General features: G+C 53.3%; 5 protein-coding genes, 4 long non-coding RNA genes and 1 pseudogene across 26 annotated transcripts; 6 read left to right on the forward strand and 4 right to left on the reverse strand.

The window, feature by feature from the left end:
- Nucleotides 1–1,362: 1,362 nt before the first annotated feature.
- PDCD2 (programmed cell death 2) lies at nucleotides 1,363–7,340 on the forward strand. The gene is made up of 6 exons (XM_077902668.1): nucleotides 1,363–1,660; nucleotides 2,143–2,385; nucleotides 2,726–2,854; nucleotides 4,083–4,186; nucleotides 5,860–5,973; nucleotides 6,751–7,340. Exons 1-6 carry the CDS (start codon nucleotides 1,378–1,380, stop codon nucleotides 6,907–6,909), a joined length of 1,032 nt encoding a protein of 343 aa, XP_077758794.1. The 5' UTR covers nucleotides 1,363–1,377; the 3' UTR covers nucleotides 6,910–7,340.
- A 3,363-nt stretch (nucleotides 7,341–10,703) lies between these two features.
- TBP (TATA-box binding protein) lies at nucleotides 10,704–30,982 on the reverse strand. 5 transcript variants are annotated; one of them, XM_077902671.1, is made up of 8 exons: nucleotides 30,751–30,944; nucleotides 28,200–28,402; nucleotides 24,328–24,725; nucleotides 21,580–21,667; nucleotides 15,570–15,661; nucleotides 13,571–13,738; nucleotides 12,564–12,658; nucleotides 10,704–11,465 (listed from the first exon to the last, which is right to left on the reverse strand). In XM_077902671.1, the coding sequence occupies exons 2-8, from the start codon at nucleotides 28,251–28,253 to the stop codon at nucleotides 11,386–11,388; spliced, it is 975 nt and encodes a 324-aa protein (XP_077758797.1). In that variant the 5' UTR covers nucleotides 28,254–28,402; nucleotides 30,751–30,944; the 3' UTR covers nucleotides 10,704–11,385. The 5 variants fall into 5 exon arrangements, with proteins under 5 accessions (XP_077758797.1, XP_077758795.1, XP_077758799.1 ...); XM_077902669.1 differs by having other exon boundaries at nucleotides 28,200–28,405; XM_077902673.1 differs by lacking the exon at nucleotides 30,751–30,944 and adding an exon at nucleotides 30,125–30,247.
- A 2,480-nt stretch (nucleotides 30,983–33,462) lies between these two features.
- PSMB1 (proteasome 20S subunit beta 1) lies at nucleotides 33,463–49,529 on the forward strand. Its single transcript, XM_077902667.1, has 6 exons — nucleotides 33,463–33,630; nucleotides 35,904–36,011; nucleotides 39,499–39,580; nucleotides 41,946–42,075; nucleotides 48,135–48,241; nucleotides 49,248–49,529. Exons 1-6 carry the CDS (start codon nucleotides 33,518–33,520, stop codon nucleotides 49,431–49,433), a joined length of 726 nt encoding a protein of 241 aa, XP_077758793.1. The 5' UTR covers nucleotides 33,463–33,517; the 3' UTR covers nucleotides 49,434–49,529.
- Nucleotides 49,530–68,314: 18,785 nt separating this feature from the next.
- LOC144316740 (uncharacterized) lies at nucleotides 68,315–79,150 on the forward strand. The gene is made up of 3 exons (XR_013382592.1): nucleotides 68,315–68,486; nucleotides 74,442–74,648; nucleotides 78,354–79,150. It is a non-coding gene; the product is annotated as an uncharacterized LOC144316740 (long non-coding RNA).
- Nucleotides 79,151–102,248: 23,098 nt separating this feature from the next.
- On the reverse strand, nucleotides 102,249–107,752 carry LOC144316921 (uncharacterized). 3 transcript variants are annotated; one of them, XR_013382737.1, is made up of 5 exons: nucleotides 106,923–107,752; nucleotides 106,488–106,610; nucleotides 104,681–105,447; nucleotides 103,670–103,809; nucleotides 102,249–103,176 (listed from the first exon to the last, which is right to left on the reverse strand). It is a non-coding gene; the product is annotated as an uncharacterized LOC144316921 (long non-coding RNA). The 3 variants fall into 3 exon arrangements; XR_013382736.1 differs by having other exon boundaries at nucleotides 102,249–103,809; nucleotides 106,923–107,750; XR_013382738.1 differs by lacking the exons at nucleotides 102,249–103,176; nucleotides 103,670–103,809 and adding an exon at nucleotides 103,975–104,431 and having other exon boundaries at nucleotides 106,923–107,750.
- A 3,989-nt stretch (nucleotides 107,753–111,741) lies between these two features.
- Nucleotides 111,742–202,001, reverse strand: FAM120B (family with sequence similarity 120 member B). Of its 11 annotated transcripts, XR_013382739.1 has the most exons (15): nucleotides 201,899–201,990; nucleotides 195,935–196,098; nucleotides 195,547–195,812; nucleotides 181,408–183,222; nucleotides 176,181–176,361; nucleotides 166,530–166,631; nucleotides 162,165–162,337; nucleotides 158,487–158,579; nucleotides 140,240–140,446; nucleotides 139,036–139,144; nucleotides 137,017–137,109; nucleotides 132,290–132,341; nucleotides 113,868–113,969; nucleotides 112,830–112,864; nucleotides 112,558–112,659 (listed from the first exon to the last, which is right to left on the reverse strand). XR_013382739.1 is itself a non-coding variant. In XM_077902682.1 (14 exons), exons 3-13 carry the CDS (start codon nucleotides 195,697–195,699, stop codon nucleotides 112,852–112,854), a joined length of 2,991 nt encoding a protein of 996 aa, XP_077758808.1. In that variant the 5' UTR covers nucleotides 195,700–195,812; nucleotides 195,935–196,098; nucleotides 201,899–201,990; the 3' UTR covers nucleotides 112,523–112,659; nucleotides 112,830–112,851. The 11 variants fall into 11 exon arrangements, 10 of the variants coding, with proteins under 10 accessions (XP_077758801.1, XP_077758803.1, XP_077758802.1 ...); XM_077902682.1 differs by lacking the exon at nucleotides 113,868–113,969 and having other exon boundaries at nucleotides 112,523–112,659; XM_077902675.1 differs by lacking the exons at nucleotides 113,868–113,969; nucleotides 132,290–132,341 and having other exon boundaries at nucleotides 111,742–112,659.
- On the reverse strand, nucleotides 116,297–121,284 carry LOC144316924 (phosphatidylethanolamine-binding protein 1 pseudogene; annotated as a pseudogene).
- LOC144316925 (uncharacterized) lies at nucleotides 197,479–199,187 on the forward strand. The gene is made up of 2 exons (XR_013382741.1): nucleotides 197,479–197,705; nucleotides 198,439–199,187. It is a non-coding gene; the product is annotated as an uncharacterized LOC144316925 (long non-coding RNA).
- A 134-nt stretch (nucleotides 202,002–202,135) lies between the features above and the next one.
- Nucleotides 202,136–208,951, forward strand: LOC144316926 (uncharacterized). 2 transcript variants are annotated; one of them, XR_013382743.1, is made up of 3 exons: nucleotides 202,136–202,255; nucleotides 202,846–203,099; nucleotides 208,566–208,951. It is a non-coding gene; the product is annotated as an uncharacterized LOC144316926 (long non-coding RNA). The 2 variants fall into 2 exon arrangements; XR_013382742.1 differs by lacking the exon at nucleotides 202,136–202,255 and adding an exon at nucleotides 202,378–202,749.
- Nucleotides 208,952–215,466: 6,515 nt separating this feature from the next.
- DLL1 (delta like canonical Notch ligand 1) lies at nucleotides 215,467–223,383 on the forward strand. Its single transcript, XM_077902685.1, has 11 exons — nucleotides 215,467–215,886; nucleotides 216,031–216,327; nucleotides 217,015–217,075; nucleotides 217,319–217,576; nucleotides 219,386–219,446; nucleotides 219,974–220,104; nucleotides 220,224–220,393; nucleotides 220,502–220,718; nucleotides 221,595–222,408; nucleotides 222,502–222,619; nucleotides 222,705–223,383. Exons 1-11 carry the CDS (start codon nucleotides 215,836–215,838, stop codon nucleotides 222,708–222,710), a joined length of 2,184 nt encoding a protein of 727 aa, XP_077758811.1. The 5' UTR covers nucleotides 215,467–215,835; the 3' UTR covers nucleotides 222,711–223,383.
- The last annotated feature ends 58,421 nt before the right edge of the window (nucleotides 223,384–281,804 follow it).

A 281,804-nucleotide genomic window follows, 5' to 3' on the forward strand; every position in this document is an offset into this window, starting at 1 on the left:
TTTGAAGGGGCGCTCTGGGACGCCTGGGGGGCTCAGCAGTTGAGCCTCTGCCTTGGGCCCAGGGCGTGACCCCGGGGTCCGGGGATCGAGTTTCGCATCCGGCTCTCTGCATGGAGCCTGCTTCTCCTTCCTATGCCTCTGCCTCTCTGTGTCTCTCATGAATAAATAAATAAAAATCTTAAAAAAAAAAAAAGAGGCACTCCGGCTTTACCTCCTCTTTACATGTTTGGATTATGTGTGTCATAGAGAAAACAGGATTGCACAGGCTTCAGGTGTGAAAAGTCACTGGATTCTCTAAGAAGTCTGGGATTCCACTGCTGGGAAGGAAAATCTGAGCAAACCAGTGGACAGAGAACGCAATTCACATCCACAATCACCCCATCTGAGAAGGGACGACGTATGTTTACCCAAGTTCCCGAACTTAGTTTTCAAAAATAAATATTCTCATATTGTTTTCCCTTCAGTAAAATAGAACTTACTTTGGTTGCTTAAGAATCTACGAACGGGGGCGCCTGGGTGGCTCCGGTCCTGGCCCCAGGGCCCAGCCCCAGCACCGGGTCCTGCTCATCGGAGAGTCTGCTCCTCCCGCCCCCCCTCCCCCCTGCTGGTTCTCTCTCCGAGAAATAAATAACATGGTAAAATAAATTTTTTTTTTAGAATGATTAACATGTGCTTATGGAAACACCACCAGAAAACAAACACTAAGATGAAAGAGAATGTTACTGTGTTTTAATGCTACGATTTAAGTGAAATTAAAGAAACTTGTTTTCAAAACGAAGGACCTGGTGGATGGGATCCGGGGTAAAACAGATGCGGGAACAGCAGCACGAGGTCCACGTGGGGCCGAGCCCGAAGCAGAGCGGCCGCTCCCGGGTCCTGGGTCCTGGGTCCTGACCGCGCGGGGCCTCGGGGCCTCGGGGCCTCGGGCCGGGGCTCGCCCCGCGGCAGGTGCGCGTGCGCGGTGGCCCCGCGGGCCGGGCGGGGGCTGCGGGACCGGCCGCGGGAAGGACGGCGACATCGCCGACGCGCGTCAAGTTTCACTTAGAAAAATAAAGCTCTCAATGTCGGACGTAACGAAGGCTGCCACGTCCACAAGGCGGGACAGGGGAGGGCCCCAAACGAAGGACCCAACTGAAACCCTGGGAAGGGCTGGCGAGTCGCCCCGCCCCGCGCCCGCTCCCTAAGCGCCGCCGCGCCCCCGTGACCCGGAGTTAGGGACGCGCGGCGCCCGCGGGGGGCCGGCCAGTTCCCTAGTCCCGCCCCCTCTCCCTGTAGCCCAATCGCTGCCGAGCCGCCGTCGCGTGCTTCCGGTGGCCGACTTCCGCCTTCCGGCCGCCGAGCCCCGCCGCCGAGCCCCGCCGCCGGCTCACGCGCTCCATGGCGGCCGCCCGCGCGGGGCCGGTCGAGCTGGGCTTCGCGGAGGCGGCGCCGGCGTGGCGGCTGCGCAGCGAGCAGTTCCCCAGCAAGGTGGGCGGGCGGCCGGCGTGGCTGGGCGCGGCGGGGCTGCCGGGGCCCGAGGAGCTGGCCTGCGCGCTGTGCGGCCGCCCGCTGGCCTTCCTGCTGCAGCTGTACGCGCCGCTGCCCGAGCGCGCCGACGCCTTCCACCGCGGCCTCTTCCTCTTCTGCTGCCGGGCGCCGCCGTGCTGTGCGGGTCTGCGCGGTGAGCGGCCGCGGCCCCGGGCCTGGGGCGGGCGGGGGCGGGGCCTCGGGGAGGGCGGGGCCTCGGGTGGGCGGGGCTTGCGGGGCGGGGGGCGGGGCTCGGGGAGGGCGGGGCCTCGGGGGCGGGCGTCGCGCACCTGCTCCGGCCCCGCCCCCCGCAGCCCCCGCGTCGCCCTGTGGCCCCGACAGTCCGACAGTCCGAGGGAGCTGGGCCCGACAGCGTCTCCATATCCCTGCGGTCAGTGCGACTTGGCCGGCAGAGCCTTTGCGTTATTCCCGGCGAGCTCGAAGACCGCATTCAGTGGTCGTGGATACCCAACTAGTTTGTTGTTTTCCACGTGGTGTTTTCTCCTCTTTCAGAAAATAAGATCCCTGCCATCAAAAAGTTCCCTCTTTTCAATTCTGTGTGAACCGGAGGCCCCAGTATTTCGGTTGCTATATTGTTTTACTAACGATGCTTCATTTCTCCTCATTTCCTCGTAGTTTTTAGAAATCAGCTGCCCAGAAAAAATGACTTCTACTCCTATGAGCCACCGTCTGAGGATCCTCCTCCCGAGACAGGAGAGTCTGTGTGCCTCCAGCTCAAGTCCGGTGCTCACCTCTGCAGGGTTTGTGGCTGCTTAGGCCCCAAAACGTGCTCCCGCTGCCACAGGGCCCGTTACTGCAGTAAGGAGCACCAGGCTCTGGACTGGAGGTGTGGGCACAAGCAGGCCTGCTCGCACCCAGGTGAGGCACCTCTTCTGCAGTCCGGGCTCGGTTTCATAGTCTCTCTCCACTTCTGAGGTTAAAAGTTAAGATTAGAGAAGGTATCATACTTTTCAAAATTTTGGTAACTGGTAACAACACCTAGGAAGGAGGAACCATGAGGTCTTGCCTGCTCAGTTGTGTCTCAGACTTGCCTTAATACGGACGATTAATTTATTATCTAAACTGCTGAACTCTGTGTATTATATTTACTAGGGAAAACTGTTACTACATAGAATACACTTTACAAATGGAAAATTATTGGACCCTCTTTAAAACTAAAGGATTAGTAATGATGCTTAGTTACCTTTTCTTGTTTCAGATTTAGATGGAACAATTCCAGACCACAACTTCCTTTTTCCAGAATTTGAAATTGTAATAGAAACAGAAGAGGAGATTACGCATGAAGTTGTTGAAAAAGAAAATGAATCCGAAATTGTGGGGAGCATGGGTAAGGAGTTAGCTTTAGAACGTTATGTGATTAAATGTAATGCTAGAAAGAAAAGGCTCAGTATGTCAAGAAGAGAGGAGAAGTATGACTCAGTATGATAGGAGAAGTCAACTCACTTTGGAGTCTGTAGCCTGTAATTTTCAAATACTGTACCTCCCCACATGGTGTATTTATCAGATAGTGGTTCTGATGAAGACCTGTCTGGGCAAGTATCCAGTATCCGGGTGGTCGTGGGATAAGGCTCCTCCACTGGATAAGCTCATCTGGACCCAAGATCTGTTTCTCAGTTGTAGTTGGAGCATGTGAGTGTGTGTAGTGTAGTGTTGCGGGGGTGGGGGTGACAAGGGCCCTTTAAATGTTTCATTTAGCTGGTTTCAGATTCCCGATTTTACAGGTTACCTGGAGATGATGGTATGGGACTCTAGTCCCAGGGTCAGCCAGGTACTTAAGAGAAGGATGCGTAGACAGCATTTATCCAGCAAAGGCTATTTGTGCATGATCTCCTCTCAAGCAGTACAGTGAGTTAGGAACTACCTCATTTTGCAGTGAGGAACTTGAGGTTTTCTGTGTAACTTGGTCATGTAACCAAAGTTTTAGAACTGCAGTTAGAGCTCAGTGTTGTTGACTGCAGAATTTCGGTTCCTAACTGCTACAAAATTAGGTTTGAGAGTCTAAATCAGACTTCAAAATAGGTTACCGTCAAGTGCTGTCATAAATATGCTTTGGTACATGTAACACAGACTAAATCCCATTGAGGACAGCAGTGGTTTGGAGCTGGGATTCCAGGATGGGAGTGTGCAGAGAGAACAAGCCACTGGGTCTACAGGGAGTGAGCGTACCAGCCAGGAAGGGACGTGTGAGACAGGAGATTGGTGGGACGGTCCAGGCAGCGGAAGGGCAGTAGTGAGAATAAAAGGCTGTGTTTGCTGGGTGTCCTTGCATCTACTGGGCACAAGTCCTAAACCCAGGACTTGCGTCTGTGCTTTTAATTGACAGCTTTCAAGAGAAGCACTCACTAGGAACCTGCCCAGCAAAGTGGGGTACCTGGAAAATAAGATGGTCCTGAAGTACTAACTTTAATGAATTAAAATAGGGAAAGCCTACGGGAACATCTGACTGATTTAACTCTAAGTTGGTGGTTTGAAATTTCCTGCCCTCAGCACATGGGGAATGTCAAGTCATGGGGATTAGTCCTCTTGCCTTAACAGTTACGTTGATGACTTTTCAGGTGAAGCACCTGAGGAAGAATTGGATTCTATGGCCAAACATGAATCCAAGGAAGATAAAATTTTCCAGAAGTTTAAAACTAAAATAGCGCTTGAGCCGGAACAGGTAAACTAGAACTCTTACAACTCCTTCTTGTGTTCTTTTCAGGCCGTGTTTTCCGGGTACAGTCCCTGAGAAGTAACTACAATAAAGCTAGTCTCTTGTTACAGGAATCCTTTCACACAGTGGTCCTGCTGATCCTGTCAGTAGTTTCTGAGACTGCAGGTTATACTGTTTATCACCTAGAGGGTCCGTGTTTTAAAGAAAGCATTAGAGACAGATGAGTAAGGTGTGTTGCCTATAATACAGGAAGTTTGTACCAGTTGAAGGAAGGAGGGAGGGAGGAAGGAAGGAAGGAATAGATATTTTTGCCCATTTATCCAACAGGAACCTTTTGCTTATAAAACCAACATGACATGTTACCGCAGACACTAGTTTTGTGAAAAGAAAAATGGGCTTTGGTATTGGGAAGAATCCTGGATCCTGGAATTAAACAATGAGCTTTGATGTCATTGTATCTGCAGTGTAAAAAAATCAGAGGGTAGTTGTGAGCATGAAGGGAGAATGTAGGCACATAGTAAGTGCTCAGCAAATGTTTCCTGTCTTCATCTGTTTTTTTTTTTTTTTTTTTTTTCCATCTCTGTTCTTCCATTAACATCATTCCCCTTAAAGACACTAAATCAGGGCAGCCCCGGGACTCAGCAGTTTAGCACCACCTTCAGCCCAGGGTGTGATCCTGGAGACCTGGGATCAAGTCCCGCGTCAGGCTCCCTGCGTGGAGCCTGCTTCTCCCTCTGCCTGTGTCTCTGCTTCTCTCTCTCTCTCTGTCTCATGAATAAATAAATAAAATAAAGACCCTAAATCACTGCAGAAAGCTCAGCTAAACTTCTATAAAGCAGTCACTGAATCAAATAAATATCCCGAGCAAGAACATTATAAGGATAGACGTAAGCACTAAGCACTGAGAAGGTAGTTTTTAGTAATGTGTATGCTTTTAACAAAACACAGGAAAGCCATTCTGTTGATGCGCAAGATCTTAACAATGACATTTATCTCTGTATTATTTATCTAAACTACTTGGCATTTGTATCTTTAAAATGTTTTTCAAAAAACTTGAGAGCGAGCGAGACTGTGCACAAGCAGGGGTGGGAGGGCAAAGGGACAGAGAATATTTCAATTTTTTAAAGGTTTTATTTGAGAGTATGCAAGAGAGAGCAAGCGAGCAGCACACCTGTGTGTGTGTGGGGGGGGGCGGGGCGGTGCAGAAAGAGAGGGACAAGCAGACCTTGTGCTGGAGCTTGGGCTCCATCTCACAGGCCTGATATCATGACCTGAGCTGAAACCATTCAGGTGCCTAACCAGTGGAGCCATCCAGACGCCCCGTCCCTTTCAAAATCTTTTAACTGAGGTTCCTTTTATCTGATAGCACAGACTCTGGGCTGCATTCTGGATTCAGAAACTGGTAATGGAGAAACAGGATTATGTGGGACCCTACTCAGGATTCAGATTCTAACCATATTATCATCTATGAAATATGATTTTGGTATCCAGAGTCAGATAAGCTAAAATAACTGACTTGACATTTTATTAACAGTGCCAGGTCTGAGGTGGGGAATAGTAAAACTGTGTTTCAGATGAGTGTTCCATCAGGGTTCTCCAGATGATTCTGCAATCACAGGCTACCACTGGTAATTTAGGTGACATGTTGGCGATCTGCACATGATCCTGGTTGATTTTAGGTTCTCAGATACGGCAGAGGGATTGCACCCATCTGGATCTCTGGTCAAAATATCCCTCAAGAAAAGGATATTCCACATTGCCCCTGTGGTGCCAAGAGGATATTTGAATTCCAGGTATGACTTCAAGAGTATTTTAACATATGATCACCCTAAGTTATCTTACTAAATGCTATAAAACTTTTCCAAAGTAACACATACACACGGATCCTGTTGTTGCTACAGAAAGTGCCTTGTCTCACCTAAGAGCTTATTCCTTGGAGGGGATTAGGTTTGATGGTCTTATCTGGTAGTTATTTCTCTCTCTAAATAACATGCTTTTTCTGGTAATTTGTCAGTTTACTAGTTTTTAGACATTATCCATTCACTGACATGTGCAGTAATGAGGATTTAAATGTAGTTTCTTATACCATCTGGACCATCCTCCCCCCTCCCAGTGCGGTTACAGCATCATTTTTGGTGTCTCCATTTTGTTACCTTTGTAATTTTAAATATTCCTTCTTGTTACAGCAATTAAGGTCTTTGTACTTTGTGACAGGAGTGTTTTATTAGAGGTGCTAAACTGTTTGGTGTTAGCTTGTGGATTTGTTAGGAAAACAAATGGACATAATCATTAAGACATATGGTTTTTCAAAAGGATCACAATCCATTTGGGTTGGGTAGAAGTGTTCTTCCACAGCCGATCTGCTAACCTTACAGTGGTAGTAGGTACTATTTGTGGCTTAGGGGAAAAGAGGAATTGTGAAGACTGTATCCAACAGTAATTGGTTCTTGGTGTCAAAGCTAGAGACTGAGAGACCAGCATCCCTGTAATCACCCTGGCACAGGCCTGTTGAAAGCAGACAGTGTTCCCTGCCTCGATGCAAGGCTCTGATTGAGTCGTCCTCTTTGCAGGTCATGCCTCAGCTGCTCAACTACCTGAAGGCCGACAGACTGGGCAAGAGTGTCGATTGGGGTGTCCTGGCTGTCTTCACCTGTGCTGAAAGCTGTAGACTGGGGATTGGCTACACAGAGGAATTTGTCTGGAAGCAAGATATAACAGATACACCCTAAAGACACTGTAAAGCCTCACAGATGCTCTTAATCTCTTAGACCTTGCGCGACCACTTCTACACTTTATCCTAAGAGACAAAAGTACAAAGATGTTGTTTTAGGCGAGTTTACAATGTGTAAATATTAGTGAAACAATAATGCCCAGTGACAGGTAATTAAATAAATGTTGGTAAATACCTACAGAGGGTAATGCAGTCTTAATGATGTAGACTTGTACGTACAAGATACAGGTTTAAACTGACACCAAGATCTTCATGGCATGTTCATATCTTTGTTAAAATATTTATACATGTGTATGTCCACAGAAACCTGGAAAGATACGTACTTGGTGGGAACTAGTTAACTAAGGATGGTGAGACTAAGTGAAATAATTGTTTTACCTACGTGTTTCTTTCTACAATAAAAATGGGTTAATTGCCTAATTAAGACAATCCATTACTCAGAACATTTTTCCTCCTAAAATATGCAATGTTAAAACCAAGAGAAAACTTTTTGGGTAAAACCCAAAGAGACTTGACTGGTAATCAGGTCACTGTCACCGGCTCTAGGATACACAGAAGCCCAGAACAATGGAAAAATACAGAACTCACAGGCTGGTGAGTGTTATGAATAACTGACTTTGGAGAGAAGCTCTACTTCAAAACTGACCTTGATCAGAGACTGCTGCAAGGCAAGAATGAGGTCCTCCCACCCCCATCTCCTAACCAGCGTACATGTGGGGAGTAAACCCAAGTAAGGAGGCAGGAATCAGCCACTGGGAAATGTGGCCCTGAGGTCCGCTAAACCTATTAACCGTGCTAAGGCTCCTTCTGGCCGATAGTGTTTCTCAATTACGTTGTGACGGTTCCTGGTTCTATCAACACCCAGTGACGCCTGCCAAGTGCTACAGCAAGCCTAAAGGGACACTGCTGTTGACGGAGTGCTTGAAAACCAACAGCTAATCTAGGTTGGTCCATATTCTCCCAGAAGTGTGTCTTTTTGGATGTTACACCATATGTTAACGTCACTGACTACTTGGCTATCTCCCTACACTTTTATATGAGAAACTCGTGGCCCATTAGCCCACATTCTATGTGTACCTATGTGTATGTGTACCTATGTGTATGTAATTCATAGAAGTGTGTGTATAAAATACAGTGAAGCAAAGTGCCACATGGGAATCCACTAGGGTACTTTTAAATACCTGTCAGGAAGGAGGAAGGTGTCACAGCTTTCAAGCTGAGAGAGCAAAGTCAGAATCACCTACAACTATGGTGATAATGTGTGGCTTCTGGAAAACTGGACTAGTGGCGGGGGTGGGGGGGTCTTCACATTGCAAATTATAAATGATTCCTGAAGTCGGGAGATGTTACAGTTTTCCAATGCAGATCAGCACCCTGACTGCCAAGGACTTTAAGCAAATCCATTAGGGTTTGGAAACCTCACCAAATGATTGTAGACATTCTCGCAGGTGTGCTGGGAATAACCAGCCGGGCTGTCCTTTACGTGTGCATCCCTGCCAATTTCTGGGAATCACAGTGAAGAGTTCACAGGGTCTTTGCACTTACAGACTAGTCCAAATTACCAGAAAGTGTCCATGTCAACTGGCATCCATCTTAAAAAGATGACCGTACAGAAAATAATACTAAATAAAAATAACCTAAAACCAAAAATTTAAATAAAAACATGAAGCAACTCAGTTGTCTCTAGAAATAGCAAGATGCATTTAAAAACACCATAAAATATTCACATCTCACCCAGTAACTTCCTGTGGAGGATGTCCCTCACTACTGCTAATCTAAGTACTCCACTGTCCACCAAAACACATTTGGCTCAAACGCTGCCTGACCCAACCGCTCATCCTACTACGACAGCAATACATTCGTCCTGTTATTTTAGATACTGAATGCCGTTCTCATGATCCCTTGACAATTTGGATATCACAGCAAAATAAGTATGTTTAAGTGCTTTCGATAATCACGCTGGTGGTAATATTGTAAACTAAGACTGTTTGCAGGTATAATGTAAGGTAAAGTAGACTTATCTACTAAAAACTGGGGTTTTCTAACTCATTTCATGTATTTTTAAAAATTAAGGATTCTCAGTGTAAAAAATATGTAAATGATCAAATGAAACCCCCATAGTCCCGAATTTGAATTCGATATATTGATATGAACTCATGAGGTATTTTATCTCAAAAGCTTTCGAAGGGAAAGAAGCAAGCATTTATCCTGCTATATGACGTGTATCACTTTACAAAAGTATTCTAATGAATGACTGGAAAAGAAGTAATTGGAATTCATCATTTGCACCCCATAAACGCAATCATAGATCAATGAGAAGAGAGACAACTAGGCATTTGGTTCCTAACAACGAACATACCACTTCCTTAGTCTTTACAAAGGGACCAAGACTCTGGATGTAGGTGCTCGTTTGCATACAGGAAACAACACAGGAACATGCTGAGCAATACCATGTGTTTGAAAACAGCAAAACAAACTAGGAAACTACCAGCTGTAAATGTGGCTTGTAATGTTTTAAGGAAAAGAGAGGGAGGAGAATATAAGGCATAAGGAGACATAAAAACATTTTTTTTTTTTTAATGGAATTCTAATCTGTATTAGTAATTTAGGTAATGACTATACAAGACCATGGCTGTTGTGGGGGAGGGGGAGCGGGTGTTGTACAGGCTGGACTGGAACAGAAAGAGGAGCCCCCGGGACACGGACAAAGTTGTGAGTGCTGGTTACAGGGATGTCTACTGACTACCTCATGAGTTCATAGTGACTCATCCAATTCAAATTCAGAATTCAAAATTCAAAAACTACGGTTTTCTGTGTGTGCTGTATTCCACAGGGAAAAGCTTTTGAATTCAATAGTCATTGGGACTAAAAGACTTATGTCACCGAGAACTGAAATGTAATGAAATATTACATGAACAAAAGGGACCATAGAATACTTAGGAATTAACTTTTATGAAACGCAGAAGCCCTATACGAAAACATTATAAACTACTAAAGAATCTAAGAGAAGATCTACACGTGGAAAAACACTTCTTGGATAGAGGAGAGAATATTAGACTGACGGACGGCAGGGCCTCCTCCACTAGGCACGTCCCCTACACAAATACTGCCCTGAACCACAAGCAGGTGAGCAAGGGCCTCCTATGGCACGGTTTACGACGCTACCAATGATCACGGAATGTGGGAGAGGAAGCCGTACGTCTGTGATGCTATCACATTCCAGGACATACTGACTGAAAAAAAGCAAAGCTATAAAAATAATATATGCTTTAGTATTTTCTAAATATGGGCTCAAACGCTGCCCCAAAGGGCAGAATATGCACAGAAGGGGCCTGGGAGCCCCGGGGGAAGTCGGCAGAAGAGAGAGAGTTAGGATCCTGATAATGATTCTATGTGCCTCTGAACTGCCTGAAGATACACTTTGACACAGTAGCCCAAACAATAAACCCAAGAACTTACATATTTCCAGGTAACAGTCATAAGAAAAACCCCTCCCCCAGCTGTACACGAAGCCCAGCGAGGACACTGGAGGACACGAGCGCGCTGGCTCTGCGCCCTGGGGCAAATCCCACAGCTCAGGCCTGAGTCTCCGCACCAAACAGGGAACAAACCTGATCACGGGTTTTGTGAGAATTGCAGGCAGCGTATCTGGGAACAGGCGGTACTCCAGATACAGAACGTAGCAAGTTTGTGTTTCAGGAGCAACCTTCCGTTTGCAGGTGGTTCATCTGCTGTCACCATGACATACAATGAAACATTGATTGAAACAAACAGCAAGCAAGCACACACTGAAACGGTTTCAGGCAATTATATCTAAAATACAACTTTAACAGTTATGATCACATGAATCTTACAAGGTGTCATTTATAACATCAAGCTAACACTTTTATAAACAGCATTTATTGTACAGAGTACTCTGAGGAAGAAAAATATGTACAGCATTCGTTCCCATTAATACGGCCACTCTGTCCTGCAATACTGAAAAGGCGGAATGTGTCTGGCACAAAAATAACCCCTAAGAGTCACGAATTAGAAAAACAACACTTTTAAAAAAGATTTTTACTTTTCTGGTAGAAATATAAAAACTGTGGTTTATGGGGAAGAAATTAAACAAAAGAAAAAGTCCAATCAACTGTAGAGGTGGCTTTAACACTTGAAGTTTTGTACCTCAAACCAACTTGTTGACAGCAGTGTGTCTTTAAAACCTAAATATAAATAACTGGGCAGCGCTGCCCAAAGAGCAGCACAGTACGGGCGACTTACATAACACTGCGGTGTTCTCTACGCAGAAGGAAGACCACTTCCCGGCATCCCCATGGGGAACACGTGCTGGAGAGCTTCACCAGGTGCTACAACCCACAGAACATCCATTTTCTCACCAAATTGGGGCCATCCACACCACCACCATTTAAATGTACCAAAACTGATTTGTTTTAAAAACAAGTGGGTGCAGAGGCAGGAGGATGCACAGCCATTACGTTGTCTTCCTGAAGCCCTTTAGAATAGGGTAGATGTTTTCAAATGCTTCATAAATTTCTGCTCTGACTTTAGCACCTATGAAGACAAGTCGGAGGAGAGAGTCAGAAATAGCTTTTCTTAATGTGTTAAAGAGGTAAAATTACTTTAAAACAAAACCATAGGGCAGCCCGGTGGCTCAACGGTTTAGTGCCGCCTTCAGCCCAGGGCGTGATCCTGGAGACCCGGGATCGAGTCCCGTGTCAGGCTCCCTGCACAAAGCCTGCTTCTCCCTCTGCCTGTGTCTCTGCCCACCACCCCCCCCATGTCTCTTATGAATAAATAATTTAAAAATCTAAAAAAAAAAAAAAAAACCCATAAGCACAGTTCTCTCCATTACCAGTTAGACTAATAGCTACAGGCATTCAAACATAATGAGGGAATCCCTTATCACAAACCTGTTTTTGTTTTTATAGTATGTTCTCTTTTTTAAAAATTAAATTATTCATTCATTCATTTATTCATGAGAGGCAGAGACATAGGCAGAGGGAGAAGCAGGCTCCCTGCAGGGAGCCCAATGCAGGACTTGATCCCAGGACCCCGGGATCACAACCTGAGCTGAAAGCAGATGCTCAATCACTGAGCTACCCAGGTGCCCCCAGGAAAAAGTTCTTAAAATAGCTTTTTTTAACCACAAAAACAGTGCTCTGGGTGACTCCAGCTCCCTCTGCAGTTTGCCACAAGTGACCCATCTTGGTCCCTGCATCAGCTTCTGACCTGAGCAGTTTGTGACCTACGCAGCGCAGAAGGAACACCACATCATATTCCCCCACTTGCCTTCAAGCAAGCTCTTCTGAACCTTCCCCACTTGTTTCCAAGTGGCACTGCTGACAAATCCCAAAGCTTTACAGGAGCATTTCCAACTCAAAATGCCACCTCTCAGCCAATGTCAAGGCCACCTTCCCTGCTCTCCCCACTGGGGGGTCTTGCTGTGGTCTCATTTCCCTGCTCTCAACCCCCACCCCCGGATGGTATGTTTCTCACTAGTGCTACACAGTGGAGGAGAGAGGGTCAATGGCATCTACACCGCATACTATCCAACTGTCCCCACTCTGGGAAATTACTTCTCAGCACTGAGAAGAATCTGTTCGTGAAACTCTTTCAAACCTTTGGACACTACTTCCTGTTATAACTTACCTGTTAGTACAACTTTTCCAGAAACGAAAATAAGAAGAACAATTCTGGGTTTGATCATCCTGTAGATTAAACCAGGAAATAACTCTGGCTCGTAACTAGAAGGGAATGGCACAAACAGTTTAGAAATCAAAAGCTACCCGTGCTTTAGGTAAAATACTACTAACCGAACCGCAGACTCACTGGGAGGTCAACCCAAAGGAGAGAAAACTAAAGGCCAGTGAGGGTGATCTATCGTCAGTACCTGAAGACCAACAAACTGTGTTTCTAATGAGACTGGATTTTCTCACATGAGAACAAGACCTTTAGATTTATGCTCTGCAGTGTCTGACCCTTATCAAGGGTCATGAGTGGCATGTCCGATTGGAATCCCAGCAGCCTCATTTTCCCAGTTCAGATAGACGGAAACCAGTTACGACATGTGTAATTACCCTAGTGGGAAATGCATGACAGGCTTCTCTGACAAAGGGACACTTGGGTGGATATCGGAAATGTGAGTGGAAGTTTCCTAGGTGAGAAGTGAACAAGAGGGATGTACAAAACCTGGTCCAAGAGGGGCAGGAGCAGAGAGGCTGGAGCGGTGGACAGTGGCCTTGTAAGTGGCAGGGAAAATAAGAAGAAAGAAGATTCATTTCACTCAAGTTTATACTTTGCTGGCAGAGCTCATATAATGTTCACTAGAAAAAAACAATTCAAACAACTAGGAACAAAAATTGATATAAGAGGTTGTGGATTTAATTCATGCATTTAAAATGCATTTATTGAGCAATAAAATAATAGGGAATCAATTTCATCCCAGTCAAGGGGAGTTATAGATGTCAATAAATGAAATGGGAAGTAGGAGAATGGTGAGAATAATACATTTTCCAAGACATTAGGAAGAAACTTCAACATTAAATACATCTATTGCTATATCATTTGTGCTTACATACTGTTTTGCATATGTTATGAACTAGGTTTACACAGATTGTAAATGAACTGTTGCCTCAGGTAATACATTTCAGACTCACCTGCTAAACTGTTGGTGGGTCAGCACAAGGCCTTCTAACCTTATAGGGAACTTCACATCACAGCTCCCCACCATGTTCTGAATCTTGAAGTCCAAGAACTTAGCTGGAAAACCTAACTTCTGTACAACTCTGGCATATTTCCTCGCTGCCAGTCTAGACTGTTCTTCACTAGGAAAAGGAAAAAGTGAGATAGTTACAGTCAAAGCCACCTAAAATAATTATTTAAATGAGTAACTTATAAGAAGTCCAAACTAGAAAAGTTATTTTTTCAAAAAAGGCAAAATGTCACCCCCACTTCCAGTAAGAGAACAACAGACATTAACAATTTTATCATAAAGTACTCCTGTGTCCTTGAGAGAAAACTGCAGGCCTACACCAAATTACTAATACACCCAGGTTTTACAGATGTGGAGTATCTCATCAGCACTATCATTACTATTACTGTATTTTATAACCTATATATTCCTAAAATGAAAATTAACAACTTCATTTTGATAGGAAAATATTGATAGGATTTATTTATTTTTTTTTTTAAATTTTTTTTAACTTTTATTTATTTATGATAGTCACAGAGAGAGAGAGAGGCAGAGACACAGGCAGAGGGAGAAGCAGGCTCCATGCACCGGGAGCCCGACGTGGGATTCGATCCCGGGTCTCCAGGATCGTGCCCCGGGCCAAAGGCAGGCGCCAAACCGCTGCGCCACCCAGGGATCCCTATTGATAGGATTTAGACTTGACTAATGCATGCACTAATTCTACTCATTATCCATTCTTATAACACATCTGCTGGATAAACCTATGGCTTACTAATGTAGAACTTAGTCAGGAAAAGCAAAATAAAAGCAATAATACCATCCTGAGCAAAAGACTCAAGTGTAGGGGTCAGGAATGACAAAAATTAAGCATACATACATGAGATGCTTTCTTTTCCTTGAGGAAAATAAATTTATTTCTAGTTCCCTATCTTAATAAAATAATGATGCAACTAGATACAGACTACTCAATGTGTAGCAAATGGATAAAGAAAGCTAAACAGTACACATGAAAAACATGTCTAGGAAAGATAAAACCAACCAGCATTTATCGATAAACCCCAAGTTTTTGATACTTATCCAGGGAAAACAAGCAAGTCCCCTACATGAAGACTTCTGTGAAAGCTGGGGATAAACCCATGTCTTGCCTTCTGAAAAAACTCAGAGACCATGAATCCCAATGTCCACACCAATAGCCTTCCCTTCATTAAATAAGCAAAAGCATCCACAGCCCCTTCTGTGAGTGAACAACTCCAAGTCTTATATTAAGTATCTTTTATTTTAAAGTTTAATTTACTTAATTTGTTCAAACTTTATGAAGCTGATGTAACTAATCCCCCCCCCGCCACTTTTTTTTTATTCATGAGAGACAGAGAGTCAGACACAGAGGGAGAAGCAGGCTCCCTTCAGGCGATGTGGGACTCGATCCCAGGACCCTGGGTTCACACCCTGAGCCAAAGGGAGGCCCTCAACCACTGAGTCACCCAGGTGCCCCTGATGTAACTAATCTTTCCCAGACCTTTGCCTTCTACCAATTACGCAGAGTCTATTAGACAAAGTTTACAGTCAAGGCCCCAAAGTGTTAACCTTCATAAATAGGATCGCTCCAAACAGACACAGAATATAGACAAGAGCATTTTATGAAAAGGGTACACTCCTTAAGACCTGCATAACCCCAACCCTCATGAGGCAGACTATTTACAAGAGGCAGCAGTGATCTGTGACAACACACATGGTGCTGCCCCGCTGCAGATCTATATATACACTCTCACACCATTAGCTCTAAAATTTTGTGATTCCTGACCAATTCTTTGTTCACTCGGGGAGGAATCTGTGTTATATATAAAACTTTTTACATAAAGGGATCCTTAATAATAGTTTGGATGTTACATTTTGTCAAATACACATAAAATGCAACTGAATATCATGGTACTGTATGACCTAGAGAATAAACTCTTTAAACCTACCTCTTGGCTCCCGTACACACCATCTTCCCAGAACTGAAAATCAGTGCAGTGGTTCGGGGCTCTCTTATTCTCATGATTACAGCAGCAAATCGCTAAAATGGTCAGAGACAATCATTAATGAGGTCATGCCAGACTGATTTCCTTTAGGAGAACAAGAAAATGACAAAGAACATCACAACTGATAAGAAGGACCAGCTACATACAGAGGTCTCATATCTGACAGACGCTCCTAGACAGGATTCACTTACATCACCATGCAGCACGTGTGCTTCTGCACAGGGAGCAGAATCAACAGTGACTACTGAGTAAGCTGAACCTAGATCTATGTATTCTTTCACAGACATTGCAACAAAAAATAATATTTACGGGGTGCCTGGGTGACTCAGTTAAGTGTCCAACTCTTGGTTTCAGCTCAGGTCACGATCTCGGGGTTGTGGGATAGAGCCCCGCATCAAGCTTCGTGATGGGTGTGGAGCCTGCCTGGGGTTCTCTCTCTCCCTCTCCCTCTGCCTCTCCCTCTGCCCCTCCCTCTTAAAAAAATAATAATAATATTTGCAAACATTTTACTTCAATTACATCCTTAATAAATACCAGTGTCTGTTTCTACTTATATTTGCTAGCCTCTAAAACTGTAACTGTTCTTTTAATGATTTTTTTAGCAAATAGATTGATAAACCTTTTCTACCCCCAGCGGTAGTAAATCATATTACAACCATACCAACATGTAGTGAAACGGCCTTAGAAACAGTGTTAAAGTACACAAAATTGCAAATTAGGAAAAAAAAATCAAAGTTTTTATCTTTAATTTCTACTTTTTAAGTTTTGTGGGTTTTTTGTTTTTTTTTTTTTTTAAGATTTTATATTTATTTGAGAGAGAGAGAGAGAGAGCAAGCGAGAGCAAGAGCCCAGGGCAGGAGGCAGGGGGAGAGGGAAAAGCAGACTCCCAACTGAGCAGGGAGCCAAACACAGGGCTCAATCCCAGGACCTGAGATCATGACCAGAGCTGAAGGCGGACATTTAACCAACTGAACCACCCAGGTGCCCCTCTACTTTTTAAGTTTTAGGAATGTTTTTATTGCTAACATTGTAACTGAAGGGGAACATATTTTAGCCATGGATTGAATTAATGGCCTCCGTTACTAGCTTACATGATAAGAGCAAAAATTTGCTTTCAAATAACTCTAAAAATTTTAGTATCTGTAATGACATAAGAAAAAAATTCATGTATTTCTAATCAAGATGACTCTTTAACAAATTAGACTGCTTTAACAATTTTAGTTTTAAAACTGCTCTATGGGGCAGCCCAGGTGGCTCAGCGGTTTAGCTCCACCTTCAGCCTGGGGCATGACCCTGGGGACCTGGGATCGAGTCCCAGTCGGGCTTCCCTGCAAGGAGCCTGCTTCTCCCTCTGCCTGTGTCTCTGCTTCTCTCTCTTTCTCTGTCTCTCATGAATAAATAAACAAAATCTTAAAAGAAAATAAAATAAAACTGCTCTATGTCTTCCCTCAGATTTCACCATCGTGCAAAAATGCTAGCCCTATATTCCAGTTTACACAAGTACCAAGAAAAGCATTCCCTAAATTCCCTCTACTGGTTTTATTGATCAAATGGTATCATTTCACTGAGGATTATAAAATTGTAAAAGCATGTATTCAAAGCAAATAAAATGATAGATGAAAGATTAATTATTTCTAATGCTACACATTATACAGGCTTGCCAACGGATAAATGGTCACTTCCAGACCTTAGTTACCTTGGGATCTTAGACAAATACTTAAAAAAATTTTAATATAGGGATCCCTGGGTGGCGCAGCGGTTTGGCGCCTGCCTTTGGCCCAGGGCGCGATCCTGGAGACCTGGGATCGAATCCCACGTCGGGCTCCCAGTGCATGGAGCCTGCTTCTCCCTCTGCCTGTGTCTCTGCCTCTATCTCTGTGTGTGTGTGTGTGTGACTATCATAAAAAAAAAATTAAAAAAAAAATTAAAAAATTAAAAAAATTTTTTTAATATATAGATAATTTCTTAAGAAAAAATAAAAACACTGGTCAAGAACAGTTTTTATTTGGCATTTACTTTCTTTTTAATATGCTGTGTAATAACTTTAATTTCTTGATGGAAGAATGTCGACATATATGTTTATTTTACCACTTTAGACAATTATAGAAGGGATATGTGTATCTGCACTGATGGAGAGACATATTTCTCAGTTATCTGCCTTCTAGTTTTCCTTGTGTCTGTACACAACCACATTGGATTGCTTTGGCTAAAGACAGTAACAAATATAAATGGTTGAGACTATACCAGGCACAACAGGTAATATATACAGTATCTTCTTATTAACGAAATTGTTATTTTATTATTACCACAAATTCAACATTATATATGTATCATTTTATTCAATATGCTGATATTATATTTCAAAGTCAAAGATAAAATGCTTTATATGATGAAAACAGTTAAACAGTTCTGACTTCTCCTTTCTTTCTCTCTCTCTTTTTTAAAGATATTATTTATTCATGAGAGAGAGAGAGAGAGAGAGAGGCAGAGACACACAGGCAGAGGGAAAAGCAGGCTCCATGCAGGGAGCCCGACACGGGCTCGATCCCAGGTCTCCAGGATCATGCCCTGGGCCAAAGGCAGGCGGTAAACCACTGAGCCACCCAGGCTGCCCCTTTTTCTCTTTCTTAAACTCCAAAAAAATAAGAACTGTTTTTACATCGAGGTGTCTTGGTAATTTCCCAAAAGGCCACTGGGTAACCATAAAGATTTATTCTCTTACCATAAAAAAGGAGGGGTTCTAAAATAATTAGCCATATTTGATGTTCTCTATATTTTAATTAGCTCAAGCAAGCTGACCAAAAAGTCTCAGTAGCTAAATAAGCCATTTTTGTTCTTAGCCAGTTATTACAGCAATATTTTATTTTGGACAGTTCTGTATAGGCTACAGCTTCCTCGCCTGTATATAAAAGACAGGTTACGCTTTAGAGAGCTAGAAACTTGCTCCAAGACCATTACTTAACAATTTTCTCAATGCACAGCTAACATTTATTTATCCAACTTAGCTATCAGTTATAGCTGCTAAACATACCCCTTCCGTTATAGCTGCTAAACATACCCCTACACATCTATCATAGTACTTTGCTTCCTGTGTGACTGTTAAATACTGCTCCAATCTAAACCCAACTACTTTACTGCTCCCTCTTAAAAAAAACAATTTTAATAAACTATCAAAATATGTCTGAACCTGCCTCATTCTGTATTGCTGATACATCCTAGAATGAGTCCTTCAATAATGATTCATAAATTTAACATAATCAAGGTATACTTTATGTTGATATAACATCTAAATATTGTTTTAAGGTTTTATTTATATACTTAAAAGAGAGAAAGCAAGTGAGAGAGAGAGCACAAGTGGGGAGAAGGGGCAGATGGAGAGGGAGGAGCAGACTCCCTGCTGAACAGGGAACCCCAATGTGGGGCTTGATCCCAGGATCCCGGCCAGGATCACTACCCAAGCTGAAGGCAGATGATTAACTGACAGAACCACCCAGGGGCCCCACTTCTAAATATTGTTATAAAATATTATTACAACAGCTCATTATCTACTAAAATTGCGATCTTACTAGTAGAGGTTCATGAGTAAATATTAATAGTCAATAAGATTTGGGTTTATGTTACGAGGAAAATAAAAGAATTTTCTATCTTCTTTGGATATCTCCAAAACATTAAACATAGTGACTTATTAGAGAAATCATACTTCTGAAGAAAATATCAATTGTAAGATTACAGCCTACTCTAGGGAAAATGGCTTCACTAACTCACGTAAACAGCAGCTCTTACTAGGTTTAGGTGCCACTAACAATACAATGATATAGTTTTCAGGCTGAGGAGGAAGGAAGAAACTTAGTCATTGTCTTTCTCTTGGTTTTATTTAATATCTCAAAATGGCTTGGTGTCACTCAAAATCATCTTCCAAGTTTTAATACTCAGGTATGTGCATATACACGTTGAGTATAAACAAAAGGCCAGAAAAAAAAAAGAGAGAGAGAGACACACACACACACACACACAAATATGTACATAGATTCAAACTTCACAAGAATATTGGTGAGGACAGAGGAAGACACAGACATGGCCAACATGCACATGAGAAAATGCTCTGCATCACTGGCCATACAAAATACAAATCCAAACCACAATGAGATACCACCTCACCCCAGTGAGAATGGGGAACATTAACAAGGCAGGAAACCACAAATGTTGGAAAGGATATGGAGGAAGGGGAACCCTCCTGCACTGTGGGTGGGAACGTGAACTGGTGCAGCCACTCTGGAAAACTGTGTGGAGGTTCCTCAAAGAGTTAAAAATAGACCTGCCCTACGACCCAGCAATTGCACTGCTGGGGATTTACCCCAAAGACTCAGATGCAATGAAAAGCCGGGACACCTGCACCCCGATGTTTCTAGCAGCAATGTCCACAATAGCCAAACTGTGGAAGGAGCCTCGGTGTCCATCGAAAGATGATGGATAAAGAAGATGTGGTTTATGTGTACAATGGAATATTCCTCAGCCATTAGAAACGACAAATACCCACGATTTGCTTCGACGTGGATGGAACTGGAGGGTATGATGCTGAGTGAAATAAGTCAATCGGAGAAGGACAAACATTATATGTTCTCATTCATTTGGGGAATATAAATAATAGTGAAAAGGAATAGAAGGGAAGGGAGAAGAAATGGGTAGGAAATATCAGAAAGGGAGACAGAACAAAAAGACTCCTAACTATGGGAAACGAACTAAGGGTGGTGGAAGGGGAGGAGGGCGGGGGTGGGGGTGAATGGGTGACAGGCACTGAGGGGGGCACTTGACGGGATGAGCACTGGGTGTTATTCTGTATGTTGACAAATTGAACACCAATAAAAATAAATTTATTAAAAAAAAAAAAAAGAAGCTGTGGTCTATGTATACAGTGGAATATTCCTCAGCCATTAGAAACAACAAATACCCACCATTTGCTTCGACGTGGTTGGAACTGGAGGGTATGATGCTGAGTGAAATAAGTCAATCGGAGAAGAACAAACATTATATGGTCTCATTCATTTGGGGAATATAAAAATTAGTGAAAGGGAATAAAGGGGAAAGGAGAAAAAATGAGTGGGAAATATCAGAAAGGGAGACAGAACATGAGAGACTCCTAACTCTGGGAAACGAACTAGGGGTGGTGGAAGGGGAGGAGGGCGGGGGGTGGGGGTGACTGGGTGACGGGCACTGAGGGGGGCACTTGACGGGATGAGCACTCGGTGTTATTCTATATGTTGGCAAATTGAACACCAATAAAAAATAAATTTATAAAAAAACAAAAAGAAAAAAGAAAAAAAAAGAATATTGGTGAGGATATTTAACTTGAGAAGTTCAAAAGGCTACTTCATAAGCCAAGAAAAACTACAACAAGAAAAAATTCAGCAAGATGCTGAATTCTTACTTAGATGTGATCTAGTAGTAGCCAAACCAAAATCTAGATGTGCTTAATAACAGCATATACGTAGTTCTGTTGATTAAGCTTTTCTTTGTTAAAAGGGCCAATGCTAAAACAGCCCAAGTTTCCAAAAAGAGATTCATTATTTATTATTAATTTATTATTAACTTCTGGCCAATCCTGTTTCACCCAAGTACCCTTCCCCAAATCTCCAACTGGGTTATTCTGAAGTAAAATCCAGATAGTATATCATTCCATTCTATATAGATTTAAAAACATAAACGGAATCATACCACATATTCTGTTCTTTAATGTCACAGGATCCCATCACAACGGGCAAATAAATTTTAGTTTATGGCATGCAGACCGCCCTGACTCTAGGGTCTCTCACATGGTAGCTACTCAATAAAAAAAAAGATACAAATTTTGCTGGCATCAACAAACCTAAGCATGACGCAAACATTTTGTTCTAAGGACCTTTACCAGTAAATTCCTGTATTATTATAGTTTGAAATACATTATAATTGCTCTGACCTTGGGATTATATTCAGCATTTCGGGCACGAAGTGCAATGGTCTTTAGGTCAAGCTTACAGCCAAGATTCACTGTAGATACAATATTTCTGCAAAAAATTTGAAGAGAAAACATGATTATTTATTTAACTTTTACAGGTTGAGATGTTTGATATTATCTAGAAATCTGATTCTTTTACTAGAACAAATTTATTTACATTGGTTTAATTTAAACTAATTTAAAAATTTTTTAAATATATTTTTTTCTTTATTTATTTATTATAGTCACACACAGAGAGAGAAAGAGGCAGAGACACAGGCAGAGGGAGAAGCAGGCTCCATGCACCAGGAGCCCGACGTGGGATTCGATCCCGGGTCTCCAAGATCACACCCTGGGCCAAAGGCGGCGCCAAACCACTGCGCCACCCAGGGATCCCCAATTAATTTAAATTTTAAATCTTTAAAAATTGTTGACATTTATTACTTGTTTAGTACACACCCTTATGAGCATTTCACATAGGTTACCCTACTTAATATTTAACAATGCACTAGGAAGTAATAACTATTAATATTCACACTTTCAGATGAAGAAGCTGAGGCTTAAATGGGGCAGTACCTTGCTCCAGGTAATCATGGTTCCAAAGTGGTAGTGTTTGCATCCATCTATCCCCATCTATCCCCAGAGCCACGCCTTAGCCCTTTGAATGAAACTGATTGCCCATTAACCATCATGCATGAGCATGGAACATCCCTGTCCCGTGAATACTGATTCCAAATTGCGAACACATCTCCAATTGTTTCTAGCTCACTGCTGCTTTTGGTTCTTTCCCATCCTGTCAAAATGCAATACTTTGAAAACTTGATGGCTCATAATTTGGTTGGATAAGAAAGAAGATAGCTGCATACTTTAATATACAATATTAAGGCCAATTAGAATGATCAACCCAATGACTGTTTTTTTTTTAATATTTTATTTATTTATTCATGAAAGACACAGGTAGAGAGGCAGAGACACAGGCAGAGTGAGAAGCAGGCTCCTTGCAGGGAGCCCGATGTGGGACTCGATCCTGGGTCTCCAAGATCACACCCTGGGCTGAAGGTGGCGCTAAACCGCTGAGCCACCTGGGCTGCCCCCAATGACTGTTTTCATTTCTACATCCTTCCAGGGATCCGTGGGTGGCTCCGCCGTTTAGCACCTGCCTTCCACCCAGGGCGTGATCCTGGAGTCCCAGGATTGAGTCCCATGTCGGGCTCCCGGCATGGAGCCTGCTTCTCCCTCTGCCTGTGTCTCTGCCTCTCTCTCTCATGAATAAATAAAATCTAAAAAACAAAAACAAAAACAAAAACTGTTTCTTTTCAATCAATTTTATATACACACTTGCCTTTAGCATGTCTTTACTTACAAACTGAATCAAGTTGTGGTGCATCCACCACAAATTTAGTCATACAATTGCTACGCATACTCATTTTTCCTTTTTTTTTAACAAACAGTACATAGGGTTCAAATTTCTCTGTATCCCCAAAACTTGTTATATTCTGCTTTTGGCAGCTGTCCTAATGAGTATGAGGTGGTATCTCATTGTAGTTTTGATCTGCATTTACATGTTTAGTGATGTCGAGCATCCTTTCATGTGGTTATTGGCCATTCGCATATTTTCCCTGGAGAAATGTCTATTCAAGTCCTTTGTCCATTTTGGAATCAGGCTGTTTGTTTTTTGTTGTTGGGTTTTAGTAGTTCTCTAAATATCTAGATAATAACCCTTTATTGGATACATGACTTGCAACTATTTTCTTCCATCTTGTGGGTTGCATTTTTACTCTGTGAACAGTGTCTTGATAAAAATTTTCACGTAGTTCAGGTTATCTGCATTTTCTGTTGTCACCTGTGTCTTTGGTGACACATCCAAGAAAACATTGCCAAGTTCAATGTCGTGAAGCTTTTGTCCTATATTTTCTTCACTGACTTTTCCTTTGGATCTTATACTTAAGTCTTTTATCTATCTTGAGTTAGAGTTTGTTTTCATTTTGTTTGTTTTTTGTATCCAAAATCTGGTTTATTGGGATATTTTCCCACTCCCCTTGATTCATGGTGCTTTTAGTGCTGCTTCTGCCTAAAAGACCATCCTTCTGTAAGCCTTGCTTTTTCCTCCTGTGGGCTGGCTTCTCATTGACACATATGTGAGAATATTTGTATTTTTTCAAGAATTTTTCTCCTACCCCTATCCACTCTGCACCCATTTCATTTATGTAGAAAAATCCATTTAGGACAAGAACAGACATCTTCAACTTGTGGAAAGGACAGAGCTCTTCAAAGTTATATATAGCCCTCATAATAACCAATGAAGACAAACAAGGACCACCATGAACTAAGACTAAGTAACTAATCTTCCCTTCCCAAAGACTGAAAACATCACAAGGGAGGGAGACTACAAAATGCTTGGTTCAGCAAATCAGCTAGAGGGAAATGTCTATAAAAACAATTTGGTAGCTTGTGTTTATATATTTGGCCCAGGATTATAAACATGAGCTACCAGGTCTGAAGATGTTATGCGAGCCTTTTACTGAAGGGACTGACTCACTAAGGCAGCTTAGTATCCCTTTCTCATGTAAAAGTGAGAGAGAGAACATACATACTTGATATATGATGACTACTATCCTTAATGATATTAAATCCTTAAATAAATCAATCCAGTTGAAAACAAAGAACAGCAGCACCCAGTCCAAAGGACACTTCCAGGGTGAGAGAGAAGACACAACACAAAGTACTCACTGTAGCTGTGGCACGATCCCAGAGCTCTCAGAGGCTGGTGTGGCAGGGGTAATAGGGGTCATGGGGGTCATGGGGGAAGGATAGAGGGGAGTGGTGCCCGGCAAGGGTGCAGTGGTAAGAGTCTGTGAGTGGAAGAGCTGTGGTGTCTGGCCCGAGGCTCCCTGGGTCGCCTGCTGGGATGTCGACTGCTGCACTGCTGTCACAGCCTGCTGCTGGGCCTGCTGTTGCTGCTGCTGCTGCTGGGCCTGCTGCTGCTGGGCCTGCTGCTGCTGCTGCTGTTGTCTCTGCTGTTCCTCCAGAAGAGAAAGGCTGTTGGTGTTCTGGATAGGCTGTGGAGTCAGTCCTGTGCCATAAGGCATCATTGGACTGAAGATAGGGATTCCAGGAGTCATGGCACCCTGCGGAAAGTCAGGAGAACAGTAAGTCAGGCCAGCTGGTATGGGGTGGTTTCTGCACCTGTGTGATAGAAGAGGCGGTGAGATGTATAAGGACAGATGCCTTCTGAATATAAATGGGGTTATGATGCCTTAACAGAAATGCATTTGCTGTTCTTTCTTCTTCACCACTTTCTTCTTCACCATAGCATGGTAGGTAAGAGCTTAGTATTTGGGATTATACCTGGGTGTGCAATCCAACCCTGCTACTTACTACATGTGAAAACACGAGGAAGTTGCTTAGCCCTAATAATAGTGTTAGTAATAATGTTCTAATACATAACTGGAGTGACTGCCCATCGATGTTTAAACTACTACCCTAGCATACAGCCCATTCACTCTCAGTGACTATTATCTGTCCAAGGTTGGGTGATAAATCACATGCTTACCCTAGAGATGCCACTTAACTCATTCAACGCAATGACAAGCACATGGAAAACACTCCGTGTTAACAACAATAATGACAATTGTGAGAATACTATTCAAAAAGGTGGATCATTTGCTCTCCAAAAAGTTTAAGTCAAGAAAATCCAATGCATCTATCAGAACAGTCTCAATTTACTTCTCCAAATACTTAACTTTTCCAGACACTGTTACATTTACTAACTTACGAGTCTCAAAACAGCCCTTTGGAAGAAGGAAAAATAGATGCTGTTCTTCCCACATTAAGGACAAGAAAACTGACACCAGGAGAAGCTAAATGACTTCCCTAAGACCACAGATCTCACTAGTAGAGAAGCCATGATCAACGCCTAAGTTTTCTGGACACCCAGTCAGTCCACTGCCCTCACTCAACAACAAAATCCATGGAGCTCATGGAGCCTGCAGAGCTTGCAGTGGTTTTGTGAACCTCTTAAAATTATACCCAATATTTCTGCCTGAAGGAATCCACAGTGTCCAGTAGATCCTCAAATAGGTGCAAGATCCAAAAGAGAGCCACAATCCCTTCCCACTTCTACCACTTTATTTGACAGAAAGCATAAACCAAAACTGTCTAAGGAATTTCTGTTAAATTGTTTCACCAACATGATGGCAGGAAGAATGTGAGGAGGAGGATCAAATGTATACCGCAGCCCTAACTGTATAGGAGTTAGTCTACGGCATCTAACACTCTATAGACATTCAGGTCACATTACTTTGAAAAAGTAAGGTTTTGAAAGGTCTTCCTTTCTTTATGTCACATAAACAGATGAACTCAAAATGGATCACAGACATACGTGTAAAAGATAAAACTATGTTGAGAAAATCCTTAAGACTTTGGGTAAGACAAGATTTCTTAAGATACCAAAGCACTAATCATGAAGTAAACTGATAAATGGACTTCAGAAAAAAGTAAGAGCTTCTACTCTTTTAAAGACACCATTAAGGAAATTATAAAGGAAGCCACACCACAGACTGAGAGAAAACATATATAATACCTATACCTAAGAAAGCACCTGTATCCACAATATATGAGAGCAACTATAATACAATAAAAGACAAATAAGCCAACAAACAAATGGGCAAACGATGCCAAGGACATTCTACAAATGAAGACAAGCAATTGGCCAAAAAGCACTTAACAAGATGCTCAAAATCATTAGTCATCAGGAAAATGCCAATTCAAATCACAAATACTATTAAGCAACAACTAGAATAGCTAAAAGTTAAAACCTCAAGTATCAGTGAGGATGTGGAACAACCAAAACTCTCACATGCTGCTGGCAGAACTAGAACATGGTTCAACAATTTCTCAGAGTGAAACGTATACTTAACCATATGGCCTAGCAATCCCTCTCCTAGGTATTCACCCAAGAGAGACAGAAACAGTAGACACACAGCCTGTTCACAAATGTTTACAGCAACTTTATTCTTAACAGCCCTGACCTAGAAACTCCCCCTAATGTATGGATACACAAAATGTGATACAGCCACACAAAGGAGCATTACCTGACAATATAAAGGCATCTGTGGACATACAAGTGTTAAACTGGGCAAAAAACACAGATACACACAAAAAAACACATACTGATATAATTCCATTTGTCTGAAACTCTAGGCTAGGCAAAACTATCTTTAGCTAAGGATCAGATCAATTGTATACACAGGTATATACAATTATCAACACACTTAAAAGGGGTGTTTTTATTTTATGAAAATTTTATCTAAAGGTTATTTTCTTTTTTTTTTACATTTTTTAATTTAAATTCAATTAATTAACATACAGTGTATTATGTTTCAGAGGTAGAGGCCAGTGATTCATCAGTTGCATTTATCACCCAGTGCTATTACATCAAGTGCCCTCCCCAATGCCTGTCCCCCAGTTACCCCATCCCTCACCCACCTCCCCTCCAGTGACCCTCAGTTTCCTAGCGTTAAGAGTCTCTTATAGTTTATCTTCCTGATTTTGTTTCCCTCCCTTCCCCTATAACCTCCTGCTTTGTTTCTTAAATTTCATGAGTGAAATTATATAATTATCTTTCTCTGATTGACTTATAGATTAAGAATTTTTTAAATTTATTCATTAAAGAGACAGAGAGTGCACGTGCACATACAAGTGGGAGAGGTGGAGGGAGAGGGAGAGGGAGAGAGAATCCCAAGCAGACTTCTAGCTGAGGGCAAAGGCTGACACAGGGCTTGATCCCACAACCAGTGAGATCATGACCTGAGCCAAAACCAAGAGTCAGACACCCAACCGTCTAAGCCACCTAGGTGCCCTGCAAATAATATATCTACTTTTTTAAAAAAATTAACCTTTTGGGGAGCCTGGGGGAGTGAGTCAGTTGAGCATCCAATTCTTGGTTCGTAGGATCCAGCCCCATGTTGGCCTCTGCACTCAGTGCAGACTCTGTGGAAGATTCTCTTTCTCTTCCTCCTCTCACTCTCTCCTCTATCTCTCTCTCTCAAAAAAATCAATTAAATCTTAAAAAATATAAGTAGATATGTTTTCTCCTTAAACATAAAAGAGAAAGGATAAAACCAGAAAATAAGTGATGCCTGGGTGGCTCAGTGGTTGAGCACCTGCCTTCGGCCCAGGGCATGATCCTGGAGACCTGAGATCAAGTCCTGCATCGGGCTCCCTACATGGAGCCTGCTTCTCCCTCTGCCTCTCTCTGTGTGTCTCTCATGAATAAATGAATAAATAAAATATTTAAAAAATAATAATAATTTGGTGAGATTTACTCTCAGAATCAACGACCCGATAATCACCTGGAGCACTTTCATAAATGTTTATGGAAAGAGTAAGATTATAAACAAATACATATTTTAACTTCCAAATAAACTCCCTGAATTTAACACTATCATGCCTACCAAAGTCTAATAGAACTTCTCAACAAAATAGAAGCTTAAAAACATATACATCCATTTTTAACAATACGTGGTTAAATCCCCTTCCTTCCTTTTTACAACCTCTAGCAATGCAGATTCCCATATATGCCCTCCCTCCAGCTGTATTACCTGAGGGGAGGCCAGGCCCTGAGCATAAGGCGGCAAGCTGTTGTTCTGATCCATGATGTTCACTCTCTTCTTGGTAAATCAAATACCTTTGCACGGGAACTTGCCTCGGCATTCAGTCTTTTCCTAGAGCATCCCCAGTACACGCTTCTTAGCGATTTCCTCAACTGTTTGCGTTATCCTCATGCACACCAAGAAATAGTAATCTGCTTTGAAAAAAATTTGAAGTTTAATGTAAAAATACAGGCAAGCTGTAGAGTCTTATAAACCAGTTTCATGATAACACACAAACTAGAAAAAAAAAACAATGAAACTATTTTGGAATATATTTCTTTTAACCTTATAATGCTGAAATGCTATTCTTTTCGTGTGTACTGTGACTGCATGTAAAACTGTCAATAGAACAAAAACTACTTTATTACATGTTTAATTTAAAAACTCTTAAGAATGTTCGAAATTAAGGTGTCATAATCAACATTAAAAACTTTTGGGGAGGGGCACCTGGGTGGCTCAGCGGTTGAGCATCTGCCTTCGGCTCAGGGCGTGACCCCGGGGTCCGGGAATCAAGCCCCACATCAGGCTCCCTGCAGGGAGCCTGCTTCTCCCTCTGCCTGTATCTCTGCCTTGCTCTCTCTGTGTCTCTCATAAATAAATAAAATCTTAAAAAAAAAAAACTTTTGGGGAAAAACACTCAGAGAAAACAAATTCCTAAGCAAACTTATATCTGAGCAGAAATATTGATTTAGCACAGTATACACAGTGCTATTTGATATTTTGTATCCTCCACAACATCTTGGGTATAAGTTCAATAAATACTGAATTGGATCCAATACACTTTAGTGTGATCATTTACTGATCTTCTGGTTTATTTTTTTTAAGATTTTATTTGGTTTGTATCCCAGTGGGGCCTATGTAAACAAATAAATAACTAAATATATATATATATATATATATATATATATTTAGTTATGAGAGACAGAGAGAGAGAGAGGAGACACAGGCAGAGGGAGAAGCAGGCTCCTTGCAAGGAGCCTGATGTGGAAGTCGATCCTGGATCCTGGGATCATGCCCTGAGCCTAATGCAGACACTCAACGACTGAGCCACCCAGGTGTCCCTGATATTCTGCTTTAATAGAACACAGAAGCTGTACAGACCCAAAAATAAATAGCACGTTTTTATACATGTAATAACTTGATTTCTTTAGAACACATAAACACGAACTGTACTCTATCTAGCTTTCTTTATTAGCTCATCGTCTCTTTACTGGCTACATATTTTTTTATTTCTTTTAGACAAAAGAACCAAGTGACTACTTAAAGACCGTTTGTTGAGTTTAGTTCCGATGGATCCTTAACTTGCTGAGGGTTCTGTGAGAACTGGATCAAACGGGACTGGCTGATTAACACATCAAGAACAAAATCTAGTTATCACCTAGTAAACACAGGATAAATGTTAGCTCCCGTGAGATTTCAGTTTAAACATCATCTACTAAGGTATTGTCACATATTGAGCCTGCTGGTCTCAAAGTTACAAGCTGTACACAAAAGGCACGCAGGACCTTCCAGCTTGTACAAAGCAAGCACTCAGTCGTTTGTTGGACGAATGAGAGAACCGGACAGTCGCTTTGGGAGGACAAGGGAGCCAAAGACTACGCACCCTACATACTCGTCACTGAAAAAGGCCAAAAAAAGGAAGAAAGAACACTCTGCTTCAGAAAACGTCAGATATAAGAAAAGTGTATTTTTAAAAGTGTTTTCCTGTAATAATAGAAGTGCTGACACCATGAAATCCGTGAGAGCAAGGCCATTCGCATCCGACTTCGCTGTGCCGGGAGCGCGGGATCCCGCAGCGCGGCGGCCCTGCCCGGCGGCCGGCGGAGGAGGACGGCGCAGCCCCCGCCGCGGCTGGCAGGGCAGCGGGGACTCACGGGGGGCTCCGGTCCCGGAGGCGGAGAGGCGCGGAGCACGGCCCTGCGACCCGGGAGCGCCGACCGCGAGCGAGTAGGCAGGGGCCGCCCGGGCCGCGGCAACAAGGAAGGGGGCGGGGTTGGGAGCGCTCAGTACCGGAGACTCCCCGGAAGCTGGGGGCTGCGCGGCCCGCCCCTCCCCGCCCCTCCCCGCGGGCCCCCTTAAGACCGCGGAGCCCACAGCCAGGCCGCGCCCAGACGAGCCCTGCAGAGGGGGCTGCTCCACGTCGGGCGCCCGGGGACGGAGCCGTGAGGCCCGCGCGGCCCCCGGCGCCCGCGGTAAACCGAGAGCGGAGGCTCCCGCGCCGCAGTCCCGCTCGGGGAACCCCAGGAGGACGCGGTGCGGCGGGCCGGGCAGGGCAGCCGGAGGGGCCGGAGGGGCGGCCCCGCGCCCGAGCAGGGCGGCTCCCCAGCTCTGCCGACGCGGGCGGCGGGTACCGGCCCGAGCGGCGCTGCACGAGCGCAGGAGCCGCGTACCCCCCGCGGCCTGCGCGCCCCTCGGCGCCCCGCCGTCGCCCCACGGCCGCGCCGCAGGCCTCGCCTCCGCGCCGGCGCTCGGACGACGAGAAGGCGACCGCGGCTGTTACCTGCGGTCCCTGCACGGTCCCCCGCGGGCTCGCGAAACCGAAGTTCGGCCGCAGGCGGCCCAGGCGCCCGCCACGGCGACCCTTTCCGACCCTACTGAACTCCGGGCGCGAGCTGATCATGTCACTTCCGCCAGGACCGCCCTCGGCTTCAGCAGGCTACGGACGCCGGAGCGGCGGCCATGGGAAGTGTTGGCGCCCGGGCACTTCCGCTGTTCGCCCGAGCGCCGGGCGGAAGGGCGAGGAGGCGCCGGCGGAGGCCCCGGCCGGAGCTCTTCCTAATTGGTCCCTGCTGCGGGGAGGCAAGATCGGGATGTTCAAACGTTAACTTTTTAAACCGTCCAGCCGTGTGACCTTCGGCGAGCTCCCCGAGCTCCCCGCCTCCGCTGGGAGAATGGAACGCGAATGGCAGGAGCCCTCCGAGAAGCTGCGAGATTGATGAGGGCCCGGCACGTGGGACGCCCTCGGGGCCTGAGAGCCCCGGACACGAAGATAGGAGGAAAACAGCCTGGCTTAGACTGCGGTCCGCTGGGCTTGTGCCACGGCCTTCTCACCCGTGCCGCAGACTAGGACGGAACCCCAAGCTCGGCTCCCTCCCTGGGAAAGCCGATACTGCAGAGAGTGGAAAGGAACGGGAGCTTCAGCAGGAGGCCGACTCCGGTCCGAGGCCACCTCCAGGGTTTCTGCCTGGCCCCGGGCTCCCAAGGGAGTTTAGGGCAGCCAATGAGTAGGAGTGCAGCGGTCCCTAACTCCTTGATGAGGTGCGGACTCCTGGTGCCGCCTCCAGCGTCATCACAGTGCTCGGGATTGGACCGGGGTCTGGTTCCTTAGGGGCCAGACTTGTGCAAGAGAGTCTGGTTTGTTTCCTGCCGTCGGAGGTGCCCTGCTCCTCCCAGGAAAGCATGCATGGGGCACAGATACACACAGAAAGGCTACTCATGTGGGCTAAGGCTGCTTGCCGAAGCGTAAGGGATACCGGATGGGCCGGGGGAGCCAAGGTGGCTTCAAGGGTATCAGTAGTTTTTTCTTACTCTGTTCACGTCCTCATGCGTGGGACCCCAGGGTATCTCCGTCTCCCCTACGGTCCATATAAGCACATTCATATATTGTACAGTAATCCACTTCCTTCGTAGTGTTAGCCCTTGAACGATGCAGGGGTTAGAAACTCGAACCTCCCCAGAGATGAAAATCCACGTAGAACCTTTGACTCCATTCAGCCTTTTGTTGACTGGAAGCTTTGCTGATATCGTGAACAGACGATTGACACATATTGTGTATGTTATATGTATTATATGCTGTATTATCATTGAGGTGGAGAAAAAATTAAAATTATAAAATACATTTACAGTACTGTATTTATTGGGGAAAAAATCTGCATGTAAGTGGACATGTGCAGTTCAAACCTGTGTTGTTCAAGGGTCAACTCTATTATACATATCAGTAAGGTTGTGAACTCCTTAGGGATAAAGAATGTTTTATACCCATTTGTATTCAGGACAGAACAGATTCAGAATAAGTATAATTTTCTGTCCATAACCAATAATGAAAATCCTGTTTTATCCTTTGTTTACAGTAAAACATGGGGAAACTGTTAAAACAAGTACTTTTCAAAAATCTTTTCTGGTCCCCAAATCACACACATGTTATCGGGTAGTCCATCCTATAGGAGCCAATTGCTTCTTTGCTTGTTGTTTGAGATGATATTTTTAAGCTCCTAAAATTATAATATTTCTATAAGGAAGTGCATAAACACATCTGGAGATTAAAAGATGGTGAAACATGAGGAAATCTCCCACAGTCCATCCAGGGTCCATCACAGTCCTTCAGGGTCCATCCACGGTCCACTTACGGCCCAGCCATGGTCCACTCAGGGTCGGGCCGCAGTCCATCCATGGTACGGCCAAGGTCCACTCAAGATCCATCATAGTCCATCCACGGATGGTCACGGTCCGTCCACGGCCCATCAGGGTCTATCTACAGTCCATTCACGGTCCATCGCGGTCCATCACGGTCCATCCACGGTCCATCCACAGTCCACCATCGTCCATCACGGTCCGTCCACGGTCCACCATAGTCCATCCCAGTCCATCCACGGTCCATCACGGTCCATCCACGGTCCAATAGTCCATCCACGGTCCATCCCGGTCCATCCACGGTCCATCCACGGTCCATCCAGGTCCATCGTGGTCCATCACGGTCCATCACGGTCCATCGTGGTCCATCACGGTCCATCCACGGTCCATCACGGTCCATCTAGGTCCATTCTGGTCCATCCAGGGTCCATCCAGGGTTTATCCACAATCCACTCATGGACCATCACGGTCCATCTCGGTCCATCCTGGTCCATCCCGGTCCATCCAGGTCCATCTTGGTCCATCCAGGTCCATCCCGGTCCATCCAGGTCCATCCTGGTCCATCCCGGTCCATCCAGGTCCATCCAGGGTTTATCCACAATCCACTCATGGGCCATCACGGCCCATCCACGGTCCATCCTGGTCCATTCACGGTCAATTGTTTTGTGTGTGGTCAGACTTTAAATTCCTTGTCCATCAGGCGTGAATTCGAACGATTCTTCAGGAAAGAAAAACCGTCCTTAGGAAAAACAACGAGTCGGCCTCCTCGGAATAGGGGGCGCCCGGCTATCCAGAGGAGCAACGACAGGCGCGAGACAGAGCGGCCGGAAGGCGCGCCGCCGGAAGCCGGAAGCCGGAAGCGCGAGGACTTCCGGCCGGCGCCATCTCGCCGTGAGACAGCAGCCGCCGCCGCCGCGATGCTGTCGACCGCCGCGCGGGGCTGGGGACCCGGCCGAGACCTGGCGATGGAGCCCGACGGCGCCGCGGGCCCCCAGCAGCTGCGCTTCTCGCCCTACGCCTTCAACGGAGGGTGAGCCCCGGAGCGCCTGGGCCGCTCGGCGCGGGGGTCGGCGTGGGAGCCGGGGCTCTGCCGGGAGAGCGGCGGCGGGGGCGGGGCGGGCCGTCCTCCGGGGCCGGCGCCGGCGTTCGGGGGGGACCCAGCGGTCGGTGCCCCCGGCTCTCACGGTGTAGACGGGGAACCCGTAGGGACGCGTTCCCTACCTTGTAAGCAGTTCTCTCTCTCTTTTTTTTTAATTTCCAGAACGACTGCTAGATGGCATTCGCTCCGTTTTCACGGACGGGCCGGGCTCTTAGAGGTTGGGCCGCTCCGGGCACGGCAGCTGGAGGCTGAGCCGGGCGCGGGTTCTGACCCCGCGTCCCGGGCGGGCTGCTGGCCCATCGTGAGGCGGTTACAAAGCAGGAGGCTGCGGGGTGCTGGGGACTCCGTACCTGCCGCTCCAGCTCCTTGCGATCCAGCTTACGATCATGTGATCATCAAGTCACTTTTTTCCAGTCTTTTCTCCTTTTTCTCTAGCGCTTATTGCTGCCGGCTCTCGGGCAGCCTTTGTCTCTGCAAAACAAGGCTCGGTTCCCCATCTTCTACTCTGTTTCTTTTAAATGTAGCTAAACCCCATTAACATTCTCACGTCTCATTCGGGGTAGGATGATTCCCGAATGTGTTTCTCCAGGTTTACCTCTCCCCAGTCCCTCTTTTCCAGCTTCTTAAATGAAACATTTCTACCTGGATTTTCTTCTGTCCCCGTAACTCGAGGTACTAGAACAAAAATCAAGCTGATCCTCAGTCATCTTTCCTTCTTGCTCAGAATTATCCATCAGCTACCCAACCGCGTGTGAAATCCTGGACATCACAGTTGGCTCTTCGTGCTTCTGCTGCTTTTGGTAGTGACAAAGACTTGCACGATTCGTGCGTTCATGTTCCCCAGTATCCCGGTTTCTTCCAGTTCACCCCGCTACCTCACTGCTGCATTAATCTTTTTGGAACAGTGCTTTGATGCCATTTCCCATATTGTGTGTTATTGTCACGGCAGTCTTCTTAAAACTCTACTGCATGTGTATATGGAGCTGATCTCATTTCACAGTCTTTAGTGTGGGATTTTCTGAGGTCAGACCCCTGTCCACTGCATAAGCTTTATGTTCCTCCACTAGCTTACACACAAAGAAACACCCTAATAAGTTGTTTGTGTTATTTTGATCATTACCTGACTCTCTTTATCCATTGTCCATATTTGGAATGCCATCCTTTTGTAGTTCAGAGCTTTAGTGCACGTCCCACCTTAGTAAAAATAATGGATAATGTTTTCTTAGTGCTTATATTCTATTTCTTAGTACTTCTTTCTTAGTGCTGTGCTAGGTACTTTTGTGGTTTGTGTCATTCGACAGTCAGTCATCCTCTTAACACAGGAACTGGTATTACCAGCAATGAGAAGGTGGATTATTTGTGGTCACAGAGCTAGGAAGTGGCAAGGACAGGTCCAGTAAACCCCGAGCCCAGGTTCTCACATGTAAGCCACGTGATCATAGCTTACATTGCAGGATCAGTTATGTCCTTCGGCAAAGTAAAAGGGCTTTACAGTTCTTAGTGCATTTAGTTCTTGCAAAATCCTAGTAAGGGTAGTTACTGTTAGGATCTCTGATCTATATATGAAGACATTGAGGCCTGGAGAAATTAAACAGCTTACCCAGGGTCTCCTACCTGGTGAGTGAGAGATCCAGAATTAGATCCAGAATTAAACTACTCTGGGAATTCATGCTTTAGACCTTTTCAGAACACAGCATAAATTATACAGTCACAAAAGAAAAGGTTTGTTCTTTGTTCATTTCCAAGATATTTGGGTGTTTACTGAGTGGTAGATAAGGGCTTGGATATGAAGACATGAAAAACATTAAACCCTTCTTTGAGCACAGAAAACTTGATTTGTGGTGTCTATACCTGATCCCCTTGGCAGGGGTTATGGCCCTGTTTTGTGATATCAGTATCTTGCTCAAGGTTGGTATTTCATTTTTGATAATGATATGATAATTCAGTGGTTTTTCTGGTTACCTTCTGCCTAGTGACCTTTGCTCTGATTTAGGCTTGTGTTTTTTAGGAAGTACCTACATTTTTTCCCCCGGACAACTTGTAGCCAGGAATCATTTCCCTTTGATTGTTCATCTGAGCCCTACTCTTGGTCAAAGCTATTGGGTTTTGTCTCAACATATGCTATGGACTGTTCTCTAGAGAGAGATGCTATTGCCATCCACAAATATTCATTAATTTTTGTGTCTCCTTTATTTTTCCCTCAGTACTGTATTGGCAATCGCTGGAGAAGATTTTTCAATTGTTGCTTCTGACACTCGATTGAGTGAAGGGTTTTCAATTCACACCCGGGATAGCCCCAAGTGTTATAAATTGTAAGTAAATATTTCTAGGGTCACATTTCTTAGTGCCTTGTGATGATTTCATGCTGTAAGAGATTCCACTTCTAAACAATTTGTTTAATGAGTTTTTAGATTGCATATTTGGAGCTTAGTTTGCATTTTTCTTAGAAAACTGTTTTCTGAATTAGTATTTCCTAATAATTCAATATGCAGTCTTAATGATATTTGCTGTACTAGCAGGAAATATTTTTACCTTAATGTTTTATCATGAACATTTTCAAATACATAAGAAAGGTAAAAGAATTTTGTAGTGAATACCTCTATGCTATCACATGGCTCTTGCTGTTAGCGTTTACTGTAATTATTTTATCATATAGCTTTGTATTCTTTTTTCTGTTAATCCATTGCATGTTTAATGTTAGGGTTAAAGCTCATAGGTATAGTTGCTTAGGTTATGGTTAAATTAAATGTTTTGGGTAAAAAAAAAAAAAAAAGCCACAGTCATAATGGGCTAGCTATATTTTTTCTAAGACGTGAAAATGAAATCTGCACTGATGAGCAGTGGTTTGTAACTAAAGATTTTTGGAAACAGTTACAAAGGGTGGTTAATTCCTCAGTCCACAAAGAGCCTATTTAAGCCTGAATTGTAATAGGAATGAATTGACGAGGTTCAAGGACCTTGTGTTGTAAGGAGGAGGGCTCCACCTTTCCTTGTCGAGCTGGCCCACACCCTACTCTAGAGAACAGCTGATGTTGGTTTGTCGTCATCTTCCCAGTTCTCTTCGTGTACTTTTTTAAAAAAATCTAAGATCTTATTTATTTATTAGAGTATGTGTGCACACGCACAGGAAGGGGAGAGGGAGAAGACTCCCCGCTGAGCAGGACGCCAGGTATGGGACTCAGTCCAGGACCCTGGGATCATGACTTGAGCCGAAGGCAGACACTTCACTGACTGAGCCACCAGGCGCTCCTCTTCATGTGCTTTTCCATCTTTCAGTATTCCTTTCTCCTCTCTAATTCTTAGTGCGTGGATACTACCTTTTTTCTTCTTCTAAGATGTTTTATAATTTGAAAGTAGTAAATGTCACAGATAAAATTGAGGACTATAACTACAAATAACCATTCTCCTACAAGGTTCTGCTCATCTTCATAATGTTCTACTTTAATGTATGTGTTGCTGAAGGGAATACCTGTTCTTTCTTCTTTTTTTTTTTTTTTAAGATTTTTTTTTTTATTTATTCATGAGAGACACAGGGAGGGAGGCAGGCAGGCTCCATGCAGGGAGCCTGATGTGGGACTGGATCCCAGGTCTCCAGGATCAGGCCCTGGACTGAAGGCGGCGCTAAACCGCTGAGCCACCGGGCTGTCCCCCATTCTTCTTTCTTCTTATGAAATAACTGTAGGCATATAGATGGATAGAGAGAACATTAACAACTTCCTATGTCCTTCTTATCCATCTTCAGCACTAAACCACACATAGGGTTGAAGCCGCCTATGTACACCAAGCCCTTTGGGGCTGACTTAGACCCAAACCTGCCTCTTCCCCACCTGTTTGAGACTCTACATTTAGTCTTTATTCTTTGCATGCATACTCCCTTTCCATTGATATATCTGAGTATTTGGTATAAAGCATCCTAAAGCTCCAACATTTTGTCTTATTCTATTGGTATTATTCACCCATCTTGGTAGTAAAGGTGCTGCAGCCTTATGGGAGATTGGAGCTCTTTAACTCAGTGCAGTGAGATTGGTTATAGGGATAGTCGGGGAAATGCTGGTGATGCCCCCAGAGGTGTCTTAGTGGTCTCCCTACCTGGACAGGTATGGTTTGTGTAAATTTCTGAAAGGAAGGGTTTATCTTGTGACCTCTGCTACATTTCTTGATGAGATTGGTGTAGGTTTCCTTATAGATTGATATTAAAGTTTAGGAATCTTTGAGACCTGGTTAAATTTGTTTAACTCTATCAAAATTTAATCAGTTCCCCAATGGTGGGCATTTAAGTTACCTTTTTTTGCTTTGTTTTGAAGAGTCATTAGCATAACACGTATACTTTCACAAGTAAGCCTGTAGTATATATCTTTGCAAACTTACTTGAATATATTTACAGGTAGAACTTCTAGCAGTGGAATTATTGAGTAAAAGTAATGTTCACTTAAACTTTTACTGGATACTGCCAAATGACCCTTCTAAAAAGTTAAACTGCTGTATATTCTTGCCCAGTTATTTATTAAGAGTACCATTTTCCACAACCTCAGCAGCGTTATGTATTATTAACCAGTCTAATAGGTTGAAATAATCTCCTGTGTAGATTTGGATTTGTGAACAACATGAAGGCACTTTTCATATGTTTATGGTGACTTCTGTCTCTTTTTTATGTGACTCCTGTAACTATACCAATCTTTCTGTTTGAGGTTGTTTTTTGTTTTTTTTTTTTTAGTTGAGATATAATTGACATGACTGGTTTCTGGTATACAATATAATGATTATGTATATTGCAAATGATCACAGTAAGGCCAGTTAATATCTGTCACCATACAAAATTACACATTTTTGTTGTTGAGGACTTTTAAGATCTCTGGCAACTGAAATACTCGATACAGTATTATTAACTGTAGTCCCCATGCTATACATTACATCCAGTGAGACACTGTGTCGATGCATTTGATATTTATAGAAGCCCTTTCAGACTAAGGAAATTAACATTAGACTTTGATCAAATCTATGATTTTTTTCTTTATCATATTTTTCTCCATGTTTTAATTTGGGAGTTGCTTAGGGGCTCATTCAGTTGAGTGTCCCAACTCTTGGTCTTGGCTCAGGTCATGATCTCGGGGTCATGAGAGCTAGCCCTGTGGAGGGCTCCATATAGTGGAGAGTCTGCTGGAAATTCTCTTTCCCACTCTTGCCCCTCCTGCTTGGGCACACGGATGCTCACTTGTGCATGTGTGTGTGTGTCTTTCTCTCTTTCTCTCAAGTAAATAAATCTTTTTTAAAAAGTTTTAATTTGGGGATCCCTGGGTGGCGCAGCGGTTTGGCGCCTGCCTTTGGCCCAGGGCGTGATCCTGGAGACCTAGGATCGAATCCCACGTCGGGCTCCCGGTGCATGGAGCCTGCTTCTCCCTCCGCCTGTGTCTCTGCCTCTCTCTCTTGATCTCTGTGTGTGACTATCATGAATTTAAAAAAAAAAAAAAAAAAAAAAGTTTTATATTGGTACATAGGTTGATGAAGCTATTCTGTGTAGATACTGAATTGTATCATATTTAAATAGGTGGCTCTCAACCCAAGATTGTACCACCTGTGTTTTCTTTAGGCCATTCTTTCATTTGTCTCTAAGTCCTTGATCCACCCACAATTTATTTATTGTAGGGAATAAGATGATTACCCCACCCCTCCAACGGGTCTAACTGGTCGCAGTACCATTTGGTGAATAATGGAAATAGGAATTTTAAATTTAAAATTGCCCAAAGCGTGTTTTATTTTACTGTCTAACCAGCTCAGTTTCCTGAAATATGCTTTTTACAGAACAGACAAAACAGTTATTGGATGCAGCGGTTTTCATGGAGACTGTCTCACCCTGACAAAGATTATTGAAGCAAGACTAAAGGTAGACACTTTTGTGTAAAGTTAATAACAATTTCTTTGATTGATTGAAGCATACGACAGGACTGTTGTTCAGAATACTTGGAGAAGCTCTAGGTTAGCAGGTGAAATTACAGTCTATTCTAGAAATGAAAAGAAACTTAATATAGCCACGTGAAAGTAGCATAATGTGAAACTGCAGGATATTCCCTTTCTTAAAATCTCTGTACGATATAAAGATTCTCTACCTTTTCCAAGGTAGCCTGGGAAGGGTTTCTCCTGAAGATAATCTTCCTTCAAAAACAAAAATTCTGTGGTGGAGGCAAGCTTGTAGACGGGTGCTTGGTTTTGGATACCATCAGCTGACATGCTTTCCCTCCTTCCAACGTTGAATTCTTAGTTGACAGGACGCATAAGCAGAAACAGGAGTAGATGTGGCAGGAGTTTGGATGAAAGATACCATCTAAGCTGTCCTCACCTGATTCCTTGATTGGTTTTAGTTGACTGCCAGCTGAAGAAGTTGTGACACGTGATAGGTGGGGGTGAAACAGTAGGAAAGGGTGGTCCGAGGGGGAAGTGAGAGAATGAGCCATTCTAACCTGTTCTGCAGGTTTTAGAGAGGCTGACAGTGTCCCTGCCTGCATGTATTTTGTGTGTGATGGGTAGGAATGAAGAACAAAGGAATACTGACTTAATGAAAGCAAATGCATGTCTGGATTTTTATTAGGACCTGTGTATATTAAGCAGTATGTAACTTCAAATAATTTCAAGGAGAGTAGACCAGGAATAATTTAGACTGTATTAAAATGGGTTTTAGGGGCACCTGAGTAGGTCAGTTGGTTAAGTGTCTGACTCTTGGTTTCAGCTCAGGTCGTCATCTCAGGGTTGCGAGGTGGAGCCCCATGTCAGGCTGTGTGCTCAGCACGGTGTCTGCTGGAGTTTTTTCTCCCCATACCTTCCCCCCCAAGTGTGTGTCCATGCTCTTTTTCTCTAAAGTAAATCTTTAAATTAAAATGGATTTTATCCGTAATAGTAAATACTCTTCTTAGCTGGCAAACAAGATTTGGGCTGGAGTAGGATTTAATTTTGTAGGATATGTGTCCCAATTTTTATAAGTTGGTAAGGCCACCTGATGTGTGAAGAACTTAGCTATAATCACATCCTGTCTTTGCCTATTTGTGAATAACATTTGAGATTATATGCACTTATGAATGATGTCATAGGTACTGGAGTATGTAATAAGTTTAATATCTGGTTTTGAAAAAATTTGAAATAGCTCATTAGAATATAGAAATTATTTCATTCAATGTTTTATTGTTATTTGAAATTTTTACACTGAAAGCTTCATTGGCATACATTTATTGACATATGTTTCCTGGTATACATGACTAGCAGAGTAAGCATTGTGTTAATAAAATATAACAAGGAACAGTGAATTCAATTTAATCATACCATCCTTGAAATTTTTCTTTCATACATTATTACATAAATGGTGTGGTGATTAAAATGTTGATGCTTGGTTTTGAAATGAAATGAAGATTTTTTCCTAATCTGTTTTCAGTATTTTGACTTGTTATTTTGCCCTATATTCTTAGGTAAATCTTTAGAGATGCTTGCTTTGTGGGTGATAAATTGGTGAACTTAAATTTATGTTTGTAATTTTTTTAGAATTTCTCGGATAATTTAGAATTCCCTAAGAGTGCAGTAAATCTAGGTTTCAAAATCACAATGAGATTTGCTTTGGATACTTCAGTTCGCCATTATAGATGCTTTAAGGAGTAAGACCATTTCCCAGAGTAAGGGTTCTGCTCTCATACCTCCTGTTCTCACACGTATCTACTTTGCAAAGAGAAGGGCTTGTATGTGGGTCTGGTCAAGGGTCAGCAAACTGACCAGAGAGTAATTATTTTCAGCTCTATGGGCCATTTACTTTGCTGTTGTAGTGCACCAGCAAATGTAGGTAGATAATATATAATGAACAAATAGGACTCCGATCTGATTCAGCTTTCTTTGCAGAAGTAGTTGGTGGGCTGGACTTGGTCCACGGGCTCTAGTTTGCTGCGGCCCTGGTCTAGAGGCAGAGTAAAGGAGAGCTGGACTTAAATCATCCTCCCATGCACTACTGATGCCTGATGTGTGGCATTTGCTCTTGAATGAGCCGTTCCTGAGATAAGGGTGGCATGGAAAATAGAGAATTGAGGACAAATTTAACTTCCTTTCCCTTAAAAATGTGTATAGCCCCCCGAATGGTGTGGTAGTATTGTGTGTGATGATGAAAGAACAGTAGGCACCCTTTCACCAAGATAAGTGTTCACCCTTTAACTTTACTTTGCTGGTTCTGGTCTGTATTATATTTTGCCTCTCCGTGCCTGTTTTGTTAATACTTGCAGATGTATAAGCATTCTAACAACAAAACCATGACTACAGGGGCGATTGCTGCGATGCTGTCTACAATCCTCTACTCAAGGCGCTTCTTTCCCTACTACGTTTACAACATCATTGGGGGACTGGATGAAGAAGGTAGAATTCTTTTTTCTGGAAAATGAAGGGAGGGGGGTGGCATTTTTTAGATGTGTGTTTCCATCTAGATTTCAACCATAAACACCATCTTGCCTAACAGTTTTATTTTCTGTTAATTAAAGCAATACGAAACTGAAGCTAAAAGGGAAAGAGATGATCCGAAGGCACATCACAGATTATATACTAAAGCTCTAATAAGGACTATTGGGCAGGCTGTTATTTTACTATTTTCTGCAGATCTCGTATGAGTTCAGTAGTTAGATAATTAGCATTTCGGTCTTTCAGAAAGAGATCTGATTTGGAGAAGCTTGACTTAATTATGATTCTACATAACAAACATATTTGCTTAAATTTTTAAAAAGTGATGCCTTCAAAGAAGTGTATGCATACCCTGCAGTGTTTTCTGAAGCACCACTGATTTCCTGTCAGAGTCCGATGAGAAGGGCCTGAGAAAATGTCGTGTTACTTGATATGTCCTCTTGTTGTGTTTCTTTTTTTAAAGATTTTTTTTATTTATTCATGAGAGACACAGAGAGAGGCAGAGACACAGGCAGAGGGAGAAGCAGGCTCCATGCAGGGAGCCTGAGGTGGGACTCGATTCCAGGACCCCAAGTCACCCCCTGGGCCGAAGGCGGTGCTCAACTGCTGAGCCACCCAGGGATCCCCTGTCCTCCTGTTTTGATCCAGTGCAGGGACACTGATGGTTTTCACTGGGTTTCATTTGGACTGACCTTTGGTTGCTTCCAAAAAACCAGGTACTTTCTCTCAGGACAGATCTGTGCCACCATTTACAGTAGTCCATTGAGTAAAGAAGTTACAGAAATGTCTGGCTGATAATAGTATGTTGAAATACATCTATCTCCTGAGAGGGAACATTTCTGGATAATGAGTTCGGCTCCTCTCATCCCCTCACTCTACTTTGTATCCCTGTCTCTTCTAGTCCACTGGCTTTTCCTTTGTTTTCCTTCTATCTTACTAGCTTACCCATATGTGGCCTCTGGGAGCCTTCTAGTCATAGTATCGACTGTGGTTTACGTGTAGACAGGTTATGTTAACACAGTGTATTTCAAGGCTTTCAACCTACTTGAAAACTAAGAAAGTAAGTGTAAAGCATAGAAATGGTCAGTAGAAACAAATTACCCTTAATAAGGTAATTCAATCCTAGCCACAGATTAGCTTGCATACCCAGCGTGCTCATGGGCACTTTTTCACTTAAATTACGTCTGACTTGAATGTCTGATAAATAAAGTCATGTTTTAGTCACATTTGTAATAGCTACCATTGAATTTAGCAGAACAAACGGTGTCCTTTGAGTTTTGCTGAGAGATAGGGAGACTGGGGTGTGTTTTGAGTTAGCCCTGTTCTTTAATGTTTTGGTGGTATTCTCAGGCATTTCTTTCTTTCCTTTTTTTTTTTTTTTTTTTTAAGATTTTTTTATTTGTATTTATTCATGAGAGACAGAGAGAGGCAGAGACAGAGGCAGGAGGAGAAGCAGGCTCCCTGTGGGGAAGCCCGATGTGGGACTTGATTCCGGAACTCCAGGATCATGCCCTGAGCCAAAGGCAGACGCTCAACCACTGAGCCACCCAGGCGTCCCTCTCAGGCATTTCCAATTGTCTTTTTAAATCTTCTCTGGTCTGCTTTGGTTATCCTTTAAATTTGTTTTTATTTCTTAGAGCAATTTATGTGTGTCATAAAGCAGTCCTGTCTGTTCCCAAGGTACTCCAGCTTTTACCTGTGCTTTCTTTCCTCTTCTTGGTTTATTTCCTTGCTTTCATGGTGTACAAAGCCAAGAGACCTTTTATGTGACTTAGGATCTAATCCTGGTGTTCTGAGATTTTATAATGATGCTCCTTCTACAGAGTGTCTTCTAGATTTCCCCCTGTTCCCTCCTCACTGTCTCCACAGCCACCTGCATTGTGATCTTTCTTTTATAATGTTCCCCTTGCCATATTGCCCACTAGTCCTTTTCTTCCTCTCTGAAGATTTCCTCAGGTTTAGATTCCTACCTTTGGTACAATTTTTTTTTTTTTAAGATTTTATTTATTGATTCATGAGAGACAGAGAGAGGCAGAGACCCAGGCAGAGGGAGAAGCAGGCTCCATGCAGGGAGCCCGATGCGGGACCCGATCCCGGGCCTCCAGGATTATGTCGTGGGCCAAAGGCATGCTAAACCGCTGAGCTGCTTGGGCTGCCCCTTTGGCCACATTCTTATTTTTGCTGTCATTCACTTCCCAAGAACTTTTTTTATTCTCTGGCTTCCTAAATTTTTTCTTAAAGTATGTTCTTGTTATATTTTTTGTACTTTCTTTGACATTTTCTTGTGTTCTTTGCATTGCATTTTATCAGACTTTTTTTTTTTTCCCATTTGGTTTGTTTATTCCTGACTTCTATGTCAGAGGCTTCAAATTTCTGTTGATTTTTGACAGTTCATACTGAAGGTTGATATGCCAAAATCTGAGTAAAGGTGGCATGGTATGTCTGTTTTCCATTTGCTGCTTCTGTTTCATTCCCTTACACAGCCTGCATATAAGCCTGGTGCCCCCAAGTCCAGAGTCTCCACTAAGGTCTCAAGAGACCTTGTTTCCTGTTTTGCTCTCTTGAGGAGACAGAGACCTGGAGGGCAGTGCTCCTTCTTGAGATCTTCAGGGTAGTTGGGTCCCTGACTGTCCTTCAGGACACTGGGGTCAACAGGTGAACTTTGGACAGTGGGATCAGTGATTGTCTTTAGGATGCTTGGTCCACAGCTGCCCTTGAGGCTCACAGGTTCAGTAGCCATCTGCTTTAACCTCTGCCTTTGACTCTACTTAGAGTCATGCTTTAAAAATATTTCCACGAAATTAATAATGAATTTAGTTTCTCCTTAACAAAAACAATGGTACTGTAGAGGTTTCAAAGAGTACAGGAAGATACAGAGGTAAAGTAGTCATCACCCCAATCCTTATCTCAGAGATAATTAGTATTAAACTTCTGGTCAGCATGCTTCTAGGCATCTTGGTGGTCACATGTGCTGGTGTGATGAATAAGTGGAGTATATAATGTGAATGTCTGTGGTGGGATGTACTGTCAAGGAGTTGTTCTGTGCTCCTGAGTAGACTCCTCAGGATTCAGGGCTGATTTACATGGGGTGTAGCTATGCCATAGTTTGCCTGCCTGTCCTTTGAAGGTCATTACGCAGTTTTCTTAATATAAACAATATGCTGAACAGTCTTGTACAGTTTTGTATACTTCAACCATGTGTACCTCCCTGGAAAACATTCCCAGAAATTGAGTTGGCTGGGTCAGAGAATATATATTTTTGGCATTTCGATGCCACCCCTGGCTTGCCCTTCAGAAAGGGTCACCAGTGCCCCTCCTACCTGGGGCACTGGGGTAGTTTTTTGCATCCTTACCACTATCAGAATTAACACATTTTGGAGATCTTTACCTAATAAATACTTTATGGTTTTGATTTATATAAGTGTACTCAAGTTGGGCGTTTTTTGTGTTTATTTACCTTTTCATTTCTTTGAGACTGACCTATGTGCTGACCTTTGCTCATTTCCATGTCTGCACTGGTATGTCAGTTTTCCATTTTTCCATGAGTCTTTTTAAAAAATTATAAGAATGCCATCCAACTGTGTCAACTCTGTAATGTCAGCAGTGGATGCCTCCCAAGAATGTTTCTGTCTCCCATCTTGAGGAGTGTCTGGGTATCCAGAATTTTCAGAATTTCGTACAGTCCAATCTGTTGGTGTTTAACTGCTCTGAGTGTCCTCTTCTATTAGAAGGGAGGGTTTACCTTTATTTCTTTCTAGGACTTGTTTTGACTTTATTTTTACATTGAAGCCAGTTTGCTTTTTTTAAGGTTAAGAATTATTTTTGATGAGGAAAAGCACTCTGTAGTCAAGATTCATGCCCTTCTCTGATGTTTTGCCTTTGCTAAGGGGCGGGGGGGGGGGGCGGGGGGGGGCGGCGGTGGGGGGGAAGGTCATTGAATCTCTGGTCTTCAATTTATCCCACTCTTCTCTTCCTCACATCTCTTGGTTTTCCTGAGATTAGTTCTGCCTTCGGTAAAAACTTTTGGGCCTCGTTGTACTTGTGTCCTGTTGGCCTCCTGAGAGATACATTGTTCTTTTCGCTTTGTATTTCCTGTCCCTTTTTCCTGTGCTGTATATATAGTTCGTGAACTGCCCACTGGGATCTCGATCTTGTCCCACTCTTCCCACAAAAACACTTCCCTGGGCAGCCTCAGCACCTAGATGCTGCCTTCTCAGCAGAGAATTGTAAGTAATTCTGCATCAGGAAAAGCACACACAGCTGGGGGTAGTGGAGGTCCATGGATAGGGAGACAACTGTCCTTAATCTCCCATCTCCCAGGTTAATTATTGAGGTGTTTCAGTTCTGGGATGATGTGCTAGAAGGTCAGTTATATCACTTCTAAGTCCTAGCTCATAAATGACCCATGATTTCTCACACCCAAAACACAGTTGTTTTTAAAAAAATTACAGTGGCAGGTGTGCTCTGTAACAGATCCAGTATGGAAGCACACGAAGTGATTCCCTTCTTCTCTTCCCTCCAGTCCCACAATCATGACTAACTGCAGTTTGCAGTTTATCTTACATACTTTTTTGTGTGCCTTATACAAATACATGTTTTTCTTATGCTTTTAAACAAAATAGGACTGTGTTGTACATATTACAGAGCTCTTCATTTTACGTTGTCTTGTGGTTGTGGGCCTGGGGGCAGTCCCGTTTTTCTCTTCCATACCAGTTTGGGCTAACAGATTTTAGAGTGTTTGTATATTTTTGCTCTTTTAAGAGATGCAGAATAAGCCTTCTCATAGGTAGATCTGATTTATAAGTGAGATTATTACTAGGTCATAGGGTATGTACTTTTACACTTTGATAGATTCTACTGCCAGATTGTTCTTTAACAAGGCCTAGCAGTTTGTGCATGCTTCAGGTGAGCCTCAGAGCCCCATTTATCCTTCTGCTCTTAGTGCTCTGTGACTTGTTAAGAATTCAGGGGCTCCTGGAGGGCTCAGTTGGTGAAGCATCTGCCTTCAGCTCAGGTTGTGGTGAGTCTGCTGCCTCTTCTGCCCGTCCCCCTGCTTATGTGTGGGCGCATTCACATGTGCGTGCTCGCTCACTCTTTCTCTCTCAAATAAGTAAATATAATCTTAAAAAAATTTTTTTAAATTTTTATTTATTTATGATAGTCACAGAGAGAGAGAGAGAGAGAGGCAGAGACACAGGCAAGAGGGAGAAGCAGGCTCCATGCGCTGGGAGCCTGACATGGGATTCGATCCTGGGTCTCCAGGATCCCACCCTGGGCCAAAGGCAGGCGCTAAACCGCTGCGCCACCCAGGGATCCCAATAAATATAATCTTAAAAAAGAATAGGTACATTCAGATTCTGGTTTAGTGTTTCTGTTTTTTATGTTTTGTTTTTGCAAAAGTGATTCTTAAATCTGGTAGCACAAAGCAAGTGATTACATCTTAGGCACAACTAACCTTTTGCATGTGACATTTGTGTTTTTCCAAAATTTCCCCTTTATTAAAACAGTTTTTTATGGTGTTGATGCTTACTATTAAGTTTAAAAACACAGTAAATCTTCCTTGCGACTATTCACATTCAGCAGTAGGAGAATTTTAAACTCAAATCTATGCTAGAACTACACTCACTCGTTTTTGAGGAACATCGTGAAGAGCTTAGTGCAGAACTCAGCCCAGGACCTGTGACTGCTAACCAGCAGTATATGTGACTGCTTCCTGTCCACATACGTATCGGAGCCACTGGGCGGTGATGGCTGATGTCAGCTTGATGAGAGCGTGGAGCTGAGCTCCGGGTGGCAAAAACACCATGAGACAGGAGTGGGCAGGTGTGCCTCTGATCATGTTCTGAGGGTAGGTGAGCAGACTGCTGAGGATAACAGAACATGCTTCTTACTGAAATTTGGCTAAAATTTTAGCTAAGTTCATAGTTGACTTTGTGTCACATTTGGACTAGATTTAGTTTTACTGTGGCTTGGGGTTATGGTCAGGATGCACCCTTATGGCGACTGTATTATTCTTTCAGGGAAGGGAGCTGTGTACAGCTTCGACCCAGTAGGTTCCTACCAGAGAGACTCCTTCAAGGCTGGAGGCTCAGCAAGTGCCATGCTCCAGCCGCTGCTTGACAACCAGGTAATGACACCGCATCCAGGCTGGTCATGACGTTAACACAGAGTGCTTCCCTCTGAGTTCCGTTCACCAGCTGAGGAGAGTGGAGAAATCGAGGCTTGCTTGTATGTCCCTGCTGAGTTTGTGTGGCTGATTTTCCCTACCCCAGTCTACAGTCTCTGTGTTCTGCTGGCTCTCTTGTGGTCTCTCACCTTCTCCCAGGGCTTTAGTGTCTTCTGTGCTCTCGTGATTTCCAGGCCTCTTGTATCTATAATACTCGGTCTGTGTTTTCAATTCTCTTGCCACCTTTACCTGAACATCTTGAAAATTCTTTTCTCCACATATTCACCATTTTTGTGTCCCCTTATTTTGTATTCTAACTTCCAAGTACATTTTTAATTTGCCTCCTTTTCTGTTACTGTTGCCTAAATTCAGGTCTGCATTTCCCAGCATCCTTTCTGCCTCCAAACTTACTTCCTTGTGTTTCTGAAATATATCATAAACGTGTAGTCACTTGTGTGTATTGCTTACCTGCCTCCTCTCCCATCCATGTGGTGTGCTTCTGCACAGCACACCCTTGGTCTGCGTTGTCACTGCCGTCTGACTCTGCTATATCCTTCGTGCCCCCATACTCAAGTGTGTCTTCTGCCAAAGGAGATTTAGTTAATAGCTGCTGGGGCTCTCCTGGCTCTTTTCTCTTAATGGTAACATATTGTATAATGGTATGTGTGCTTCTCAGGAGCAGGAGCTTTGTCTCAGTGAATATTTGTCAGGCTTTAGGAATGTTGTGAGAGCTTGGTGCAGAACTGGGACTGCTAAGTGGTGCAGAACTTGGTGCAGGACCTGGGACTGCTAACCAGTCTGCCTGTGAGACCTTCAGTCAGCTCTGGAAGCTTCTCAGTTGAGAGACATTTTAAATTTGTGTGTGATCTATTCATTATGAGTCCCCAGACTTGTGAAGGCATTGGGGAGGCTGGAGCCACCTTTGTACTGTCACATGATGCCTCAACCATGTTTCCTGTCCCACCAGGTTGGTTTTAAGAACATGCAGAATGTGGAGCATGTCCCGCTGTCCTTGGACAGAGCCATGCGGCTTGTGAAAGACGTCTTCATTTCTGCAGCGGAGAGGGATGTGTACACTGGGGATGCACTCAGAATCTGCATTGTGACTAAGGAGGGCATCAGGGAGGAGACTGTTCCCCTGAGGAAGGATTGATTGGTGTGCTGTTATTAATCACTTTAGAACTGGTTAATTTTGTATCTTGGAACTATTGGTCTATGTTTCATTAAAAAATAAAAGCTGAAGTAATCATTTTGTTGTAATTTGTGTTCTTTAAGCAGGATGAACCTAGAAAGTAGAATTTCATTTTCCTTTCATTTTCTGCTATTTTTTTGTCTTTCAGAGCTATTTTTGCATTTTAATTTTTTTTAGCTCTACGTCCAACATGCAGCTCAAACTCAAGACCTCAAGATCAGGGGTCACATGCTCCACTGACTGATCCAGCCAGGTGCCTGTTTTTGTATTTTAGAAATGACAAAAAAAAAAAAAAACAGGTTGTGTCATTTTTTGCTTGTATTTATGAGCAAGAAATTTATCTGGAAAAGATGACCTTTGGTCAGCTCATTCCATGATGGCCAACCCATCTTATGAAGAAGGTTTTTGGAATTTATTTAGTCCACCCAGCTTGCCTTACAGGGTGGGTTACCTTTAAATCACCACTTTTAACTTTAAACCATCTCAGTCTTGTTAACAAATGTGAATGGAATATCTTATAATTTCTCATCTTTGCTAAGCAGTTGGAAATGGCTGTTTTGGAAAAATGTTCAAAATAAAATTACAAAAGCAAATAACCCTTTAAATGGGCTTTGTCCAGAAGTCAGCAGGAAGAATCTTTATAAACTCTTTGAGTATTAAATCTGAGGGGCGCCTGGGTGGCTCAGCGGTTGAGCGTCTGCCTTCATCCCAGGGCCTGATCCTGGAGTCCCGGGATTGAGTCCCATGTCAGGCTCCCTGCGTGGGGCCTGCTTCTCCCTCTGCCTGTGTCTCTGCCTCTCTCTCTCTCTCTCCCTCTCTCTCTCTCTCATGAATAAAGTCCTACAAAAAGTCTCAACTCTTGATCTCAGCTCAGGTATTGATCTCAGAGTTGTGAGGTGAGCCCTGTGTTGGGCTCCCTACTGGTCATGGATCCTACTTTAAAAAGAAACTCAAGACCTAAATTTTGATAGAGCTAAAGTAGTTTCTGTTTTAGAACTATTGAATACATTTTATCTCCCTATAATGTTGGAGAGGTTTTCTTGGTAGGGAACAAGTCAGATACAGCGTAGCCTAGGGGGTGTTACTGGTTTTGTGGCCTATTAACAACAGTGGGGTTTTCCTATTGGCCTTCTGTTAATTTAATTAAAATTATCAAAACCCTAAGAGATACATACTTTAAAATTTGCTGAGGAGTCCATTGATATGTCACCTGCGAGCCTGTGAGCCGGAGGCCCAGGAGAGGTGATGTGTGAGGCCCTATCTCCAGGGACAGGAGATTTCTGTCCCAGCTCAGCATGCTCCCAGCAAATTAGACATGCCCACACTTGGGGGGGTGGGGGAGCAAGGGGGTGGGCGCAACCTGCTTTACTCAGTGCACCAATTCAAATGCTAATCTCACCCAGAAGTCCCCTCAACGCCCCAAAATAATATTTAGCTGGGCATCCTTTGGTCAAGTTGACATAAAATTGATCATCACAATTTTATAAACTTTTTTAATTAAAGATTTTATTTATTTATTCATGAGAGAGAGGCAGAGATACAGGCAGAGGGAGAAGCAGGCTCCATGCAGGGAGCCTGACGTGGGACTCAATCCCTGGTCTCCAGGGTCAGGCCCTGGGCTGAAGGTGGCGCTAAACTGCTGAGCTACCCGGCTGACCAGTATTTTTTTTTTTTTTTTTTTAAGATTTTATTTATTTATTCATGAGAAATAGGAGAAACAGGCTCCATGCAGGGAGGCCGATGTGAGACTTGATCCCAGGACTCCAGGATCACGCCCTGGGCCCAAGGCAGGCACTAAACCGCTGAGCCACCTGGGGAATCCCTAAATTTGGTATTTTAAAATATTTGTTTCAAAGGATGTTCCATTGATTTGGGGATTCAACTTTTCCACAATTTAAAATTATCTAAATTTGTCTCGAATTTTCTATTGGGTCCCCACCTCCAAAGATATCTAGGGAAGTTTCACAATTTCATGATGTCTTCTTTTCAGCCTCAGGTATGGATTATAGTAACCTAGTATTTCTCCAGACCTTGAGTGTGGTCTCATTTGAAGGCCTGTGTTTGCAGGAGGCTGGAGTCAATTCGGCCTTGTCCAGGACACACTAGCTTGTGGGTCCTTTCAGCGCTAACTCTGACTCTAGTTGGGGCGGCTTTTATAGATTATTTAACCACAATTGCTCTCCTGAAAAAGGGAGCCTTTTAGCACTTTGGTAGATTAGAGGTTTAATTTCTAGTTAGCCTTTAAGTTTCTGGTGGAGAAGCCGCTATTACATCAAGACTTCCTTTCCTATGAATGTCAGATCTACATTTCTGCCTGCTGCACAGAGTGAAAGGGATTGAGAATCTGGTAACACTAGAGATTGTTGTAACTCTGGATGTGTTAATGTAACTTGATTTACACACCCTGAATTGGAATGTGGTGCATATGTTTGTCTTTGCCTTAATAACCAGAGCAGAAATAGGCTTCTGAAGTCTGCTCCATGGAACTCCCCTGTGGGGTTGTGCTGGCTCAGAGCTGAGCCTGTGACTGGCAGGTGCCACTCAGGCCTCCGTGTGTCATACACACACGTTTTCTGCTTGAATTGCAGAAAGAAAAAACAGGCTCTGGGACCAACTGCAAGACAACTTGAGATAAGGAGGTAGGTAAGACAGTGTCCTTATGACCAAATGTCTTGACGATCACCCTGATAGTTTTTTCCCTTCCTTTCTGTACCTAATACTAGAAGCGCCCTTCAGGACCAAGAGCATTTATTAACTTGCTTTCTGACTCAAGGTCTGCATTCCCTCTACTTGTGACTTTCGGTGTATGACAGATGGGATCGCCTGTATCAGAATTATGTAGACACTGGATCAAAAAAAAATTATGTAGACACTGACTGGTTAAAAACTAATTCCTGGGCACATCTCAGATGTATTGTCCTAGTCTCTGAGCTGGGCCCTAAAAATCTCATACCCAGGTGATGCATACACAATTTTTAAAAACTCCCTTAATTCTTCCTCAGGTTCAATCAGAGAAACAACAAGGACACAATGTGAAGACACATTATTGTAAGGTTTGGCCTGGTGTGATTAAGAGGAGCTGGATCTGGTCTAGGTGCTGGAGCCTAAGGTCCACAGTGTGGGCTGTTGGGAAGGGATAATGGGTGTGAAGTGGGGCACAGGGGGGCAGCCTGGGCCCTGTGAATGGGGGCCAGGAGAACACTTGTGCCAGCCTCACTACCTCCAGATAGCCCATGTCAGTGACTGGGACAAGGGACTGGGCCAAACCCTCACCAGGCCTGGAGGGAGGCAGGCAGGAGCTGAAGATGCTTGAGCCCAGGCACCGCCCATAACCCTCGGGTGGGCATGAAAGCAAGATGGCTGGTGCCTCCTCCCCTTACCTGCCAGCCCCCGCCCCCCAGACTTCCCAGCAGCTGGCCACCCCTAGACTTGGGAAGGAGCTTCAGCTTCCTTCCCACATTATTGCTTCTGCAGGGGAGGTACTGCTGGGGGAGCCTGAAGGCAAAGTGAGTTGGAGGTTCAGAAACCTTGTTCCTGCTTCCTGCTAGTTAGCTCGTTTTCCACCAGGAGAGGATATGAAAATGGTTTGAAGGGGGGATGCCTGGGTGGCTCAGTGGTTGGGTGCATCTGCCTTCGGCTCAGGGCGTGATCCGGGGTCCCGGGATCGAGTCCTGCATCGGGCTCCCTGCATGGAGCCTGCTTCTCCCTCTGCCTGTGTCTCTGCTTCTCTTTCTATGGGTCTCAGGAATAAATAAATAAAATCTTTTAAAAAAATGGTCTGAAGGGAAATTTTCACCCACGGGGTCACTAGGGTTTGTCTGTTAATATCCTGGGGCTGTTTTCTGGCTCCCAGCATGTGTGCATGTCGGTGATGGCAGGCGTGGGTATGTCCAGGGAGGGGAGAGGCCCCGCCTGCCCAGGCCATGGTCACCGTCTGTGAGTGGGTGCTTCACGAGCACACGTTGTCCTCTATCCTACAGCACGAGGTTAGCTGGCCATGTGGTTCTTGTGTCGGCCTCTGGGAGCTCAGAACACAACATGGTGGGGCATCCCGGTGGTGCAAGCGAGTGAGCGCCCGACTCTTGGTTTCGGCTCAGGTCGGATCTCAGAGTCCAGAGATCGAGCCCCAAGTTGGGCTCTGCACTGAGTGGGGCATCGCTTAAGACTATCCCTAACCCTTCCCACCCCTGCCCCGTGTTCTCTCTCTCTCTGTCTCTCTGTCTCTGTCTCTGTCTCTCTCTCTCCTGACTAAATAAATCTTCAAAACAGCCCGGGCTGTGGATTGCACGGCTGCCCCAGGACCATTCGGTCTCCCATCACTGGCCTGAGTTCGGGGCGGTGCCTAGAGCCCCTTCCCCTCCGCTGCCTAGTGTGGGGACGGAAGAGACTGTCCCCCCCCCCACCCCCCCCTAGGCTCTGCGCCTCTGGGCCTCTTCCCCGACAGGCAGGCTGCCTCTAGGCAGGACCAGGGGGTCGGGCACCCATAAGAGGGGCAGACAGTACCCCATCGGGGCTGGCTTAGAAGTTGGGGGATGTGGGGGGCGATCTCCTACCGCTCGGCCCTCCGCAGACCTGCAGCGGGAGCTGCCCCGGACAGCACTGCGGGAAGCCCCGGAAGAGGGGCCTGTGGCCCCGGGAAGGGCCTGACCCGGTGCCTCGCGGAGGGTGCGCCCTCGGGGCCGCCAGGTGGCGGCGTTGGCCTCCCGGTCCAGCCACCGGCGGGAAGGCCTGGTCCCGGAGGAGACGCAGGCTGGGGCCGCCGGCCCCGCCCCGGCCCTGCACCGACTGTCCTGGCCCTAACTGTAAATCCCCTTTCCCACCCGGAAGGAGGCCCGCTGTCTGGCGCTCTGAATCCCAGATCGTCCTCATATCAAAGTGGACAGGACGGGACAAACCCAGCAAAGCTGGTAGTAATCTGTACCAAAAAATTAGCCAACAGTGATCTGTGCTGGGGACTCTGGGTGTGTGTATGGGGTGGGGGTAACGAGGCGGGGGAGAAAGAGAAAGCGGGGAGGACGGTTGTGGTTTGGAGAGAGAAAAATCTCAACACAGAATTTCTTTGGAAACAGAAACTTATGAGGTTTTTCCGGACAACTGAGTGGCGGCAGAAATGAGATTAAGCCCCGCACGCATTTATTCTACTGGGTCTCCCTCTGGGTTTTCTTTTGTCTTCTGCTACCAACAAGTCCTCTTGTTTCTTGTACTTCGGTAAATTCCTCTCAAATTAACCTTGATGTTACGAAAACCTAAGGACTCAAGTCTATAAATGTCACTGAGATTCTTCGTTGAGGATTTTGTAGAGATGCTGACGAATGTATCCACGAATCATGAAGCTTAATCTCTCATCGATGAAGTTGAGGCCAGCAGGCACACTGCTTGCTTCCGGTGGCCTTCAGCTAAACCCCAAGAACATGCGGGAGAAGACTTGCTTTTTCTCTTTTTAATTTAAATTCAAGTTAGTTAGCAGACAGTGCAGCAGAGGCTTCGGGAGCAGGATCCAGGGGGTCATCACCACTGACCCACCCGGTGCTCACCCAGGTGCCTCCGCGGCGCCATCCCCCCCACCCCTGAGTCCTCTTGGGGCTTTGCCTCCCCAGAGACTTGCTTTTCTCACACACAGCTCGATGCCTTTGGCTCAGAAGGGGACGGCCCAGACTGCTTTCATTCCACTGCCGGGCGGTAAATGTACTTGTGTCTCCCGGGTCATTCTGCCTTTTTCCATTTTTGCTCAAAATAGAAATCAAATAAATCCAAGGCAAACCTACCCTACTTGGAGATGAAAGTTAAGTGTGTCATTATAGCGACCGTATTTCCTACACCAAAGTTTGACACGTGCCTAATACAGGGTGTGACCAAACATTTGAATTTAAGGCTCTCTCTGAAATATTAGCAGTTAGGAGTCCCTATTTAATTTTTCTTTCTAAATATTTATTTTTAATGATTTCAAGAGCTATAACTGGACTCCGATTTCATTTACGTTCTTGACTTTGTCAATTTGGCAGTTTTCATTCGTTGTCAGAACCGATTGTTGAGAAGCACAGGAGAGGCCGGGAAGGTGAGGACACTGCCGACCCATCTGCGTCGGTGTCACTGCCCTTCCTTTCGTTCACAATTTTAAGAAGACTCATCTACGAACCAAGGTGTTGCTTAGCTTCTCAAGAAGCCAACCTTCTGGACGGACCCAGCTCTGCTCTCCTGCTTCCTGGGAGCGCTGCTGTTCGTGCGTTCCCTGGAATCCGGCCAGGCGGCGTGCTTCTGGACTCCGGGCCTGAAAGCCTTACATGTCATGAAGTATTCCTCGGTGGTGGTTTCCCTGTGAAACTCCTCAGAAAGAACGTCTCCTGAAAGCCATCTACGACTCTAGCAAGGCCGGCGTCTGAGGGAAGATGCTAGAAAGGCACAGAGGACAAGAAGAGGGCCAGGGATGACCTGCGTAGAGCTGAGGAGTCGGCGTATTTGCAACAGTCCCTTCTGTGGGGTCTCCCAAGGAGTACAAATCGGCGTTGGGGCCAGATTGACATGTTATAAGAGCACAGACACTAAAGTATAATTTTTCCAAGAAATCCGAATTTGCCTATTTATGTTGTGTATTTAGAGGTGGTGTCGGGCTATTTGTTCAGACATGCCCTGTGCTCCATCTATCCAGTATTTTGACAGTATTTTCCCAGTTCCTCCCATGTCCCAGGCACTTTCCTGTCCTGGGGATATCGCTGTAAATAGAGACACGAAGTCCCTGCTCTCTTGAGGTAGTTAGCAAATTGCCAGCACACCTCAGGTGTCTACACAACAGAAGTGTGAGGCAATGGAGAGGGCTTACGGAGGGCTTATAATGCGGTATGGAGGTGCTGACATGCGAGTTGAGACTTGATAACAAGAACACACCAGGGATTTGGGGGTCCTAGGGGTGAGCTTACAACACACATCTGTTCCCTAAATAGGAACCATCTCTGTGCCCGGCCCTGGGGTCCAGCCCTCAACAGAACGGACCCCAATCCTCCTCTCAAGAAGCTTGTGTTACCATGGGGAGAGTGAGACAACCACAACCAACACAAGACGAAGTGTATCCTCCCGAGTCACAGTGATGAGCGAGAGGGAGAAAGACAGAGGCAAGGGGCGACTTGTGGGGTGGGGCCGGGTAGTTCAGGTGTCTGGGAAAGGACCCTCCTTTCTCCAGCTGAACAGAAGTGGGACTATGCTTCTGGTTCTTTTTGGGAAGGAAATGTGGCCTAGTGATCCTTGCATCGTCCCTCAAAAGGGGACTGAAGTCCTGACGCTGAAACCTGCCCTTCCGTCGACCTCTTGCTTCTCTTTAAGGAAGGGCCATGAGCACAGCCTGTCTGGGCTCCTCGACTAGCAGCGGTCTTGCTGGTGGGGACATGCGGCGCATCTGGGTAGGAAACCTTGTTACAACAGGGGGGATCTTTTAGTTTCAATCCTTTCTATAACCAACGATTGGGAAATGGTTAGGCCGCTTAGGAGCGACTCAGGACATGGGATACTAACCTGCCATTAAAAGTGCTTCCCACGAAGTCCTTGTGAGTAACTTGGCAAAACATTAGGGTGGAAAACTAACCGAAAAGCAGCAGAATACAGCATCATGCGCCACACGACGGGTCTGTGAGAAAATGAATATCATAACACGGAAGACAAGGCATCCCAATCAGTACAGCAAGGTGGCCGGGTGTGTGTGGTTTCCTTTTGTAGACCTCCTTAATGGACTTCTATTATCTATTTATTTTTAATTTTAGGAGAAAGCTTTGTAATTTAGAATTCTGGTTTAATAATCCCTCTTCCTCTTATTCTTTTTGTAAAGGAATCTCTGTGCTGAATGTGGGGCTCAATCTCAAGACCTCAAGATTGAGTCACATGTTCCATGGACTGAGCCAGCCAGGCGCCCCACTCCTCTTCCCTTTTTGCCAAAATTCTCAAGATATTTTATTGTAATTGTAGATGCAATACAGTAAACAACTTAATAGAAAAAAATCTAAGTGGCAACATAGAGTTAGAAAAAAGTCAGTTTGACAGAATATTTCGCTTTTAACCAGCCATGAAAACATTGTCTCCTAATTAGTAAAAAATAAAGACTATATTTCCATGAGTACTGTCTCCACAAGCCACAAATATTTTTAGGCAGCGTATGGGACGAGGTTGGGAAAGTGGCTGAGCCCAGCTCAGCTGTGTACGTGTGTGAACCCTGCTGGACAGCTCGGTGGTGGACCGGCCGGAAGAACAGTCTGATTTATCTGTCAGATGATGAAACTGAAACCCTAGGGTTTTTATTGTATTTTTTAAAGATTTTATTTATTTATTTATTTATTTATTCATTCATTCATTCATTCATTCATTCATTCATTCAGAGAGGGAGCGACAGTGCACACGTGCCCATGAAGAGGGGCAGAGGGAGAGGGAGAGAGAATGAATCCAGGTGGACTCTGTGGGTCTTGACTCCATGACCCGGGATCATGACCTGTGGGGAGCCCGATGCAGGACTCGATCTTGGGACCTCGGGATCCCGGCCTGAGCTGAAGGTGGATGCTCAACCACTGAGCCACCCGGGCCCCCCAAAACCCTGGCTTTTTAGAGAGATGTGAACAAAGTCTCAGTTGTCTGGAGAAAACCACAGAAAATTATGACTTCCCTTGGGCTTCATGAAGGTCAAAGGAATTTTAATCTTTATGCACATTACAAAATTCTAATAAGGCAAATAAATGATACTGAAGGGTATAGAATTTCCCTCAAAAAAAGATTGTGGGCAGGGAAAGTGACCAATGCTTTTTTTACTCCTTGGAAGCTCCTTGTAGTGTCACATATTCCTTCTTACATTTTTCACAGCTTGCAGGGAGACATTTATCAGTCAAAACTTATCAGGAAGTTTGGTGTAAGTTTAGAGACACTTTTACATTCTCTTATCCCTTTAATAAATTTAAATTGCCCCATGTCCCTCATAATTTCCAATAAGAAAAATACTTTTCAAATTTTACAGTAGAGGACACCTAAGTAGCTGTTCAGTGGCTCAAAATTTATAGAGTTAGGCCATCCTGACACTCAGCCCCTCTTCTTCTGAACGTGCCATGGCTGTGGGCATGGGTGCTTGTGTCTGTCCTGAGTTCAGAAATTTCCCAGAGGGCAATATCTTATATTTGTTCATCATCTGAAGTGACTGCATGCTTTGGTTTATTATGAAGTACAAGCTATTTTTTTCCCTTGAATTCCTCTGCTGCTTCATCCATTCATCCATGAATTTTATTATGGAACATTTCAAGTGCACACAAAAGAAGTTGAGAGACCAGCACCGTGAACCCTAGGTTCCCCTCACCTACTTCCAAAGCTCGGCATGGCCAGCCTATGTCATCCCTCCCACCCCCCGATTACTCTGAAGCAAATCTCAGAAACTCTATAAACTTCATGTGTAAATATTTCAGCCGTGGAAGATAATGACTATATATTAAAACATAGTCACAGTATCACAATCAAACCTTTGAAAATTCACCATGACTCTTCAATCAAATATCCACTGTATTCAAATTTCCTCAATTATCTCATAAATGTCTTTTTACAGTTCATGCAAGTCTGGAGTAAAATAAATCTCTCTTTCTCATCCCCTTGAAATTTAATCGTCAAAAAGGCCAGGTGGCTTGTCCTGTAGACTTCCCTGCTTATTGCACATTACTGATTGAATTTCTGAAGTTTCTATAAATGTCTTTTCTTGTAAATTGGTAGATTTAGAAACTTGGTCCGATTCAGTTCACTTTTCCACTAACAGAGCAATAGACACTTGTATGAGTCTTACAATCGCTTAGATGAGCAAATTGGATCTGTTTCTATTAAACTATTGCACAAGGGCACCTGGGCCTCTAGTCGCTTTTCCAGGCAATTTTGGCAGAAATGGTTCAGCAAGGTTCCCGGGCGACTCAGGAGACCTGGTCTCTTAGTAGGGTCTGGGCTCAGCAGAGGAAGGGGAACACTCAAAAGCCCAGGGTCAAAGGGGCCTTCACAGAAACAAGATGAGTGTACGTGCTCCCAGTATCGGACTGGAAGACCTGCTCTCTGCAGCTGCTGATTCTACTCGGCTTTCTGGAAGCGCCGTGGGGAACGGACACCCGGCTTTTCACTACCTTTGTTATAACAAGCCTGGTTCTTTTGTGATACGACACATACCTCAAAGTATTACTGATTTTTTAGTTTATGCCATTATAAGGTATCCTTCCGTTTTTACAAAAGCCAAAGCCGTTTTTAGATCATAGGTTCCAGGCTCAGATGGCCTCCCCCTCAGGCAGGACGAAAGCCCCTTTGCACGTGGGGGAGTGTGGAGGGAGATCCCTTTGCATGTGGGGGAGGGTGGGGGGGAAGGCCCATTTGCACATGGGGGAGGGTGGGGGGAAGGCCCCTTTGCACGTGGGGGTGGTGGGAGGAGGCCCCTTTGCACGTGGGGGAGTGTGGGGGGAGATCCCTTTGCACGTGGGGGAGGGTGGGGGGAAGGCCCCTTTGCACGTGGGGGAGGGTGGAAGGCCCCTTTGCACGTGGGGGAGGGTGGGGGGAAGGCCCCTTTGCACGTGGGGTGCTGGGGGGAGGCCCCTTTGCAGGGATGGGGACCCTCGGCCTGCCAGTCCCTCGGGCTGCACACTAAGAGCCTCACAAGGTCTCGGCTCCTTCTTCCCAGCGCTGACTTTCCTTCCACGGTGTTTGCTTTTTGTCCTTAACCGTGGATTGTCCTGTCTTGTTACACTGCGCATGTTAATAATGACATGTCACCTGCTTTCTCAGCACAGCCTCCAGCCGATGTGACCAACCTGCTCCTGTCAGTTCGGCCTTTGCTTCTGGGCGACTCTCGGCTCTTTTGTTGGCCCCTAAGGCGTAATAGTAATAAGGGCCTGCTGGTCTCATCTCTGCCATTATCTTCGTTATCCCTGTGTTGGGACTATTTTGGGAGGGTGCCTCAGGGACAGCTGTGGGACACATTTAACCTGCCAGCTGGAATGTCTTGCCAAATGCCCCGCATGTTCCAGCTTCTGTACGTGGCTCTGCCTGGGCACGAAGGGTGACAGGGTGAGTGTGACCGGCCCGTCTGCGGGGAGGCTCAGGTGGTCCCCATTCCCTTTTAGAAACTTCGGAGGCAAAGATATTCGTAGTGAGGGCTCCTCACCCTCCAGTGCCACGCCCGCTCCTGTGGCCTTAAAAGGAGAGGACTTGGGAGCTGCTGGCCTGAGTCAGACTGCGGCGCTTGTCTCCGAGAGCGGTGCCAGGGGAAGGGCTCCTGGGGGCCGCAGGTGTCCTCCCGGAGCCCGGCCTCAAAATAGCCTGGCTGGCCTGAGCTTCCCCGAATAGCTCGCCGCAAATCAATCACCCCCAATCGACGCGAAGCCGCTGAAAACCTATTTATATTTTATGTCTGTGCCGCCCTGAGGAGCAGCTGAATTCAAACTATCGTTCTGGAGGCATTTTGTTCTTCGGCCTCGGTTTCCCAAAACTAAAGCTGTGTTTAAAGGTTAGGGCCCTGGGACGACGCGGAATGTCCCGAGTCACATCAACTCATGGATGTGCCGCGGAGGGTCGGGCTGACTGTCACCGACACCTCCCGGTGCAGGGGCCCGCACCCATGAGGCAGCAGGGTCCGGGCACAAACTAAGCATCTTGCCTTTAGGACTAGATTCCATCTCAAAGAATTGTCCGGAAAAGGAAAAGCCTGTTTATCCCGATTTCCTTCATGACTACAGTCCAAAATCAGCTTCTGTAGGGAGGACATTCCGTGCAAATGTGGCCAAAGGCCTGGGCTGGGCCACGGGACCTCTCTGTCCACCACACTACGGCTGTGACAGATGCATGTGGCAGGAGGCCATATGAGGGAGGATGCAAGGAAAGGCACAGGCTGCAAGGGATCTGACGTGAACGCCCAGCCAGAGGGCCAGAGCTCGGCGCACTCCGCAGCCTGCGCGGCTTGGACGCCAAGGGGAGCTCAGGGCGCCTCTGAGCTTGTGGGCAGGAGTGGGGTGCAGGCAGTGGTTTGTGGTATCTAACAGATCCTGGACGCTCACATGAAATAGGGCCCAAGAGCTGGGGAGAGCAGTGGAGCTAGGCCCTTGGGGACCCCTCAGCTTGGCGCTGAGCTCGGCCCCTCACACGCCAGCCCCTCACACGCTAGCCAGAGTGACCCCGGGACCCGCTGGGCCGGCCAAGCCCACGCTGGCTGCTGCGTCCCCCTTTTCCAGCAGCACCGTGCTGCGCCTCATACCCCAGAGACGCCCGTGGGGTTGCCGTCGAAGGCTCTGGAGTCCAGGCCCATCGCGTCCCAGCTGTACGGGCGAAGTATTGGCCGTGGACGAACTGTTGTCCCCACCTGTGAAATGAGCGCCCCCTGAGCCTGAGTCCTTCCTCAGAGCCTGGCCGCAGCACACACCCACCCGCAGGTCTGCAGCCGCCAGAGCAGGGCTTCGCTGCCAGCCCTGCGCCCACCCCACCCCGACCTGCCCCGACTCTCCTACGGACCCTTCCAGTCAGTGGGTCCTGGCTCAGGAGCACTTGGGGAAGCCGCCCCTGGCCTCCCCCTTCCCTCCCCGCCCCCACCTCACTTCGCTCTCTCGTTCTGTGCAGATGCTCTGTAGCCAGTGACTGCGTGGTCGTGGGCCTCTGGTGGCCCAGAGGGTGGGGACCTCACCCTCTTTGCACTCCTGCCCTAGATCCATGGCTACCATTATTGCTTCATAAATATATAGTTAATGACGTCGATCTAGTGGGGTTTTCTGGATAGTCTTGTTTTTTGCTTATTATTTATTTATTTATTCACGAGAGACACAGAGAGAGAGAGAGAGAGAGACGCAGAGACACAGGCAGAGGGAGAAGCAGGCTCCCTGCCGGAGCCTGACGCAGGACTCGATCCCGGGACCCACGATCACGCTCTGAGCCAAAGCCAGACGCTCAACGCTGAGCCCCCCGGGCGTCCCTGGATAAAGCTTCGGCTGGCAACTATAAATGTCTTCGACTCTTGAAGAATTCATTGTTACTAAATCCAGTTCTGTAGGAAAACCTTACCCAACACAGGGCGGATCAGTGGGGGCGGGGAGGAAAAGATAAAAAGAATTCTTGATGGTAGAAAGTTTGAGGAACCACTGAGCTAGCATCTCCTCCCATCCCAGCGGGAGCTTGATCTCCAAATTAAGCATTTGCTTCTGAGCTTAGGGGGCAGCAGCTGCCACAGAGGTTAGGATACGGGGCCTCGCAGCTGACCAGTGCCCTTCCTGAATCAGCAGCCCCTCTGCCAGCCGAGGGCCCCTGCTGGCTTTCTCTGAGCTGGCCGGCAGCCCCTGGCCGCTCCCTAAGGTCTCTTGGGGTCAAGTTGCTGCCTACGGCCTTGAGATCTGGGAACAGCTCTTCTCACCTTCTGCCTCTGTTTAGCAGTTAAAATCCCCTACGTGCAAAATGGAGTAAATGACCCAGTAAGATGTGGTAACTATTCTCAGACCCCAAAACTTTATTTTATAGTTGGTATTTAATAACTTTGTATTTGAACTAAAATTATAAAATCCAGGCATCCCCTTTGGGGGGTTTTATATTATGAATTCAATATTAAGAGTTATAGGGCTATTCAAATGGTTGATTCCATTGAATAAGTTGTGAGAGGTTGTATTTTCCAAGAATTGGTCTATTTCATCTAAATTGTCAAATTTATGTGTGTGGAGTTGTCCATAGTGTTCCCCTATGACCCACTTGATGTCTGATCTCTTTAGTGATTATTTCATTTCATTCCTGATATTGATCGTTTGTGTCTTCTCTCTTCCTCTCTGTTTTGCTAAAGATCTGGCAATTTTATTGATCATTTCAAAGAATAACTTTCTGTTTTAACGTTTTTTTCTAGTGTTTTAAACTTCATTGATTTCTGCTCTTTATTATTTTCTTCTTTCTGCTTGCTTTGTGTTTATTTTACTCTTTTCTAGGTTCTGAAAATGGGAGCTTAGATTATTGATTTGAGACATACAGAAGGTGTTCTCCAACCATATTAGACTCAAACTAGAAATCAATAACAGAAAAAAGAAAAAAAAGCAGGGAAATCTCAAAGATGAAGCCTCAAGGAGGAAAAAACAAATACATTGATCTAAATAGAAATGATGTACAGCATATCGTATTTATGTGCATGTTTCTAATTCTTCTAAATTTGTTGAGGTTTCTTTCTTTCTTTCTTTCTTTCTTTCTTTCTTTCTTTCTTTCTTTCTTTCTTCTTTCTCTTTCTTTCTTTCCTTTTTCCTCTAAGATATCTTGGTATATCTTACATGGGCACTTGAAAAGAACATTTATTCTCTTGTTGATATAAATATTGGTGAAAACGTATTGGTTGGTTTACAGTCATTGAGTGAGGGACGTTCTGGGTGGACTAACCCTTTTATCATTATATAATGACTTATTTGGGCTCTGGTAATTTTCTTTGCTCTGAAGTCTACTTTGATAGTAATAAAACCACTTCTGCTTTCCTTTGATTAATATTTGCACAATATAATATATATGTGTTTCAACCTTTATACTTTCTGCCTACTTCATTATATTTGAAGTACTTGTAAACAGCATAATGTGGGGTCACGCTTTTTAATCCTCTCTACTAATCTTTCTTCTAACTGGAGTGTTTAGACTATTTACCAAGTAATTAAATTGTTGATGTTAGGGTTTAAGTTGCCGGTTTATTTTTTATTTTCCACTTGTTCTGTCTTTTTGTCTCATTCTTTTCTTTTTTCTTACCGTTGTGTTGATTACCTTTTTTTTAGAATTCCATTTTGATTAATCTATTTTGATTTTTAAATTAAGTGTGTCTCTTTGTATAGTTTTTCTATTTGTTACATTATTTACATAATGATCCAAGATTCCTTCTTTTCTTCATTCTTATCTGTTTAGAGAACTTCCCTTAGCCATTATTTTAGGGTAGGTCAGCTGGCAACAAATTCTCCTAACGGTGCTTCCTCTGAGCTTGTCTTTATTTTCCCTTTATATTTTCTCTGGATATGTGATTCTTCGCTGACAGTCGCGAACTTTCAGAACTTGAAAAATATGCTGCTTCCTTGAGTTACGGTGAGAAATCTACTCTCATTTGAACTGTTTTCCCCTCGAGATAAGGTGTCATTTCTATTCCTGCTTTTAATATTTTTCCCTTGCCTTTAATTTTCAGAAGTTGAATTATGATGTGTCTTGATGTGGATTTCTTTGGGGTTATCCTGTCTGGGGTTCACTTAACTTTTTGAATCTATAAATTTATATATCTCTTGCTAAATTTGGGAAATAGCCATCATCATTGTCATCATCATCTTAATCATTATTTAGTACTTTTATGTCCCACTCTCTTTCTTGTCTCTCTTTGACACTCTAATAATATGAATGTTAGATCTTTGGGTATGGTCCTACAGGTCCCTGAGGGCTTTTTTTTAAAAAAAACTTTATTTTCTTTCTGTTGTTCAGATTGGATAATTTCTATTTTTCTATCTTCTTGTTCAATGATTCTTTCCTCTATCCCCTCCATTCTGCTCTTGGGTCCATCCATTGAATTTTTTATTTCTTTTTTTTTTTTAAAGATTTTATTTGTTTATTCATGAGAGAGAGAGAGGCAGAGACACAGGCAGAGGGAGAAGCAGGCTCCATGCAGGGAGCCCGATGTGGGACTTGATCCCAGGATTCCAGGATCACGCCCCGGGGCCAAAGGCAGGCGTTAAACCGCTGAGCCACCCAGGGATCCCGAATTTTTTATTTCTTTAGTGTATTTTTTTAGTTCTAAAATTTCCATTTGATTCTTCTTATATCTTCTATTTTTTCCCTGAAATTTTGTATTTTTTCCATTTTTTCAGTGCATTTATATTGCTTCCCGAAGTATCTTTATGATGATTTAAAAATAACTTTCAGATGACTATAACATCTCTGTCAGTGCTAGAAACAAATCTATATTGTTTCATTATCTCACCAACATGTGATATTGTCACACTTAAAAAAAAAAAAGCCATTCTGCCAAGTGTGTAGTGGTAACACACTGTGGTTTTATTTTATAATTTTTTTTAAAGATTTTATTTATTTATTCATAAGAGACACACACAGAGAGAGGCAGAGATGCAGGCAGAGGGAGAAGCAGGCTCCATGCAGGGAGCCTGATGCGGGACTCCATCCCCACTCAGGATCACGCCCCAGGGCTGAAGGCAGGCGCTAAACCGCCACCCAGGGATTCTCTACACTATGGTTTTAATTTGCATTTTATTAATGACTAATAATGTTGAAAATCTTTTGTTTATTTTTTATAATAAGTTGTTTATTTTCTTCTCATTGCATTTTCATTTATTTTTTAAAATCTCCCTAGCATCTAGAACAATCCTTGGCATGGCATATGGGGTCCTGTATAACTTCATCTTCCGGTTGAATATTGCCTTGATGGCTTCACTCATGATTGAAAAAGTATTATAACATCACAGTAGATCTCCTTCATATTCCCACTCCCAAATCTATACCCCTATTTACACCTGTCACTCTATTCCATCCTAATATAACTGGAGAAGTGTCTCTCCTCCTAACAAAGGTCAATTCTTTTACGGGAGCTCTTGATCCCATTCCTCCCACATTGTCTAGGACTTCTTTCCTTCCACTAAGAACTACTGATCTTTCATTAGCACTTGACCAGTCTTACCAGGAAACTAATGTGCTTTTGTATCTCCCATCACAAGGCAACAAGCGAACTTCCCTTGCCCCCTAATTCCCTTCCAGCTACCGTTTCCTTACTCTGATCCTCTTTATACTCAAATTTCCCAAAAATATTTTCTATAAATGCTGCTCTCACGTCTTCCTTTTCTGTCCCTTCTTTCCTGCCCTCTGAGCCACTGAAGTGTTCTTGTCAAGGCATCACTGACTTACTTGGGCAAAATCTAATGAAGAATTCTCTTGCTTGACCACGGCCTTCTGTTTGGAGGCAGCCTCTTGTCTTAGCTTTGGTGATGCCATATTCCTTTGTGTTTTTCCTGTTTCACTGGCTGCTCCTATGTGCCTTCTCCTTTTCTCTCCGACTTCTAGTTGTAGATGTTTCTCGGGGCCATAAGGCTACTCGAAGAAAGTTGGAAATCCTTGGTTTTTGTGATATAATTTCTAAGATTATATTACACTGCATGAAGATATCTTTTCATTGAAAAGAAGTCCATGATTATATGATGTATTAAAATTCTATTAACCATTCACATGCAGCACGATTCTCCCCAGAACTCACTGTGTGCTGTGGGCCTATTAGTCCGCTGGCCTCTCCAGCCACCCCATGTCTCCCGGCCCCTGGCTGCCCAGCCTTGTCTCTGTGCCCAGATGAAACGTATTCGTGCTGTTAGAAAAGCTTCCCTCAGCTCTGCAGGCATCAGCTTCTATCTCTCTCAGCTACCCTGTCCAAGTATTCTTTTTCACAGCAAACTGATTATTGTGTTCCTAGTCATTAGCACCATCTGCAATTATTTCTTCATCCCACTTGAGGATAATCAGCCTCTGCCATTAGATGAAACCCTTTGGAGGCAGCAACTCTGTCCCAGTGTTTGGAACAAACAGAGCACACAAGAGCAGGGCAGTAACAGCTCTGTGAAGCCAGCATTTATGAACAAAGTCATATGTATACACACAGAGGCTTCGTGGATACATACTCATGAATACAGGCAATCCTCACTTCCCATTGATGCTGCATTTGTGCATTTGCCTGCTTGCTAAAATTTACTTGTGAGCCCATGGCGACAAGTGGACCTGGGCGGAGGTGGGGAGAGTGAGTCACCGTGTGCGTGCTCCCAGCTGACATTCTGTCTTCCTGATTTAGCTCTCACTCTTAAGAGGGACCCTTTCGGCCACCTAGATAGTGCCACATTTTCGTGCTTTTTATTTCTGATTTTCCCATTTAAAGTGGCCCTCAGCCTAGTGCTGAAGTGCCATCGAGGGGTCCTAAGTATAGAGGCTGTAATGTGCCTCATGGAGAAAATATGTGTGTAGATGGTTCGTCCAGGCCTGAGTCAGAGGTCTGCTGGCCATGAGCTCAACGTTCACAAGTCAACGATAAATATTAAATAAGCTGTCTTGAACAGCAATGCACCTAAAACAGGGTGATAGATCGATGGGTTGTTGAAAATACTGTGACCACAGGATCACAGGAAACTAGACCCGGTATTTCTTCTGGGAACAATGATTTACTCTTCACTAATTCAGTGTTTGTGGTGACTTTATAGAACATAATTACTGCAAACAACAAGTCTTGATGGTAAAAACATGTATATATTTCTCTAGTTTGCTTCCCTCGATTATCGGTTGAGAGAGAAGATGGAAAAAAAATATAGAGAGGTACCTGGGAGGCTCAATCGGTTAAGTCTGCCTTTGGTTCAGGCCATGGTCTCAGGGTCCTGGGATCAAATCCCATATCAGGCTCTCTGCTCAGTGAGGAGTCTGCTTCTCCCTCTCCCTCCGCCTGCTGTTCCACCTGCTTGTGCTCTCTCTCTCTCAAATAAATAAATAAAATCTTTAAAAAAATATATATATACACATGTGTGTATGTTTGTATTTTGTCTGTCTTCTATGAATTGACTGGTTTTTTGTTCATTTTTCTATTAATTGTCTTATTCCTACCAATATAAATAATTTATCTATTATGCATATTAATTATTTCTTACATACTTTGCACACACTTTATTTTAGTTGCCACTCTTTAAACTTATGTGGTCTTTTCACACAAAGAAGTCTCAAATGTTTAAATGTTCAAATCTGCCAGTCTCTTCCTTTGTGGCTTCTGGGTTGGTTTTTTCATAGGATGACCCTCTTCAACCTATATTAATAAAATAGACTTCTCTACCTTCTCCTGTTTTTGAAGGAAGGGAGCCTTCCTTGCCACGGCGCGGGGGCCTCAGCCCAGGTCCGCCCCGGCCCCCCTGCTGGACAGTCAGCCCTCCGGCAATGCCCACCTGGAGCTCTGTGATCGCCAGTCGGCGGCCTCGCCTGTAAGCGTCTGGATCTGGGCTCACACGATGGCTGCACCTGCCGCAGACATACCTGGAGGTGAGGCCTTGGGTGGGATAAGAGAGGTCGGACAGAGCGGTGCGTGTGGGGACGTGGGGGCAGGGGCCCTCTCGGGAGCCTCCTCGGAAGTGCCCCCGCGGCCTCTCCAGGTTGGCAACTGGGTGTGAGCAGCGCGGCAGGTGGACACGGACGAGCTCCCAGGAGGGGCCCGGGCCCCAATGGGCGACGAGAGGCAGGGCTGCAGAGGCAAGGCCAGCGGCCTGCAGGCCGAACCCCCCAAACACATGGGCCGTCCAACCCCGACGGCGCCCCGTTCTGTCTCGCGGAGCAGGAACCCGGCGCTCAGCGCCCTGAGGTTCCTCCCCGAAGTCACACGAGCCGGAGGGCAGACGAGGCTGGGTCAGACCCCAAAGCCCGAGGTTACAGACCATTTCGCTCCTGCAGCCCCACCTCTGACGTCAGGTGCCGGTGTCACTGCCGCTGTGCTGCCTCAGTTAACCCACCTGTGCCTCAGTTTCCACATCTGTAAAACAATGGGGATAAAGCTGTTGTCTGTCCCATAAGGATGAGCGAATTAGTAAACATGCTTAAAACTATACCTGACGGGCACTAAGCGCCCACTATCACCAGCCGCGATTGTTACTGTATTTCAAGGGTTGAGGGTTAACTCTACCTTTCTGGGTTTATCAGCTGTTGCTTATTGATGGTTTAGGATAACTTTTGGTTTCCAGGATTTTTTTCACCTCAGCATCTTTATTCACATTATGTATTAGGAAGTTTTATTTATTTAATTACTATTACTTTAAATATTTTATTTTTTTATTTTTATTTTTTTAATTTTTTAAAATTTATTTATGATAGTGACACAGAGAGAGAGAGAGGCAGAGACATAGGCAGAGGGAGAAGCAGGCTCCATGCACCGAGAGCCCGACGTGGGATTTGATCCTGGGTTTCCAGGGTCATGCCCTGGGCCAAAGGCAGGCGCTAAACCACTGCGCCACCCAGGGATCCCTACTTTAAATATTTTATTTATCTATCCATGAGAGACGACACAGAGAGGCAGAGACACAGGCAGAGGGAGAAGCAGGCTCCACGCCGGGAGCCCGATGTGGGACTCAATCCCAGGACCCCGGGGTCACGTCCTGAGCTGAAGGCAGACGCTCAACCGCTGAGCCACCCAGGTGTCCCTATTAGGACATTTTAGATTACAGGGTATAGAGAAACCCAGCTTAAACAACAGAGGGACATCCAGCAAGGCTTGATCCAGCCTCGGTTTCCCATCGCCTCCGTTTTGCCCTCTGTGTGCAGCCCACGGCCCCACCTGGCTTGCAGGCTGCCCCGGGACGCGTCACTGTGCCCAGAACGACGTCATAGACTGGCTGCCTTCAGCTGAGGTGGGCCCCGGCTGAGGCGGGGTCAATTTTACCCAAGTGCGTGGCCCAGGAAGGAGCAGTTGTCGACAGGAGAGCCAGGGCGCTGTGGCCAGCAGGTGGGGACAGTTGGTGCCGGGTTTGTTCTGCTCCTGGTCACCCCACCGGGCAGCCCCTCTCCACGCCTCTGTGCCAAGCTTCTCCCCTCGACCCCCACCCAGCCAAAACCTGCTCATCACTTTAGGTCCGTCCCAGACCCCGACGCGCTTGGCCCTCTGCATGGCTTCAGCGCACGTGTCCTGAAGGCTGAGATTCCTGCCTCCAAAAACTTCTGATATTGCCAGCAAAACACATTTTCTGTCTTCAGAACCTGTTCGCACTTCCCTCATGGGCCTTGCCTCCTGCCTCCCTTCTGTGCTTGTCCTGATCTCTTCATTAGGCCGGACGATGCCCCACGTGAGGCCGGGGTTTTTCTCCCTTTTCTTTCCTGGTGTGAGGGGACCAGATGCATGTTTGGTGACTTACCGAACAAATGAATGAAGGACTGAATGAAAAATGAACAGAATGAGAACAGCCCTGCAGATCCTGCATGGGTTTAAAGTGCAGGAAAAGAGGTGAGAGATGCAACACCCCGGGGCCCGGAAGAGGCGGCTGAAGGCACGGCCACGGAGCAGCCGGCCGCGAGCGCGTGGCTGCCGAGCTGAGGCTGCGGGAGCTGCAAGGCGCATCAGGGACAGTGGGTGCGGGGCCCAGGCTCCATTTTCAAGAAGCTGGGCCTCATTCCGAAGGCTTTGTGAGGCTGAGCACCCATCTTCTGTAGGAGAATGAGGAGTGCAATTCGTGAATTTGGCCAATCCCCCAGCAGCTGGCAGGGGCCGGGAGCAGGGTGGGCTCTAACAAACAGGGTGGTGGTGGGGAGGGGTGGGTGGCCTGGAGGGGCTCAGACAGCAGAACAGAAACCGTGGCCATGGGCAGGGTGTGGAGGAGGAGGGGGGTCCCATCTCTCGGAGGTCCAGGATGCCTGGACCCCAGGCACTCATGCTCAGCTCCGCTGTTTCTCTCTGTGCCCCCCGCCCACCCCCTGTACTCTGGACGGACGCACCCAAGGTGGAGCCTGAAGCCCCAGGCAGGCGGTGGGTGGGCCCCCGCAAGTCCCACGGCCAGCCGCATCTACCGAGGCTTGGGGTCTCCAGGGACGCGAGCTTTGGGAGGCCTCCTCCCCTCAGGAGCCATCTGTGGGTAGAGCAGAGACTAGGGGAGGGCAGCTGTCCTGTCACAGGCTGAGGGGCAGAGGTGCCTCCGTAGCTGGCCGCCAGACGGGAGCGCGGGGGTCAGGCCCGGCAGGTGAGCGCGGGGGTCAGGCCCGGCAGGCCTGGCGCAGTGGTGCCCTGCCTGGGGCGGCCGTCCACAGCCCGTAGGACCCAGGCCTCCCAGGGCCCCGTGGGGGGGCCAGCAGCGCCCCCTCTACAGATGAGGACACTGAGGCACGAAGCAGGTAACCTGCTCACATCCACCTGGAGCTTTCCCTGCAGGTTAGAGACCAGGGCATGGCGACCACGGCGAGCCTGCATGCACACGTGGTGCGCTCCCCCGTGACAGGGGACGGAGAATCCGAGTGGAGGCCTCACGGGTCCTGATCGGGACCAGGGGACAGATGGCCCCGGGAGGGAGCTCTGCGTGTCCTCGCCTCTGACCCGGCGTCGAGGCGTCGCCGGAAAATGACCATATCCTCGGGCTGGGGACAGAATAAGCGGGAGGCCCAGCGGGTCCCTCAGCTTGCACTCAGCGGCTGGCCGGGCTCGGAGCAGGCCCGGATGCAGGGTGCAGGGAGGACGCAGGAGCCACCCCAGGCGGCTGCATGTCATTAGAGCACAGCGGAGTGGGCCGTGGGCCGAACCAGCAGGGCGCTGACTCCCACGGAGGACGCCGCGACGGCTCGGCCGCAGGAGACACGCGTCCTGAGGTTGGAGCGACTCCGCGCGGGAGGGGCGTCCTCGTCCACGCAGGGTCACAGTAGGTCACGTGGCCCAGTCCCCGCTCCACACACTCGTTCGGGCGCCGGAGCGGACGGGGGCCCTGACTTTCGGCACAGGGTGACTGACGTCATCTGCATCTCGGTGCCCAGCAGGCAGACAGGACGTGAGGTCGTGGAAGACGCCCCCCGGCGAGCCCGGCCTGTGCGACAAGGCGGCAGGGGAGCCCATGGAGATCCGCGTTTCCCCAGTGATCACAGCTGAGGGCCGCCGTCGGCGTAGAGGGGGCTGCTTGCCAGTGTGGACACCCCGGGCCTGAGGGGCGCCTGCTTGTCCTCGGGCACACACACTGCGCGGGGCCCTTCTCTGCCCTCGTGGGCCCGGCTGCCCGGCCTCCGGGGACCGCGGGGACCTGCCCGGAAGGGGCCCCTGTCTGAGCCCCGGCGCAGGGGCCCGGGCTCCCAACGAGGTCCGAGGACCACGCCTCTGTCTGCCAAGGGAGGCCACGCACTCAGGGTCCGAGGGCTGGTGACAGCTGGTGACACTATCACTCGCACCTGCCTGGCCCTGCTCACGGCTGTCGTGAGTCCCTAACCGCGAGGGAGCGCACACCTGTGAGCAGAGTCACTGAACCTGAGCCACGCCTGTGGCTTCCCCGTCTCGCCGCCAGGAGGAGTGGGCAACTGGGCTCATCTCCAGCAGCCGCGGCACCTTGACACACACAGGTGCATCAGGCGTGTGCCGCCGGGCCGGTCAGCCCGCGCAGTGGCTCCACACGGCAAGCACGTCACTGTCACGGCTGCGTGCGTGGCTTCCCGCACGGCCCAGGCTCCGGGTGGCCCGGGAGGCGGCAGCCAAGCTGGTAGCCAAAGGCCTCCCTGCGGCAGGAGGCGGGCTGGCGTCCGGAATCCTGTGCTGAGTGGGGGCGAGACGCAGCTCCTCACGCGTGGGCTGCTCCTCCGTCCGCGTGGGGCCCTCAGGCACAGGCTCCCGGGGGAGGAAGACGGCGACCCCGAGGGGACAGGGCTGCTCGTCCGAGTCATGAACGGGTCACGCAGTCCGTCTCCTTCCGGGAGAGGGATGGCCTTGGCCCTCACAGCGGGGAGGCCAGGAGCCTCTGCACCTGTACCACTGCCGCGACGTGCGTGGACGCTCATGCCTGAGCCCCTGGCGCAAGGCCTCCCGGCAATGGCCTCGGGCCTCCTTCCCCTCCCACTGCTGTGGGGCCCACGCAGCGAGGACAAGCAGCCCGCCGGCAGCCGTGCGGCCCGTGGGGGGTCTGAGAGGCAGGGTGGGCGGCCACCTGACTGTAGGGACTTGGGCCAACTGTGACCACGCGGTGTCAGCCGTGGAATCAGGGCCCCGGCCTGGCCCGTGGGTGGCGGGACCCGGAGCAGAGTCAGCCTCCGGCCCGGGCCCCGCAGGGCCTCCGAGGTATGTCCACGCAGCGGAGCACCCCCCCAGATGGAGGTGGGGGGTCAAGTGTGACCAACTGCACCGTCAGGTCCTCGGGGTCAGTGGTCGCCACTTGCAAAAGCAAGCGTTCTGTGGACGTGACCCCTCAGCGTGCACGTGGCAGGCGGCGACATCCCGACGGCAAGGACCCACCTGAATTTCCCGCTTACATGAGGGCCCTGGCGGCAGTGCGCCCTCCCGGGGCGCCGTGTGCGGGGAAGGAGGCCAGCAGCCTGGGTGTCGCCTGCTGGGCCTCGGGACGAGCTGCAGCGAATATAATCCCCAGCTTTGTTCTGCTCGGTGGCTGTTTGCCTGACAGATGTCCAGCCTGTGTCGGCCCCGCCGGCTCCTCTTACTGGAAGAGACCTGCTCGGCTGATTGATCTCTGCACGTCCGCGTGGCCTGAGCGCCGGGCCCGGGCCCCCCGGGAGCCCCCACCCTGGGCCAGGGCTCCGGACGGGGGGCCGCGGGGAGCTCGGTGGAAACCGGCCGCGGTGGCCACTCTTTCCCCAGGATTTTAGCAAGTGTAACAGAACCGGGGAGACAGTGTGTCCCTATTTCTGATCAGAAGATACTGTCGCCCCTCTAAGCAGCGAAGGCTCTCTCTCTGGTTCTCGGATTGTTCACAATAATAAAATTTAGGCATAAAATCTGAGGCTAACGCGACCTATAAAACCTGGAAGCAGAGTCTGGCTTCTTGCGCGTGTGCTCAGACAAGCGCCCGGGAGTCAGGGGGCGGCCTCCATGCACCTGCACTCCGAGCAAACAGACTTGGAAACTGAAAGTACTACCCCAACCTGCTGAGGCCAAAGTACAGACAGTGTGTGTCTCGTTAAACTTTTGATATATATTGATGTCAATATTGATATCTGCCCAGTGATATTTTTTGAGAAAAAAAATATGACGTGGAAAATACAAGTTTATCTAGAAAGGCTAGAAAATACATGTAGGGGGATCCCAGGGGGGCTCAGCGGCATGACCCCAGGGTCCCAGGATCGAGTCCCCATCGGGGTCCCATCATGGAGCCTGCTTCTCCCTCTGCCTGGGTCTCTGCCTCTCTCTCTCTATGTGTGTTTCTCATGAATAAATAATAAAAAAATAAAATCTTTAAAAAGAAAAAGGAAAATGCATGTAGTAAGAAAAAAAGCCATGCAATATACTAACCAAAGAGAACCACTTTTAACCTTTTCTTATAGGTTCCTCTCGACATTTTCTACACACACGCACATGCACATACACACACGCACACATGTGCGTGCACACACACGGCTTCTGGCAACACGCATCGCCATTTTCCAGAGGGTACAGTGCCTTTCCAGCCGTGTACGGATGAACCTCCTGCTCCCCGAGCTGGAACTGGTTCTTGGAGGGATGAAGCCAGATGCCCGTTGGAAGACGTTGAGGTGGGTTGAAAGGGACGATATTGTGTTTATATGACTGAATATTTTTTAATATATTTAGAAAACCAAAGTGGGATCAAGCCCTACACACCATTTGAGACTTTTTTGATTCCAAGTGACCAAAATCCTAATTCAACTGGACCCAAGCAGTAATAGGATTTATTAGCTAAACATCCAGAGGTAGGGGTCCCTTCACCGAGTGGTTGGAATGAATTGGCTCCTAGTCATTTCTCCACGCTGCCGCCTGGATGGCAGGCCCCACTGCCCGCCTCCTCCCCTGAGGGTGCCGGCAAAGTGGCCACATCAGCACAGATACCATCTGGGGTACTAGACAGATCTGAATAAGGGGTCCTTCTGAGGAGATAAGAAGGCCCTTTCACAGAAGCCTTGGGACACTTTCTTATTTCCTGTGACTGGGTGTGGTGCCCACCCTTGCGGCTGGTTGGCAGGGCCGTGCCTCCTGGTTCAAGGGGCCAGTCCAGATGATGAGTCAAGCCATCCAAACACAGCTCAAATGGAAAAGGGATGGTTCTCAAAAGCAAATTTGGATGATATTCCTAGATAAAAAAAGAATAAATCACGGATAGCAAACATTTTCTTTTATACTTTCTTTTAAATTTCTAAATTTTATTGAATGCTACATCATGAACCACTCACTTTGTGTGAACAAGTGAACGTCCAGCATATTTTTAAAAAGATTGTATTTATTTCTTAGAGAGAGTGTGACTGGGGAGGAGCAGGGGGAGGGAGTCTCCAGCAGGATCCCCCCTCGCCGCACCCCCGAGCATGGAGCCGGACGGAGGCTGTAGCGCCTAAGCCCAAGATCACGACCTGAGCCCGAATCGAGTCAGCCGCTTGGCCGACTAAGCCACCGAGGCTCAGAGATTTGTGTTTTATGGGTGCGCGGCGGCTCCGCCTATTACCAAGGCCGTTCAGTGAACCGCATCAGATCATTCCCGTTGTTACACCCGTTGGTGTAAGACGCTGAAGTGAGCCTCTGGGCACTCCTGCTGGGAGCTTCCATTTACTGATTTTATAAAGTTTTGTTCTGCACCTACCACGGGTCAGTCTCTCTTCTGGGCGCTGGGGATTCACTAGTGAGTGAAAGAGGCAAGATTGTCCCTTCATACGCTTTATGTTTTAACTGGTGGTGACAAGCGATGAGGTAGGTGTGTCAGGGTGCCAAGTGCCAGGAGAGCGTGGACGAGGCAGGGGAAGCGAGTGCGAGAGCAGAGGTTCTCCTAGTCCTCCTCCTGGTGCACCCCTGGGTTGTCCCCCCCGGGCCACGCCGGGCCCACGCTGGGGGGCCTGTGAACGTGTCCGTTGTCCCGGGGCCAGAAGGGCACTGCCAAGGAGCCTTTGGTGCTGACTGAGGTCGGGACGTCAGATGCCGGTGTTAGCCACCCCCCAGGACCCACCTGCTCCTCGCGGCCAGGCAGACCTGTGCCCCAGGGTCCCTGAATCCCCAGGTACTCAAACACGGAACTGGGATGACCTGACGGTGCAGGTGTCGGGGAGCTGGAGGAGGCGCCTGCCGCTGGTGGCGGGGGGGCAGCGGCACAGGGCCTGGAGGCCCCGGGAGGCCCGGCCGCACCGACCACCTGTCACCTCGAGGAGCTCCCGTCCACGGAGCTGGGCCAGCTGCCAGGGCGTGGCGGGCAGAGCTCAGGCCACAGCATCACAGAGCGGAACGGCCCAGAATGAGTTTCGAGTCACAGGTCAGCTTTCCACAAGCTTCCACCCACTCCCTGGGCGAGGACTGCAACACCTGTACCAAGACCGCTGTCCTCAGCCTCTTCCCGGGAAGGTGGACAAAGAGTCCATTAGTCACTCACCTGTCGGGGCAACGCTGAGTCTCAATGAGTGCGAGCAAAATCCCATCCAAATAGTCTGCAACCTGAGAAAAACTTTTATTTATTTATTTATTTATTTTTTAGAAAAACTTTTAAAATAACTAGAGGGGAAGAGAAGGGGAAAAAATAATTAATACGTGCAAGCATATGTATAGACCAGAAGGAAGAAAATGCAAAGCTTTGATAGTTCTTCTTCTTCTGTGATTTATCTTTAGGACACACTTAACTTTAGTGATTTCCTTTTTTAAGAGGCATTGAATAATTGATGGAAAACATGTCTCATGAAGTATTGTGTATCCATGAAAAAGCTGACAATGAAGGATGTCCACTGGGTACTACTGAGCGAGCAAAGCAGGGTTCAGGAGAGAGATAAAATGGTTGTGCACACAACAGGCCATGCATAGAGCCGTTCTCATATTTGTGTGAGATCATATGAGCATGGAAACACGCAGAAGAATAAGGGGTTCACAAGGTTTCACACACGCACGTCCCCTGCTGATGAATTCTTTCATCATTTATAGGTCTAAAAATGTATTTATTTTGCCTTTGCTTCTGAAAAATGTTCTCATGAGGCAAAGGATTCTAGGTCGACAATGTTTTATTTGAAATTCTTAAAATTATTTTTAAGGTTTTATCTATTCGTTTGAGAGAGAGAGGTAGAGAGAGAACATGCATATGCAGGGGGAGGGGTAGAGGCTGAGGGAGAAGCAGGCTCCCCATTGAGCAGGGAGCCCGATGCAGGACTCGATCCCAGGACCCCGGGAAAGCCGACACTCAACCACGGAGCCCCCCAAGTACCCCGAGGTTGACAATGATATTGCAAAACTTTAAAGATGTTGGCCAACCGTCTTCTGGCTCACATTGTTCCTGATAGGAAGCCGCCTGCCATTCTTTCTTCCTCTGTACATGATGGGTCATTCTTGACCGTCTTTAAGATTACCTCTTTAAAAAATAAAATAAAATAAAATAAAATAAAATAAAATAAAATAAAATAAAATAAAATAAAGTATAAAAAAAGATTACCTCTTTATAATCGGTTTTAAGCAATTTATGATGGAGCCGTGGTGCGGTTCATACTTCCAGTCTGGGATTTGTCGAGTTGCATGCATTTGTGGCCTATAGTTTTCATCAGATTTGGGAAGGTTTTCTATAGCTCATCGATACACTACTCATTTAAAAAATTAACAGACTTTATTTTTTAGAACAATATTAGATTTGCAGAAAAACTGAGCAGATAGTACAGAAAGCTCCCGCATTACTTCCCCTCCCCCTGCCACCACCACCCACTCAGTTTCCCCTATTATTAACATTTGGAATTAGTGTGCATATTTGTTACAGTTAATGAAGCAATATTGATATATTATCATTAACTAAAGTCCATAATTTACATTAAGGTTAGCTCTTTGTGTTGCACATTCTGTTTTTTTTTTTTAAGATTTTATTTATTTATTTATGAGAGACACAGAGAGAAAGGCAGAGACCCAGGCAGAGGGAGAAGCAGGCTCCCTGCGGGGAGGCCGACGTGGGACTCGATCCTGGGACCCCGGGGTCACGGCCTGGGCTGAAGGCGGCGCTAAACGGCCGAGTCCCCTGGACTGGGGTTTTGACAAGTTCGTAACGGTCACGTGTCTTCCATTCCGAGATCATGCAGAGTAGCTTCGACGCCCTGAAATCCTGCGCTCCGGGCCCTGCCTGGTGTCTCCGTCCCCTGGGAGCGTGGCAACCACATCTTTTCAGGGTCTCTGGTTTCACATTTCCCAGAATATCCCATGGCTGGCATCACAGGGCACACGGGCTTCAGTTTGGCTTCTTTCACTCAGTTAATGCTTCTCCGTGTCTTTTTGTCCCGTGACAGCTCATTTCTTGTCAGCACCAAGCACTATTCCGGGCCTGGGTGTGTCCCAGCGGGTTCACCATCCACCGACTGAAGGGCATCCTGGGTGCCTCCAGTTTAAGGTAATACGGATAAGGGGCCATAAAGATTTGTGTGCAGGTGTTTGTATGGACGTAGTTTTCAACTCAATTGGGTAAATACCCAGGAGTTCATATGTGAGAGTATATGGGAAGACTCTGTTTAGCTTTGTAAGAAACTTCCAAAGTGGCTAATCCATTTTGCACTCCCACCGCCAAAAATGACAGTTCTTGTTCTATACCCTCACCAGCATTTGGTATTGTCAAAAAAATTTTTTTAGCTATTCTCATAGGTGTGTACTGTCATTTTAGGATTGCAATCCCCAAAACGTATGATGTTGAACATCTTCTCATATACTTAGTTGACATCTATATATATCTACTTTGGTAAAGTGTGTTTTCAAAACTTTTGCCTATTTTTAAATCAGGTTCTTTGAATGTTTCAGATACAAGCCCTTTATCAGATGTGTGTTTTGCAAACACTTTTTTCCAATCCATAACCTGATTTTTTATTCTTTTGATAGTGTTTTTCAAAGAGTAGGAGTTTTTATTTTTAATAAGGTCTTACTCATCCATTTTTTTCTTTCATTGGTCACAATTTCAGTGAAATATCTAAAAACCCACTGCTAACCTCAAAGCCACTTGGATTTACTCCGCATCATCTTCTAGAAGCTATATAGTTCAATGTTTTACATTTATTCTTCAACTAATTTTGAGTTAATTTTGTGAAAGTCTAATGTCTGTGTCCAGATTTATTTTTTCAGAATAATTTTCTTTTTCTATATTTTTTCATGTTCCATTTGCCCTCAACTCTTGATGGGTTTCTTTCCATGATGAGGTGACCCGAACATTCATTTCCAAGGAGTCCAGATCTCCGGTGAGTCTGTCTTCCTTGCATTACTCGGTTTTCCACTAACCTTTGGATCCAGACATCACCTCTGCGGCTCCACAGCAGCAGTCGGGTTTCCCTCTTGTAGCTGGAGTCTCACCAGACCACGACCTGCCCCTTTCTCTGCCTAGTGATTCAATGGCAGGAGGAGCACAAAAGGACCAGGTGGCAGCTTCAATTTCCAATTCATTACAATTAATATATCTTCTCTTGAGAACTAAAACATTTAAACCAGCACAGAACAAAATTACGGGGACACAAAGCAGAAGGACTCACATGAGTCATTAGGACATTGGTGACAGAGACCATGGTTCCCGTCGATCTTTTGATTCCTGGACTCTGGTTATGGCAGGGAGAGTATTGGCTGCTCGTTCAAAGGATGTGCTGTATCCTGTAGGAGACTACTCAGATTAAAACACTTAGTGGGTGGTTTTTTTTTAAGATTTTATTTATTTATCCATGAGAGACACAGAGAGAGAAAGAGGCAGAGACACAGGCAGAGGGAGAAGCAGGCTCTCTGCAGGGAGGCTGACGTGGGACTCGATCCCAGGACCCCAGGATCATGCCCTGGGCTGAGGGTGGCACTAAACCACTGAGCCACCCAGGGATCCCCATTAGTGGGTGTTTTAAACTGAATAGGGTTGTAAGTGAGTCAGGCCATCATCTAACACAGCAGGTGCTTCTGCGCGCTGGGTGCCGTGGGCGACACGAGCGTGGTACCTGGGCTCCCCGTGTGTGTCCAAGCTTCACAAGTAAAGAGACCACGTCCTGGCCAGATTCCAGCCAGCTCCAGCTGCCCTGGGCACTCCAAGGCCCCTGGCCCTGGGCCGCCTTCGGGACTGCTTGGAGGTCTTTCCCAAACAAAGAGCTCCTCAGTTTTAAGGTGATGACAGGTTTGGCAGTGGCAGGCAGCACAGGAGGAGATGCTCAAAGCTTCCCCAGGGGTCTTCTGTGGCTCCTCTAGCCAACAGCCCTGCCTGGAGGGTCTGCCGGGAGAGCAGGCACTGGCCGGCTGGCCGATGGCAGGGTTCCGTTCCCTGAGCCACTCCGGGACACTGTGCTGAAGCCATAGATTCATTTCACATCGGAGACGTTTCCTCCAGGTCTCACTCTGTCCCCCCCTTTTGCCTCAAGCCTAAAGGCCTCTTCCTGTCAGTTTGCCGTGAGATTTCTCAACTAGAAAACAATCAATTGATGCAGCTACGAAAGCTCTCAGTGGTTTTGCAGTAGGAGTATTATTTTTTTTAAAAGATCTTATTTATTTATTCATGAGAGAGACACACAGAGAGGCAGACACAGGCGGAAAGAGAAGCAGGCTCCACGCAAGGAGCCCGACGCGGGACTCGATCTCGGGACTCCAGGGTCATGCCCTGGGCTGAAGGCAGGTGCTCAACCGCTGAGCCCCCCAGGGGCCCCTGCAGTTAGATTATTAATTTGCTTGCAGGCTGTACTGTGTCTACGGCTCCTGGCCACGTGTGTGAATAGTCATATGAGGACGCACATGCACACATGCACACAACACACAAACACATGTGCACGTGCACACATGCAGCACGCACACTCAGGCACACGTGCTCACATACAAACACACGCACAAGCATGTACACATATGTGCACACACACACACACACACAGAGGTCATGTTCCTTGCTCCTGGCCACCTTGCCCTGCCGTGTCCTGCCCCTGCACCTCATAGGACGGAGAGGGAGCTGGTGGAAAAGGGACGACCAAATGTGCTTTCATTCCCAAGCCCAGTCAGGATTCAATTTCTCCAGTTTCTTCTCTAATCTTACAACTTCTCAGAAAGAGAGATTGGTTTTAACTTTATAGGGTGCCTCCTAGTTAAAGCTCTGGCCCTACGGGTGCCCATCCCCGTTGAAGGATGTAGGGAGCACCGCAGAAGAGGAGCCCAGACAACTTTCACCAATGATACGAGACCTCCCCAGGCCAGCCCAGGCAAAAGTCCTGAGCACGTGGCCTTTGATGGCGGCAAGCAGCAGGGGAGACGACGGCTGGAGACCCCGCTCAGAGGGCTGGTGGCTGCAAGCGCCACTGAGCGTAGGCCAGCAGCACCTCGTCCGGCGGTGCCGTCAGAGAACACCCTTCTCAAGACTCGAGAAAATGAGGCTGATAAACAACACACGCGATGCCCTGACCAAAAGGGTGGGGAAAGGGGAGGGGGATGGGATTCTGTTCTTTAGTTTGTGAACAAAGAAACCAATTCTGGCAATTTACACCAAGATATATGGTAAGGCTGCGAGGAGCTCCAGGAATTCATGGGAGGTTTTGAAAATAGGCAAGAAGCAAGACCGCCGTGGGGGAAGCCAGGAGCCGCAGGCACAGGCAGCAGCAGGAGGGGCAGGATCGGGGCATTTGCGCAGGGGCCCTTCCAGCATTCCTGTAAGTCGGGGACCAAGGGACAGAGAGAGCTGAAGGACGCCTGCTTAGCCACTGTCCCCCTCTGACGCTGGAGGGCTCTGATGGCCCCGTCCTCCCCCTGAGGGCGGGCAGGCTGTCCAAAGATTATTAATTTACTGTGTTAGTGAAAGACAACTACCCAATGTCACATCCTAGCAAAGGACGTACAGTTCCTAGCAGTGCATGTCCACTTGGGGACCCTCCACTTAGAAAGACGGTGACCTCGGGAAGATGTTGGAGGTGCCATGATTACATTGCCCTTGCTGTCGGGGTAAGAGGGGCTTCTCGATACCGTCTCTAATTCTGCTCCAGATGAGAAGTCGCGAGGAGGAAGTGCTCTGACGGTGGGTCCCACGAATCAGTGCTGGTGGCCCTGACGTTTCTGAGGTCTCCACGCACGAGCCTCTGAGGGCAGGAGAAAGGGCAAACCATCTAAGTCCAGCCTCCCTCACCGCCTCTCAGGGGCATCTCCTTTCTTCCGAGTTTTGCCGTCTTTCATCCAGCTGATGTGTGGCTGCTTCGGAGGACAGTCACTCCGGGGAGACCCAAGTGTCGGGGAGCGGGTCGCAGACCAACATGAGGCCGGACCCCCGAAAGCCTGGTGGAAGAGAAAATACAGCAGGATGGTGTCCCCTGCACCGCCGGGGTCATGCAGGTCACAGGCAAAGAGGCAGCCTTCAGGTGTGCGGGTCCCGGGGAAGCAGGACGACGGTCGCCCAGGAGCGGGAGGGGTCAGCCTCAGCCCGGCAGCCAGGTGACCCTCGGGGGGATGTGGTGACCCAGAAGCCTCAGCAGCAGCTCCCGTGCTGCGTCCTGTGCCCTTCCCGCTTCCGGCGACCTGTTCTCTCTGTTGTCGTTTGCTTCCCTTCCTGTTCTCGGCGGCCAGCTCCGTGTGTCGCGCGGTCCAGCCCATGCAGGGAACTGGCTGTCGCCGGCCTCTGGCCAACCCCGGCCTCTGGCTTTCAGGCTCAAGGGCCTGCAGGGGCCGGAGACAGGAGAGCATCGGGCCCTGCAGGGGCTCCTCTGCGTGGTCTTCGGGGTGTCCAGACCGTAGCACGGGGAGCGGGGGGCTAGGGAGTGACTGCCAGGGCTGGGGAGAGACACAGAGACAGAGACAGAGAGACACAGAGACAGACACAGAGAGACAGAGAAACAGACACAGACAGACACAGAGACAGACACAGAGACAGAGACAGAGAGACAGACACAGAGACAGACAGAGACAGAGACACAGAGACAGAGACAGAGAGATGGACACAGAGAGACAGAAACAGACACAGAGACAAAGACAGAGAGACAGAGACAGAGAGATGGACACAGAGACAGAGACAGAAAGAGAGACACAGAGACAGACACAGAGACAGACACAGAGACACAGAGAGACACAGAGACAGACACAGAGAGACAGACACAGAGACAGAGACAGAGACACAGAGAGACAGAGACAGACGCCCATCTCGGGAGAGGTGGAGCAGAGGGGTGCAGGGAGGAAGGCGAAGGAAGAGGAGAGGCGACAATGTTTGCTGAAGAGCAACCTTCCCCCTTTCACCGCCTCTGTGAGTCGGTCCGCACTGTCCTGCTGAAGCGGACGTAAGACTTCTCTCATTTTATGGATGAGGACGCGGATGCTCAGGGTGGTTCAGGGGCTTGTCTGGCTCCAAACCGCTAATTCCTTATTCTTGGAGAAGTTGCAGGAGAAACTTAAAAGGAGGAGAGTGAGAGGCAAAGACCTACGACACAGTTTTCCAAAGACGGACGCAGCCGTGCAGAAGGTGCAGAGAGGCTGTGTGTCCCTAAATTAACTAGAATAAGTCGACGGGCACGTGTGACTTAGGCCACGGGGGCAAGTATATTGACTTCCCTGGGAGGGAGGGGAGAAGGCGGCTTGGGTGCGGTGGAAAGAGCGCCGTGTCTGTGTGTATCGGGTCGCGCAGCGGGGTCTGGAGGGGGACGGAGGGCACAGCAGGGCTTGCTGGGGTGGAAGAGAGTCCCCCAGAGTGCGTCATGGAGGCCTGGCCAGGACCCCAGCCTGAGCAGCGCAGGCAGCGGGCAGGCCGAGCTCCGCGAGCACACAGGGAACCGAAATGGGCGACAGGGGCCCGGGGAGGAGGCATCCCCCCCTCGGGGAAGCTGGGAGGGCGGAGGGGGCAACAGGAGCAACAGGGGCTTCATCAGCAGGGCTGTGGGCAGGGCTCGGGCCCATCAGCACCGGGACTGGCTGCCCCATCGGGGCAAGAGACATGCCAGTGGACGAGTGAGGCCTCGGAGGAGCTGCTGAGCTGGGTGTGCCCGCTGGTCAGGGGTCAGAGGAGGACGGAGGCAGGAGAGCCGCACAGGGGGTCCTGCCGTCAGATGCTGCTTCCAGTTCTGACACTGTAAGGGAAGAGGGGGGCGCAGGCCCGCAGCTCCGTGGCGGAGACCGGGGGCTTCCAGTAGGAGCGCTGAGGCCTTGCCCTGTGGCGCAGGGAAGGCGCGCTGCGGGCTCTCCTGGTTTGCTCTGCAAACAGCCCTCAGAGCTGCTCACCAGCCTGCTACAGTAACGCCGCGTAACAAGTCGCCCCCGTGCTTGCTGCCTCGCAGCGATCGCGTCGTCCCACCGGGTCTGTGGTTCCCTAGGCCAGCCCTGGTTCGGGCCGTGGCTAGACTGCGTCTCATCTGGGGACGAAGCAAGCGCTTCCGATGGGGTGAGGGCAGCGGCGAGGGAGCTCAGAGCAGAGACACGCGGTGCTTTCCTGGCTGCCTCCCGCCGCTGCAAGCCCGTGGGCAGGCAACCCAACATTAGCGGACGTGGAGTGTGCCCCTCCCACCACGGGAGCCCTGGGTGTGAGCGTTCACTGAGCACCTCGTCTTACAGGTAAGAAAACACGGGGCTCAGGGTGGATTCGTTCATCAGCAGCTCTCTTGCCCCTGTGGTGAGTCACCTCCAGTAGGAGCACTGTAGGCCCAATGGCGGGCAGGGGGCAAATATAGGATTTCTTGGTCTGTTCAGTTGCAGATATGCGTCACATGACCCTGAGCCAGTTTAAGCAGAAGTTGAACACAGGGCAGGGGCACTTCCGGAAGTACTGACTCAGAGCTCAGCACCTTGTCTCCAGCCTGCGCCTCCAAGATTGCCTGGCGTTGCCCACAATCTGCACCAGCAAAACAGACGTCTGGGCTCCACTTTCCACCCCTGGAGCCACGGGGGGAAGACCAGGTGCCTTTAGTGAAGACTAACAGGTGGAAGGAAGAGACATTTGCTACATCCTTGGGTATTTAATGTCTAAATACCAACCTTTCAGAGAAAAGTTGGCTTCCTACTCTTCCATCAAATTGAAGGGGGTTCGAGCTGATGCTGACGGACACAGCATCACAATTTTTGATGATACATTATCATGTGGTTTTTGACACATAACTCTGGAGGAGCCCGAATCGTTGAGTACTGTTGCTATAGAAACACTCTGTATATGAACAGTTTCCTCAAAAATTCCATCTCTAAAAATGAGAGCTAGGAAGAGAACTGATGCTGGGAACCCCCTATTGCTTTAGAAAGAAGTATCAGGCCCCCAAGGACAAACCAACTGGAAAACCCCAGCCTCAAGCACGGTACTAAGGAAGGCATTTTAATAGAAGTTCTTTTTGATGGTATTCATCAAAATGTATGACATTTATGCTATTTGGATCAATTATGTAGTACTAGTAAATATGACGATGACTTCATCCAGAGTGAATTCACTTTTTAAGCTGAAGTATGGTTTACACACAAGGTCGTATTAGTTTCGGGTGTACAACGCGGGGACCTGACGGATCTGTGTGCGACTCCGCGCTCGCCACCTGCTACAGCGTTACTGACTATATCCCCTACATTGTGCTTTCATCTTCCACCTGGAAGTTTGTGTTTCTTTTTTTTTAAAAATATTTTATTTATTTATTTATGATAGTCACAGAGAGAGAGAGAGAGAGAGAGAGAGGCAGAGACACAGGAGGAGGGAGAAGCAGGCTCCATGCCGGGGGCCCGATGTGGGACTCGATCCCGGGACTCCAGGATCGCTCCCTGGTCCAAAGGCAGGTGCTAAAGCGTTGAGCCACCCAAGGGTCCCCGAAGTTTGTGCTTCTTGATCCCCTCCCTGCTTCACCCCTTCCCCTGTCTCTGGCAGCATTTTGCACATCTACACTGTTGTGCAACCGCCAGTTCCATTTCCAAAATGTTCTCATCACCTCCCAAAAGTCCCTGGATAACACCGACTTTTCTCAAACATCAACTTTTATTTTATACTTTTTTTTTCATCACAGAAAATAGGAGGGGGTGATCGATAAAACAAATAAACTTGTAAGCCCTGAAAGTTTATTACTTTAGGATAAAACGGTATTAGGGAGGGATTGAGAATATGAATTCAAGCATAGAGAAAAGCAATGGGACATTCTCCTGGATTTCAAATATTTTCTTTAGAATCCATTAGATCCGTTTAAAATAGTGATACAGCAGTTTTACTTCTAAATGTAAGTTTTTACCATAGACCAGAAAATTTTTAAGTGTAAACTTTTTTTTAAAAGGAATTTATTTAAGTGGGGAGTCTGATGAGGACTCGATCCCAGGACCCTGAGGTCATGACCTGAGCTGAAGTCAGATGCTTCACCGACTGAGCACCCAGGTGCCCCACAATTTAAAATTGTGAAGGGGTTCACAATTTTAAAAAATCTTTTAAAAACTTTTACACAAAAAGCTTTATTTCATGCTGTTCTGGAGGATTTAGGAAGTCTCATGGCCTGGGAGCACCTTCCCTGCCCTCGGCTGAATCCTGGCACGTGACACCCATTCATTCTCTAGCTAAACCCCCCTTCCTGAGCACCTGTGGCCCATGCTCCGGCTGTGGTTGCCCCTATAGGAAAGGGACACTGGAAATTAGATGTAAAAACTCCATTGAGACTGAAAAGGATGTTGCCACATTCAACGGCGAGAGGAGGGGAGCTGGGGCTGGGCAGCCAGCAGAGGAGCCAGTGTCTTCGCCCTCGTCTGCCTTGGAGCTGCCGCCTAGTGTGGGGGAGGGGTGCAGGGGAAGCAGCAGCTGCAGGTGACGCGTGACTCCTGGACCCAGCACTGAGGGTGCAGGCAAGGCCGCTAGCGGAGAGGAGGGGAGTGTGGCTTTAATCAAGTTCGAAAAGGCCTGCTAAGCTTTGCGGAAGCTGTGGGACGGAGGGAGCCCCCCAGCCTAGCAAGGACGAGCTCCGGGACACGGTGGGACCTGAAGTGGGGTCTCAGAAAACTGGATCCCTGGATGGAGAAGCAGGTGCAACCCTGGGGATCACCCGCTAGCATGGCAGGAAGCAGAGCAGGGGAGGTGAATGGCCCTGCAGGGGGAAGTCACTAGGTCACCCACACTTACAATGTTTGGGGGGCGTGTTACATAAGATTTTTCTATGAGTTTTACTTCTTTTTTTTTTTTTTTTTTTTTTTAAAGATTTTATTTATTTATTCATGATAGTCACAGAGAGAGAGAGAGAGGCAGAGACACAGGCAGAGGGAGAAGCAGGCTCCATGCACCGGGAGCCCGATGTGGGATTCGATCCCGGGTCTCCAGGATCGCGCCCTGGGCCAAAGGCAGGCGCCAAACCGCTGCGCCACCCAGGGATCCCCGAGTTTTACTTCTTAAAATGACTTTGTGGAAAGGAGTTCGCTGCACTGCAATTATTTCCAGAGGTTCCAGGAAAAGGAGAGAAAGAATATACTTTGGGCGATCTCACAGAAGTTACCAGAGCCTTCCTGTCCCTGCAGGTACTCTTGGGTCGGATGGGCACCCAGCAGGCCGCGGGGTTTGACGGGGGCGGGGGGTTGCCCCCTCAGCTGGCCCGGCCAAGGCGCAGCACTAGGTGGGGTGGCCTGGTCTGCGGGTATAGACGTCATGCGGGCAAGCAGCCCCGGAACCAGCCTCCCAGGACTCTCTGGGCGGGCCCCGGCGCTTGTTCAGCCACGAGGGGGATCTTAGAGGACTTACGAGCTCCTCCGCGTGTAGCGGCCAGAAGCGGAGCATCTGCCTGGCCCAACGGTGAGCAAAGTCTGGAAACGGAGACTCTCGGGGTGGCTGTGCCACGCGTGATGCTCTGTGGGGCCGTCCAGAGTCTTGGGCAGTGACTGCGTCTGTGTGGGCCGTGCTGTGCCCGAGTGAGCACACGCGTGTGTCCACATCCGGACAATGAAAGAGCAGACTTGGGGTCTGACAGACGTGGGTGTGAACTGTGGCTTGGAACCCTAGACTCACTTCTCGTTAGCTGCATCGTTTGGGGCCAAGTGGCAGCTTCTCAAACCCGTGAAAGGGTTTGCAAGCTCGCCCTGCTCAGGCCCACTGCACGCAGATCTGAGGCGCTCCGTGGATGCGGGAAGACGCTCGGGAGCCTTCCAGGGGCCCCCGTAAGCAGCACCCTCCTCCCTGCTGGGACCTTCAAGGAGATGAGACCCTGTCTGGTCCCTGGGCCACCGTGTGCAACGTCTCTGGGAACCTCCTCCTCGTGCAGGAGGACACGAGCCCCCGCGTTTCCGCGGCTTCCCCCTGCAGGCTGCCGAACCCGGGTCTTAACCGACACCCTCATTCGAGGGGCTTGTTGTGAAGAACAAACGACATAACAGTAGGAAGGTGCCAAGCGCACGTGGCTTTCCCAGCGCCCCTCGGAGGGTCGCTAACCGTGGAGGAGGGGACGACCATGTCGGGGCGCAGCCACCCCTAGTTCTTTTTTTCTGTGGGAGGCACGTGGGCCTGCTCAGCCCCCCGCGGGGTTTCCAAGAACGACGAGGGGCGCTGGGTCGGTGCTGCGGCTGGGGAAGGGGCGGCCTTCACGCGGGCACCCGCCCCCCAGACGAGGGAACCGGCTCCCCTGGGGCTGCCCTGCCCTCCTGTCGCTGCAGATTGCAGAATTCACTCAGACATGGTCATGACGGAGGAGAAAAACAAAACAGATGAGGCAAACCGTGGGGAGGTGATGGGAAACTCCAGGGCCAAGTATCTGCTGTTCTTCCTCCCAAGTTGTCAGACGAAATTCTTTTCCCGACCGTCTTTTGAAAAAACCATGAGAAGGACTTCCCTGAATTACAAGGATTTGGGGCAAAATCCCTATTTGATACGTGAAGTCCGCCGTGACTCCGAGGCCCAGCGTGGGCACCGAGGGCTCCTACGCACGTTCTCGCTCGGCTCCCTGAAACCCTCGGCCAGCAGGCTGCTCACGTGCCTGCGCCCCTTGCCACCGAGGGCACTTGCAGGGCCTCATCTGGGGCCCAGGCTTCGGAGCCCCAAGCTCGGCAGCAGGCCCCACAGCGGCCACAGGGCGGGACACAAACAGGCCCGTCAGGCGATGACCTCAAAACGGCCATAAGCTCCGGGCGTCCGGGCGCGGGCACCACGGGAGGCGACTTCCAGCCCACCCGGACCGGCTGCCGGAGGTCGGACCAGCCCCGCAGCCCAGGAACAAATCCCACCCGGTCGGGGGGACAATCCTCTCAAGGTGCCGTTGGGTCCTGGTGGCTGGTCCCCTGGTGAGAATGTTTGCGTCCGTGTTCATCAGGGCGACTGGTCTGCAACCCTCCCCTCTGGCGGGGTCCTGGCCGGGCTGGGGAGCAAGGTGACGCTGGGCTCCGAGAACTAGTCTCGAAGTTTTCCTTCCATTTCTGTTTTTTGAAACAGCTTCAGCGGAACAGGTGTTACTTCCTCTGTGTTTGCTAGAGCTCCCCTGCGAAGCCGTCCGGCCTGGACTCTTGTTTGTTGGGAGGTTTTCGGGTTTTTGTTTTGTTTTGTTTTGTTTTTTGTTTTTTGTTTTTTTTTTCTGCTTCAATCTCCTTGCTGGTTGTGGGGTCTGTTCACATTTTCTATTTCTTCCGGTTCCAATTTTGGTAGTTTATGCGTCTCCAGGAAGACGTCCAGCGCTTCCCGGAGGCATAACCTGTTGTCAGGTGGTTACTCGTAACGTGTTCTTGGAACTGCTTTTATTTCTTCTATGTTGGTTGTGATTCCTCCTCTTTCATTCATGATTTTATTTATTTGGGTCCTTCTTCTTTTCTTTTTGGTAAGTCTGGGCCAGGAGTTTATCGACGTTTTTAATTCTTTCACAGAACCAGCATCTAGTCTCATGGATCTGTTCTACTGTTGTTCTGGTTTCCGTTTCATTGATTTCTGCTCGAATCTTTATTATTTCTCTCCTCCCACTGGGTTTAAGCTTTATTTGATGTTCTTTCTCCAGCTCCTTTAGGGGTGAGTTTAGCTCGTGTATTTGAGACTTTTCTTGTTTCTTGAGAAAGGCTTGTGCTGTGGTGTACTTCCCTCTAAGGTCTGTCTTTTTGTGTCCTGAAGGTTTTGAACAGTTGTGTTTTCATTTTCATTTGTTTCCATGAACTTTTAAAATTCTTCTTTAATTTCCTGGTTGACCCACTCATTCTTTAGCAGGATGCTCTTTAGCTTCCATGTATTTGAGTTCTTTCCAAATTTCCTCATGTAACTGAGTTCCAGTTTCAAAGCCTGTGGTCTGAAAATACACAGGGGATGATCCCAATCTTTTGGTGTCAGTTGAGACCTGATTTGTGACCAAGTATGTGGTCTCTTATGGAGAATGTTCCGTGTGCACTAGAGAAGAACGTGTATTCTGTTGCTTTAGGATGGAATGTCCTGTGTATATCTGTGAAGTCCGTGTGGTCCAGGGTGGCATCCAGAGCCTTGTTTCTCCTTGTTGACCTTCGGTCTAGATGACCTGTCCTTTGCTGTGGGCCTCTACTACCATTATGTTATTACTGATGTATTTCTTTAATTTTGTTATTAATTGGCTTATATATTTGGCTGCTCCCATGTTAGGGGCATAAATATGTATAATTGTTAGGTCTTCTTGTTGGATAGACCCTTTAGTATGATATAGTGTCTCTCGTCATCTCTTTGGTTTAAAACCTAATTTTTCTGGTGTAATGATTGCCACCCCAGCTTTCTTTTGATGTCTGTTAGCATGATACATGCTTTCGCACCCTCTCACTTTCAATCTGGAGGTGTCTTTGCATCTAAAATGAGTCTCTTGCAGACAGCATATCGACAGGTCTTGCTTTTTTTTTTTTTTAATCTAATCTGATACCCTGTGTGTAAATGAGCATTTAGCCCATTTACACTCAGAGTACTGATTAAAAGATAGGAATTCAGCACCACTGCATCACCTGTAAAGTCACTGTTTCTGTGCATCGTCCCTGTCCCTGTCTGGTCTATCTTACTTTTGGGCTCTCTGTTCGCTTAAGGGATCCTTCTTAACACTTCTTGTAGGGCTGGTTTGGTGATCACAAATTCTTTTAGTTTCTGTTCATCCTGGAAACTTTTTATCTCTCCTCCTATTCTGAAAGACATCCTAGTTGGATAAAGTACACTTGGCTGTGTATTTCCTCGTGTAGCACCCGGAATATACCACGTCAGCCTTTTCTGACCTGCCAGGTTTCTGTGGATGGATCTGCTGCCAGTCTAAGGTTTCTATCCCTGTAGGTTATGGACCTCTTGTCCCGAGCTGCTTTTAGGATTTTCTCTTTGTCTCTGAGATTAGGAAGTTTCACTATTATATGTCGGGGTGTTGACCTATTTTTATTGATTTTGAGGGAGGGTCTCTGAGCCTCCTGGAGTTGGATGCCCGCTTCCTTCCCCAGATTCGGCAAGTTCTCAGCTATAATTTACTCCAACATATCTTCTGCCTCCTTCTTCTTGGATCCCAATTATTCTAATATTGTTTTGTGTTTGGTATCACTTACCTCTCAAATCCTCCCCTGGTGATCCAGTGGCTGTTTATCTCTCTTTTTCTCAGCTTTTTATTATCCATCATTCTGTCTTCCATAGCACTAATTCTCTCTTCTGTCTCATTTATCCTAGCAGTTAGAGCCTCCATTTTTTATTGCATGTCAGTAACAGCCTTTTTAATTTCAACTTGATTAGATTTTAGTTCTTTTATTCTCCAGAAAGGGATTCTCTAATGTCTTCTACACTTTTTCAAGCTCAGCTACTATCTTTATACTTATTGTTCTGAACTCTAGTTCTGATATCTTATTTATACCCATACTAAGTTCCTGGCAGTCAGTATTACCTCAAGTTCTTTTTTTTGAGGTCAATTTTTCTGTCTTGTCATTCTGTGCATAGAAGAATAGAATGCTAAAATGGCAACAGCCACCTCAGAGAAATATACAAAATAAAACAATCAGAAGAGACCCAAAACTGGGAGAAAAAAAATATAATCAGACAGGTTAACAGAATAGAGCAATACACTGGATCCTGTGTGGATTTTAGTCTATTTGTTAGAAAACAAGATCCCAACATTACAAAGAAAGAAAAACTTCTATATGTACAAAAATAAAATTAAACACAGTAAAAGCATAAAATGTAAACGTAAAAATGAAAATTGAAAGAAAGAGTACAAACAGGTGCATAGAACAGAGCAATACACTGTGTCTTGAGCGTAGTTTGGTCAGTTTGTTAGAAGAAACCACATCTGGAAACTGTAAAGGAAGAACAATTCATGTATATACAAACATGAAAGTGATACAATGGAAGGATGGAATGTAACTATAAAAATAAAACTTAAAAAAGATTCTAAAAAAAAGTCGGTAAAATAGGAACTTGGTTGAAAGAGGAAAGAGGAAAATATTAAAATTGGAAGAAGTGGGGGAACGGGCGCGGGACCGTCGGGCCTCCAAACCCTGCAGGGCGCACCGGCCCCTGGGTCACCGCTCCTGGGGGCAAGGGCGCCCCCGAAGGGCCCCGCGGAGGGAGGGGTGGCGGAGGAGGGGGAGGGCGGAGGGGGCGGGGTGTGGGGGGGCGGGGGCGCTCCCGGCTGGCGGCTTGCAGCTGCGCCCCCCGCCCCCCTGCGATGCGCGGCAGCCCCTCGGGTCCCGCCAGACCCTCGCCGAGCAGGGCCCCAGGGACGTCCGAGGTGGCTCCGACGCGCCCCCGTCCCCGCGGCCCGGTCCCTGCGCCCCCCCCCCTCCGACCCCCGAGCCCTCGCGGCTGCCACCGCCACCGCCACCGCCACCGGCTGGTGTCCCCGGCCCGGGGTTCGGCCCTACCCCGCCCCCGGCTCCCGCCCCCGCAGCACAGTGAACAGAGAAGGGTTTGCTGTGGGAACTGTCCGGGGCGCTTGGTGCGGGCGGAGCTGGGGTGACCCCGGCTGGGCCTGCGGAGGGGCTTGAGGCCGGGGCTGACTTTCCACGTGCTCCCGCCCACGGCTACTCCCGCCCACGGCTACTCCCGCCCACGGCTACTCCGGCGCCCAGCTGCTCTCGCGCCCAGCTCCTCCCACAGGCAGCTACTCCCATGCACAGCTACTCCTGCACCCAGCTACTCCTGCACATGGCTGCTCCCGCACCCAGCTTCTCCCGCACCCAGCTGCTCCTGCACCCAGCTACTCCTGCACATGGCTGCTCCCGCACCCAGCTGCTCCTGCACCCAGCTACTCCTGCACATGGCTGCTCCCACACCCAGCTGCTCCCGCACCCAGCTGCTCCTGCACCCAGCTACTCCCACGTGCAGCTACTTCCCCCACTACTCCCTCAGGTGGTGACCGGAATGAGCAGGGACACCGAGTAGGACCTCCTTTCAAGACTTTCCCATGAGTCATTGTTCCATGAAGAGGCCAAACCGCAAGAATCACGTCAAGCATCAAATCATCCACGAACCATCTCCCGGGCGCCGGTGTGCAGGCTGTCGTGCAGGCTGTCGTGCCCCGCGGCCACGGGCACCCTCCGGCGGCTCCGAGCGCTGCTGACCTTGCCACCCACATGGCCGCTGTGCCCGCCGCTCGGCCGTGGAGCCCGACAACATGCAAGGCCCTGGGGCACCTGCAGCCACGGGGGGAGGACCCGGCCGGGCTCTGGGGAAGCCATGTCCCAGCTGGAAAGGCCCCTGGACGGTCACCCGGGGCCACACTCGCCGTGGGGCCGCTCATGAGCGCTCCTGCCCCGGGGCCACGGGACCCACAGGTGCAGGGAGGCACAGGCTGCTCGGGCCGCGGGGCTGCAGGCGAGAGTCGTCAGCCCCCGGTGGTGGCTTCTCCCGGGCAAGCAGGCGGGGGCTGCAGGCACTGAGCCCACGGGGCGTCAGGGAACCGCCAGGGCCCAGCTCTCACATCTGACACGTCCACGGTCACACTGGTTTGGTGTGGAAACCTGACGCTACAGCTTTGGTTTTTAACCTCCTGTGGGCACCCCTGAAAGGCTTCAGGGATTGAGGGAAAGGGCCTCAAAAGCTCATTGACGCAGCTCCCTGCCTCCTGGCCGGCCACACCTAGAAGGTTCCAGGAGCCCTGGCCTGCGAGGCCCCCGAGCACCCAGCGGCTGCGGGCGGGAGCACAGTGACACAGGTTCACCTGCAGCCACCGGGCCGACCAGCGTGTCCTCCCCGTGTTCCCCGCCTGGCGTGGAGTGTGGGCCAGGAGCCGCCACTTGTGCTGCGCGGGTGGACAAGGCCCGGTGCTGCCCAGCATGCAGGCCGTGCGTGTGCCACCGGGCCACAGGCACCAGGTGAGCATGCACACACATGTGCCCACAGGTTGGCCCATGTGTGACCCACTCCCCTCCCACCTGTGCACCGCCTGCGGCTCCCAACGCTTGTGCCGACATGACGTGACGGTCCCTTAAACTCCCTTACGTTCCTTTGCTCACTTACATTTTTCTGCTTCAGTTAAAAAAAAGTGACGAGCGTTCTGGGCGCTGAGGGGAGTATCGGCATTTCAGGGGAGGTGACGTGGCACACGCGTGTGACGGTCCAAGCCGGCCGCGTTCATCACCGGGCAATTGACCATGACCGACAGCACTTATACAGGACGCACAGAGTCACCCCCAAAACAAAGCCAAGGGCCTATGTTATTCTAAAAGCACGCTGCCGTGACGTCTGTCCCCCGTGGTGTGTTCCTCAGCTCACGGCCTCTCAGCAGGGCGGCGGGCGAGCTCATTACCGGCTGCGTCGAGCTCTGTCGTCAGAATTCTCTGTGACATGTAAATGGCCTTACTTTGGAGTTCACCTTTTTGTTTCTTTTTTCTTGCAGGATTTCTGAGGGCTGCGCTGCGCCAGGCGCCGAGGGGGCTCCCCGGGGGTGGCAGCCCACAGAGCGGCGGGCCCGGGGAGAGGACACCCGTGAGGACACCGCCACACAGGCCACGCTGACCCGGCACCCCCCGCCCAGCGCCCCGGCCTGCTGTGGCTCCCACCCCCGGGACGGTCCTGCGTCGCCCTGGCCCTGGCCCGCGGCACCCACCTCCCCGGTCCCAGCTCCCTGCAGGCCCCATGCCAGCCTCTTGGAGCCGCGGGCAGGCCTGGGAGACCAGCTACCCCGCCAGGCCCTCGCTGCCCAGTGCCGGGCACCCCGGGACAGGGTCAGGGACAGGCCCTGGGCTCGGGAGGGGGGCGGCGTGAGCTTGAGTGGGGAGCCCGGCAGGTCGCTCTGCAGATGACCCGGGACGAACGACGGCCTTGGGCCCCCGCCCTTCCGTCGGGCCAGGGGACCGCTCCGCCGTCCTCCAAACTCCCCAAGGGGCCAAGGCTGCTTCTCTCAGGGCGCTAGGCCTCCCCTCAGCCTGGAGCCCCCCTCCACTCCCACCTCTGGGGCTCCTCCTGTGCCACCTGTGTCCCCCTGGCTCGCCCCCGGTCCCATGCTCCTTGGCCACATCTGCTTACTGGGCTCTTTGCTTTGCAGATGCACTGTTGCTGCAAAGCTCTTCTTCCTCGGAGACCCCGGGACAGTTCCTGGTTCCCCCCGGGTCACGAGCCAGGCCCGGAGACGTCCACTGCGGTCGCCCACACAGCTTGCCTCCTGCCAGCACGGGGACGACGAAGGGACACGAAGCTCAGGGAGAAGGCAGACTGGCTCCTCGTGGGCCCCCATCTCCTCGTGGGCCCCCATCTCCTCGTGGGCCCGAGGCGGGCGCTGAGCTGCAGACAGCGGCGGGGGAGGGGCACGTGCACCGCGGCCCACGGGGTGGGTGGGAGCCGGGTGCTTCAGCACCGCGAGGACCCCTCTCCCACCTCTGCGTCTTGCAGCCACCGCAGGGGAGAGGGGGACGGCCCCCGTGGCCGCTGCGGGAACGTGGCGGGAGCGGCCGCGGTGGGTACACCGGAGGGCCAGGCCCTGGGGAGGCCGTGGGCCTCGTGGCTGGGCAGCCGTGGCTGTGAATTTTGGATTTGTCTGATTATTCAATGACGAATATGCCAATGCCCCGTCCTCCTTCCAGGCCCCCCGCGGACATTTGTTGAGCACCTACTACGTGTTAGGTGTTACACGTTGTCGTTTTAGAAAACACTTGAGCATTTCTTAGGCTGCCCGACCATCCCATTCGTCACCTCCCAGGCCTCCCGGGGGCTTTGCTTTCGGTCTTAGCATTTGGCCACACGCCCCAGGGCCCCTCAGCTGCGGGGGCTCGGACACGCGCACCCCCGGGTTGTGGTTAGGGCAGCGGGCGCAGTGCCTACTGCCTGAAGAAGCCACGTGCCGTTCGTGCAGGGACACGCCAGCTTCTCCTCGTTGCCTGCCTCTTGGTATAAGGGACTCGACGGCTTCGTATAAATAGCTATGTGTGTAAGAGCTCAGCACGACGACGCGTAGCCAGCTCCGTGCTCCCTCCTTACTCTCCTCGGATTTGCAGCCTCTCGACACCCGTCTCCATCCACCCCAGGCCCTGAGTCCCTGGGAGGCTCCCAGGAGCCTGGGAGGCAGTTGGGACTCAGTGTTTCCAGGCCAACTCGTTCTTTCCCCAGACGCAGGTGGGAGAAAGGACACCAGCTTCAACACCCGACTGGCACCAGTTTGGAGCCGGGTGAAGTCAGCGTTTCCCTGGGGCTCCACAAACCACACGTAGTGAGGGCCCTGAAATAGGACGTCCTCAGGCCCGTGGGCACGCAGGTCCTCGGCCCTGAGCTCAGGAAAAGACGGGGTGACTGTTTCTCCCTTTTTTCGTGTGTGGTGTGTATGAAAACAGAACCGTCTTCCTCCATCTCCATCCAGAGGCTGACAGTTGGGAGAAAATTAGCCTCCAGCCGCTCTCCATTTCTTCCCGTGCACGAGGAATCCCGAGCAGCCCCGGAGAGCTCCACTCTCCTGGGACACGGTGTCTCCAAATATATTCTCATTAGTGGGAGGGTTTCAGGGCAAGGGTAGCGTGGAGAGAGCCACACCCCCCTCTGCGATGATGGAACAAGTAGAGGATTAGGTTCTGGCACATTCTGTGGCTCCGGGCTCAGGGCCACGGTGCCCAACACGTTATGGGAGTGAGAGGGAAGGCCCAGACTCCTGGGGAGCGGGACAGGTGAGTAGGAACACCCAGGATCCTCTGATGATGGCAATGCTCGGTGCTGTCACCAGAACAGGGACCTTGGGGGCTATTCAGACTGTGCCTGGCGCTTCCATGGCCCCTGGCGCATGACAGGTGTGCATGACAGGTGCCCCCGGGAGCGGCCTCATGGGGCAGGTGCACTCACGTACCTTTGTTTCACGCGCGTCCCCAGACTTCAGCACTGGCTTCCCTCCTCTGGGACGCCTGCTCCCAGCTCCCGCTCTGTCTGTTGAAGCCGAGGCCCAGAGGCAGAACTCAGAGAGGCGTCCCCTCTGCGAGCCGGAGGGCATCTGTCCTCACGGCTCTGCGCGCTGCCCCAGTGCCGCCACTACCGCTCCACACAAGGGGTCTGCATGGTAAAACCGCCTCAAATCCCGGTCAGGAAGCCCCTGGATGCCCCAGGGACACGTTCCGCACAGACTTCCTGCGGGCCCCCAGCCGCGGACTGTTGCCTGGCGTCTCCCCTGCGTGTCCCACCTGGATTCCTGCCTTGTTCGGGGATATGGGAGCCCTGCACGCTCCTGCAGCGGCTGCGGGCGACTGTCCTCGCGGGAGAGACGGAGCGGGCAAGCACCAGGGCCCCGAGGCAGGAGAGCGGCGGGGCTGCTGGGTGGGGCCTCCAGGTGGGCCAGGGACCCCCCTCCTCTGCTCCTTGGACGGTGCACACAGACCCTGCGGCTCTGCTGGCCGTGAACACACTCACCTGCCCGAGGCTGTTCGACTCCACCTGAGCCTGAGGGGTCCTTCCGGGCAGTGTCCGCGTCCCACGGGGCACTGCCGGCAGGGCTACCCCGCGAGAGCAGCCTCACCGTGTCCCTCTCGCGTGTCCACAGCCGTGTGGGCCTCACTGTCCCCGGAGGCCTGGAGCCCTTGGTGGAGCGGTTCCCTGACTGGGTGCTTCTGGTGCATCCCGGCCTCGCGGACCGTGCCAGCTTCCCCGGCCCCAGGGCCCACCCGGGTCTGAGCAGGACCCACAGCCCCGAGGGGCTCAGGCCCCCAGCACCTTGCCTGTTGGACGCTCATGACAGTGTCCGACCCGAGCAGGTGCCCCTGCGGCTCCCAGCGTCCAGGGGCGTCTGTGGCCCCCGGCTGCTCCCGGGGTAGGTCAGGGACCCCGCAGGCTCCTGGGCTCCCCTCTGGGTGCTGCCCTGGCCCAGGCCTTTCCACTCTGCTTCTCGGCCCCACGCGAATCTGTGGACACGTTTGCGTCCCCAGCTCCTGGGTGGCGTGACCTGCTCTGACTTCATCTTCTGTGTCTGGCTTACGGTTTCCCTCGTGCCCCGTGACTGGCTGTGACGGAGTGACTCCGCCCAGAGCTCCGGGGACGCTGCCACCGAGGCCCCCGCTCCTGCAGGACCCACCTGACCCCCCTCCTGACCCCCCACGTGACCTCCCACCTGACTCCCCGCCAGGAGCCCCCGCGGTCTCTGCTCCTGCGGCTGGTGACCCCGCTCAGCCCCAGGCAGACGCCGTAGTAGTCGGGACGCTCGCGCTCCAGCCGCGGTTCATCCCGGGTTCCCGTGTCGCTGCTACAACGCCGCCCCAGTCCGGGTGCAGCCCTCGTGTGGCTCCTGGGCGGCGGGGTGGGGCCCGGCCGGGAGGGCCCAGGCGCCAGGCGGAGGCTCACAGCTGTGGGCAGTTCCTGCTCCAGAGGCCCCAGGCCCGGGTCGTGCACACAGACACCTGGCCTCAGGAAGGAGGCAGGCCGGCCCTCGCCCCAGAACGGCCACGGGGAGAAGGGCTGGGAGGCCGTGCGCGGCCTGGCCCTGGGCAGTGAGGAGCGTCGCCTCTGACCCCCTCCCATGGGGTCCGGACACTTCACGACCCCTGCCGCCGGGAGCACAGAGCCATCTCCTCCGCTCCAGGGAGGCGCGGGAGCTCGTGGGGACTCGGGGGAGCCCGGGGACACAGGCCAGAGAACCTGGCCCAGCAGAGGGCCCCCCTGCACCTCGAGGAAGCCCGGGCGGCCACTGCCCACCCGGCCATGCCTCCAAGGCGCCGGCACCCACGCGGACCTCTGTGTGGGGCTCCAGGTGGGCCGGGCCGTGCTGGACACCCTGACTCGCACACGCTCCCTCGGAACCGGGCGTGGGGCTCCGCGTGGGCAGCCAAGGCGTCGCCCTGACCAGCGGCCTCGTGAGTGGACGGGGTCCCGGCAGCGGGGACAGAGACCAGGCGGGTGCCTCGGTCCCCCTGGGCTGAGGCCTGGCGCAGCCGACACGCAGAGGGAGCCCAGACTGGCCTCCAAGGCCCAGAGCAGCCGCCCTGGAAGGTCCCGGGGCCCCCGGGCTGGTACCCAGAGATGACACAGGGCCACCGCTGCTCCCGCGCCGACCCCACAAGCGATGGGGCTGCAGCGGCTTGTACACGGCGCCCCGCTCCGTGGTCCCCGTCCCACTCTGAAGCCCGTGGCAGTGCCCGCTGCCTCCCCGCCAAGCCCTGCCGGGCCCAGGCCGCAGCCCCAGCCCTGGGAGCTGCCTGGAGCCCAGAGCCGGGCCAGGGCGGAGGCCCCACACGACGGGGAGCCACATGTGCTTCGCCTTCCCGGGGGGTCGACTGCACCCCCGAGCTCCCGGGGAGCAACGGGCCGGGTGCAGCCTCCGGCCTGAGGGTCTCCGGGTCTAGCCCCGTGAGCCCAGCAAAAGGCCGGAGGGACTCCGGGTCCTGGGGGTCAGACCCTGGCTGGGGTTGGGGGCCTGTTCCTCCGCAGCTTCCCAGTAAGCCGAGAGGCTTCGCGGATGTTCCTCAGGGAACAGGCTGGGCCCCGGGGACACCCCCGGTTTGGTCTTGGGCCTGCTGACCTGGCCCGGCCACGGCTGCCCTTTCCCAGCCCCGAAGGCCGCCAGCCCCTCCTCGCCCTCTGGGCTATGTGGCCCCTGACTCCCGCAGCAACACAGGCCCTTTCCTTTGAAGGGGCCCCACGCAGTCTGCGGACAATTGAGGAAAGGTGTGACTCGCAGCCACTCCCACCTGTGCGGCTCCGGAGGCCAGGCCGGGCTGCTTCAAAGCCGAGGGCCCGCAGCGGGGGCGGCACCCCGACGCCTCTGCCGCACAGCCTGGCCTCCCTGAGCGGCAAGTCCCGGGGTGCAGCCGTTTGCAGGCGCCTCTGCTGCTAGGCCGCGGCCTCATGGCCCGTCTGGTTATTCGGCCTGAGAGCCCGGGGTCTCTGCTCCGTGGCCGGGGGCGTCTGCCGGCTGTACCCCGGGGGGGGGGGCTCCATAGCTCATGCCACAGCCTCATCCCAGAGGCGCCAGGGACCCGGGTCGGAGCTGGCGGCCCTGGAGGGCGGGAGGGACCGCGTGCTCTGGGGCCAGGGGCCTGCTGTGTCCGCGGCCGCGGTCGGTGCAAATTGCCCGTGGAGAGGCCCAGAGAAGAGCCAGCAGGTGGGCTGGGTTTTCTGTGCGACCCATCGCCACCGCCTGGGGGTCCTGGGCCCCCCGTGCACGTGGACGCCCACATCGCCGCTGTGACTGCCGGCCTGGCAGGGGGAGGCAGGGGGAGGCGGGGAGGAGATGCCCGGGCTGTGGAGGTGGGGACGGAGGGAACCCCGTCTGCCCAGCGGGGGCACTGCCCTGTGGTGGCTGGGGGCTGGCCTGGGGCTCCGCGGCCACGCAGGTGTGCAGGGCCTGGCGCCCGGAGGAGGCCGGCGAGCCCGAGGCAAGTTCACGACCGTGCGCCCGGCCTGTCCCACCTCGTCCACTTGCCCGTCGGCCGCTGAGAGCTGCGAGGACAGAGACCTCAAGCCTTTGCGGTTTCTCCCAGAGGCCAGTGGGACGGGCAAGGGGCCGGACTCCCCTAGAGCGGGCCTCGTGGCCCGGGGGGCGGCATGGGGGGCGGCATAGGGAACGGGGCAGGTGTGAGGGAGGGCGGGCCCCCCGAGACGTCCCGCTGTGCTAGGGGCGCGGCGCCAGCAGGACCCAACCTCCCCAGCGGGGTCCGCGGCTGCAGATGCAGGGGGGCCGGTACTGGTTTCCCCGGTGCCGCATGTTGTCCTGCCGCCTGGGGTTTGCACCGCGTCTTTCACGAGCCAGGGTGAAAGCCGCCGCCGCTGCACGTCGTCTGGGGTTCTCAGATGGGGCCCCTGGACACAGCACCTGCGGGTTCTAGAAATGCAGCTTCCCGGGCCCACCTGGTCCTGAACCCCGGGCGGGGCCCGGCGCCCACGGTCCTGTGCACGGTCTGAGATCCGCCAGCGGAGTCTCGGCATCTTACCCGCCCCTCTTGGAAGGAAAGAAAACGTGGCCGAAGGAGGGCTGAAGTCAGCAATCGCTGAAACACAGGTTCGGGTCACAGACAGTCCCCTTGCTCTGAGCCGAAGGCACCAGCCAGGTCTTGTCAGAAAGCAAGCGGCCCAGGCGGCCAGGGGCCCGGCGCTCGCGTTCTCCGTCACCCCCCCTCTGCTGAGAGCCTGACCCCCCGCCCGAGGCCCGAAGCCCCCCGGCTTGGCCTGAGGAGCCTCGGGGGCGCCTCGCTTCCCAGAGTGGGGGCTGTTTGTGGTGCCCAGAGGACCCAGAGGTGGGCAGTGAGGACGTCACCTGGGGAAGGACGTTGGAGGCCCTGGTGGGAGGCGACGAGGGACACTGGGCCCTGCCCTGCTCCGTCTTCCCTCAGGGCAAGCAGGGCTGGGGGTGGTGCCCGCAGGAGGGGCACCTGCTCCGTGCAGAGCCCCGTGTCCTCTCTGCCTCCTCCAGGCCCCCCGCCCCCGCCCCCTCCGGAAGAGGGGGGGACCCCGTGTCCCCTAAAGTAACGGGGTCTCCTGCAGCGGACGGGGGATCGCGGTGGTTCCGAGGGGCTGGGCTCAGCCTGAGCTGAGCAGAGAAGGGGAGGCAGGTGATGTGGCAGCCGCTGGGCAGCCCCGGTGCCTCCTGCACAAGCCCCGAATGCACACTTGGCGTCAGCAGCAGCTGTCCAGAGATGCCATTAGTGCACGCGTACGGCACACAGCCACGGGCGCACAGGCACAGGTTCACACGCACATTAAGCTCACTGAATTGGCACTTTAACAGCCTAAAGCATTCTCACAATTCCTGAGTTTGAGGATCTGCCGGAAGGGTGGGAGGCGAGCAGAGAACACCGAGGCCCCCGTCGAGGGGCCGCACCGCCCTCATCCCGAGATCGCGGCAACACACCGAACCTCTGGTGCAATACGGTGCTTCGGGCACGAGAGCAGTAGCCGCGCCTCTGCCGGAGTCAGCGAGGTGACCGAGGTGGACGCCGGCCCGCGGGGCCGGCTCCTGGGGCCCCCAGCTGTTTCTGCACCCCGGAGCGGCCGCGGCCTGCAGAGGGCCCTGCTCCTGTCCTCGGGGCAGCAGCTCAGCTGACAAAGCAAGGACTGCGACTCGCCTGTGGTTCCCGGTGCCACCGAGCTGTGCTCCTGCACTGGGGGCTCCACGCGGGGCTCCCTGGGGAAGGAAGAGCCTCGTGCTGCTTGAGGGACTGTTAACCTGCTGCACGGACGTCCTCGCACGGGCCTCCCGTGGCTTGGGTCCTCCTTCCGAGCCGAGGAGACAGGCCCAGGGAGGACGAGTTCCTGGCCGACGGTCACACAGCCAGTCTGCAAGCCGGCCTGTGCAGCGGTCCTGTCGCTGGCCTTCCACGTCCTGACTGTGCTCATCCCGGCAGGTCAGCGCCAGGCTGCTCCCCCACCCGGGCCCTGGCGGGAAGACTGCTCAGAAAGCCGCAGTGGCTGGGGCCCGGGGAGGGGGCAGTGCAGCCCCGGGGCCTGGGCCATCCGAGGGAACCCTGCCGCCCTGGGAGACGTCCCTGCGGTGGCCTCGACGGCCCGGCACCAAGAACGGAGGGAGGACGTGGGTGAGAGGAGTGGTGGGAGGGCGCCCGGCCAGGAAGGACCCAGCACGTGGCCAGCAGGGCTAATGGGGCCACAGCCAGGCCGGTGGGACAAGGCTGCAGAGCGTGTATGCAGGGCCACCAGGCCGTGGCTCCTGTGCCCAAGGCCAGCCCTGCCACCCGCCCTGCGCAGTCCGGCCGAGTCGCCCGCCCCCTTCAGGGGGCACCTCCCGGCGGGAGCTGGGGTCTGCGGGCCATTCCTCCTGGTTGGTCCCATTCTTCGCTCTCCTGAGTCTCTTCCAGATGCCCGGTTTGTGTTCCCTGCACCTCCGGGCCGGCCGCACCCGTCAGCATGTGGGGCTGGGCGGAGGGCACGGGGTCCTGCGGGCGAGGCAGGGGGCCCCAGCACGCGCTGTAACATCGCAGTGTGTTTGCCCCCCGCAGGGGCCGACCTGCTTCCCAGCGCGCGTGTGAACAGCTGTGCCCCCCCCGCGGCCAGCAGCCGAGTCCATCGCCCTGGACGGAGCACAGCTGGGGGGTCGTGCAAGGTGGCGAGGCCTTGTCTCCCTGGGACCGTGACGCAGCACAAGCAGGCTGCCTGCCGGCAACTGAACACAGAAATGGGTGGGGGCATGGGGCACAGGGCACGGGCGTGCAAGGTCTGGGGGCCCGGACACAGCGCCCGGCGCTAGATGGTCAGCGGGTCTGTGCTTGGAAGGCGGCAGGGCCCACCGCCGGGGCTGGGGCCATGGAGCCTGCTGGTGCAGGGACCAGGCGGCCGGGGGGCTCCCAGCAGGGCTCAGTGGGGAGGACACGCGGGGGAGGACATGCGGGGGAGGACATGAGGGGGAGGGAACCACCGCGGCATCCCTACCCCTCAGCCATGGAGTCCAGGAAGCCACAGGAGGGAAGGGCTGGAGCCTGTCCTGGGAGGCTGCCCGGCTGTGGGCACCTGTGCGGCTGCTTGATGCGTGTGCGTGCACGTGTGTGCATCTCTGTGCACACCTGTGCGTGCTGCAGGGGCACGGAGGATGCCCAGGTCACACCGTGGGGTCCCGGGCTCCCCCATGAAGGCACAGAGGCCGTCGGCCTTGGCACAGGGCAAGGCTGGGATGGGTGGCCTGGGCTGCTCCCCGCCCCGCCCCTTACTTCCCCCTCCCACCCCCTCCCGCCCTCAGATCCCCGCACCAGGGGGCCCGTCCTGCTCCAGGTCCTAGGCCCAGTCAGACCCCGATGCCACCTGCGAGAGCTCAGTGGCGCTGAACAGCTGAGCAGCAGGTGCACCAAGGCCCGAGGAGGTTTACGTCGTAAGGAGGAGGGACCCAAGGCTGGGGTTCCGAGCGGCATCTCCCCGGGAACTGACCCTCAGGGAGACAAAGTGCCCTCGGGCCCGGAGCCACCTCCAAGGCGCAGCCCCCGCCCAGTGTCCCCCACGCAGGGCGGCCGGGCAGCGGGTCCGCGGGGAGGAGCCACTGCACAGGCCCAGGAAGCCGCCCACGGTTCGGTTCAATCTCCAATGAACCAACCAGGCCCGGGCCCACAGGTCCTGCCCTGGGGGTGCGTGGGGGGCGTGGGAGGGGCTGCCCCAGGGCACAAGCAAGCAGGGGTCTGCGGTCCGGGGCCTTCGGGTGTGATTCTGTGAAGGACAAAGTGAGGCCTGCGTGGTGGGCGAGGGGCTGTCCGTGTTGCCCCCGCAGGCCCAGGAGCGTCCAGCGCCCAGGGGCAGGGGGTCCCCTCCCGGGCCCACAGGACGCCGGGGTCTGGGGGCCCCTCACCCTCCGCAGGGACCCTGGGGACCATGTGTCAGGGCCGCAGGGTGCAGAAGGAGGGGAAGCCCGGGGCTTGGGTGGTGGAGGGCAAGGGGCCCCCCAGAGGCACTGCCCACCTTTCTTGCAGTGGAGCACCCCGTTCCCTTCTGGCACACTCGTGGCTGTTGGGTCCTGATAAATGGAGTCTCTCCTTCCAGGGGATTCCTAGCGGGCCTTATTTCTGATTTTATACAGCCCCCCAAATTCTCTTACATGTTTGCACATTTCCTTCAGCTGCGTCCCTAGGGGTTTCGTGTGGTTCTGACACTGACACCAAGTCAGCTCCGGGGCCTCAACCCCCCGGGGAGGCAGTGGCACCGCGTGGCTTTCAGGTTGGGACACACCGTCGTGCCATTAAGGACGTGTTTATCAATCACTGTTTCACTGGGGGCATTTTAAAAAGAGAATGAACGTTGAATCCATCCAGTGTTTTGTCAGCATCTGTGGAGATGATCGTGTTCTTCCTTTTTGTTCTATTAAACGGTGGTTTACATCAGTAGGTCTGATATTGGGCTAGTCCTGCTACACTGGAAAAAAACGCTTGGTCACAGTATATGCTCCTTTCCGCACACTGCCAGGTTAGATTTCCACCATTACTTATATATTAGATCAATCGATGCTCTTCTATTTACTGATTTCTTTGTTGTCAAAGTTCTGCTTGCTTCACTGAAACACACTGGAAGTTGAATCAGTATGTTGCACCCTGACACGCGGGACACGGAGTGTCAGTTACACCCCAAAAATAACCGAGGGGAGCTTTCTGCTTCCGTGCTTGGAACAGACGGGGAAGCGGCGCAGCCAGAACCGTACCCACGTGAGCTGGAAATGGGTCTTTGATGTGTGTCTGTTGGAAATGAAAAGATAAATGATACTGAGGGAAAAATTTATATTTTAATAGCAGGAGTTGTGTTTTTGGTAAAATTCCAAGTTTGATTGGCTCCCGGCACGTTTGTTGGTTAATTTGGAAGTTGTTTGGAGGCCAGATTTTAATTCTATTTAAAAAGCATTATTTTATGCTCATAAGCTGCAATAATGGATGACATAGTAAAATGTAATTTAATAAACAACAAAGAGTTTGCTGTATGAAGCTCAGGTTCCTACAAGACAAGGAAGGACTCCCTGCTGGACAAGCACCAGGAGGGCACTGCACATGGACACACACGCGTGCATGTGGACAGCCAGAGGGAACGCAGGCGGACACACACGTGCACGTGTCCATGCCCAGATGGACATGCAGGTGCATATGAATGGGGCCCCAGAGAAGCTGGTGCGATTGGAGTTTGCAGGAGGGTTTGGGAGGACAGACCGCAGGTCACCCCAGGTGTGGGGAGGGGTGAGGGCCACTGCAGAGCTCAGGGTAAAGTGACCGTACGGGGGGAGTGGGGGACACTGAGACCACAGCAGTGACACTGGCCTCCGTGACTGAAGGGACTTTCTAAAATTAGCCACAAATGAGCCCTTAAGACCCTTAAAGGGGACTCCATGAAGTCCGGGGGCGGGGGGAGCAGTGGTGACTCGGGGCCTTCTTGCTTCCAGGCAGGAAGGGCCGTGGGAGGGCGTGGTGAGCTGCTCACTGTGACCCAAGGGGCAGCTCCCCCTCAGCCACGAGATCCCCAGGGACCCCAGGAATCCGCGCCTGAGGCCCAGAGGGCAGGGGGCTCCAGAGCCTGCAGGGGTGCAGCGGCGCCCCCAGACACACGCGCCGCCCTGGCCCAGAGGGAAGGCCCCGAGTCACAGCCCCACGGAAGCTGCTGCCGGGCCCAGGGGACAAGTGGGCTGCCCCTGCGCTGGGTCCAGTTCCCAGGACGCAACAAAGGTTTTGTCTCGCCCCAGACCTCTCACCCCTCGGCAGGTGACCGATGCCTCAGTGGAGGGGACACCTGCCTGCTTTGCGGACGGTCACCCAGGCAGGAAGCGGAGGACTCAGGAGGGCGCCTGCCCCGGGAGCCTCCAGGTGCAGGGAAAGCCCGACGGGCCCTGCCTGGTCAGCTCAACTCCCTGGGGCACCTGCTCACAGGACAAGAGGAGACCGGGCGGGGGGGGGGGGGGGGGGGGGGGGGGGGGGGGCGGGGGGAGAGGGGGGAGGGGCGGGGGAGGGCAAGAAGGGGCAGGAAGGGGCGAGGGAGGGGCGGGAAGCGGCAGGAGAGCGGGAGAAGGGAAGAGGGGAACCTGCCTCTCAGTCCCGCCCCCGCCCTGCCCACCCCCTCCTCTCCAGCCCCGCCCCGCCCCTTCCCAGGCCTCCCTCCCCTTCCCTCCCCTCCCCTCCCCTCCCCGGCCCCCTCCCCCACCACCATTCCGGAGCACAGATAAAAGAGAAACCTGAGCAGGGAATGTTTGTGGTGCCACCGCCAATCAAGGACTCTGTTGCCACGGTAACGGGGACACTTCATCAGCTCGGGAGCAGATGGTCAGTGAGCAACAGGCAGCATATGCTCCGTAAGCCCTGACACGGGCACAGATGGAGGGTGGGCAGGGCTCTCGGCGACGTGTCCCCTCTGCCTCTCGCTGGCTCTGTGCAGGCCGCCAGCGGTGGTGGGGCGCGGGGCCTGGCTCAGGGCTGCACCCGGGGGGCGCACATGCCGCTGCTCCTCGGGGTCCCCACGGGGGGGGGGTGCATGGGCCGCTGCTCCTCGGGGGCCCCACCCGGGGGGCGCACAGGCTGTTTGCTCCTCAGGGTCCGCCCGGAGGGGGGGCACAGGCCACAGCTCCTGGGGCCCCCAATGAGCAGCCCTGCCGCCATCGGGCTGTCTGCGGCTCCCACCTCGTTTCCGTGGCTTTTCCAGAAGAAATCCAACATGTGGAGCATTTTCCAGGCGGGGGCAGAGATGGGCCCAGGGAGGAGAGGCGAGGGCTGAAATGCGACTCACACCAGGGCCACCGGCTCGCACGGGGCCCAGTGATGCTCCTCCCGCGCCCACAAGCCCATTTTAGTCCCTGCATCTGGCTTGGCCCCGTGAAGTGAGGTCGGATCTCAGGCTCCGCCGAGGCGCACAGACCAGCCCACGCTGGTGCACAGTCGGCAGCCGCGCAACTGAAGGTCCCAGAGACACCCTGGGTTCCCGGCCGGCCACCGGGTTGAGGGCTGGGGTCGCACGGTCACTGGGCACAGGGAGGCACCGTGTGTGGCCTGGGCGGGGAGCCCCACCACCAGGCAGGCGGGCACACTCCCCCCCCACCCCCCCCACCCCCCCCCCTCCCCCGTGCACAGGCGCGGAGCCGGGCCTGTGGCTCATCTCTGCGGGTCTGCAGGTTGGGCACATGTCTCACCCGCTGCGAGTGTGCGCAGAGCAGTGCCCACCGGCCCGGCCGCCCGGCTGCTGGGTGTGCCCGATGGTCCAGGGCTCGCTAACTCACTGTTCGCTGGCGTGGCTCTCAGGGCCTGTCCCTGGAGGGGACGTCCTGGGCAGCTTCCTCCCGAGTGGCCCGGGGAGGCCCCGGCGATGCCCCCAAGCTGCTTCCAGGTCAGACACCGCCAGCGACCTGCCAGCAGGAAGTGATCAGAAAGGTCAGGGTAGTTGTCCTTTCCCAGGGCAAATTGGGAGACAACCTCAGTCTGTTTAAAAACAAAGGCCAATGGGCAGCCCGGTGGCTCAGCGGTTTAGCGCCTGCCTTCGTCCCAGGTGGGATCCTGGAGACCCGGGATCGAGTCCCATGTCGGGCTCCCTGCGTGGAGCCTGCTTCCCCTCTGCCTGGGTCTCTGCCTCTCTCTCTGTGTTTCTCATGGATAAATAAATAAAATCTTACAAAACAAAGCAAAAACAAAGGCCGGCCTCCTCCGGAGGCTGCCCCGGGCCACCTGCCAGGTGTGCACAAGGTGCTGGGGGCAGAGGCCACGTCTGTGCTCCCCTGGATTTACCAGCACGGAACAGCTCACAGGAGCCGACAGTCCCTCTGGGTGTTGTCCCTGAGGCTACTTACGTTATAACGTCCACGTCCGCATCCCTCCTGGTTAAGCCAGAACCAGAGGAACAGTCCAGGGAACAGGCCTCGACTCTCCGCGGGTCTGCAGGGGTCTTCGAGGAAGCGGGTGTGCCCCAGGAAATCGTCTGGATGAAAGCAGCGGCTGTGGCATTCGGTGGGTGGTGGCGAGCGGGCTGGGACGCCCCATGACCCTGGGGCCTCGCCGCGACACCACGAGGGCAGGACGACGGGTGGGCTTCCGGGGGTCTCCCGCCCTCTGTGGTCTGCAGGAAGCCCACCTCCTGCACCCACGGGCAGGGTGACAGTGTGGACGGCACTCGGGGGCCACCGCGGTGGGGACGGAGGGCACAGAACACCGCTTCTCTCCACGTGCACTTTGAGAATCAAAGGCAGGAACTCCCTGGCCCTACGCGTGCCAAGCGAGTCAACTGTGTCCCGGGCTGACGGGCCTTCTGAGGCCCTACAGGAAGGGCTACGGGTTCCAAGGTGTGTGTGGAGGACGTTTGTATTTCTGCTCGTCTCCACTGCTCTCGGTCTTGAGGGCCAGGCAGGGTGGGCCTGGGGCGATGGCCTCTGAGGAGCCCTTCTGTCACTTAAGAGCTGAGTGTCCCAGACACCCCTCCCCTCCAAGCTGCGCCACCACCGCCTGGGAGCCCTCCAGGGAAGCAGGACCCAGGCGTGAGGCCCAGAACTGGGCGGTCACAGAGGCTGCTGGCACAGGACACCCTGAGCGCCCCCCCCACCGTCCAAGTCGTCTGGATGACCATGCGGACGGACAGAAGGCTGCTGTGCCCGGGGTCTGTGGAGGCGCCGTGGGGCTTCCGCTCCCAGGTCTCGGGATGGCACCTGGCTGGCTAACCGCCTTCCTGCGGCTCAGAAACACCTTTATGTTGTAATCTTTGTTCTCTCTTTTGGGCTTTGGAATTTTCGGTGACTATTATAGGTCTGGGGTGAGTCAGGAGCATACAGTAGGCGCTCAGGAAACAATGACCAAATTCCGTCCTTGGTGCTGATCACATAAGACCAGAAGGTGGGGGGGCCTTTCTTTGCGCCAGAGCAACCACACATTTTTCTTTGGTTTCCTAGCAAACGCCGCAGCCCTGACTGCAGGTGCCCGAGCCGGTCACCGTGGCTGTGACGAGCCAGGGGCTGCCCCACGAGGCCCCCACGCGGCCCCCACGTGGCACGCAGTCGTTGCTCAATCAGCGCGAGTGAGCGGAGCCACGACTCAGGGGTCCCAGGAGCCCCGGGAAGACGGCCCGACTACTGGGGGCCCCGGCGTTGGAAAGGCTAAGCTCGAGGGGGGTCAGACCACACAACACGAGCACAGATTCCTGCATAAGGGCATCGGGCGGGACGTGGCCGCCGGGAAGGATGGTCTGCGCCCGCCCCGCTGGCCAGACACCGCCGGGCCCTCCTGGGGCGCAGGTTGGCGGCCGCTGGGCACGTCCCTCCCGGCTGCAGGAGTCTTCGCAGGAGGCCAAGTGCTGGCGGGCCCGGGTCTGGCGGCCACGAGGGACGGTCCCTGGGTGCCCCTGGTCGCGCCGCGCCCCGGGCCACACGCTCCTTCCCGCGATGCGCAGGGCCTCCAGGGGGGCCCACGCCCGCTCCCGGTCTGTGCCGCCCCAGACCCTGGCGCCCCAGGAGGCCGCCTCTCCCTCGGCCCCCGCGGGCCCTGCACACGATCCCCCTGGGAGTCTCCCTCTGGGCGATCGCCGGCCACCCGTGTGGGTGCTGCCCGCGGGAAGGCCGCACAGCTGGGGTGCTGCTGCTGGGGGCCGCCGTGCAAGAGCCCAGGGTGCTAGGGCTCCCCATGGCCTCCAGGCTACTGGGGGCCCCGGGCCACACAGAGCCCCCGGCCTCCCCCCGTCGCCCCCGCACAAGTCCTGACGGACAAGGGGCCCAGCGGCCAGTGAGCGTCCCAGCGCCCAGTTCCTGGGGCCCCAGGGCTGTTAGCTGAGCACCGCGGGGGGTGACCTCTCCCACCCCACTTCGGGGTGCGGGACACGCGGCCACCCCTCACTGCCCTCGGCAAGGGATCTGGGGTGTTCCCGGGAGGGGGTGTGTGTGTTCCCGGGACAGGGGGTGTTCCTGGGATCGGGGTGCAGTGCGCTGGGGCTCGTCACCTGCTCTGCGAGGGCGGGTAGAGCTTATTTCTGCGGCTGACTCTCCTAACGTCCCCTCAACAAGTGCCGGGCTTTCCCGATGTGGGTACGCGGGGGGCTGTGGCTTGAAGCACTCGGTCCAATAAATAGATCGGCGGCTTAATGTACTAGAATTATTTTGCTTTTCCCATATTTTAAAGCTACAGGCACCGAGACAAGGGAGCGTGTGTCTCAAGCCATTTTGCGGGAACTTGGGGATTGAAGGCTGACCGGACACGGGACACCGGATGCCAGGGGCCGCCTGGGCACCAGGAGCAGAGCTCAGGTCCGTGTCATGCAGAATGGGGCAAGGAGACAAGGTGCACCAACAGCTAGCGAGAAAACAGAGTCCCCATGTGTTCCTAGAAGACATTCCTGGTCCCTGTTGGGTTCTATTAAAAGCTTGTAGGGGGATCCCTGGGTGGCGCAGCGGTTTAGCGTCTGTCTTCGGCCCAGGGCGCGATCCTGGAGACCCAGGATCGAATCCCATGTCGGGCTCCCGGTGCATGGAGCCTGCTTCTCCCTCTGCCTGTGTCTCTGCCTCCCTCTCTCTCTCTCTGTGTGGCTATCATAAATAAATAAAATAAAAATAAAAAATAAAAAAATAAAAGCTTGTAGGGTTGTTGCCCCCCACACGGACCCTCCACTGGAGGGCGAAGGGCACTGAGGGCACAGAGACGTATGTGCCTGAATGTGAAGCTGAGGCCAGTGTGCCCTTGGGGGTCCCGCAGGGTCGTGGGGACCGAGACACGGTCAGGATGCATCAGGTGCCACAGGGCCTCTGACCTCTGCCTCTCCAGGCCTCCGGGAGGGGCTCCTGGGGACACCACACGCAAGTGAAGACCAATCTGTTTCCCGCGGCTGCGTCTGGTCTCCAGTGGGGTGCCCGGGGAGCCACACCCGATGCGCCGCAGGGTCAGGGACCGGGCGTGCTCTCGGGGCTGCCATGGGCCCGTGGTGATGGGCACGGGGAGGGTGTCCACCTGCCCGGCTTGTGGGGGGCCCTGTCCCCGGGCACAGGGCTGGCCAGCCCACCGGGAGCTGCTGGGGACAGTGGAAACACCACTACCTGCTTCATCATCTACTTCCATTTTATTTACAGGACATCGGGGGATGAAAGCTGCACTGAGGAGCCTGACGCATGTGCGGGCAGCTACGGAGCCGTGCAGGAGCAGCGGCGGCGACTTGGGTTCCCAGGGGACTCAGCGAGGCCCCCTATGTGGAGACCCAGGTGCCGGGCCCAGGGAGCGGGGGCTGGCCTTCGCGGGCCGCCGGAGGCCTCTCCCGGGGCAGGACGCTGACGGAGGTGCAAGCAGAGGGCAGGACAAAGGAGCGGGTCTCCACTGTCGCGGCCACAGCAGACGAGCCACTGATACGTGGCAGAGACCACAAGCGCGAGTCACAGGTCAGCATCAACACAAAAGGGGAGCAGAGCCGAGGACACTGTCGGCATGCTGGCCGCCTCCTTCGTGCACAGAAGTGAGCACGGGAGACGGGGCCGCGCGTCCCAGTCCTGCACGAGCCACCGGGCCGGCGCCGCTTGCTCCAGATCTCGCTCCGTCCCTGGCACAAACAGTACGCCACCCGTCGTGCCCGTTCCCCAGGCGGCACTTCCGAGCCACCTGAACGAGGAACAGGCCCCTGTGCTGCGCCCCGACAGCCCCGAGAACTTTCCCAAGGGCCTGCCTGGACCGCCCAGAAAATAACTTGCTAAAACTTGCGCAAGGGACACAAGGGCAGCAGCTCGAAGACACGGGGTCTGAGGGCAGGCGGGCAAGCCCAGGCCAGGCTGTGGCCCCCAGGAGCTGCCGCGGCCCGGCTGACACTGGGCCATCGTTTCTCGCTCTCTGCACAGGTGTCCACGTTGGCTGACGGTCAGAAGGTGGGATGGTCCACACAGGCGTGCGTCTGGGCAGGGCAGGCGCCGTCTTGCTTGCCCTGGGCTCCACCTGGCGGCCTGCTTTCCGGGGCCGTCCCTGCCCCGCTGCTGTGCCCACGGCCCCGCGGAGGCCTGTGCAGACCCACCACCCCCGTGCCGAGCGCCCGTTAGTGTAAGGTACGGCGCTCTCTTATTCGGAGTCTTGGTTGTAGGTAAGCAAGGTCACTGGCTCGATGCTCAGCGTCCACGCTTCGGAAGGGTCTCTCTCCGGCCTGAGCGTCCGTCCTCCTCCCGCAGGCGGGCGTCAGTTGGACCACCTGCAACACAAGTGTCGTGTGAGCGTCCCTGCCAAGTGCTTCCTGCACGTCAGCTCATAGCGGGGGGGGGGGGGGGGGGGGGGGGCAGGGGGCGGACCAGTCCCCCGTCCCCAGGAGGGCAGGAGCGGCCGGGGTGTGCGTGCCTGTGCACATGTGCGGCCCATTTGTGGGAGAGGAGACTGTGTGTCCCATGGGTGTCCCCCGCCTGATTCCACAATGAGCTGAGGGCACACCCTGAACTGAATGGAGGATGGTGGGTCGCTGCTGATCGTTAAAGCCAAAGGTCACAGGTGCAGCCACGAAGCCCTGTCCTGATGCCACCGACCGACCGTGTGCCCCCCCCACCCATGCACTCACTCACGTGGCCCCGAGTGCTGGCGCCCTCCACATTCTGGGGTCGTTCCCGCTCCCAGGACCCAGGGCACCGTGCTCCTGGCCTCTCCAGGCCCGCTGCGTGGTCTTGCTGAGATCGCCCCTTCCCACAAGTGGTGTGCAGGGCCTCAGCACGGCAGCACGTGCTCCCTGCGGGCCTGCACGGTGCAGGATGCTGCATGTGCACCCCTCCCTGACCCGGGGGGACTGACGCAACCCTCGGGGGTGCCGTCCCACAGGCCGCGGGGCAGGAGCAGAGCCATGGCCAGCACTGGCTCCGTGACGTCACACCCCAAGGTGCAGACACGGGCAGGCAGGGGCCTGGGTGGCGCCCGTCCCCCCCCCCCCCCCCCCCCCCCGCCTCGTCCCTCGGGTTGTGGCCATCCCTGCTGAGGACACTGGCCTTGGCCCGTCGCCGGCCGGGCCCCTGCCCCCTTCTCCAGGCGTACTCCTCCGAGTAAGGAGCTGGGTCACCGTGCCCCTCGGGAGCCCTCGGGGGCGGCTCCACCCCCCACGCTGTCTTATTTCATTTACCATAATACCCCTGGGTCCACCCCTGCTGCTGCCAGTGGAGACCCTTCGTGTTACAGCTGAGCATCCTCCCTGTGAACACGTACCACACCCTCCTCACCGTTCATCTGTGGCGGGCAGCACTTGGGTTCTTTCCAGAACTTGGCTACTGTCCGTACTGCGGTGACCATGGGGATGCACACGTCTTTCTCAAATAGTGTTCCTGTTTTGTGTAAGCACCCAGGAAGAGAACTACTGGATCATATGACATTCCTATTTTTATTTTTTGGGGGGACCTCCATACTGTTTCCCACAGTGGCTGCACCAAATCACATCCCCCCAACACCGCACGAGGGTTCCTTCTAATTCCCATCCGTGCCATCACTTGTTACCTCTTGCCTTTTGGATTTTACCCATTCTAACAGATACAAGGTGATACCTCATCGTGGTTCTGATTGTATTTCCAGATGATTGGTGATGCTGAGCATCTGTTCATGTATCTGTTGGCCATTTGTATGTCTTCTTTGGGAAAGTGTCTAATTCAGGTCCTCTGCTCAGTTTTAAATTAGATTATTTGGAGGTTTTTTGGTGTTGAGTTGTGTAAGTTCTTTGTACATTTTGGATATGAGTATCAGATCATTTGCAAATATCTTCTACTCAATAGGTTGCCTTTTTGTTTTGTTGATGGTTTTCTTCACTGTACAAAATCTTATTTTGGTGTAGTCTCAATTGTTTATTTTTGCTTTTATTTCCCTTGCCTGAGGACACCTATTTAGAAAAACATTTCTATGGCTGATATTGAAGAGATTACTGCCTAGGTTTTCTTCTATAAGTTTGATGGTTTCAGGTCTCACAGGTCTTTAGTCCATTTTCAGTTTATTTTTGTGCATGGTGTAAGAAAGTGGTCCAGTTTCATCCTTTTACAAGTGACCAGTTTTCCTAATGCCATTTATTGAAAAGACTTTTTCTCATTGTATTTTTCCCTTTGTCATAGATTAACTGGCCATATAACTGTGCGTTTATTTCTGGGCTATTTTGTTCCATCGATCCATCTGTCCATTTTTGTGCCACGGTCATACTATTCTGATTATTATACCTTTGTAGTATATCTGGAAATCTGGGGTTGTGATACCTCCAACATTGCACCTCTTTCTCAAGATTGCTTTGGCTATTCAGGATCTTTTGTGGTTCTGTATAAATTTTAATACTATTTTTTCTAGTTGTGTAAAAAAATGCTATTGGTATTTTAATAGGGAAAATTGAACCTGTAGACCTTAAAGCGGTATTAATTCTTCCAATCCATGAGCACAGCATATCATTCCATTTGTTTGTATCTTCTTCAATTTCTTTCATTAGTGTTTTATAGTTTTCAGAGTGTAGGTCTTTCAACCCCTTCATTAAAACCATTTATTCCTAGACATTTTATTCTTCTGGATGCAATTGTAAATAGAACTTTTTTCTTGATTTCTCTTTTTTTCTATTTCATTATTACTGTATGCAACAGAATTTTGTACGTTCATTTTGTGTTCTGCAACTTTACTGAATTTACTTACTAGGTCAGAAAGTTTTTGGTGGAATCTTTAGGTTTTTCTATGTAGAACACGTGGTCTGCAAATACTGACAGTTTTACTACTTCCTTACCAAAGTGTATGCCTTTTATTTCTTTCTGTTGTCTAATTGTTGTGGTTAGGATTTCTAGTACTTTGTTGAATAAAAGTTGCAAAACCAGACATCCTGTCTTGATGTTAGGAGAAAAGCTCTGTTTTCACCACTGAGTATGACGTTAGCAGTGGGTTTGTCACATATGGACTTTATTATGGTGATGTTCCCTAAAGACTCACTTTGTTGAGTTTTTATCATGAAGAGATGTTGAATGTTGTCAAAAGTTTTTCTCTGCATCTAGTGAGAAGATCATATGATTTTTGTTTTGTTAATGTGATACATTGTGTGTTTACTGATTTGTGGATATTGAACCATCTTTGCATCCCTGAAATAAATCCCATTTGACTGTGCTGAATGATACTTTTTTTTTTAAAGATTTTATTTATTCATGAGACACAGAGAGAGAGAGAGAGAGAGAGAGAGGCAGAGACACAGGCATCAGGCTCCCTGCAGGGAGCCCAATGCAGGACTAGATCCCAGGACCCCGGGATCACGCCCTGGGCCGAGGGCGGACGCTCAACCACTGAGCCCCCCAGCTGTCCCTAAATGATCCTTTTAACATATTGTTAAGTTCAGTTTGCTAATATCTTGTTGAGAATTTTTTCATCTAGGAAAACTGGCCTACAGTTTACAGTTCATCAGGAATACTGGCCTACAGTTTTCTTTTTTTGTAATGTCTTTGTCTGGTTTTGGTATAAGGATAATGGTATAAGGATAATGCTGGACTCATAAAAATGTATTTGAAACCTTTCTTTTATTTTATTTTTCGAATAGTTTGAGAAAAATAGTCATTAACTCTTCTTTAAATGAGTGACAGAATGCATCTCTGGATTCCGTCAATTCACCTGGTCCTGCACTTTTGTTTAAAGGGGGTTTTTTGATTACCAATTCAATTTTGTTACTAATAACTGGTCTGTTCAGATTTTCTTTCTTACTGATTCAATTTGGAAGATTTATGTTTCTAGGAATGTAACCATTTCTTGTAGGTTGTTCAATATGTTGGCATAAAAAATTTTAATACTATTCTCTTATAACTCGTATTTTTGTGGTGTCAGTTATTACTTCTACTTCATTTCTGATTTTATTTGGATCCTCTCCTTTTCTTGATAAATCTGGCCAAAGGTTATCTCTTAAGAACCAGCTCTCAGTTTCACTGATCTTTTCTGGAGTTTATTTTTAGTCTCTATTTATTTTCACTCTGATCTTTATTATTTCTTTCCTTCTCCTAAGTCCAGAATTTCTTCTTTTTCTAGTTCCTTTAGGTGTTAGGTTAGCCTGATTTTCCTTGTTTCTTGATGTGGGTCTGTATTGCTATAAGTTCCCCTCTCAGAATTGCTTGTGCAACATCCCAAAAACTTAGGACCATTATGTTTCATTTTCATTTGTCTCCATGTATTTTTTTATTTCCTTTTTGATTTTTTGTTGACCCACTGGTTGCTTAGTATCATATTGTTTAACCTCCACATGTTTGTTTTTGTCCAGTTTTTTCCCCTTGTCATCGACATCTAGTTTCATACCACTGTGGGTGGAAAAGATGCTTGACATGATTTTTAATCTTTTAAAATTTATTGAGACTTGTTCTATGGCCTAACATGCGATTTATCCTGGAGAATGTTCCATTGGCACTTGAAAATAATGTGTATTTTGCTTTTGGATGAAATGTTCTGTTTTATCTGTGAAGTCCATCTGGTCTAATGTGCCATTCAAAGAAAGGTTTCCTTATTGATTTTCTGCCTGGATGATCTATCCATGATGTGAGTGGGGTGTTAAAGCCCCCTACCATTATTGTAGTACTGTCCACTTCTCCTCTCACGTGTTAGTATGTGGTTTATGTATTTAGGTGCTCTAATGTTCACCATATAACTATTTACAATTGTTATACCCTCTTGTTGAATTGATCCCTTTATCGTTATGTAATGCCCTTCCTTTGTTTGTTACAGTCCTTGTTTTAAAGTTAATTTTTCCCAAGTACTGCTACCTCAATTTTTTTTTTCACTTTCATTCTCATGGAATATCTTTATCCGTCTCTTCACTTTCAGTCTGCATGTGTCTTTAGATGGAAGGGAGTCCTTGTAGGCAGCATATAGATGGGTCTTGTTTTTATCCATTCCATCACTTTGTGTCTTTTAATAGGAGAATTTAGACCATTTACATTAAAAACTTATTTATACATTATGTACTCATTGCCATTTTGTTGTTTTCAGGTTGTTTTTGCAGTGTTTTCCTGGTTCTTCTCTTGCTCTCTCTACTTGTGACTGATGACTTTCTTTACTGTTAGTCTTGTTTTTATCTTCACTTTTTGTATATCTATTATAAATTTTTGGTTTGTAGTTACCACAAGGTTCACATATACCATCCTCAGTATATAGGAGTTTATATTACATTGGTTACTTATATCCAAATACATTCTAAAAGAACTTTATTTTTACTCCTCCTCCAGGCTTTATGTGTATGTTGTCATATTTTATATCTCTTTGTGAGTCCCCTTTCCTTTCATAATTTTCTCACTTCTAATCAGAACTGTTTCTTTTCCACTTAAAGAAGTCCCTTTAACATTTCCTGTAAGGCCAGTTTAGTAGTGATGGACTCCTTTAACTTGTTTGTCTGGGAAACTCTCTCTCTTCTTCTATTCTGAATGACAGTCTTGTTGGATAAAGTATTTTTGGTTGCAGTTTTTTTTTTTGTTTTTGTTTTTGTTTTTTAACTTTTAACACTTTGACTATAGCATGCCACTCCCTTCTGGTTTGCAAAGTTTCTACTGAAAATCAGCCAACAGTCTTATGGGGTTTCCCTAGTATGTAACTAGTTGCTTCCATTGCTGCTTTTAAAACTCTCCTTATTTTTAACCTTTACCATATTATTTATTGTGTGTTGTAGTGGGCCTCTTTGGATACATTCTATTTGGAACTCTGTGATTCCTGAACCTTGATGTCTGCTTCCTTCCCCAGGTTAGGGCAGTTTTCAATTATTTAACTTCTCTGACCCTTGTTTTAAAAAATAAATTTATTTTTTATTGGTGTTCAATTTGCCCACATATAGCATAACACCCAGTGCTCATCCCATCAAGTGCCCCCCTCAGTGCCCATCACCCAGTCACTCCCACCCCCTGCCCACCTCCCTATCACCCCTAGTTCGTTTCCCAGAGTTAGGAGTCTCTCATGTTCCATCTCCCTTTCTGATATTTCCCACTCATTTTTTTCTCCTTTCCCTTTTATTCCCTTTCACTATTTTTTATATTCCCCAAATGAAAGAGACCATAAAATGTTTGTCCTTCTCCGATTGACTTATTTCACTCAGCATAATACCCTCCAGTTCCATCCACGTCGAAGCAAATGGTGGGTATTTGTCATTTCTAATGACTAATATTGTACACATAGACCACAGCTTCTTTATCCATTCGTCTTTCGATGGACACTGAGGCTCCTTCCAATAGTTTGGCTATTGTTCTCTGACCCTTTCTTACTGTCTTTCCTTCTAGACTCCTATAATGAAAATATTTGTTTGATGTTGTTCCAAAAGATCTTTTAAGCTATCCTCATTTAAAAATTTTCTTTCTGTTCAACTTGGGTGCTTTCCATTTCCCTTATCTTCCAGATTGCTGATCTGTTCTGCATCTTCCAATCTGCAGCCGATTCCCACTAGTATGTTTTTCATTTCAGTTACTGTATTCTTCAACTGTTTTTTTTTTTTCTATCTCTTGTTGAAGTTCTCACTTAGTTCATCCACTGTTTTGTACAGTCCAGTGAGCATCTTTAAGCCATTACTCTGAACTCTTTATTGGGTATATTGCTTATCTCTTTACATGTGCAATCTACTTATGTCTGTGAATCTAAAGTGAATCTCTCATAGAGAACCTATGTCAGATTTTTAAAAAATCTCTTCTGCCAAACTCTTTGGACTAGAGAGTTTAATAAATTTAAAATTCAATAGCATACACAAACTCTGCTCTGAGGTTTCTCAAAAAATTTAAAATAAAGCTACCTTATGACCCAGCACTACACTACTAGGTGTTTATCCAAAGGATATAAACATAGTGATTTGGAGGGGCACTTGCACCCCAATGTTCATAGCAGCAGTGTCCATAATAGCCAAACTGTGGAGAAGCCCACATGTCCATTGACAAACTGAAGGTCCCTGGAGCAGAGAGGGGATGGTGGATGGGTTAACTGGGTGATGGGCATTAAGGAGGGCACTTGATGTAATGAGCACTGGGTGTTATATGTAACTGTTGAATCACTGAATTTTACCTCTGAAACTAATAATACATTCTATGTTAATTAAATTGAATTTAAATAAAAAAATTTAAAAAGTCCCAAAACTCTGCTCTTGAGTCTTCAGCTCCATGCTGACCTGTTACTGAAGTCACAATTTGCATTTTTTATACACTGTATGCCCAATAACATATAATAAAAATTGAATTTTTATGTGTTTGTCTTTCAAATCATGTAGAAAATAAAAGGTGTAATAATAGACCAAAATTGCAATATTGGCTTTGTAAGTACACATGCATTTATCTTGTGTGTCCTTTCATTTTATCCTGAAGGTTACCCTTTAGTACCTCTTGCATGGCAGGTCTTATGGTAATGACTTCCTTTACTTTATGTTTATCAGAGAATGTCCTTATTTCCCCTTCATTTTTTTCATCCACAAGTTTTTATTTTTATTCAACTATAAGCAAACAGCAAAACTAACACAACATTTAATTTCAGATTGGCTTTTCTTACACAGATGAAGAGTGACCAGGTTAAGAGGCACAGACTTCAGGATTTCTGACCCCTTCTCACCCAGCCCTGCAGCTCATCTAGAAGGCCACACCTTACCCACAAAGTGACTCCCTATTGCTTTTACCAGTACTGACGAGACCCCGCCCCCCACCTGCCTGTAACCAGTCTGAGAGGTACCAGCTCTCTACAGTGGTCTCGGGAAGAGACATAGCCATGAAAACACGATGCACAAGTGCTGTCACATGCACAATTCTGGTCTCAAGCTCACAAGGGCAGAGGCAATTAATCTTTTTTTTTTTTTTAATGGCCCTTAAAGATCCTTTGATGTCCTGCTCCATTACTGCAGATCTAGTCTTTTTACCTGAATTTTTTCTTTAAATTCTTGGTCGCTATTCTTATGTTAACAATTTGATGACCACATCCTAGTACCAAAATATACCCCCAAATGGAGTTCAAATTTTATCAAAACATAAACTGGGGTGTGACCATCTAGGGTTGTAAAGAACAGGCATAAGGAAAAGTCTTATCTCATTATCTCATTAATGCTCAGGCCTCGCCTGTGAGAATGGGTATCAGTTGAGGACACTGCTTGAGATTTCTGGGACAGCCTCTGTCTCCTGGCATTCACCTTCTGCCCAGATAGCTGCTCAGAGTTTGGGCACACAGTCGTCCCATTCAGCCTGATAACACATGCCAGTCACCAGGGACCTGAGCTTGTACTTTTTGCAGAAAGAAGCCATTTTGAATTTGCCATGGTGGTCTCCAGGTCAGTTGCTGAGAATGCACTCTCATGCTTCAGTGACCCATTCTGCTCATAAAGCAACCTTGGGAGGCCCAGGGCCAACATAACTGGAGAGAACTGTGCTGCTGCTGCTATCGTTGACCTTCATGTTGACCACCAGGAAATGAGGCCATTCCTTGTATTTGGGGTCCTGCCTGCTGGGAGCATCCAGATCTGCCGTGACCTGGATCAAGGCCATCCCATGCAACACTGGTGGGCTGGTTCTTAACCTGGGTGGGCAGCAGCACTTTGCCCAGTTCATTGACCTCTGCCCCAGTGTATTTGCTCTGCAGCAGATGCTGTGACTGCTCGTTCATTTCCTGCAGGCTCAAAGGCCCGACCACTTGCTGAGGTCCACCAGCATCGTGGGGCTGAGTTGGGCATTCCCCAGGGCAGTCACAGGAGGTAAGGTACAGGGCTGTAGCACCAACTCTGAGTGATCCACAAACTGTCTCCCTCATTTTTGAAGGACAGTTTGGCCAGATATTGAACTTTCAGTAGGAAGTTTTTTTTCTTTCAGCACTTTGTATCAACCCACTGCCTTCTGGCCTATGAGGTTTTGGATAATAAGTTTATTGAAGATCTGTTGTATCTCGAGTAACTTCTCTCTTGGTGCTTTCAAGATTCTGTCTTTATCTCTGGCCCTTGATAGTTTGATTATGATGTATTTTGGTGTGGGTTGAATTTTTTCTATTTAGTTTGTTGAGCTTCCTGGATTTGTAGGTTCATGTCTCTCATCAAATTCAGCAAGTATTCAGCCATCATTTCCTCAGATATTCTTTTTACCTTTATCTTCTCATTCTGAGACTCACAATGCATATGTTGGTTTGCTTGCTGGTACTATGCAAGTCCCTAAAACTCTGTTCACTTTTCTCGGTTCACCATTCTTTTTGTTTCTCAGGCTTAATAACTTCAATTGCCCCATCTTCTAGTTCACGATTCTTTCTCTGCCCACTCAAAGCTGCTTTTGAACCCCTCTAGAAAATATTTCATTTCAGTCATTATACCTTTCAGCTCCAGAAATCTTTTCAATTTTTATAATCTTTGTATCTCTTGATTTTCTCAGTTTGTTCCTTGTTTTCTTCTGTTTATGTCTTTAGATCTTTGAGCATCTTTAAGTCTTATCTATTAAATATGACATCTGGGCTTCCTCAGGGACAGTTTCTGTCCTCTTACTTTGTCCCTCTGAATGGGCCATGCTTACATATTTCTTTGTATGCCTTATGATTTTTGTTGTTGCTGCAAACTGGACATTATAAAAATTGAATCATACTGTTCTACCTCTGGAAATCAGATTCTCCCCATCTCATAGTGTTTGCGGTTTATTGTTGTCTCTGCTGGAGATCAGCCTGAGGGGAAAGCCTCAGGTCTTCTCACATCTTTTCTGAGCCTCCACCATTCCCTGGCCAAGCATGGTGGTTTTTTAAAGTCCCCTGCATGTGCAGTTGTTTTTGAATGTCCTGATTCTTAAGTGTCTGGCTCCCAAAAAAGCAAGAAGTTGGGGGAAGGATGCCCATTCACATGTGCTGCCCCATTCAATGCTATGAAAGATATGTCAACCAGTGGAGGTTGGAACAATGGTGGCCAGACTCTCTGCTTGCATCTCAGCAATCAAAAACAGCAACCACTACACAGAAGCCTGATATTTAGACAAGGTCCTCATTGTTCACCCTGGCTCCAGCAAGGTACCCTCGGAATGTGTGCATGGCTGTCTGCCATGGGGCTGGAGGATGGGCAGCCAAAAATGATGGAAATTAACCACAATTTACCAGCCACACTATCCCCAGGGAACTGCAAGCCTTCAGGCTCCAGACTGTTCCAAAAAGGCTCCTTTAGACAGCTTCTGGCAGTACAATTGTTGTGCAGGTGGAGAGATGGATTTCTAGTGCTTACTATGCCCTATCTACACTGATGGCTGCCCTCTCACTAATTTTTTAATGTAGTACTGTTATTATGCTTTCTAGAAGTGATTTTGATTACCTTAATAAATATTTAGAATAGTGGATTAAATTCCAAGTGAAATATTTTTGCTTTTTATTTTTCTGTTGTTGATTTCTGGTTATTTTCTTGTGTATTGAAAATATAGCATTGTGATTTCTACTTTTCACTAAATTGGTTGGGATTTACTTTGGAGCCAAATACATGGTTAGATTTTTGAACTGTCCATTTGTGGAAAATAAGGTAAACAAAATTACATATACTGCTCTGTATATTTCTATCAGAATAAACTTGTTAGTGGACTTGTTCAAGTATATGTCACTATTTCTGGTCTATTTGATCTGCTCATTTCTGAACAGTCCCTATCCCTGGGTCTATTTCTCCTTGCATTTTGCCTAATGACATCGGTGCACAAAGAGTATGACAGACGTTTACATATCTATCATTTATTCATCCAACCATCCACCCACCCATCCATCATCAAATCTACCTTCATCCAGCATATATCCCTATATTTTACACACATATAAACTTATTACTCTAAAAACATCAAGATTTATTTTAATTCTATCCCCTCTTTATAACAAGATACAAAACTTTTAAGTTTACTTTTTCTTTTTATCTTATTTTAAGCAAAGTTTGCCTTTTCTTTTCTTTTTAACTTGTTCCCCAGAACCAGTCCTCACTTTCCTTGTGATGATCTGGGATTTTAGTCAATTGTGTTTGCATATTTGCTTTCTTACAGTTAATAACTGTTTAGCAATAACCACATTTTATTAATTTCTTTGTTCAATACTGTTTCTTATAGCCCACGAATTCATGTTTGATGAAGTGCTCCTTTTGCTAGAGTATACCTATTTTCTTTTGTAAAGGATCTGTGAGTCAGACTTTTCGGATTCGTGAAAATGTGTTAATTTTTCCTCTTATGCTAGAATGCTAATTTGGCTGACTATAGGTTTCTGGACTCAAAATTATTTTTCTAAAAAGGAAAACAAAGGAATAATGTGATTTCTGGAGAGGGTTCTGTGAGGTGGGATAATGTAGCTGATGCTCAACAGTAAGGGGGGCCTGTATCTTGAAGCAGTGATGGGGGGCTGAGTACAGCTGCGCCTTGTCTCAGGCTGAGAGCATGGCCTGTCTGTCCATATGAGTAGGTGAGAAAATAGATACTACCTTTGTTATTATGGATTTGTCCACTTCTCCTGGTATTTGGTTATGAATCTAGATGGTGCATAGATGCTTGGGGGGGGAGAACAAATGTGGCTACAGGAATGTACAGAAAGCAAAGCTGTCAGCTGTGAGTATGATGAAGAGGAAGTGCTGGAAGGCTAGTGATGGTGGGGGTATGCAGCACCTGGACAGCAGGAAAGAATGGAAGATGACCAAGCACTCACCGAGGTCAGGGAGCATGAATTTAAGTTGAAACTAGTAAGCTTGACTGTGGGTCTTTCTCTAGCCATATCCCAAATGCATAGGATTGAGTTTAACTTGGGCTTGTGGTTTTACCTCATAAACATAATAAAATGAGAAAGGCAGAGTAGTCAAGAGTATATAAATGAAGTCACTTTGATAGTGACCATGGAAGATAGTTAAGGGAGGACAAGAAGGGGTATGGGGTTCAATGAACGACGTTGGACCAATGGACTGGGAGTTCCTGATCAGATCAAAGGATCACCTGGACCTGTACTGAGCTGTGTGGTTGGAGTGTTTGAAACTGAAGTTGTGGAGCAGTTGAGCCACTGGGAATGATAAGGTCAAGGTGGAAGACCACATTGCTGGGACAGCAGGTCAAGGATTTGGTATCAGGGAAGGACTATCTACAACCGATTAAAATCACCAAAATTACAAGATTCATGGTGGGAAGAATGCTAGGGAGCCAGGAGCCAAAATCTTGAAGAATCTGAAGGACAATGGCAGGGTAGGTGGTGGTAGCGTCAGATGACAGGAGATTTAAAGTTTGTGGTTTTAGTATTTTCCCAAAATGGCCAGAGCAATACATTTGGTCTCCTATGCTCTTGTGGAGGCCCCCTCCTTCATGTTCACCTGAATTTGGACAGGCCTTTTTGGCTGCCTTAATGAACAGAATAGAGCAGCAGAGCTCATGAATGACTCATGAAGCTCGGTTACAAATGGTGACATGGCTTCTGCCTGGGTCTTTAGCTCTTGGGTATCCAATTACCACACTGGAAAGAAGCCCAAACTAGTCCCTGGGGACCAATGGAGAGGCTCATGTGGAGAGAAACTGAGGCCCCAGGCTAAGAGGTATAGCATAAGCCAAAGATGTGAATGAATAGAACTTTGTAGGACTTTGTGTTTCCCAGCTGGGGCCCAGGCACAGTGGAGCAGAGCCAAGCTGTGAGCATACAAGATGGATGTTTCATTCCACCAAGGCTTGTGATGGTTCACCAGGTCGTGCTGCTTACTACTAGAACAAACTGGAAGCACGAATGAGGAACGCGAACGTATAGGAGTAACAGCTACGTTAAGGGACTGCCAGGTCTGCCAGAGCAAGGTAAACAGCCAGACAAGAGCTGTTGAAGGCAGAGGGGGCTTCACTGTCCATACATATGCAGCTTCAGAAGTCACAGTGAGAGGGAGACTATGATGGCAGCAGTGGCCATATTAGGAAGAGTGTGAATTCCAGATATTTTTGTGTGTTTTTTTTTTGTGGCTCCATACATCGTTGTTCCCAACAGACTTTTGTCAGGACTTGGGGAAATGGAGAAATCAAGGATGATGCCTAGGTTTCTTTCTTTCTTTTTTTTTTAATATTTTATTTATGAGAGAGAGAGAGAGAGAGAGAGAGAGGCAGAGACACAGGCAGAGGGAGAAGCAGGCTCCATGCAGGGAGCCCGACGTGGGACTTGATCCCAGGACTCCAGGATCACACCCTGAGCTGAAGGCAGATGCTCAACCGCTGAGTCACCCAGGGGTCCCGATGCCTAGTTCTATGTGAATAATGATTTCCAAAATGAGGAAGCCAGGAAGAAGGAAATGGTAAAAATACCTGCCATGTACATGAACATCAAAGATTTAATACCCACAAAATGAAAAAAGGCCAAATCAATATAAAAAATCATCAAAGAAAAATTTGGCCAAGGATATAAATAAGTAGTTATTAACAAAGAGAATTACAAATGACCAAGAAGTATATGAAAAAAAATAAGCTTCACGGATACTCAGAAATGCATACTAAATTTGTATTGTGTTTTTTCTGACCACAGACGGCAAAAATTAAAAGGACCAAAAACCTGCATACACCGAGGAAGTGGATTGGCCGGCTCTCTTGTGCGTAGTGAGAGCTAACCAGTGAGAGGAGTAGAGGAGATGGCGACTCCAGGTTAGAAGGCGATGTGACAACACCCAGCAACTCCACAGCTCTCAGTCTGCACAAGCAGGCAGTTCCAATCCTATACGTTGTCTATGGAGCCCATCAGGACTTCTGGTCAAAAGAATTAGCTCTTGGGTATCCAATTACCACACTGGACCCCTCTCAAATTACTTTTTTCCCTTGATTATAAAAACATATTTTCTAACAAAACAGAAATGCAGGAAATGACCAGTCTTTTTAAATTTCTTCCCCACCTCAAAGATAACCACTGTTACTCAGTCTGATGCTTACATATCTGTTTCATACACATCTCAATTCTAGGCTCGCTTTTGTTGTTGTTATTGTTGTTCTTTGACCAGCTTTATTGAGGTATGATTGACAAACAAAAACCTGAATATATTTATATATTTCTTTAAGTTCAACTGCTTTAGATTTCACATACAAGTGGTATCATTCAATATTTGTCTGTGTCTGGCTTGTTTCACTTAGCATAGCGTCCTCTAAGACCATCCACATAGTCACAAATGGCAGGATTTCCTTCTTTTTTATGGCTACAATCTGTGTATATGTACCACAATTTATCTGTTCATCTGTTCATGACACTTAGGTTGTTTCTATATTGGCTACTGTGAATAATGCTGCAGTGAACAGCAGCATTTCTTTGAGATACTGATTTCCTTTCCTTTGGATACATATATCAGAAGTAGGCCTGCTGGACCATACTATATTTCATTTTTAATTTTTGAGGAACCGCCATACTGTTTTCGACAGTGGCTCTAACCATTTACTTTCCATCCATGGTACACGAGGGTTCCTTGTTCTCCACATCTTTACCAATGCTCCTTGTCTCTTGTCTCTTTGATGATGGCCATTCTAACAGGTATGAAGTAATATCTCACTGTGGTTTTGATTTGCATTTCCCTGATGATGAGTAATGTTGAGCATCTTTTCATGTACCTGTTGGCTATCTGTATGCCTTCTTTGGAGAAATGTGTATTCAGTTCCTTTGCCTCTTTTTCAATTGGGTTAAGATTTTTTTTTTTTTTTTTTACTATTGAGTAATAGTTATAATAGTTGAGTTATAATAGCTCCTTATATATTTTAGATATTAACCTATTATCAGATATATGGTTTACAAATATTTTCTCCCGTTCTATAGATTGCCTTTTCATTTTGTTCAGTGTTTCTCTTCCTATGCAGAAGCTTTTTAAGTTTGATGTAGTCCCACTTATATATTTGTTTTTCTTGCCTATGCTTTTGATGTCATCCAAAAAATTATTTACAAGACCGATGTCAAGGAGGTTATTCCCTATATTTTCTTCCAGGAGTTTTACAATCTTAGGTATTATGTTTATGTTTTTAATCCATTTTCGTGTAAGGTAAGGGTCCAATTTCATTCTTATGCATGTGGATGTTCAGTTTCCCAACATCATTTATTGAAGAGACTGTTCCTTTCTCCATTGTGTATTCTTGGAATTCCTGTCGAAGATTAGTTGACCATACATATGAGATTTTATTTCTGGGCTCTCTATTCTGTTCCACTGATCTATGAGTCTATTTTGAGGCAAATGTCACATTATTGTGATTACTTGAGCTTTATAATACAGTTTGAAATCAAGAAATGTGACGCCTTTAGCTTTGTTGTTCTTTCTTAAGATTGTTTTGGCTTTTTGGTGGGATATTCTGTGGTTCTATACAAATTTTAGGATTGTTTCATTTCTGTGAAAAATGCCATTAAAATTTTAATAGGGATTGTACTGAGTCTGTGGACTGCTTTGGGTAATATGGACATTTTAACAATATTAATTCTTCCAATCTATGAACACAAAATATCTTTCCATTCATTTGTATCTTCAGTTTCTTTCATCAGTTTCGTAGTTTTCATTAGATGGCTCTTTCACCTCTTTGGTTAAATTTATTTCTAAAAATTTTGTTTTAAGGCTACTATAATTCTTTTCTTAATTTCTCTTTTGGATAGTCTGTTGTTAGTGTATAGAAATGCAACAGATTTTTTCATATCAATCTTGTATCTTACAACTTTACTGAATTAATTTAATAGTCTCAACAATTCTTTGATGGAGTCTAGGATTTCCTATATAGATGACATCATCAAACAGATCTAACTGCCTCCTTTTCAATTTGGATGTCTTTTATTTCTTTTTCTTGCCTAATTGTTCTGGATAGAATTTCCAGTACTAGGCTGCACAGAAGCAGTGAGAGTGGACATCTTTTTTTTTGGCATTGCTTTTAAGATTTGTTTATTTATTCATGAGAGACACAGAGAGAGAGGTGCAGAGACACAGGCAGAGGGAGAAGCAGGCTCCCTGCGGGGAGCCCCATGTGGGACTTGTTCCCAGGACCCCGGGGTCACGCCCTGGGCCAAAGGCAGACACTCAACCACTGACCCATCCAGGTGTCCTGAGAATGGACATCTTGCTCTTGTCCCTGATCCTAGAGAAAGAGCTTTCAACATTTCACCACTGTATATGAGGCTAGTTATGGGTTGGTCATATGCAGCCTTTGTTGAGATACACTCTCTTTACACTTACTTTGTTGAGAGCTTTTACATGAAAGGATGAAAAAGTTTGTAAACCTATAAAGAAAACAATACAACTGAAGGGAGAAGTAGACAGCAGTATGACAATAGCAGAGGAATCTAATACCCTACTTTCAACAATGGGTGTATCATCCAAACAGCAAATTAATAAAGACAGACTGAACTTGAATTGCACTTTAGACCAGATGGACCTGACACACATCTGTAATAAGAGAAAAATATACACTCTTCTCAAGCATACAAGAATATTCCTCAGGATAGATAATATATTAGGCTATAAAAACAAGTCTTAAAAATTTAACAAGATTGAGAGTTAGAGTGAACCCTGGGTGGTTCAGTTGGTTAAGTGTCCAACTCTTGATTTTGACCCAGGTCATGATCTCAGGGTTGACATGGAGCCCCACATTGGGCTCTGCATTGGGTGTGGAACCTGCTTAAGATTCACTCTCTTTTTCCCTCTGACCATCCCCCCTCCAATTTAACAAGATTGGAATCATGTCAGGTATAGTTTCTGATCACAATGGTGTGAAACTAGAAACCAATAAGAGGGAGACAAGTGGAAAATTCACAAATCTACAGAAATTGAACAACACATTTGTGAACAACCAAGAGGCCAAGGAAGATATCAGAAGGTATCTTGATACAGACAAAAACAGAATACAACCTACAAAAACTAATGGATGCAAAAATAATATGTTGCAACCAAAGCAGTTCTAAGAGAGATGTTTATAACAGTAAATGCCTGTTAGAAAAAAGAAACATCTCAAATAAACAACCTAACTTTACACCTCAAAGAACTAGAAAAAGAACATACTAAGCCCAAAGATAGCAGAAAGAAGGAAATAACAAAGCTTAAAAGAAAAATAAAAAATGAGACAAGAATGACAATAAAAAAAGATAAATGAAACTAAACTGGTTTTTGAAAACATACACAAAATTGACAAACCTTTAGAGACTGCCCAAGAGAAAAAGACAGATGGCTCAAATAAAACAAAGCAGAAGAAATTAAAACTGATACTAAAGAAGTGACTACTATAGACACTTACATGCCAACAACTGGACAACCTAAGAGAAATGGACAAATTCCCAGAGAAGTACAACCTACCAAGACTGAATAAATATGAGACAGATAATCTGAACAGATCAATGAGAAAGGAGATTGAATCAGTAATGAAAAACCTTCCAACAAATGAAAATCCAGGACCAGATGGTTTCACTAGAGAATTCTACCAAACATTTAAAAAAGAATTAATGCCAATCCTCAAACTCTTCCAAAAAAAACGAACTAGAAGGAACACTTCCAAACTCATTTTATGAGGCCAGCATACGCTGACATCAAAACCAGTCAAGGACACTATAAGAAAACTACAGGCCAAACACCCTGATGAACAATGATGCAAAAACTACAAAATACTACCAAACCAAATTCAACAGAACATTAAAAGGATCATACAGCACAATCAGTGGTATTATGCCTCGGAAGCAAGGATGGTTCAGCATATGCAAGTCAATCAACATGATACACATGTTAACAGAATGAAGGATAAAAAAAAAAAATCACATGACCATATCAATCGATGCAGAAATGGCATTTGACAAAATTCAACATCCTTTTTCTTCCCAAAGATCCCACTATATTAGATCGTGAAGTGTCCTCCAAATAAAGAAATGTGAAATTATATTTAATTATGAGTGATAAATATAGTTTTATTTTCATTTTTAAATTAATTCATGGACATTTTATCAGCAGACTAGGCTGCAGGGTAACTAACTTACATGACAACAAGATCACAGGAACTTCCTGCACTGGCTTTCCAAACATGAGAGAGACCGTACAAACCCAATGATGTGCTGAAGCTTGCTAATGACCACAAACACTTTACTGACAAGTTAGAGTTCAGATATTATAAAGGGGGAAAACAATTTTCATGGGGGTCTGCTCTTTTAGTCTAAGGGATGAGAAATTTATTTCAAAGTTATAAAAATAAGCAGTAAAGAAATGAAATTTCTAGAAGCAACCGTGGTCTCAAATGACCAGAAACGAAAGGAAGAGAATGTTAATATTCAGACAGGAAACTCCGTAAGTGGAAGGAGACAAATCTATTTCTAACGATGGGAAATCAGGTTGAGGTCCTACAAGACTCACAGGGGGAAGGAACGAGATATGCAAATGTCCTTCAGAAGGACTTGTAGGAAGTGGTGAGGATGTTTCAAATTAAGACCTGCAAGTAGAGCAGCTGGAGACCGTATCCCTGTTTTGGCAAATACTAGATGGGATTCTAAGGTCAGACAAAGCCAGGAGCTCCGCACACTCGAGCTGTCAGGGTAATTCATCAAACGCAGTATACGGACTGGACTGCGAATACGCTCAGGGCTCGTTTGGTTTTTACAGACAGCAACAATGGGCGTGTCTTCCAGGCACACGTGTGAGCCCTCTCTGCGCGTGTGCGGAGCCTCCAGAGCCAGGGCGTGTGGTGCGAACAGGCCGCTAACGCAGGGTCTGCCTTCTACCCTCTAAATATAGATTTCTTTCCATAGTCAATACCCCAGAAGTTGAGCTCAGTACAATTACAATTCTTGAAATTTCAATTGTCTAAGAATTCTTCCAAGAGCTTGGATGTATCCGGAACATTTTTTAAAGACAAGAGCCGTTCAGTGCTCACCGTTAGTGGCATCATAAACTGAGCTTCCTGCCACTGAGCTACGGCCTCTGCCCCGCACGCCCCTGCAGGCCGGCCTGAGGCTGTCTGTGGGCTGGGACCCAGGCCTGCCTCTCACGCTCTGCTGTCAGGAGCTCGGAGCGGGAGCTCGGCAAAAGTAAAACGGAAAGGAAGGTCGGGCAGGAACAGCCCGTGGGCCACACGCACGCCTCGAGGACTCCCAGGCAGGGCCAGGCCCCCCACACAGAGCTGGCTCTCCCGCCAGGAAGGCCACAAGAAGGCTGTTACCTCTTTTTCTGTGTTTGTAACTAGAAACAATTCTTGGACTATCATACAGCCACGGGGCACCACGTCTGCAATCCTTACAATCTTTGCAATCCAGTGTTAAGTTTTTTCAAAAGCAGGATGTAGTAAGATTCCAACTCACTGAAGAAAAATCAACTGTCCCTCATAAACACAGATGAAGAGATTAGGGGGAAGATGCTTACAAGCGTTCGGGGCACAGAATCAAGGACAACCTCTGAAAATAAGTCAACAGAGCATTCTATATGGTATGAGGGAGAAGTCACCAGAAAGGATGTTCTTCTTTTTCACGAGGCGAGGTCTGGACCTCACAGGGACGAGGCTGCAATGCTGCTCTGGGTGCCTTGCTCCTAAGAGGGGCGTACGGGGCGGTCAGGCTGGACTGCGCACCTCCTGCTCTCCACGCTTGCTCTGAAGGAGGCAAACTCGCCTGCACACCAAGTGAGCCAGGCCCCATGCCAGGAGTCAACATCTGAATTCTTTTAAAGTTTAGCAACTGATATGAAAGATTTATGTTATAAAGGCAGATGCTCTACTTCCACGTTCGATAAAGCCGATTTATTCTGAGGACAGAGGTGTGCACTTACCCAGAGGAGGAGGAGTATCTTCTCCAGTGGTCAGGCTCATACTGTCTACTTCCTGCACCAAACACATATGAAAACCAAAACTAAGTCAATCATGTTTCTGTAACACTTGAACAGAAAACACCGCACTTTCTCAGTCGTGTAAAACGACACGCTGAGTTGTATTTGGGGGGCAGCACTGTATTTTCTTTTCCGCTGTGGCCACTGTCACAGAAGCCTGTTGCACAATTATTTCCATTAGAGTAGGAAGCAATTAATTACGAGGTGGCTCTTCCGGTACGAGGAAGCAGCGTCCAAACTGCTGCTCTGACGCAGTGCAACCTCGCCGGGTGCCCAGTGTCTGCTGCCAGTGCAGACGGCTCCCGAGGGCGCCCCCCACCCCACCCCGTGTGGCTCTTCCACAGCTCAGGGCAGAGCGCCCGGCCCGGGGCCCTGGCCACACGTCACCTTCCACCATCAGGAGTGTCGGGAAGAGCCAAAGGGAGCCAGCCCGCCAGGAAACAAGGCGGTGGTGGCTTCACATTCCCAGGGTAACACTTTTCCTACAACGCTTCCCATGCCCTGCGGGAGGCGGGAGGAGGGCAGGGGCTCTGGCCAGTGCTGGGAGGAGCCGGTCACAGCAAGGCCACCATGGGGTTTGCAGCCCCACCGTGTTATCACAGATGATCAGAGACACTTTTACAACAGCCCGGCCTCATCAGGGTTACACCAACAGTGGAAATCTGAAGAAATCACAAGCAAATGCGATTTGCTACTGCCTGTGGAATTTAACACATCACTTCTCACCAACAGCAAGGAAGAGGTTAAAGTGCTCTCACTTCAGCTGCTTTGAAGTCCCCGCCCTCCCCCGCCCCTGCCGGGAGGCCAGGAGGTCTCACCTCTGCTCCAGGGGTCCCCTCCCAACTCCCAGGCCAGGAAGCAAAAGCTTCACAGAGTGGGGGCCTCGGGCTCTCCCAGCCAGCGGGGCCCCTGCTCCCCCCTCCCCTCCCCTCACAGGGGTTCAGCACACTCATTCTGAGGCAGTTGTAGTTTTACTTCAGCGTCTGGTCTGCCCAACAGGATCCAGAATATCACACGAACTCAGCTGATAAAGCAGCAGAAGCAGCAGGGTGCGAGAGGGTGGACTTCGTTTTAAAAGAAGTTTTACTGTGGGTAAAATGCTACCAAATAGCATCACATGGTGCAGAGAAATCGCCCTGAAAGAGGAGTCAATGGATGCAGCAAACGTCATTGTTGCCTTATTTTAAGAAATTGTCACAGTCATCACAGCCTTCGGCGTCGAGGCGAGACCCACCACCAGCAAGACAGTTACAACTCGCTGAAAGCTCATATGCTGCTTAGCACTTTTTTAAACAATAAAAATATTACAACTTAATTGTACCTTAAGTACAATTTTTACCTTAAGAAAAAAAAAAGAAAGAAAGAAAGAAAGAAAGAAAGAAAGAAAGAAAGAAAGAAAGAAAGAAAGAAAAAGAAAGAAAGAAAGAAAGAAAAGAGTCTTGTCTGTCAACTGCGCCCAGGAAGTCCTGACAATGTTCTCTCTAGACGACTTACGTGTCTCTAAAAAGTACCAAAGGGCAGGTCAAAGGCAGACACCCCCCAGCAAACAGTCTGTGGCTGACTGGAGACGCCGTCGTTCTCTCAGTGGTGAAACCGAGGAAGTGACCACCTGACCTTAACCAGTGCCCCGTCCAATAAAGGACGTTATATGTGTGTGAACACGCATCTACCCAGAACCATCTGGAATCCAAACACCCTGGTACCACCAGTGCAATTCCTGTGGACGTTTCTCCACGTGAGCTAAGACACGCTGTCCTCGCTCAACTACTGTCCTGCCAGAGACCTGATCTCTCACGCCTCATGCCCGGACTCTTCTTTTTTTAGTTTTCTGAGCACAGGAGGGGACGTTATGTCAGCTCAGGTGGGCGACACAGTGGCTCAGCAGGCCGGTGTGTTCCGCTGTGCCCGCCGCGGCGCCCCGGGGCCCCAGTGACTGTGCTCCTGAAGCATCCTCATCCCCAGGTTCTCCAGTCTGCTACTGGCTCAGCCCTCACTCGACCGTCTCACCTTCGACCTGAGGCCTCCCAGGGCATGGTTTCAGCCCCCGCCCACCCCCGGCACCACCATCCCCTGGCTTCCGTGTGACCACCGTGGTCCCAGCCCTGAGCAGGGATTCCCTGCAAACCCCGGCCCCCGCGAAGCAGCCTCAGGCTCTGGCTGCTGCGTCTGATTCCCTGGTTTCTACAGAAGCAGAACAGAAGCGGTACAATGTGCTCGTCTGGGCCTAGCACCCGGTCGGACAAACATCCCTGAGCCTTCCAAACGTTCCCTGAAGTTCAGGATGGTCACGTGCGTGGGGGATGCCGGGAGGGGGAAGCCCCATCTGCGTGGCGTTCACAACGGCACCCCGGAGGCCGTGGGATCCGCTCGGGCCCTAAGAGGGGAACCTGGGGCAGCAGGCTCCCTCCCTCCTTCCGTCCAGGGAAGAGGACAATCGTGAAGACACCCTCCAACAACTATTGCTCTGAGCGGCTCGACTTCAGGGGCCCAGGAGGGCCACTCACCCGGCTTCCTGCAACCTCACGCCTTGCTGCCCGGGCTGGATGCTGAGGACATGGCGGGGAGCACCACGCAAAGAGCGTCTGCAGGGACGCCGCTCATCAGAGGGCAGCCTGGAAGCGTACACGCGTGGGGGCTGCGTGTCGCATGGCACACGTCACTGCCACGGGCCAGGGGTGAACGTGCTCACGTCGCCGCAGACACACAGTCGCTTTGCACCTGTGCCCAGCCTTCGCCTACAGCCCCATTGCCCTGACTTGGTGCTGTTGCATCTTCCCTGACTTCCTGGAAACAAGCCAGGACGGAGGCCACGTGGGGGGAACACGGAGCAGGGACAGGTGGCTCTGGGGACGCCCGGCAGCCCAAGCCGCCCAAACATGCCCAGCACACCTCCGCTCGCCCCGCTCTCCCACGCTAGGAGGGGCTGGGCCAGCTCCATAAGCCTGCCTGGGACAGGACGGACAGACAGGGCCGCGCCCCCAGTCCGCTCCAAACCCGCCAGGCACTTACGCCCCACGCAGTCTTGTGCCTGAATTCAAACCTTGTCACTATTGCAGAGAGGAGCCTAGCGCTAAGGGGGGCAGGCTCGGGCCCGGGGGGGCAGTCTGGTGACCAAGGGACGTCTGTCCAGGAAGGACCTGGAGCCAACCCCAGGGCTCTGAGCAGTGCTGCGCGGCCCTGGAGCGCCTGCCCTCCGCCGCCTGCCCAACTCCCTTCCTGTGAGCCTCCCTCCTCAGGCCTCAGCCTACACGCCCTGTTTCAGGAGGACCCTCTGGATCCCTCTGTGAAGACTGCAGGGTGTGTGGGAGCAGGGTGGTCGGGGGGGATGCTCAGGCCCCGTGCGGGAGGAAGGCTCCTGCCCCTTCCCACACAGCTCTACGCAGAGGTGCACAGGCCCCACAGGCAGGACCCCACGGCGCGGAGCCCCCAGGCCAGGGCTGTACCTGCTGCACGGATGTATCCCCAGGGCTCAGCGGGCTGCTGTCCACGAGGGTCAGCACCAAGCAGGCCGAACGCCCCCCATGTGGACGCGAGCCCACGGCAGGGGCGTCACGGTCGGAGTCTAGGCAACCTGACGAGAGCCTCATGTTCCTGGGGGCCCCTGTCTGCAGGTCAGTTCAATCGACTGCACTACCTTCTAAATTAAAAGCAACCTCAAACACGCCTGACACGGAGACAGCATCCCCGATGGCACTCACGCTGCGCTGGCAGCCACACCCGGCGGTCTGGGTGGGGTCCCGCATGGCCATCCCGGAGGAGATGGGGGGAGCGTGGGGCGCTGCCGCCCTCACTGGGCCGACTACCTCAGAGCCCCATGTGTTAGCAGGCGGCAGGACGGGCGAGGTGGGCTCTGCACGTCATACCAGGGCAAAGCACAGCAGCTGTGACCCTTACTCGACTTCTCTGTCCCCAGGGATGAGCGTTTCAGGGGTGCTCAGTGTGAGCTTTGGTCTACCCTGAGCTAACGGCGGGCCCCCAATTTCTGCCAGAAGAAGAGGCAACCCCCGGAGACAGTCTCCGATTCCCCTGAGCGGCCTCATGAGGGCAGAGGTGCAGGGCCCGCCGCACAGCAGGTGGGAGACAACGCAGACTAGGATGGGAGGGTCCACTTTGGAACTCGCTAGAAGCCACCTTCAGTGAAGTCTGTTGCAAGGATAAAACCGTACGCCTCAGGTAATACGAAGTCCCCACAGCAACGCGTTGAACACCCTAAGGAACTCTGAACCTAAATACCAGTGAGGTGTTCCTGTGTATTTAAAATGTAAGTCGCTGCGTATGAAACTCCGCTTCACACACGGAAACCAGACACCTGTGCTACCCAGGCAGCAAGCCAAGGACGCGTTTTACTTCCTCGATCACCCAGGAGGGTCTTGTTTATAAACCAGAATGTAGAAGACGTCACAATGCTCTGTCTTCACTGGAAAGACGCGTGTGCCCGAAACGGTCACAAGAGCCCTGCTCTGAGATGATAAAGAACAGAGTCCTGACGCATAAACCAGGCGGCAGGAGCAGAGGGACACCAGCACCGGGCTTGGAGATCGCTGGTCTCCTTCACAAAGCAACCACGTGGGAGTATCAGGATGTTCAGTGTTTGCTTACGTGTCAAGGTGACCCGCCGCCCCAGCAGCAGCCCGTCGCCAGCCCCCCAGGAGCACCCCGTGGCCTCTTACCTGGTCCCGAGTCCCTCCAGTGCTGTCCTGGGTCTGCCCGGCTGCAGCCAGAGCTCGTCCTGTGGGAGCCAGATCCCTGCCTCCCCCAGCGGCCTGTGGGGACACGTCTGCACGTTAGGAGGCGGCCATAGGCCTCACCCCAGATGACACGTGATCTCTCAGAGCAGCGAGGCGGCACCAGGTCTGCGCTTCTCAAAATTCTGGTCCTTAAAGCACAGGGGAAACCCTTGAAAAATGTGGACTGAGGGGCCCCGGCTGGGATGGGGGCGGGGGCTGTGTGCATTTGAGCATGTCCTCCAGGAGACCCCATCCCCCAGGAGACCCTGTGTAGGCGACAGACCAGGAGACTGGCCGACGCTGGGCCAGAACTAGGGCGCTCTAGGCCACCCCAAAGCAGGGCCCTTGGTCGGTCATCGGTTCATCACCAGCAGTGCTCAGGCTCCGGGCGGGCAGGGGGTCCCAGGGGCTCAGGGGTTCAGGGGGGTGCCAGGGGCTCCAGTGGGTGGGGTGTCCCAGGGGCTGCAGGGGGCTCAGGGGGGGCAGGTGGGGGTCCCAGTGGCTCAGGTGGCAGGGGGTGCAGGGGGTTCAGGTGGGGGTCCCAGTGGCTCAGGTGGCGGGGGGTGCAGGGGGTTCAGGGGGGCAGGTGGGGGTCCCAGTGGCTCAGGTGGCAGGGGGTGCAGGGGTTCAGGGGGCAGGTGGGGGTCCCAGTGGCTTAGGGGGGCAGGGGGTGCAGGGGGCTCTGGGCAGGCAGGGGGTCCCAGGGGCTCTGGGCAGGTGGGGAGTTCCAGGGGCTCAGGGGGGTGCCGGGGGCTCTGGGTGCATAGGAGGATCTCAGGGGGTGCAAGGGGGCTCAGGGGGTCAGGTAGGGGTCCCAGTGGTTCAGGGGGAAGGGGGTGCAGGGGGCTCCGGGCAGGTGGTGGGTCCCGGGGCTCGGCCTCCCCGCACTGTCCAAACACCCGACCACCCAGCGTTCCCGAGCTCCGACACCTCCTACCACAGGCCGCGACCAGAACGCTGCACATCTGAGCTGCAAGGTCCCCAGTCCTGACCCTGCACAGCTGGCAGGACAAAGGGAACGGGCTGACAAGTGGGCAGGACAAGGGGGGTCTGTGACTCCCGGGAAACGGAAGGAAGCCCCTCTCTGACCCCACACTCTCCTTCCAGCACCTGGTGGTGACCTCGCGACCCGGCAGCCCTCAGAACGAGCCCCCGCGGGTGGCCGGGGGCAGGAACCAGGAGGGCTCTCTCTCTCCCAGGGAGGAGGGGCTGCGGGTGACAGGCACAGGCCCTAAGGGAGGGGGACGTGAAAGAACTGGACTCATCAGCATGAGGACGGACCCAGCCAGCTTCTCTGCCGCCGGTGGGTGAGACACGCTGCTGCCCACACCGGCCGGCGGCACAGTCGAGGGAGCCGGCAGCATAGCTCCCCGTCCCTGCTGCGGGGGCTCAGGTGACCCGTTGGGGACACTTCCCTGGAGGTGACCGCAGCCGCCTGCAGCCCCCACGCTAGCTGCTCTACCTTAAGGAGCAACGTGCGTGAAATGAGAAGAGAAACACTTCCGAGCTCAACTAACTAGGCCCCCGCACACGGCGGTGGGGCAGGCCTGGGCCACCAGGGTACACGGCCCACGGGAGCCCCGCCCCACGGGAGACGGTCACCTGGGAGCCCCATCCCACGGCAGCCCTGGCCCATGGGAGCCCCGGCCCACGGCGGCCCCTTCCCGAGGATGAAAGCCTGGAAACACCGGGAGCACCCCTCCTGCCCGCGCCTGCGGCGTCTGTGGCCTCCGTGGCCCGAGGCCGGTCCCCGCGGCCTCCGCCGGCTTCCATGGGGCTGCGTGCATCCGGGACAGGGCAGCTCCCCGTGGCCGCGGTGGTTCACGGTGCAGGGCCCGGCCCGCTCGGCCCTCCGCGGCCTCTCCCGGGGTCGGGGTCGGGGACGGGGACCGCGCCTCCACCTGCCGCTCACCTGCGGGCCGAGCACCTCCCGCCCCCGCGCCTGCGCCCCGTGGTGCCCACCTGGCTGGTGCGAGCGCCAGTGCTGCCGGCTCACGATGCGCCTGTTCTCCTTTGCGCACGCCTTGCACACGACCGACTTGAGCGCGTGGAACCTGGTGAGCCGGGACCTCTGCAAGCAGAGCGGACGCGTGAGCAGCGCGGGCCGTGGGGACATGGAGCCCCGGCCGCGCACGGCCTCCGCGCCCCGCCCCAGCCCTTCCCTGGGTTCAGCGCTCGCCCCAAAAGGGCGCGGTTCCCTGGCAACGCCCAGGCCACCACAGCCCTTCCTGGGCGTGACCCCTTGGGAGAAGCAGCTGTGGGCGAGGGACGGCCTGCCTCGGTGCGAGCTCACGGCTGACACGTGGCCCCATCGGCCTCACCCCTTTCAAGCCGCACCTGTGAGCCCGCGGTCACCTTGCATGTGGCTGTGACTGAGACATGGGACCACCGCGTGGGGTGTGCACCGCTGACCCTTTACTATTCCATGCCTGGGCATGAGCGCCACCTGAGCACCACCCTCCCTCGTGACCCTGCGGCCACCTGCACACGGCACCAGCTGCTCCTGAATCCCCGGGACACCCCGGGATGTGCTGGGCCGAGGAGCAGGGATCGCAGCACGCCTCTGAAGGTTTGCATCCGACGTGACGCTCCTGTGCTCTGTCCCCACCTGGTGGGTGCCCTCGGGCCGCAGGGTCTCTCGCACACCTGCAGCTGTCCCCACATGCTCCCAGAGCCGGGCACAAGCCCCTGGAGACCTCCCAGGGTCACGACGGCAGCCACGGCCCCTGCAGACTGGAGCCTGTAGGGAGTATTGTCAAGTAAAAGCGGCCGTGACTCCTACTGAGTTGGTCTGACGTCTGCCAAGGCAGCTCTGGGGCCGCAGTCCCCTCAATTCGAGAAGGGTGGAGAGGGCCGGGGGGACTGGACGGTGCTCCTCGCCATCGCTCAGCAGCTGGGCACTCGAGCCGGGTGGCAGGACTTGGGGGACGCTAGGAGATACGCTAGGCCTCCCCGTCCGTGCCTCTGCCTCCCTGCAGGTACTGCAGCCCTCCCTCGGAACTGTGGTGACCTCAGCCACGTCGCCAGCTGTCAGCGTTAACTGTGCTAAATTCCAAAGCCTGGGGACACGTGCGCCCTGCGCTGCGACAGCCAGCCCCACGCGTGGCCGCGGGCTCTGGGCACCTCAAACCCCTGGTTCCCGAGCAGGAAAACGCTGTGCACTCACGTTGTGCTCCACGAGAGCCTCCACCGCGTACCCCTTCTCCGACTGCAGGTACTTCTGATGAAAGAGCTTCCCGTCGAATACGTTCCAGGGCATGAAGTCACTCGTCCTCCAGGGGAAGCCGCACGCGCTGTTGACCAGGACCAGGGTGGTGAGGCCGCGCACCAGCAGGGAGCCCAGCTGCACCGCTCGGGAGTCAATGTAGTCAAGCTGCGGGGCGCAGACGGAGAACGGGGAGTCACACACGTGGGGACGCACACCCTGCGCCTCGGCGCTGTGCCCAGCAGCCCCTGGGAGCCCCGCGGGTCACGGGAGCAGCACGTGCACACCCGGACACCCGCCAGGCCTGTGGACACACACGGGCCCCGAGCCACAGTCACAGCAGGTCAGCGCGGCATGGCCAGGGCAAGCCGCAAGGCGCGTGCTGCGGGTGTGCGCACCTCTGAAAACCTAACAGCGCAGCAGAGGAAGAGGATCCAAGGTGCCATCGGAGACAGTGGTGGGTCACACTGCGTTCTACAAAACCACACTCAGCCGTTCAATTACAAGCACTGATCCCTCGGAGGGTTGCTGAACGGATGACTTTCTATGAATTAAGGTCGTACGGATGTAGAATATTTGTTGTCAAACGCACACTCTCGCTGTGCCGTGGTGAGTGCCAGCGGCCGCTCGCGCTCCCGGGGTCCTCGCCGGCAACCGCACGCACAGACTCGTACCCAGCAAGTGGCCACAGGCCTGGGTCAATGAGGTCAGCTGCCGTGCGTCCGCGTCTGGCTGACCCGGGCTGCTCAGATACACCGTGGCTACCCGGACGTCACTGCGCGTCCAGTACAGGTCACAGCCAACCTAAACCGTGACCAAAGTCATGGACGTCCTACCCCTCACAGGTCACCGAAGGGAAACTGATCATCGTCTGAAGAAAGTTTCCATGAACTGCGATTACCCCAGAGTTAACCTAAGGTTTAACCAAAGTGTAAAACTACAACTTTTTAAACTGTCCTAAAAAGAGCGAGCACGGAGGGGTCTGGTCACGGCGGATGTGCTGGGCCCTGTGCTCGGCGGGCGCCTCCAGCAGGGGCAGCAACGGGGACAGGCTGCCGTCCCGTGTTCAGGGCACACGCCGTGGGGCCGTCGAGGGCCACGCTGCCCCCGCCAGGAGCCAGGAGCTGTGAGTGGCAGCGGAGTTTAACTGAACTGCAATCAAACACTGTTTGTCAGATGCCCTGGGCACACGGCACCGGGCAGGCACGCTCCAGAACGTCCTCGTCCTTGCACACTGCGAGCAGCCCCCTCCCCTGCCCCACCGTGGGCCGGCGCCCTGGCTCCCGGGCCCAGGGACGGCTCAGTCAGACCAGCCAGTGGGACAGGGGCCCTGACACGGAAGGGGCGGCTTTCCTCCCCGCACCCGGGCGTCTCTGAGGGCGCGGATCGTCCCCGATGGCGTCAGCTCTTGCTCGTGTTGGCGTTCGTCCTCCCGGACCTGCCTTACAGTAAGTCATGGATGAGGTGCCAGGGCCCCCGCCGGCCTCCCCCGGAAGGCAAGCACCACCCAGGCCCCCACACTCTCCAGGCCGGGGAGTTCCCCAGGACGCCGCCGGCTCTGGCTCCTGCGGGTGACGCCCCGGGTGAGGCTGCTCGTGCCCCGAGCGCTGCCCGACCCTGGGGCCGCCGTGTGGGCTGCGCGGGCAATGCTGGGATCCCGCGCACGGCTTGGGGGACTCCGGGCACCTTTACACGGGGAGTCTGCTCAAGTTAGGTCCTTTCAGAGATCTCTGCCTGTCAATGTGGAGATTTTGTACGACTTATTTTTCGCTATTTCATGCCTTTTCTTTGACGTTAGTGTAAACATAAAATATCAGGGGTTACTTTTATTTGCTACCGTTTTATCGAATACGTGTGGGTTGTGCGTACTGACCGTGTGTAGCACCCGCTGAGTTTGGTCACCAGTGCGAAGGCCTGCTCTGTAGATACGACCTTCCGTCCACAGTCATGCCCTCCGTCAGAGATGATAAAGTTCATTGATTTCTTCCAGACCCTGTACCTTCTACTTTCTTCCTCGGCCTGCCCTTCTGGCCAGAGCTCCCAGCCTCACCGGGGTGCTGGACGGAGGTACCCCGACTCACTCCCTCTAGAGGCGAAGCTCTCAGGACCTCGCCATTACCTACGCTCTCTGCTGGAGATCTTAATCTTTCCGACGTGAAGGAAGCGCCTTCCAGCCTGAGTTTACTGAGTTTTCATCATGAGCAGGTAGTGAATTAAACCACGTACTTTCTCTGCATCCATTAACAAAAACATACGCTTTTTCTTATTGTTATGGGTAATCACACTGGTTTTCAGAGGCTGAATCGACTTTGTACCAAGTTTACATATTGCCACATTCGATCTGCTAATATTTCGTCTGGAAGTTCTGAATTTATTCTCATGCAACAGGATGGCCTGTAACTTTCACGTGGCCTCAGTCTTTGGTACCAGGCTCTGCTGGATCGACAGCCCTGACGCTGCCTCTTCCCCAGGTCTGGGGGTGCTCGCCGGGAGCTATCGGGGTCTGTGGCTTCCCTCAGAGGCGACGTCTTCAGTAGATTCAGAACCATTTAGATTCTCTACCCTCTCAGTTCAGTCATGTTATGTTATAGTTTTCAAGGAATATATTTATTTTACCTAATATCCTAAATGTATTGGTATAGTGTGTTCCTAATATCCTCTCATATCTTTTTTTTTTTTTTAAAGATTTTTATGGATTTGCAAGAGAGAGAACGGGGGTGGGGAGGGCATAGAATCCCAAGCGGACTCCACGCGGAGCGCAGGGTGCGACGTGGGGCTCGATCCCACCACCCTGAGATCAGGACCTGGACCAAATCCAAGAGTAGCGGCTCCACTGACGACCCCTTTAGTGCCCACGTGACTACAAGGACGCCCCCTTTCATTCCTCATAGGGGCCACTTGTGTTTTCTCCTCCCCTTTATGGATTCTTGCTCAGCTATCGAACCCCCTTTGGGTCTGATCTGCTCATTTCAGGTTGAGAGACATCCACTCACAGGCTCTCGACGTCTCTTCTTTTCAAACACATTCATTTAATGCTATAAATTTACTTCTAAAAATGACCTTTGGCTTCATCTGTTAATTTCAATATTACTATTTTCACTGTCATTTGAATTGTCTCATAACGTCGACTGTGACTTTCTATTTGCACCCATGAGTCACAAATATACTATTTAACTTTCAAGTAATTGGGAGAGTTGGTTTTTGTTGTTGCTGGTTTCCAGCTCATTTGTACTGTGGTCCGAAGGCAGAGGGACGGCCTGAGCGTGCGGCTGGGACACCACAAGCACCGCAGGGTGCAGGCCAGCCATCCGCGTGCGCACGCCGTCCGGCAACTCTGGGAGCAGCTCTCTGCCCACGAGGTCTGCCCCGACACTGGCCCTTAGGATGCCCCTCCGCTTGCTCCATGCTCTGCAGTGCCCAGATGGGTTGCAGCAGGACTCAACACGGTCTCCGTAAAGGGCCAAGACGGGATCGCTCTAGGCTCTGCTGCCTCGTACTATCTCTGTTGAACGTTCTTCTGTTAGAAACAACACTTTAAAGATGTAAAAACCGTTCTTGGCTGCAGGCCGATCTGGCCCACAGGGCCAGGGTGCTGAGCCCTGTTTTCGGGTCTGCCTCCGAGGTGTTTCTCTTCGTGGTCCCGCCAGTCTTCGTCTCGAGTGGTTTTGGAGCTGCCCATGCTGAGTCACGACGCGCTCCTGGTACCGAGCAGCTAAGTCCCCGCTCACCACACCAGTCTCTCCGGCTGACGGCACAGCTCACCCGTGCCCTCACCTACCAGCGTCTGGGTGTCCGTCCCTCCATCTCAGCTGTCTATCTGCTGGGCACTACACGGCTGGTTTGGGATTTTCGCTTTGCAGTGAGGACAGGTCACAGGAAGCTGCTGAGATCGTATGGAAGGCCCCACGGACGCAGCGTCGTTCCCCGTAGTGCTAACCCCCTCCCTTCCAAAGGACGGCACAGGACGGGCAACAGGCCCTTCCACAGGGGCAGACGTGGTGGGGTGTGTGCTATGCGACGCCTGCGGCACGTGCAGTTGTGGGCAGCACCGTCCCATACAGAGCTGCTCCACCACCGCAAAGCCTTTCCTCGTGCAGACTGGAGTCATCTGCCCCGCCCCAGCTCCCACCCTCCAGCCGTGGCATTCCGAGAGCAAGGCCGCGGGGGGAGCGGCTTCCTCCCTCCGCACAACCCCGAGGTGCGCTCACGCGGCTGCGTGTGTCAAGCCCCCCCACCCCGCAGTGTGGATGGGCCAGCTGGTTTGAGCGTTTGCCTATTTAAGGACATTTTTCTTGTTTCCGGCTCTTGCCGTCACATGTGCAGCTGCTGAGAATGCTCACCTCCGGGTTCGGGGGGAGCAGGTAGGTCTTCGTTTCTGTGGGACAAATGCCAAGAGGGGGCTGGGGTGCCGGGGCACGGGGTAAGGGCGCACTCAGCCGCTCAAGACCTGCGCACCCACCCGGAGCGGTCCCCCTCGCGGAGGAGATGGGCTGCGAGGACGCCGTGCGCCGTCTGGCTGCTCTGACACCCGCACGCTGGCCCCTCGCCCCTCGTGGTGGCGCCAGTGAACGCCGCAGGGCTGCCCACCTGCTTCCAGGCCAACACCTTTCCCAGTGAAATGTCTGTCTGTTGCCCACGTTCTGAGCGGACGGTTTGGTTTTCACTACTGAGTTTTGAGGCTCCTCGTGTTTTCTCCTCACAGGACCTTTGTCAGACGTGTGTTGACAAATATTTCCTCCCATTCCGAAGCTTGTCATTCCTTATTTTTACAGACCAAAGGTTTTTAATTTTGATGAAGTCCAACTTAATAATCTTCTTTTATGTATCATGCTTTTGATGTGAAACCTAAGAATTCTTTACCCAGGCCCAGATTCCTAAGTTTTCTGTGTTTTGCCCGAGTTCTGTATGACACATTCTGCATGTAGCTCAGTCTTCTACTCGACTTAATCTTTTGCACGAGTGGGGAGGTGAAGGTCATGACTCCTATTTTGTCCGTGGTTGTGCAACTGCCCCAGCACCACCTGTTCACAAGACGTCTGTGCTTCGCCAACGCCAGGCGGGTGGCAGGGCCTGTGTGGCCCGCTTGGGTCTCCGACGCGCAGCCACTCCAGGTCTTGACGGGTGTAGTCCCGGAACAAGCTCTGTTACCAGCTATGTTCCTCCCGCGTTGTTATTCTTTTCAGAACCGTTTTGGCTGCATCTTAGTTCTTTTGCTCTTCCATAGAAGTCTTAGAATAATCTTGTCGTATCAATAACAACAAAAGCCTTGCTGGGATTTTGCTAGGAACTGTCCACCAGCTCGGGTAGAAGGGACGCTCCGCGGGACCGACGTCTGTGAGGACGGCGTGTCCGCCTGGCTGGGAACGTAAGCCGCCTCTGACTGCTTCCGCCAGCATTTCGTGCTTCTCAGCACACAGACACTGTCCACGTCTGTGAGGAACAAGCTAAGTGCTGTTACCCTTTACATTTTAGTATACAGAGACGCAAGCGTGGTCTGTCTGTTCTGTGCCGATCTTCAGCCTGAGATCTTGCTGAACTCACCAAGTGTTCTGATAGATTCCTTGGGATTCTGTGTGCAGAGTCGTGCCGTCTGCAAAGTGGGACCGTTCTGTCCCAGGTGATCTGGATGCCTCTTATCCCTTTCCCACCTCAGGGCACAGGCCACACGCGCGGGCTCCGTGCTTATGCTCCACGGGCGGCGCGAGGGCACATCGGGCCTTAGTCCCGGGGGGCCGCCCGCGGTGCTGACTGGCGTGCGTCATGTCGGCTGCAGGGAACTGTAGATATTCTCCGTCGAGCTGGAAAGGGTCCCCTCCCCTCTTCCTACTCTGCTGGGGTTTTATCACAAATGGCTCTTGAATTCTGTGAAATGGTTTTTCTGAATACTTGATATGATCATGTGATTTTCCTCAGTAGCCGAGGACAGAATTACACAGATATTTGAATTCTGAATCAGCCATGCATCCCGGCAATAAACCACCCCACTTGCTCATGGTATATACTTCTCTTTACACATTGCTTGGTATGACCTACTAACGTTTTGTGAAGGATTTCTGTATGTTCGTGAGGGACACTGGCCTGACGTGTTTTTTTTTTTTTTGTTTTGTTTTTTTTAATTCATTTATCTGGTTTTGGAATCAGGGTAGTACTGGCCTCGCTGGGAAGTATTCCATCTTCTCATACTTTCTGGAAGACAAGGCATAGAACTGGTATTAATTCTTTGAATGCTAAAAAAAATTTAAAATAATTTTTAAAAATTCTTTGAATGCTGATAGGTGGATCCAGTGAAACCAACTGGGCTACAGATGTATTTTGGAGAGAGTTTTAAAAACTATGAACGAGATCCCCTGAGCGGTCATCTGGCTGTGTAGACTATTAGATAATGGGTGGACTGCAGCCGTTGTGCTCTGGGGGCTCTGGTCCACTAAGGCTCCCCTGCTCGATCTGTGTGCAAGGCTGCCTGGGGCATTCCGCTAACCCTTCTGCTCGCGACGGCCTGTGTGACACCTGGTCTACTCCTGACCGTGGCCAGTTATGTTTTCTCCTTTCTTACCAGGCAGAGTCTGGAGCAAAGGTGACTCCCAACACTCGGCTGATCTTCCTGGGCTTGTTTTCTATAATCTTGACTTAGTTATTCTTTATGACTCTTTTAGCCATCTGATACTTTAAGATTTATTAAAAAAAATTTTTTTTTAGGTTTTCTATTTGTCTTTAGCAGGAAAATGCATCCAGACTACCTCCGTCTCCCACTCTGGAAGGCAGCTCCAGCACTTGGTCTCTACCAGGATTCTCAATACTTTCATTATCATGAACAATTTTGGCAGCCTGGAAAAAAAAACCTACAGATCTGTCCCAGAGTAACATTAGATACAAACAATAAAATAATAAGCTTATAAGACAATTAATCATAAAGAACTATAGTTTTAAAAATAACATAAATTTACAATGTAAGAATTTACCCATTTCTTTGTATATCTTTATTTTTATTTATTTATTAAGATTTTATCCAATCACTTGGAGGGAGACAGTGAGCGAGTGCGCACAAGCAGTGGGGGCAGAGGGAGAGGGAGAAGCAGACTCCCCGGCGGAGCAGGGAGCCCCTCGTGGAACTCGATCCCAGGACCCTGGCTGGGATTGCGACCTGAGCTGAAGGCAGATGCTTCACCAAGGAGCCCCCCGGCGCCCCTCTGTATTATCTCTAGATAATAAGAGAGAGCAGCGGGTATAGTGACTAATCTGGGCACAAGGACGACGGCAAAGGACACACACTGGTTTCTACAACTATAACGAGACATGGGATCCTCCAAGATTCCTACGGGTGACACCGATGCAGCTGCTGCTATTATTACTGTGATTTGTTGACTCTGTCTTAAAGGAAATGAGGAATTTCAGTTAGAAGTTGGTGAAAATAAAGATGTATTTTTTTCCTGCTATCCCATGCACAACAGCAATTCTGGGCATGACGAAAATAAACACGCGGCGCCAGGTGAGCACTTTAAATAGATGGGCCACGAGTCCTTATGTTAACGCCGTCTTTGCCGGAAGGCTGGCAAAGCGTGCTGAGGATAATTCCTCCGACAGACGTGGGCATTTTTGGAACCTCTACTACAGTTTTCATTATCAGGCACTAAAAATAAATTCTAAACCAAGAAAAACACATTAAATCAGAAATAAAGTCACAGTCCTGAAGGGCTGGGGGTGCTGATAATTTCTCAATCACTTCCCTTTGGACCCCCCACTTTGCGGTCAACTGCTCCATTCTTGGGGCTTCTCCGCAGCCCTTGGGGGCGTGCAGGGTCAGGGAAGGCCACATGAGCCCCGAGAGATGTGCACCCCGTGGGCCATACTCCAGGGGGACACGTCCTTGTCCCCCCTCGGGTGTCCGAGTGCCCGTGCCTGCACCCGGCCGGCCCTCAGCCCAGGGGCAGTCCTCCCGCCTCGCCCCCCCACCCAGGCCCCGCCGTGAGGAGGCCCCACTCTCCAGAACCTGCTCCAGTGCAAGTCCAGCTCGCCCGCCCTCATCCTTGTCCTCCTGCCTGCCCCCCGCCCGGGCGCCCTGCCCCTGGGGCCGTGTTCCCGGCTAGCTCCCTGCCGTCCTGAGGGGGCTGTTCTCAGGGGCCCCCATGGACAGCCTGACGCTAACGTCCTCCTCCCAACGTGGGCACGTCTCCCACATCCATCTCCAGCGCCAACACTCCCCATGCTCAGACGTGCAGGCCCCATGACCCACACACACCTCATATGTGACCGTGTGCCGACCAAGGCCCTCGTGTCTCCCTGGGACCCCCGACCAGGACACAGCATGCTCGCGCCTGGGTCCTTCCCTGGGCCCTGCCCAGCCCGCCTCCCGGACGCTTCTCACGGTCCTGTCTAGCCGCACCCCATGCTTGGCCCCTCGCCTCTACCTGTTGAGACCGCACATGAGGACCCAGGGCTTCCTGTCCCTTTGCTGCCCGAAGCCCTGACCACACCCCCGGGGAGCCCCAGCTGTGAGCAGAGCCACCTTTTCAGTCTCTAAGCTGCACAATGAACCCAACCAATTTCTTTGCTCCCCCCAAGGCCTTCCTGTCCTGACCCTACTCTCCCCTCCGATCCATCAAATTCCAGCCCGGAGGCACAGGCCCTCCCGCCCCAGGCCGCTGCTCACCTGTCCCGTGCCTGCTGGACCCACCCTCCCGGGATGGCCGCCTTCCTCTCCTGCACCCCCAGGCCCGGTCTGGCAGTGAGTGCATGAGATTGCTGCTCCAATACCAGAACGTGCTAGACGCTGCTGCTGCCCTGCAGATGGATGGGTGGAGGGCTCTGTATTAGGAAACGGCTTGACTCCACTCCAGAACACGGTGCTTATGGGCAAGGACAGGATCACTGCCCTCCCGTGCGCGTGTCTGTGACACGGGCGAGCTGTGACCCCACGCGGGCCAGAGGCCACGGCAGCCCAGCCTGGGCACAACCTTGGCCCGGGGTGCTCGCTGGTCCAAGCCAGGACGCAGGCCCCAGCACAGCTAACGCTGCAGCACAGCTCAGGAGGGCCCTATGCCACAGCCGCCGCAGGAGAGCCAGAGCGGGTGTCCCCGTGCCAGCCAAGGGTCGGGGGGAGATCACCCGCCTCCTGAGGCCTCCATGGTTGTCTGGGCCCAGGGAGTCAGGGCAGTGGACGAGCTGCCCGAGCGAGGCTACCGTGCGGGCCCCGCCCTCCAGGAGCTCCAGCCTAACAGGACGAAGGCGGCTTCTCTGCCCCGACATGACCGACTGCGGTCCCCCCAAAGCCCTCCTCCATCAGCCTAGAGGCCGTGTCACCCTGTGCCACGCCAGGGGCAGAGGAAGGATGGTAACACGGCAGCGTCCGCACGTCCCCGGGCACTGCGTGGGGAACCAGAGTCTGCTCCTGTGAAATAACCAACCTCAGGTGACAGCGTTCGCTCCAGAGATTAGGATGTGCTGAACTGAGTCGGGCTTCTCCTTACACTGGGTCACATCTGTATCCAGGCCACAGTGCACAGACTCGTACATGTGGGGCTCCGGGCACGGGCCCTGACTATGGCAGCGCCCCGCAAACAGCACTGAAGGCCCACGCCGGACGCCCCTGCAGACAAACACAACGGCCACCCGGCCACATGGACGTGCTACCCCAGGGGAGTTGGCGTCGGCGGGCCTGGGGCTCCGGCTTGTTTGCAGCCGTCCTGACACCCGCTCACACTAACAAGAAGACAATTTCTCTATTTCTCCTGAGGTCTCACATGAAGGCCCCACAGCAGAGAAGCACAGCTGACTGAAGGCCGGGCCAGCCTGCTGGGAACTCAGGAGCCTGAGGAACCAGGACGGGAAGAGCACAGCCTGCGAGGGTCCCCAGGGCACGGCTCCCCGCACCCACCCCAGGGACCCCTGCAGACCCCCCACGTCTTCACCCCCCACTGAGCCATGGGGCACCCACCCCAGGGACCCCTGCAGACCCTGCACATCCTCACCCCCCCACTGAGCCACAGGCACCCAACCCAGGGACCCCTGCAGACCCTCCATGTCCTCACCCCCCAATGAGCCACAGGGCACCCACCCCAGGAACCCCTGCAGACCCTCCACGTCCTCACCCCCGCCACTGAGCCACAGGCACCCCCCCAGGGACCCCTGCAGACCCCCACGTCCTCACCCCCCGCACTGAGCCCCGGGGCACCCACCCCAGGGAACTGCTCCCCCGCCTCCACTCCTACATCATTGCACATCACGGTGGCACATCCACCTCTGCAGCGACATGGTCAGACCCGCAACCACCTGAGAGGATACAATCTACTCACAACTGTACAATTACAGAAAGAACCAGGTTCACAAGAACCGTAACAGACTAGTGTTTGCGAGAAACAAGAGGAGGCAACACTGGAGGATCAGCTGTACTTCCACTGCTCTCCTTCACCGGCTGCACCTCTGCTCGCCCAGGACATCCCCCATCAGCACACACCAGCAACAGGGGCTACAGTCAGTTCTGGGTTCTGACTTTCTGACATCCTGCCCCTGAGAACTTCAGGATCAGATGTGCCACAGGCAGCACGTGTCGGAGCAAGAGCGAGGGGTAGGCCCTGGGTCAGGAGGGAGAAGGCACAGACCGCCCCCACCCAGGCAGCGTGAGCTGTAGCTGAGGGCACGCCACGGCCCGGGGGACACACTGCGGGGCACCCCTGTCCTGTGGGGGCAGCAGGGGCAGCAGGAGACAGGCAACAGGACAAGCACGTCTCAGGGACCCCATCCCTCCACCCCGGCACACTGCTGCCAAGCTGTGCAATGCGGTTTGGAAAAGGAAGGTTAAGATGCAAAGTATGTCGGGCCCCTGGTGGCTCAGGGGTTGAGCATCTGCTTTCAGCTCAGGGCGTGACCCCAGGGTCCTGAGATCAAGTCCTGAGTTGGGCTCCCCGCAGGGAGCCTGCTTCTCCCTCTGCCTGTGTCTCTGCCTCTCAGGAATAAATAAAATTTAAAAAAAAAAAAAAAAAGGACACAAAGTATATCCTAAGATTTGTTTCCATTGTAGAAAAATACATTTTATTTGAAGACTGATTCATGAAGACAAAGCACTCCTACAAGCCGACACAGAAGTACAGCGACGGGTGCAAGTACTAAGCAAATCAGCATCCAAATACCGTCAATGCACAGATTCCATAAAAGTAATAAAGGACTCAGCTTCCACCCCAAATAAGTGAGAAGATATTTCAATTCATGGAAACAAAACTCACTGAGCACCCGCTGAACTGAAAACAGAGAAGACCCGGGTGGAGTGAAGCCGAGTGTGCAGTCCTGAGGGGCTGCGGCCCAGGGGTGCGAGGATAGCGCGAACCCCAGGACCAGGACAGGGACCCTCAGGCAGAAGGAAGCGACAGGCCCTGCAGCAGATCTGGTGACATTGGTGAGGCGTCACCGGGCACACAGACAGCCGCCCCGCGCAGGTATCGCAGGTGAGCACAGGTCCTTCCAGCAGGAAAGGAATCCCTCGGCACAGGGTGTGCAGGAAGCCGGGAGGCCAGGTCTGGGCAGCGCCAGCCTGTCGGGGGGCTTCGGGAGGGACGGAGGACACGGAAGGCCAGGCCATGGCCCAGCGTGACACCCCTGAGCATCTGTCCTGGGCCACTGCTCCAGGTGCAAGCGACCTGCAGAGGGGAGGCCAGAGGCCAGTCTCAACATCCCGGGGAGGGGTTCCCAGGAGAAGTGCCACGACAGTGCGGCCAGGGGCAAGCGGACAGTGAGGACAGCAGAGTGGGGCGCCTGTCTGCCAACAGCTTCAGTTCTGAAGCTCCAGTGCCGTGCGGGGCCCCGGGATGCACACACGGGGCCTCTACACCGAGGCCGTCCCACCTGCGGCTGCTGCGGCTGCCAGGGTCCTGCGGCGCCGACAGACGCTGCGAGGGGGGCACGCGAGGCTGTGCAGCAAGCAGCGTCTCTGCAGGGGACTCCTGCGTCCGCCCCCTCAGCGGCAGCTTAGCTGTGGGGCATCCATGCAGCCAGGTGGATCATTTGGGCCCTTTTGCACCGTGACACCGGGAGCCAGAGATGTCCCGAGCGACGCACATGTCCTCACTCGAACGACGCCTGGAAGGACGGCTGTGGCCACTGAGGATCTGTGCTTCCCTCGGGGCTCCGCAGACCAGAGAAACGGCTCATCTCCGGCCGGGACGGCAGTGCAGGAAAGGCACCGGGTTGGCCAGCATCACGAGAGCCCCCTCCTGCTCCTCCACAAACGTGCCTGCGTCCCGGAGCTCACAGCCTCCAAAGTGTGCCCGGGGGACATGCAGTGTGACCGGAGGGCCAAGGGGCCAAGGGCCCAGGAGGTGACAGGTCAGCTCCCCGTGACCGGCTGCCGGAGCTGGGAGGGCACCTCCCCGCAGCCCCCAAGACCTGGTCAGCCGACCCTCGGAGGAGCCCATCTGGGTCCTGTGGGCACGAGGGTACCTGCTTGCCGCCACGTATCTAATCTGTCCAGGGAGTCTTCACCTTCTGTACTTGCGTCAACTTTAAGTTTCAATAGATTTGGGCGGCCCATGTGGCTTAGCACTGCCTCGGCCCAGGGAGTGACCCTGGGGACCCGGGATCGAGTCCCACGTCGGGTTCCCTGCATGGAGCCTGCTTTTCCCTCTGCCTGAGTCTCTGCCTCTCTGTCTCTCATGAATAAATAAATACAATCTTTAAAAAAATAAATAAAAAGTAAAAGCTTCAATAGATTCTACTTTTTTTTCTTAAGATGGTATTTATTTATTCACGAGAGACACGGAGAGAGAGAGGCAGAGACCCAGGCAGAGGGAGAAGCAGGCTCCCTGCGGGGAGCCCGATGTGGCACTTGATCCCGGGACCCTGGGGTCATGTCCTGAGCTGAGGGTGGACGCTCAACTGCTGAGCCCCGCAGGGACCCCTGACTAAAGATCTTTTAATGGAAGATTTCTACAGTTGCTTTTACCCAGGAGGTTGTTTGGGGAGACGACAGGAAGCATGACCACGCAGCAGCGCCCCGGCCCAGGCCAACGCCCTGAGCACAGCCTGAGCCCGCAGCCTGCCTGCACCGCCTCCAAGGTCCCGTTCGTCCTGCCTCCAGCAGACGACAGTGTCTTCAGACCTCAAACGTACCGAGCATCTGACACTTCTACAGCATCCAGCTGTGACGCGGAGGACCAACAATGAACAAGCCTCCATCGCTGACGCCCCAGCTCCCAAACCCCAAACCCAGACTTCAGCACAGGTGGGCTGGACTCCAGAGCAGACTCCAGAGCAGAATGCATCCTCACCAGCCCCGTCAGGGGGCCTCAGCCACGACACCCACCTTCATCTCTCTCACAACGTAACAGAACTTTTCTTTCTCTCTAAAGAATGGTATAAAAATTACTGCAGGGATGCCTGGGGGGCTCAGCAGCTGAGCATCTGCCTTCAGCCCAGGGCGTGACCCCAGGGTCCCGGAATCGAGTCCTGCATCGGGCTCCCCGCAGGGAGCCTGCTTTTCCCTCTGCCCATGTCTCTGCCTCTCTGTGTCTCTCATGAATAAATACTATCTTTAAAAAAATTACTGTAAAATATTTATAATCTTTCTAAAAAAACCAACAGCCTACTTTGCAAGGTATAGTGCCGTCCTCATGCCTGAGTGTGTTCTGGGCCCAGCACAGAGACCAGCAGCGTGCTCTCAGTCCTCAAGAAACGCCATGCAGTTACCTTCCTCCTCAAAGGAAAGCCCGCAGAAGCGCTAGATGAGTCTTGGAGGTGAAGGGTGGCTGTTCCAGCTGATACCACCGAGGCCCCAGCAGGGGAGGGACGCAGAGTGTGGTGAGGAGCAGCAACGACAGGACATCAGGAGAACGTTGCGCTCAGTGCAGGTGCCCAGGGGGCTGAGTGTCCAGAACAAGCGAGGTCGTCCTAAAGTCAGGTCCTGCCCAAGGCCCCCGGGGGATATGTCACCCAGGAGCTGCTGCCGGCATGGGCGCCGTGGCCCGGAGCACGCATGCAGTTCACCCATCTGAGACGCCGTGTCCACAAGGACCCAGCCGTGCCCTGTGTGTGCGCGGTGCCGCTGGCACTGGGACGAGGGGCACGGCGCGCTGACACCAGCACAGCAGGTGCGCCCATAGCAGATCTCAAGTCCTCCCTGTGGCACTGGAAGAGACACTGACAACACAGCACCCTCTGCTGAGACCCCAAGAACCCACCCCAAGCTGCTGAGCGAGGGGCTTCCCAGGTCGCTTGCTCGGCGAGACTCTGCCTACTGCCTAGCAGAGTGTCCCTCCTCACTCTGCGGACACCCCAACCTCGTCCTGTCCACATCCTTAACCCCGGGTGCCCACGGGGCTGCACTAGCCAAGTGTGTACAGTACGGTGCACACGCCGGGTCCCGGGCACCGGCAGGGGACGGTCACAGCAGGTCCCCGGCAGGCCTGCCCTCTGTGCGTGGGCACAGCAAATGCCCCTGCACCTTCCTAATTACAGGTGATACCACTTCCCTTCTTCCCTTCTTCTCTCCCGTGACTGCCACAGGTTCAGTTCCTGTACTCCTCACCCCGAGAGCAGCCTCGTGTCTGTGAATGAACGCGTGTGTGCACGTAACACCAGCTGCCGTCTCCACGCGGAAAATCCCATCACGCGGATTATTAATGAATGTCACTCTGTACACCATTTTAAAGCTCTATTTGACCTGCTGGGACAAGAAAAATAATGCTGGTGCGAACCTAACAGGGCATTTGAAGATTCCCATGAGCACCAGTGGGCAGGGGCACCAGGCCCTGCAGCCGTGTAGGTCCACAGCCTGTGGTGAAGACAAGGGTGGGGGACCAAAGGCACAGCTAAGCCCCTGACGACTGCCCCTGGGCAGTGGGAGCGGAGTGAGACCCGGGGGGCCGTGCCCCGCCACCTCACGGCAGCTCCACAACCAACCCAATCCCAGGGCAGCCACGAGGCCTCTGAAATCTGTGTTTCCAGGCTCACCGCTGGTAAAACAAACCCGACCCACCCCTCCTCCTGAGACACTCGCCGCAGGGGCCCTCCGGGGGTCCCTCCCTGGAGCTGCCCAGTTACAGTCCCTCCAGGGAACCCATGTCAGTCACAGCTGCCGCAGATCTCGCTTCTGCTGGAGAAGCTCAAACAACGGGGAAGGTTCCGGCCAGCCTGGCAAGCGCAGGGCCTGGGGGAGAGGACCCCACGCAGCGGGCACTCTCCCGCAGGTGCCCCCGCCCAGAAAAGACCCCCTGGTGGGTGTTGAGGGCCGACTCCACCTCGGCTCTGCCCAAGACAAGGCAGTGGTGGGACCACGCACGCGAGTCCAACCGAGAGCACCCACACGGTATTTACAAGGGGGAAGTCAGGCTCTGCTGTTTGTTCCTAAGAACTTGTTCAAGGTCATGCAACTAGCAGGGAGGGAGCCAGAATCAGCATCGACTCCAGTTTGTCCTACCGCCCACACGCACCAGGCAGATGGCACGACCTCCAAGTCCCCTTCCCTTCTGCCTGCTTGGCTGCCTGTTTAATTCTACCAGGAGGGGAGATGAAAGCAGCAGGCCAGTGGCAGCAGGACAGCCGTCTGGGAGGAAGGCCACGCAGCTGGGGCTACAATCTAGTGTTAAGAATCGTATTAACCTACTAATAACTGAAAGTTCACTTTTTAAAATTGTGTTTTGCCAAAAGGAGGGACAGCCATCAGCTAACATCATCCCCAGTGGTGAAAAGCTGAGAGCTTTTCCTCTGAGACTGGAAACAAGACGAGGATGTCCACTCTCGCCGCCTTTATTCAACACAGGACTGCAAGTCCCAGCCACAGCAACCAGCCCAGGGAAAGCAACACAAGCATCCACATGGAAAGGAACGAGTAAAACTCACTATCTTCAAATAACAAGATACTATACATAGGAAATCCTTAAGACGCCACCAAAAGATGGTTAGAACTAATCAATGTATTCAATAAAGCTGCAGGATACGACGTCAATACACGACATCTGTGCCATTTCTATACAGTAATAAGGAGCTATCAGAAAGAAAAATTAGGAGAATAGTCCTATTTACAACCGCATCAAAAAGAATAAGATCCCCGGGAATAAATACAACCAGGGAGGTGAAAACCTGCTCTCTGAAAACTATAAACCACTGATCAAAGAACATGAAGATGATGTGAACAAATGGAAAGACAGTCGCGCTCATGGGTTGGAAGAACAAATACTGATAAAATGTTCATACTATCCAACAAAACGCCCCACGAGCAGGTGCGCTACGATCACAGAGCTGGAGGTGTCATGTCCCCAATTCCACGCCGTATTACAGGGCTACGGCCACCAAAGCAGTAGGTACTGGCATAACAACAGACACAAATCAACGGAACGGAGTAGAGAGGTCAAAAGTAAGCCTATGCATACGTGGCCACTTACCTCTCACACTTATTACGAAGGGCCATCGCTAAAAAGACAAAAGGTAAGTGCTGGCGAGGATGCGGAGAAAGGGAAACCCGTGTGCACTGCTGGTGGCAATGCAGGCTGGTGCAGCCTCTCTGGCGAACAGCGTGGAGGCTCCTCAAAAACCCAACATGGAACTTCCCCACATTCCAGCACGCAGCTTCCCGGGATAAATCACTGTCGTGAGGAGGTACGTGCAGCCCATGCTCACTGCAGCATCACTCACAGCAGACGACAGGCTATGCAGACAACCCGATGTCCGTCACCTCGTGAGTACACTAAGGCGGTGTGGCGTATATTCCCGACGCGGCATTATTCAGCTATAAAAAAAGTGAAATCTTAAAAAAAAAAAAAAAAGCAAAATCTTGCCATTAGTGGGAACGTGGATGGACCTTGAGGACATTATGCTAAGTAAAATAAGTCCGAGAAAGACAAATACTGTGATTTCACGTCTCTGTGCAATCTTCTACACAGAGAACGGTGGTCACTGGGGGCAGGGACGGCTAAAGTGGGTGAAGGTCAAAAGGGACGTCCAGTGACGGCACTAGTAAGCGGCGGGCATCACGTCCAGCGTGCAGACCACGGTTAGCAATACTGTGCTGCGTATCTGAACATTGCTGAGAGCATAAATATAAAAAGTTCTCATCACAAGAAAAAAATTCTGTAACTCCATGCTGACGTATACTAAGCAGACTTGCTGCGTGACCACTGCACAACGTACACAAACACCGCTGCACATAACGTGTCAATTACAGCTCAGAGAAAAAGAATACATAAAGCTTCTAATAACCCAAAATTCACTTGTTAAAATTGTGTCTTGCCAAAAGGAGGAAAAAATATCCACTTTTAAAAATAACTTTCTTGAATACAATGTAACAAAACTGCTAACACACAAAACCTGGCACCATCCCTTTAGTTGGACAACTGGGAGGAGCAGTTTATGGGGTAAACCCGCATGCAGGAGTTGGGACATTAGGTCAGAAGTTATTTGTAAATGAAATGCATTAGTTTTTATCCCCTGGAAAGACAAGTGAAAACTAATTCAATTAACTAGAATCTATGGATAAAACTCCTTACTGTTACCCAATGGCATTTATAAAGCAAAGTCTTAAGTTTCCACCAACGACTGACCTGACCTTGGGTTTTCCCCTAAGAAACATCTGCTGGATCTCACAGGCTGTGGCCGCAGAAGAGCAGGTGGGGTTGGCTGCCAACGGCCAGGTTGTGAAATGAAAGGAATACCCTCCACCTTCCCCCCCCTCGTGGCAACATGCAAATAAAAGCAGCACAGGTGCGTGACCTGCACTACGCAACACTCCACAGCAGCGCCGGGAGAGGACACAGGCGGGCGCGGTGACTGGAGTCTGGGGGACCAGGCCTACAGACGGCAGACAGGACAGGGCGCGTACGGGCCAGACACTAACACCAGAGAAAGGCGTCCTAGTTTCCTAACATCAGCAAGGTACTAAGGGATCAAACCAACGACGGCCTTCATGTTGCCACAATACTGACACGGGATTAACAACGACACGTTTCTCAGCGCTGGAATGAGGTGGCTCTTGTGAGCAGTGACCCAGTGTGACCAAGGTCTAGAGGCCGCCTCCACGGACGCAGGACGCCGTCTGTTCACAGCTCTGCTTGAACGTCCCTAACCCCGCAGGACTCGGCATCATAAAAGCAGCGTGATTAAATACGCCTTTTGATCTCGTCTGTGGAACACCAACCAAAACTTTAAAAAACACAACAGAAGAAAAGGCGGGCAAGAGCACGGACCCTCTGGTCAGGCAGGGGGTCTCCAGAACGGACAATCAGGCCCGTACCTGTAGGTCGACGAGCTGCACCGTGGACTTTCCTTGGAGGCACAAGGCCTGAGCAATGAAAGCATGCAGATCCTCCAGGCAAAGAGTGTCCACCTGAGAGGGAGAGAAAAGGAGAGGCAGTGTCAGCTCCGGGGAGAACGGACACTCTGCACGAGGCCCTGCAGCGGGTAGATGCCGGGGTCGGCAGGGACTCTTCACGCACAGCCCACGGTACACAATGCCCGGGGCCACGCTGCAGAGTGGCAGAGGCACTCCGCAGCAAGGCAGAAGTTCTGCAACGCCTCAGAGGGGCCACGAGCCACCGCCAAGCCGGAGTCTTAGAGCAACACAGGGGATGGTTCCAGCCACCAGGTCCCAGAGCTGGCGATGTAGGGGTTTGCAGCATGAGCTGGGGTGACCAAGGCCGGGATCAACCACCCCGCCAGCCCTGGCAACGCCTGCATACTCAGATACCAGTTTAATGGAAACAGGACCCTACATATGAACCCCTCCAATCTTCCATGGAGTCAAGGGGTCCCACCAAAATGTGAGCAAGAATGAGGAGGGCAGGGATTGGGAGACAGATGAGGAAACTCTGGTCTCAAGAATCAGGGATCCCTGGGTGGCGCAGCGGTTTAGCGCCTGCCTTTGGCCCAGGGCGTGATCCTGGAGACCCAGGATCGAATCCCACATCGGGCTCCCGGTGCATGGAGCCTGCTTCTCCCTCTGCCTGTGTCTCTGCCTCTCTCTCTCTCTCTCTCTCTCTCTGTGACTATCATAAATTAAAAAAAAAAAAAAAAGAATCGACGGCAATGAGGGCAGGGCCTAGGCACCACCTGCCCCCGGGTTCTGGGGCGGTGACCTCGCCAGCTCAGCCACCACTCTCTCAACCAGAGGGAAGCAGCACAGCGCTCCTGCTCACGGGCCCACTGCCAAAGTAACAATATGAGAACTTCTTTCCAGACAGGAATGTGTTCTGCGGCAAGTAAAGGCTTGAAGGGAGCAAATCAGGATGACGACCACAGACCCACTGGTGAGAATGTCAATTCTTCCTCGTGATAAAAAGGCTAGTGTTTATTCCTGATAGAAACGACCCCACCATAAACCAGAAAGACAGTTCCTGGGGACTCCTACTCTCCCACTGGCCTCTCCTGGAGAAGCCAATATTCCGGGAGTCACTCACCTTGGCCCCACGGAAGGCACCGGCCCCGTCACTACCCTGCCCTGCTCCATCCTCCAGGACTTGTTGCCTCTGTGTAAATGACAGCTGTGGCTAACAAAAAATCCACAGACGTGTAGTGCTTGGGACCAAGAAGAAAGCTCCCAGTCTACGGAAGCAAGACCAAGCAGAGAACACAGGTTTTTACTCCATAAACCCCCATCGCTCTCCACTGAGACTGGGCTGGAATGTAATTCTGCTTCTCCCCATGAGCAGCTTTTGAAGAAGGCTGATCTTAAAACACCAACTTAGGAGAAAAGAGAAGTATGCCGTGTGCCACAGCTTTCCCTGGTAACCAAGGTAGTTAACAGATCTCGACCACCAGAGTCTTGGTAACACCAGACGTTTTAGGATTTCACATAATGCATATGACCACTTAAAGCACTTGCTCTACTCCAGGTTAGGGAGACCACGTACCCTTGCTACAATGTAAACTCACCCTTCCAGACAAGGCTCTCAGGTAAGCCTTTAAATACAAAGTGGTGGTGGTGTCGCTGACTTGGAGGGTACGAGAGCATTTCGTTTCTCTACGGGTTCTGAATCCCACATCACACAAACATCTTATCCATGGAAAGACAGTATTTTTATAAATTTATCTTTTAAGCCTTATGAAACCCTACGAGATTAACCCGGTGAATAATGCTACAGTTCCATCTTAATCTCAGAGCTGCCACTGATGTGGCGATTCGTTATTTTTTGGTTTCAAGAAGCTCCAATTTAAATATGCTCTTTAAGTCAAAGTAACATCATATGTCTGCCTCACGCTGACCCACACTAGAGAGATCTGTATTTAAAGGTCATCAAAAAAAATAAAGGTCATCATTAGTACTTTCAGAAAGAAGGTAAAGGTGGAAATTTCCCTCCTGACGCGTCTCTGCTTAAGGGTCACAGAGATACAGGAGATGTGAAGCTCCTGTTCTGTGCGGTGGACTTTTCCTGCTGGACACAGATTTCCATGACGGTCACCTGCACGAGTATGAACAGGTTCAACCACCCACGTCTCTTACGGGAAAGAGGAAGTCAAATGTGTGTCCACGGAGTGACCGTCCACACGCACACAGACGGAATCAACAAGCAAAGACACTTATGTTTCTGGATGAGAGAGCTCAGCTCCCCACACAGCCCCACCTCGGCTGTGGACTAAGACATGCCGGACAGAAAACATTAATTCGTATGTGCTTGCATTATTTAGCAAATAAGATTTTTTAAAAAGTGGTTTTACACTTAAAAATCCACCCTCTACTCATTTATATTGCTAAGTCTGGTATCAAAACCTCCTCAAAACAGTAGAGCAAAAACTAAAGTTTACATTGGTGCATGTGACACCAATAATGAAGCAGTGAAATCTCGGAGTTGTTGAACCATACCACATTGTCACAGAATGCAAAATCCACAACTAGCGACACACTGGCAGAGCCAAAAGAAAACAACAATCTAGGAAAGAAAAAGGAAAATCAGTATTGAGCTCCCTTGAAGTGGACTCTGGAACAAGAGTGAGATTCTTTTTTTTTTTTTTTTTTTTTAAGATTTTATTTATTTATTTCATGAGAGACACAGGCAGAGGGAGAAGCAGCCTCCATGCAGGGAGCCCGATATGGGACTTGATCCCAGGACTCCAGGATCACATCCTGGGCTGAAGGCAGGAGCTTAACAGCTAAGCCACCCAGGGATCCCCCAAGAGTGAGATTCTTAAAGACAATCAATAATTCATAAAGTAAATTCGGGTCTGAGAAACAGTCACATAAGTCTCTCTAATCCAGGCAAATGAAAATGTGATGTTTGTGTCAGAGAAGACCCAGGTCAAGCATGTGTGGAGGCCAGAGTAGAAGCCAAGACAGCTCAACGGCATCGAGGACAAGAGGTCTAAGTGGATAAAGAAAGCCGTGATGGCAAAGGACTTTGTTTTCATTGTGGTTGTGACAAATTGTGAGACAAAATCATTTCAAAATAATACAGCCAGGGACGCCCGGGTGGCTCAGGCGTTGAGCATCTGCCTCTGGCTCAGGGCATGACCCCGGGGTCCTGGGATCGAGTCCTGCATCAGGCCCCCCTGCAGGGAGCCTGCTTCTCTGGATAAATTTGTAAATATAAGATTAATGACTTCAGGGCAGCCCAGTGGCTCAGCGGTTTAGCGCTGCCTTCAGCCCAGGGCTGCCTGCCTTCTTGCCACGACACGGGGCCGCCGACAGGCCCAGTCTCCCTCACGGTGACAGCTGCAGGAGAGGCACGTTGTGCCCAGGTGCTGGGAAGCAAGAGCAAAGTGAGTGCAGGCTCCCCTACCTGCAGGGCCTCCCATGCCTTGACCCTTGTGTGCATCACCAGCCTCCGCCAGGGCCTCGGGCACGTGCGCCCACAGGGAAGCCGTGTTCTCATGAGATGACAGCAAGGGACGAGGTGACATGGGGATGCGCCGCGGCCAGCCCAGAGCCCTGCAGCCCACAGAATCATGGGAAGTGGACGGGAGTGAGGGCCGGGGTTACCTGCACGAACAGGTAGGTCAGCAGGCAGCACAGTGCCCTAAATGGGTTCTCCACCGCCTGCAGCTCTTCTCTGGACGACGAAAGGTCGAAACAGCCGAGCAGGGCCTCCACGCGCCGGGCTTGTGTCCCTGGCTCTTGGTTCAGCCACAGTAATTTCAAATTAGGTGTTCCTCCTAAACGAAAACACACACAGCCCATTTACCATGATCCCTTGCAGCAGTGACGTCAAACATGCTTCTTGGAGGAATATGGTAAAAGGATGAAAGACACTGCTGTCTTTTCTTCCCAACACCCCTGGGCTTTAAGGGTAAAAGGATGGAGAGTTCACACGAACAGCCCTTCTGGTGAACAGAAACACACCTCCCAAGGCCAGCATATGTCCTTTCTTGAAGGGCTGTGTTTTGAGGGAAACTGGGACTTTTCTCCTACGGGTGCAGCATCCTGCGGTGTTAACAACGCTCTTCAGAGCACGTGTACAAGGTCCTGTGTGACTGTGGGAAAGCACTCAGCCACCAGGGAACACTGGTGCACACACCAATGTACCCTCTTTGCTTGCCCCCTTCTTCCCCGCAACCAGCAGGTTCACACCTTGGTGCAGAGACTGTGAAAAAGGCATTTTCCCGGGTTCTGCAAGCACAAAGTCTGCTGTGCCAGGTGTGATGCCAGTGGTCTGCACTCAACAGCCCGGCGGCTTGGATGCAGGGCATCTGTGCACCCATGCTTTGGAAAGCACGTCCAGAAGACTTAAAAGAAATTCCTAAAATACGATTCATTTCTGTCTTCTATATATATATGCTAAAATTATTAAAGTTTAAAAAACACACAAAGCAAACCTTACTCATTTACTTAAAATCACAACACATGCCCCGTGAGTCTGGAGGAGGAACAACAGAGGCCCTGCTGGTCCCTGCAGAGACGGGTACAGGTCCCGGGCCGAGCCGGGTCCTGCTCCGGGCAGCAGAGTCACGAACATTCAACACCACGCCTTGAGAGCCGGAATGGCTGAGGCCTAAATGTCCCACAGGTCTACTACAGAAACAAACCTATAACCAAACGGTGTCAGAACTAAAGGACTCAAAGAAGCGGCTCTCCTCGTTTCCCTTACATTTCTCACAGTGCCATGTAATATTCTCGGCCAGGTTATCTCTCACCACCGAAGATGAAACAACCCAGCAAAAGTCACCTGCTTTCTGAAACGTCTGAAGTGTTTTCTTCATCAAAAAACTTCTTCATTATTTATTTTGGAGAGAAATAAACATCACTTTTCTCTTGAAAGAAAGAATATAGTGAAGACAACCGGCAAAAAACAATCTACGGCTCCAGTTCATAAGACAGAGATTTCATTCCAATATAATCACAAGGGTCAGCCATGACTTCTTCAAAACATACTTTTCAGAAAAATAATCATCTTGCAGGGTCAGCAAACTATAGCCCATGGGCCAAGTCCAGCTCACTGCCTGCTCTTCTGGCCCATACACTAAGAATGGTTTTTATATGTTTAAATGATTGAAAAAAAAAATCTAAAGAAAAATAGTATTTCACAACATGGGAAAATTATGTGAAAGGCTAATTTCAATGTCCCTAAATAGAATGCCCCCACAATGGCACAACACTCATCGTGTTTCGTCTGTGGCTGCCCGCGCAGTCTGAGCACAGGGCTGAGCCGCTGCAGCAGAGACCACGCTGCCCCCAAAGCCAAAAATAGAGAAGTCGGCCAAGACCTGATCAAAGGTAAGTGATGAATGTCACATTATCACAGTTATTTCCATTTACTCAAGTAGTCGAAAAACATTTTTTCTGATTCTAAAAGTCAGTCACCGTAAAACAAACAAACAAAAACCCCAGGAAAAGAAAGCGTAAGAAAAGAAAAACATTCATAAGCCCACCACCCGATACAGCCGTATTTTAAAGTACAGCTTCCAGTCCTTTTCTCAATGCATATAAAACATTTGTGCACACAGCTGAGAGGCCAAGTCCCCATGAGAGTGGGGGATGGACAGTGAAGCTGCACCTTGCATTTCATTCGCTCACACACAGAGGCTAATACGAAAAGAACGAGACCCAAGAGGTGTACTGAAGGCCAAGTACGGTGGCAGCAAGAAGCATGAGAGGTCCCGACTGGTGACTCTCCGGTGGACATTACTCCCAGTCTTGGTGTCATCTGGGGATTTGTTAGAATTGCACATTCTAGGAGGATCTGGGTGGCTCAGACCCAGTGGGCTGGGCATCTCACTCTTGGTTCTAGCTCAGGTCATGGCTTCATGGGTTGTGGGACCGAGCTCTGCGTGGAGAGCTCCAACATTCTCTCCCTCTGTCCTCCCTGCCCCCACTGCTCACGTTCAGGTGTGTGTGTTTACATGCACCCTCCCTCTCTCTCAAATAAATAAACAAATCTTTAAAAACAAAACAAAACAAAAAAAAAGAATTGCAAATTCCTGGTCCCCACGCCAGGCTTACTACTCTAATTGCAGGGGTCAGGAAGCAGCACCTGTGGGAACCCCCTCCAGGTGGTCTGGAAACAGGTCTGAATACCACTCAGTATCCTTCTGCAAAACAGCTAGGAATCATTTACACAGACAAGAATAATTCAGCAAAAACAAATTGGTTCTTGAGGTCTAATGATAAAATAGATTACAGAAAACCACCAGTTTGAAAAACCATGTCCTCATAAATCTACTATCAGAGAATTTTAATCCTAAATTCAATCAAGAATTTATTTAGTCGAGAACTAGGTACTGAACACCCGTTTGCATATTAACATAGGAGACAAGACAAGATCCTCTCCAGAGACCGAGGATCCTGGTCTTCAGTGCAAGCCAACAGACTCTGGGGTGCTGTCAATTTATGTCACACGCAGGACTCGCTGGCTGCACAGGGACCTCTGAGGATCCCACCTAATGGCCTTCCTAAGTACCGTCCACAGAGATCCACTTCTCAGTTGGCAGATTTCATCATCTTAAGCCACAAGGTGTGAATTTGTTTGAAGGATCATTTAGATTAGTTCTCTTCTCCAGCCTCCACTTTAGCTCAAAACCATTTGGCGTTTTCCTCATGGATCAGAAGGGTTTTTATTAAGTCAAACTCTTGGCATTTTTGCATCACGATGCATGTAAGCACACACGGAGTGAGCCACTCGTGTAAGGGGTCTGTAACCAAAGCAGCGCCAAGGACAACGCCCGCCGGAGCCCAGAACCCGTCTCTGCGATCGCTGCGTGCTTCCAGAGCTTATTAGAGCATTTTAGGGAGCAGCCTTTAAAACCAACTAAAATGATGATGGATAGTCACATGTTCTCTTAATTCAAACCATGAAGAAAACTGGAATAATCCCTCTTCATATTATTTTTGGAAAGATACAATAAGATGGAAATTACATACATAATAAAACATTTCTGAAAAATTATTCCGGGTATCCTTTAAAAATAGCTCTTGCTCTAAAAACAGATGTCAATTTATCTTTGTTTTTTTTCTTTTTTGATAAATACCTTTTTAGGTTTGAATATGTTACTGGCTGAGGAAATAGGGAAATATTCCCTATAGTAACTCTCCTCACCTTCCCTCCCAATACAATTCCATTTTTAAGAAAATTATTTAGCAGCGCTCACGCCCTTATTAGGAAAACTACAGGCCTCCATGATGGGAACGGCAGTGGCACAAGAGCATCTGACACAAAAATGGAATATCAAAGTTTTGGAAAAACACTTGTTCTGTGAAACAATGGCAGGGAACCCTAAAAATAAACCCTCAGCACGGTCACCTTCTTTAACCTGCCTGCCTGTAGGACACTACCCCCCACCCATGGATTCTCGACTTTCCTCCGGTACTAAGAGCTCGCAGGAAGAAAGGACTTCAGCTGGTCTTCAGGTGAGCCTTGTTTTTCCTTCCCTCCCATTACAGGTTTTAAGGTAACACTCATGAAGAGACACCTTATTTTTCCAGCTGAAATAACCTTCCTTTATCTTTATCTTCCTTTCCATCAAAACATACTTTCCGTAGTAGGAGGAAGGCAAGAGCTGATTTCAAGCAGAATATCGAGCATCCAACCCTGTTAATGCGGCAGATACTTGCTGAGCGCGCCCGGGTACTGGGACCTGGGGATCAGGCCACAAGCACTCAGCCCCCCGCGGCCCCAGGGCCAGGCCGCTCTGGGTGTCCTGCTGTCAGACCCCGACCAGGAGACCAGTCCATCCATGCGACACTCATCCCTCTGCCGCTTTAGAACGTCATCACACAAATACCCCCCTGTGGGCCCAGGGATGAATTGCATATGTGCAATTCTGGAAAAATGTTTCCACAGAGGCCCCATTATTGGGCTTGCATCACATGCTGCACAAATCAGTGACTTATTTAAACCAAAGCTGTCTGTACCTGGAATGTTCATCTGCAGAGGCCTGACGAGGTCCGGGTGCCTCAGTGGGTTCCCAGAGTACACGAACCACTCCTTGACGGTGGGGCAGGTGCCGGCGCCATCTGAGTAAAGACAGCTGGATTAGTGGATGCACGCGAGTACCAACATTCGTCACCAGGCTTACAGGATAACATCCAAGGCCACCAACAGGGACCTCGGGCATCCGGGAGTGGGCCCCCTACCCTCCGGTCTCACTTCAACAAGAGCAATGACCTCTGGGGTGGGGGGAGCTGGCAGGATGACCTGGGAAATACACCTGGGGCAGAGATCACCACCCAGATGGCTCCTACGAAGTCCTCCCCTCCTGGGGCCCCACACTGCTCCACACAGCATCTAGGGAGAAGGACAGCCCTTTCTCGTCTTCAATCCACTCCTCTGTGTGACTCTCAAGACTATTATTACATTAGGTAATTCAAAAAGCTAGTAGCAATCATCTACAACAAAGCCACTTCTATAGGTTAATTGCTATTGAAAATTCAGTCTGTCTTCCGTTCTCCCATAAGCGAAGGTGGAAGGTGGCTTTCCTGCACGATGTGCTCACCTAGCTCGGGGCCACCAGGCTGTTGTCTCTGCAGGACCCCAACCCCTGCCTCCCCTCCCCCAGGGCCCTCAAGGCTGTCCCCTGGCCCCTGGGGACCTGGCTTCCTACCTCACCTGGGCCCAGCCCTGCTCAGACCATCTTCACTCACCCCATCCCACGCCCTCTCCGTGTCAATGCAGGCTGTGTAGTTTTTGCTTTTTGACAATGAAAATTTGACCAGGCTGCTGGTCCTAATTGAGATCCCGCAAGAGCAGCCCATGGCGCCAGCATGTGAGTTCAGACTGGGAGCCCACAGAGCTCCCTAGCCCCCCACTGCCGCACACCATTTGCCCCAGGACTCTCCCCGAGACCTGCGCAGGGACCTGGAGGGCTCCTGAGTCTGCGGCTGCCCCCCCCCCCCCCCCCCCCGGGAACCTGGCTTGTGGCTCACGCCCTGCTCCTCAGCAGGAATTCCGTGCATCCTGAAACTCCCCATGCCTTCTCTCACCTCCTTGGCCCAGACCTGCTTCCCTCTACCCACCCTGGCCCGCGCCCCCCAACCCAGACGTCTGTGCCATCGACCGCCTGGCCGACACCACACCTGCCTACTTGCTCCCCTCACTGGCCCCCCGACTGAGCTCCTGGTCCAGAACAGAGACCTCTTCACGGCCTCAGTCCCCAGCACAAGGCCGGCTAACTCTAAGCTTAACAAATACATTCAACTTACCCAAATTTCACACATACAAAAAGAAAAAGGAAAAAAAGAAAATTCTGAGCAGTATTCTTATAGCTGTTCACCAACCCCCCCCCCCCCCCCCCGCCGGATGTAATCCTCTTGGCCTAGGTATTCATTACACTAAAAAAGTCAACGGAGTGAATGGTATTTTAAGTTGCTCATTCTGAAAGGAAAGACCTCTCTCACCCGAAGTCAGACTTCGTGAGGTTCAGTACCTCACTCCAGTCAGCCAGCCATCTCCTTGGGAGATTACTGAAACGTTTATAAAACCACACTTTATCCCATCTTTCATCTGGAACTGTTCTAAACCTTCAAACACCGGAGCTTAGGGCTGGCTTCTCAGAGCTTTACTTCTCAGTCATGTAGGAAGGTGGCAGCGTCATGATAGGCACCGGTACCGTTTATTAGACAGCAGGTGGATCTCCAATAAGACCTAGAGAGTGGACGCCTGGGGGTCAGCGGTGCGGCACCTGCCTCAGGCCCAGGGCGTGACCCCGGGGTCCCGGGATCGTGTCCCCACTGGGCCCCCAGCATGGAGCCTGCTTCTCCCTCTGCCTATGTCTCTGCCTCTCTCTGTGTCTCTCATGAGAAAATAAATAAAATCTTAAAAAAAAAAAAAAGAAAGAATATGAAGAGAAAACACATAAGAAAAAGAAAAAAATTATTTAAACAATATCTAGTTGCAAAGTTTATTCCATAGGTCCTTTTGTTTCTGCTTTTCAATTAGTGTAAACATCTTCCTCCTGTCTTCCTCGGGGCACGTATGCCTCTGGGCTGACAGCACAGGCGGGAAAGGCAGGATGAGCGAGCGGGCAGGTGGGGATGTGTCAACATCTACAAAGATTAATAAGCTTTACAGTCTGGATAATGACTTTTCCAAACGTAACTATTCAGATGATAGCATTTTCACTTTTAATCCAAATTACTGCTCCTACAGACACAGTTAAACTCCCCAGTCCTTCCAAAATCCAGGGCTAGACGCAACCTGTTACCTGAGATCTTAAACAGGTATTACTGAAAAATCCTAGAGTTCGGCCTGTTCTCTGGGGTACCACATAATTTCAAAGGTTTTTCTATAAACCTCCTTAAAGAAAACAGAGGCAATAAACTCTTTAGACATTGGACTGAGCAAGTTTTTTTGGATTTGTCTCCTGAGGCAACAAAAGCAAAGGCAACAAAAGCAAAAATGAACCACTGGGACTTCATCAAACTAAAAAGCCTCTCCCCAGTGAAGGCAACAGTCAACAAAGCCAAAAGGCAACCTACTGAATGAAAGAAAATATTTATAAGTGATGTATCCAACAAGGCGTCAGTATCCAAAATATATAAAGAATTTATGCAACTCAACACTAAAAAACCAAACAATCTGATTTAAAAGTGGGCAGAGGAACTGAATGGAGATTTTTTCCAAAGAAGACTTACACATGTTCAACAGACACATGAAAATATGCTCATCATCAGTCATCACCAGGGAAATGCAAACCAAGCCACCATGAGAGGTCACCTCACACCAGTCAGAATGCCTAAAATCAACACAGGACAACTGGATGCAGAGAAAAGGGAGCCCTGTGCGCTGCTGGTGGGAACGCAAGCTGGTGCAGCCACTCTGGAAAACAGTATGGAGGTTCCTCAAGAAGTTAAAAATACAACTACCATGTGATACAGTAATTTCATTTCTGGGCATTTACCCAAAGAAAATGAAAACACAAATTTGAAAAGACATACGCACCCTTAGGTTTGTTGCAGCTCTACCTACAATAGCCACGATGTGGAAGCAGCCCGTGTCCATTGACTGATGAATGGATAGAGCTGGTGTATACACACACATACACACACACATACACACACGGCCATAAAAAAGAACAAAATTTTGCAACAACGTGGATGGACCTAGAGGGCCCCATGCTAAGTAAAATAATCAAGACAAAGACAAATACCTTATAATTTCACTTATATGTAGAATCTAAAAACAAAACAAGTGAACAAACAGAAACAGACTCATAAATACAGAGAAGAAAGTGGTGGTTGCCAGAGACAGGGGGATGGGGTGACGGATGAAATCAGGGAAGGGGATTAAGAGGAAACGGGGATGAAAGTACAGCATATGGAGCACAGTAATACTGGACTAATTTTGTATGATGATAGACGGTGACCACACTTAATAGGCTGAGTATTTTGTAATTCATACAAATGTTGAGTCACCGTGTTGTACACCTAAAACGAATATAATATTGCATGTCAAGCATAATTCAATTAAAACTTTAAAAAATTAAAAATAAAACTCTGCCTAAATAAGAAAAACAAAATTTCAGAGGTTTTAATCTGGCATGCACTTTGAAACTATAGCAGAAATGTTTGCAACAATTTGGTCTGACTGAATTAGAATGAAATAATCTTCTTAAGTGCCTAAAAATCAAGAAAAAGAGAAGAGGAAAATTGAGTTGGCAATGCCTAAAAGGAAAGGCTGATTTTCTCACTCAAACTTTCAGTTTGTTAGGCTCTATGTTCAAAGGGGTAAAGAAGTTAAGAAAAGTGCTTTGCTAGTTTAACTCCCGTCAAGCAGTGACATTTTATACAGAAAATGGAAAACGGACATAATCAAACGTGGTCTTCTGCTATTCCCAGAGGACACACACAGACACACCGACCCACTCTGTACAGTCTTCTACGTGTAACGAGGACACTTTCCCTGCGAGCAGAGCTGTGAAATGTGCACACGTGCAGGCCCTTGCCCACGGAGACGCCACGTAGCTCATGCTGGCCACTGTCACCTGGCCTGCAGGGGCGGCAGCAGGCAAGGGGGAATGACGAGAAGCAGTCAATCACCACCTCTCAATTACTGGGATTTTCAAGGTGAACAACCAACCTCAGGCTTTTCTAGAAAAATATCTGTCCTTACAGGTCTGTAATATTTTTATGCTGCTGGTATAATTTATATGTGGCCTTAGTCCTGAAAAAAATTTAAAAATTCCCCACACATACTTTTTTACACATACCTAGGATTTTCATGAGCTGATGGCCCGTCGGTGCTTTGTGAAGGCGCCATCCACCTGGACCGCCCCATGCCACCCACCAGCCTCCTGCAGCCGCGTGTTCCCACAGTGTCACTGGGGCAGCAGGAGGACAGCATGCCCTGGCCCAGCCGCGGACAGCCGCCTGTGTGCACGGCCCTTCCCCTGCCCTGCTGACTGCACAGACGTAAAGGAGAACAGGGCAGGCTCTGCCTTTGGCATCCTCCTAGTTTCCTTTCTATTTCCTGAAATTTACAAGGCTTCACAGTGACCTAAGCTAAGACTTTCACTAGGAGACAAAGTTAGAATCACTAGGAGACAAAGTTAGAATCTGAAGTAAATTAATCGTCATGAAGGCAGAGTGGGCTGTGGGTAGCACGACCGCAGGGTCTCTCCCCATTTCGGGGCCTTCCAAATAGCACACATTCAACTAGACAAAGTATGTGTAGGGGTGCTGCCGGCCAACCCGCCAACATCGCCAGCCAGACCAGCTCTCCATTGCACCCATCATCAGGGACTGAAGCACCAGCGTTCAAGTCAGTGCTTATGCCTTCTGCCTTAGACCTCCGGTGTCTGAGCCCTGAGGGGCAGGGGCACAGCCGCTACAGTTAGAGGCCCCATGGACGCAGTCTAATGAAGCTTGAGGCAAGCCCTGAAGGGATCATGTACGTTGACTGCCTGACAGAACACAAGGCAAGGCCCTTCAGAAGTCCACCAGCAGCCCCAGGCCCAGCAGTGATGAGCTGATGGACTGAGTGGGCTAGGACTGTGCTGTGCAGAAATTCAAGGACCTAAAGGCAAGCATGAAGACCTGGGGCCGGGGGAGGAAGACAAAAAAAAAAAAAAAAAAAAAAAAAAAACAGCTGAAAAACACAATATGTGAAATGGACATTTCACTGGATGGGTTAGTAGCAGATTAGATGCTGCAGAAGAAAGGCTCAGTAAACTTGAAATAAGAGCAACAGGAACTACCCAAATTGCAGCAGAGAAAAGAGGCGGAAAAGCAAGACTTGGAGTGTAATGGGCATCGTGAACAACAAATCAAGCCTGCAGCTGGGGGTCCAGAGTGAGAGCAGAAGCAAGAGACCCAGGAGACAGCGCTTGGTGAAATCACATTCCTTGTTTTACCCAAATTTGAGAGGAAATGTAAACCCACTGATCCAAGAAGCTCAAGAATCCCAAGCAGATTAAACGCAGTGTATCATTCCCAAGCTTGGCTTCAACAAACTGCTGAAAACCAGTGCTTCGCAAAACCTGATGGCCAGCCAGAGGGTAGCATCCTTGTTGCAGGCGGAGAACAACAGTCAGAGGGGCCACGACACCAGAGACAAGTAACAGCATCTTCATAGCACCTGAGATTCCATATACAGCAGAATTACGCATCTGAATAAAGATATTGTCAGGAAATAAAATAAGCACCCTAAGAGATGTAAAAGCAAGTTCTCTAAAGAAAGATGATACTAAAGGACACGTGGATCTCCACAAAGGGATGGAGAGCGCCATCTCTTCAAATCGATGCACTTGCAAGACTTCTCATCTGTAACCTCCTCTAAAAGCCACTGACTGTTTAGGATAAGGGTTGGACAATGGTAAGATAGCCAATGGGCCACATCTGACTTGGGTTCTTTCAGTCCGAAAGCTGTAATGCTTTTCACATTAAATGACTGGAAAATTATTAAACAAAGAATATTGTGACACAGGAAGAATATATAGAATTCAAATTTTGTGACATAGGAAAAGTAGATTAATCTTTATTGAAACACAGCTGTACTTCTCAGGGGACAGACGGTCACGTCTGCACACAGCAGCAAAGCTGTGTCTGTTACAGGACTAGAGGGGGCTCTCAAAGCCTAAAATATTTATCACACCTGGCCCTTCACAGAAAATGTTTGCCAGCCACTGGTTTAAAGCAAACACAAGAATCATATTATAGGGTTTTAAAGGTATGCATAATCTCAAAAGACTGCACACTACGTGTAACGACCAAACATTTATATAACATTCCTGCAAAAACCAAGATTCAAGGGGATCCCTGGATGGCGCAGCGGTTTGGCGCCTGCCTTTGGCCCAGGGCGCGATCCTGGAGACCCGGGATCGAATCCCACGTCAGGCTCCCAGTGCATGGAGCCTGCTTCTCCCTCTGCCTGTGTCTCTGCCTCTCTCTTTCTCTCTGTGTGACTATCATAAATAAATTAAAAAAAAAAAAAAAAAAAAACAAGATTCAAGAGACCAAGGATGAACTAGTGCAAATAGGAGACGGGGCCAGAGGGCAGCAGAAAGGGGCCGCATGAGAGAACGCCTTCCGGGGATGGACCACTTCTGCATCTGGACACAGAACAGAACACACACAACTCAAGGCCTGCAGTCTAGTTAATAAGGCTGCAGCAATGTTAATCTCCTGGCTCTGATACCATCTGTGAGGGAACCTGGGACAAGGGTACATCAAAGTCTGTTACTATTTTTGCCAACCCCCTTGAGTGTATGATTATTTCAAAATAAGTTTTAAAATATACAGGAGACATAAAGCAACAATAGCAAAAATGATGGGAAGACAAAAGTTGGCAGCTGTGAGGTTTTCACATCACACACAATGTGGTTGTAAGAGAAGGCAAACTGTGAAGCTTAAATGTACGTTATTAACCGTCAAGTAACCACTAAGAAAACCACAGCAAAACAGGTAAATCTAATAATCCAAAAGAGGACATAAAACAAAATACTAAAAATTATTTGATTAGTCCAGAAGAAGTCAGAAAGGGAGAAAATAAGGGAAAAAGACAGCAAAGGGCAAAATGCAAGACTTAAACCCAATCATGTCAATAATTACACTGAATATAAATGATCTAAAGACTCTCATTAAAAAGAAAAATTACCAGAGGCCCTGGGTGGCTCAGCCAGTTAAGTGTCTGACTCTGGGTGTCAGCTCCAGTCTTGATCTCAAGGTTGTGAGTTCAAGCCCCACAGTGGAGGCTTGAGGGGGAGAAAAATTAAAAGATAAATGAAAGAAAGAAAAGAAAGACTGTCAAACCAGATATGCTACTTAAAAGAGATGTACATGAAGTATAAAGAAACAGTTTAAAAGCTAAAGGACAGAAAAGATATGCCATGCACACCATGATCCTAAGAAAACCAAAGTGTGGGCAGCCCTGGTGGCCCAGCGGTTTAGCGCCGCCTTCGGCCCAGGGCCTGATCCTGGAGACCCGGGGTCGAGTCCCAAGTCGGGCTCCCTGCATGGAGCCTGCTTCTCCCTCTGCCTCTCTCTCTCTGAGTAAATAAATAAAATCTTTAAAAAAAAAAAAAAAAAGAAAGAAAGAAAGAAAACCAGAGTGCATATATTAATGCCAAACTTCTAGATGAGGACTATCATCAGCTTTCTCTTTAAAGAGAAATTTCATCACATGAAAAGGGTCAATTCATTACGAGACAGAACCACTTCACTGTGTACGCACCTAACGGTGGAACTTCAGACACACATGCAGCAAAGCTCACAGAGCTGAGGGAATAAATGAAAGCGTCCAGCACAGCGCCTGCAGATTCCCACATTCCTCTCTCTGGAACTCAGGCCGCATCAAATGGAAATCGGGGGAAAACCTGACAGCCCTATGTACCCTGCCGCCGTGCTGGAGTCAGCAGCAGCTGTAAACGTCCATCAGATTCAGGGACACGCGGGATCACGAGCTGAGGCACGCAAGCAGCGCGGAGTATGCCTCCTCACCACCACAAGCAAACCTGCAACAGCAGCATTTTCTCTTCTTACACCCTAAGAATGTAAACGTCACACAGAAAGCCAAAAAATTGAAAAAGAGAAAAGTAAAGATCAATCATGAAGACAAGTTCAATTTCAGTAATTTTTCCTGTTACGGTGGTTAAGTAATCAGGTTACCAACGGGGTTGCAGATAAATTGCATTAACAAAGTATGCAACTTAAGATAGTAAAGTTTATATATTTGAATCTCATTTAATAAAGTACTCTAAAAACAATTCCAGGCAAATATTCTACAACGTGAAAATGTTTTCATGAGTAAGAGATCTTTTTTAATCATTAGAATCAATGTGAAATCACTTATGCTGGGACGCCTGGGGGGCTCAGCGGTTGAGCGTCTGCCTTCAGCCCAGCAAGTGACTCAGGGCCCTGGGATCCAGTCCCCACTGGGCTCCCCGCAGGGAGCCTGCTTCTCCCTCTGCCTGTGTCTCTGTCTCTCATGAGAAAATAAATAAAATCTTAAAAAAAAAATAAAACACTCATGTTAAGAAAGAATATGAAGAGAAAACACACAAGAAAATAGAAAAAAATTTAAACAATATCTGGTCGCAAAGTTTATTCCATAGGTCCTTTGGTTTCTGCATTTCATTTAGTGTAAACACCTTCCTCCTGTCTTCCTCGGGGCACATACACCCCTGGGCTGACAGCACACGCGGGAAAGGCAGGACGAGCGGGCAGGCGGGGATCTCACAGAACCTGGGTTCCAAGAACCCTGCCAGCACAGAGTAAAGGCAGCACGGTAACCCGACGATCCCTCAGCCCCCGCAGGGCTACGGACGTGCCCACTCTCCGGACTAATGCAGTCACAGGGATGGAGTTTAGGCCGAAGGACCACACACACCCAATCCCCAGGACCTTACTGCTTCCATCTCCAGTGAGACCAGTGTCCTGGGAGGCCTGTCTCGGGTGAGCAAGACCTCAGAGGAGGGAACTACCTGGGTGACACGTCACTAGTCCCTACTATGAAGTGCTCCTTCCCACGCCCAATGCCCCCAACGCCTCTGAAAAGAAGCAATAGGGGGCTAATTAATTGTCTACCTGGCACCAAGGCCGCCGCAACTGTCCTGCTCTCACCACTGACAGTCCTCTCCCTACACTCTTGCTACTACTGTACCAGTAAAACAGAGATGGGAAAAACCTAAATACTCTAAAGGAAAACTGTTTATACTTTAAAATACGATGTACTAGATTTTATGGAATTATTTTATGAAAATCACATTTTGAAGAATAAGTAGACATTGTCTTCTAATAATAAACATGCCCTACACCCCTGCAGGAGGAAAGCATTTTCAAATTTTTTAAAAACACAAATCCTTTTAGGGAATAAAATATAGCATTTTATAAAAACAATGCACTCTTCTTGTAATGAATACTGATCAACTGTTTGCTAATTAGAGATGTCCCACGGCGTTTACCCTTAACGTCCTACAGATGTGAGTGGTCTTCTCAATTACAGATTTTACGGAGAAACACAACCCTTTTTAATTGTATCCATGTCCTAAAAGAATGCATTCTCCTTCATTTGGCCTGTTTCTCAGAATCCCAGTCCAAACAGCACTGCTGCTGAGAGAGCAGCCCGCTCACCTCCGCCGTCCCCCAGCAGGAGGGAGTAAACGCGCTGCCGCACCGGGCGGTAGACGAAAGCCTGGCTGGGCAGGGCTTGGTCGAGGGCGTCTTCCAGCGTGTTACTGCATTCAATCTCCCCGCTGCTCATGATGTTGTACACCAGGTAGCTCTCGGCCTGGACGTGATCTGCTCTAGCAACCTGTTCAAAATTCAAACACAGATGCTTTCTCCGTGACAACAAAACAGTTACCTTCAAAGAGAAAAAAATCAATACCTTTCTCTCCCAAGCCAGTGTTTCCAGGCTCTCAGAAATGGGGTGACTGCCCCTCAGACTCCCGACACTGGGTTGGCATCTGCCGCCTCTCCTCGCTTCCAGGCGCCACCCCATCCATTCCTCCGCCGCCACCTCGCCCAGACTTACCGTGTGGACCTCCACGGCATCTCAGCCTCTTGCCAACGGACGACAAGCACCACTAGCAAAGGCTCTAACTGAATCTAGCCCGAGTCTGCCCTCTCCCTGACATCCCGTCAGGTCACTACCCTCCTCAGACCACCTGAATGACGACCCTAACATTCAAGGCTCCAGTGGCCTCCTCCCATTACACCAGTCCACCTCCTAGAAACCAGTCACAGTGGAGCACCTTCGTGCTTTCTCAAGAACACCTGACTCTTCTCCATCCTCACGTGGGCTCCACTTCAAGTGTCACCCTGTCTTCTGCTCCCAATCCCACTCACCTCCCCCGGCCTATGGGGCTCATCCCTCATCTACCCTATAGCAGTTCTCTTGTCTCATCTCCCCCAGTAAGCCAAACTCCCTGGGATCAGAAACTGTGTCACAGTCACTCACCTGTTCAGTAATTCCTATCGGACCAAAACCGTGTGCTGCACACCCCCCGATGAGACTCAGCTGCATCCCACTTTCCCATTAAAAAAGGAGCTAAGATCAGAAGGCCTGTAACAGCCTACATACAAGTCTTTTCCCTGAACATTCTTATTACTGCAGGAATCGATTTACCTAGATCACCACTCAAAATTCAAATCCAAACAGTCTGCACAAAAGGCATATATTAAAATGTGGTGTTAGGACAACCTGGAATGCCGAAAACTCTGAGAACCATTGTTCTATTTGTGTTTACTTTTAAGTAGTTCTAGTTACTTTGACTCATTTTTGTAGAATTGAGTCTTCCTGTCTCCATTCCTCCCTCTCTCCAGATATACACCAGGTCTACCCTCACAGAACTATCCTGAGGACTACATGGGTCGATGCAAATGGTTAACGAGAGCTCGGCACATGATCCAGGGTCACCACTGTCACGAGGCTACACACATGTAAGTTGTCTATCTCCTTGCTGAAATTTCTTGAAATCAAGCTGGCAGACAAGCCGGCAACTTTAAGGTCAGGAAGGTTAAAAAATACTTGTAAAAAGATCTTAAAGGGTTGTCATTTGATACTCTAATGGAAGACCACTGGCAACGACCTACTTCTCCATGTGCCCCTTTTGATACTAAATCTATCAGAAACACTATAGTTACAACTTCTATGATCCTTTTGAGCCAAAATAGCTTCTGACTTATTTTCCTATTCCCTCTTCCATTTCTGAGTCTTTTTTTCATTTTAAGAGAGATGGTGTTTTAACAAATATATCTAGGAAGTTGTAATAAATTATATTCACCCTACCAAGAAAACTTCAGTTCTGGCAACTGTACAGAATTTAAGATGTAACATTCCTTCCTGGGTGTATATGGGGTTTTTCAGATAAGTTTTCTACAATTGCAATTTTAATTCACTAATTAGATCAGAATCATCTAATAAGTACCTTCTACCTCTGCCCTTAACTGCAGATCTATACAGCACTCCACACTTGGAAAACCTTAACACAGTCACCTCATCCAAACATTCTAATGTAATAATTCTGCTTATTCAACATTATGGAAACCATATAGAATTTACTCTCAAAATGTAACTGATTTTCTAAAATATCCTGCTATGGACAAAACATAGATATCTGGCTGTGGTATGTGCCCAGGATAACTGCTGTGCACTACAGCCTTCTACCTAAGGGTTTCTGGGACGGTGTGGGGTTGAAATACATGTTGGAATTGGGGTTACCCATCTGATAGGACTAGAAGACTTCACTGCAAACAAATTTTAAGGAAAAATGGAAAGGGAACTGAAGACACTTCACAATTGTTTTCAGAGCCATCATCAACTCTAGTCAACGGGAGAGCTGTCGTGTAGACGACATGCGATCTACCCCTTCCAGATGGCCGACCTCCCCTGCAGACAGGCCTCCCACCACACTCCTCCCTCTTCCTCACCCATGGCTCTTCCACTGCCAAACTCCCTGAAGGAGCAATCACTCCCCACTCCGGCCTTTGCCCCTGAGGTACTCCTCAAACCCTGGCCATCTGACCTCCACCAGGCCCCTGTGGACAATGGCTCTCTCAGGAACCAAACCCTACTAAGTGCCTCCTAGCCCCAATTCTACTTTACTCTGCAGCACCTGACACTCCTGGTTATTACTCTCCTCATTCTTGAAACTTGCCTCCTTGGGTTTCTGCGGGGGGTCACGGTGCCTCATTCCCCTCCCTCTCAGTGCATTTTTCCTAAAGCTCCCTCCTACACAGTCTTCTCCTTGGAGGGTTTCCATCACCACGTAAAGTAGGATGACTTCCAGAGGACGGTCTCCTGCCCAGTAATGGAAACCAAGGCTCATTTTCTAAGCATCACATGGGTCTTCCCTAGCTATCTGCTGTCAAACCATTCCCCGCCCATCCTTAGGTCAAGGCAACATCCACCCCAGATAGCAGGAGGACCTTTACCTCCGTAGCAAGACTTACTTTTGGACGTTTCTTCCTCCCCACTTGCACTGCCACTGTCCTAATTCTAGCTCTTTTGTCCCCCCACCTTGGCTCCTGCAACAGCCACATGAGTCCATTCTCTGCAGGATAACCAATGTTCAAGAAATACCTGATCACATCCCACCCCTGCTTAAAGATATCCAATACCTCCTCACTGTGTATAAAAACCAAGTCCTGGCCACCTGGGGGGCTCAGTTGGTTGGGCATCTGCCTCTGGTTCAGGCCATGGTCTCAGGGTCCAGGGACTGAGTCCCACATCAGGCTCCCTGCTCAGCGAGGAGTCTGCTTCTCCCTCTCCCTCTGCCTACAACTCTGTTTTCTTGTGCCCTCTCTCTGTCAAATAAATAAATAACTTTTTTAAAAATTTAAAAATTAAAAATAAATAATAAAAACTAAGTCCTAAATTCTTTCATGATACACACGCTGCTGCCCTCTGTGACCTGACCAATCTGTCAGAACCTCTGCAGGAAACTGGAGGAGATGGTCAGGGTGTCCAGCACAGGAGGGAAGGCCAAGGACGGGCCCTGTTGGTGTGGCGAATGCAAGTCAGGGCTGTGAAGGGCCCAAGCCCAGAGTGGACGTGGGCAAGGCCACACACAGCCGGGAAATGGGTGTGAGCTGGGAACCGGCAGGGGCCAGGTCACGACAGAAAAAGCAGAGGGCCCAGAGTGGTGCTGTGCACGGTGGTGGCTGATGCTGCCTGGTGCTTATCAGCAGTCCTAGGCAGCTGAAAGCAGAACCTCCCCCCCCCCCCCGCCCCCCGGAGGCAGTGAGGCACCCTGCATGCTCCACTTTTGCTCTGTGCGCCTTTCCCCGTCCTGTCCCTCAGCAAGCTGTTACGGGGCCTCCAGGGTCCACATCACGCACCACCTCTGGAGCCAGGCACACGGTCTGGGAGTGGGGTGGCTCCTGACAAATTCCTCCAAGCTCATGTTCTTTTTCTTCTATGAAGCACTTAAAGATGCTTCCAGGTAGGATAATTTTAACCCCTTAATATTTTTTCACCTGTAACTCTCTTAATCTATATATCACATCCTACTTTTAACTGTAATTTCTTATGTTAGTAAATTAGCTTATCTGTTATCATGTATGCAATAGAGAAAGAGGCGAAAGACTTTTCAAGACAGGAGAACCCATGTCATCGTGCAGGAGGGAGGAAGAAGTCGCTAAAGAAGAGGCCCCAAAGATACACGAGAAAGGGAATACCACCTTCAAGATTCGGTGAGCAACTATTGTGAGACACAGTGTGCAGGAAAAAGGGGCTCAGCAGTGACCAAAACAAATAAGATTGTGTCCTCACAGCACCGTCCCCAGCAGGACATCCCCATGAGACGTGCGCCACCACAGGCACTACACCATGGATGGTCAGGGGCCATCTCTGAGCGGGTGACCAGCCAACTGTGACAGAAAAGACTCGCATAGGGGCAGGGGAGGCTTCCAGGGGGCAGGAGAGTACCTCTGGGGCCATGACAGACAAGGGACTGGCCACCTGGAGAGGTGGCAGTGGTGAGGGCATGGCAGGCCACAGCCTGCCTAAGGCGACTGTCTCTATTCCTGGGAGAGCTATGGAACACAACAAAGGGCATTAGTTCTGCACGCAACATGACAAGTGGATTGGAAGAGGCAAAAAGTCTATGCAGAAGAGTGGTCAGAGATTCCTGAGTAATCCAGAAAAGAGCTTACACTAGGGCGGTGGGACTAACTGAACAGGTACAAATAATAAGACAAGGAGAGGACAGTCATAAAACACGGAGAGAGAATTCCCAGGTTTGTACCTTGCATGACTGGATGGAAGATGGGGACACTGTCAGGAGCACCTGAGGCGTGTGGGGACCCACCCAGCACAGAACCTCACACGTAACGGGGCTTATAAACAGGAGCCCTCCATAAAAACCTCCCAAGGCTCTGCATCTCTTTCAGGATGAAGGCCCCCCTGCTGCTGGGGCACAGAAATCTTTGCAGTCTGCCTCACTCCACATTTTCCAACCTCTCTCCCAGGTCTCCCCTCAGACCCCATGCTTCAGCCTCCTGCTCTACCACAAGCCCCAAGCAACAACAATTTGCCTGTTACAAACTGCAGCTCCCGTGAAGGTCTGGCGGACTTTAGCTCTCCAGGAACTCCTCCCTGTGTGTAACCCTCACTGCTCACTCTCTTCCAATTCTGAGAGCTCTCTTCCACAACAGGCATGCAGAGTATCAAACACACTTTATAATGTGAACTCCCAGGGCACTAGGTCATACTTCCTAACACACTGCCAGGGGTCCTATTGTGTCCCCACGGTGCCTTAACTGCGACAAGCAGTCAATAAATATTCACTGGCAAATCCATAATGGGTAGATTTTCAATCATGATACCCAGGTTGGGGTGGGCACATCTACATACCTTTAGTATGTCAGGGTCTGAAACCAGGGTTACTTGTTTGACTTCAGGCTCCATATTCACGAGGTCTTCTTTAATTGCAGGGTTTGTACACATGAGTGCTTCTAGCTTAAATTCAGGGTCTGCCCCTGGAGGTAATTTTTGCTTGATTTCAGGGTCTGTGCACATGGGAACTCCTTGCTTGGATTCAGGATCTATATAAATGGGAATTCCTTGCTTGGATTTAGAATCTGTACACATGGGGACTCCTTGCTTAAATTCAGGATCTGTATACATGGGGATTCCTTGCTTAAATTCAGGGTCTGTATACATGGGGACTCCTTGCTTGGATTCAGGGTCTGTGCACATGGAGACTCCTTGCCTGGATTCAGGGTCTGTGCACATAGGAACTCCTTGCCTGGATTCAGGGTCTGTGCACACAGGAACTCCTTGCCTAGATTCAGGGTCTGTGCACATAGGAACTCCTTGCCTGGATTCAGGAGGTGTACACATGGGGACTTCTTGCTTGGATTCAGGTTCTGTGCACATGGGAACTTCTTGCTTGGATTCAGGGTCTGTGCACATGGGAACTTCTTGCTTGGATTCAGGGTCTGTGCACATGGGAACTGCTTGCTTGGATTCAGGAGGGGTACACATGGGAATTCCTTGATTGGATTTAGGAGGTGTACACATGGGAAATCCCTGGTTGGATTCAGGATCTGTAAATCCCTGGTTGGATTCAGGATCTGTACACATGGGAAGTCCTTGCTGGGATCCATAGTCTATACACATTGGAACTCCTTGCTTGCATTCAGGGTCTGAACTCATCGATACCACCTGCTTGCCCAAAGATATTAAACTCTTGGGTTTTTGGAAAAACCATGGAGATTTCTGTCCTGGCAAAAGATATGATGCCACACCCTTATAAAAAAGAGCTTTGTTTGGTCCCAAAGGTAACATGTCTTCTAGCTTTTTCTCACCTTGATGCGAGTGAAGAACTTTAGATATATGGTCTGCAACAGCTAAGATAATGTTACCTTTTTTGTCAAAATTCTCCTTTACAGAGGTATAGGAAGACAAGCACTTGTACCGAAAGCTCTCAAACATGCCCTCTGGGATTATGTCATTGCCAAGTAGGCAGGCCAGAAGAGGAAGGTCTGCCACGTTGATATTCAGACTCTCACAGAGCTTCTTTCTACAGAGCATGACAGTACTGAGACTCTCCAGGCAGAGATCACCAATTGAAAAGTAGGGACAAGTATCATAAATCAAGTAGTCAGTGTCTTCTCCAAGAATCCCAAGACAGTTATTCTGGAAGCCGTAAGATGCCACCTCATAGTCGGCCTCCTGTAAGGAACACAGAGTTTCCTGACCCAAGGCCTTCAAAGCAAATCGTGTAAAGATGGCCAGCCCCGATGGGATGAAGAACATGTTTCTGCCCGGTTGCTCCTTGTGCGATTTGATATAATGGAAAATCCTGGAAATTTCCCTATTGTTCTTGAGTCTTCGTTTTACCCATTCATCTCTCTTCTCCTGCTCCACCATGCCATCAAAGAAGAATATCAACTTGATGCCAACAGTGGTAAAAGTCTTAACAAAATCCCGCAAAGAAGAAAAATATTCCCGCCACTGGCCACCGCAGATCCAAGATTCAGGAGTATACCAGTATCTGAGACAACACATGGCATCAACCACTATGGTCGGCGTACAGCCGGGGTGCTGGTTTCGGTGGTGCTCCGCCAATTCTTTGAAGTTCACTACTGTACATATATGTGGGCAGGTGCTGCCCACGAATCCCTGCAAACCTCTCACGCCCATAACTGAACTCCTGGAAAGGATCTGGAAAGAAAAATAAATTAGTAATTATGGCAGGACCACTAGATATACAACACCTCTTAAAGAAGACACAAGACAAGATTCAACATTCACTCTCTACTTTCAAAACACTCCGGTAACTAAGATACGGAGCATGGCCTACTGGTTAGGAGCCTGAACAGTGTTGAAGACGAAGAGGTACTTTACCAAAGTGCGAGTCACTGGAGCCCGCCTTCACGAGGGCCGCTCAGTGTAGTAATCTGCTAAGATTTGTATTTAGACTATTATTCAAGGATTTCTCAACCAAATTAAAAAACAAGGCTAATAGTTTTCAAAGAAGTAATATTTCCCATCTAGGAACTCAGGTAGGATTAATTTTGAAAACCTAAAACCCATATAGATACATGCAATGTCTATGTTTCTCAAAATAATTTTGCTGAGTGAAAGAAGCCAGACCAAACAGGCATACACACCAAAGAGCCCATTTGTATGAAATTCTGGTTCACGGAGGAGGGCTAATCTGTAGCAGCAGAGAGCGGGCAGTGAGATCTGGTGCGGGGCAGGCAGCAGGAGGGACTTACACAATGGAAACTTCTGGGGTGATGTATATGTTCACTACTTAATTGTGATAATGATTTTGATGGAGGAAACAAAGGCAGAAGAGAAATTATTAAACGTCCTTACCACCTACAGCCCACGGACACGTCCTTGAAACAGGCAGAGGGACCTTCCTCTCGGAGCTCAGCTGCCTGGATGTTAATACTCTGCTGAGGGCAACTGGCAATCTAGCCCGACCCCCAGGACCCTGGTGAGTCTACTCTAACATAAAAAAATTCCTTTAGAAACTTCCTTTATGGGAACCCTGGGTGGCGCAGCGGTTTAGCGCCTGCCTTTGGCCCAGGGCGCGATCCTGGAGACCCGGGATCGAGTCCCACATCAGGCTCCCGGTGCATGGAGCCTGCTTTTCCCTCTGCCTATGTCTCTGCCTCTCTCTCTCTCTCTCTCTCTGTGACTATCATAAATAAATAAAAATTTTAAAAAATTAAAAAAAAAAAAAAAAGAAACTTCCTTTATCTCTAAACCCCCCAAGATTTGAAGGGTCTCAGGACTCAGGTTTTATTAGGTGGTAATAAATGACCTCTTCCCAACAATAGCTAGCCCCTCAAGGTCCTGGAAACCTTGCTTCCAAAACTGAGAGACCTACACTCTCCCTAACCGCCTCTCAAGTATAATGGGCCACCTCTCATGGCCCCACTACAGCTCTTTCTGCCCACGGTCCTGTCCCTGCGCTTTAATAAAACCACCTTTTTGTACCAACGATGTCTCAAGAATTCTTTCTTGGCTGTTGGCTTCAAACCCTAATGTTCTTAACTAAATCTATATGGCGCCCAAGGTGGGGCTTTGAGTCCAGAGTCACATCCGGACTCTGCACCGTGGTGCAAACTGGGTACTTCCTCTCCTCTTCCTTTACTCTCATACCAGGGGCCCGAGGAGGAGTATGGTCTTACTGGAACACTTTCACGCTGATGGTGCGGCGATCCTCTAGCCATGGCTCCTCTATGGGGACAAAGCCTGCCTTTGGGCTAGAAGTTAGTTCCCCGGCCGGGATGGTAATAAGACCCAGAAACTTGATGCTCTCTCTGTACTCCTGTCCTTCTACAGAGTAGTCTGTCTTGGGCACGGGACAGCCACCAAGCCAGCAGGATGGTGTGAGGTTCCCTCCTGACGGATCTAATGCGACCCCCTCCACATGCTCGGTTTAGCTCCTTCAGGCCGCGGGACCTCCACTGGGAGCCAGCCGAAACCAGTACCCGATGGAATTAAAACCCAGCCAGGGACCAATTCTTAGGGAAGTTGGCTATAAAGACTACGTGTGTTGGAATGTCGCTTAGACCATGACGGATTTCTCTCTACCGTTTTCTGTTGATGTCCTCTGCTAACTACGTAAGCTACAAAATTGGGTAATTTCCCGTCTTAAAACTTCCCTAGTGTTTTCCATGGTTAAAACGGGCAATAACGCAGCCTTCAGGGCATGGGACGACACAGCAGTGTGTCAGTCCATCCCCCAGGCACCATGGCAGCCTAGGATGCGACAGGGAGGGAGAGGGATGCCGACATCCTCCTTCATGGTAGGCAGGATGGTGATCGTTGGGATTCTGAGGGATGCTCCAGTCACTCTGGACACATGGAAACTCTGACATATCCTGCAAGGGACGCCACCTGGGAGTCGAGGGATTGTGGTGATAGACCCCCCCTCCTTCTCTGGGGGCTTGGCCTCAGCAGGACTCTTCCTTGGGATGCCTTTTAACCACTGGAAACAATTAGGATTGCCAAGTTTAGGAAAGGACCGATGACCTGTAACACGACTTGGCCTCGGGAGGATCTGTCGTCAGATCTCTGTGGGCAACAGGGCAGAATGGGTTTGCCCAAACGTGTCTGGCTAAACTCCCTCCCGACACACTGGATAATTATCTCAGGAGGCCTCCTCCCAGTAAACTCCTGGAGGCAACAGGCCATCCTGTTTCCATTCCAGATGAAGGGGACTCCCACACTGTCTCTCCTCCTAACAGATGTGGGGGCTGCTCCCTCATTCACGTCCCAGGTTCAGGGCTGTAACTGGAGCCAACTGTGGTTGGTCTACCTCGGGATGGGGGCTGTAAGGAATATTCCGGCAGCTGCCCAAACTCCCGGTCTTCTCTGGCCTGGCATGGACTGCCTACTCCCCCTTATCGGCAGGAAAGTACGGAGCTGAGGAGCTCTAGAACCAGGAACCCTTTCTCTGCCTTCTGGCAGCACCGGGCCTCCTCTGCCTCCCCCTCACCCCCCGTTCCCGCAGCAGCCCCCGGTGTGGCCTGCATAGCTGGCTTCTAGTCCATCCTCGGTCCTTCGCCCCTCACTGTCCAGCAGCAAGAAGAGCACCCCCCAGACTTAACACTGCCCATGTCAGAATTCCCCACCAGTGTCTCAGGTAAAAACTGACAATGGGGAGGATTCAGGTGGAAATAATTTGGTCTTTAAACTAACTGTTGGTTTAATCAAGATAGACGTGTCTTTAAAGTTATCAGCACTAAATGTGAAACTTATTCTACTGAGGTTTGCTGAAGATCAAATAAGCTCATGTGATCTCTGTTGCATTTTGTTAGTAAAAAGATGACTAAAAATATGGTTAATTGTCTCAAAGTCTTCATGGGTAATTATTAAGATACCTTTCAAAGTCTTTGGTAACCTGAAACCTTAAAGTTTTGCTTAGATGGTAAGTGGGATTAAAGTCTTTGGACATCTAGGTCTTTTCCAAATGGGATAAGGTGCTGGAGCATTGATTACTGGACGTCAGTTTGTGCTTTTGACGTCTTACTGCAAAGGAACTAAGGATGCTGGAATCTGCTGGTAAACATGCTTTGTGCTTAACCTGTTCATAAAATTTGGCGCCTGAGAGTTCTGGTGTGACAGTTCACAACAGGTCACAACTGGTTACTATTTAGTTTTCACTGGAGACCAAGGTTTCTTTTTTCTTTTTTTTTTTAAGATTTTATTTATTTATTCATGAAAGACACAAAGAGAAAAAGAGAGAGGGGGGCAGAGACACAGGCAGAGGGAGAAGCAGGCTCCATGCAGGGAGCCCGATGTGGGACTCGATCCCGGGTCTCCAGGATCAGGCCCTGGGCTCAAGACAGGCACTAAACCGCTGAGCCACCCAGGGATCCCCTAGACCAAAGTTTCTAAGAGTTAAAATTCTGCTAAATGTAATTAAGACTGATGGGAATAAGGGAAGCAGCTCTGTGTATAAGAAAGATATAAGAAATGGGAATGTATTTTTGTTGAAGTAAAAGAAAGCAATTTTGTCCTAAATCAGACTGACTGGAAAGAAATGGGTATGGGATGGTGTGGGATAAATTCTGAATGCAAAGGAAAGTTGAGGAAGGTTTGTGAAGGGAAATCCGTGGAAAGGAATTTTAGGTGTGGTCAGGATGGGCTAAGGCTGAAGTGAATGGATTTTAAAGTATAAGGGTTAGAAGACTGAAAGTCAGCTTTCTCTCTGCTCAAAAAGACAAGTTCTCTTGAATTGTTGGTCTACTCTTGATAAGAAAACGTAAATAGTTGTTTTCTCTTTGCCTGCCCAGAAAAACCAGTTTCTACATTTTGCCTTTATCGGGTCTTTAACATCACTAACCCTATTTAGGCATGTGCTTTAAAACTTTCCAAGGTTTTAACAGACTTCTCCAAGATTTAAATCGTAAACAAAGTTTCAGTTTACTAATCAGGCTTGTGTGTTTGGTATGCTACCTTCAGGTATAAGGTGATCACTTGATAGGCTGGCTATTGAAGTGTTAGGGGTCACAGAAATAACTGTTTCCTAGTCAGCGGCATCATAATGAGCTCAGATCATTAACAAGGCCCATTTCTGAGTTTTTGTCATTTCTAATTGTTCTTATTCTCTTGCAAAATGAGTTTCATCTTCAAGAAGATCCACTAAAAGGATTTTTAGGACAAATTACAGGTATTCAATATCTTTAAGATCATAAAACTGAAATGGGTAAGAATTTCCAGAACTAAGTAAAGCTGCATTCAAACTGAACAACAGGGACTCCCGGGTGGCTCAGGGTGCTCAGGGTGCTCAGGATGGTTGAGCATCTGCCTTTGGCTCAGGGCGTGACCCCAGGGTCCTAGGATCGAGTCCATAGGGCTCCCCGCAGGGAGCCTGCTTCTCCCTCTGCCTGTGTCTCTGCCTCTGTGTCTTTCGTGAATAAATAAATAAAATATTAAAACAAAAGCCTGAACAAGAATCAATAACATGGGACTAAATGACCTAAAAGATGATTAAGAGTTATGACTCTTATTTGAAACACCGCTGGTTTTCTCATGTTTGCTCTCCCGGGTTAAGGAAACCTTCTCTTAAGATTACTATGACTATAGAAATGTGATAAAGCATGCATTTATGAACAAATTGAAGCATTTAACTTTTCTCTCTACCTGGACCCCCTGAAATTCAACAGGTCTCGGTGAGCATTCCTTCTTCCATGGCGACCATGGTCAGCTGCATAACTTTACTAAGAACCTGTTCTCCTTGTAACAGGACACCCTCGGAAACACTGGTTATTTTACCAAGGCTTTGACTGGAATATCGTATCTGAGAGAGACAAGCATAGACTCGGATATGACCAGACGGCCATCAGGAACTGAGGTGGACTTTATGAAACCTGGAGCCATAAAGCCGCATGGAACTATTGGCCTGATACCTGGTTACAGAGTTCCCTGAAGCCTCATCAGGTGAGTAGAGAATGTCACTTCCCGGCAGGTACAGGAACCCCAGGATACCTTGGGGACCTCGTGAAGAGCAATCTGCCCATGTCTGCAGGTACTGCAGGGTCTGGTGGCAAGTACTGGGCTTGGTTTCTGGCGTGGAGAAGCTACTAAAAGTTCAGCCTACAGATTCCTTATGAAAGTTCCAGCAAAGCAGATTCTAAAGGATCTATATGATCAATCATTATTCTTGCTGAGCTTTATGTAAATAATTAGGCCAAATTTGTTAAAACTGGATTTATTTTTCAAATAAAGTAGTCCTGATTTGGCTATCTCTGGAAATTAGGGTTATTTTAGAGAGAAAAATTATGTTTCAATAGCCCATCTTTGTGGATATCAAATCCTAGTTGTCTTTGAATGATGTTTGCCTGAGCCACACAACTGGAGGTAAACTTCAGAAAAACTGCTACAATAGCTCATATAGACAATCTCCCTGCTTGTTATTCTTTTGGGATCCTAAGAGGACCCCACGGGCATATGCTTATTTGAACAGCTGAAAAGTGGGATTGATTCCCCCACAATTCTATAACCCAGCTAGCACCCCAACTGATTCCCTGTGGCTGGGGTGACACCATCACTCCTAAAAAGCCAGGGCGTACTTCAGTCTATGGGGTAAACTATGGGCTTATGGAGATAGCAGATGGTCCCACTTTCTTTATGATTGGACTGGATGATGCACTTGGGACAAGTGTCCTTATCTCCTGAGTCAAGTCATCTCAGTCATCTCTCACTTGCCAGCGATTCCTTATAATTAGGACATTGTTATGGCTGGACCTCAAACAAAGAGGGCTTCCTGATGGTTTCAGCCCTCAAAGTGATTATTTATCCCAGAAGCCACCTCTATTAATGTACAATTCCAGGCAAAGGATTTAGCCAAGCACATAGCAGCCCTCCAGGTAAAAAGAGCCTCAAAGCTCACTCCGGAACAATCCCTGACTGTAATGACTTCACATCAGGTCCAAAGTGTCATGTCTTAGAGACCAAAGACCACCAACAGATGACAGATGACAGGAGGCCGACTTATTAAATAACAGGCTATACTTATAGATATGCCTGAAATATACTTAAAATCTGTCAAACTTTAGGGACTCCTGGGTGGCTCAGCGGTTGAGCATCTGCCTTTGGCCCAGGGCGTGATCCTGGAGTCCCGGGATTGGGTCCCACATCGGGCTCCCAGCAGGGAGCCTATTTCTCCCTCTGCCTGTGTCTCTGCCTCTCTCTGTGTGTGTCTGTCATGACTCAATAAATAAAATCTTAAAAAAAAAAAAAAAAAAAAAAAAAAACTGTCAAACTTTAACCCAGCTACCCTTCTGTGTGGACCTGAGCATCATACTTCCATAGAACACAACTGTTCAGAGTGCTCTATTAATCTTGTGTATTCTAGTCGACCAGATGTAAAAGCTTCCCCTATCAAAACTGCAGATGACAGCTGGTTTACTGATGGCAACAGTGTTGTCATGGAAAAGGGAGCGAGAAAAGCTGGGTATGCTCTAGAGCTCACTCGTGCTTTGCAATTGCCAAAGCCTTAAAAATTAATATTTGTACTGACTCCAAATATGCTTTCCTAGTCCTACATGCCCACAGAGCAATTTGGAAGAAAGGGAATTAACATCAAGCCATAGCTCTCCAATCAAATATGAGCCAGATTACTACTCTTCTTGAGGCCCAATACCTATCTAAGGAGGTAGCTGTAATTCAAAGGACATCAGAGGATAAGACCTTAGAACCTAAAGGAAACCATTCAGTAGACTGTGCAGCCAAGCAGTCAGAGCAAAATAAACAAATATTAAGTATTTTATCAGTCTTAACTCCAATGAAGTCCCTAAGTCCAGTTTAGTCGGACCAAGAAATGCACAAGACTGGCTTGTTAGTAATGAGAAAAAAACTCTGTACCCAATGGAAGGTAATACAGGGTTTATACCAGGGTAGTGATTTGGGTAAAAAGGCCACAGGAGGTGACAAAAAACTTTGCTAAGAGAAATTGTCCCTAGATTTGGACTCTCTTGGTCCCTACAAAGTGACAACAGACCATCTTTTATTACATAAATTCAAAAGATGGCCCTCCAAAACCAAATTGTCCTTAATACCTTGACTGCAGTTCAAGGAGGCCATGGTCAAGGCCCTAAGTGATCCTCTACAAAACAGCATGGCATTAGATGTGTTAACTGCTACACAAGGTGGAGTGTGTGCTGGCCTAACAACAGAGCGCTGTATATACGGTCCAGATTACCACAAAAGATTTCTGGGTTTCTGACATGAATTCTCAAATTCGTGCTTTAAACAATCTCTTTCTTTCCTTTAATGATTGGTTAAACTCCTGGACTGGTAAAGGATTTTTGTCAACTATCAAAGGACTCTTATTTGGGCTTCTTTTTCTCTTTGTTATTCTAATCACGTTTTGCTCTTTTCTCCATGTCTCCACTTGGTGCCAAGACACCTTCACTGCCCTAACTTCAAGCCAAAGAATGATCTTTTCCACTGGGGAAGATCCACACGTGCGGTCTCCCGTGGACTCAGCTGCCTCTGCTGTCCTAACTCCTATGTAGGTAAGCCCCAACTGACCCAAGGTGACCCACAGGCAGGGACATCTCTACAGCCCTACTCAGCAGGAGGAGGTTACAAAAGATGAGAACTTCCACCCTTCAGCAACCTTAAAGATTTAAGGGTCAAAATTGTTCACAGGGGAATGATGAGGGAAACAAAGGTAGAAGAGAAATTATTAAACGTCCTTACCACCTACAGCCCATTGACACGTCTTTGAAACAGGCAGAGGGACCTTCCTCTAGGAGCTCAGGTGCCCGGATGTTAGTACTCTGCTGAGGGCAACTGGCAATCTTAGCCCGATCCCCAGGATCCTGTGAGTCTACTCTAACATACAAAAATTCCTTTCGAAGGGGATCCCTGGGTGGCGCAGCGGTTTAGCGCCTGCCTTTGGCCCAGGGCGTGATCCTGGAGACCAGGGATCGAGTCCCACGTTGGGCTCCCTGCATGGAGCCTGCTTTTCCCTCTGCCTATGTCTCTGCCCCTCTCTCTCTCTCTCTCTCTGTGTGTGTGTGTGTGTGTGTGTGTGTGTCTATCACGAATAAATAAAATCTTTAAAAAAAATAAAAAAATAAAAAATAAATTCCTTTAGAAACTTCTTTTATCTCTACCCCCCCCCCCAAGCATATGACCCACTGATAGACATCTGAAGGGTCTCATGACTCAGGTTTTATTAGACAGTAGCCCCCCATGGTCCTGGAAACCTTGCTTCCAAATTCCTTAGAGATTCACGCTCTCCCTAACCCCTCCCAACTTGAAAGTATATAAATAATGGGCCACCCCTCACGACCCCAGTGCAGCTCTTTCTGCCCACAGTCCTGTCCCCCGTGCCTTAATAAAACTACCTTTTTGCACCAAAGACATCTCAAGAATTCTTTCTTGGTCCTTGGCTTTGAACTGTAATGCTCTTTCCTACAGCAGTCTGACAGGTGAACATATGCAAAACCTTGTCAAACGGTACACTGTAAAAACTGCAGTTTACTGTATATCAAGTACACCTGAATAAAGGTGTCAAGAAGAAAAATACATAAACATTCACAATGCCATATTTTTATGACATGTGAGTTGGTAACTGACTTTGAATGGATAACTGCCCACTCTGAAATGCAAATACAAAATAGTTGAAAGAGAACTCAAAATCTGGGGGAAACCTAAGCAAAGTACTTTATACAATAAGTAAGATATCCTATATATAATAAAAGGCATAATACAAGACATTTTTCTAGTCGCTGATAACATCTGTTGTTGGTCAGAAAAAATTCCATGATGACATCTTTGATCTTAACGGCCTATGATTTTCCCTTTGGTTTTCTGTAAGACTCATCAGGCTTGGGACGCCTGGTGGTTCAGTGGTTGAGTGTCTGCCTTTGGCCCGGGGCATGACCCCGGGTCCTGGGATCGAGTCCCCACATCGGGCTCTCTGCAGGGAGCCTGCTTCTCCTTCTGCCTGGGTCTCTGCCTCTCTCTGTCTCGAATGAATGAATGAATGAGTAAATAATCAGAAAGACACATCAGGCTTCGCTTCCAGTGATAAAACAAACAAAAAAGTCCCTCTTAGACAGCTACAGGAGAACCCAGGACGCCTCTCCAGGCTCGGGACGGGGGACGCATCCGTCACAGAGGGCTCCTGCTTCGTGGTGCGCTCGCTTCCTACGAGACAGCACTCAACACCTGGTCTCCAGTCTTTAAAACAACTTTGACAGGCAAAAACTATAAGCTCCACCTCACAAATGCAGACACTGTTGAGGAAGGGTACCCTTACACAGGACTCTCTGTTAATGGACAACTGGCCCCTGAAAAACCTGAAGTTATCTGTTTAATAGCCATTAATATTAAAAAATATATAAACATGGAGTGGACATAAATTTCACACATTTATGTTGAACTTTAGAGAACTCCTGCTCGATAAGTTACTATGTACAAGGGAACACACAATCCAGATTCCCCAAAGCACCGTAGAGCATCACGAGCAGAGCGTTTAGCCTGGCACCACTACCAAGTAGTTTTTGAAGCAGAAACTGGACTTCCTAACATGATCGTCCCAACCACAACGTGGCTTTACAGCCCGGGCCTCGGCGTGGACCCTACGTTACTGTGTTTGAAGCCGGGTGGGTTTTCTGTGGCACAGGCCGGGAAACAGGACGCGGGGGCGCAAACGAGGGTGGGTCCAACCGGCAAAGGCAGCCCCGCTCAGGCTTCACAACTCCAGGCCGCCACTCCCGCGCGGCCTTCGCGCTTCACGGACCAACGGACCAGAGGCAAACCTTACAGACTTGGGCTCTAGCTCTCTGGGGAGGAGACCCCGCGGCTTTCGTGGGGTGCCCCGTGGGTGCCAGCGCCTGGCCAGCGCGACCTCCTGGTGAGTCACACGTGAAGATAAAGCTGGAGCGAAACAAACCTGCCCCCAGCCGCAGCTCCCCCAGACGTGGGCTCCCATTTGTGCGGCAGCTCCGCCACATTTGGGTTGGCTGCCTTCCCTCACCGATAAAAAGGGATTTTTGTTTCAAGCATTTTTCTACTAAAACTGCAAGTGACAACATTGAGTTGCTCAAAACACTCTCCTCTTTATTTTGGGAGAAGTCAGGCTCAGCCTCTGCTTTGATTTTATTCAAATGTTTTCCTCCTTTCCCACCCAGCAGTGAAAAGCTCACTATTGTAATTAAACATGTACTGGTTTTTCCTCTTTCACACTGCCAATTTCTCACATTTTGAATCACAAATTACCTCAGGAATGTTACGTTACAATGTGCTCTTCTATGGCATTTACAAAGAAAAATTTGGATAAGCAAAGACCTGGGAACTTGTGACACCGGGGGACGCCTTCCTCCCCCTTCCGGCGCTCCCGCGCGGCACCCACCCCTCAATGCACCCAGTGTGGTGTGAAAGGAAACGCCTAAAAAAATAAGTTCTGTGGATATTAACTTTTTGAATCATTTTAAGGTCTCCAAAATACTGCTAAGAACATATACAGTTAACCCTCAAACAAGATGGTTTGAACTCTGGGTCCCCTCACATGTGGATTTCCCTCCACAGGGTGTAGTACTGTCAGCGTATTATCCCCTCCTTGTGAGGTGGCAGCGTTTTCCTTTCCCCCGCTGACTCTATCGTAAGAACACGGTACACAATACACGTAACACACGGACTTAACCGACTGTTACCAGTAATGCTTTCTGTCAACAGGAGGCTAGGAGTCCGTTAGTTCTCGAGGGGTCAGAAGTTATTAGTGGATTTCTGGCTGCGTCTCCTAACCTCTGTGCTGTTGAAGGGTCAACCTTACTGAGGTTTTTCATTCTTTAAAGGTAGTTTCAAAGATGACTGCAAATATGTAGATACATATAAATGCATATATGCAATTTTCATTATTTAGATAGTTGTTGCTTATAGAAAGAAAACAGATGTCCCTTAGGGAGGAGTGTGGGAATGGCTTCCATTAGTGTGGGCCTCCTCGGGGCAAATGGCACCATCCGTCACATCCCCAATACCCAGCACTCTGTAGGGCATGCCAGGGGCCCAGCAAGTACTTGTGAATGAATGAATGAATGAATGAATGAATGAATGAATGAATACACGAAGGCATTGATGGGCAGGGGTATAAGGAAAAATCAGGAACTAACAAGTTTACAGACTCTGATTGCAGCAAAGAAAGAGTAGGAAGGAGGGTCACTGCCCTCAGGTAGCTGACAGACTGGCTTGGGAAACAAAGCATCCAGGGCCCTGACTCCAGGAACAGCTTCCTCTGCACAGCTGGACCAACCCCAACACACTGGGCTACCGGAAAATGAGAAAGTAGAGAAAAGAGGAAGAGAAGTCCAGAAGTTCCTTGGTTCACAATCTTTCACCTGATGAACACTCAGAGAGATGAAGAGTGCTGTGCCTCAGCACAGACATTTCAACTTGTCTGCCACCTAGGGAAGGGGCCACAGTCCCTCTGGAGACAGGGACAAATGGACTCACAGCCCACGGATGGCGTGGGGAAGGCAGTTCCTGGGCAGAGAGCAGTGTTCGCAGGACAATCAGGAGCAACAGCACTGGCCCCCTGAAAGCACGCCCAGCACGCAACAGTGTCAAAGCCTCATTTCCAAAGGCTAACAGACAACCCACGCAATGTAAATGAACGCGGGCACCCCCAGGATGGGAAGCTGGCAAAGGGCACTCAAGAGCTGAAGCTGACTCACATAAGCTATTTCCAGTTGCAGACAAATCAGATTAAAGTCCTACAGAGCAGGGGCCCCTGTGGCTGTAGGGCTCAGTGGTTGACTGACTGCCTTCAGCTCAGGGTGTGATCCTGGGGTCCTGGGATCGAGTCCCACTTCGGGCTCCCTGCAGGGAGCCTGCTTCTCCCTCTGCCTGTGTCTCTGTCTCTCTCTGTCTCATGAATAAATAAAATCTTAAAAAAAAAAAAAAAAAGTCCTACAGAGCAATGAAATTAAAACCTTTGGGTTTATTTTCATCAGACAGAAATAATTTGTATCTCTACAAGACAAAAACCTACAAATTAACATGTACCATCAGCGTCTGCGCTCTAATCAAGAGGAACCAGCAAAGGCAGCGAGCTAACTTGGTGAGAAGACTGAACAGCTGGTGGTGACTCTGTTGAACAGTGGCCCATGTGACAGCGACAAAACAAAAACATGCAGTCCTCTTTTTCCCTGGCTTCATGTCCAAATCTTAGATAATGTCTCTTCCACTGGAATATGCTGGCAGGGCCTGGGCCCTCAGCGAGGTCCTCCCGTGGCCTCCTCCACGGCATCTCTGCCTCCCCACGCACCTTCCTACAAAACACAAACATACGGGAACCCCTTCAACACAGCAAACCCCACAAAATGAATACGGACCCCACCCCAGCACACAGGACAGGGTTGGCCCAGTGTGTACTGAGTATGAATGCACACACCAGGTGAATATGTGAAGCAGGCATGGCTGCCCCCTGGCTCGGTCTCCAGGCTTCAGAGGACCTCCACCCACGATGCTCTCCTGGACCAGATTTCAACCAGGCTCTTCTGGGCCCTCCTCTCGACTAGGCCCAACCTCGGGCTTCCATGTACATCCTGGCTGAGTCTGTTTGGAGAAAACCCCAACTCTTGATGGATGTTCCCTCCCCCTCAAGATCTGATCAAATGCCTCGTCCCCTTGTTTCTCATGGACCCCTTGCTTCTGCTGGCAGGCTACGCATGCAGTGTCTGCTGTGTTCAGAGCTGAGCCCTGGTGCTCTCCCCTCGTGCCACAGACTTAAGTCTCCTTACTGTTTCAGCGAGCGTGGGAACACTTCTTCTTCAACACTACAGCTCTAGGCTTATTCAAGTGAGAAACGGAAAGCCTATAGCTGTGGTGATGGATGTTGTGTAGGTACGGATGCCCCGACTCGGGATGTCCTGGAGGGCCCCCCAGCAGTCAGGCCGTGACATTGGCACCGAGATTCAGAAAACTGGTGCCTGGCTGGTGCAGACACGCTGTAGTTAGTAGGGGGACATCTCTTAGCTGTGTCCTAGGGAGAAGGGACACAATGCTAGGCAGTACAACACTGTTAATAAAAGGAAAGGCTTGAGGGAGGTCAAATTCTAATCTCCACTTAATAGCAGTAAAATAGTGAGCAAGTTATTCTATAAACTTCATTTTTTGTACCCGTAAAATGAGGTTTATAAGACCTACTTCATAAATTGTGATACAATTTCATTTACATTACAAATTTATTCATAAAACATACCATCGGTTGCCTGGAGTTTGGTAAAATCAGTCCAGGACCAATCAAAATTCTTAGATTACCTCAAAATCTAAAACAAAGCCATATAAGTTTTAGTGAGGTTTTATGGTAATTACGATTTTTACAAGCTAGTTTGCTTTAGTATAAGGAATATATTTATTTGTAAAAATTTGTTTCTAATTTTAAAAGTAGCCATACTCTGCAGAAAATTCAGAGACAACACAAATGGAAAAAAAAAAAAAAAAAACTACCCATAGTCTCATCTTCCAAATAAAACATCTACAATTTTAGAGTATATATTTCTAGCCTTTACTATGATTCAGCGCTTTATAAAGTTAGGATACTTTTTTGAAATATACTTTTGTGTCTTAATTTATGTGTGTTAATCCTCTCTTGTGGTGTTATTTGTCATGGATGCATAACGCCATAAACGTGTGTCATAGCTGCGTACATAAATCTCTAAGTACGTCCTGAGCTCTTCCTTGGGACAAATCTCAGAGAGGAAGCTGCCGAGTCAGAGCAAAAGCATACGGCGGTCCTTTTTCCTTCAACAGGACGTGTGTGGCCTATAGCTACCATCCCCGAGTGCTGAGGTCTCCTCTCGCAGGGGCCCAGCTCGGAACCCAGCCCACGGGGACCCCTCGGGCAGAGCGTGGCCGAGGCAAGGCCGCGGGGTGCAGCCAGATCCAGGAGCCGGCGGGCGTCCCGAGTGGGCGCAGCGGAGGGCGGAGAGACGGCGGCCACGAGGGGGCACAGGGCTCGCGGGGAAGGAAGGCTCCTTCAGGCGCGGAGGTGCCGACGTCATCAGTAAACGGATGTTTTGAAGGCGCTTGACACCTGTTCCGCGAAGGCCTTTAACCTGCAGCATATTTACGTCCGGAGTGGGCTCCTCGCGCCCGCAAGCTGGGACAGAGCAACCGCCCAGCTCCCAGTCCGGCCAGGAAGGCGGCCGCAGGGAAGAGGGGTGAGGAGAGGAAGCTGCAGCAGGGCCAGGAGCGAAGGGCTGGGCCACGCACACGCGATGCACCTCAGCCCGGGGAAGCGTGTCGGGCCCAGGCCCCACGCACGGCCGTCTCTGAAGGGTGCCCTGACTGCGCGTGGAGGGTGGATGGTGTCAGGACTGGAGGGGGCGGCGGCTCGGGGGTGCAGCTGGGGGGGGCCTGGCTCGTCCTGGCTGCACCTTGGCCAGCACTACTCTGGAAAACCCCAGGGGGGCGGAGACCTAATCCCATAGCAAAGACAAGGGAGGCAGGGACCCTCTTGTGGCCGCCACCCACCCACCCAAGGGGAGAGTTCAAAATGCCTATTTTTGCTCTGTAAATACTCCTCGAGCGTCTTCCATGCTCCAGGCCCTGTGCTGGCAGCTGTGGACACAGCCACCACCAAGACCAAGTCCTGCTGAGACATGCGCCTGAGAGCGGGCGTGAAAGGCACAGAGTGTGTCAGGGAGGAAAGCCTGGCTGTGTGTACACGTGTCAAAACGCACCATACTGCACACACCCCGCGGCAGCCTCTCCGGGCCCACGGGCCACGAGAGCTTGCTCAGACTCATGGAAGGCATGCCTGCTGCGCCAGCAAGGGAAGCCAGAGAGCTGGCGCCGGGCAGCACCCGCGTGTGTGCTACCCTCGGCACCTGCGTGAGGTCACACAGGGACAGCAAAGCCGGGACTGGACCCCACCTGCCTCTCTTTCACTAGGGCCACACCCCCACCTAACGGCTGCATCTGAGTGATCCGCCTGCCGGCTCCAGTGCCAGGAAGACTGGCCTTCCTGAAGGTTCTCCTGGTCCCAAAAGTACGGCCAGAATCGTGAGGATTGAAGGGCCACCCCGGGACCCACGGCAGCTCGACAGAACCCTTCAAGGACAAGTGCACAAAGTTGAAAACCAGTGTCACCCACCGGAGACAACGATGTATGTGTGCCTGCAAAAATGTACGCTTCATTTATCCCGAATCCCACATACATTCATGATGAGTTAAGCTACCACAGATCATTCATAAGAGGCTTCTTCGGGCTTTTATTTATCATCTATGGACTATTTTTTATTCAGTACTAACAATGAGCTCCTACATCTACGATAGAGAAAAATATGGGAAGGCCATCTGAGGCCAGCACACGTATGCCCACAGCAGTAGGAACTGCCCAGGGCTGACCAGGAGATAGCAAAAGACACGAAATATCTAAACGGATAACAGGGCAACAGCTGTCCAGGCCTCAACAAGTCCTATGGTTTACATCACAACATGACAAACTATGTATAAAATGTTTACCTGAAATCGTTAAAGAATGTGTACACTACATCCTGCACGTTCTATTAAGCGTGGAAGTAATATATTGTAGAAAGACTGCTATCGAGGAGGGAGATTTTTGGTGCTTAACGGGCAAAAACCCAAAACTAAACTATCCAGAAAACTCCGCTGTTTCAAAAAACACTTACTTCCTCTAATTCTGGTGAGCAGTGGTTTTATTACAAATGACTGTCCGATCACTTACTACCATGTGCTAAAGCACGATGGGAACCTCACGTGCCCACGTAGCCACTGCAGCCAGGCAGGCCGAAGGGTGTGGTAACTTAGTCCACACTAAGTCCACGTGCTACAGTAAAAGTAGTGGGTTCCCACTTACTGAGTAATATCTGTTTATAAGGAAAAGGGTGCTCAGGAGCTAGTTTTTTTGGTTGCCAACGGCTCTGATATACTGTCTGAAGACAAATCATTTCATCCCTTTGTATATCATTGATCCCCTTTCTGGCAAAATGTAGATAATGATTTACCTCTCGGTTTGGTAGATTTTAAACTGCTACTATGAAATCCTCAAAAATATTTTATCTAAATAACTTAGACCTTAAATAACATGTTTTTAGTCTCTGAAAATTTTTCCAAAAGAACATCTTATAAAGAAACAAACATCTGAAAGCAAATTAAAGTAAAAAGTTATTCGTACTTCTAAAGAGTCATAAAAGTAATTGGCAGTATCAGGGTTGCCGCGTCCTCAGACTAATAAAGCAAGCATGCTCTTCCTACGCACGGCTCTAACTTCTGTGGAGATAGGAGTTGCTTTCATGACCTCAATTAAGTAGGCTTTCCTTCTCACCGTTAACTTTTTCCAGCCCAGCAGTGGGATAAATCAATACACGCCTGTGGCAAAGGTCCCCCCAAATGCTCTCAGAGGGCGAAGTAAAGCCAGGCTAAGTGGGAACGGGGTCGGCCCCACTCACGCCGGCTTCCTCTCCGAGCCTTGACCACAAGCACACACACAAAGGACACGAGTCAAGATGGAAAGGTGGTCCGAGCTGGGGGGCCTCCAACCCACGCCCTTAGGAAGAATACAAAATCCTCCGCATCAGACCTGAGGTCTCTCCCAGGGCCCTGCAAGGGGCCGGAGAGGGAGGGACCCCAACGCCTGATCTTCGTTAGCTTTATGGTCAATCTACCCCATAAATGACGCTCAGAGTGAAGTTCAGGGACAGGGTAGGAGCTCAGGTGTCACCTACTGCAGTCCCGTCAGTCTGCAGAGGAGAAAACACGGGGCAAGACGATTAGAGAGCTCCGCGTGTCTGTGGAGGCTACACGGAGGAGTGAGCTGTCAGACGGTCCAGAAAGTCTGTACGGAGAGGCCTCGCGAGGGGCCTGGACGGGCTTGGCCAGCTGCCGTGCTGTCAGCGCGTCTCGCCAGCACTGGCCCAGCACAGGTGGAGTTGTGACAGCGCAGGAATGACAAGGTCGGGGAGCCTGGGGTGGCAGGGGTGCCAGGAGACAGGTCACGGATCAGAGGCGGGCAGAGAGCAAAGACCAAACAGCAGGCTGCCCCGTGGGATGCAGCTGCAGGCGAGGCCGCTTCCCAAGCATCTCCCACCCTCCCAATTCCAGACCCCTGTGTCTTTCCCATCAAACTCCCCCCAAGTTCTCTCCACTACCATTTCCAGGTATTCAGCTCCAAAACCTCTTCCCACGCGACTGCAAAAGCCCCACTATCCTGACCCACAGCTTCAGCACTCGTCATCCCCCCAGATGGGCCCTAACCCTGAGATCCGACCACATCACCCTGTTCCCAAATTCCCCACGGTTCCTGCCATGTCCTATCTCCAAGCAATGTCTTCTCCCAGCTCCCCCCACACCCCACAGGAACGAGGGGCCTCTCTACAACTGCACCCAAGCCTCCACCTGCACCCCGACTCCCCCCTCCCCGCCTCTCCCCTCCCCCCACCTCCAGCCTTCACCTCTCACCTCTCTGCAATTCCGCTCAGGCCCCTCCTACACACCGACTCCCCCCTCCCCCTGCCTCTCCCCTCCCCCACCTCCAGCCTTCACCTCTCACCTCTCTGCAATTCCGCTCAGGCCCCTCCTGCACCCCGACTCCCCCCTCCCCCTGCCTCTCCCCTCCCCCACCTCCAGCCTTCACCTCTCTGCAATTCCGCTCAGGCCCCTCCTACACACCGCCTCCCCCTCCCCCCGCCTCTCCCCTCCCCCCCCTCCAGCCTTCACCTCTCACCTCTCTGCAATTCCGCTCAGGCCCCTCCTGCACACCGACTCCCCCCTCCCCCCGCCTCTCCCCTCCCCCCTCCAGCCTTCACTTCTCACCTCTCTGCAATTCCGCTCAGGCCCCTCCTGCACCCCGACTCCCCCCTCCCCACCTCCAGCCTTCACCTCTCACCTCTCTGCAATTCCGCTCAGGCCCCTCCTGCACCCCGACTCCCCCCTCCCCCTGCCTCTCCCCTCCCCCACCTCCAGCCTTCACCTCTCACCTCTCTGCAATTCCGCTCAGGCCCCTCCTGCACCCCGACTCCCCCCTCCCCACCTCCAGCCTTCACCTCTCACCTCTCTGCAATTCCGCTCGGCCCCTCGTGCACGCCGACTCCCCCCTCCCCACCGTCGCCTGGTCCAAGCTCAACGCCGCCAGCGAACCCGTCCTCTCTCAGGAAAGCCCAGGGGAGGCTGGGGGGAGGCGCCCAAGCCGGAGCCGGAGCCGCGGGCGCAGGGGTCAGAGGTCAGCTGCGCGGCGGGGCAGCCCGGGGCGCGGCCCCGGAGGGGGAGGGGCGGGCGCCGCCGCGGGGGGCCGGGCGGCCGGGGAGCGAGGCGAGGACAGGGGCGGAAGGGGCGGGAGGGACAGCGCGGCGCGCCCCGGGGTCGCGGAGCCGGGCGGGCGGCGCAGGCCTACCTAGAGATGCGCCAGCACAGCCACGGACGCGCCGCTCCGCCCTCGGCCAGCCGCAGCCCGCCGCGCACTTCCGCTTCCGCCCGGCAGCTTCCGCTCGCGGGACCGCCCCCGCGGGGGCGGGGCCTGCGCGGGGGGCGGGGCAGCGAGCTGCGCAGGCGCCGCGCCCGTTGCCTCGGCAACAGCGCGTGCTTCCGAGGTCGGGGTCGCGCGGGCCCGGGGCCTCCCGCGGGCGTCGGCGGGGCAGCGCTGCCTGCTGGCGGGCGGCTGGAGGCCGGCTGCCCGGGCCCGCCCCCCGGAGCCCCCGCGCCCCCGGAGCCCCCGGAGCCCCCGGAGCCCCCGGCGCCCGCGGCTCTTCTGGTGCGAGCCCCCCCGCCCCCGGCCTCCCCTGGGCCTGCTCCCCGGCCGGGCGTGTCGCCCTCCGCCTCCCGGGCTGCACCGCCGAGCGCTCGGGCTGCAGCCCTGCGAACGCAGGGGGCGCGGAGGGGGGCCCGGCCGGTGCCCTGCAGCCCCGAGTGCCCGGCGAGCAGGTCACCTGCCTGCACGCGCCGCCCTGACCTCTGCGACCACCTTAGGACCAGCAAGGGGGCGCCCGGGGGCTCAGGGCGTGACCCCGGGTCAGCATCGGGCTCCCTGCATGGGCCTGCTTCTCCCTCGGCCTGTGTCTCTGCCTCTCTCTCTCTCTCTCTGTGTCTCATGAATAAATAAATAAAATCTTAAAAAATAATAATAATAAGACCAGGAAGGCTCACGCTCGGGACACGCACCCTTAGGCCCCGATGTCAGCAGCCCCTCCCCGAGCTGGGGGCCACCCTTTGCTCTACCTACAGTGGAGACACTGTCTTGGTAGCCAGGTATGATGGCAGGAGAATAGCCTTTAAACCAATCTAACTTATTTTTAAGTAAATCACTGACAAACTAAAATTATTAATGATGCCAATTTATCTAAGCTGCATCTCAGGACCTGCCCCACGTAGCCTATCTCAGCAGAGCTGCTGCAAGCCCTGCGGACCCAGAGGCTTCCGTTGAAGGGAACCGACCCAACGCTGTTCCCGTCAGAATCCCTTACAGAACAGGACAGATCAAGCCATCAAGAACCATTACCCAGCCGAAGTGACAGCACATCCGCGTACGAAGTTTGGGAAGGAGTCTCTCCACTCAGCCTACAAAGCTTTCCTCTCCTGTTGATCTTTTCTCAAAAAAGGTAAAATGAGGGGATCCCTGGGTGGCTCAGTGGTTTAGCGCCTGCCTTTGGCCCAGGGCGCGATCCCGGAGACCCGGGATGGAATCCCACGTCAGGCTCCCTGCATGGAGCCTGCTTCTCCCTCCTGTGTCTCTGCCTCTCTCTCTCTCTATGTCTATCATGAATAAATAAATAAATCTTAAAAAAAAAAAAAAAAGGTAAAATGAACAGTGCTCAGCACCCGCTACTGGTTGGGTGGCACACCAAGAAGGAGGTACAGTCTCTAGTCAAGGAGCACACATTGCGGCAGGGAAGGAAAACCAACATTTAATACTAGGAAACACGTGAGACAGTGAAGGTCTGTAATGTGGATGAAGAAGGCAGCTAGGAGCTAACATGTAAACAGCTGGAAGGAAGTGGGATCTCAGAACTGGAAGAGAAAGGTCTTGCAGGCAGAGGTGCACCCCAGAAAGGGACGGGGTCGGATTTGAGGGGGTGCAGAGGGCAAGCAGGGACTCCTCTCCATGTGCAGAGCCAGACAGGACGCAGGGGGCAGCGGCCAACAAAAGCCCTCACTGGGCGCTCCCGCAAGGCCCACCGCTTGGCAGTCTTATCCACCTCATAGAGCTTCCAATAAGCTTCTCTGCCTCCTTCCTAAATGTACACATATGACCAAGGGTCAACAGGCATCTGAGAAAGACAGACAGAAAAAAAAGGAGAAAACAAAGTAGGAAGAAGAAAAATACAAGAAACATTATTGTCTGCAGTCTCTGAAGATAATAGATCCATGAAAGAGACACAGAGGAGTATATGAAAGAACATCCCAAACAGAAGAGCCCTTGAAAATTATACAAGAAATGATAAATTTACAATATTTAAAGTTAGAATATAAATCTGATATCTCTCATATATTAGAACAAAAAGAATAAGAAGTGGAGAAAGAGAAAACAAGAAAATTAGAAGATTAAAGTTTGACATGGGGACACCTGAGGGGCTCAGCGGTTTAGCGCTGTCTTCAGCCCAGGGCGTGACCCCGGGGGGTCTTGGGATCGAGTCTCACATCGGGCTCCCTGCATGGAGCCTGCTTCTCACTCTGCCTGTGTCTCTGCCTCTCTCTCTGTGTCTCTCATGAATAAGTAAATAAAATCTTTGAAAAAATAAAATCTGGGGAAAAAATTTGACATGTGAAAAATGGCAATTACAGGAAAAGGAACAGAGAAAATGAAGAGGAAATTCCTCAAGAGGTAATTCAAGAAAACTTCCTGTACCTAAGAGACATGTTCTCCCAGCACAACGAACCTGCAATGATCTACACCAAGGCACATCACGAAATTTCAAGACAGCAGGGATAAAGAAAAGATCTTTAAACATTTCCATTGGGAAAAATGAAAAGGTCACATGTAAAGTTTAGGAAATCAGAAGGGCATAGGAATCCTCAAGGAATTTAGGAAGCTGAAATTCAATGGAGATTTAACTTCAAAATTCTGAAGAAAATAATTCTAACATGGAATTCTAATCTCAATCAAAATATTAGTTAAGTGTGAGGATAGAATAAAGACATATTGAGGTATGTGACTTAAAAATACTATCTCCCAAATACTTTATTCAGAAACCCGCTGAGGGATACTCTTCAAAATTAAGAAGTCAAGAAAGAGTAACATTTAGGACTTGGGTAGCGGAGAACCCACATGAAGAGAGGAGCAGAGTCCTAGCTAGAGACCGTGTATGTTGGAGCAGGCAGCCGGCCTCCCAGAGACGCAGTGCCAGGAGGGTGAGCCCTTGGAACACCTGATGTGTCTGAATATTTTAAAAGATCTTTGGAGTTCGGTGATGGTAAGCAATAGGTACACTGAAAAGTCAATAAGCAAATAAATTAGGCAATTATTGAATCCAGTAAAGACAAAAAACTATACAAAAAAGAAAATGTAATCACAGCATATGCCTCAGCAATGAATAATTACATATTTTAATAAGGTAAATAAGGAATGATAATTTAATATAAAAGGATGCCATAATTACTTTTTGGAAAAAAAAGGGGCTGGGCGATGAACTTCTATGAGTTCATAGAAATCCAGTGAAAGAGCTAAATCTTCATCCGCTGGATCTGGGACGTCCATAGACAATATACACAAGTGAAAAAGACACATAGCATTAGAGACTTTTTAAATAAATAGACGAGTAAGGATGCCTGGGTGGCTCAGTCAGTTAAGCATCCACCTTCAGCTCAGGGCCTAATCCCATGGTCCTGGGATTGGGCTCCCTGCTCAGTGGGGAGTTGGCTTCTCCATCTCCCCCTACCTGTCCCCACCCCACTGGTGCTTTCTCCTGCCATCTCTCTCTCTCTCTCTCTCTGTCAAATAAATAAAGTCTTTAAAAAGAAATATGAGAGGATCCCTGGGTGGCGCAGCGGTTTGGCGCCTGCCTTTGGCCCAGGGCGCGATCCTGGAGACCCAGGATCGAATCCCACGTCGGGCTCCCGGTGCATGGAGCCTGCTTCTCCCTCTGCCTGTGTCTCTGCCTCTCTCTCTCTCTGTGACTATCATAAATAAATAAAAATTAAAAAAAAAAGAAATATGAGAGTAAATTTCAAAAAAATAGCTAAGAGTTAAGTTAGAGGAAGGAATTAAAAGTGGGAATGTTTGGTGTGGGCAATTGTTTTTTTTTTTTTTTCTTTTTACAAATCTAAAAATACCATTTGAATATTAAAATCTGTATTCCTTTGATAAAAGGAAAAAATTTTAACTTCAAGTTTTAAAAAGTTAAGTAACCTGTACAAGTGGTAGTAAGTGGCACAATTATTGCCCAAATTCACACCTGTCTAAATTCTATAAGCCTCTAAAAAATTTTTTTTACAACTATAGCGCACGAAGTGAAGGGAAGGAGAAATCAAAGATTCCTCTGCAGGCCTCTTTCCCAGGACACTAGAAGAGAAGGCGTGCGGAGATACCAGCGGAGTACAGAGAAGGAGCTGTGTGGGACTATTCGCGGCCTTTCCCCACCTCCTGCTTGACACCACACTTTTCCTAGGCCCTATTGCCCTATTGTGCACATCACACGTCAGCTTCAGAGGTGCCTGGGGGTGCAGTCAGTAAGCACCCAACTCTTGGTTTAGGTTCAGGTCCTGCTCTCAGGGTCCTGTGAGATGGAGCCGCGTAGGGCTCGGTGCTGAGTGCCCAGATTCTCTCTCCGTCCTGCCCCTCTCCGTAATGGAAGAAGGAAAGAAAGAGGGGAAAGAAAGAAGAAAGAAAGAGAAAGAAAGAAAGAAAGAAAGAAAGAAAGAAAGAAAGAAAGAAAGAAAGAAAGAAAAGAAAAGAAAAAAGAAAAGAAAGAAGAAAGAAAGAAAAGGAAGGAAGGAAGGAAGGAAGGAAGGAAGGAAGGAAGGAAGGAAGGAAGGGAGGGAGGAAAAGAGAAAGAAGAAAACAGTTTGGGGGAGAATCTAAAACTGGGAGGGCAGATTTAGGTAAAAGAGAAAAACAGGAAGGGAAGGAAGAAAAAAAACTGAACATACAGAGAAGGGAGTGAAGGGGGGAGAGTAAAACGTTGAAGAGAAAGACTTCATTCACATCAACTGTGAGAAAGAGAAGAAACATGGAGCATGAGATGAGTATGGGAATGATGGGATTAGGGCCCCTTGGTCTTGATAACAAACAGCCTTCAAAATTTATTTGAAGTTACTTTTAATTCTATTTGTAATTTCTTCGAATGCAACGACCACATGGGTTGGTGCAGTTCCATTTGAATAAGAGTTCACCACCCAAAAATTGGGAAAGAAAAAAGCCACAACCCTAACGACACGCTGACCTCCGCGTGGTTGATCACCCTAAATACTACCCGAGGGTTTACTGCAGACACCAAATGGCCACAGGAAGAGAACGTGCCTCTTCCTGCACTGGCCGCCGTGGGGTTAGGGGCGACTCCGGGGCCTGGCAGCCCCCATGCCGTCGTGGAAGGGCGCTAGCCCAACGTCTCAGCCACCAGTGTGGGGACAGTGGAGCAGAAGGACGGGGCACCTGGTGCCCGGACAACGTGGTTGAGCCAGAACCTACTAACGGGGCTGCTCCACCTCCCGACTCGGATGACGTCCCTGCCTTGTGGGCAAGAGGGCTGAATTCGGATTTCCTGTTACTTGCTGCTGGAAGTATCCTGTTTCAGCTCCTGCCCATGAAGGGGTAATTCCTACAGAACTTGTCCTTCCACTTTAAACAACTAGAAAACTAGACAAAATACTTGCAATGACTATTTTCAGACAGTGGACAGCAGGAAGTGGAGGATGGAGGTTCCTGAAGGAAGGAAAACAAGCCCAGTGACTGCCCTGATTTTCTGCCGAGATCAGCAAAGAAAATCAGTGAGACAAAAGATCAAAGAAGCTGATGAGCCTGTAGCCATATTGACCACAATAAAGGCAGAGATCACCCAGCCTGGACGGAAGGTGCCACCACAGATTTACTTACGCTCGAGGGTTAACCGGAGACTGTCCGAGCAACGAGCAACGGTAGAGGACGCGGACAGATTCCTTGAGCCAAAGAAATTACCGGGGCTGACTGGAGAAGACATAGAAAATCTGAGTAACCCTATTTATTAAGTCATATATTTATTTGTTAAATTGAATGTCCAAGTGAAAACCTTCCAACAAAGAAAATTCCAGACCCACGTAGCCTCAGCGGTGAATTCTGTCAAACATTCAGGGAAGACCTATGAATCCTATACAAACCCTTTCTGAAAATAATAGACTTTTCTGCTCACTGAGGCCGGTCTAACTTGACTTTGGACCTCCAGCCCCAAAGACAGGTGAGTGCGTGAATGAATCAGGGAGTAAACGCCCGCTGTGTGCTTCGGGCAAGTGGGTCTGATGGTGGCCCCAGCTGTGAACAGGGATTTCCATAAGCCAGTCACGGTTTTCCCATTTGCCTTGACTGTGGCTGGCTCAGTGGTGACCCTATCACCTCGCTGGAGCCACCGAGAAGTGAAGGTGGTGGTGGGTCATTCCTAACACACTCACACCGGGCCCTGCAATCAGCCGTATTCCTTGCCTCAAGGAACCCACTAACATAAACAGGAACAGTTCCAATTACCACTAAAAGGAAGCACCAGGTTTTGACTGTTCCTAAAAAAATCCAGACTCACCAACACGCCCCTACATCCCTTCCAGCGGTGACCAGCGTACATTTTGAAAACACTCCAGCCATTAGATATTAGTGACAATGACTGATAAACACAGCCACGGCCCTGTTCCCATTTGCCTAAACGAAGACTGTATTTTTCAGGCGAACCTTGATGGCCTGCCAGTGCCGTCCCCGTTCTGTGTCCTGGGAAGGTGGCACAGGAGAACGACTAATGATTTAATGGTGTGCAGGGGGGAAAGCGTTGAAAAGCAAGGAATGCTCTCAAGAAAGCATGCCTTACATTTTGAATTAAGAAATGTGCTGATTTGAAGGTGAAAAGACATTTGCCTAAATTTGTCCCCTCTTTTTTTCCTCCAATACTTAGGCTGTTTATTGGGGTCCCTTTCTCTCCAGCCCATTTGCTGGAGTAGGGCTTTGCAAAGCCGGTCTCCTAGCAGCCGAGTGCAGAAGGCCCATTCGTATTACAATGGACGGGAAGGAAAGAAAGAGCCTGGTCTGTTTAAACTGCCTCTGTCTTCATTCACAGCCTGATGTCCGCCTGCATTGTGACACCCACAATGGCACTAAAGGACTCATTGTGGCCGAAAACAAATCAAAACAGAATAAGGGACGCTAAGATAAAAGAGTCATGCAGCAAAATTGCTTAAAAAATCTAAGTCTTACATCTGAGATTTATGTTACCTTTTGGCTGTGTGGCCTATTGACCGGTGTTTATAATAACCACTAGAGTTTAATAAACAAAAAGATAAATGGGGACTTCATGTACATTTTTAAGGGCACTTCCACAGAAAGGGTGGGTTTGCTGGGTTGGGTTGGACGCTGTTTAATAATTATCGTTCTTTGTTTGCACAACATTTGGGGAGCCACACTCCGCACTCTGTGTTTATTTTCCTCCTGATCAACATGCCCGAGCTATGCCCATGTGGCCCAACAGCGTCCCCCACACAGTGGCTCCCACCCACCCCCCGCCCCCTGCCCGAACCAACATCAGATGTTGCGAGAACCCACGCCCAGTTCAGCAGGCAACAGGTGGAAGGTTGAATAGCTTCACACGTTTTTCGGGAGAGGGGGTGGGGAGAAAGAGAGAAAAAAAGGGAGGGCGGGAGGGCAGGCTTTTGGGAGCCGATTTAAGGATTAGATCAGATGTTATTGCTAGTGAAAAATTAAACAGCCCGGTGCTCTGGGGAGTGCAGATTAATATATTTAGTGACTGTGCGCACAAAGGCTGCTCATTGTGGCCACGTCTGAATGCCTGTGAATAGGATGGAACATATGCGGCCTGTCACCGCAGGTGCCCACATCTGTTCTTCCCCGGGCAGATGCTCACAGAAAAGGGGAGGTGGGAGGCCGGGGAAGGACAGCGGCCTCGAAGGCCTCGCCTGGCCCAGGGCTGCGCGGTCCGGCGGGGACTCCGTGGGGCGGGCGCGGCCGCGGTTCCGGGGGACTCGGTTTCGGGGGGGGCGGGGGAGCCCAAAGCCCCCGGCCCCGCCCCCGCCGGCCGCGTGATCGACGGGCCGCCCCGGGCACGCGGCGACAGGTGCCCGAGACCTCCCCGGGCGGGGCGCGTCCTGGAGAGCGGTCCGGGGGGGCCGGCCGAGGGGCGCCCCTCGACGCCTCTTCTTCCCTCCTCATTGTCTGCGAAGCCCCGGGCCGCGGCGTGCAGGTGCGGGCGCTCGTGCAGGTGACGGAGCCGCCGGGTGCGAGGGCGCGCAGGGCCCCCCCCAGCCCCCGGCGCGTCCCCGCCGCCCACCTGGGCCCCGTGAGGTCCGGGCCCGCGCGCGCGCCGCCGCCGCCGCCGCCGCCTCCGGGAAGCCCTCGGGCGCTGCGCCCCGCCCGGTCCCCGCGCGCTCAGCGGCGGCCGAGCTCCGAGGGGCGGCTGGGGCGGGCGCGCGGCGGCGGAGCAGCTGCGCGGTCATCCGATCCCGGACAAAGGCGCGCCCGCCGGTGCCGCGCCAGGTAAACACGCGCTTTGTCATGGAGATGAGCGCGGGGCGGCCGAGCAGATGATCCGCGGGTCCGGGCGCGGCGGCCGCGGCCGGCCGGGGGAGGGGCGCGCGCGGGGGGTGGGGACCCGTCATCTGCGCCGGGGCCGCCAGCTGAGCACGCGACTCGCCCTTTCTCATGCAAATCAGCACATGCCTTTGCAACTCGCTGCAGACCTGCGGCCTCCGCCGCCGCCCCCGCCGCCCCCGCCCCGGAGGTGGGGTGTCCCCCGGGCGCCGCACCCCGACAGCCAGCCACGTGGGCCCGGGCAGCCCTCGCTTCCGCGCCCGGCCGCAGCCCCCGTTAGGACACAAAGGTCACGCGACACGCCGTGACCCTGCCCCGCGGGAAGGCCGGGCCCGTCCGGCGGGTGCGCTCTGGGCGGCGGGGCCTGCGCCTGCAGGGGAGGCCTCGGGAAGCTGCCAGAGCGCGCCCCCCGCGCCCCCCGCGCCCCCCGCGCCCCGCGCCGGCCGGGGCCAGCTCCAGTGAGGGCGCCGCGGCCAAGGAGGTGGGAAGAGGCCGCGGGGGGCCTCCCGGGGTCGCTTCCCTGCGGCCACAGGCCAGCGCCCCGGCTCTGGGTGTGGGCTCTGCCCGCTTGCCCGCGGCGGGAGGCTGGCTCGGGTCACAGGTGTCTCCCCGCTAGACACCCACCATGGCTGCGTCAGGTCTCCAAGGTCTCCACCAGTCTGCAGAGCCGGGGCGGCCTGCGGGCGCCTCCGGGGTGCGGTCACCCAAGACGGGAACATCTGTGGGAGCCACCCCGGGCGCAGAGGTTCCACCCGAGGGGCCTCGGGGACTCCCAGCCAGCTGCTCCAGCCCCCCCATCTTAGCCACTCCAGGATTCCAGAACTGCCCGGGGAGGTGCGGGCAGCCACTCGCACAGGGGCCCGGGGCCAGGGGCACAGTCAGCGGTGCCCTCATCGCCCTGCTGGGCACCGAGAATAAGCTTCCCAAGTGAGGCTTATGGAGCAGGGTGCTAGGTAGGATGTGCAGGTGGGGGCGTGGTACTGACTAGGCGCCCTGGTTTCGGCCTCCGCCCCTTGTTCTTCAGGTAACCTGGCATGTTTGATCAACACCAGATTTGCTGCCTGGAAGGTTTTTTTTTTTTTATTTTTTATTTTGTTGTTCAGAACAAGGACCTTAATTCTTCTCAGCAATAAGGGAACCTCTCTGTTGGGTATACAGTATTCAGTGGGTCTAAGAAAACACAAACACCACTCCAGTCTCCAGACTTGTTTACACAGAAAACTGAACCCGTGGCTAGCTGGGAGTCTGGAGCCTATTCTGGGCATTGTGTTTTGCAATCTGCCCAGACCCTCCTCCCTCGACCCACCGCCACGGGCACACTCACACCTTGGGCACAGAACCTTTCTCTGGGCGAAAGGGGACTGAAACAGGCTTGGGTGACCGCAGTATTTGGTCACACCACCACTGAGGACTGGGGTGTTTAATTTTATAAACTGATGGCTGTGAGCTTTAACTCCCAAGTGGCCTAATGAAATGGCGGGGAAGATAGGCAGGGTCCCCAGTAAACAGCGCTCAGCTGTGGCTGTCGTGGCCCTGGTCCCAATCACACAACCTGAGCCTACCTGGGCCACTGGCGTTCTTCCTGCTACGAGCTGAGCGTGCCTGGCAAAAACAAACCACCACCACCAGGCGGCAAATCTCTCTGTCCTCTCCTGCGCCTGATGGATTGGGCACCTTCTAAGCCCTAATGAGCCTCACTTTGTACAGTAAATTTGCTGAGAAATCAAAAAGTATTTAAAAGAAAGTTTCCTCCTTTTTCCTAATGAGCAAGGTGAGGATTTATGGTGTGCAGGGAGGAGGGAATCTGGCTGCTTGGGCCAACGTGGAGGCAAGCCTTTTAACATACTCTAGCTTAAGCTCCCTCCTGCATTTAGGGGGTTCAGAGCGCTTGGTTGCGGGAGTATAGAGACATGCAGTTAGGGAGTGAAAAAACGCCATTTGGTTCGGAGCAGATGGCTGGCTAGGGGGCTGATGGCGTCTAAAGGCGTGTCATCCCCCTTCAGCCTGAATCCCTAAGGGCTCCCCTTGTCTTCCCAATCAATGAAAATTAAAGTGCAAAGAAAGGATGAATAGTTGGACCTCGAGTCTCGCCTTTGTTCATCTCAGCTACTGGTGTGCAGGAGTTAAACTACAACAGGCCCCCACAGAAACACAGAAGTTAAACAGTCTCCCGTTAGCTCAGCTTTGAAAGGAAGAGGGGGAGAGGGACCAGCGTGAGGTGGGGGAGAGGGAGAGAGGGAGAGAGGGAAGGAGGAGGAGGAGAGGAGGAGAAGATGAGGAGGAGGAGGAGGGAGGAGGAGGAGGAGGAGAGAGGAGGAAGAAGAAAAAAGAGGAAAGAACAGGAGGAGGAGGAAGGAGAAGAAAAGGGCTTTCTGCTTGATTTCCCCAATACAGAATCGCGTGGCATAAATTAAGTTGGAAAAGAATGAACGCTTTGGGCAGGATTCTGATGGATTTTACGATGCCTTTCAGTTCCGCTTTGCCGCTGTAATCGAGAAATCTGTGCCACGTCAATTTAACAAATACTTGATACTGAGGGGGGTTTGTTAAAGATTTGGGGCAAGTCTTTTTCCCCCAAGGTTTAAGCCCTTGCGCGTGGAACTTTTTATTTCCAGTTTTCTAAACAGGCATTCAAATGAGACTGTTTCACACTTCCATTTTCTAATTAAAAGGTTCCTGAAATTTCATTTCTTACTGAAATCTACTCTCGTCTCCGAGGCACAGAGGATTTAGAGCTCACATTCCTTTCTTCTTTTGTGGCTCCCCGGCTCCTGGCACCCTCTCACCTCCCCCCACCCCCTCTCTCCCCCCACCTCTCTCTCTCACTCACACACACACACACACACACACACACCAGCTTCTATGCTGTAGAGAGCAAAGTTCTCAGAAATTAGCTTTCAGAGGAAACATGGATGTAGTGAAAAAAGGATGCTGACACTAGGTGGCAAGATTAAATTAGGATTCACGCTGCCCCGGCCCTGTGGGGATGCAGCCCGTCCTAAAGGGCGGCCACACTGGGATCGCCACCGTCCCGGGGATGCAGTATCTTTGAAGTCTCCATTTGTTCTCAGCCAAGCAGTAGGGGTTCTGGTGGAGTCCGAGCCTGCCTTTCTCACCTCACCCTTACATGCGAGCTACTTCCCACCAATCCCTTGCTTCCCTACGAGGCAGGCGGCGGTGGAAAACCTAACGTGCACGGATCTGTCAGCCCGGAAACTTTACAGGTATTTGAAAGCCCAAGAAGCAAGGTTCTTGCCGCCTAACAGCCAGAGGGACGGCCACGGTTGACCGCACCAAGCGGTTTTTAGATTGCTGTCCACACTTGGTAGTCTCCCTCTTCCGGGCATCGCTCCATAGATACCCTGACCTCCACACCCGCCGCAGTGCAAGTCACATCTGCCGGGACAGTGCGGTGCCCACCAAGGAGGTGGCCGTGGCACACCTGCAGCGAGGCCACTGTGGCCAGGCACCTGCGGCCGTGCCCCAAGCAGCCACACTGACTCCAACATTCACACCTCCCAGCAGAATGGAGCTGCTGCCCTAGGTGCCGCGGAGGCTGAGCAGGAGCACCCGGGCAGGGACGAGACCGTGGAGTGTGCCCGGCACAGGCACAGGCACAGGCACCGAGCGGGATGCCGGAGTAGGGCTCTGCGCCCCACCTCACTCCTGCGCGGAGCTCGGAAGCATGAGAGCAATTTGGGTAACTCATTGTGTGATACGTGTGTCCTCGGCCCTCCCAATAAACTCATTTCCCTTTAAAAAAATGAAAACAAAAGTTCTAGTGTCTGACGGACGTGTAAAAACCTAATAAGGTGATGGTTGTGTAAAGATTTCGGGCCGGGGGGGCCGGGCCGGAGGGCCTTTGGAACATGTGCCGGACATTGTTGCAGAGGCCGCGGCGCGCGCGGAGGGGAGCTCTTTCTCTCGGCATTGTGCGGGGAGCAGGTGCGGTCTGCATTACCATACAGCTGAGCGCACAAAGAGCCACTGATTCAGGCCTGCACAATAACAGAGTGCCTTAATGACAGCCACGCGAGCGACACACACCAAACTCACTTTTTACCCGGCGGAGGGGGGAATGCCCAGGAGACAGGGCTGGGCGCCCGGGAGAGGTGGCGGTGGCCCAGACCTGCTCCGGGAAGGGCGCGCGCGCGCGGGGTGGGGCGGGCGGCCCGGGTTGGGGCGCCAGGGTCTCCCCGCCGGCGGTGGGGGGCGCCCCCCAGGCCCCGCCCGCGCCCCGCGGCCTCCGGCCGGCGCAGGGACACGCGGGCGCGCGGACGCGGGGGTCCCGGGGGCGCCGCGCCCCTCCCCGGCCGGCCCCGCCGCGGCTCTGCGCTCCCGGGCGCACGGGCGCCGGCCCCGGCCAGACCTCCCCAAACTTCCCGAAACTGCCGCGGCGCGCGCCCCCCGCCGCGCCCCCGCGGCACGGCCGCCCCGGAGAGGGCGCGACCCCGCGGCCCCCCGCCCCGGGACGCGGGCGCGCGGGGGGCCGGCGGGGACGGCGCGGCCCCGGACACGTCCCCGGGCCGCTCCCGGCGCGCGGCCCCCGGCGGGGCGGGAGGAGCGGCGCCGCCCCCGCGCGCCCCCGCGCGCCCCCGCGTGTCCCCGGCGCCTCGGCGAGCCTGCCCGGCGGCACGGCCAGGGCCCGGGCGGCGGCCCCCGCCTCGGGAGCGGAGCCGGTCCTCGCGGCGAGCGTTTCGCAGGAATGTAAATGAGCGCGTTTTGTGTGGTGCGGGGCGGGGGCGGGGGCGGGGGCGGGGGCGGGGCGGGGCGGGGGCGGGAGGGCCGGGCGCGGAGCGGTGGGGGCGGGGAGGAGGTTGCACATTTTACAGCTCACTGACCATTTGGCGATCCATTGAGAGGAGGGTTTGGAAAAGTGGCTCCTTTGTGACAGCGCTCGCCAGATTGGGGGGCTGCGCATTTGCATCTCATTAGCCATGCGGGCGGCCGGCGGGATATAAGGGCGGCCGGCGCCGGGAGCGCAGACCTCGGCGCGCACCCGCGGACGCGGCCGGCCCAGCGCGCACCGACGCGCCGCCGTGGCGCAGCGCCTCCCCGCCGCCCGCCGCCCGCCGCCCCGCGCTCGGACCCGCGCTCGGACCCCGCGCCGCGGGCGTGGATGGCACCGGCTGGGCTCCCCGGGAAGACGCGCGCGTCCGCGGGGGCGCAGGGGACCCGAGTGCGGGGCGCAGCCGGCGCCGCCGAGTGAGCCGGGCCGGGCCGCAGGGCGCGCTCCGCGGGGCCCCGGGGCCGCCGCCTCGCCCGCGGGACCTCCAGCCGCCGCTCGCCCCGGGCCGCAGGAAGCCTCGGCGGCGCGCCGGGAGTCACGCTGAACACCGGGACGCCTCCCCGCCCCGTGCTGTGTTTTTATTTTCGTTCAAAGAAGCTCGGGTCCAAACCAGGAAGCAGAGGACCCTCACCTACCGGCGGGGTGGAAGGAGGAGGAGGAAAACCGAAAGTTGCCGCGGCACCGCCCCCCGCCTCCTCGCCCGCGCATCCCGGAGAGCGCGTCCCCCGCGCTGGGCGGCTCCGACCCCGCAGCCTCCGCGGCACGGGAGCTCCCGGGGGTCCGCGCGCCCGGCCCCGGCCCGCCCGACCCAGCCCGCGCGGGGCGCACGGCCGCCATGGGTCGCTGCGCCCTCGCCCTGGCCGTGCTGTCGGCCCTGCTGTGCCAGGTGAGCGCGGGCGGGGCGCGCACGGGGCGGGGGGCGCACGGGGCGGGGGGCGCACGGGGCGGGGGCGCGGCTGTCAGGCCCCCGCGCGCCCTCACGCGCCCTCACGCGCCCTCACGCGCCCTCACGCGCCCCGCCCGCCCGCAGGCCTGCAGCTCCGGGGTGTTCGAGCTCAAGCTGCAGGAGTTCGTCAACAAGAAGGGGCTGCTGGGGAACCGCAACTGCTGCCGCGGGGGCGCGGGGCCGCCGCCGTGCGCCTGCAGGACCTTCTTCCGCGTGTGCCTCAAGCACTACCAGGCCAGCGTGTCCCCCGAGCCGCCCTGCACCTACGGCAGCGCCGTCACGCCCGTGCTGGGCGTCGACTCCTTCAGCCTGCCCGACGGCGCGGGCGCCGACCCCGCCTTCACCAACCCCATCCGCTTCCCCTTCGGCTTCACCTGGCCGGTGAGCGCGGCACCTGCGGCACCTGCGGCACCTGCGGCCCGGGCGGGGGGAGGAGCCCCTCCGGGACAGCTCCCGGTCCCTGCCCCCCGCGCCTCACCGGGTGTAGCCCCGACCCCTGGGTGTAGCCCCCCCCCCCGCGTGTAGGCCCTGGCCCCCTGGGTGTAGCCTCCCCCCCCGCCCCCCCTGCGTGTAGCGACCCGGCACCCTGGGTATAGCCCCCAGCCCCCTGGATGTAGCGACCACAGCACCCTGGGTGTAGCCCCAGCCCCTGTGTGTAGCCCCCGGCCCCCTGGGTGTAGCCATGGGTGTAGCCCCCTGGATGTAGCCCATGGCCCCTGGGTATCACCCTCCAGCCCCCTGGGTGTAGCCCCCCGGCCCACCCCAGACTGATGACAACCCCCTAGCCACTGACTCCTGCACGACCTTCTGTCCTTTCCTTTCCTTTTCTTTCCTTTTCTTTCTTTCGACCTGATATCCTGTGCTAACAGGCTGAAAAAACAGTCAGGAAACCACTCTTTGAAAACCTTTTCCATTTCCTTAAGGAAAGTGAAAACAGGCCCTCGCCCGCCGCCCTGTGCACGCAGATCTGCAGGGAGGCCGTCACTCCCTTGGTCCTCCGTCCCCAGTGGCTCATTTTAGGTTTTTAACATTTCTGCTTACTCCTGTGTCTCCTCCTCTTTCTTCCAGGGCACCTTTTCTCTGATCATTGAAGCTCTCCACACAGATTCTCCCGATGACCTCACAACAGGTAAAAACAAACCCCAAACTCCCAAACCGAGTAAAACGCATCCCTGTTGGTACATATTTGATTTCGTAAGTCCCCCAGAAACGAGCTCCGACGCCTTTCACTCTGCAAACTCGCGCGTGAGGCTCAGGATGGAGGCTCTTTGGCCTCCTCCCCTCGTATGACGCATCGGTTCCAGCCCCCCACCTCGCGCCCCAGGCCTCTGGGTTCTTGCTCAGGACCCACGGGAGCATCCTCTTCCCACAGAAAACCCAGAAAGACTCATCAGCCGCCTGGCCACGCAGAGGCACCTGACCGTGGGTGAGGAGTGGTCTCAGGACCTGCACAGCAGCGGCCGAACCGACCTCAAATATTCCTACCGCTTCGTGTGTGATGAGCATTACTACGGGGAGGGCTGCTCCGTCTTCTGTCGCCCCAGAGACGACGCCTTTGGCCACTTCACCTGCGGGGAGAGAGGGGAGAAGGTCTGCAACCCTGGCTGGAAAGGCCAGTATTGCACTGAACGTGAGTTCTGCTTCCCCCTCGATCGATCCGTCGTCCAGGCCAGAGCTCCCAGGGCCTGGGGGCGTGCTCTGAGCCGGTGGCATCCTGGGGCTCGAGCACCGGGGTGAAGCCCTGGTGGGGAGACTGAGGCCAGAGAGCTGGAGAAACTTGCCAGGACCTCACAGCTAGCCGGTGGCAGGGCCGGGGTCAATGCAGACGTTGTAACTTCCGCTATGGGAAGCTGCCTTTCTTAATCAGGGAGGATTTGGGAGACAGGGCCAGGGGTCAGGAAGTGAGCCTGAGGGAGAGGGAGGGGAGGAAGGAAGGGAGGATCACAGGGAAGAGTGTGGGGGGGTGGCCATGCTTTCAACCGGTTCTTGCTGTCAAGTGTCTCATTGGAAAAGAGCTTCAGTTTTCTCTGTGGGGTTGGGGTGCTTGGCCTGTTTGCAGAGCGAGGCGTTTGCACACGTTCTGCGTGCTGCACACACAACGTTAAGGGCACATTCGGTCGTGGGGCCTGTGGACAGGAGAGACTGTGTCTGCAAGGGCTGCGTGGGGAGGTGCTCGCGCAGCGCCTCGCCTGGGGCAGAAATGCCTTCACAAGAACCGAGTAGGCCCGCCTGCCCCTGCTTCGGGGGGCTCCAGGCAGGCCCGGTGGCTGCGGGGGTTGCAGGAAGCCAGGCTGTAGGCAGCGGGAGGCCCGTGAGGTCTCCACCGGGTCCTGGGCCTGGTTCTGGTTTGCAGGCCTCTTTCACCCAGGTGTCGGGTTTCCCTGTTGCCAGGGGTGGAGCGGTCCGGAGCTCCCCGGAAACCTCCAGCTTGTTCCCTGCCCTGCCCTGGGGCAGGTGAACCTCCAGGCCCTCTGCGGAGGCCCCTCTTGGCCTGGGGGCGCGGTGCCTCGGTGTGGATGGCGCCTGGGGCCAGGCGGGTCCTCACAGCCAGCCTCATTGTTTTGAGCCCCGCCTGGGCCTGAGCTGGCTCGGGGTCGGACGGACTTGCGAGCAGCTCGCTGCTGAGTTCCCTAACCCGGGAAGGAAGCCGGCCCTCCCTCCCCGCGCCCCGACCTGCGGCCTTGCAGCCTTGCAGCCCCGCTTCCCTCCTTCCTGGGCTTCGCCGCGGGGTAGCCATAAACTTAAACTTTTTTCTTCTTATTCAAACACTGGAGTCTCTCCCCGCCCCCAGCTAGCGCGTGCCGTCGATTAGATCTCTCCGGGGATAGGCGGCAGGAACGCACGCCGACTCCCATTGGTGGAAGGGCGCGCGCACTCGCGTGTGTGTGTGTGTGTGTGTGTGTGTGTGTGTGTGTGTCTGCGTGCGCGCGCGTGTGCGTGCATGTGTGTGTGTGTACACGCCGGGTGGGGGGCGAGGGGCGGGGGAGGCGGTATTGTTGCACTGGGGCAGCTGCCGGGGGAGCAGAGACAATAGAGCAGCTGTCTTGCCCTGGTACTCTGCATACCAGCTGTCCACCCTTATCTACACACACACTTTCTGGGTATTAAGAGGTGGAGCTTTGTGCATAGAATTGGGAAGTGGGGGAGGAGGAGGGGGAAGGACTTCTGACCCTCTCAGAAGAAAAGGGGATGGGGTGGGGGTGGGGGCTTCCGTGCTCTTTTGTCCTGGAGCCACTGTGTTAAGCAGAATGCTCGTCCCGGGGCCGCGTGAGGTCCGCAGCCGCTGGGCAGGAGCTCAGGCTCCCCCGGACGGAGACGCCCTCAGGCGGGCCTGCCCGTGGAGCTGCGCGGCTTCCGTCCCCAGCGCGTGTGGCCGCGGCCCCCGCCGTTGGGGAGGCACGGGGTGGGGCGTGACACGGTGTGTCCTCTCTCCTTGCAGCAATCTGCCTGCCGGGGTGCGACGAGCAGCACGGGTTTTGTGACAAGCCAGGGGAGTGCAAGTAAGTTTGCAGAAGTGCCTGTTCCCTCTGCTGGTCGTCCTTTCCCGCTGGTCTACCTGTAAAGTGGCTCTAGGTGATTGTTCGAAACACCCTGGTGCGGTGACGGACCGAGGGGCCGGAGGTGGCCTGCGGGTGGTTCTCCTCCTCGGTAAACACCGAGGAACGGTAGCGTCCCGGGCTGTCAGGCATCCGAGCTCCTCCGCGGTCACGGGAACGTAGAGACAGCAGTTTGCAAGGAGGTGACATAGGGAGTGAGTCCAGTCCAGCGACTCTGCGGCTCCTCGGCCTGTTAGGACCACCGGGGAGTCTGGAAATGCTGTCCCGGCGGCCCTCGTAGCGGAGGGCAGGCCTGAGGCTCGGGTGGTTGCAGAGCCCCCGCGGAGAGTCCCGTGGTTCCCCCCCCCCCCCGGCCCCCCGAGAGCCAGCGGTGCTGATGCTGCGGGAAGGCGGCGTCTCCAGGGTGGCTGCTGTGTGACCGTGAGCCCGGGGACGCCGGCGCCCGCCTGACCGTCCTGCTGTCCTCCTAGGTGCAGGGTGGGTTGGCAGAGCCGGTACTGTGACCAGTGTATCCGCTACCCCGGCTGTCTCCACGGCACCTGCCAGCAGCCCTGGCAGTGCAACTGTCAGGAGGGCTGGGGGGGCCTCTTCTGCAACCAGGGTGAGCCCCCATCGCCTTCCAGAGCCCCGGGCTTCCCTGGCTCTCCTGTGGGGAAGGTGCGGGCTCTCTGAGCCTGACCCGGGCCTCCCCGGGCCCCCTCCTGTCTCCGCCCCTCGCAGACCTGAACTACTGCACCCACCACAGGCCCTGCAGGAATGGGGCCACCTGTACCAACACCGGGCAGGGAAGCTACACCTGCTCCTGCCGGCCCGGGTACTCGGGGGCCAACTGCGAGACAGAGATCGACGAGTGTGGCACCAGCCCCTGCAGGAACGGAGGCAGCTGCACGGTGAGTCCGACCGCGGCGGGTGCTCCCTCGAGCGGGGCCGTGCGTTGGGCCGGAGCGCGCGGGGCCCTCGGGGCGGCGTGTGACAGCTCTGTCTCCTCCGCGACACAGGATCTGGAGAACGGCTACTCTTGCACCTGCCCACCCGGCTTCTACGGCCGAATCTGCGAGCTAAGCGCCATGGCATGTGCGGACGGCCCCTGCTTCAACGGGGGACGGTGCTCGGACAACCCCGAGGGAGGGTACACCTGCCGCTGCCCTGTGGGCTTCTCCGGCTTTAACTGTGAGAAGAAGGTGGATTCCTGCCGGTCTTCACCCTGTTCTAATGGTAGGAGGGCAGCCCCAGCCGCTCTGAGACTTTGTCAAGCGGTCAACACTGATGATAACGCATTAGAAAGCACGTGCGTTTAATTTCAAAGCAAGCGCATCATTTTGCAAGCTACCCTCCGTTATGGAGCCTTTCAACTAAGCAGTCAGAAACTCTCCACAGTTACCTTGAGTCTGGAAATGCTCAGGGAGCAAGGAAGGCAGGCAGGAGTGTGGATTCTCACGTTCTGCGGGGAAAGCCTGAGGCCGAGAGGTGAGATGACTTGTCAAGGTCATGCAGCACCTCGGGTGCCTGAGTCGGGCCCGTGGCAGCCCGGCCGCTGGTTGCGGAGGGAAGCCCGGCTCGCCGCTCGCTCAGCAAAGCCGCGTCTGCGTGCGGAGCCGGCCCGGGCGGGTGGGGGCGGAGGGCGGGCGGGCCTGGCGGGCGGCCGGGGCGCGGGCACGTCGCTGTCGCCCTGCCCTCCACGCGTGCGGCCGGGGGCGGCCCCCCGGGGCTTCTGTGCGCGGAGCCCAGGAACCTGGGCGGTTGGCTTCTAGAGGCAGAGTAGCTGGGGGGTTAGCGACTGGGCTCTGGAAGGGCGAGGCCTGTCCCACGCCGCCGCCCGCCGTGGCTCTCCGTGGCCGAGCCCGCTCTTGTCACTGACCGTGGAGCCGCCGTCCGCCTCAGGCTCCACTGCCTCACCTGCACACGGGGGCCTGGTGGGTGTTGTGGAGGTGGGTGCAGGCACGCAGCCGAGGCATCGGCCCGCTGCCCGAGGACGCCGGCTGGCTCGGGGTTCGCCGAGCGGGACCAGACCCTCCCGCCGCCTCGCGCCTCCGGGCTGGGACATGGGGGCACACGCACGGCAGACCCTTCAGCCTGTGTCCTGTGTTCCAGGTGCCCAGTGCGTGGCCCTCGGTGACGCTTACCTGTGCCGCTGCCCGGCCGGCTTCTCGGGGAGGCAGTGCGAGGACAACGTGGACGACTGCGCCTCCTCCCCGTGTGCCAACGGGGGCACCTGCCGCGACGGCGTGAATGAGTACTCCTGCACCTGCCCCCCGGGCTACACGGGCAGGAACTGCAGCGCCCCGGTCAGCCGGTGTGAGCACGCGCCCTGCCACAACGGGGCCACCTGCCACGAGAGGGACCGGCGCTACCTGTGCGAGTGCGCCCGGGGCTACGGGGGCCCCAACTGCCAGTTCCTGCTGCCCGAGCCGCCGCCGGGCCCGGTGGTGGTGGATCTCACCGAGAAGTTCGTGGAGGGCCAGGCCGGGCCCTTCCCCTGGGTGGCCGTCTGCGCGGGCGTGGTGCTCGTCCTCATGCTGCTGCTGGGCTGCGCCGCCGTCGTGGTCTGCGTGCGGCTCAGGCTGCAGAAGGACCGGCCCCCGGCCGAGGCGTGCCGTGGGGAGACGGAGACCATGAACAACCTGGCCAACTGCCAGCGCGAAAAGGACATCTCGGTCAGCGTCATCGGGGCCACGCAGATCAAGAACACCAACAAGAAGGTGGACTTCCACGGGGACCACGGGGCCGACAAGAACGGCCTCAAGGCCCGCTACCCCGCAGTGGACTATAACCTGGTGCAGGACCTCAAGGGCGACGCTGCTGCTGCTGCCGCCGCCCCCGCCAGGGACGCTCACAGCAAGCCTGACACCAAGTGCCAGCCCCAGGGCCCCGCCGGGGAGGAGAAGAGCGCCCCGCCGCTCAGGGGGTGCGTGCCGGGGCCGGGAGGGGTGCTGCGGGCGGGCAGCCGGGCCCCGTGCGGAGCTGGTTTCACCCGCTCTCTCTCGTGCTTCCCTTGTAGCGGAGACGCCTCCGATAGGAAAAGGCCAGACTCGGTGTATTCCACTTCGAAAGACACCAAGTACCAGTCGGTGTACGTCATATCGGAGGAGAAAGACGAGTGTGTCATAGCCACTGAGGTCGGTGCGGCGGGTCTCGGGCCTGGGCGCGGGCGGGACCTGCGGGGCCGCGGGACTAACCTCCTCTGTCTTGTGGGCCCTGCAGGTGTGAAATGGAAGTGATATGGCAAAAATCCCGTTTCTCTTAAAAATAAATAAAATTCCAAGGATATATGCCCCAGTGGATGCTGCTTGAAAGAGGAAGGGAGACCCACGGACTGCTGCTGAGAACCGACTGGACGGAGCGGGTTCTCCCCGGAGGTCGGCCGGGGGCGCGGGCTCAGCTCGGCGGCGTCCGGGGGGCCTGTTGCACTGCCTTCTGGGACGTTCCATTGCACTATGGACAGTTGCTTTTTAAAAAAATATATATTTAAATGAATGGACTTAATTACTACATAAGAAGCATGCACTGCCTGAAGTGTATATTTTGGATTCTTATGAGCCAGTCTTTTCTTGAATTAGAATCACAAACACTGCCTTTATCGTCCTTTTTGATACTAAAATGTGTTTTTTCTAGGTGGAAAAAAAATGTGTGTTATTTTTTGGACTTGTAAAAATATTTTTCATGATATCTGTAAAGCTTGAGTATTTTGTGATGTTCATTTTTTATAATTTAAATTTTGGTAAATATGTACAAAGGCACTTCGGGTCTATGTGACTATATTTTTTTGTATATAAATGTATTTATGGAATATTGTGCAAATGTTATTTGAGTTTTTTACTGTTTTGTTAATGAAGAAAATCCTTTTTAAAATATTTTTCCAAAATAAATATTATGAATGACAGTGAGAGGTGTATTTACTCCGCGCTCCCTGGAGCAGACCCGAGCTCGCTCCCCGAGGACAGAAATGGCCTCTGATTGTCTATTTTTAACATCTTTGCCCGGTTTCCCGGGTGGATGGGAAGCAGCTCTGCTGGCTCCCCTGCCGGCCCAGGAGCACGGGCTGGGTCCTCGCCGGGGAGCCCACGGGGGCCAGGGTGGCCGTCCCAGGCTCCCTGGGCTATCGCAGGGCATGTAGCTCGGCGTGGGTGGGGGGCCCGGGGGCCTCAGAGCCGGCCACCTCCTTTCTGGGCCTTATTTTTTTTAAAGGACTGGAGCAAAGCCTCATTTGGGATCGAGCACCCCGGAGGCCCTTTGCATCACCTGGCAGCGCCCTTCGTCTTAGCGCAGCACTACTCATCTGCTTGTTTGCAGGCTACGTCCCATCAGCTTGGAAGAGTCCGTCGCCTTCGGACTCAACAGTTGCGGGGGACAGAGAGCGGGACGATGGCAGCTGGTTCCCAAGGGCCGAGTACCAGGACGAGTGCAAGGATGGGCGGCGGGTCTCTCTGCAGCTACGGGCACGGACAGAGCAGGCCGTGGCTCGGGGTCTGCAAGGCCGGGGGCAGCGTCCCCCCTCCCCGCCCCGGGGCAGCCTGGCTCCAGGGCCCTGTTCCCTCCTTCATGGTCGGAAACTCCACTGCTCACTGGGGCGGGTCTCGGAGGCTTAATAGACGCCCCCACTGGTGCGGCTCCCAAGGCCCGGTGCCCACGGCCGCTCCCGGAGACAAGTCCAAGGGGGGCCGGGGCCCAGGTGCCCGGGGGAGACCCACGCTGACCCGCCCCTGCCTTGTCCCACAGAGCTTGCTGCCCAGACCGAAGCTGTGGGGCCTTCCGGGCAGGGGAGGAAGGCCCGCGAGCGACCCTGTCCACACCCCCATGCCGACTGGTACGGTGCGGGGACCCCCGCCTGGTACTTCTGGATCCTGCACGACCCCGTCCTTCCTGACCCCTCGGGCCTCTGACAGGCCAGGGCCCCCGTGGAGGGATTTCTCCGCAGCAGGGCCAGCGTGTGACGGGCCCACCCAGCCTCTGAACCTCCGGGCACAGCACCCACCCCCCGGCCCCCGCCAGCTCCCGGGCAGAGCCGTGTGCTGCTCTCTACACTCAGGACCTGGAGCACGGAGGCCTGTGGCCGTCTACACTGGCCGGGCGGGCTCACTGGCTCCCCCGTACCCTCCGGGCAGCTCAGGGAAGCTCCCCCGAACCAGGGTGACAGGAGGGGGCGGGGTTCTGAGCGATGGCTCCCTGGGCCCTGTGGCTCTCACACAGGTGACCCCAACGGCTCGTCGCCCCGACGCTCACAGCACACGGGGGGCGAGGCGGTCGTCGGTGTCGCCCGTGGTCGGGAACCAGGGTGGCGCCGGAGCAGAGAGCACGGCCGTGGGCGTGGGGGGTCTGCGAGCCTGGCGGGGGCACCCTTCGTCTGCGAGGGTGGGCATCAGAGTGACGGGTGCAGGCCCCGACCCCGAGGAGGAGGAGGCCAGACCCTCCCGGTGCCAACGCGCAGGAGCGACCACCCGTGACCATCCTCAGCGCTTCTGCGAGTCCACACCCAGGCCCACACCAGAGCCCGAGCGGGGAGCCTCACCGAGTCCCTGGGACACTGGAGGGTGGGGCCCGGGCACCCTCCTCGCCGGAGGCCACGCTGCACAGGCCTCCCCAGGACCGGGAAGCACGAGTCCCGCGGGGAGGGCGGCCCTCATTGTTCTGCGAGCCCTCCTGCCCCTTCCTTCCTGTTCACGCCGGGCACTTGCAGACCCAGGCCGAGGCGCCGGCTCCGTCCCCACACGGCTGCCGGGACCTGTGTCCCGATCTGCTGCAGGTGACGCCAGCCCTGAGCGCTCGGGTGTCAGCAAGTGTCAAATTAGAGGCTTTCTTGTTAGAGATTTCATTCATTTATTGAGAGAGAGAGAGAGAACGAGCAGGGGGCGGGGCGGAGGGAGGAGCAGGCCCCCCTGAACCCAGAGCCCGACCTAGGACCCGGAATCACGACCTGGGCTGAACCGACGGTGCCCCCAGGCGCCCCATAAACATCAGATTAAGACGTGAGTCTCAGAAGGGACTGGGAGCCTCACCCAGCAGAGCCCTGGGGCCCCACAGCCTCCAGCTCAAGGTCTCCAGCCTGCGGTGTAGACATTTCACCTGCCGCCCGCCGGCCAGCGCTCCCGAAGTCAGGAGGAAGGAGGCCGAGGTGCTCTGGGCTGACGCTGGCGGCCCCGGAGGAGCAGGCCTCGGTGTGCACAGCCCTGAACCCGCAGGACGGAGAGGGGCAGGGGCACCCGCGGAGCAGGACGGGGCCGGGGGCTGCGGGGATGCCCAGGGCACACGGCGGGCAGGTCCCGCGAGCCCGTCTGCTTCCTACGGGGCTCGGGCTGCCAGGACCCTGCCCGCGACAGGAGGGGCCTGTGTCCTGAGTCGGGGCGGCCGGGGGTTTCCCAGACACCCTGGGGGCCCCCGCCCGGGGGACCCGCTGCTCCTGGTCCAAGGACCTGAACGTTTGCGGCTCAGACCGACCTGCCAACAACGAACTCCCCGACGTGCGCCACGCGGAGTCCCGGCTGCAGGAGGCCCGCTGTGTCCCGCTCCCCCTGCCCGCGTTTGACCCACTTGGAGTGTTTCCGCACGTGGCCGTGTGGATGCTGTGCTCCCAGACGCCCGCACGGGAATCACCGATCGTGTCTCGTTTTCCTCCCTTACGGCTGATGCTTAGAAGTGGAACCGTATCCCCCACGGAACAAGCTTGTAAGGCCGCGTATCGTCTATTTATAAATTCCCACTGGAAGAATGTGTGATCCCAGCAGCTGCTCTTCGGAAACAACACGCATTGGGGTTTTAGAAGCCCTCGACCGACGTGATGCCCCGTGCGGGCGGGTTATCTCCGTCTTGGGTTGGTAAGACGGTGCCCTGTAGGCTCACAGCTGGGCCCGCGAGGAGAGCCCGTGCCCCAGCCCGTCCCTTCTTGCGCCCGGCCGCCGGGTGGGCTGGCGTCAGCAGCCGCACGGTCCACAAGCTCCCGATGGACGTGTCCTCACCACGGCCGAGCTTCGGCTCTGCTCTCGCCGCCGCTGCTGCTGCTGCTCAGAACCTCGTGGGTGGGCCGAGGGCCTCCCCCTGGGACAGGGCTGTCGGCCCCGGGGCTCGCTCAGGCTCGGTCGCTCTCAGTTCAGACAGGCCGCCCCCAGGTGCCCACGGCCTCCCAGCATCCGCGCCCGGCTCCCCGGGGGCTGCACGGGGCCTCGCACTGGGCGCCTCCTGCCCCCGCGCCACCTCTCGGATTCTCTCCTGCGCGGGGGCCGCTCCGTGGGATGCGCGGGGCTGGGGGGTCCGGAGCACAGGTCCGAGCCGCGGAGGACAGAGGACGTGGCCCGTGGGGACTCTCCAGTGGGATCCAGGAGAGCCGCGTGTCCCCTGCTGCCCCCCGTGTCTGGGGGTGATGGGCGGGACCCTCTGGGGACACCTGGGGCAGCAGGTGCGGGTGGATCACCCGACGTCTGACCAACGGCAGCAACCGTGAGGGTCACGAGGACTGGCCTCCTCACCCACTCCCCCCCGGCCGTCCTGGTTGTCAGAGGCGAACTCTGAGCAAGGACGTGCAGCTTCTGACGTGCGTACAAACCAGAAGTGCGTCCCGGTGACGACTCTGTTGCTTTTGTCCTCGAGCGGCCGCCTGGCCCTGGCGGCCGGCTCCCGCCCCCCGTCGAGGTGTCCATACACCTGCCTGCAGAGACCATCTGGTGCGGGGAGAGGTGTTCTCCCTGAATCCTTTTCACTTTAACTCAATTTACACCCGAGCACATGTGCTCACGGGTCCCGGGGGCACGGCTGGCGGCAGCTGTGCAAGTCCTGAACACCTGACCTGGGGCGCCGTGTTCACAGGCCACGCGGCGGTGCGGCTGGTGCCCCTGCGTCCGGGCTTCCCGGGCTCCCCGCCAGTGGGCTGACAGGTCACGGCCTCACCTTTGCTCTGTGCTGCTCGGGGTCTGCTGGTGCCGCAGGAAGCCCCGCGGCCGGCCACCCCGTGGGCCTGCACGGTGCCAAGCCCCGTCTCCTCCAGACGAAGGGCAGGGACCCGGCGGCGTGGGGTCTGGTGAGTGGAGGGCCGGGCCAGGGCTGGCGGAGGCCGGCGACCCGGTGATGGAGACTCCAGCAGGCGGCCGGGTAGGCCGGACAAGGCCCGCCGGCTCCCCACGTCCTCCTGAAGCCCAGCGGGGCTGCGGGGCACAGAGGTCACCCCCAAGGCTGCCCACAGCTCACATGCACCTGCGGGACCCGCCACACTGCTGGCCCCGGGGTGTGTGACACAGGGGGGAGGCCTCGCCCATGTCCTGAGTGCTTCGCCCCAGACTGAACGCCTGCACTCAGGCTGCGTCCCTCCGACACGGATGCGGGCAAGTGTGCGCGACCACCCAGCTCATTAGGAGACACTCTACAGCCTGGCGCCCGGGCGACTCCTCAGGTGCGCCTCTGACTCTTGGCGGCGGCTCGGGTCCTGCTCTCAGGCCTGGGACGAGCCCGTGGGGCTCCCCGCTCAGCGGGGCCTCGGCCTCTCCCTAGGTCCCCGCCCCACGCAGCTCAAGCTCGCTCGCTCGCTCTCTGAGACATAAAAAGATAATAAATCAGAAGCTGAAGTCCACCTTATGGTTCCAATGGTCAGATGACACGACCCAATTAACCTGTTAGGACCGACGGCCTTCAGGTGTCGTGCTCCAGGCGCTCCACGAGAGGAAAAGCATCGTTACCGGGAGGGAGCGGGAGCAGGTGCTCTGCCCGCAAGCACTCGGGGTCCACAGCCCGGACCCCACCGTTGGCCTCTCCTGTTGCGCGGCATCGGGGGTGGGCCCCGCGGGGAGGGGGTCCCCAGAGCGGCCCCCGGGGCCCAGCCCAGCCCTTCTGCAGAGCCTCTGTACCTGCAGTCTTGCATCTCCGTGGAGACGGGATTCCCTTCCATCAAGGGGGACTGAGGGGTGTGCCTGCCGCGCGCCCTGCACCCCGTGCCCCGTCCCGATGGCTCTCCCCCTGCTGTCCGGGGGCTCCGTGTGCTGTCGCAGCCCTTCCGGAGTCGCCCGAAGCGCTCAGGCAGACGGAGGCGCCGCCCCGAGCCCGGGCAGGAGGAGGCTGTAGACCACGTCCTCCACGTCGAGTCCTCGAGTCTTGCTGGCCCAGGCAGGTGCGTTCTGCAGGTGAGCTTCTGGGCCGGCACTAGGCCCTGACGCAGGAGCAGGGGAGTGAGCCGGAAGGTAAGGCCGGAGCTGTGGGGTCGCAGGGACGTTCCGGAGCTTCTCCGAGGCTCGGTCGGAAGGCAGGGGCCGCTGCCAGCCTCGGTTGCCGCCGCAGGCGTGCGCAGTGGGGCGCGACCTTTACGGGGCATCTCCCTGCGTGCACCAGGGCACCTCGGGCCGGGCCTCCTGGAGGTGGAGACCTTGCCCATGACCCAACCTCACGTGCAGGCCCGGCGGGTGCAGAGCTGCCTGGATGGACAGACCGCGGCGAGCCCCGGCCCGAGACCCCCGAGGCCCACCGAGCGCCCGGTGCGACTGCAGGCCCTCTCCGCCCTCCGCGGCGTCCGGCCCCGGGGACACGTGACCTCCCACACCTTCACCGGCTCACTTGCGTCTACTGCGGCAGTGAAGCTGCCAAATCAGCCGGAGACACATTCAGAGCAAGGTGGGTGGTGCGGCTTGTGCACGTCCCCGCCCGGGGGGCCCCCAGCAGCGAGGGGGACGCGGGGAGCCTCCGTGGCCCCGGGTCGGCCTCTGGACCAGGACAGTGGGGAGGGAAAGCTAGTCTGAGTCTCCTGATGGCTGCTCGGGGCGTCCGTCCCCTTCCCTGGCCGGACCCTGGGCCGCCCGGCGCCGTGTGGCCTCCGCGTGTCCCCGTCACCCCGAGCGCAGGGTCTTCACGTGGTGGCTGAGCCGATGTCGCCCGACAGAGGCCGTTCTTCCCGTACGCCGGGGTCCTCCGGAGAGTCCTCGTCCACCCTAACGGTGGGGCGAAGGGTGTCATGGGGCGGACGACAGACACTGCTGCGCTCCAGGACGTTACCTGCGGGTGACCGCCGGGTGGGGGTCCGGCTGACGGGGGGCCTCGTGGGGCCTTTGTCTCCAGCAACAGTTGGGGGTAGTCAACTGTGTGCTCCAGAACCCAGAGCGTTTCTGCAGGAAAAATGCTCAGTTCTTTCCAAAATGCCATGAGAACTTTAATGATGGGAATAAATAACAGGTGCTGGGAGCAGCTGCTACTGATTCATGAATCTTCTTCTTTTAAATGTTTTCTGTGGGGGAACCAAGGGCTTTCAGAAGCATTTTGCTCTGAAATATTCAAGGAATGTTTCCTGCTTTTTCTTATTACAGCAGCAGTTTCAGGATGTTTAAGCTGAATCATGAGGCCTGCGGCGGTGGGAAGTCAGGGAGGCATCGGTCGGAGGCCCTGACCTCGCGCAGTTGCTTTGAGTCGGCGTTCGGTTCCCCGCCGGCATCGCTTCCGGGGATGGAGCCTTCTCTTCCACAGACTGAGGCCAGCGGCCCCCGGGGAGCGGTCCTGGCGCCGGGCCTCGCGGCGGGCACCTGCCGCCCGGTGTGCGCGGGGGGACCGTCGTGGCCCACGTCCCAGAGCGTCCCGGGCCCACGCTGGCCTCAGGCTTGTGCCGGGGGATGAGCGGCGCCCACGTGAGCGGGGCCCTGGGGCGTCGTGCTGCCTGGACGTGAGCCGTGGGAAGGCTCGTGTCGCCGGGCGGGGACCTCGTGACCCGAGGGCCCCATGGCCCCAGCCGCTCAGACTTGAGCTGCCCTGGCCCGGCCTGTGCCCTGGGTCCCGCCGGGTGGGCTCCGCACGAGCCCCGGGACTGACGTGACAAGCCTGTTTGCTCGGCGCCTCGCGCTCGGTCTCCGCGGCAGGACCGCAGCAAGGACCCCACTTGGCGTTGCGAGGTCCCCTAGAGGCAACGCCCGGGTGGGGGCCGAAGGGTCCAGGGTGGCTCCCGTAGGGGGGTCCCTGCCCCTTCCCTCCCGGCCAGGGGCCTTGGCAGCCTCCACCCCCGCCGGAGCACAGCTTGGCCTCCGTGCTGCGTAGACCACAACTCCCGGCCGGTTTGACTTTGGACCCGAGCTCGTGAGAGTCGGTCCCTGGCAGCGAAAGGGAAGCTCCGGTTCCCTGGGGCTGGGCAGCTGTGAGGACCCCGTGTCGGGGCGGGTCGCACGGCCTTGGCTCTGGGGACTTGCTCGGGCCCTGACGTCCCCGCAGGGCAACCCCTCGGGTGGGGCGGGGGCACCTGTCCTGTGGCTCCGGGGCTCAGAGCCGCCAGCCCGGGGGTGGCCGGTGCCGCAGGCTCCTGCAGGGCGCGGTTTGCAGGTTCTTATCTTGGGTGCGGCTGCTTCCCTCAGAACTAAGTGGAAGTCCCTCTGCTGCTTGGGGACCGCATGGGGACGGCATGGGGACCGCATGGGGACAGCATGGGGGTGGCATGGGGGTGGCATGGGGGCGGCATGGGTGTCCTAGAGCTGCCAAAACAAGTGACCTCAAACTGCGTGGGTCTGAACAACCGAAATGTGCTCTCCCCGCGCTGGGGCCGCTGACCCGAGAGGCCTGCCCTGCCGTGGGGGCTCTGAGGGCCCCTTGGCTCCCCCCAGCTCCGCCCGGCGGCCACGGTTCTGGGTGTCCCTGGGTCCTGGGTGTCCCACCATCTCCGCGGCCCCTTCTCACACGGTCTCTCTGGTCACCAGGACCCGGGTCGCGGGACACGGGGACTGTCCGGTCTCAATCATCTGCAAGGATCCTCCTTCCAAGCAGGGCCCGCCTGGATGTGGGGTTGGCAGGACACCTCCAGCCTCCCACGGGCGCGTGCCTTGCTCTCAGCCGCTGGACTCCGAGCCGCGCGGCTGCCGCTCGTTTCTCTGCGGCGGGTATTATCCGAGAACCCACTTGTCCCGAGTGCGCAGGGGGTGCAAGCGAGGTGGAAGCAGCGCGTCTGTAAAGGGGAGCCCGGCAGGCACTCCAGGACCGTCGCGTGAGTGCATGTGGGAGAGAATGTTCTGGACGGGACGCCAGGGGCTGTAGGAGCTGCGGGAACCCCTGGAGGTTCCACAATGCAAGAGAATTAAATCATGTCAGCGCAAAAGGCAGAATGGACGCGCCACTGGTCCCCGTTTCCCGGGTGGTCTGCTGAGCGCCGGCTGGGAGCCACGGCCCCGCTGCCCTCGCCCTGCCCCCCTCAGGACCGGGGCGGAAAGAAAGTTACTTTTCCTTTGGTCTAGAAAAGTCCATCCCACAGTTTCACCATCCCTTCCTGACAAATAGGATTTTAAATCCCTTTATCTGGAGACAAACAGAAAGTGTGTGTTTGTGGCGAATAATTTGAGCTGATATTCTTGCCAGCTGTTAAGGGACACATGCAAAAAAAAAAAAAAAAAGGCAGTGACATCTGGTCAGCATTGACGTTTTGTGACAAAAGTATTTTTTCCTGGGGGATGTTTTCCAAGAAACCACATCTCAGAGCCGCTGCGGCCCCCAGCCCCCAACCTTTGACCTCCTTGAAAAACAGAGAAAGCGACTGTATCGACCGAAGCAACCGTAGAGCACGCTGCAGGCCGGGCGACGGCCCAGGCGGGGATCAGGGGGTGGGGGGCGCACCCCGGCTTCTCGCCCCCACTGCCGGAGGCCAGGCCGGGCTGCGGACGCCCCTCCTCTGGGAGCCGGGCCGTGGGAGCGTCCCTCCTGCCCTCGCTGCCCAGAGGCCTCTCCCGGCGGCATCAGCCCGCTGTGGGTGCTCGTGCACCGGCTTCAGGCCCAGCCCCGGGTGGCGCTCGGGGACCCCGGGGAGGGCCCAGGGCACAGCCCAGCGCGAGTGCCGAGGTCCAGCCAGAGGAGCCGAGGCCAAGCCTGCTTCCCCGGGCTCCCCATGCACCCAGCTCCTTAGCCGGCCTCCGCTGTGGGTCCCTGCGGGGTCACCCCCGGATGTGCCGGTTGCACCTCTGGAGCTGCGGGGCCGGGGGGCTCTGTCCACGGCGGCCCCAGGACACCTCCTGCCGCTGCCCCAGGGTCCTTGCACGACACTCGCATGCCTGTTGGGTGGATGGTACCAGGCTCGGATGGAAACGTGTGCACAAAAGCTCTTTGCAGGGGTCAGCACGGGGCAGGAAAACTGCCGGCCGTCCCTGGGATCCCCGGAGTGCAGAGAAACACCAATCTCTGCACAAACTGCTTCCAAAGTCCTGATGCGGGGGGCGGGGTGGGGGGCGTGATGGTTCAGGAGAACAGCCCCACGCACTTTGCTCAGAGGATGAGAACAGCCACGCTGCTCCGGTTTTGATGGTCCGGGGCATCCTGGCTGGGGGGGGCCTCCCCGGGGGCCAGGTGGGCCCGTGACCCTCGTTCCCCCGGCGCCCCAGCTCCCACCCTGCGAAGCCCGCAGCAGCTCGTCCTCTCTGTCCACGGTGAAGCACGTTGTCTTCTCCTTTCAGGGGTGGGTCCCCCTACATCGTCCCCAGTCAGCCCCAAGGAGTACAGGTCGTCCCCTGGGCGTGGGACGGGGGTTGCACGATGTGGTTCAGGTGATGGGAAAACCCCAGTCCTTCCTCACGACGAGTTAAGGGGAGAGAATAGACTAGAAACCGGAGTTTCAGGGCAGGAGGAGCCGACCCGGCGTGAGGGCGGAGGCCTGGGGACGTTAGTGACCGGCTGGGCCCAGAGGAGGCCGGGCTGCTCCGAGCCCGCACGCAGGGTTTATGACCGTCCACCCCTGAGTGTGCTTCGCTTTTAAAAGATTTATTTATTCTAGAGAGCGAGCGAGCGAGAGCGAGGGGGAGAGCACGAGCACAGGGAGGGCAGAGGAAGAGCAGAGGCCCCGCCGAGCAGGGCGCCGCCCGCAGACTCGATCCCAGGACCCGGATCAAGACGCAGACGCCCCTCTGCCTGGCCGCCCTGGTTTTTGACAGACACCGACGGGCTGCTGCGGGTCACCGTGCCAGGCGCCAGCCGAGCGCTTGGCACCTGAGTCCCTTGGTCCTCCAGCAGGTCCGCGAGGTTCAGGGCTCGAGGTGTGAACGTTGTCGGCCCAAAGCTCCTGGGGCGCCGGGTGGCTCCGGGGGCAGCCGTGGACCCTTTGCTCGGGTCCAGGCCACGATCCGGGGTCGTGAGGTCCGGCCCCGTGGGGCTCCCCGCTCACTCGCCCTGCCCTTCCCCCTGCTCATGGGTGCGCCCTCTCTAATGCAGACAAAACACATAAATAGAAGTTTATTTCTATTTTTTATGCCCCCCTCGCAGCCCATCCGTGGGAACGCCCCGTGTGTGCGGGGCCAGGACGGGGTCCCCCCTCCCGAGAAGCCGCGTGACCGTGGGGCCTCAGAGCCCCTGAGTGGCCGGCAGCGGGCAGGAGGCTCGGCGTGGGGGCCCGGCGGTCCCGCGGGCCTGGGGCTGCCTGGGTGGGCACCGCCTGCGCACCTCGCGCTGAGGGAACCTGCTGGGAGCCCCTCGTCACGCAAGCCCCACGCTCTTCCTTCCTCGGCCCGGTTGGAGAGACGCACGGACCAGGTGCCTTCCCGAGCCGGCTGACCTTGTACCTGCTGCTGCGTGCGGACCCCGCCCGGGCTCACCCAGGACAACCCGGCAGCTGGGGCGGGACCCCCGGCACCGGGGACAAAGGCACACGTCACCTAAGCGGCAGCTGTCGCTCGCCTGGTTTTTCCGTGGAAACCCCGCACGCGCGTCTTCTCTCCGTCTCGGCAAACCGGGGTGCTCACGTCCACAAAGCCTTAGGGGAGGGGGACAGACGGAGATGGAACACCGGAAAAATGTTTTTCAGGACGCATTTTCAAGATTTGAGTTAGGGAATGTCTAGAAAAGGGTACGGAACAAGTGTTTGCATGTTTCTGGGTCATTTCATGGAATGACATCGCTTTGAAATACGGTGAAGCAGAGCGATACGGGTCAACGCGCGGCTGCCACGGGCCGGCGGTCGGCCCACCACGGAGCCCGGGCGTCAGCGGCACGTCCAGAACGGGTCCCGGCGAATCCGGGTTGTCACAGCCTGAGCCCCGTATCCCGGGTGTCACGAAGCCTCTTTCTGTTCTTGAAAGTCTTGGTTACGCTCAGCCCTCGACCAGAGGAGCTCTCCTAACGGGGGGTGCGGGTGCCTCTCGGCGTCAGGGGCCGGCGTCCTCCGCTGGGACGGGGCGCGAGCTCCCGTGCCCTCCAGCTAAATACAGAAGATCTTAAAAAAAGACCATCACTGCTTAATACTCCAAGTAGCGTTTCACTGGTTTGGAAAAGTCTCACCAGTGTGGCGACGGCGTGGCCAAAGCCCTCGCTCCCTCCCGCCCACGCGGTCACGGAGTCCGAGAGCGTGAGCGCGGTTTTGCCCTGGACACACGTTGCCAGATGCCACGTCTCTGCCCCGACAAACCGAAGCAACGGGATCCCGGGCAGAGCGAGAATGTCCGTCTTAGCGCCGCGACGGCGGTTCTGTGATCCCTGTGACCGTGCCGTCCGCCCTCGAGCGCACGTGGCCCCGTCCACGGGAGTCGCGACTTTCCTCTCACCTTTGCCTGGAGCACCGGGTGCTTTGCTGGCGAGCGTGTGGTGTCGTACACAACGAGCCGCCCCTTAGCCGTGCGAGGCCCCTCGACCACGCGATGCTCCAGCTTTTCCTCTCCGAGGGCCCCTCTCATTTTCTGCACGGAGCCTGTGTGCACTTCCGCTTTGATCGGCTTTACTGTCGCGCGGATCAAAGGCAGACGCCAGTGCCCAGGAGAGCAGCTGTCGAGTGTTGGGTGACCAGAGCGCCGGCTGATCCGGCCGGTCCCAGCCCAGTCAGGCTTCGGCCGATCCGTGCAGGCCGCAGAGGCCTCGGGTCCCAGGGCAGCCCCCGCTTCCCAGGGGCCCCTCCTGAGTGACCGGGGCGTAGCTCGCAGGCGCTGGTGGCCCGTCGGGGCCTCGGCTGGTTGAGGCCACAAGTAGACCGTCTTTCTTCCGTCCTTCCCCCGGGGGCCCCAGGAAGGGGAGGAGGGTGAACCTCGGGCACCCAGAGCTCACACCAGGCCGCTGAGGACGCGGAGCTTTGGGGAACCTCCTGCCCCCGGAGCATCGAGAGCTGCGTCGATGGACACCCCGCGGCGACGGGACGCGGCCTGCCAGGCCCTGCTGCGTCTCCGCTCTGCGCTCACCGGGGTTCGGCCCGGACTCCAGGGATCCGAGTGTCCCTTCCAGGGTGACAGGACACGTCCTGTATGCTCGGGGGCGGGAGGGGGGAGCACACCCCCCGGGGGTTCATTATCTTGTTCCTGAAACTTCAAAGGCCAAGTCTGGACTTTGCATGGTTCAGACAAATCGTTTAGGGATTTAATTTCATTTTTGTGCCGAGTAATTGAAAGATTTCCAGCAATAGCTGCGTGTGAAGAAAGACACTAAACACGAACCAGGTGATTGGCTTACAAAGGCAGTTTTCGATGCAGGGCTTCAGAGGAAGAAAAGGGGTTTTTCCCCTAGGATTTTCCGGTCTTTTTGCAAGCGGCAAACGGAGCCAGCCCTAGTGACGCGCCAGGTGGAATCATGGGTCACTTCCCTGGGTGGTGGCCGGCTTCCCCCCGGCGGGTACGCGGCCTCGGGAGCACGGGCGCGCCTTGGTCTCGTGACATTCCTGCCGAGCCTGGCCCCGGGTTAGGAGCTTATGTCCCTCAGGTCTCGGCCCGCAGCTCAAGGGCCCGGGAGCTCACGGGCAGGGCCGGACGGTGGCCTGGGGGCGGCCCGGGGGTGGGCACACCTGCCTGCCGCGACCTCGTCGGCCGGGTCACCTGGGTCAGGTCGTGCCACGTCTCCGGGCCCGATTCCCTGCCCCGTGTGCGCGGGTCCCCAGGCAGACCGGAAGCTCGCGTCCAACCCTTCTCGGCAATTGCGCGTCCACCGAGTCCACCTTTACCGTCGTTCAGGCCTCAGAGCGAGTCCCGAGCACTAAGCAAGCTTCCAGGCAGGTGTGGGGACACCAGGCACGGATGCGCCCCGGTGGCTGCCGGTGGTCGCCCCACGGCTTCTGCCACTGTGGGCGCACTCGGCTCGGTGGTCCCGGTTCGTCCCGCAGGACACGGGGGTGCTGACGGGTCCACGTGAGCCCGGGCCGCGGCGGCTCCAGAGCAGGTGCGCGCGGGCAGGTGGGCCGTCCCCCTGCTGGCCACCGCCCGTGGCCCCTGCCCTTGTCCCCGAGCGGCTCGGGGCTGGATGGGCCGGACTCAGGAGCCGCTCCGCGCACTTGTCTCCGCTGATTCTGAAGATAGATCTTCGGGGCAGCAACGGACCAAAAAGGAAAGGCTATTTTGATTTGGTCACTTCTTGGCGTGAGGTTTTATTTTTGCCGCATTGTGGTGAACCGGGCCTAGCGGCGTGTGTGCTCGCTGGGCCCCCGAGGCCCAACTGTGCCCTGGACACGCGGACAGATGGGAGCAGCTGAGTGCGCAGCCCAGGGGGCTGAATCACCACAAGCAAGCACACCACGGTCAGTTGTTGGAAGCCAAGATGTGCAAAGGTGACTAAAGAGGGACTGTGGCTCCAGCGAGGGACCCGGGGGAGGGCGGGTGACACATCACACACGTGTGTAGGTGCAGAGAGGTGGAAGGAAGGGGGAGGGGAAGGGGAGGGGGAGGGGAGCGGGGGAGGGGGAGGGGGTAGGACAGGAGGGGTGACGACTGCTCTCACCCTCTCCTCCCTGCGCCACGTGGGCGGCGGGTCCAGAGCACTGTGGTCAGCGGTTGGGCTCACAGCATCGTCCCTCACGTGGTCCCCATGGTGGTCGGGGACGTCATCCGTCCTGGGTCTGTCACTCTGTCACTCTCCCCCGCGGCGTGGGCGGCTGTTCCACCAGGACCCCTGACCCCAGAGCACAGGCCTCCCCCCTGCCCGGGGTGGGAGCAGCGTGTGGGCACCGAGGGGGTCGACTGCAGTCTGTGCCACGGAGGGAGCTCGCTGGTGCTCCGGGTGGGCTGGTGCATCTTCTCCGGGTGGAGGGTCCGTGGACGTCCCTCTGCCGTCCACCTCATCGCATCCATGGCCCCTGCCCTGCCGTGGAGCCCCCCCCCCAGCCTAGGACCTGGGATCAAGCCCCAGGGGACAGAGCACAGAAGACGCGGCTCAGGAAGGATGTGGAGCGAGTGCCAGCCGTCGGGGGATCCTCCACGGAGCCGTGTGGCCTTCGGAGAACCATGGCCGTCCTGCTTCGAGTGTCGCCTCCCCTAGTGATCGCAGAGGAGGCGGGGGGACGTGGCAGGGGTGCGCAGGAGCCCAAGCAGCTTCTGGATATTACGATGCGGCACACGCCGTTCCTCGTGGAGATGGAGAGGAGGGCAGAGGCCCGGCAGGCTGGGGTGCGGGCCGGTGGTTGGCGGGGTCCGCTGGGCGCCGGCGCTGGGGAGGCACGAGCACCTTCGTGTCACGTGTGACCACATGTAGGAACGAGGGCCCCAGAGACCCCCGTCTCCCGTGCACGGGGTGAACCTGCCACAGGCCTGCTCTGTGGCCCCCTCACTCGGGCCCGTCCCCCAGGAGGGGACAGATCCCAGCCGCCGCCGCCCTTGGCAGTTGTGTGCCCGCCTGGGTCGCTGGGACGCGGTGCGGCCTGGACAAGGCAGGCTGGTGACATTTGGTCACTGGGAGGGAAGCGGGAGGCGGGAGGCCGGGCGGGGGACATGGGCGGGGGACACGGTGGGGACACGATGGGGGATGCGGGCGGGGACACCAGCGGGCCAGGGCGCCCGCGCACTCCCGGAAGAAGCTGCGGCGTCCAGGCCTCAGGACAGACTCATGTGGAGAAGGCAGCGCGCGCGTCCTCTGGTCACTCGGTGTCGCCGAGCGGGTCGGCCCTGGACCGAAGCCGCTGTGGCTGGAGGGTGGCCTGTGTGGGGCCCCGGGCGCCCCTGCGGCCAGGACGGGTCCCTCCCGGTGCCCCGGGGGTGTCAGCGCCCCTCAGAGCCTGACCTGTGTCCGCTCCCTGGTGGCAGGTGCGCGACCCCAGTCCCAGCCGGTGCGTGGGAGCTCGAATCTGGATGCTTCGCAGAGAACCTTCCGCTACAGCTTGTGCCCGACACTTCCTGGGACGAACTGAGGCTGAGACCTCTTGTGTTTATCTTGATCCGATGTCACCGATGCCCCCCGGGGCGGCTCGCGGTGGCCGGCGTGGCGGGGGGTGGCCCTCGCAGGGAGCAGCGGCTCCACAGCCGCCGACGGCAGAGATCCGGGCCTCTGACCCGGCACTTGAGCCTCAGGGGCTCTCCGTCAGCGGCGCGTCTGCCTCGAGGGAGCGGCGTCCCCGTCCGGAGTGTGCGCTACGCCGGGCCGCGCTGCAGACCCAGGGTGACCGCGCTCGGGGCCGCCCGCCTCCTGCTCCCCAACATCCCTGCCCAGGACCTCGCCCTGGAACCTGGGAGACCTCGGCTGTCACGCCGCGTGTGACCGTCAGCGCGTGTCCCGTTTGTTGCCCGAGGCTCTGCAAACACGGTAATGACCCGTCGTCACGGCAGAGCCACGGGATGGCAGGGGCTTAGGGGCGCACGGGGAGCAGCGCTGAAGAGACGACCTGAGGCCGCGAGGCCACCCGGAGGGCACAGATGGGGGGCGGGGGGAGCTCGGCCAGGCCTCTGGAAGCCGCACGCGTGGCCGCCGGCGCTCCGTGGGGACGAGTCCGAGGGGTCCGCACGCCCGCGGGGGAGGCCGCCCCGTGCCGACAGGAGGGGCTCGGCTGCCGTGGGCCTGGCGCCCCTCGGGCCCTGGTGGGGCCTTCCTCACGGAGCCGCTCACGGAGGGAAGGCCGCTCCTCCCCGGGCGCCCGAGCGCTGACGGCCGGGCCTGCACCTTGAACCCCCGCTGGCGCTGCGCGTGGGGACGGCCCCCAGTTGGCGACGGCTGTGCCCCCAGCACCGCACGGCAGCCGAAGCTTCCCCGGTGGCGCGTCCCCGGGCACAAGGGCGACCAGGAGCCCCTGCGCACGGCCCCGCGGCCCAGGCGGGCGCCCTCGGGTTCATCCCCCCGCTCTGGCTCCAGGGGATCACTTGGCCTGCGGGGCCGTGGGGCCGCGGGGCACGGGGCTGGGCTGGAAGCGGAGAGCACGTCCCCAGAGCGGCGGAGCCTACGGTCCCCGCGACCCGGAAGGCCAGCGACCGGAGAGCCGCAACCACACAGTGCGCACCGGCTTGTCGTGTGGTCAGCCCGGTCCTCACGTCACAGAAGTCACCGGGGGTGGCCCCGCGTGCGCCTGAGACCCCACTTCCTCCGACGAGCCCGCTGGCCCGCGCCACCGTGGGGGCAGGTGCATGACGTACGCGTGACTCATTCTGTTTGGAACCAAAGGGTGAGCGTTGGTGGCGCCTGGACACGCATCCCCACTGCGGCCGAGGGCCACGTGGCCAGGGCGAGGGTGCGGGTGGAGTCCGCGGGGAACACGGCCCCCCGCTCCCAGGGCCGCTTCTCTCTTCCCTGAGCTCTCAGGCTGCAGGGGCCACTCGCGGACTGGACGGCGCTTTGGGAGACGTGGCCTTGGATCGTAGGTGTCGGAGCACAGGGCCCGTGGTCCTGGGAGGAGCCGGGAGGATTTTTAATGAACAAAAAGTCATAGAAATGCAAGCACCGGGGTCTCGGGGACGCCAAAGCCTTTCTTCCCGTGAAGCAAAGGCCACGTGCTCTTGAGAAATTAACTCTGTGCCTCAGTTTCTCATTTCAGCATTTGTTTACAAAGCAGGCTCCTTCCCGGCCCGTGGAAGGCACCGCGGGGCGGTGAGGCTTCCCGCAGCGCAGGCCGTGGAGGCGTGGGCATGTCGAGGGGGCCCTGGCGCCCGCCGCCACGCGTGGGCCCCGTGTCCTGGCTGCGCGCTGCTGACCTTGGAATTGCGACTCCCCGGGCTTTGGTTTCCAAAGTAACAAGTGCCCGGCAGGAGCTCAAAAAAGGTTAAGAATGAGATTCCTTGTCTTTAGATGACTTGTAACGACCGTAAGGGGACGCGGGCTCCGGGCGCACAGGCCGGCGGGGGCGGGTGGTCGGGGGGACTGGGGACCCGCACGGGCTGAGCGGCCTCCTCCCCGGGCTGGAGCGTCCCTCGCAGCCGGGCGGGCTCCTGCGTGGACGGCTCGGGGCGCGGAGGCCGCTGCTCCCCTCGGGGCGAAACAAGGACTCAGAGTGTCCCTTAGGAATCCGTCACGGGCGACTCGTCCCGGGCGGGAAGGGAAGGCCGAGGGAAGAGCGTTGCTCCCGCCGCGGGGCCCGAGCCTCGGCCCAGTGCCGCCCTCGCCCAGGTGGTCCCGTGAGCGTGGCGCGCCGGGGGGCTCCCGGGGACACCTGCGCTAAGTCCCTCCCAATTTGGATGTAAAATTCTGTGTTCGCCGCGAGGGGTGCGGGGTGCGGGGTGCGGGCCTTCCCGCCTGGTCCCCAGCACGGGGCAGGCAGCGGCACGACCGCGTCCGGGCTGCGCCACGGCCCTCGACCTGTTGGCCGACAGGGAGCGGCCCGGCCAGGGCAGCGAGGGCCCCTGAGGCTGTCCCGTGGGCTCGGGCGACCCCCCACCCCACTCCTGCCAGGCCGCGGGCCCAGCCACAGGCCGACTCGCCCGGGGGGACGGCGGGGAGTGGGGCCCCCGGGGCGCTGGAGCGGACGGCCCGTCCCCGACGGCAGGTGGCGAGTGGGGGGGCAGTGGCCTAGGACAGAGCCGTCCCCGCCTGCACCTCTGACCCGCCTGCGGCTCCCGGAGAGGAGAATGGAGGCCGGTGTGAGGAGGCCCAGGAGGCTGGGGGGAGGTTCCGCGAGGGGAGGACCGTGCGGGCTGAGGGGGAGGCACGTGAGCTCCCACCACACGCAGGACGGGGCGCGGGGCTGTGGGTCGGGGGTGGGAGGCTCCTGGGAGCTGGGAGAGCTGGGCTGCTTCCTGTGAACCCCAGGGGCTAAGACCCGCCCCTCAGGCTCCCGGCGAGGCCCCCTCAGGCTCCGGGTGAGGCCCCCTCAGGCTCCGGGCGAGGCTCCCTCAGGCTCCGGGTGAGGCCCCCTCAGGCTCCGGGTGAGGCTCCCCTCAGGCTCCGGGTGAGGCTCCCTCAGGCTCCGGGTGAGGCTCCCCTCAGGCTCCGGGTGAGGCTCCCTCAGGCTCCCGGCGAGGCCCCCTCAGGCTCCGGGCGAGGCTCCCTCAGGCTCCGGGCGAGGCTCCCTCAGGCTCCGGGCGAGGCTCCCTCAGGCTCCGGGCGAGGCTCCCTCAGGCTCCCGGCGAGGCCCCCTCAGGCTCCGGGCGAGGCTCCCTCAGGCTCCGGGCGAGGCCCCCTCAGGCTCCGGGCGAGGCTCCCTCAGGCTCCGGGCGAGGCTCCCTCAGGCTCCCGGCGAGGCCCCCTCAGGCTCCGGGCGAGGCTCCCTCAGGCTCCGGGCGAGGCCCCCTCAGGCTCCGGGCGAGGCCCCCTCAGGCTCCGGGCGAGGCTCCCTCAGGCTCCGGGCGAGGCTCCCTCAGGCTCCGGGCGAGGCTCCCTCAGGCTCCCGGCGAGGCCCCCTCAGGCTCCGGGCGAGGCTCCCTCAGGCTCCGGGCGAGGCCCCCTCAGGCTCCGGGCGAGGCTCCCTCAGGCTCCGGGCGAGGCCCCCTCAGGCTCCGGGCGAGGCTCCCTCAGGCTCCGGGCGAGGCTCCCTCAGGCTCCCGGCGAGGCCCCCTCAGGCTCCGGGCGAGGCTCCCTCAGGCTCCGGGCGAGGCCCCCTCAGGCTCCGGGTGAGGCTCCCCTCAGGCTCCGGGTGAGGCCCCCTCAGGCTCCGGGTGAGGCCCCCTCAGGCTCCGGGTGAGGCTCCCCTCAGGCTCCGGGTGAGGCTCCCTCAGGCTCCGGGTGAGGCTCCCCTCAGGCTCCGGGTGAGGCTCCCTCAGGCTCCCGGCGAGGCCCCCTCAGGCTCCGGGCGAGGCTCCCTCAGGCTCCGGGCGAGGCCCCCTCAGGCTCCGGGCGAGGCTCCCTCAGGCTCCGGGCGAGGCTCCCTCAGGCTCCGGGCGAGGCTCCCTCAGGCTCCCGGCGAGGCCCCCTCAGGCTCCAGGCGAGGCTCCCTCAGGCTCCGGGCGAGGCCCCCTCAGGCTCCGGGCGAGGCTCCCTCAGGCTCCGGGCGAGGCCCCCTCAGGCTCCGGGCGAGGCTCCCTCAGGCTCCGGGCGAGGCTCCCTCAGGCTCCGGGTGAGGCCCCTCAGGCTCCGGGTGAGGCTCCCCTCAGGCTCCGGGTGAGGCTCCCTCAGGCTCCCGGCGAGGCCCCCTCAGGCTCCGGGCGAGGCTCCCTCAGGCTCCGGGCGAGGCCCCCTCAGGCTCCGGGCGAGGCTCCCTCAGGCTCCGGGCGAGGCTCCCTCAGGCTCCGGGCGAGGCTCCCTCAGGCTCCCGGCGAGGCCCCCTCAGGCTCCAGGCGAGGCTCCCTCAGGCTCCGGGCGAGGCCCCCTCAGGCTCCGGGCGAGGCTCCCTCAGGCTCCGGGCGAGGCCCCCTCAGGCTCCGGGCGAGGCTCCCTCAGGCTCCGGGCGAGGCTCCCTCAGGCTCCGGGCGAGGCTCCCCTCAGGCTCCGGGCGAGGCTCCCTCAGGCTCCGGGTGAGGCTCCCCTCAGGCTCCGGGTGAGGCTCCCTCAGGCTCCGGGCGAGGCTCCCTCAGGCTCCGGGTGAGGCTCCCCTCAGGCTCCGGGTGAGGCTCTCTCAGGCTCCGGGTGAGGCCCCCTCAGGCTCCGGGTGAGGCCCCTCAGGCTCCGGGTGAGGCTCCCTCAGGCTCCGGGCGAGGCCTCGTCCCGGCTCTCCACGCCTCGGGCTGCCCCTGCTGCTACCTCACCGCCCCTGACTGGGGGGAGCTCTGCTCTGATCGGCCCCGGAGTCCGGCCGTGTCCACGGGAGACCAGGACGTCAGCCTGCCCTTGAATTTGGGTCTCAGTGGCTGTGACCCCAAAGGAACCAGCAGCTGCGCTTCCCTGTACGGCCCTGTGACCCTGCGTGGCCCTGTGTGACCCTGTGTGACCCCGCGCGGCCCTGTGTGACCCTGTGTGACCCCGCGTGGCCCTGTGTGACCCTGTGAACCCCACACGGCACCGTGGGCCCTGTGGACCCCGCATGGCCCTGCGTGACCCTGTGGACCCCACACAACCCTGTTGACCCCATGCAGCTGTGACCTTGTGTGACCCTGCACAGCTGTGGACCCCGTGGACCCCGCAGGGCCCCACCCCCGCGTCCAGGCCCGAGAGGGGCTCCCCGGCCGTGGTCTCAGTGGCTGTCAGGCCCGAGTGAGCGGCTGTGCTTCCGGCCGCGTGGGGCAGGGGTGACGCGGCCCACGGGCCGGCTGCTCCGGGGCAGGAGGTGGCCCGGCGCAGCTGTGGGTGCCCCCTCCGTGGAGCCCCGCGCCGACCCCGCTAGTGCGTGCGTGAACGCGCCCTCAGGGCGGGGGGCAGCGGCCGCAGGGGACCCGCGGGCCGAGCCCCCGACACCGCCTGCTCTTGGCTTCGCATCCTCGTGAGGCCGGCGCCCTGGCCTCCCCCTCCGTGGCCGTGGCCGCAGCCCGCCGTCCGCCGCAGGCCGCCCTGTCCTTCGCTGCTTCTGCTTGGAGCTGCAGAGCGACGTACGAAGGCCCGACGTCACCCTGTGGGCCCGCAGCCCCGAGACCCGGCGGAGCAGAGGTCGGGCCCGGGCTCGTCTGTGCCGTGCCCCGTGCTTGGGGACGCGGCGGTGGGCCGGCGCCGTGACCCCGGGGTGGCTCCCGGCCCGCAGGCGGTGCGGGGACCACGGGGCGGCCGCCGACGGCGGTGTGACAGGGTCCACGCCCCAGCCCTGTCCTGACCCCCGCCCCTTTGTGCCGCCGCCCAGGGCTGCGCGGTGGGGCGCGGGGTGAGGCTGGCGCGGTCACGGCCCCGGGTCCCTGCATCACACGCAGCGGCCGGTCGCGGAACGGGGGCGGCCGCGGGACGTCGGTGCCAGCGCCCAGACACCGTCACTGGGTTCTGCTCCCCGTGCACCCAGCGAGCCCCAAAGCACCCGGTGGGGCGACCTCACGCGCGGGCTCCACCCCCAGGGAGCAGGTGGGCCTCCACCCGCGGGAAAGCCGTCCCGTCGGCGACCCTCTGTGTCCGCAGACACGGGCTCACGCGGGACGGGCAGCGCGGGCGTGCAGGGAGCTGGGGACAAGCGCCTGCGGGACCAGAGCCCTCCTGGCGGGCGGCAGCGTGAGTGTCGGGGGCCTGGCGCTGACGCTCGTTCCGCGTGGCTGTGACAGGCTGAGGCTCTGGCCACCTGCTGGTGAACAGGAGACCCTGGATGGTCCCACGCGCTGGCTGTCGCCGGGGGGGTCGCAGGCCCGCCACCATGCAGGCGGCTTCCTCCCACCCGTGCTGGGCTCCGGCGGGCGGGACCCCGGGGGACACACCGCCCCTGGGAGTGGCTCCCCAGGACGGGGCCGCGCGGGCTCAGCCCACGCCACAGGACACCACGGTCTGTGTCAGGCTCCTGCGCTTTCCCGCGTCGCCGGCTGTGAGTTCCCGGTGTCGTGTGCGTTTCTGTTGTGTGACCCCAAAGGCTTTGAGGAACACGCCAGGCCGGGTGCGGTCAGGGCCCCTCCCGCCGTCTGGGGCGCCCACGTGGGGCGAGTCGGGAACTCCTCCAGAGGCACCCGCCATCGCAAAGGGGGGGTGACCGCGGCATCTCCGTGGGTTCGGCACAAGCATAAAGGAATGAGTTGTTCATGTCCTGCCAGGGACACACTGGGCCTTCGACCAGCATCCTCCCCTTTTTACAAACTGCCGGTTATTTGCCAACAGGAACACCCGGCATTACTAGAGGGGCCTCCGGACGGCATAGTGAGGGCCGCAAGGATGTTCTCACCGGTTCAGATTTGGGGGTGCTCAGGATGCGATGGCAAAGGGAGCCTGTGGGCTTTCGGCCCTGGGCCCCGAACCAAAACGCCCACAGAGGCGGGGGCCGAGCGTCTCTGCTGCAGGTGCCCTGGGGGGGGCTTGGGGCGGGGGCCGTGAGCTCGGCCCACCCACCCGGGCACGATGGGGGGGAGTCGGGGGGGCTGGCGCTCGGCCGACCCTCGAGGCGGGGCTCCCGGGGTCTGACTGCAGGCAGGGCCGCGAGGGCAGCGGCACACGCTGGGACCCGGGACCCGGCACCCAAGGACCCAGGGCTGTGCGTCGCCTCCCCAAGTCCCCGCCGAGGCCCCGCCCGCGCGGCTGCGACAGAAGGGCGAGGGGAGGTGACAGCTTGGGGCGCTCCGAGCGCCGGCCGCCAGGCCGCACCCCATCGGCAGAGGCGCTCACAGATCAGACACATAAATAACGGGCCCACGCACACATTTATCGCCGCGCGTCGCGGCGGCCCCGGGACCCAAGGGAGACAATGCGGCCTTTGAAGCGTCGTAGGGGGAGGCCCGTGAGCGGGGGACGCTGCCCCGTCCGCAGCGTCGCCCTCGGAGCCCGCGATGCCCACGGTGCCCCGGGCGGCCGGCCGCGGCCGCGAGCTCCCCGGCTTCCTCCGGCGCGGGCCTCCCCAGCAGACGGCCCTCCCTCCCAATCTGCTTCCCCTGCCGGGCTTAATTGCATGTCCTGATGCGCAGGAAAGGGGTTAATGGCATCGCCCAGTGACACAATATCTTGGATTACAGACAGCCAGGCAGCAAAGGCCGGCAGCATGGTAACGAGGCCGGCGCCGTGGGAACAGGCGGGGCGGACAATGACGGATTGACAGCGAGCGCGGCCGGCCCACCTTGGGGAGAAACCGTACCCCACAGCATGCGGGTAAGTGAGAAATAGTAGCAGATGCTGCAGGAGAAGCAGCAACAGATGCCTTCTGGCCGCGGCCCGCCAGCCAACCAGCGCCGCGGGAGGAGGAGCATCCCGGGCCCGCCCCCGCCTTTGTCGGGCGAGGCAGCAAATACAAATATTGCGGAGGAATTAAACACAGCAGATGGTGGCAGCGGGATTTGATGAGATCAGGGTCAGGTAGAGGCACATTTGGTGGCAGCATTCATCACACGTTCCTTTGGGGGATCGGCGCGGGCCGCGCGCTGACCACCTCGGCCTCCCTTTCAGCGGCCTCGCCCCTCGCGGCGGCGCGGGCGGATTTAGCAGACTCTGGAGGCAGCATATGCTGAATATTTTGTTAATTCAATTTGTGTTTAAATAATCGACGTCGGTCGATCCCAAACGTGAGGTTTTTTAAAGCCTCTGACGCTCGGGCTGACACGTGGCCTGCGCCCTGTTGTGTGAAGCTGGTCGTTCTCACCACGGGCAGGGGCTTGCCTCTCGTCCCCGCGCTGGGGCCACCTCCTCGGTCCCGCCGCCGTGGCGGGGTCATGGCACAGGCCGGGGACGTGAGGAGCCTCCGTGGCCTGTCACCAACGGGCCCGCTGGAAGGAGCCCGGGCCGGACGTGCCTCTGGAAGGGCGGAGAGGCCCGCAGCTGGGGGGGACCCTCCGCAGCCGCTCGTCCCCACGGAGCTGCTTCCCTGCCGCGGGCTCCTCCCTCCGTCCCCGGCGCACGGCCACGGGCTCGTGTCCGATCTCCGACAGGAGGGTTCCCTCCTTGAGGAACCATCATCTAGGCATGAGTTTCCCTGTGAAAACACAACGTCCCACCTCCAAGCAGCAGCCGGTGCCCCCGATGCCCGTGGAGGACGGCGGCGCCCCGACCGCGGGGAGGCCTGGCCGCGCACCTGCCGGCTTCTCCGCACACGCGCGTCGTCTGCTTGAGGCCGCGGATCACACGCGGGGCTGCATCCCGTGGCCTCGGCTCCGCGCGTCTCCGCCCTCGAGGCACTACCTGCCCCGCGCGACCTGCCTTTAACTCACATGGCTTTTCAAACGTTTTTGTCCTTTTAATGTTTATTTGAATGTTTGAAACGGCGAAACTGCTTTCTGGATAAAGCTGGCACGAACTTGTTTTGAAAATATTTTCTTTGCTAGCGCTCGGCTTATCTCCCGAGGCTGATTTTCCAGGGCTAGAAAATGGGATACATGTAGGAGCGTGCAAACAATGGTCCGCCTTTATTTCTGCTCGTCAAGGCGACACACACGCACGGCGGATGCTTTGGACGGGTTCCAGAGCGCTCTGGAGACCTGGGTCCGGGGCTGGGCGCCCGAGGAGCGCGTCTCCGGGCCGGCGGCCGCGGGAGCTGGCCCTGTCTGGACCCCCCCACGTGGACGCAGGGCCGGGCCTCCCTCGGCTCCGCGGCTCCCAGCAGAGGGACCCGGGGGCCTCGCACCCGCACTCCCTCCCCTCGCCGCCCTCTGCCCCGGCGCCAGGCCGCCCTCAGGGCAGGAACTCGCGGGGCCTACACAGGCCCCGGGGCCGTCAGCGTGGGCTCTCGGCCTGGGCCAGGCTCTGGCGCCGCTGGCCTCTCCTAAGGGATCCCGCCTCCCGGCCACCCCCCTGTTTGGCCCAAGGGAACCGTGCGGGGAGGTGGAGGCACCTGGAGCCGAGGCAGGCGCCCCGAGTGTGGCCGCGGCGTCCCAGGTCCTCCGTGCGGGTCGGCGGTGCTTCCCCGTGTGTCTGTGGCGACGTTGGACATGGACGCCGTGGTCCTTGCCGGGGTCGCTCCACGCGGCCCTGTGACCAGAGCGCGACCCTGTTTCCCGGGGCTTCAGCGGGGCGCGGGGCTCCACGTGGCCTGAACCGACCTCAGAAAGGAGCACAGACCGCAAGGCCTCACCCCGGCGTCGGGCGGCTCTGGGGGGACACCCAGCGCCGTTGGGCTCATCGGGAACACTGACCTCCGCTGTCGTCGTTGGAACTCGCTCGGGGACGCAGCCCCTGGTTTCCTCTGCCGCCGTCTCGGGTCCTGCGGAAGCTGCCGAAGGCCTCTGGTGCCAGGGAGCTCCGCGGGGAGCCGCTCCTGGGTGGGGCCACAAGGCGTCTACCCACAGTCAGCGCCGGGAGGCCGCGTGGGCCCGGGGGCTCGGGCCCGGTGGACGCGACCACCCCTCTTGCAGCCGGGTCCTGGTACTTCCTGTGCCCTGAAGGCAGGAGCTGGGCCGCAAACCTGGTGGGGTCACAGGTGGACGTGGACTCGAGCCCCTGGGGGCGGAGCAGAAGACATGCCGGTTTCCGAGAGACTCTCCTTTCTTAGGAGAAGCGAGACTTTTTAGTTTGAATTCCCAACTGTGCAGGGGTCCTTGCGTGGCTCAGGGGCTGGGCGTCTGCCTTCGGCTTAGGGCAAGACCCCGGGGTCCTGGGATCGAGTCCCCCATCAGGCTCCCTGGATGGAGCCTGCTTCTCCCTCTGCCTGTGTCTCTGCCTCTCTCTGGGTCTCTCGTGAATAAATAAAATCTTAAAAAATAAGATAAAATTCCCAAATGTGCAATTCATTTAATTTTAGCAGGACAGACGTCGTACATTAAGGAAACGTCGGCTGTCTGGAGAGGAGGGCTCGGTGCTGAGCACGATGGCTGTGCTGCCGATGCTGTAGGTGATCAGTGAACACATTTCGAACCGTCAGCCGCCAGCTGCGAGCCACTGTGCCCTCACGTCCCCGTCCTCCTCCCAGGGCCTCCTGTCCGCGCCGCAGCCCAGCGGCCTCCCCCATCTGTTGGCGCTTCCTGACGCGGTGCTGGGCCCGGGCCGTGTCGCCCCGCAGGTCTGGACGCCTGGACTCTCCCCACAGCCAGCGCCGGCTCCCACGGCCTCCAGGACGCCCCAGCCTCGTGGGTGTTGGGGCAGGTGTGCTCCTTCCCGCCCTGCGGCGGCCTGAGAGGCGCTGTGGGGGCCGCGGGGACCCAGGCGGGGAGACCCCAGGACGGGAGTGCGGGCCTGTGGGGTGGGGAGGGTGGCCTTGCCCCAGGGCGGTCATCCTCCTCCTCTCCTCCTCTCCCTCCTCCTCCTCTCCTCCCCCTCCTCCCCCTCCTCCACCTCCTCCCCTCCACCTCCACCCCTCCTCCTCCATCTCCTCCTCCTCCTCCTCTCCTCTCCCTCCTCCCTCCGCCTCTCCTCCTCCCCTCCTCCTCCATCTCCTCCTCCTCCTCCTCTCCTCTCCCTCCTCCCTCCTCCTCTCCTCCTCCCCTCCTCCTCTCCTCCTCTCCTCCTCCACCTCCCCTCCTCCACCTCCTCCTCCTCCACCTCCCCTCCTCCACCTCCTCCTCCTCCTCTCCTCCTCTCCTCCTCCTCCCCACCTTCTCCTCCTCCTCTCCTCCTCCTCCTCCCCTCCTCTACCTCCTCCTCCTCCTCTCCTCCTCCACCTCCCCTCCTCCACCTCCCCTCCTCCACCTCCTCCTCCTCCACCTCCCCTCCTCCACCTCCTCCTCCTCCACCTCCCCTCCTCCACCTCCTCCTCCTCCACCTCCTCCTCCTCTTCTCCTCCTCCACCTCCTCCTCCCCTCCTCTCCTCCTCTCCTCCTCCACCTCCCCTCCTCCACCTCCCCTCCTCCACCTCCTCCTCCTCCACCTCCCCTCCTCCACCTCCTCCTCCTCCACCTCCCCTCCTCCACCTTCTTCTCCTCCACCTTCTCCTCCTCCCCTCCTCCTCCTCCTCCTCCTCCTCATCCCAGCTCCGCCCAGCTGGGGTGCCTCAGGTTTGCCTCTGGGCAGGCGTGCACGTCTTGGGTTTGCAGAGATGCTCAGAGAGGAAGTCCTCGTCCCCTGCTTCTCAGAAACTTCACCGGCGCGACGTGGTGACTTTTCTGAGGTTGTTGGCATTGGAGGTAGACGCCCGCGGCTCATCAGGTTTCATTTCTCTGCATCTGACGGGAAGGCCTTTGTTTTAATTTCCCCGTCGAGGGGCCAGTTAATCCGAGTCCCCCGGCGCGGGCCCAGCTGTCAGCGGCCCTGAGGCTGAAAGGCCCCTGGCGGCCCTGGCGGCTGTGAATGGGCCGCTAATCAGCCTGGGAGAGGCCGCGCACTCCGAGGCCCGGCCTTTCTTCCCTGCGCTCTGTGATTTCACACCTTTTATGGCAAGCGGCTTCGGAGCCTTTACCTATCTGAGGAATGTTTCAATTAACATTTCTTCTCCTCAAGAGAGACCAGGGCCTTTGGTTTCCCACAAAAGGTCGGCTTCACTTTCCCGATAACAAACGTGCTCGGTCCAGGCCTTTAGCTGAAGGGCTATTATTTGGCATTGACGACTGAGGCCAGTCACCCTCCCCTAATCAATAGCTGATCGGGGCCCCGCGGGGGAATCTCTGCTCTAAATCCCCCGCTCTTCAAAACGAAACGGTCCCCTCTCATTAAAAAAAATGCCTTGGTTGGATTTTAAATCCATCTAATGGGCAGTGTTTAAAAAGAGGAGGAAAGAAAAGATAAATACGGAAAACAGCGGAGACAAAACTCCGGATGGGGTCGGGAGCTGCTGCGTTCCGCGGATCTCGTTGCTTCCAAGTGCGCGTTTTTACTGCCCCACGCTTGGGTCGAATGTTTTATCAATTGATTAAATATTTTAATGGAGTTGTCGTCACTTCAAATAAAACCGCACATTATTATATCGTTCACAGATTTCAAACCTCCTCTGAGACCCTTGTGAAAGCGGGGATTTAATCACAGCATCTAGTCGGGACCGGTGAGATTTAGCAAAAGGTTTGACGAGCTCTGTTGGAAAATTAGCCGAATTAACGTTAGTGGGATTTTTATCTTCAGTGTGGAGGGTTTTGGGCCAGTCATGTGACCCTCAAACCACAGTGAGAGCCGGCCGGGGGGCACGGGGGTCGCACCCGGACACGTGGCCTGCGGGGAAGCAGAAGGTCCTGGAGGACCCGAGCCCTCCACGTGGCTGCGCCCCCCAGGGCTGCCCCCACTGCCCAGACCTGAGGGCGGGGGGCCCGGGGCACGACCCCCAGGGCACGACCCCCCCGCTGCCCAGCCCTCAGGGTGGGGGGCCCGGGGCATGACCCCTGCTGCCCAGAACTGAGGGTGGGCCCCCCAGGCCGGGTGGCTGCGGGGATGGGGGGGCCGCTGAGGCTGGGTGGCTGCGGCCGTGGACCCCTCGGGAGGGAGCTGCGTCTGCATCGGGAAGACCCGCTCCCGCGGCACCTGCCAGCCCCGAGGTGTCCGCCCTCCATCCCGACGACCCCGCGCCCCCGGCTGTGCTCAACACACCAGGCGGGCGGCTGTGCCCCGCGGGGGGGCCCGACGGGCAGCCGACCCGGATTCCCTGCTGACAGTGTCCCCTCAGCCCAAGTCCACCGGGCACTGCTTCCCCGGGAGCACCTCGAGCCTCACCTCCAGCCCCGCGCCTCTGGGCCCGGCGCCCCCTCGGCCACGGGACCCATGGAGAGGAGGCCCCGCACCACGGGGGTGGCCGACCTCGGGCACAGCCCCCCAGGCCTGCAGCCCGGGTCAGCACGGCCCTCGGAGACGTGGGCAGCAGCAGGGCCACTGGCTCCCAGCCCGAGCACGGCCACCTCCTGTGTTGTGGACCCCGAGAGGCCCTCTCCTGTGGTGTGGACCCCGAGAGGCCATGTCCTGTGGTGTAGACCCCGGGAGGCCATGTCCTGTGGTGTGGACCCCGAGAGGCCATGTCCTGTGGTGTAGATCCTGAGAGGTCATGTCCTGTGGTGTAGACCCTGAGAGGCCATGTCCTGTGGTGTAGACCTCGAGAGGCCCTCTCCTGTGGTGTGGACCCTGACAGGCCCTCTCCTGTGGTGTGGACCCCAGGAGGCCCTCTCTGTAGACCCAGCAGCACTCTGCAGGGTGCTGTGACACAGGCTTCCCTTGCCTGGTGTGGACGCCGCACAGGAGCGTTTTGGAGTGGCGAGGCCGGGGCGGGAAGGCGGGTGGTGTCACTACCAGTCTCCGTCTACCTACGGTCTGGATATGCCCGACCCGGGTGTGCTTACCTCCCACGGTGTGAACGGCGTGGCCGCGGGTCATCGTGAGCCTGTTGTTGCTCCTCCCGTGTGGCGGCATTTCCGGGGTGGGACGCCTGGTGGTTCCTGCACCAGCAGGCACGTGGGTGCAGTGAGCACACACCTGGGACCCATTTCCGCACCTTGGCGGCGGGTGAGCGGTGGATGGGAGCAGCCGCGTCCCCAGAGCAGCTGCGTCCCCGGGGCTCAGTGCTCCGCTGCTCTGGACAAGCCCATGTCCCCGGCATGTTTGCGTCCTCCTGGTTCTGTGCATGCGGCGTCCTGGACCGCGAGTGTCGGTGATCATAGGAGGCCGACGCGTGCTCAGGGCGCCCGTGCGTGTGCCGGGGCCGTGCGTGCAGGGCTGGCCAGGGCCCCTCGGGCACGCCAGAGGCGCCGGTGCTGGTCCAGGGCCGGAGCTCACCCCCCCGGGCCGCTCCCTCCTCCCGGGTCCCATCATCCCATGTGACCAGGTCCCCGCTGGCCCGTGTCCCGTCTTCCGCGCATGCTGCCTCGGCCTCCCCTTCGAAGCTCTTCCTCCCGAGCTGTGCTCCGCCTCTTACCTGAACTTGCTGTGACTGCTGCGTGCCCCGCTTTGAATTTTTCCAGCGCCCCGCACACGTGTTGCCCGTGCATGTGCGTGCCCATAAACACACTGGCTGCACACGTATGCACACACGTGCACATCTCCCTACAGTCCCTTCTGCTCCCTGAAATCAGAGCACAGTGGACACGCGTCCACGCCGGCCCTCCGGGACTGTGCCCAGGCTGCAGCGCGTGCGCAATCGGACGGAGGAAGGGGCTGCTGGCTGCCTGCTGACCGTGGCCGGAAGGCCGTGCTCCCGCAAGGAGCACCGCGCGTCTCCTCGGGCCTCCTGGAGCACAAGCGGCCCAGCACAGCCTGGAGACTCAGGCCACGGGAGGGGGCCCGTCCGGCTGCTGCGGGCCGGGGCTGTGCTGTGCCGCGGCAGGGGCGGTGGGAGCCGAGGCAGCTGCTCCGTGGAGCCCACCCGTGGCGCCGCTGGAGAAAGCTTCTAAAGCGTTGTAAATTGTAAATTGAAAAATATAAAAAATAAAAAAAATAAAGCATTGTAAGAAAAGGAAGTGTCTTCGGGAATCTTCCTGAGGACCTGACTGCGCCGTGGGCTGGACACCGTGGAGGGCCCGGAGCGGGCTGTGCGCTGGCGCCAGGAGCACGCGGCGGGACAGACGTGACGGCGGTCCCACGGGGCCCAACACAGCAGGCCTGTCCTTTAGAATTTACCAAACACGTCTTACGTCTATTTGTATTTTAACCCGTGCCCACGAGAGCCGCACGTCTGGTGCCAAGCGTCGCGAGAACCGCAGGCCACCTTGGGAAGGACCCCCTCGCGGGCCCCGGTCGGCGGCAGCGGGCACACAGCTGGCTCGTGTGGGGCCGGGGGCAGGGACGCCCGATGGCAGGCAGAAGCTCACCCGGGTCTGGCGAGCGGCCCGGAGGTGGAGGGCCCGTGTTCATGCCTCGACTCGCGGCCCTGGTATTGGCGTCCGCCGACAGGACGGGCCGAGGCCCCGCGGCCCAGGAGCCCCGCAGTGGACCAGATGGGAGCCAGGCGCCGTCCTACCTCCCAGCCGCGACCCTGTGACCCGGGCAGGTGGCACCGCGCTTCCTGCCCTCCTCACGCGCCAAGCCGGGCCCAGGTGGGTGTGAGGCCGTGCCCACCCTGCACGCCCCGCCCGCGGGGCAAGGAGCCACCCGTCCATGCTGGAACCAGGTGCATCGCTCGCGGGCCTGACTTTCTGGTAGACGGTGGCAGATGGGGAGACACGGGTTGGGAGACTCAGGCTCCACCTCAAAAATTTGATAAAAGACCCAATTCAGAAAAACCCATATGTTCAGGGTCCATTCATTTAAGGAGACAGAGAACTGTGTAGAAGATGGTGTAGCCCAGTGGGGTCCCAGCGGGGTGAGCACAGGCCCCTCAGGCTGCCCGTCCCCCCCGGCTGCCCTCCCATGCCCCCTAGGTGCCCCTGGCTGCTCCCCCGCCCCCCGTGCCCCCGAGGTGCCCAGGTGCAGCGCCGGGGCAGGAGGCTCCCGGGGCAGGAGGCTGGGGCAAGGCCTCTGCGGAGGGAGCGGCCGGGGCTCCAAGAGGCCGTTTGGCAGCCTCTCTCTCCTCGCCGCCGATTCCTCCCGAAGGTGTTGATTTTGGAGGCCGCGCTTTTGCAGCCTGGAGCTTCGCTAATCTCAGCCCTTCCCCGCAGAGAACATTCCTGCGGGCTGACGGCATTCCGCGGGACGGTGGCAGCTGGGGGCGCACCTGAGGCGGGGGCACCCAGACGGGCCTCCACGGGGGCCTCCTCTGCAGCAGCGCCTGAGCCCAGCTCCTCGTCCATGGCCGTCGGGGGTCGGTGCCTGAGGCCGCGGGCTGGGGGCTCCTGGTGCGGAGCCAGGGGCTTTGTGCCCGCTCCTGAGTCACAGCCCCGGAGTGTCGGCGGAGGCCGTGGTGCGGCGCCCCCGGGGCCAGCGCTCAGGCCGGGACAGGCCAGGCGAGGGCGAGTGCCGGAGCTGTGTACCTGCCTCCGGCTCGGCAGGAATTCAGGGCTGCGGGCCAGGGCCCGGAATGCAGGGCAGAGGGGAGGGGGGCGCCCGAGCAGGCTGCGCCACCCAGGAGCGTGCGGGGACCTGCGCCGAGCCTGCGCCCGGAGCCCGAGGGCAGGGCCGGCGAGCACGAGCGCCAGAACTTCCAGTGACCCGAGAGACAGGCGGCGGCCTGCCCGTCCACGCGCCACGGCGCTGGCTCCTCCCGAGCGCGGACAGGGGACCCGGAAAGGAGACCCCGTGCCCACCCCGCCTCCCCCAGGAGCTCGCTTCGACCTCTCCCTTTGGTCCCCAAGGCACGGTGGCCTCCGGGTCTGCCTGGAACCCAGCGGGCAGGGGCTGGGCGCGGCGGGGACCGAGTGCGGGGCCACCTGGGGCCCGGGGACGGCGCAGGACGGCCGCCAACAGGCCCGCACGCACGTGCTCTGGAGGCACAGGTCTGCGCGTCCGTGGGCTCGGCGCCCTGGGGGGCAGGCTGGCGGCCCCTTGCTCGGGCGCGCTGCCCACCGACTGGACGCCGTGTGGCCCTGAGACCCCTGGGGAGCGGCCCCGAGGGTGTCCCCCGAGTGAAGTCACGGTCACTGAAGAACATGCAGAGTGAACTGGAGAGGGCTCGAGAGGCGCCCGAGCTTCCCGCGGAGCCAGCGAGGCCCAGGGCGAGAGCGGCAGGAGTCCTGGGGGCAAGGACAGGGGCCGAGGCTGGGCCTCGGGCGGGGCGCAGGGGTGCGGCCGGCGCGTGTCCTGAGCATCCTCAGCCCGAGGGCAGGTGAGGAACAGGTGCGGGTCCTGGGGCCTCGCTGGTGTTCAGCAGTGTGGCTGGACCAGGAGCCCTGGCGAGGGCGGTGCGGCGACCCGTGCGGTGACCACGGCGGCCCCAGCGGCCTCCTGGGGCTGGGAGCTGGCCGTGGACCCTCCTCTTGTCGTTGCTCATGGAGCTCAGCCCTCCTGGGGTCACGAAGCCACTCAGACAGGCGGTGCCCGGGGAGCAGGGCTGGCCGCAGGGTCGGGCACATGGGAGAGGAGCCCTGGCCTCCGTGCGGGCCAAGGTGACGTGCTGGGAGGGCGCAGGACCCCCCACCGGCCTCAGGAGGTGCTGGAGGCTCACCTGGGCCAGGTGAGCACTGGGCCTCGCGAGGAGACCTGTACGTCCCCCTCATCTTAGGCTTCCGGCCTCATAGGAGCCCCGGGGCTGGGCGTAGACCATCTCCTCGCCGACAGGCTGTGCTTTACATCTGAGGTGTTCCTGTCCCGCCCGGAGCGGGGAGGAGCGTGCGTCACTCACGTCGCCCCGGAACAGCCCGAGGTGCGGGCCGTCTTGATAGCAGGTCCCTGCCTTCGGGTGTCCCTCCCTGTGTGCCCCGTCGATTCCAACGGGCCCGTCAGAGAAGCCCCCGGGACCCCTTCCCTCTGGAACCTGCGTATCTCACAAGCGAGAGCCCGGCAGAGCCGACTGTCCTGGCTGCGCCGTCGGGGCTCTGCAGGAGCCCGAGGATGGAGGGACGCGCCGCCCTCCCTGGGCCTCCGCAGTGGGACTCGCGGGAAGCAGCTTGCTCCTGCCCACGGACAGGGAGGGAGACCCTCCCGCAGAACAGGACCTGTGAGCCCTGGGTCGGGGTGGACGGAGAGGCCGGGGTCAGGGGGCAGGGACCCGGCAGGCCCAGACTCAGGTCCCCCCGCCCGGTTGGGCCCGAGGGTCAGCTGCTCTTCCTGCTGAAGTCGTTAACCCGTTGAAATCGGGAGGTGAGGCCGCAGCCACCGCGGGCGTTAGTGGGGCTGCTTGGGGCTGGTTACGTGGCTCGGGACGCCCAGGCCGGGGATGCGTTAGGGCTGTGGCCCAGCCCGACTGCTCCAGGGCGCTGCGGCTCGGCTCACAGGCCTCCCGGACGGCGGCCCCCACCTGGCCCTGTGCACGCTTTCCCGCCGCTGCGTCCCCGGGGCACGGGCACCGGCCCATACTCACCCCACGCTCACCCCACACTCACGGGGGAGCTCTGGGCGCCCGCGGGCCCCGCCCACTCCTCTGGGCACGTGGCGGGTACAGGCTCCTGCGGCCTCACGACAACCTTGCAGGGAGACGCTGTTCATATCCATCTTGAGGAAGGGCGGCCAAGGCCCAAAGACGTCAGCTCCATCTCTCAGGTCACCCCGCTGGCGCGTGTGGAGATCCGGGACTCACATCCAGATGGCCGGAGCCACCAGCCACCGCGGTGCTCCTGGGGCTCCCTGCCTAAGACCATCGGCTGGGACATCTGGTGGGGCGAGGACATCGCGGGGAACGCCACTTCCTAGCATGGAGCCTTCTGGTGGAATGAGGGTAATGACGAGCACGGCGGCCGTCACGTGGCCGGGGCTCCGATGCAGCTGCGCCCCGCGGTCCCGCAGCCCGGCCGCCCGTGTGCCCCAGCAAAGCCCGCGGAGCACCCAGGACCCCCGCGCCCCTGCAGAGGCCGGGGTCACGTACTTGGCCCGTTTCCCAGCCGGGCCTCTGCTCTAGCACAGCTCTTGCCCTGTGTCCCCAGGGCCGACGGTCAAAGTAGGCAGGTGTGCCCTCGACACAGACACGCACAGCGCCCACAGGGGGTGACGCTCAAGCCCCGAGTGAGGCCCGCACCCGTGGGATGACTGTGCCGAGCGCCCACCATGGCACGTAGGGCGCCGCTGCAGCCACCCCGGCGGGGGCCCTGCACCACCCCGCGGCCCCCTGAGGCCTGTGTGGGGCTGGCGGCCGGGAGCTGCACGCTTGGAGGTGGTGTCGCTGTCCTGTCGCCTGAGGTGCCGCATGTTCAGCCTCAGTTTGCCCCAAACATTAACCAAATCCCACGTCTCCAAGGGAGAGACTGGATTTCAATGTTTCCACCTTCCCACCAAGAACAAAAGCCAGAGGAACCCCAAATGGAGGCTATGCCCCACGGGGCGGGCCGGGCCCGGGTGCATTTCACTTTGTCTTCAGTGTGGCCCGGGATTCCGCGGAAGAAGTGATGTGTTTGATTCCGACGCCAGCAGCAGCCAAGCTCCTTACAGGAGGAGGAGGAGGGACCTGTCACCAGGGACCGGCCTGTGGGTTGGGAGCCGCTGGGGAGAAGAATGCGCCTGCCTGCTCCCCTGCCCCAGCCGCTGAGCAGAGGCTGCGGGGCCTGCAGCCTGGGAGGAAGGCGGCAGCGCCTTGGTTGCTCCCAGGCCGGGCCGAGGCGCCCCTGACGACCCAGGAGGGGAGGCCCGGGGTGAGGGGTGCGACACCTGGCGAGGAGCCCTCATGTGGGGGGCCTCCCTCACCCACTGGTCCAGCCGCAGAGAGCTGGGCCACAGAGACCCAGGACCTGGGCAGCAGCCTGTATGGGTGGGTCTCGTGTCCCTCCCCGTCCCCCATGTTCCCTCCTGTGTCCCCCGTCCCTTCATATCTCCCCGTATCCCCTGTCCCCTGTCCCTCCCTGTGCCCCCACCCCCATCAGCAGGTCGGAACCACTTCCCAGCATGGTCCTGCGGCCTCCACCGGGCCTCCTGCATCCTGCACAGGTGCCCCTCGCGCCCGGGCCTGGGCCGCTGAGCCCGCTGAGCCCGCTGAGCCCCGTGGAGGTCCCAACCCCGACAGCGCTCCCGAGCACCTGCGGACCGCGGGCCGTGCTGCGGGGCTTGGTGCACTGGCCTCATCCTTGCACGGTGCGAGCGACATCCTCGCAGCTCCTCTCCCTCAAGGCTGGGCCGCAGCAGTGCCGCGGGGCAGGGGTCAACCTGGGTCACAGCGGCGGAGAACGGCGTCTGCCCAGGAAGGAGCGGCCGAGGGTGCGGGTTGGCCTCCAGGTCAGCCTCTGGGTCGGTTTCTGGGCAGGCGGCAGGTGCACGCGGCCACCCACCTGCTCTCCCCCCACGCACTGCACCCGCCCACCCGCGGCTTGGTCCTCGTGGCCTCCTTGGGCGAGGACGGCGACCATGAGCCTTCTGGGGTCACCCGGGCACGGCGGGCTGCAGGTGCGGCTGCCCGGGGCTCTCTGCGCCTCGACTTGGCGGCCTTGGCATCTGCGCCCTGGGGTCCCCTCCCGCGCCCACAGCGACGCCTCGTTCAGATGCCCGTCGCCCCATCGGGGCCCCGGGAAGGCTGCTCCCCGCCTGCAGGTGTGGGGCTGTGTGGGCCCAGGGCTCCCCATCTGCAGGGGTGGAGCCGTGGGGGGGCGGGGGGCGGCTCCCACGGCGCTCGCGCCTTCCTTTCCTGTGGAGGCTGCAGGGCGGGGGCTTGGGTGCTGCTGGGGGTGCCAGGTGGCCTTTGGGCCGGAGGCGGGGCGCAGCCTCGGCCTCCGCAGCAGGGGTGCAGGCCTGACCTCGGTGCCCTGACGGCCCTGCAGGCTCCGGGGCTGCCCGGCGGGAACCGGCCCGAGGGTTGCTCTGCCCTCTGCAGATCCAGGCCAACAGAGGTGACTTTGAGCCCAGCACCCAGGGCAGCACCGGGGGCCCTGCAGCTGACGGCGGCCCGCGGGGGGAGTCCACCGGTCCCGGGAGCCGATGGCCTTCGGGGGCGAGCCAGGAGGGGACCCGGACCTGGGCTTTGCCTGCGGGGCAACAGGTGCCCCAGGGCAAGGCTGGGTGGGCTGCAGGCAGGCTTGGCGGGAGCGCACACCCGCTGCACGACGGCAGGACACCTCGCAGAGCACCTGTCACCCGCTCAGCTTCAGGTTAGGAACCTAATAGCCGAGGCCAGGGATGATCACGGTCAAGGAGAGGTCCACTGAAGGTGGAGTTTTGACTGAATTTCTGTCTAGGTTTAACGGTTCCGTCTTCATCTAGTTTTCTATTCCATCTGGGTTTGATACCTGACGGTCCATGTTGATAAAGATGCTGTCGATTTTGAGGTTTTAAAGTTGGTCCATATATAGCTATTCCGAGTTTTCTCTTGGAATTTAAAAAACATATACCTAATGAGCAACAACAATAAAAATAGTTTTCTGAGGGCAGCCCGGGGGGTTTGGCGCCGCCTTTGGCCCAGGGCATGATCCTGGGGTCCCGGGATCGAGTCCCACATCGGGCTCCCTGCATGGAGCCTGCTTCTCCCTCTGCCTATGTCTCTGCCTCTCTCTCTGGGTCTCTCATGAATAAATAAATAAAATCTTCAAAAAAAAAATAGTTTTCCGAGAGTGATAGGAGGTCATGGCCTCCACACAGCGCTGTGTCAGTGCAAGAATGTGTTCACCCTGTGAGCTGCACTTAACACTGTGGAAGAGCAGACGTAAAAGAAGCCTCTAGGAACACTCGTTGTCCATATGGATGAGTGTCGTTCATTAAAAGGGTGCTTTCAGAGGGTTCTGGAAGGAGGGTGCAGGAGGGCAGGGAACCTGTCTCCCCACCTGGACGGCGTGTACGCAGGCACAGGCTGCTGGGCCCAAGTCAGCGCCCAGCATGGGAGCAGCCCCTGCAGACGGCCGTGCCCGTGTCCCGGGGCAGCTCGCACACAGCCCGTGGGAGCTGTGGACACTGTCCTCGGGCGGTGGAGCTCCGTGCTCTGCTGCACAGGCGCGGACACCGAGGTGGGCAGCCCCCCCCCGTTTGTTGGCAGCCCATCTCCATTTGGCCGAAGCAGCAATGGGACGTCAGGCTCCAGCTCCCGTTTCCTCCCTGGACCTTTTGCCTTTTCCCCTTTTGGAAGTGGGGCATCGACAACTGAGACCTTAGGAAACAACTGCGTGTGTGGGGAAAAGTAGAAGTACCCACACCTGCCCGTGAGGAGACTCCAGAGAAGCAAGTCACAGTGTCACACGGAGACGTCGGGCTCGTCCTCAGGCTGGTCCTCAGCACAGATGCAGCCTGCAAAAAAACAAAGCAAAAGCAAACAACAAAAACAAAGGGCAAATTCTGGGGCAGGGGGAGAATCTGATTTTCAGAGATAGAGCATCATTCAATTCAAATGTCTATGTTCAGAAAAAAATCAAAGAATATACAAAGAAACAGGAAAGTATGGCCCGTTCAAAGGAAAAAAGTAGAACGAAAACTCTCTCTGGGGACGCCCGGGTGGCTCAGTGGTTTAGCGCCTGCCTTTGGCCCAGACTGTGATCCTGGAGACCCGGGATCGAGTCCCCCGTCGGGCTCCCAGTGCATGGAGCCTGCTTCTCCCTCTGCCTGTGTCTCTGCCTCTCTCTCTCTCTCTGTGTCTGTCATGAATAAATAAATAAAATCTTTAAAAAAAAACTGTCTCTGAAAAACGTTCTGATGACAGACACACTGACAAAGACTTTATTTTTTCAGCATACAGTGTTTTATGGGCATCAGGTGTACAACACAGTGACCCAGCCTGGCCACACAGCACCTGCTGCTCGTCCAGACAGGTGCCTCCTTCATCCCTGCCCCCTCCGTTCCCCACCCCCACCCTCACCCGCCACACTCTGGTGACCAGCAGCGTGTTCTTTGTAGCTGGGAGTCCGTTTCTTGGTTGGTCTCTCCCTCTCCTCACCTATGCTCACTTGTTTCTTAAATTCCACATGTGAGTGAAGTCGTACAGGGTCTGTCGTTCTCTGATGACTCGCGTTGATCAGCGTCGTACCCTCGGGCCCCACCCGCGTTACTGCAAACGGCAACAGTTCATTCCTTCTGATGGCTCAGGACCATCGACGTGTGTACAGGCCACGTCTCCTCTACCCACCCGTCTGTCCGTAGACACGCGGGCTGCTTCCCTGCCTGGGCCGCTGTGCATAGTGCTGCCCTGGACATCAGGGTACACATGCCCCTTTGAATCGGCGTTTTGTATCCTTTTTTTTTTTAATAAATTTGTTTTTTATTGGTATTCAATTTGCCAACATATAGAATAACACCCAGTGCTCATCCCGCCAAGTGCCCCCCTCAGTGCCCGTCACCCAGTCACCCCCACCCCTTGCCCTCCTCCCCTTCCACCACCCTTAGTTCCTTTCCCAGAGTTAGGAGTCTCTCATGTCCTATCTCCCCTTCTGATATTTCCCACTCAGTTTTTCTCCTTTCCCCTTTATTCCCTTTCACTATTATTTATATTCCCCAAACGAATGAGACCATATAATGTTTGTCCTTCTCCAATGGACTTACTCACTCAGCATCATACCCTCCAGTTCCGTATCCTTTGGGTAAACAGCCAGCAGTGCGACTTCTGGATCAGAGGTCACGGAGTTGTTCTATGTCTGGCTTCGGAAGGACGTCCACACCGTTTCCCAGAGAGGTAGTTTGTGTGTTGACCGCTCTGCATTCCTACTAACCGTCCCAAAGGGCCCCCTTCTCTGAGTACTCATCAGCACCTGTTGTTTCTTGGGTTTGTTTTAGTCATTCTGACAAGGGTGGAGCCTTCATCCCCCAGTTCCGATTTGCATTTCCTTGATGACAAGCGATGCTGAGCATCTCTCCGTGCGTCTGTGGGCCGTCTGCGTCTTCTTTGGAGAAATAATCTGTTTATATCTTCTGTCCATTTTTTTAACTGGGTTATTTGGGTTTGGGGGCGTTGAGTTGTATCAGTTCTTTATATATTTTGGGTAATGCCCCTTTGTTGGATGTTATAATTTGCTTGTATCTTCTCTCATTAGGTAGGTTGCCTTTTAGTTTCATTGATTATTTCCTTCACTGTGTGAAAGCTTTTTATGTAAATGTAGCCTGAATAGTAATTTTTGCTTCTGTTTCCCTCACCTCAGAAGACATGTCTAGTGAGAAGTTCCTACAGTAGATGTCAGAGAGGTTAAACTTCAAGGATTTTTATGGTTTCAGGTCTCACATTTAGGTCTTTAACCCATTTTCAATTTATTATTATTTTTTTATTTTTTTAGGTAATTTATTTTTTCCCAAAATTTAATTTAAATTCCAGTTAGTTAACATATAACTAACTGTTTCAGGAGTAGAATTTAGTAATTTATCACTTATATATAACACTCAGCACTCATCACAAGTGCCCTTCTAGCCATCACCCATTTAACCCATCTTTAATTTATTTTTGTGTATGGTGAAAGAAAACGGTCCGGTTTAGGTTTATTCCTAGGTATCTTATGGTTTTCGGTGCAGTTGTAAATGGGATTGACTCCTTCATTTCTCTTTCTTCAGTCTCATTGTCAGTGTATAGAAATGCCCCTGATTCTGGGCATTGATTTTGTATCCTGCCACGTTACCAAATTGCTGTCTGAGTTCTAGCAATCTTGGGGTGGAGTCTTTTGGGTTTTCTATGTACAGTATCATGTCATCTGCAAAGAGTGGGGGTTTGACTTCTTCTTTGCCAATTTGAACGCCTTTTATTTCTTTTTTGTTGCCTGATTGCTGAGGCTAGGACTTCCAGTACTATGTTGAACAGCAGTGGTGGGAGTGGACATTCCTGTTGTGTTCCTGATCTTAGGGGAAAGGCTCCCAGTGCTTCCCCATTGAGAATGATATTTGCTGTGGGCTTTTCGTAGATGGCTTTTAAGATGCTGAGGAATGTTCCCTCTATCCCTACACTCTGAAGAGTTTTGATCAGGAATGGATGCTGTATTTTGTCAAATGCTTTCTCTGCATCTATTGAGAGGATCCTATGATTTTTTTGTCTTTTCTTTTACTAATATGACATATCACATTGATTGATTTGCAGATATCGAACCACCCTTGAGGCCCAGGAATAAATCCCACTCGGTCGTGGTGAATAATCCTCTTCATGTGCTGTTGAGTCCTGTTGGCTGGTATCTTGGTGAGAATGTTTGCATCCGTGTTCATCAGGGATATTGGTCTGTAATTCTCCTTTCTGGTGGGATCTTCGCCTGGTTGGGGAACAAGGTGATGCTGGCCTCATAGAACTAGTTTAGAAGTTTTCTTTCCATTTCTATTTTTCGAAACAGCTTCAGTAGAATAGGTATTACTTCTTCTGTAAATGTTTGATAGAATTCCCCTGGGAAGCCATCTGGCCCCGGACTCTTGTTTCTTAGGAGGTTTTTGATGACTGCTTCAATGTCCTCACTAGTTATTGGTCTGTTTAGGTTTTCTATTTTTTTTTTTTTTGCTGTTCTAGTTTTGGTAATTTATAAGTTTCCAGGAATGCATCCGTTTCTTCCAGATTGCATAATTTGTTGGCATATAGTTGCTTATAATACAGTCTTAAAATTGTTTGTATTTCCTTGGTGTGGTTATAGCCCTTCCTCTCTCATTCGTGATTTTATTAATTTGAGTCTTTTCTCATTTCTTTTTACTAAGTCTGGCCAGGGGTTTATCTATCTTATTAATTCTTTCAAAGAACCAGCTCCTAGTTTTGTTGATCTGTTCTACTGTTGTTCTGGTTTCTATTTCATTGATTTCTCCTCGAATCTTTATTATTTCTCTTCTGCTTGGTTTAGGCTTTGTTTGCTGTTCTCTCTCCAGTTTCTTTAGGTGTAAGGTCAGCTTGTGTATTTGAGATTTTTCTAATTTTGGGGGGAGAGGCTTATATTGAAATGTACTTCCTCTTAGGACTGCCTTTGCTACAGGCTAAAGATTTTGAACAGTTGTGCTTTCATTTTCATTAGTTTGCATGAATCTTTTTAATTCTTCTCTAATTTCCTGGTTGACCCACTCATTTTTTTGTAGGATGCTCTTTAACCTCCAAGTGTTTGAGTTCATTCCAAATTTTTTGTGCTTGAGTTCTAGTTTCAAAGCATTATGGTTGGAAAATATGCAGGGAATAGTCCCAATCTTTTGGTGTCAGTTGAGACCTGATTTGTGAGTTATTTTTAGTTCCTATATAATTTATTTCTGCTCTAATCCTTATTATTTTCTTCTTTTTGCTGGTTTTAGGTTTTGTTTCTTATTCTTTTTTGTAGATTCTTTAGGTGTATGGTTAGGTTGTCTGTTTGAGACTTTTCTTACCTCTTGAGATACGCCTGTATTTCTAGAAACTTTCCTCTTAGAACCATGTTTGCTGCATCCCAAAGGTTTTGGACGGTTGTGTTTTCATATTCACTTTTTCCATGTACTTTTAAATTTCTTTTTTGATCTCCTGGTTGACCCATTCATTGTTTAGTAACATGTTATTTAACCTCCATGTATTTGTGGTGTTTTCAGATATTTTTTGTGTGTGGTTGACTTCAAGTTTCATAGTGTTGTCGTCAGAAAAGGTGCATGGTATGAATTTGGTCTTCTCAAATTTGTTGAGGCTTGTTTCATGGCCTAAGATGTGACCTATTCTGGAAAAAGTTCCCTGTGCACTTGAAAAGAATGTGCATTCTGCTGTTTTAGAATGGAATGTTCTGAATATATCTATTAAATCCATCTGGTCCAGTGTGTCATTCAAAACCCTTGTTTCCTTGTTAGATGATCTGTCTATTGATGCAAGTGGTATGTTAAAGTCCCCTATTATTATTGTAATCCTATCAATTATTTCCTTTATGTTTGTTGTTAACTGTTTTATGTCTTTGGGTGCTCCCAAGTTTGGTGCACAAATATTTACAATTGTTATATTTTCTATTTTCTTGTTTAATTGTCCTCTTTGTTATTAGATAGTGTCTTTTTTTTTTTTTTTTTGTTCTTGTCCCAGTCTTTGCTTTAAAGTTTACTTTGCTGCTATGAACATTGGGGTGCAGGTGTCCTGTCATTTCACTACATCTGTGTCTTTGGGGTAAATATGCAGAAGTGCATTTGCTGGGTCAGTAAAATATTTTAAAAATTCTATCCAACTCTACCAAAGTCTTGAAGTCCCCTGCTGCAGACAAGGCATTAGGAAGGAAAGCCTTGGGATGCCCGGGTGGCTCAGCGGTTTAGCGCCTGCCTTTGGTCCAAGGGTGTGATCCTGGAGACCCAGGATTGAGTCCCACATCGGGCTCCCTGCATGGAGCCTGTTTCTCCCTCTGCCTGTGTCTCTGCCTCTCTCTCTCTCTCTGTCTCTCATGAATAAATAAATAAAATCTTAAAAAAAAAAAAAAAAAGGAAGGAAAGCCTTCAGATACACTGCTGGTCTGGCAATGAGGTACCAGAGGTCAATGTCCTTATCTGAGCAGTTTACATGACATAGCAGCTTTGCCTCTGCAAATTGATTTTGTTGAAATAAAACCATCAGTGTATAAAGAAAAAAAATCTAGAAAAACCAGATATATGAATATCTACATATTATTGACAATGACATAAAATGAGAAACAACTTTTATGTCCATCAATAGAGGAATGAATGAACAGATTGCAATATGTAAAGTCTATAAACTATTATGAAGCTGTACAAATAATTAAATTTATTCTATGAATCTAGAAAGATATTCATGATAAACTCATAACTTTAAAAATGACTTAATGTTCATAGTGAAATCCCATTTCTTTAGATCATCTCTCATTTCTTTCATCAATATTTTGTAGTGTTCCACACACAAATCTTATGTGTTTTGTTAGGTTTATACCAAACAACTTCATATTTTTGAGCAATTTTAAATGCCATTATATTTAAAATTTGTGTCTATATGCTCATTACTATCAAAAAGGAAATACAATTGACTTTGATATGTTTATTTTGTATCCTTGCTGAACTCACTTACAGTTCTAGAAGCTTGTTTATTTTTGTAGATTCCTTGGAATTTGCCACATTGACAATCATGTCGTCTGCAAATAGGGATGATTTCGTTTCTTCCTTATATCTGTATGCCTTTCATTTCTCTTTCCTACCTTATTGCGTGGGTTAGACTTTCAGCGCTATGTTGAATAAGAGTGGTGAGACAAGACGTTCTTGCCTTGTTCCCAGTCTTAGGGGAAAGCATCAGCTTTTAATCATTAAGCATGATGTTAGCTGTAGGGTTTTATAAATGTACTTTATCTAGTTCAGGAAGTTCCACTCCTATTTCTATAAAATTAAAAAAAAATCATAAGTGACCGTTGAATTTTGTCAAATGCATTTTCTGCAACAACTTATATGGTCATGTGGTTTTAGTCTGCTCATGTGGTGGATTTACATGATTAATTTTTAAATATTGAACTGGCCTTGTATTTCAAGTATGAATAAATCACTCTCAGTTATCTTTTTTTTATATATTGTGGAAATCTGTAAGCTAATGTTTGTTAAGGATTTTTGCATTTATTGTCATGATAAATATTGGTTTGGAATTCCTTTTTTGATGCTCTCTTTGACTGGTTTTGACTGGTATCAGAGTAACACTGGTTTCATTAAATCAACTGGGAAGTGTTCTTTTCTATTTCCTAGAAGAGACTGTGTAGAATTGGTGTTAATTATTCTTTAAACATTTGGTGGAGGGACGCCTGAGTGGCTCAGTGATTGAGCATCTGCCTTTGGCTCAGGCTGTGACCCCGGGGTCCTGGGATCGAGTCCCACATTGGGCTCTCCGTGGGGAGCCTGCCTCTCCCTCTGCCTGTGTCTCTGCCTCTCTCTCCGAGTGTCTCTCATGAGTAAATAGATAAAATATTTTAAAAAGATAAACATTTGGTGGAATTTTTCAGTGAAACGATCTGGCCTGGAAATTGTTCTTTGGGGAGTTTTAAAATTACAAAGTCAACATCCTTAAGAGTTAAAGGGTTATTCAAATGATCTCTTTTATATTGGGTGAATTATGGTAGCTTGCATTTTTGGAGGAACTGGCCCATTTTGTCTACATTGGTAAATTTATGTGTGTAGTGTTGTTCATGGTAGTCCTTTATCCTTTTGATGTCTGCAGGATTTGTAGTGATATCCTCTATTTTATTAAAGATATTGATAATTTGTGTTTTTTCAGTCTCGGTGGAAGTCTGTCAATTTCTTTGACCTTTTCTTTTGTTGTCTTTTCTTTGTTTTTAAAGATTTTATTTATTTATTCATGAGAGACACACAGAGAGAGAGAGAGAGAGAGAGAGAGGCAGAGACACAGGCAGAGGGAGAAGCAGCCTCCCTGCAGGGAGCCGGATATGGGACTCGATTCCGGGTCTCCAGGATCACACCCTGGGCCGAAAGCGGCACTAAACCGCTGAGCAACCCAGGCTGCCCTCTCCGACCTTTTCAAAGAAATAGTTTTTCATTTCATTGATTTTCTCTATTTTTTGTTTTCAGTTTTTTTTTAAATATTTAATTTTTATTTATTTATGATAGTCACAGAGCGAGAGAGACAGAGAGGCAGAGACACAGGCAGAGGGAGAAGCAGGCTCCATGCACCGGGAGCCTGACGTGGGATTCGATCCCGGGTCTCCAGGATCGCGCCCTGGGCCAAAGGCAGGCGCCAAACCGCTGCGCCACCCAGGGATCCCTGTTTTCAGTTTTATTGATTTATGCATATTTCCTTCCTTCTGCTTACTTTGGGCTTATTTTGGTTTTCTTTTTCCTGTTTCTTGAGCTGGAGCTTAGATTATTGATTTGTGACCTTTTCTATTTTTGATATACACATTTTGTGCTATAAATCTCCCTCTCAACATTGCTTTAGCTGTGCCCCACAGACTTTGACATACTGTATTTTCTTTCAGTTCATTGTATTTTTAAAATTCCCTCTTCGTTCATGATTTCTTCTCTCTGAGAGGATGAGACAGCAGAGAGCATTCTTACCAAAGTGCCATTCTGCGCGGATGTGCTTAGACCTGACTACAGCCTGCGGTAAGTCACAACACCAGACTGGAATGGGTCCAAGCCTCTAACAGAGGGGCTTGGGGAGCCTTCTCATCTGAAGAGATTCTATGGCTATGATGACAAATATCAGGTGAAAATGATGAAATAATTTTTTTTTCAAGCCCAACGCAGGGCTTGAACTTAGGACCCTTAGATCAAGACCTGAGCTGAAACCAAGAGTCAGACGCTTAGCTGACTGAGCCACCAGGCGCCTTAGGACTAAATCACTCTATTGATAAATCACGTCCAATCACTGAGTACCTTAAGCATGGGTACGTGTGCATCACATGCATGCGAGGGACAGGTCCCGTGTGACTCTGTGTCAGCCCGATCTCACCAGGGCCTCAGTGTGGCAGAGTGAATGTGTGGCCTGGGCTCACCCGGGTCACTTGGCTTTGCAGTGAAGCTCTTCCCCACAGTCCACTTCACAGTCCCTAGTGGCCACTCACATCCAACTGAAACCCCAGATCCCGCAGTATCTACAACTGCTGAGTCCAGAGAAAGGCAGGGACTGCCCTGGAACCGTGGTTCTGCGGCTCCGGCGCTACGCTCACACTCTGACGCACAGATCTGCCGTGTGCCTGCGAGCGCCAGCTGATCGGAACAGTTTCCAGGGTTTTGGGTTAGAAAATTTCTGAAGTTGGTGTCATTGGAAAAGATTCCACCTTTATTCTCATGGTTCTGTGGGCAACCCCCTGCCACCCCCCATGCCCCCGGGGTTAAGTGGCACAGAGGCCTCCCCTCATTCCATGCCAGTTGGCCAATCTCCCTACAGGTCCCTTTTTGAGTCGTGGGCTTGTGTGTTTGGAGCATCAGTGAGGAAGCTGGTTCACACGGGTGGGGACACGTGAGGCACGGGGAGGTTGCCCTGCAGAAGCAGGATGACCTCAGGTAGGCCAGCAGCATTGCTGTATTTTCTATGCAAGAAGGACTATTAAGCCATAAAGTAGCATTTTTTTTCCTTTGCCTAGGATAAAAAGGCAAGTTTGTAATGATTTGGGGAGGTGGGGGGAGGAGTAGGAATAAATAGAATGTGAGGTGATTAAGAACTAACAGATGACCCCGCTTTTCCTCCTCCCTCAGTGGGATTTAGCAAAAGGCCCCATGATAGTTTGTTGCAATGTATCTGATTGAAGCCTTCTAGAATTTCTGAGACATTCTTTTTGGTTGATTTTGTATCTTCCTCTCTCTTTTTAAAATAAAAAGCAACAAAGAGTAAATCTGTGTTAGGAAAGCGGAGAGCTGGAGGGGTCTGTACCATTGCTTCAGCCTCCGAAGCAGGATGCAGTGCGTTTGGGAGAACGCGGGAGACCGGAGGCCGGGGGTGCCAGGCACACACGGGGAGCCGGGACTCAGCCCCGACCTCGAGGCCACCTGGGGCCTGAAGTCTGCAGAGCTGCATCTGCAATTTTTGATTCAAAATGGGAAAGAACGGAGTAAAATGAACCTTTCTAAATCTTGGCAGGTTCCGGTCAGGGCTTCCCATCTTTGTTCCCGGGTTGGAATCGACTCCGACAGCTCCCCTCCAGGGACAATTTCTGGGTTCATCTGCTGCTTCGGGGTCTCTCCACAGCCTCCGAGCTGCTCCCGGTGCGCGTGTGCCCTGGGCCAGCAGTAGGTAGAGGCCATGATCTGGGCACAGGGGAGAAAGCCGTGCAGACCTTTGCACCCCAAGTGGCCCAGGGTGCTGCAGTCCTTGGCCAGCTGTGTGGGCAGGGCTGCGGGGCTGAGGGGGACCCTTGGGGAGCCTGGGGGTTGGCTCTGATGCAGAGCAGCGGCTGAGGCTTGGAGGGCCTGTGGCTGGGCCTGCGTGGCGGGGAGCGTGGCCACGGGCTGTGCAGGGCTCGGGAAGGACCCGGTGCTGCTCTGGGGCCGATGCGGGCAGGTGGCAGGTGTCCCATGTGGTTCTGTGACCCCTGAGCTTTCACTGAAAATCAGCTCCTGGCTGCACTGTTCTCGCTCAGTATGGCTGAGGTCCTCTGTGGAATTATTTGGCACCGTGCCCGCAGGTTTTCTCCGTCCAGGCGGAGGGGCCCGTACATCTAACCCCGAAACACTGTTCTTTGAACCTGGCTGCAATTCATGCTGAGTTGCCGGGTCCACCAGCGGGGTCCTTGCGGGGTCCTTGCAGGGTCGGGTGAGTGCTGGGCCGGCTCGGGCAGGCCAGCCTTTCCACCTGGGCTCCTGCCGCCCCACAGGTGTGTTGGGCTGGCGCCCAAGACAGGCACTTTGGCAGCTCCTCACTGGGCCTGAGCCCAGGAGCCGGCTGGGCAGCCTGGCCACCCCAGAGTACCTTCAGGCGCGGGCTCCTGCCCGGTGTCTGCTTCACCCCCAGGTCCCCACCAGAGCAGGGTCTGACTGCAACAGAAGCTCCTCGTGAGGTCGGACCTGCTCCCTGGGGTTCAAAGCTGTCCTCACGCCCGGGCACGGCCGGGGGTCCTGCTCGGCCGATGGGGCTGTCTGAGGGACAGCGCCCCCGCCTGAGCCTGTAGTGGGGTGGCCGGCCCTCCAGGGCCTGGACCCGACTCGCTCCTGCTGCTACTCAAGAAAAAAACACCCAATGCTCAAGACAAGGCTGCTCCCATGAGGCGTGGCGTCCAAGCGAAGCGCACGTGGGGACGGGGTTCGGCAGGACTGGGCCTCCCGGGGGCCGGACGTGCAGCCTCCGAGGGGACAGTGTCCCTGGCCTGCCGGGATGGGATCTGAGCGCACCTGTGGCTTTGTTGCTTGAAGCCTCCGGCCAAGCCAAGGACAGTCGGCGTTTCCTTGCTTGGCTCGGGAGGAGGGGCTGCTTTGCCCTCACCGTGCACACGGAGGGTCAGCGTCCCAGGGGCCGGCGCACCCCGAGCCCGATGCCTCTGGCCCGTGTCTACCTGGGGCCGCTGTGTGGATGTGGGGCTCCCTGTGGGCGCCTGGTTTCCCTGCCCTGGGAAAAGCTTGTCCCCCAGCACTTTCCGGCTGTGGAGCCTGGACAAGTACCTCATCTCTTTAGGTCTCAGACTCCTCGTTGATAAAATAGGGTATCGGGCACCCCTGTGTTAAAGAGGTGACACCTCTGTGTGGGGTATGTTAGTCACTCGGCGAATCGTGGCCAAGGAAGGAGCACCTCAGCCCCCGGGTGTTGCAGAGCTGGGGCCCTGGGTACCAGTGTGGGGGGACCATCGTGTCCTGGTGCCACCCCAGGTCTCCGAGGTCAGCGTGCAGGGATGTGGCTGGAGCGCAGACCCCACAGGCAGGGGCGGGGACAGGTGCAGCTGGGGTGATGCAGGACAGAGGCTAGACGGCCATGGACGAGCAGGTGGGAGGCCAGGCCGGGAGCCCCTGCAAGACACTGGACAGGGGAGGGACACAAGGACTCAAGGCCGGAGGTTACAGAGAAAGCCCAGATGGCCCCAGCGAGGGTTCGTGTGGGAATCTGGCGGGCACGGAGAGCGACCCAACTCTGCTTCCATGTTGTCCTCCAGGCGAGCACCTGCCGGGTCACCCAGAATAGACCATCATGGATTCGGGGAACCCTGGATGCAAACTGTCACTGAGGTGTGGGGCAGCCCTGCGTCGTCCCGGAACCGTCCCTTGTGAGCTCCACGAGCAGGCGAGAGCTGGACCGAGACGGTGGCCAGGACGGCCGTGTGGTCCTGGTCTCCGCTGCCCGTCTGCCAGGAGCCCAGCCACGGCACCCGCGGGGGGCACGCACGTCCATACGTCGGGGTCCCTGCTCCTGGCCGTGTCCGCGGACGGCCTCTGGCTTACCTGTGCGTGTCCTGCCTGCAAACCGGGCAAAGTCCAGAAGGCGGCACCTGCTGCTGTGACCGTTGGCACCTGGCGCCTGCTGGGATGTGGCCCTGTGCAAACCCACCGGCGTCGAGGGGGCAAGGGACATGCGGCCTGGTCACGGAGGCCAGGACGCCTGGCAGGCTCTCAGGGCGGGGCCGAGTGCTTTTCGAGGGCGCAGGTCCCCCTGTTACGGGTGTGGGTCCGGGAGGCGCTGGCTGGAGAGGGCACTCGGCAGCTACAGCCCCCACACCCGTGTGCCCCGTGTGCAGCTGCCTGCCGCGGGGCACCGTGTGCCGAGCCGCCGGGCTCCCGGAGCAGACGGTGTGTCTCACCTCAGTGTTAAGGCAGGTGTTTCCCAGGGGATCGGCGGCCTGACAGATAAGGCCTGGCCTTTCACACCTGGGCATGTGGCCGGGTTCAGCTCGAGGTCCCCAGGGAATCGCACTGTGGGCTGGCTCCCCGGCAGGCCCAGCCCTGTGTGGCTCGCCCATGCCAGGCCCCGGAAAGTCCTCCCCACAGCCCTCGCCCCCTCCCTGTGCGAGCTCGGCTCCCCTCCCCTCTGCCCGGCCGCGCCCGGGGTTCACAGGTAGGGCTCCCGGCCCCGGGTGGGGGGTGTGACCACGGTGGAGCACGTCCTGGGCTGGCGAGGGCCCAGGCTGCCTCTCCGGGCGATGCAGGGTGGAGCCGCTCGTGTAGACACACGTGTTTGGTGGGGAGGGTAGCAGCGAGTCTGCCCAGACACCAGGCTTGACTCTGCCTGTGGCCACAGGTGTAGCTCAGAAACAGCTGCCCGGGGGGGGCAGGGGGGGAGTGATGGGCAGAGGCGGTCGGGGCTCCACCCTGCGCGGCCCACGGTCCCCAACCGCAGCAGAGGCCGCCTCCCGGCACTGAATGTCTCCACCTGGTGCCGTGTCCAGAGCCAACCCCAGCTGTTTGGGGCTCTGCGAGGAGGCCGCCTTAGGGCGGCAGGGAGGGGGTCTTGTGCACGGGGGCGGGGGAGGCGGTGCTGGTCCTCTGGGGGAGGCTGCGGAGACCCGTGGAGGGCTGAGTAGGTGAGAGCCTGCGAACAGGTGGTGGGGTGGGTGCGGCAGGTCAGTGCGTCGTGGGGGCTACATGGCTGAGCCTACGGGGTGACACGGCAGCTGCACGTGTCCCCCTAATCCTCACTACTGCTGTCCAGGGAACGGATGTCCACTGTCACCCGTCCAGCGAGTCTCCCAGAAGACCGGCCGGAGCGTTCTGGGCACGCGGGCCGGGTCGGTGCCTCCACGCGAACCACGATGGCACGCCCCTCACCGCACGAGGCTGTGAAACCCCGGGGGCTGGGCCCCTGTGGGGACCTTCACCACCAAGGCATTTGACATAGGGTCATTATGTGTCGATCCTAATACAAGGGTCACGTGTGGGGTCTCTGTCCGTCCCCTCCACTGTGTACCTACTGAACACCTGCAGTGTGCAAGGCTCATGGAGGGAACCTAAACTAAGTCACGTCCGGCTCTTGAGCTCAGGTGGCCCGCAGCCGAGGACATGAGACACGGACAACAGAGGGCGTAGGGAGGGGGGCCCAGAGGTCAGAGCGAGGCTTGGGGGAGACGTGCTTCCTTCCTGTAGGGCCGGGGTGGCCCACAGATGAGGCGGCCCTCCGCCCTCCGGGGGATGGGCTTGTTGGGGAGATGCCCCTCTTTGTGGGGTCCTATCGGAGACCCGGGTCCTGGGGCAAGTATCCTACCTGGAAGGGAGGAGCCGGGTGGAGCCCCCACCCCTGGCCCTCCTCCCGGTCCCATGACGGAGGCTGAGTTCACCACATCCCCTGGGAGGCGAGGGCCATCTGGGTGACTAAGTTCTCATAGATGTCTCGGAGCAGTGTAGCCCGTCACCATGACTCGGGCCAAACCCCAGCAGTGTGGAGACTCAGAACGGCCTTCTGCCCACACGCATCCCCTTGTCCCTGCCGCCCAACCCGGGGAGGGTTGGTTTGGGCTCCTGGCCTTGGGGCTCTGAGCAGGTCAGCGGCCAATGCACTGGAGAGTCCACCCCAATGTCCGGATGTGTCATATGTTGTCACCTCCCGGGAGGGCAAACAGCCTGGAGAGTGTGTTTAGTGGGTGGTGTGGGCCGTGTCCGCGGTGCACTGACACTGAGTCCTGGGGAAACCACTGTGCTCAGGCCTCAGCGTGAGACCAGCAGGCGGCTCTGGGCCTCCTGTTCAGTGCTCCCCCAACGTCTTGTTCCTCCAGAAGCCCGGGTTCCTGCTGCCGTCTTCCAGGAGAGGAGACGGCACGCAGAGGTGCGGGTGCACGAGGGCTGGTCCTGGAATCCCGCACTAGCGGGACAGGAGGAGGCCCAGAGCAGGGCGAGTGAAGTCCTCCAGCCTGGGGAAGAGCAACGGGTCCCTCTGGTCCCGGCGGCTGAGTCCCGCCTGCTGGTGACCAAGGACATGTTTAACAAGATCCTCTAGGCTTTATGGAGACCTCGTCTCACCTGAATTCTACACAAGAGTTTCTGGGGGCACGAAGTTACTGGTGTAATTTGTTTTATGCAGAAGAGGGCTCAGAGAGGGGGGGTTAGAAATGTGACATCTTCTAGAAAATCCTCAATTTTGCCAACACTTACTAAGCGCCTGTTGTGCTGTAGCACAAGGAGCAAAGCCGGAGGATCCTGAGCTGACCATGGGCGGTGAGGACGCGGCCAGGAGCGCGCGTGATTAAGTGTGATCCCTGCATAGTGTCCCCCCGAGGGTGGGGAAGCCCAGGGAGGGAGGAAGGCAAATCGGCCAAGGCTTCCTGGAGGAGGTGCTCAGAGGACGGATGATGTCTCTTCTAAAAGGCTGAGCCATGTATTCCTCCTCATTTGCCACAAACTGAGAATTCCATTTCCCAAACTGCTGACAATGTAGATACATCGTATTCACCCCTTAGTTCCTCCGTGAGTATTAGGGGAGAGGTGATTACTTATTTCACTTTTATTGATTAGTATGTGAAGACAAAGACCTAAAAAAGGCGAGTAACTTGCCCGTTGTCCCAGCAGCAGTAAGTTCTGGAAATAAGTCTCCTCCTGCTCGCCACATGCTCCCGCTCTCGGTCGTTCCTCTGCCAGAGACGAAGGCAAACGCCAACTGCAGTTCACCCAGCGTCACGAAAGCCGCCGCGTCTCAGGGAGGTGGTGGCCGCCCCACCCGCGTCCTGGCCCCTGCGGCCCGTCTCTGAGCCGCGGCGCCACTGTCTGGCTCTGATTATTCTCTGTGTTTACTGCAGACAAAACCTGCCTCACGTCCCCGTGTGAATGAGCTCGCGCACAATGGAGCCTGTTGCTCTGTCTCGGGAAATGCTGGCAGGCGTGCGGCTCTGGGGGCTGTCACTCTGGTCTTGTCCTCTCCTTTCTTCCCCTGTTCTCTGGAAACCAAGTGGAAATGAGAGAGGCGTTCCTTGGCTGTTGGAGTGGGGCTATGTCTGTCTGTTTGACAGGGGCATCCCCGGGCAAGGGTCTCGTGCGCTTCCAGAAAGGGGGTGAGAGGAGGAGCCGCACCATCTAAGTCCTTTCCAGTCTCTGGTAGCCGCTCACAAATGGAGCTGGTTGGTAGTAGGAAGAGCGCTGTGATTTCCAAAAGAGCGCCATCGTTTATTGTGCATCACGTATATGGATTATAATACAGAAATCTAGCTGGGACCGGGAACATGACACACAATAGCAATATTTTGGATTTTAATTATATCTTTCATCTAATAATTGAAACATTAATAAGTCATTTGTTTTTGTCACATGCTCCAAGATAAATAGCATCACCATCATGACCACCATCATCGTCATCACCTCCATCACCATCAACACCATCACCATCATCTCCTTCACCATCATCACCATCATCTCCATCATCATCATCACCATCATCATCACCATCACCATCATCTCCATCACCACCACCACTGCCACCATCATCTCCACCACCATCATCACCATCATCACCACCACCATCAACACCACTACCGTCACCACCATCACCACCATCATCACCACCATCATCACCACCATCATCACCATCACCATCATCACCATCATTGCTTTTATCATTAAAAGATCTCCATGAAGATCCTGAGAGCACAATATCCTCTGACCTGAAAAATACAGAGAGAGCTGCACAGAGGTGCTTACCTGCTGTGATTGAACAGTAACGTGGATCAGGCATGCATGTGGCCCACACATTTTTAGGGCGTGAAGAGAACTATAGAAACGAAAGAGAGATAGAGAAAGTGGAGTAAGTTTAAGAAAAAAAAGTCTTGTTTATAAAGAGCAAAGTACACAAATCCTAAGTGCATGACTCTGCAGTTCCACCCACGGAGCACAGCAGGGTCCCCAGCACCCAGTTTCCGGGAGGCCGTCCTCTCTCCAGTTCTTCCCTCCGTCCTTGAATAGCCTGACTTCTTACCTTTAGATTAATCTTTCCTGATTTTGATAAATTGTGATCATGAAATACAGGATTAGACTCAGTACTTATTTTGCGTGTGTGGTTTCTTTTCCTCCTCGTCACGTTCATAAGGTTTCTGCTTGTTGGCACACGCTGTCCTGTGCTCCCGCTGCAGACACACCACGAGCCTCTGGGTGGTTTCCAGTTCCACACCATTAAAGTAGCCCTCCGGGGAGCATTCCTGTGCATGCTGTTTGGGGAGCAGACGGGACGCATCCATCGAGGTGGAGTCGCGAGAGCATCAGGGAGGCGCCTACTGCGTGTTCAGGGTTTGTGGATGCCGGCGTGGAGTCCCCACACGTGGTGCCGCCCACTGTCCCACACGGGGATGATGGTGGGGAGGGGGAGCTGCAGCTTCCCGACAGCCTCACCAACACGTGCTGCCGGAGGAGCCCTGGAAGATGCGGCAACGGTAGCGTGGGGTATTACCCTAACCCCCGGAGGACTTTTCTGCAAGGACGCAGCGGCAGATTCTTGGGCGCGTGAGCACCGGGAAGGGCAGCTCCTCGGGCAGGGACTGAGCATCTGGCATGGTTGTGAGCACCTCGCACCCGGACCGCGTTGCCCAATCTAGAAAAGCAAGAACTACTTCTCGGTGTCTCAGCGCACCTCTTTGCTCTCCCAGCCTGACCGGGGGACTCAGGTCTGAGCCCCGGGAGGTCTCCTGCAGGACCCTCCGAGCGGGGAGGCCGCGTGGCTGTCTACGTTCGGGGGGTATCGGCCGCCCGTGCAGAATGGTCTGGAAGCCTCCGGCCTGAGCCTTTCTGTCTCTGTCCCTGACGAGGAAGACGTGCCCCGGAGGCCCCGGACGTGGCTGAGGAGTCGGCGCACCACCGGCCCAGGTGCCCGTGGACCGCAGGCACGTGCCTCCCGCATGGGCCTGGAGCACCGTCAGCGAAGGCCGCCGACCGGGCCGGGGAGCAGACCGGCCGCCAGGAGTTCCGTGGCTGCCCCGCGAGCAGTGGTGACCCCGGCTGGGAGGCTGTGGCCCGGTGCCCTTGGCTCGGCCTGCACCCCGCCGCCGGCTTCCTGCGCCCACTGGCCTCCGCCTTCCCTCCAAGCTGGCTCGGGTCAGCCTCCGGAGAGCCCGGCTCACGGGATCTGGGGCCGGGGCTGTGCCCGGGGTCGCCCACAGGCACTCGGGTCTTGCCCGCAGTGTGCTGGGTGCTGGGTGCTCCTGCATTTCCCGGGTCAGTGTCCGCGGGGTCTGCTAGTCACCAGGGCTGGGGCGCGGAGGCCTGAGGACATGGGGTCGGCAGTTCGGCCCGGGCCCCTCTGAGACCCCGCGGGCCGCATGACCAAGTGTCTCACGTCCCTGGAGGGGCTCCTGCTGCTCAGGGCATCGCGCTCCGTGGCCTCCCCGTGGGCGGCTGCGCATCAGCTGCTTGCTCAGTCTGCCCGATCCGAGCTCTCGCCTCCTGACTCCCAGCTTCTCCGGTTGCTCTTGGGGTTCCTGGGGTCATCTGTGGACACCCCAACTGCGCCGGTGACCGGGAACACGTCAGCAGCTTGTCCCGGCCACTAACTCCTGTGCCGTTTGCCCGGTGACTCGGCGGCCAACGGGCTGATGGAGCAGCGTCCAGGCGCTTCTCCCTCCGTGGGCTCAGGTGTAGTCATCGTTTTCGGGGCTTTTCACCTTAAACATCCGCATTGCCCGATAGCAGGTGCCCCGACGCCACTTAGGTCACCCTCGCCCTCTGTCCGCGGTCCCGGACGTTCCTTTCCTTTCAGTGTTTGCCTTTTGCTTGGAGTTTGTTTGGAGCCGGAAGCGCGGGCAGGGACCCGGAGCAGCGCACCTGCCGCCACCCGTGGGTGCCTCGCCACGCGCTCGGGGCCTGGAGCCCGGCTCCTCCTCGGGGTTCTCCTCCCGAGCCCAGGCTGCAGCGGTGGCCCAGCCGCTGCCCTGGCCAGTGCTCCAGGGCCTCCCGTCCTTGCTTCCTCCTGAGGAGGAGCGTCTCTTAACTGGCGGGTGCTCCTCGCCGTGCGTGGACTTCCGCGCCCTCCCCACTCGTCGTCTGCCGACCGTGTTCTTCCTTTACGGTTTCCTTCCTTGGCTGCTCCTCCCTCTTTATTTCATAAATTGATCCAGTTTCTTTTTAGTGCTTTTCTTCTATGGCTCTTAGTCACTCAGCACATTTTCCCCCCCAGTTTTTACCTTTATATTATTAAAACAAACACATACATTTATTTCTTCCTAAAACTTTCTAAAAACAGCTAAGTATCTAAATTCTCCTGCAAGAGAAAACAACACATTAATGTAACTATCATTCCGTCCCTGCCTGTTTGTCTGGTCCTTGCTTGTCTCACTGTCTGCAGTCATACTTCAGATCATGGTCTTAAAAATCTTATTTTGTTTTAAATTTATTTTAAAACTTTTTAGGGACGCCTGGGTGGCTCAGTGGTGGAGCGTCTGCTTTGGGCTCAGGCCGTGACCCCGGGGTCCTGGGATCGAGTCCCACATCGGGCTCCCTGCATGGGGCCTGCTTCTCCCTCTGCCTGCGTCTCTGCCTTTGTCTGTCTTTCATGAATAAATAAATAAAATATTTTTTAAAAAAGGAAAAAGAAAACTTTAAAAAGACAATACACGTTTTAGGCCACAGTACATTTTATCGATTTATTTGTTAATGCTATTTTCCATATTCCACGCTTCCTGTTGGGTTCACTTTCCTCCTGGTTTGTGTGCATCGTCTGGTGCCCACGTGAGGAGAGCCCTGGGTGCTGGCCCTGGCCCCGGGGTGCCCGACCTCCCCCGGGTGACAGCGAGGCCGTTCACCGCCTCCTGCATCCTGCACTCTCCTCCTTGGGCACTTTGGAAATACTACTCGTTCTTCCTCGCGCATTCAGGGATGCAGATAATAATCTGGGTTTTTCTTCCTTTAGAAAACTGTTGGTTTTTTTTTCCGTAGCTTTGAAGATTTCTTCTGTCCGCGGTGTGTTTCCCTGATTGACGCTGCTCCGTATCTGATGGGCGCTGAGGGCCGACGTGTCCTCATTGTTGGGAGGTTCTCGGGACTTACTCCTTCACGTACCGACTTCCCTGCACCGTCTCCATCTTCGCCCTCGGAGCCTCAGTGAACATATGTGTCTCATCTCCCTCTCGTGTGTTTTACTGTTTACACTGCCTCCCGGCCTATTTTTACAGCTCATTTATTCACTTCTGTTAGCTCCCATCTAAAATTCAAAATGTAAATGGATTTCTAAATTCCAACAATTACATTCTTAGTTTCCAATATTTCCATCTGGTTCCTGCTGCAGCTGCCCTCCTGCTCCCGGGAGGCGGGAGGCGGGGGCCGCCCTGGGCGCCCGGGCTCAGGCCTCCCAGGGGCGGAACCCCCAGGACCCAGGACCCCAGTGCCCTGGACGCCCAGCTCCTGCTCCCGCCCACAGTCTGCCCCTCCCGCCCCTCGCCTCCCGCCCCTCCTGCCCCTCACCTCCAGCCCTTCCCGCCCCTCCCCTCCCACCCTCCCAACCCTCTCCTCCGGGGGCCAGGCCTCTCCTGGCGCTGCTGCGTCCCGCTCCAGCACCTCTGGCCGAGGGACGGATGAGGCCGGCGCAGCCTACACCTGCCTGCGTACCTAAAACTGGAGGCATTTCTAGCCTTTGGGATAGAGCCAGCAAGCATAGCCTCTAAGCAGGGGAATGTCTTCTTTAAGAACCGCTCTCCTGACAGCAAAAGCTGTGTCCTGGAGGAAGTGCTCCCAGGAGCCCTGCCATGGAGACTAACGGTCTGCTAGTTTACATATCTCTTCCGGGTGTAAATTCATATATTTATGTTTTATAAATTGCCTATAAAATTCCCTGTTCTCAAATGACGGTCTTCCTTTGGAAGGAGGTGAGATCTGCTGAGGAATGACGGACCCTCGATGCGTGTTTGTGGGGGATCCTGCCTCGGTTTTACGTGTCTTGATATTTTACTTTACTGTGTATCGTCCATTTTAACGTAATAATTCTGGCAGTTTCATTTGCTTAATGGGCTTCATAGCAACAGGTCAAGGAACCATAGTGTGTGCCTCAGTGGAACCGCATGTGGCGCTTCCCCCGGGGCCAAGCGCTAAAACCTGCTCAGTGAAGGAGCGAGACGCACCTGGGAGAGGCCGCCGACTCACGACCCCCGGGCGGCCGACCTCGCTCTGCATCAGCCGCATCCCTACCCGAGTCTGCAGCTCCAGTACGCGCCCAACGAGAGCTCCCGACAGTCCGCCCCAGGCCCGACCTGTGTCGTGTGTCGCGTGCCGGCCACCAGGGCCACCGTGTTCAGCAAGGCGGTCTCTGGACCCGTCCCCACCCTGCGCAGCACATCCCCGGGGTCGCTCCTGGCCACAGGGCCCGAGCACCTCACGCCGCCGCACTGGGGGCTTCGGAGGTCCATCCCTCTGGGCGCCCCCGACCCTCGGGGAGAAGGCGCAGGCCCGGACGGCACCAGGGGCCCGGCGACCCATGGGTGGGTGCAGGGTCTGCCGTCCTCGGGCCCACCCGCCGGCTTCCCGATGCCACTGCAGACGGGGGCTCCCGGGTGCTGCTGGTGTGTGTGGGCCCCGGGGTCCATCCAGGACACGTGGTCAGCACGAGGGCTGCAACGTGGAGGGCTGCCCGGATGCAGGCCCCAGGGCACCCCGGCAGCCTCGAGCTGGGCGCGGCCGGCTGGACGGGCAACATCACAGAGGGCCCCACGTGCAAGGGCCCTCATCCTGATAGGAAGCAAATAGGGGGTCTGACCGGTGGTCGGGGACACCTGGGGAGGCCGCGCCCGTGGGCCTGGCGTCACCAGGACAGAGAGCCAGTCAGCAGGCTGGCCAGGCAGAGCGGGGGGGGGGGCGGGGGGGAGGGGGGAGGCGGGCGTGGAGGGAGGCAGCGCAGGTTCCGTGTCACTCACATCTGCGGCCACGGATTTGGTCCCCAGGGTAACTACTACCGGCCCCAAGGAGACCCAGTGGCTGCGGCGAGAGCTGAGGCTGCTTGGAAGTGCCACCCGTGTCTCTAATGGCGAGGAACGCGGGGAGGGTGGTGGCCCGGGGCACCTGCAGCTTGCCCCGACATCGTGACCCCATCTGTGCTGCGCCACACTGTCCGCGGCCCCCACCGGGGCACCTGCAAACCTCTGTGGATGCCGAGCGCCCGCACGGGGCCAAGAAGCCTGCACGGCGAAGGGAGCTGTGACGCCTGCCCCTTGGCGGAGCACAGCCCGGCACCTCCTCTGCTTCCCGGAGTGGACGTGCGGGACGAACAGTCCCCCCCCCCCACCGGCCCGGCAATGCCCACCGCCCTGCCTGGGGAGGTGACCTAAGGTTCCAAGAATGGTCGGTGTACAGCATCCACCAGGCCGGGCCACACTGCCC

Source organism: Canis aureus, chromosome 7 (genome assembly GCF_053574225.1).
Source record: "Canis aureus isolate CA01 chromosome 7, VMU_Caureus_v.1.0, whole genome shotgun sequence".
Classification (NCBI taxonomy): domain Eukaryota; kingdom Metazoa; phylum Chordata; class Mammalia; order Carnivora; family Canidae; genus Canis; species Canis aureus.

Coding starts and splice junctions, on each gene's coding strand:
- PSMB1 (XM_077902667.1), top strand. CDS start 33,518: ATGCTGTCGACCGCCGCGCGGGGCTGGGGACCCGGCCGAGACCTGGCG. Junction 33,631..35,903: donor CCCTACGCCTTCAACGGAGG/GTGAGCCCCGGA, acceptor TTTTTCCCTCAG/TACTGTATTGGCAATCGCTG. Junction 36,012..39,498: donor AGCCCCAAGTGTTATAAATT/GTAAGTAAATAT, acceptor TGCTTTTTACAG/AACAGACAAAACAGTTATTG.
- PDCD2 (XM_077902668.1), top strand. CDS start 1,378: ATGGCGGCCGCCCGCGCGGGGCCGGTCGAGCTGGGCTTCGCGGAGGCG. Junction 2,386..2,725: donor GCAGGCCTGCTCGCACCCAG/GTGAGGCACCTC, acceptor TTCTTGTTTCAG/ATTTAGATGGAACAATTCCA. Junction 5,974..6,750: donor AGAGGATATTTGAATTCCAG/GTATGACTTCAA, acceptor TCCTCTTTGCAG/GTCATGCCTCAGCTGCTCAA.
- DLL1 (XM_077902685.1), top strand. CDS start 215,836: ATGGGTCGCTGCGCCCTCGCCCTGGCCGTGCTGTCGGCCCTGCTGTGC. Junction 217,076..217,318: donor TCCCGATGACCTCACAACAG/GTAAAAACAAAC, acceptor CTCTTCCCACAG/AAAACCCAGAAAGACTCATC. Junction 217,577..219,385: donor AGGCCAGTATTGCACTGAAC/GTGAGTTCTGCT, acceptor CTCTCCTTGCAG/CAATCTGCCTGCCGGGGTGC.
- TBP (XM_077902671.1), bottom strand. CDS start 28,253: ATGGATCAGAACAACAGCTTGCCGCCTTATGCTCAGGGCCTGGCCTCC. Junction 24,726..28,199: donor AGGGCCTGGCCTCCCCTCAG/GTAATACAGCTG, acceptor GACTTTCCGCAG/GGTGCCATGACTCCTGGAAT. Junction 11,466..12,563: donor TGGAAAAGTTGTACTAACAG/GTAAGTTATAAC, acceptor TTGTCTTCATAG/GTGCTAAAGTCAGAGCAGAA.
- FAM120B (XM_077902678.1), bottom strand. CDS start 195,699: ATGAAGCCAGGGAAAAAGAGGACTGCATGTTTTTGTTTTGTCGCTGTC. Junction 176,362..181,407: donor CAGACCCTGACATACTAAAG/GTATGTAGATGT, acceptor AATTTTGAACAG/GTTGCTAGAGCAGATCACGT. Junction 158,580..162,164: donor TGACCTACCTGTTCGTGCAG/GTAACCCCGGCC, acceptor TCTCCCTCTCAG/GTGGACACTCTTTGCCTGGA.